Consider the following 288,358-nt stretch of genomic DNA (forward strand, 5'->3'; position numbering starts at 1 on the left):
GCTCCACAGTTGCTCATTTGTTAGCTTGTTACTGTTGCTATATATTCTACAAATCCTTTTGGGGTGGGGGGATGCCTTCAAGTCAGTTTTTGACTCCTGACAACTGCCCAGTCTAGTCCCTACAGTTTTTATAAAACTACAGCAAGGTTTTTATATTTTATATATAAAGAAAATTTACTGTTATTTGATGAATCCACGGTGGGACTGGAAAAGGTGCCCCCTTGAAGATCTGAGAGCATAAATACCTGGTAGAAGACAGTAACGTGTGTCACAATAACATCACACAAATGCAATTTATTTGTACATGGCATGCAAAATGTTAGTTGCCCCCCTTCTCCCTCCCCCTCAGACACCCATAACCGACATTATGATGTAGGCTTATTGGGAAGTTCTGAAAATAAGGTGTGTGGGGGTGGAGGTTTTTTTTTGTTTTTTTTAGTGCCTTTGAATCAGTCTTGACTCCTGGCGATTGCCTGGACAAGTCCCTGCAGTTTTCTTGGCAGGATTTCAGAAGTGGTTTGCCATTGCCTCCTAGGGCTGAGAGAGAGTGGCCAAGGCCACCCAGCTGGCTTCATGCCTAAAGTGGGACTAGAACTCATGGGCTCCCAGTTTCTAGCCTGATCCTGTAACCACTACACCAAATTGACTCATTAGTATCATCTAATTGTTGCCCTGTTCAGGAATTACTTTTCTGTGTTCACTGGAAATGTTGAGCAGTCCTTCCCTTCCTAGTTGCAACTTTTTAAGTCTAGATCATTTATGTTTCAAGCTGGTTTCTAATTAAATTTAAACTGAATTGAGCTGGCCCAATTCAAAAACTTTCTTAAAAATCTCATCATTGTGCTAATTGCATCCTGTGATCTAAAGTAATATAGGAGAGTTCTTAATGGCAAACGTATCTTGTTCATTTGCACAGAAACAAACAAAAAATGAAGTTAGAGAAGGGCCCGGAAACCATCTGATCTATTCTTATTCCTGAGATGTTTAGGGATTAATTTAAGCAGTGATCTCCTCTTAGTTAATCTGGTTCATTAAGATAGTTAATTGCCCTAGTTTTCATACTTATGAAATTAGAAACTTTGGAACATTTATTTGAAGATTGTCCAAAAACTTGGATCTGTCATTCTGTATTGGAGGTCACTACTTCTCCACAGTAGTGAAAAATATAACTTTGCTCTGTTGGTGCCTTTTTCTCTTGATATGTTCTTAAGACAAAATGAACATTTCCCCAATACAGGTAGTTGTCATTTAATGACCATTCATTCTGCGACTGAAGTTGTGATGGTGCTGAACAAGACCGGTCCTCGAAGTTCTGGTCATCCTAGCACCCTCACAGTAATGTGATCACAATCCGGGCACTTGGCAACCGGCTTGCACTTAACAACAGTCCCAGTGTCTCAGGTCACATGATTGCTATTTACAACCTTCCCTGCCAGCTTCCCACAAGAAAAGTCAATGGAGAAGCCTGCAGGAAAATTCATACGTCACACCAGTAAGTCACTTGCACCCTCCCCTGCCCAGCAGCAGACAGCCCCACTATGCCTCCTGCCGCGCCTTGCCTGTCTGGTGGCTGCTTGCAAGCCACCTGGGACTTGCTTAAAGATCAGCAATCCTCACTTAACGATGGCAACTGGGAATGCCGGGATTGCTATCACTAAGCGATGTGGTCACATGATGTTATAGTTTACAACCACATCATTTAATGACAGAAATTCCAGTCCCAATTACTGTCGTTAACTAAGGCCTACCTGTGAATGGCATAAATTTTCTTCATTCCGGGATTTAGGATTTTTGGTGATTAGAAAACTGATGCTGTGACAAGCTTGTTAAACCTAAATCACAGAAGTTATGTTTTGAACAAAAGATCGTCTACTTGTAGCTACAAATACTTCAAATACTACATACTTTTGGAGTGACTTCTGATTATGTAGGGCTTAGGTGCCCTAGTCAGTTTCAGCTGTCAAAAAAAGGCACAGATCTGATGAAGTGGAAAGTTATCTATCTTTAAATATGTGATAACCATGGTTTTTAAATTTGAATGGGTGCAACTGACCTACCTGCAAAATATAGTAGAAAGCATTCAGTATTTTGACAAACTGGTATTCTGGGGCCATCATCAAAACTGGGTGAGGGAGATCACCAAAACTGTTAATACCAAATAATGATAAAATGGTGAGTATGCAAGGGAAACTATCGTATGTTGCTTACCAATTTGGGAAATAGTACTGCTTCACAAGGGCCATTTTTCATCTAACTCAAGGAAAATGAGCTTGTTTCAAATCATAGTTTGAACTGATAAAATTTCCCTCATCACAACACTCTGATAGGGTAGGGTCAAGACCATGAACCAAAGGATTACGGCTGCCCTTAACATAAAAACAAATTTTAGAACAACTTCTCCAATCTGGAATCCTCTAAGTGTGTTGGGGTATTTGGGTAGCATGTACCAACACTTTCAGAATTCTAGCATGGGGAAGTCTGTTAAGTTACTGTAATAGGTCCAGAGAGTATCCGCTTCAGTATATGATGTTCAGTTTTTAAGATGTATTTAATACATTTGTCTATTGCTGGAAACCTTGGCAGACTCTAGGCAGTTTACAGAACTTACATAAGAAATGCAATGCAAAATATAATAATTAAAATAATTGCAATCCAACTAGCAATTGCGCATGAAGAGTAATAAGCTAAAATTCATTGGATGGAATATGGCACCATTGGTTACAGTTAATCCCTGATGACCTTCCATTTATATGTCAAGATGGACATGCACAAATGTTAATTCTAATGTTATTTCTATTGCAACCCAGAAATAGCTAAATTAGGTCTAAAACCAAATGGGAAAAAACCCTTGTAGCTAAACTCATACACCAGAATCAGTGTTGAATAGCTGAGGTTTCTAGGAATGGATTCAGTCACATCCTCTTTGTCAAATCATTACTTAGCCTCACCTCAATTCTCAATGCATATTATGCATGTATTGATTATTGTATTTCCAAAATGGTGTGACAATGTAAAAAAGACTGAGCTTAAAAGTGATGAAGCATAAAATTCAGCATAAAAGTGCAATATCTTCTCTGGCATCACCTTGCACATCTTGGACAATGCAGATTTACACATCTTCATTCTCCCACTTCTCCTGGTTCCAAACAGGATGGCAGGGTGCATAGAGATACTCCACACATTGAGTCAATGGGTTGTAATTACTTACATGGTTTTAAATGACAATTAGGGCAATCAGAATAGGATTATCCACAAATACTGGCAATAATAGTGAAGGAATCCAATGCTTCTGGGCTTTGTAGATCCATCTATTTGGCTACTGTGGGAAATAAGAAACTGATCAGGTAAAGACTTTGTCAGATCCAGTTAGATTCTTCATACTTAATCAAAGCCACCAGACTACCTCAGTAATGGTACGAACAACTACATTTACTGTAATTTCTGATTATCTTCTATTACCAGATGTTTCCTGTCCAAATGACACAGGTTGTGCTAGCAGAAATGATGGGAAATGCAGTCTGACACATTCAGAGGGGAGGATATTGGGGACAGGCTGAGGGAGGCCATTGTCTACCTTCCCTTCACTGTCCCACTAAGTACCCCTAATCAGCTTCAGGAGCAGCTTCAGAAGCAACACTACTGTTTTCCAACTATAACCAAGAAACCTCTGTGGATGTCTTCAAAGCTCAAGACTAGCATTTTCCTCAGAGTCTGGGACAGAGATAAGAAGGGCTCCACAATACGACCATTTGTTTTTCTCTTAGATTAGACAAAGGTATGGAGGATTGGTTTATCCATAGTTACAGCTGCAGGTGCTAAATGCATCCTCCAGATTCACAGTATTTAAGAAGACAAGAGTTGTGCTTTAAGAAAACAGTTCTAGAAAATAAAATACCATCTAAGATTATAGCTTATATTTGAGCTTGCTTCTATTTTATTTCTGTCTCAGCAGACTTAAAGTGATCATAGAAAAGCCTGATTTTAAGATAGATTGAAGGCAAAAGGAGAAGGGGACGGCAGAGGATGAGATGGTTAGATAGCATCACTGAAGCAATGAGCATGAAACTGAGCCAACTCAGGGAGGCAGTGAAGGACAGGAAGGCCTGGCGCGATATGGTTCATGGGGTCATGAAGAGTCGGACACGACTTAACAACTGAACTTCAACAAAAATATGGCGGGGTTGGGGGTTGCTGAGGATTTGCAGGATCAGGCTCCCTATTTTTCACTAGAGTTCATTCCCTGGGCATCCCAGAGTTCTTTCACATGCATGTATAAACACACACCATTTTAAAAAATTACAGTGGAACCTCGGGTTATGAACGCTTCTATTCACGAACTTTTCGGGTGACGACCAGCTCCGGCCACAAAATTTTGCTTCGGTTTGCGAACTCCGCCTCGGGTTACAAACAGGATCTGCAGCCATTTTCCCTCCTGTGACCCGGTCCGCGGCCATTTTCCTGCCCGTGACATGTGGTCCATGGCCATTTTCCGCCCCTGACACGTGATCCGTGGCCATTTTTCCGCCCCTGACACGTGGTCCGTGGCCATTTTTCCACCCCTGACACGTGGTCCGCGGCCATTTTTCCACCCCTGACACGTGGTCTGTGGCCATTTTTCCACCCCTGACATGTGGTCCACGGCCATTTTTCCACCCCTGACACGTGGTCCGTGGCCATTTCCCCCCCCGACACGTGGTCCGCGGCCATTTTCCGCCCCTGACACGTGATCCGTGGCCATTTTCCACCCCTGACACGTGATCTGCAGCCATTTTCCACCCCTGACACGTGGTCGTAGGGAGGGGGACTCTCCCTCCAAGCAATAGCCGCCTCCTTGTCCTCCACGCCAGAACGGATTAACGGTAATTACATTGAACCTTATGGGAAAATTTGCTTCGGGTCGTGACCAGAGTCACGGAATGAATTAAGTTCGTAAACCGAGGTTCCATTGTATATGTTCTTGAGCCCTCACCTAAATAATAAATGGCCCTTCAGCTTATCATCGTGTTTCTTTACCTTTTTTTTTTAATCTCTTACATTTCCTTTCTCCCATAGTAGCTGCCTTTCCCATATAATACAACAGAGTCTGCTTGCCTTAGGTCCTGTTGATTAAGCAGCAGCATCTAGCAGGACCCAGGAAGTGAGCCTTCTCTCTTGCTGCACCCATCCTCTGGAACAGCATCCCCCCTCCAGAGATTCATATGGGTCCCACCTTACTCACACTTTTAAATGAGCCTTAAAAATCTAACTCTTCCCCCAGCCCTTGGGTTAGTGTGTGATGAGGCCCCTTAAGTCAGAGGAAGGGGTAAGTACAGCCTAGAAATTTTATTAATAAATAATAAATACATAAATAATTTGATAAATAAGGTTTAAATCAGACTTGTTTTCACCTAACGATGATGCCAGGCTGAGAAACAGTGATTAACTAAAGATTACCCAAAGAACTCCATGGGCAAATGATAATTTGAACCTGAGTACCTAGCCAACCTTGGCTTATCTGGAAAAGATTTCGTTCGTAGTTCGATGGGGGACCACCAGAGAATGACCAGGATGTAGGCTAGGGTGGGACTGAAAAACCATGCTGAAAAAAGGAATTGGAAAATCCTTTCCATATTGTTGCCAGCAAAAGTACATGGGCATGCTCCTGAGGTCACCAGGAGTTGAGCTGTTGTGGCACGCTAGATGTTGTTGAACAATGACAACTAGAATCCCTAGGAAGTATAGCCTACAATAAGATGCTGGAAATTGTAATTCAGCAATATCTGTTGAATCACCAAAAGCTGAACTTTTCTGTAATTGCTGCATATCATCACTATGACTTCTGGTGGAAAACTGGCTTTGCTTTACCACCCTGTGCTGCCACCTCTAAGAACCAGCATGATAGTGGTTTGGGAGAAACTTGGAGCCTACTAATTTTCTGCAGACTTTCCTAGACCCTTTATTCTTGGTTTGCTTCCATGGCCCTTTTACTGAAAGCTTGTGGGACATCCACCCTACTAACAAAGGAGGGGTCTGAAACTACTTTTAGAAAAGCTTTCACATTTCCAAAGAACGGTTGTGATTGAACTGGCATCACATACAGCACATGTAATTACAGCTTGCTTATAAATCAAAGAGAAACGGATAAAAGCTGAGCAATTTGGCTTTCCATTAAGAACAGAATTCGGGAATGCTTAATAAGGATGCCCTTGAGGCTGAAGTCCTTGTAAAGGTAATAAAATGATTTGCAGAATAAAGATAACAAATTGCTTAACGCAGAAGTCAACATTTCTATATTACAACCCATGGTACCATTCCCTGTGCTCAGAGACAAATGGAATTACATAGAAATAATAAGGATGCTAAATTGGTAGTGCACATTTGGTATACTTGCTTTTCTATTTCAGGTTTGGAGATGTTTAATTCACAAGTTGCCCTTCTAATGAAGATGTGTGTGTGTGGAAATAGTTGGCTAGATCTCAAATTCTGAGCAAGAACGATTTCTGCCAATAGGGAGACCTCTTGGTGCTGTCCCGCAGTGAGAGCCGGCATATTGTTCTCATACTCCTTGCTTGTAGAAAGGAAACAGTAGCAAGAACTGCTGGGTCTGTGCCAAATCAAACCATCTTCTCAACATATGCAGCTGTCCAGCTGTCCTTTGTCTGTGGCAATAGCTACCATTGCCTAACCGAAATTGAAGCTCTAAATAAATATTGCTGCATTTAAAAGGTACTGTTGTTTATAGAGGGAATGGGTAGCTGTGTAGTACAACACTTTTGACTTCTTTGTGCTACAGAGATAAAAGAATTGTGCCACAGACTCCATTGGGACCAAAATTGAACATTCCACTCTTGCTAGCTTATTAGCATCAAATGAAATCTGCTAATGTCAGTCTTCTCACAGTCAAAAGCTTGTACGAAAAGAATGTCTGCTACTAAAAGTTGGGTAAAAAGAAATGTAGTGACATTTAAAAAAGAAAAAAAAAAGCAGCCTTAGATCAGGGAAATTCATCGAGTGAATTGCATTACAATGTTTTTAGAATTATAGTCAGAAACTCAGAAGAGGACGCTTAGGCACTGTATTCAGTCACTCCAGGCAGAAATTGAAAATTAGAGTATCTACAAGGGATGTCGTCTAGCCTCAGCTTGGCCATATCCACTCACGCTGGACCGGCTAAACTACTCTTATTCTTAGGAAATGTTTATTTTCTTTTTTTTTTCCTTCTTGTAACTTATATGTATTATCTGATTCCATTTCCTATAGGATGACAGAGAACAAGGCTTCATTTACTTCTGCCTAACAGTTCAAGTATTTGAAGAGTCGTCTTCAAGCAAGGCTCAGTCACTGTGTAAGAATGAGTTTTGATGCAATTTTTGCATCCCATCTCCCTGAAGCCTTGTTGAAGTGTGGTGCTCAGATCTGGACACAGTACTAGAAGTACACTTTATAAATGCAGAAAGATACAGAAATATTGTTTCCCATGGTTTGGAAGTTATACTTCCATTGACACAATCTAAAATTGTATTTATGTTTTGCAGCCATGTCATGCTGCTAATATATATTTAGTTTGTAATTAATTAATTAACAGCACAGTACTATTCCAAGACTTTTTCAGAAACACCACTGCCAAACCAGGTGTTCTTCATCATGTCTCTGTACATTTGATTTCTGTTTAGAATTTTATATTTGTTTATCTTTAAATATGCTATTTTAACCCCTTTTCACTTAACTTACCAAGACTGATTTGAATTTGAATTTTATTTTTGCCTTCTAGAATATTAACTAACCCCCTCCCCCATTTTGTGTTATTTGCAAATCAGATAATCTTTCTTGTTATCTCCTCATCTAAGTTATTAATAATATGCTAAAGAATGCAAGGCTCAGGAATGAATTTTATGACATCCCACTTAATATCACACTACATTTGATGAGGAAATGTTGATGAGCATTCTTTGAGACAATTTTCAAGCCAGCTATGTATTCATGTAATTACTATGCCATCCAGCCCACATTTTACAACTTTGGTAATCAGAATGTCATGGGGTGTTTAGTCAATGTTTTGCTGAAATCAAGGTGTATTGTATCTGCAGGATTCCCATAATCTGCAAAGGAAGGCACCTGATTAAAAAATGGGATAAAGTTGATCTGACAAAAATTCATCATCCTCATCCTCAATTTTACTGTAGTCGTTAATCAGCATAAAGCAAATCATGAAGCAAATATAACTATAAATGTATAGGCTAGATCAGTAGGATTAAAATAAATAAAAGGGTATATGTTTAGACTAACACATCTGGCAAAAAATTGTTCTTGACAAATCCAAGGTTGTCTTATGATAGTTACCATGTTATAAATGAAGGCATATTATCAAGCTCAGTTTTCAGTCCTTTCTCTTCACTCTGCCTTTTATTCTTTGTTGTTGTATTATGTTGTTTTGTTTGATTACCTAATAGCGTTTTGCTGTCCTCACTGAAAATATTCTTTCCTCTTTCTTGTAATTTAAATATAACTGAAAAAAAAATCTTTTTTGTTTCTTTGTAGCTTCTGTTACTTGCCTCAGATTAATCTGAGCTTTAATTTTCCTTGATGCCCCCTTATGAAATTCGATACTGTCCCTGTGACACAGGTGCTATAGAAGCCACAGCCCATATTCTTTTGAATTGTCAGTTCTACAGGGATGTTTGCCACCAGTTGATTACCCCCTTTTTATCTAAATTTCTGGGGCACTCCTATAATTTTTATTTGCATTATTTGTTAGACAATCAGGATAAATCTATCTCTGTAAAAGTAGCAAAATTTTGCTACATTATGTGCAAGCTTCACCCACAAATGGTTGCCAACCGTCATTGATGTTAGGGGTTAACTTTGCTTTGTTTGTTTTACTGAATATAATTTTATTGGTCAGTGACCGAAATAAAGTTTCTGTCTGTCTGTCTGTCTGTCTGTCTATATGCCATCAAGTCAGTGTCAGCTCTTAGCAATCACATAGATAAACCTTCTCCAGGATGATCCATCCCAACCTGGCCCTTCAGGTCTTCCAATGGAGAACTCATCTCCATTTAATCAGTCCACCACCCTTGATGCTGTCATCCTCTTTTTCTCTTTTCAAAAAATTTATATTTATTAAAAAAAATGTTCATAGAGTAAAAGTCAAATGAAAAGAATAAAAAGGAAAGAAAGAAGTTCAAGAAACAAAAAAAAAGAGAAGAAAAAAGTAAAGAAATAGAATGACTTCTGATTTTCTTTTCAACAGATACAGTAGTTACAATCTTATAGTCCCTCCTCCCTCTTAGATATTATACAAGTCCCTTCAGCCCTCTTTTTCTCTTTCTTTCCACCTCTCTAAGCACTATGGATTTCTCAAGTGAGTCAGGTCTTGATGTAATATATTCCAAATTTCTTGATACCTTCTCTGTAATTCTAGGCTCCAGATATGTGCTTTACATGTGCTTTTTTTTTTTCTTTTTTTTTTCTTTTTTGATAACATGTCCCTCTTTTCACCATCTATCAGGATGATTTTTTCCATCTTTCCTTCTCTAAGTTTTTGGTGCATTCATGTTGGTCCCTCTTTAATTTAAAATGAATATGTGGAACCGATAGCTTGCAGCCTGGTCCCCAAAGTCACAAATTAGTCTGTTTCTTAATCATACTTCTGGGGACTCCAGGCAGAAAAGCACAAGGAAGTTGAAATTGGTGGACTTACTTCATTAAGCCAAACTTTTTTAAACCAGGAGACATACTTGGAATTTGGGAGTACATTAAGGTGAATCTCACAAAATGATTCCCATGTGGTTGCACAATCACAAAACCTCCCTTTACCAGAAAGCAAAGCCAGTACTGGGTTCCATCCCCCCACCCCTATTTTAACTTTTAAGAACATGGGGGGGGGTGAGATCTAGAAGAATTCTTAGAAATATGAGTTATGCTTCAGGCTGCTACTTTACTTTGTATCCAGAGAGTTTCCCATGTCCTTTTTTTAATTAAAAGAATCTAAATAAAAATCAACCTGGGGCAGGAGACTTAGTGGTTGCCTAGGTATGTATCATGGACACCTTGTCACCCCAGGCACCATATTTTGATTATATGGTTCTGTTACAGAAATTTTATATTTCTATATCTTTTGCTTGGGTTATGTCTGATTACATTTTACTCATACTATTGTAGCTTTAAGGGCAGAAGCCTCTTTCCATTTTCTCTTGTTTTACTCGTGGCTAGTTTGGGTTTTATAAAAGGACAAGCCAACCTTCATAATTTCCTCTTTCTTGTTCCTCTATCTATGAATGTCCCTCCCTACTTTTCTATTGTTATTCTAAAGCATCCACAGCATTACTGAATCTTTCCCCCACCACTGATAGCATTAAATGTCTCTAATGGAGATCAGCTAAAATTGGTCTTTACCTGACTACAAACATACATTGCTTAAAATTCTTCCATTTATATTCCTCAAAACTTTTGTTAAGTGCCTATAGCTTAGTAAATACTGTGAATGTTGTGTCTAGCACTGTTGTTGCTATTGCTATTAATAACTCAAACTTCTGACCACTAAAGGCCATCAAGATGTTCCCCTTGCCATTGTTTCTACACCTTAGTTTGCATACTACTATTGACATTACACTTACCTATGTACAAGAAATGTGCTTCAGCCTGTATCAAAATGCTGCATGGTGTAATAAAGTACAGGTAGTCCTCAGCTTACATCCATTCCTTCAGCGGCTATTCAAAGTTACAGTAGAGCTGAAAAAATGGAGTTGCAACTGGTCATCAAAGTTCTGGCCATTGCAGTGTCCCCACAGTCACATGATCACAATCTGGGCACTCGGGTGCCTGGCTTGCGATTACGATGTCACAGTGAGCCACATCATGTGATTGCCATTTTCGACCATCACTGCCAGGTTCCCCATTGACTCTGCTTGTGGGAAAGTTGCCCCAGTAAGTTGCTCCCATTGTTTTTTCTCTGGAGAAGCCCACTATGGAGTGTGAGATCCCAGGGATCTCATACTCAGTAGCACTCCCTCCTGCACTCCATAGTGTGTGCCCACAGCACCTTCCTCCTGCAGCCTCCACCAGCCCTCCCACCGCCTCCAATAGCCCTCCTGCCACCTCCACCAGCACTTCCGCCACCTCCACCAACCTGCCTGAGGCCTCCACTGACCCTCTCACAGCCTCCGCCAGCCCTCTTGCAGCCCCTGCCAACCCACCCACACTCCCTAGCGCTCACCCACGGCACCCCCTCAGCTCCCACAGCACCCAAGCAACCCCCATGCTCCTTACTTGGGACTCCCACCTCTTCCCACTTAATGACCCATGCATCCTGGGGTTATGATGGCAACCGGGACTGCTGTCACTAAGCAATGTGGTCACATGACGTTGCGCTTTATGACTGCATCACTTAGCAATGGCAATCCTGGTCCCAACCTGAGGACTGCCTGTCGTAACCTGAGGACTACTTGTAAAGAAAGGTGCCCATGTTATGCCTCTTCCAATTCTAGAATTTAAAAATAAGGTGCCATTGCCTTTTGCCCATTCCACATGTGCTGCTAATTTTCTCAACAGTTCCTTTAGCTTTGGCTTAATGTGTTGCATGAAAGGATCCATTCTGGTTTGTAAATCGTGATTCAGGACTTAATAGAGTCACATTTTATGAGATGGACGGCTATATAAATATGATGAAATAAGTAAATAAGTAACCAAATAAGTAAGTAAGTAAGTAAATGACAGAATACTCCTCTCAGCATGCTGTAGAGAGTCCTGTGGGACTGAATCTACTAGAACTTGGTCAACAATAAGTAGAGTGGTATAAAAGGTTGTTCCATTTTTTCAAAATGTGAAAAAAATGCTGGCTAATCCAGTTCTTTTTTAGCACATCTTTGTAACATCTGAAGAAATCTTAGTATTTGCCCTTATTTGGATCAACATCCATTAATGCTGTTCACTGGTGCAAAGAATGTGCTTTTGAAAGAACACACAGTTAATAAATTTGTGTATTCATTATGTGTCTAGTTAAGAGCCAGTTTGGTCTAGTGGTTAAGGCTCCGGGCTAGAAAGCAGGAGTCTGTGAGTTCTAGTCCTGCCTTAGGCATGAAAGCCGGCTGGGTGACTTTGGGCCAATCCCTCTCTCTCAGCCTGATGTCAGGCTCGGGCGACAAGCCAGTCGTTCAATTCCTATCACAACCAACGGATCAACATTTGGTTGATCTGAAAAGAAAAAAAAGCGAACCCTGCACATGCAGGAAAAAAGCTAGGATGAAAAAAAAAATCATGTGTCTAGTTAAGACAGATTGGTTGCTTTGCTGTGTAGCATAATCAATTGATGTCTCGGGGACTGCAGGGCAATGGACTGTTGCCAATAAGCTGGTGTTCAAATTATTTGGGAAAAAAAGATCCTAAACCATTGATGGCAAACCTTTTGGGCTAGGCTTGTCAAAAATTCAGAAAACGCCTAAATTGACTCTGCTAGCATGTCTCACACACACACACCCCAAACAAAGAAAAAGAATTCTTTACATATTCATTTATTTTTTAAAAATTGAGCCCATTGTGTGTGGTGCTATATATAAAGAAACGTCAAATAATTACAAAAATGAAATACGAGTAAAACAAACTCAGTTTCTTTGGTAACTCAAACAGGGAGAATAGTTGTCGGGTGCTGGTGAACGCTGGCATGTCACCCAAAATGCCATGGCTTGTCGTCTTTGACACACGGGTCATAGATTCGCCATCACTGACCTAAACTGCAACGACAAATCCCAGTCATCTGGTTTCTATGAATCTTTCTATGGATGCTATTCAGAACCAGGATCATTGGCCATTCACTGAGGCTCTCAGCCCAATAATGAGCCCACTGCCTGATTCTGGAGCCACAGAAACTCTGATGTTCTTCCTTGATTCCTGCTTGTTTTCCTGCTTGTTTCTCTGTTCCTTCTAAGCAAATTAGCAAAGACAGGAGCAAAGAGAAGAGGCAGCCTCCATTTCTCCTCTTCCTTTGGGCATTGTGCAATGGGCCGAAGGGACACAGCAAGCAAATGAACAGCTATAATAAGAAGGAAATGATGTCTTTACTGAGCACATCCACTAACAGGGTTTTTCCCAGGGGACTTCAAAACTCAGAGTTAACACAATACAAATGTATTAATACAGCTTTCAATTGAATTAAATATTAAACCAGCAATTTTCACAGGTGATGCTCAGTCTTTTTATTTTTAATTTCTCATATCTATCAAGTAGAAAATACCCCATATACATCTTATATGCAGTGTCAGAGCACAGACAGTGAAGCCCTCCCACTTCCCATCCCTCAACAAGCCAGGAAAACAATAGATTGGTTTGTTACTATTTTCTTAGAACATATTCTACAAGCACTCTCTCTCTTTCTCACACACACACATTCACATGCACACAATATACATAGCAAAAAAGAAGGAAAAGTAGACATAAAGAAAGAGTACCATTCTCCTCTTCTGGCCAAGTAGATGAAAAGGAGTTGGGAGATTTCAAAGAGTGCCTTGAGGGAGAATCTCACATTCTCCAGTGCCGGCTTCCATCATTTATACACGGTCATGGTATCTGTGCTGATTCACACTTCATTCTGACCTTGTACCTTTTCTTCCTGTTTTGATGTATTAGTTTCTCAAGGGAACAAAGATGTTTCCTTTAGTTTGTTTCCATTTATCAGTTGTAAATGGTGCTAATTGATGGCTGAGTCTGCATTCTTTCGCTCTTGTTCTTCCCCTTACTCCCCTTTTTGATCAGCTAGTAATAGAAGGATATATCTAGAGACAGTAGGATTCAGAGAGAATACAGGTAGTCCTCAGGTTACAACAGCAATAGGGACTGGGAACTCCGTTGCTAAGTGACATAGTTGTAAAGCCTGACGTCAGCACTGACTCAAAGGTAAACACACACAAAAATGAATGCAAATGAATAAACGCAAATGAAATCCTAGGCTTACCTAGATGTGTGAAATGGCCCAGCCCTCATCTATCATTGTCTCCCCACCAAACACAGCCATTAGTAGTTAAAAGGCTACAGAGACCATCACTTTAGAAAATGAAGAAGAAGTAGAGGTCTTCCCCCTCAGAAATAAGGATTAGTGCCAATAAAGTCCAGGCAATATAAGAAAGGGGACGCGGTGGCACAGCGGCTTAGTGACGCTGAAAGTTGCTGGCCAGAAATGGTCGACACTTCAGCGGTTTGAGCCCAGCTTTTGTGCAGCAGAGTGAGCTCCTGTTTCCTCCCCAGCTCCTGTCAACCCAACAGATCGAAAACTTATGTGAGTAGATACTGTAAATGGATACTCTCACTCCTGTGGGAGGAAAAATGCTGGCGGCGCCTTGCAAAAGGAGTCGGGAGCAGTTGCCGGTAGCGCGGAACCCGCGTATGCCCGAAAAAGGCGCGAAGCAATGGAAACCCCACTTCCTGCGCTCGCCAGCTGGGCTCTGCTCTAGGAAGGAGGCAATGGCAAACCACTTCTGAAACACCTTGTCTTGAAAACTGCAAGGACTCATCCAAGCAGTCACCGTAGAGTCAGTAACGAATATATATATGAAAGGAGTAAGTTTTGGGATAATGCAAACTCTATGTTAATTTTAGATTGTGCTGAATGACCAGACAAAAAGGTATGCTTAAAGCAGCTATAGGGTTTAAAGCAGGGCAAATGGCTGAATGACTGAGCTGCACTCGGGAAAAACTGGAGAAATGGTATGATCCGGTAGAATAAAATAAGCATTAAGGTGGTTCTTACAGCTACATGATTGATTTAGGTCTGACTGACAATATAGGTTCCAACAGCAGAAGAAAGGGCATCTTGGGAAGCACTCAGATCATATTAAAACAAACTGATTTGCCTTGAACGGGTGTGTGTATTGCAGAACTAATTAAGTGTCTAGATTTGCCAATTTATGGGTATCCTTATACTGTAGGTAGTCTGCAAGCAATGACTTTGCAACCAGGTAGGCATTTGCATGCAGCGGCAGTCCTCAGGGAGCAACTTCTTTTAATCCAATAAATAGGAAAAAAAAATAATCTTGAAATTAATTCATAGAGGGAATGAATACATAAGCAGCAGGGTTCATACCTTGTTGCTCTTGATCCTGCAAGCCTCTGGCTGCTCTGGTCTTTCTGGGGAAGAAAAGCAATCAATTCCTGAGCCAAGGTGTCAGGATAATGCCCACAGAACAAGGTCAGGCATAGCTATGTACAGACTGAGGGTCAGCACACTGCAATCCTTTGTTAACACAGAAAAAGTTGGAGTATAGTGACACTAGATCTCTAGCCTTCAACTTCATTAAAACTCTTTATCTGTGTCAAGTCCTGAAGCCCCCCCATAACTGAATGCCAGCACGCAATCTGAAACAGAATGAAGACAGTAATAAGCCCCCTTAAACGGTGTGAATAAGGACTCCCACCATTAGGCAGAATAAAACAATCATCTCAGCAGAGACTGTTAGAAAGCAGCAGCAGCAGCAGCAAGATGCGTTGGAGTTTGCTATCCCAATGTTGAATCTTTCTTCTATTAGTCCAGCTAAGTTTTGTCCACAGCATTGGAAGGAATATTCACCTCAGGCAGCAAGATATTTTAGACTGATTCTTCTATGACACTTTGTCTGGTCAAGTAGGTTTGTTTGATTGTTGAATTCAGTATAATGCTTGAAATTCTGGGTTATAGAAGAGGCATAGTGAGGGACAGTGTGGATGAATTTTTAAAAACTGATTGGAACCAATGAGGTCAGTTTTAAAACAGTATATGGAGGCAGAAAAGTGGATTGTCCTAAACAAGGGTCTGGGAGGATAACCCAAATGCAATGATCTAGATCTGGAATGGACCACGGGGTGCTTATTCAAATATATAAAGAAATACAACCAACCAGATGCTTTCTATTTGCTTTGTGTTTAATTTATTTTATAATTGACCTCTAAATTAGAAGTCCCAAAAAGAAGGTACAAGAAAAAAATGTGTTTATGGATTTTCTCTTCACACTGAGAAGTCTTACCCAAGGAAGTAGCAGTGGTGATACACACTTTCCTCACCAAGAATATGGGCTCACTATTCCCAGATTGGAAGAGTGTGTATCTCCTTCCTTTTGATAAAACCCAAAATTGTGATGAGAGAGAATGTAAGTCACTTGTGACCTAGCCTTCACTAGAGTCACTGAAGTAGCTATTAGTGACAAGAAGCTCTTTTGAAATCCATTTGTCAGGAAAACTATGATTTTGTTGTGATAACATTCAGGCTGACACTTACAATTCAACAGAATTACACCTCACAACCCTGAGGACGATTATTATATTCTGCTCTGTACTGCCTAGTTCAATAGTTCTACCTGAAGAAAGCAGTCCACCAGCAGCATATTTGAAAAGCATCTATTGGCTTCCCATATTCTTCTAGACACAATTCAAGGCATATATTTTAATCTATTTTCCTGGTTTCCCTGGCAGCCTGTTGTACAGCAAAAGATGCCTCCAAATTAAGAAAGTGCATGACAGTGTTAATGGGGATTTCTAGACAATGCCATACATTGCCAAAACTTCCAGGGCAATGCACTTGGGGAAAATTACATTGCAAATGTGGCTGCTAGAGGCCTAAAATGTAATCCCAGCTTCAGTAGTTGCCACTGATTGGCTCTAGCAGTTGCTCAAATGCCTTAGGTGGAGCCCAATGGCTTGTCCACAGTTCAGCCTAGGCTTCTGAAAAGTGAGAGAAAAATGGAGCAGAAACCATATGTGTTGTTGAGGATGACCATATCCTAGCGGTATACTGCTTACAAAAGTCTCAGTTTCCATCTCTGACATCTCCATTCCTGGCTTCAAGAATCTTGTGAGAAACCATGGGAACCTGCAGCACAGGACTATGAGTGGTACCAAACTAGATGGATCAACGGTTTGACAACGGTCTTGTCATATAATTCTGTTCCTTCTGTTATCCTACATTACATATGTAGGAGACCATTTTCTCCCTTATACCATCAGGAGACCATTCAAGAGAGCCAGCTCCATCATGGAAAAACCACACTCCTAGGCTTCAGCCCCCACCCCACGCTCCTGAAAATGGGAAACAACCAGCTGCTTCTCCTGCAGCACAGGTGTAATAAGCACCTACCGGTAAACACCCATGAGTACCCAGGCCACCAAATTCTGCACCAACTGAAACTTCTGGATGGTCTTTAAAGCCAGCCCCATGTAGGGCATATTTCATGTGTTTCCTCTCCATAGAAGGCTACAAAGACAGAGAGAGTCTTAGCTATAAATGTGGAATTCTTCCATCCATTTTTATGCATTACTCATAATCCAAGAGCTCTTTCCATAACTAAGGAAAACATATTATGAATGAAGTATCTATATATTTTTGTAAAAGCAAAATTCTACTCCCAAATAAGTTTAACCAGTCTTTTCTGATTTTTTTTCTGATGAATACTTAAGTTTTGTATGTGGAATACAAATGTGGAAAAGTCAAAAAGTATAAAGGATATGTGGAAAAGTCAAAAAGTATCAAGAAGTATGCTGTCATGTATAATTTATACATATGAAAAATATCTGATGAGGACAGAATATGCTAACAGCTGGCAGGAGGGAGACCATAACAAAAACTAGGAATGGAAAGTGAGGAGAAAGAATAGATGGTATATCCTGACTGTAATGCTGAGCAATTAGTCTCCATGCTGCAGTGTTTCGTTTCCAATCTTGCTTGTTCACTCTGAAATAAAAATTGCTATGGAGGATAGAAAAGGATTGTAATGAGCATCAGGCATAGTGACATAATTTCCTAGTTCTTATTTAATAATTAAATATTGATACATTGTAATTAAATTCCTATCACTGCACTGCTGTTACAATTAATCCTTAATGCCCTACTAATTTGACCTCCCCCCCCACCCTGCCTTTGCTTATTGGCATAGTGGCATTGCTGTCCATAGTTTGCCATGTTAAATGGAAGGAATCAAAGCTGAAATGTCTATATCTTTTGGAAGAATTTCTAGAGCTTCCATTTCATTTAGGACAACTGTGAGCGGCCCAAGCTTGTAAAACAAAGGATTGATGATGTTGACACTTTTAGTCTCCAAGGATTCAGGATAAGGCATAAAGTTCTCTCATCATTTTATCCCCCATATTAATTCCAAACAGGTTTTGTGTGAAAAACTTATGGATGATATGGACTTCAAATTTAAATAACTATACATCTTGTTCTGTGACCTAGATGATAGGGTATGTGACCATAAAATTCAACTGTGTGCATATTTTACTGTATAGTTGTTATAGCAACCAAACTTCTATACTAATGCAATCAAATTCCAAAATAATGTGATAGGATTAAAAATTGACACAGCACTCCTGAAGAACAATTGCATTGTCGTTATGGAAACTGGGACACTTAAAACTTCACGTGCATTCATTTAAAACTGATTAAAAAAAAAATCTAGGGCAAATAGAGAAAGTGGACATTTCCCCATTAAAATAGGAAGATGACGATTGTCCTTTTGCAAGATGAGAAGAAATCTTCATTGAAGCTTACCAGACTTGCTTTACTTCACAGCTTAGACAGTGATCTTTATTTCTGAATATCGATGGCTACTCACAATTAGATCTAACTTAAATAGTAGTTTTTCATATCTCTTTCTTGCTGTCTTGTGCTGATACAGATCTTTGCAGCCCAGATTTGGTAGCCCTATTAGATCAGTAACTGTTTTTAAAAGCATTTGCAATGGACCAGAATTTAATTGGAGAGGATTCTAGACAACAGGATGTTTAATCCTTTCTTCTGCTACCATTTTCCCCTATCTAATCTGAACCTTCATCATGGATATTTGATCTGCCTGGACTAAAATATAGGCATCTGAGAAAATAGGGATTGCAATTAGATCAAGTAAGGTTTACCAAGAAGTCTTGGGTCCCTCCAGCTATGCTGCTACAGTGACCACTTAAGTTTGCCATAGAATATGAGGAAGAGATATGCATCATGACAAAAGAAATTTGTTTAAAATGTATGTGTGCTAATTTGTATGCAGATATATAACATTAGAAATTATGACTATGTTTTGTATGGGAAAAACGTACACCTTACCTTAGTGGGGAATACTGATGTGTATTTCTGCATTTTTAATCAGTTATTCTGGAGTTAACTCTTGATCAATAGCTTCAGGTCCTCAGCTCTTCCTGCTTGTGGGCTGAACAGAGGACTGTCTTCTAGAAAATAAAATGCATGGATGTATTTAGAGACTTTGCAAGAACTTTTAAGAATCAATGAAAACAATGGGAAATCCAAACATGGACTTCTTACAATTATTTGGGGCTGGAGAGCATATTTCAAAATGTAAGAGTACTGTATATTGTGGAATCCCTCAGATCAGGGTTCCTCAACCTCAGCAACTTTAAGATAGGTGGACTTCAACTCCAAAAATTCCCCATTCCACCCATCTTAAAGTTGCTGAGGTTGAGGAACCCTGATCTACACTTTCAGCCTTGCCATTTTTAACATTATCACAGCATTTATTACATCATTCTCATCATTTTTTTCTTGAACACTAATATTTCTAGGATTGGTTTCAATTCTACTCTTCAGCATAATGCTCATAGAAATCTCTAAAATACAACTTCAAACATTTCCTGACTTCATTCAGCCCAAATTATTTCATCATTTTTATTTTTAGTTCCGTTCACTCTGCTGGAGATTCCTTGCTGAGCCCTTTTCACCTGTTTCCAAAACAATTATTTCCATCAACATCGCTCTGCATTTTTGCTGTGTCTTTTAATCATAACAGTTCCTTGCTCTCTTTGACAACATTCCTGGAACTATTTTTTCTCTCTGTGGATGTCATCCAGTATCTCTAATTTTTTGCAGCCAATATTTTGTCATGTTAAGAACATTTTCACTTCTTCATTCCACATTCATACTGTAGAGGTTAATCTGCATTCTAGTATTTTTTAAAAAACAGGATTTTTCTGGCAGTCACTCTGCTTTCACTCTAGTTTCTTTCACATCTTTCCTTTTCTTCCATGTTCATTTGTTTCTCCTGATCCACTATTGACATTACTAAGAAATGGTCTGTCTGACATTCAGAACTTTTCATTGCCTTTGTATCCTTTGCTTATTTCCTCAGTCTTTCATCATAAACAATCAAATTGCTCATGCTTTTAGATGTATCATCATTCTTTTGCCATGTGTACAGATGAATGGACTTTTGAAATGAACCTAACTTTTGTATGAAGATACTCACCAGTCACCATTCTCATTAATCGTTGGGTCTCCAAATGGCCCAGTCACTTTTTCCATACCTTCTCATCTGATTCCTGTGCATTGATTCAAATCACCCAGCAGAATTATTTTTTCCCATGCAATGCACATCAAAAATATAGAGGATGCCCCATTGTGGAGCCAGATAAAAAGTGTAGTTAAGATCTCATTTTTTTCCTAATAATGATATACACCTTAGTCCAGTTGTTTTCAAGATTGAGAAAATATACTGAGAATATTTTTATAACTCTCTATACTGAGAAAATCCTTTTCAGACTAATTAGTTTACCAAGGGACCCTTGCGTTTCTTAAAAGAAGTCTTATGTGTTGCATTGTGGAGTGTGATTTTGTGTCCTGGGGTGCATGCTCACTTTACATGGGGTGCTCAGCAAGAGATTGGGGCCTCTCATTGGCCTTCTCTCTTGGCTACATATTGCAGGGAAATACGAATAGCCAGCAGCAAGATAATTCTTGTGGAAGGGTCAAAAAATCAAGATGGCAGCCATATTTGCAAACAGTATAAGAAAGAGTGGGCCTCCAATCATTCTGCTGCAGCCACCATTTTGCCTTTTTTTACCCCTACCCCTTGTGGAACTCTCTGGCTGACAGTGAACAAGGTCACTTTTAGGCAAACCCATCTGCCATCACTGATCTTTATATTAACAAACATGGCCCCAAAGAATGTTTTGGCTCACAGTTTTGTACAGTGTGATATTATATTTAAAATCCTTTGAATATTGTTACTAGAGAAAAAGCAATAACACATTGCTTTTGATTTGATATCATCCTTTATTCTGAAGCACCTTTGCCATTCACTGATTATTTTTTTAAAATGTCCAGACCCAATTTATTTTACAGTTGATTTGTGAGGGCATTTCTGTTTTCTCTTCCTGCTGTAGACATCTTTCAGAAGAATCTTTCCTCCAAAATGAAATGAAACACCCCAAATGGAATCTAAAACTCCAATTCTGCCTCTCCTAAATGAAACTGCCAGCTTCCTCTAGCAAAATGTACAAGGTCTTAAAAATTAAACTCTCGCATAAATTATGGTGGTAGTTGCAGATTAGCAAACCAATTTAATCAAGAGAGAATGGGTGATTTTTATTTCCCTGTGGTTTAGATTAATGAAATCACAGTTCATAAAATCACAGGTGTTATAAACACAAGTGGAAGGGAGCTAGGTAACACCTTCCTGCAATCACACAAGGAAATTCTTCCTCTTAAACAAAGTAGTAGTTGGCCCATACAGTTGGGGCTCATATTAATAAGGTGTCAGATCTAAATCTTGTGGGTTGATTGGTGAGAAAGGGCTTGCTTCTTGCTGTAACCCATATGCCTCACATCCTGCCTTTTGCTAAAGTCCCACTGCTTTTGGCTAAGCATTCCATAGCTGTTAACTGTATGGTCTGATGCTGGCAGGATTGTTGGTGTTCCTCTTTAAGTATTAGGACAAAAGTCCTAGCATCTAGCATCTTGACTGAAGAAGGTTGAATAAAGACTACATCCATTTCCACTGGGCATCTGGCTGGGGAGAAAGACAGAGTGTGCACAGACTACCTCTCCATTTTATTTTTCATTTACTTTTTGGGGGGCCTCTGAGGATGATGTGTGTGTGTGGAGGTCCAAGTGCATGAGCACCCCTGGTTGCCCACAATTGCTGCAAGTTAATTGCTGAATTAACAATTGCTGACAAACTTAATTTGCTAGTTAAACGTACCTGACACACTGTTGTGACAGAAACATGATGCCATATTTACTCTTTCATGAAAATATAAGATATATGGTATGTTTCTAAAAATAAGCTTTGATATTCACTGGGGTTACTACTGCCGTTTGCCAAGAGTGAGATATCATACATATCAATATCACTCTACAGTGATCTACACTGTAGCATCTGCTCATGTGATGAAGGGTATTTTAATATTCTTTGGCTTCTGTGGAGTTGGATCTAAATTTGTGATTAACATTTTTACGGGGGCGGGGGAATAAGAAGCTGTGCAGACATCACATTCCCTTTTGTAACGTTATGCTTACTTTGGATCTTATTATTTAGCAAACCACAACATATTCACTTCACATGAGGGATAAAAATGGGACTGTGACATAGCTGCTTCACAGTTTAAATTAATCCAAGTGGCTCCACATCTTGCTTTTCATTTAATAATGACCTTGGGTTTTTGTTTTTTGTAAAGTTCATTTATGTATAAGGCAAAAAGTAAAATTCTTTTGAGTTGAGCTCAACCACTGGTGATTACATGCGGTCCTGTAAGGCTCCCATCTTGTCTAGTTTGTTGTTCAATATCTAAATGCAGCTTCTGAGAAAGAGGATACCTAGATCAGAGTAAGTATTTGCCATGCCAGTTGTAATTCTCTTTTCCTGCAAAGTCAAAGTTGGGTATTTCAAGACTCTTTATGTATCTTTTAATTGTAAGAGACCAAATATAGGACAACAAAATGAAGTTACGTTCAGACAAACAGAATAGTTAATGATTCCAGGGGATGAACCCAATTCAGGTGGTACACCTGCTCTAGATGGTTTGTACTGTCCCTAAAAAAGCAGGTTCACAGTATGAGGATCTTTCTGGATCTAACATTAACCCTGGACAACCACACAGCATCCTTAGCAATGACGGGTGGGGGGGTGGGGATTATCAATTTCAGATAATAAACCAATTATGTCTCTATCTGGACAGGGATGACATTGAACATATTATATAATGTGCTTTTTATGGAATAACATTTGAAGATAGTCTGGAAACTGCAGATGATCCCAAATGCAGCTGTAAGTGGCACCTCTCATAGATGCTTCACCATCCCTCTGGGTTGAAAAAGCTACACTGGTTTCCTATTGCTTTCTGGTATACAAACTTTTACATGCCTTATATACGTAATGAGAGCCACTTTGGTGTAGTGGTTAAGGCATCAGGCTAGAAATTGGGAGACTGGGTTCCAGTCCCGCTTTAGGCACAAAGACATCTGGGTGACCTTGGGCCAGTCACTCTCTCAGCCTGAGGAAGGAGGCAATGGCTAACTACTTCTGAAATCTTGCCAAGAAAACTGCAGGGACTTGTCCAGGCAGTCACCAGAAATCAAGACTGATTTGAAGGCACCAAAAAACAAAACAAAAAACAAAAAACCCACCCCCACACCCCACACCTAATATTTTCAGAACTTCCCCAATAAGTCTGCACTATAATGTCAAATATGGAAGTCAGAGGGGGACAGAGGGATGCGGGGGCAACTGACATTCTGTATGTCATGACACCAATGTACAAATGAATTGCATTTGTGTGATGTTATCATGACACATATGATGTTATCATGGCTTCTACCAAATATTTATGCTCTCAGATCTTCAAGGGGACACCTTTTGCAGTCCCACCATGGATTCATCAAACAATGACAATATATTTTTTTTTCCATGGAGGGGCCTTCATTGTGAAACAGCCCATGGAGTTTCAGCAAGTCCTCTCTTATTAGTTAAGGATGATGGGCCATTAACTCCAAGCCACTTAGAGATTTCAGAGGTTTTAATGTTGCTGTATATGCTGGGTAGCATATACACTTCTAAAATAAATACTCAGTGCTTGTCATTTGAACTGCACTGTTTATCTAATTATTTCTTATATTTACCTGAAAAGATTACCATTTTTTCCTTTCTTTAAAATGGGAAGGTATTCTTCAGTTTGCCAAGAATAGGGTAAAGGAAGTAGATGCTTAATTGTATTTGGGGGGAGGTGGGGGGAAGGTCTTCTATTCAGAATTGTCCTCCTTTGAAAATTCAGCATATTGAAAGTTGCACAGGATCTGCATGACATGCAAACAACTGAAAAAACAAGCCAGAACACTGATTACCTGGTATATTAAAACATTCACACAACCTTATGAACAATGGGGGTAAACGAAACTTTAAATTTTATTGTATTATAAAACCAGTGCTGGACAATAGATTTTTTTAAAAAAATATTTCATTGCATTTATTTTTCTTTCCTGTGCTATTAACGGAAGAATTGGTTTACTCTTTTTTTACTCATCTACATTTATAATAGGCTCAGATAACTCATATTACTGAGCAGACTAGAAATAATAAGTATTTTTAAACATTTGCTAAGATATTTGAATAGGAATGAGTATTCAAAAGTTGTTAGTTTGAGACCAGAAATATACTTATTTGAGAAAAAGTATTTTGAAAAAAGCAAGTTTTAGATTGGACTATGATCATCACCCTGCAGTATGTGCGTATGTTTCTAATAAATGTGGGTGGGTTGTTGTTGTTGTTCAGTCGTTAAGTTGTGTCCGACTCTTCGTGACCCCATGAACCATATCGCACCAGGTCTTCCTGTCTTTCACTGCCTCCCTGAGTTTGCTCAGTTTCATGCTCATTGCCTCAGGATGCTATCTAACCATCTCATCCTCTGCCATCCTCTTCTCCTTTTGCCTTCCATCTTTCCCAGCATCAGGGTCTTCTCCAAAGAGTCCTCTCTTCGCATTAGGTGACCAAAGTATCTGAGCTTGAGCTTCATTATCAATCCTTCCAATGAGCAATCAGGGTTGATTTCCTTTAAGATTGACTGGTTTGACCTCCTAGTAGTCCAGGGGACTCTTAAGAGTCTTCTCCAGCACCACCGTTCAAAGGCATCAGTTCTTCGGAGCTCAGCCTTCTTTATGGTCCAGCTCTCACAGCCATACATTACTACTGGAAAAAATGGGTGGGTGAGTAGGGATTATTCCAGATTTGTAAACATAGAATGCACATCCAGATGGGCAGTTTCTAGTTCTACCTAATTATTGCTATTCTGCTATGATCTATGTGCAGATTTGTAATGGACTGTGGGGGAAGAGGGCAGTTATGTTCCTTTTACTATTCTTTGTCCACTAACGAACATAATTTAGTCAGTGGGTAAGCAAACAACAATTCACCTATGTACCATTCTTAAACAATTTCCCCTCAGTATGATTGATTGATTGATTGATTAATTAATTAATTACATTTATATCCAGCCACAATCCAATGACTCTCAGGGCCTTACATGATATATAGAAAAAAATATTAAAATATCCATTGTATAATTAAAAATCCTAATAAAATAACTATCACAGAACATTTTTCCACCTTTCCCCCATACATGCAATTAAGTTCTTTCTTTAGTAGCTTTTTTCACGTCACACGTGAGTCTCAGGAAAAACAAGGCTATAATGATGCCAATAGGCAACATATATTTTGTGTGTGTATTTCATATTTAATCTGTGCCAAAGCACTTTTTAATTTAAGAACTATTGGGTGAATGTCTCAACAAATGTTTTAAAAGTGTTTAGGTGAAAATGTGTTTTAACACAATTTTAAAATTCAGTTACTGGAAAAAAATGGTGCTGCTAAAAAGGTAATAGAGAAAGTGTGTGGAAGTAGCTGTACAGTGTTAGACTCATCCCTTCATATGACAATTTAAGTAAAAATCTCACCTCTTAATAAAGCAAAAGCACAGTCGGTAAAAAATGGAAACCAACAGTGTGGCTCTTTCATAGCAAACCCCTAGCTAGAAAGATTCAGAGGTATACTAGGACACCCAGAGACTTCTGGATGGTGCAAAGGGGGGAACTTGGCCTGAAATTTACACGTGGGCTGAATTTGTACACATCCTAAATCAAGCTAAAATGCAGTTTAATAGTGATTCAGTCATAATAATCATCTAATGATGATAGTCATTTAATAGTTAATTATTCATGTGGGAGCCCAGCCATCATTGCCTTAGTACAAAACAGGCCATTATACTGTCATGGTATGGTTTACTTGTTTGACCACATTATGTGAACACAGGAATTATGTTTTATTAACCTGGATTTAGTTGGTTGTATGAACCCAGCCATGTAGAAGGCATCCAAAATTTGACAAATGATCAGGTGACTAATACTCTCTATTCAAGCTAATAAAATTAAAATTAACCAGTTAAAGTGTACACTCAATATTTTAATATTTTGGGAATTCCCAAAGATCCTTTTAACAGGGCCATTGCCTTCAATGAAGGGGGAAAAAAAACATTGACAGAGTATGCAGTGAAAATGATAGTGCTCAAATGAACATTTCTGTCCCTGAGTTTCTCAGAGAGTTCAAAAGGCACTTGTGCTCCTTATCATTGAACCACAGATTGCTGTTGATTTAATTACTGTGTCTCTTCACGATCTATATCACATAGGTAGATACAAACTTGTTTCTACCAAGAGTTTAGTGAAGTCAGGGTCCCCAACCTTTTTGGCTAGTGGACATATTTGGAATTTGAGAGAAAGTTGTAGACACCACAGCTGCCTGCCATTGGGGAGGCAAAAAATTAACATTGACAAAAAGTGGGTTACATGAAAAGAAAAAAGTCAGCTTGTACATGAATGCTGGAGAGATCTGAGGAAGAGGTCCATGGGGCACATCGGTGGTATCCACAGGAACCCCAAAGCCAGAGGATCCAGTAGGGAATGATTTTTCCTGCTTAGAAATACTGGGATGGACGCAAGTTGCTGCATCTTTGGCGAACAGATGCCTGGTTGGTCCAGTGCCAGGCAAAGAGAGCAGGGCTTCCTGAGGCGAGCAGCGCACCCGGGAGCCATCCTGAACTGAAATTCACGTGATTGGTTCTTTTGTTCGGATCCATGCACGAAACGACTCGTGTCCGAGAGCATGGAGGAGGAGACCAACTCCTCCCTTCGCATAACGACATCTACCCGTGTTTACACCGAATCCCTCGAAAGGCTCCTAGCTGCTTCAGCATCTCAAATCCACCCTCCCCTTCACCTTGCACAGGTTTCCCGCCTGCGACGCCAGGCGAGCGGCGGAACCCTTAAAAGCCAGCCCGAGAGCCACAGGGCAGCATTTTGGCGGGGTGGCGGGAGGAGGATGGAAATGCGGTAAAAAGCGTGCACCCCCAAGAGAGGAAGGCTTCCACCGGCAGGAGGAGGACCACAATAAAGCATCTCGAGGCAACGGCTTCTCTCTGGAGGGTGGAATGCAAAAGCTTAGTTGAGCGGGAAAAAACCCCCAGGATCTGTCAAGTTCTGGGTTTATTCCTCATCAGCATTAGTCTTTCATTCTTTCCTCTCTCCCCTTTCCCCGAGCAGGAAGAAACATACTGCCGTCGAGAAGATTTATTAAAAACCCTAAGCATATTCAAATCGGCCTCTCTGTATGTTTTATTTTAGCGATGCTCTGTACTGGAGGAAAAGAAATATGGAAGCACCCCCCTCCCCCAGCAGAGAGAGCCTGCCATGCAGCGAAAAGGGGGAAAATAAAGGGGTTAATTGTTGTTTTAATCATATGTTTATATAAATATGAGGTTTGCAGCGCGGATAATACAGTACGTCTCGCTCTCCCCCCCCCCCCGCTGTATATTAAATATGCTTTGCTTGTCAATTTCATCGCCCTGTGCATTTCTGCAGGGAAACAGCCCCGCCCCCTCTGCGCGCAGGCGCGGCCAGCCTTAGGTTCCCGCAGGCTCAGCATTCAGTGACCACAGGCTGGTTATTGTAGGTAAGGAATCAGATAAGAAAGTAATTTATAAACCTCTTTAAATCATCAAAATGCAGCTGAGGAAGGTTCTGCTCTCCTGCTCTGCAGACCTTTGCTGTCGTTTGCATGCCGTGCATTCATCTAAAATTGTGCTTGCCTGCTTTCGCAAGTCGATGTGCCAGCGTTTGGGGTTTTTTTTTTTTTTTTTCCGCCGTGAGGACCACACATCCACACATTCCTTTCAGTTGTGTGTTTTGACAGTGAACGTTGCGATTAAAAAAAAAAAATCAAGTCGGGAGAGAGAGTGAGAGGTAGGGGGAGAGAGAAGGCGGGGGATGGAATCCAAACAGTTGGTGCCTGGAATTTCGCATGGGCAGTGCAAAATCCCAAGCTCTTTTTAAATATATTTTTTTCCTTGCAGTTCCCATGCTGTTTGGATGTGGGGGAGCGGGATTTGAAGCCCCCTTTCTATGAACAGATGACATGCAAGAGTTGGAACGAAGCGATGCAGGAAAAAAAGAGATGCGGGCGGGGGGGGGGGAGATAGTAGGAAAGATGTGTACTACCGTCTTGCAACGGAGGGAGGGAAGGAAAAGAGGTCGTTTTCACAAACTTTCTCCTTCGGCTGATTTTCATGCTTTCCTCTCTTCAGATTAAGGGAATATCTGTTCGAGCAACAGAATAAAAACAGAGAATTCCGCCATTTTGATGTTTTTTAAAAAGTAAGGACTTTGTGGCTTGACGGGTTTATAGTAGTCTTCTGATTAGAGACGTCCAGAACTCACGCTTTGTCTGTGTGTGTGTGTGTGTGTGTGTGTGCGCGCGCGCGCGCAGCAAAGTAAAAAAAAAAAAAAAAAGTCTTCTCCGCCTGGTTATTCAGGATTTTGATTCTGGTGCGTTATGAGGAATATATGCTCAGAATAACTCTCTGTAGCCCAGGTACCTTATTATGGCTTTGTAGAAATAGTTGTAATAGGATGTCACTTGGGATAATAAGGGGAGGGCTTGATTAGAAGTCTGTATCCAAGTTTTGTTTGTTTGCTTATTGGCTTGCTTTTGGAAATGTATGTGCCTTTACCGTATTCTTTCTAGCAGATGGACCCATTATGTTGTGCAATTTTAACCTGCTTGACTCCGATCTCCATCCCTTTGCTGCTTTTATCCTGCCCCTTAACATATCCCTTTATGGTTGGCTAGGGAAGGAAATGAGTCAGGATTTACCTTAAAATGGTAAAACATGTTGCACCAGAATCTTGTTGATGCTGTTGCTTAGAATGGAAAAATAGCATGCTTATCTTTCAGATGGAAAAAGTCAAGTACACAAACATCCTGTTGTATGAAATAAAAAGGGTTTTGTTGCTTACAGCATCGGCGCTTTTTAATTCCTCCTCCAAAAATTCATCTCAGGTTTGCAAAACGTTAATACTGGTAACACAGTACTAATGGTGAAAGCTTAAGTTTAGAACATTATATATATATATATATAATTGTTAGAAAGCTTTTCAGAAACTGAAAAAGCTAGTTAAAGAAAGATACTTATTATTTTCAGACTTAGTAAAATAATTACAAAACAGTTCAAAATTAATTTGATGATGTTACAGTCCTGAAATTCATAAGAATGTAATGTGGACATCAGTATCCAATTTACAGTTTACACAGAACAAAAGATGTGCCACAGTTTAAGTATTAAAAAAAATCAGTCAATAGAAATGAGTCCACTTTGCCCTAAGTGTAATATTTTCATTTGCATCGCCTTAGAAGTTGTCTATATATAAGCTAAGAAATGAAAATGCTCATTGTTTAATAACTGGGAATTATGTGTTAAATTATATAATGCAAGCATATAGTATAGTGCTCAGTTGGGCCATTTTAGGGCAGTGACATTTAAAGGCATTTTATGTGCACAACCATCAGTCAAGGGAAATAGTGTAAATAGGACATAGATTATTAGAGATTAATAATGTATCTCCAAAATCTACTGATAGATGTGTCTTCAGAGGTCTGGAGAGTGGGGCTTTTCAAAAAAATTAAGATGGTAGCCATGATGGCACAGTTGTGGACACCATCTTGATTTTTTAACCTCCCCCCTATGGATACCTCTGCAGGAAACAGGACCTTGACTGTTACAACTATTTTCAAGAAGGAAGCATCTCTAAAGTGTCTTAGGTTTGTTTTCTTCTCCCCACAGATTTTTTTTTTAAAATATTTGGGTTTCTATATGGATAGTGATATTGAAGACTGGTTATACTGTGAAAAAGATGCAACTATGTATTATTTCACACCCAACCTTTTCAGTGTTTTGGAAAAGAGATTTTTGTATGGCTTTTAAAGTGATGATAGCTGAAGATAAAGCTGGTCTTATTCTTATTTTTTGGATTCCTTTCAGTCTTTTGATAATTTGAATTTATTATCTGCATATATTGTACGATAAAATATAAATAGAATTCCCTTTTGCAAGGCATTATGGATCAAATATAGAGCAGAAATTGGTCAACTAAGACTCAATTCACATTTTGCACCTTGCCAATGTAAATATAATATAGAATGGTGTTTTTCTAACTTTTCAGACTTCCTGTAAAATTCTCATGGGCTGAATGTGATGTACTACTTTTTTTATCTATGAGATAGTGTGAATGTGCTGTGTTTTATTGTACAATCATCTTTCTACACCCTTCCCGGCTTTCCCACTTTAGTTAAATCCCTAAGGGAGTCCTCATTGAAGAATCTGCTGTTAGGTCCCCTCCCCCCCCCCCCCCCCCCCCTGGCTGGGTAGTGAGTGTAGTCAGAAAGTCTTCAGAATGACCAAAGGATGTGCCATCTCTAACAACATGTTAAGCTGAAAACTTCATCAAGAGAATTGGAAAGGAATTCTCAAGCTTCTTGAGAATAAAATAGAAAAGCAGAAGCTTCTTTTGCAAGAAAAGAAACTGAAAATTTGCAAGACAGATTTTGATATAGCCTTAGGCTGAATAAGACTGTGATCTAGTTCTGTTGTTGAAGTTGAACTGGTTTGATTTTGTGAACTGTGGGGATGAAAAATCAGATGGAAACATGATGTTGATTATTTTAAGTGTTCAGAAGAAGAGTGACATAATAAAGAAAAGAGTCTTTGAGCATGTACAGAGGAACATGGCTTTCTCTAATTACTGAAGATCTAGTATAACCAAGTCTCACACCTCTGGAACTGGAAATTAATAGCTTGAAGATCAAAGGATGTGACTTCTAAGCAGATGGGAACTCAGATGGATAAGAATTAGGTGGGGGGAGCATCCGGATTTAGTGTTAGAGGAAGGGCAATGTTCATTCTACTAGAATGTGATTCAAGAAAGGATATGAAAAAAGAGAAGTGACACTGTGTTTCTTTTAGAAAAATGGGAGAGCTTGTGTTGTCTTTTTCAAAGGTACTTTTAGGGCATTCTGGTTAGACAAAAAGTCTCATGATTGCGCAGGTTCCATTGTTCCATTTCAGACAATGTGAATATCCCTTTTCATCAACAGTATAATATGGGGACTCTTGTCATCTTGAATTTCAATTGCTTTGAATAACAAGTGAATTACACATGATAGAGTATTGTTTTACCATTTGCGTACTGAGTTGCAGATAGATACCGAATTTGAGTCCATGTGTGTGATCTTCTCTGAAACATTGGAAAACTCCCCTGACCAGACTCTCAAATCTAAAGAGATAGGACTCTTCCCCATTGCTGAGTGGAACTGCTCTTTGCCCATCCTTGGCTTGGCAGAAAACCATAGAAGCGTGAAATTTGCTATTCCCAATTCCAAGCCCTTCTCTGCTCTTCTGCCTGTATTTCAAGTCTTGGTGTCATCTAACTTACCTCCAAAATAATGGGTTCCAAACTTAACATTTTGTATACCATGAAGCTGCCCTTGGAAACTGTCAGAAAAGTGAAAAAGATAGTAATTTAAAAGGTAGTACTTTAAATTGTACACCTAAGGACAATTTAAGCCTGCCTCAGTCATGGACTGGGGAGAAGATGAAGGCAACATTATAAGAACATGGTAGAAAAAAAACGTTGCTAGAATACAGTTGTATCATAGGTGAATGAAAATGGGGAAAGCACCACAATCTTGCTTGAAGTAGAGAGAAGGAGCATGAAGGTCTCTCTATGACTGAAAACAATGTACAGAATATAATTATTTGTCAGGGTAGTGTGGACACTCAGGAAAGTCCACATGACTTTTAGAGTGAGTTGTGCTGAAGGAGAATGTTTGAGTCACATAATCATTATGAGGCTTACCAAAGGAGCACCACAGCTTGTAAAGCACCCAGACTTCTGACTCAGAAGTCATTACATAGGTAAACTGACATAACTATTTATGTATCTGTAATAATAATATAAATCACTCTTTCAGCATTTTAGTAAAGCAGTTTATGAGAGGATAGAAGAAAGAATAATTCAGAATACTTGCTTTAATTCTTAGAGAAGTAGAAAAACTGTAAAAGATCAGTAATTTGCAATGAGAGAGAGAGAGAGAGAAATCAGAACGGCAATGTTATTACTTGGAAGGAAATCTTGGTGAAATCAGCAGCACAGTTTTTTTTTTTAATAAATATGTTTAAGATTTGGAATGTAAATTTCCAGATATTCAATTAGCAAGAAAAATGGGAAAAAAACTTTCATTTCATGGGGTGTTTTTAAAAGAATGCTTCAGCTGTGATTTCTTGGAATCCCACATATAGTCTTAAAACTCTTTTAACACAAGATATGGAATAAGATGCATGGTTGGAAGAACAGCACTTCAGCAGCAGTCCCAGCTGCCTGAACATGAGATTTTACTACTATAGGTGGAGCAGCAATTAACGTTTTTCCCATCTAAAACAAGTTGCATAGTCCCCAGAACTAGGCACTTTGTTTGCATAAAATCCAAACAAGGCATCTTATCTGGGGCAGCAAGACCTTCAAGCACCTCTTCTAATTTTTATAATAAAAATCCTATAGCAATAATCAAATAACAATGTACTGCCTTTTATGACAGCCAATATGCAATATTGCCCCAATTTACCTAATAGCAGGACAGTGGTATGAACATTTCAAGTGAGAATCAAACTGAAGGGGCCTGGAGCAGATGCAGAATAACAGATTAGCTGGACTTTATTATTTATTTTACAAGATTTCTAGGCTAGCTCAATCAGAGGACAAAGAACGACAGAATAAGAACAAAGATAAAAAAATAAATCAACTTTACAGGTAGTCCTTGACTTATAACCATTCATTTAATGATTGTTTGAAGTTACGACAGCACTGAAAAAGTGACTTATGACTGGTCTTCGCACTTATGACCATCACAGCATCCCCAGGGTCACGTGATCCAAATTTGGGCGCTTTGCAACTGGCATGTATTTAAGACAGTTACAGCGTTCTGGGGTCACATGATCACCATCTGCGACCTCCCCAGGGGGCTTCTGACAAGCAAAGTCAATGGGGGAAGCCGGACTGGCTTAACAACCGCATGATTCGCTTAATTACCATGGCAAAAAGATCATAAAATTAGGTGCAACTCACTTAACAACATCATCGCTTAGCAATGGAAGTTCCAGTCCCAATTGTGGTTGTAAGTCGATAACTACCTGTACATTTCATACCTCTGGTTTGAAATATCATAGCGCTTCTGAAAACAGGAGTTTTTAAGGGAGAGAGGGATATTTAATATTTTGTGTGGATCAACTTGTAATTTTTGTTTTCTTCATGGGGCTGGATCACTGGGTAGTTCTTTTGCCTCAAAATAGTATTAAGTCAGACACACTTTGCCTATACTGTAATTACAGTTCCTCTGCTGGAATTAGGCATTGTCAAACGAAGACCTTAAAAGAGGACAAAAAGATATTGCAGATTTCCATAACGTTTATAAATATCAATGGATATGTAGATACACATTTAGAAATAATTATGCAATTTAACTAAAAATTACCTAAAAGGGCCTAGTTTGCACCACTTTTAAGCAATGTATGTGATTGGATTGCTTTTGCTGTAACATGCTGCATGAACTCATCCATTTATGGTTTATTGGTTAAATAGAGCTCGGTAGGATATGTGAACCCAGTTAGTATGAAGAAGACAATTATCTGTATGCTTGCTCTGTCCATTCTTAACAATTAATGGGACAACTTCAAGGCACTTTCTCTCTCCCCCCACTCTCAATGTTTCTCTGGGACTGGACAGTCCTTCAGCTAGGACTGCTCTGTATATAAACTAGGACATAATATTAAATATGCAGAATTGCTGCATGTTGTAGGAATTGTCCAGAATTGCTCTAGGCTTCACACTCAGTGTGTTTGGCAGTTTACTTCAGGGTAATGAGCTGGTTATGCGCTGCTGTGCCCTATGGCAGAATGGTGCTGCCCACAATGCTAGCTCAGTATAAAAGGAGCATAAAAACACTGAGAGCAAATGGATAATTTTCCTTTTCTGTGCACTACAATGCATTGTTTGCAAGGAAAAGGGTGACCTGGAGAGTTGTTTAAAAACAGGCAAGACAAAACATTACTTATAAAAAAACAAAATGGAATTTTCTAGATATTAGTATTAAGTTATTCATAATAGGCATACAAATTGTAATCTTTAAAACAGAGTATGCCCAGCTTCCCTCTATATCTAAGGGTATCCCCAGCTTCCCTCTTTATCTAAATTACCACTTTAACTCTCTGCTCAGATGGCAGCAACCTCATAAGGAGCTGACCTGACAGTTCAATGCTAAGCAGAAAATATATCCTAATGATTTCAGTTGGATTTATTTCCACCTAAACACCCCTAGAATTGCACCTGGAGTTGTGTGCAGGCCAGGTCCTGCAAACACAATGGCAGAAGAGATCTCAGAAGTACTATAAAAACAACTTTTAGGGCCCAGTACACTTAAGCAATGTATTATTTTGGGATAACTGATTTATATGGTAAATAAAAGAAGTCTGATGATCAGGTTTCACCATACATGTGTGTTAAAAAGCAGAACAAACTGTGGTCTAGGGGAACTAAGCTGAGCGTGCAAGTTATGCCTCCACTCATGGCCTCATCTGTATGTGAAATATGTCCATGTGTAATGGAGAATTTCTCTCCACAGCTGAGGACACCAGGCTTCTTAGCCCCGCAGAAAGTGTTCAGATGCCATTCAAAGAGGATTGGGCTGGTGAAAGCAGGTTGTAGAGTTCTGAAAGAAAGACAGTATTGTAATGCACATCCTGAGGTATGCTGTGAGGCTGACGTATTTCCTAATTTGTACGGAAAAACACAGAATCTTAGATTTAGCACACAGTAAACAGAAATTAAAATCTGCATGCAATATTCCTGGCTAGACAGGTTACTTTTTTCCTGAAGTTAGATGATCTTCTGTTTCATGGTTCGTGGGTTACTTCAGTTTCTTGGAGATTCCAAACTTTTCTGAAAGGCTGTCAGGGAGAAGTATGCCCCTGTTCTTTATCCAGGCTCTTTCCCCAGCTTCTCTGGAGATATGCTACAAGATCTAAAATGGACAGTTTTTCCATATCCCCCACAAAGGAAGGGGCAAGTTAACGTCACTCTGTGTCTTTATGACCAAGGGCTCATCCACAGAACTCCAAGTATGTGTTTCCATCCTCAAGATGAAAGAAAAGTATGTTGGTCTGAAAACTGCTGCACCCACAGCACTCCTCCTACCACATCTCTGGAACAAAGCTGATAATCACTCTCCTTGGATGAGGGAGGTGGTTGCTGCTGCTGCTGGTGTTAGGGGCTGCAGTGGCTGTGGGTGGAGCTGTTGCTGTTTGTTGCAGAGCTTCATTGGCACAGTTCCTGCCATTTTGTCTGTATATTACTGGTGGACTCCAGGCCAGAGTCTAGTACTTTCCCTTGCCAGTTCCCCATCTCACAAGGAATCTTTGGCAACAGGTTGTGGTGAAGAGAGTTCTGCCAGGTTGGGAACTCCTCCCAATAGTAGGGAAGTAGCTGCTAATGAACTCGCAGATGTCTCTTGGTATCAGCTGCCAAAGCAGCAACAGCCTTGGAGGCACAGAGAGCCACAGCTGGATGGCAGGGAGTATTGCAGAGGGCTAGTTGAAGCCCAGTAGGACATCAACCCATCAAAGACTCCTTAACACAGGAGGTCTTATTCCATTTTCCAATGGAAAACGCCACTTTCCTACAAAATCATCTTGAACTACCTTCAGCCCATTGTAATGATATAATGTCTACAAACAGCAGGTGGGCTGTCTCAGAGCCTGGGCAAGGAGGCTATGTGATTTTGCTCAAAGGACATCTCTTCCTTGTGGATGTATATACCGTGTCTGAGCCTGTTTGGTGAGAAAGGACACTTTATTCACAATAAGTGGTTTTACTGTTTCCATGATAATTTAGATATTTTACTTTATGTAGTTGTTTCCTTTTAGCCACTTTGTGCCCTATGGGCAAAAAGACGCAATATGAATCATATAAATAATTATTCCAAATTTGTTATGTGGACACAATATTATTTATTTGTTGGTTTGTTTGTTTAATCCATTTGTTTACCACCAAATCTACTACAGACTGCTGGTGATTTACAGTCATAAATCAACAGTTAAAACATCCACAGTAAATAAAAATCAACAAAAGCAATTAAAATGTTCAGAGTAAACATGAATAACTAATATAAAATCAATATCATAAATAATCAACTAATATAACCCTGACAGAGTAAATATTAAATGCAATAATAGACAATAAAGGATAATAAAAGTTATTATGAGATAACTTACATAAAATTATATAACTTATATAATAATTATAATGAGATTTTTTCATTGTTTTCTTTGTTGGAGTAACTGACTGATTATTTTGTTTGGAAGATGATAATTGTATGGCATCCCTCCTTCCTCTTTGAGAAAGGAACTAGGCTTTACAATAAGGAGGGGAATCCATGTTACTGAGGAATCCTGGGAATTATTGTTCAGCAGCATCTGGATGGCTCCATGTTTCCATCTCTGATATAGAATAATCCTGTCCTGAAATAATACAGCAGCCCTCCCCAACTGAGTGAACCCCAGATGTGTTGGACTATAGTTTCCATTATCCTCAACTGGAATGTACTATGAAATAGGGCTGTTGTCTCCAACATAGTGCTTCAGGTGTATTTGGAGCATAGTTCAAAAGAATTTCTATCCATGCTAATTGGGAATTTTGGAGATTGTGGTTCTGGTATATCTGGAGAACGCCAGTTTGGAAATGGCTGGAGAGACCTACAAGGATTGGTAATTCTCTTTTGCCATGGTTTTGTGAGGGGGGCGGGGGGAGAAGATTAGATATGACAAGGTAATTCTGATATTCTTATTGGAACAGCCACACTGATCACTGCATTCTCACTCTAATTCCTCACCTTCTTGGAAGGCATCTAGATAGAGCAACAAGGAGTGAAGAAGAGAAGTGACAGCCGTAACTCTTTGCTAAATTGAATCCTCTCCATGCCAGTCTTCTTCCATCTAGCTAACATTTGGGATAGTCAAAACGTCTGTTTAGAAATGTGTCAGATGTTGTACAAACTTTCTCAATAAATGTTGGTGCACAGTATATTAATTTCAAATCAGTTTGATAAACAAAACAGGTTTTTGAGGACCAAGGATCTAACAGATAGGTTTATAACACAGCACGCTCCTGTTTATATCAAAATAGCTAGCTGCAAAGACATTCATCAAGTGGTATCTGTAGCCATGAGATTTTTACTAAAGTAATTGATATGACTCCCACATAGGGGCTTAGTCCCTGCTTCTGAGAAGTTTAGAGCCCTCTGGATAGGTGCTGGGTCATTCTATGTTCCATGCAGGAACCATAGTTTGACTGTGATTTAAGAGGTGTTAATAATAGTGATTGTAGCATTGTTAAATCCAGATGCCATGTTGGGTTTGTAGTCAGAGCACTACAGGGAGCCTGGTTCTGTTTACTGTTCTAAAATCCGATGCTCCTTCATTAAAGCCAGGCAGTTGCAGCTTTGCACACAGATGTATGGCAGTTTGTTGCTTCTGACTTAAGAGATGGTTTAGGCAAGTTTGTATTTATAGTCTACTCTTTTCAAAAAGTTTGTATGATGATAATCCAAATCATTGTCAAAAACAAACAAGAGAAACTATCTTAAAGGGGGTGGAGTGGTATTAAATTTGTAACTGCTGTCAGAAGTCGCTTCTTTAAATATCTTTTTCTTTTTTCTTTTCTGCACTTTTCCTCTATTTTTTCTTTCTTTCTTAATCTCATTTTCTATATTTTTTACATTCATCTTTTACTTATGTAAAAATCTCTAATAAAAATTACATAAAAAAAGAGAATACTAACATCAACATAACTTAATTACTGTCTAGAACATAGGAAAATTTTTAAAACCCTAGAATATTGATGATCATTCTTTATGATGCATTCTTTTTGTGTTCATGATACAAAAGAATCCAACAGTATTATTTCATTTATTTCAATTTATATCCTCTCGTTCTGTCCATTGGAAAAGTCCATTGGAGCTTTTCTTCTGATTGTTAGGACACCTGTTATTTACTTCTTTTCAACTGAACTTTCCTGGTGTCTGTCATTTAACTGTCAGCTATATGCTTTAAAATCTGCTTGTTGATTCAAATATTCCTTAAAACAATGAGCCCTTCAGGATATTGAACTGTGTCCCCCAATATCAAATTCCAGGCACTGGGACACAGTACAGGGTGCTGGTGCTTTCTTTTAACCAGTCTAGTTTGCAAATAGAAATAGGGATTGTGTAAGAAATTAGAATGGGGGAGAGTGTAAAAAAAAAAAGTACAGGCAAATCCCTTTTCCAAGAGTTCTATGGTGAAAGATACTTACAACAGGCAAGTTGAGCCTTCCAACACACCCAGGTCTCTCCAGAGAGAGAGTCTTTAGCCATTCCATCTAGAACTTTTCCCTTCAGCCCAGCCCTAAGAAATACAGAAAGAAAGGTGCTTTGGATCTTCTGCCCAAAGCTGAAAAATACAGAATTTAACCAACCTTGTGCCAGTCCCCAAACACAAAAGGCTGTGTCACTGCAGTCTTGGATATAGGCAACATTTTAATGAGAAATTCCCTTGGCAAACAAAGCCAAATCTTGAGATATAAAAAAGGAATTTATTGAAGAAAAGGAAAAACAAGGAATGGCAACTGCCACACGAAGAGATTTCCAAATCAGTACAATTATCCTAGCTAAAGTAATTATAATTTAATTATTTAATATAAATAAATATTACCTCCTTGAATAAAATCTTTGATTTAGCACATGATCGAGGTGGAGAAAGTATAGCAGGAGAGAGAACAGCTGGGCCTTCTGCCTGAACATTTGTTTTTTTCTCTTTTCAGCACTATACTCAGTGTAACAGAATGTAGAAGAGAAGTAAAAGGCAGCCTCTTTGAAGAGACTCATTGTTACTTTGCCCAGTCATGGAAAATGTTCCATCTCTAATGTGCTATGTCTTAATCAGACACTGAGTGGTGGTTAACCCCTTCTTAATGATTCTTGCTGGAATGATAAAGGCACAGTCTAGTTTTCATTAGGTAGCTAAAGACTATCCCTGTTGACATAAGCATGAGCTTGCAAGAATTCATGATAGTCATAGACAGACAATATAGCAAACTGAGGTCCAGTAGGTTATGAAGTTAGAAACAATAAGCAACTATACAGTAACACTACAGCAGCAACAAAAGTTTCCATCAGTTGTGCTATTGAATAAATGGGAGAAGCGTTTTTGAAAAATAAAAGCCGTATTCCTTCTATTCAATTCTCTCAGCATGGAGTCAATTTCTCAGCTTCAGAGGGCACTGTTCTTCCACTGAAAAACTAGGGGGTTGTCACACTCAGTAACTTATACATATATATGAACACACACCTTACAATAGAAATTTGATGCCCCTAAAGGTACCCCATCTAGGCATTCTGTCCCCCTGCCCCCAATTTTATATATGTCTTTATTTTAGATGCTTAAAAAATAAGGGAAAGTTGGCATGCTGCAAAGTCCCAGGCCCCATCTTCAGCCTCATTTCCAAGTGTGGCTCTGTAGGCGTTCATAGAAAACAAAACTGGTGGATGGGCTGAAGCCTAGTGCTTTATCTGAAAGTGCTCATCTGCCCAGGAGAGACAAAACTAAGCTGGGGAAGTAGAGAAGTGAGACTAGAAGGGATAGTAAGATTGCCCCCCTCCCCCCATGATTGTCTGTTAATTGTGATTGGCAATGTGATTGGCAATGCCCACCTTGGAAGCTATTTTGTAATAGAGAAGCTCTCTGTTGTCTATCCTGTCTGGGAATTCTGGGAGCTACAGTCTTAATAAAGTGGAGGTCACAATTTTAGAGAAGGTTGGCATAAGATATGGTGCTAATTTCCCTATGATTTCATGGGATCTCTACCTGCTGGTTCCAGTTATATCCTGTGTGTTTAGGTAAAGTGATGGATGGACGAGCAGAGATGGAGGTGATAAGAAGCACAAAAGGGAATGTGACTGGGGAGGTCAGTGTCCATTTGGTGGCCAGTGAGAATACTGTGCAAAATGCCCACTTACCAACAACTACCTTCATCATACCAGGTGAGTGCTCAAAATGCTGAAATTTTGTTACTCTTCTGCTTCCAGTTCTTTTTCACTGTATCCTGCAGTTCATTTTTTTCCATTTTTATGCCCAAAGTGTCAGATCACATACAGCTGAGCCAGTTTCTCTCATTTATCTATCTTTCAGCCTTTGTCGGTTCTACATTTTTCAAGTTGTTCATACATTAATGAAGACATTTCTAGAAAGTTGTAAGAAGTTGCAACAATATAGTTTGCTTGAATGTTGACCTTTTCATAAAAAAACCCAGGTATATGAACACATTAAGTTCAGAGAATTAATGGAATATACATTGCAATCAGTGGATAACATAATTACATCATCATCATCTACAATTATAGACCACGGACCCTGAGGACTTTCAGCATTCATAATATTTTATCATTATATTACAAGATTTGCCTTTAAGACTAAAGATTCCCTATATGCATCTATTGATTATAGCATTCTTGGGAGAAGGAAGGATTTTGTATTTGGATATCTTGATTTTAAGCAACTTAGCATCTGCAAGCATGCTGGACCACAATTCCCATCTATTCTAGCCACCAAAGATAATGAGGTTATAGTCTAGGACATCTGAAAGACACCAGAGAAGAGAAGGCTGAAAGAGAAGGCTGTACTGAGCATTCAAGTATGAGAAAAGCATGCTAAGGTTGTAGAATGTATTCCACCCCTTAACTCAGTAATGGAAACTTTTCTTGAAAAAAAAGGGGGAGGGAGTTAAATTTTATTTTATGTGTCTTTTATTTATTTTGGCATTACAGGGGTCTGAGTAACATTTTGATGGCCTGTGATATCATAACACATTGGAATGGACAGAAACAAAATGTTGGAGGGAAATCAGCCCTATTTTTGTGGGGGTTTAAGGGATAAAAACTTCCAACCTCCCCAAATGTCAAACAACAGGCAAAAGTGTCGTCCTACCCTACAGGGGGGCTCTGGAGCAAAAAAAGGGATGCTGGGGATTATTCAAGCTGCAGATTACCTACCCCTGCTCTGATGTGACTCACTGATTTTGCACTACCTACAAAGATTAGGAACCTCCACTCCCATTCATGTTCCTTTTCAGCACTCAGCTGTATCTGGATTATATTGCTCGGTAATGAAATCTGGCTAACTTTGCTCAGGAATCATTTTTTGCATCTGTGTATATGGGTGTGTTTGTGATGTACTGCTTTTCTTCTTCATAAGCAACCACAGCTACTGTAAGCCTTCCAGTGAACACCTTAGAAATCCAGCGATTCCCCCGAGAAGCCCAGAAAAGCATGGGGGCAGAGAGGCCAAGAGAGGCCGTGGGAAATGAGCCAATCACAGCAACAGTCATCCCTCAGATCAGCGGAGTGCAGATCTGCAACACCATCCGGGATCTGGAATGGAAAGATGGGATGGCCACTCTCCCTGGGAGCAACCTAAGGGTAAATCAATAAAGAGGTTTTTTTTTTTAAGTTCTCAAGTGTGTATTCCATTGGGCAAATTTCAGGACTACTGCTTGGTTGACATATAGTATACTAGCCCTTTCAACAGCACACAAAAGGGGCATACATGATGAGAGCCTGGGTCTGGCATTCAGTCTTTTGCTGGAGTGTGACATTTATCCCTATGTACCCTCAATAGCATTTATATGCTTAATTAAAAGTGCAGTTCCAATTTGAGTTTGATTAAGGTCAAGCATCTTAAGTATACCAAGTGATCATCCATTACAACGTTCTTTTACTAAATCTATATTCTTGCAAGTTATCACCTTTGTTCCTGAACTCCTTAGTGATGATGTCATACACGTTAACATGTCATATGAACATATCCAAAGCACGCATTGGTTCAGCCACTGTTTCTCAATCCAGCTTACCTCACAAAGTGGCTGTGAAGGTAAACCAAGATGATTCTAGGTATGTTTTCCTAAGCTCAGTGGAGGAAAGGCACTTCGTTTTCACTCCATCATACTACTGTCATGCCTCAAATTGTCTTGCTCGCTCCCCTATAACGTTTTTTCCCCCATCTTTTATTGACACAGTTTCGAATAAATGAATATGGGACAGTGAAAGTAGTCAGTGCTGACAAACCTTCACCCACAGAGCCTATACAGGAGTGTCCATCAGAAAGAAATGGGGATGATGGAGGGGTACTTACTTGCAAGGGCAATCCCATCAGGACTCCAGGTGAGGATTTGTGGGGGGGGGGGGCAGGCTACAAACTTTCATATACTCATTTCCACTAGAGTAGGTTCTGCTAGAGCATAGCAATGTGGAGAATTTTAAGCCATGACTAATTGCTTTTAATACTGCATGAACTTCATAGATGTCCTGATTTCCTGGGAAATGTGAATTATATAGTTATAACTTCCTCAAACATTCCTTTTATCTAGCCCTGATCATTCTGTGTTTGTTGCCCAGGATAATGTATGTTTGTGTATCATTTAGTTCTTTCCAGTGCCAATGGAATGTTGCAAAGAAATTATGTGAAGGTCTCAGATAATCCATCCATCTTTTTATCTGTCAGCAGAATATCTCTGAAAAATGAACAGAAGTGTACCAAACTGATATGGCAGGAGAAGATTGACTCTAAAAATTGGTTGGATTCAACAAGGGGTTACAGAGAAAAAAAAATCCATAAAAATTTGCCTAATGTAAAAATCCATAAAAATTTGCCTAATGTAAAAATGCTATGAAAGAAGGAGTCAGGCAGCAACTCAGAATTCTGCCAACTGCTCCATCCTTAAGCCCCCCTCCCTCATCCCTCATAGTCATTGTGACCCAGTGTCAGTGCTGCTGTTAAGGGGTTGGATAGTATTCCAGAAACCATAATGTGCATACTTTCCCTATGTGGTAATCATTATAACTATTAATCATGAGCCCACATGCATCAGGGATGCATAGCTTCTATCTGCTTGAGGCTTCACCAGGCTTTGTGCAAAACATAAAGGGCTGCATTTCAAAATAGATGATTCCAGGGACCATTTGTAGGAGAGGGATTTTGGAGTTTTAAGTAATAAAATAAATGCCTTCAACCTTTGCAAAGCTTAAGGTGCTATTCTGATACTTAAAACCCCACAAATGCTGAAAAATGCAAAAGGAATGTTCCAAACGTTGACCTTCACCCGCTCTGATAATGGTCAGAGCTATGAAAGAGATACTGTCAGGCTGTTCATTTGCACCCTTGGCCTAAAATATGTTTGAGTAATTGGCACACAAAACATACGCTGAGCTTCTTACAGCATGCTCAGCCCACTGGTTTGTGATTCTGCAATTTGGCCTGACCCAGAAAACGTTCTCATTATCATAACATTGTTGTGGCTTATTTGAGCTTTTCATTTTTTGATTTCTTTAGAGTCAGATGTTCCAGAACCTCTTAAACTTCCAACTGTGGACAACCTGTGCCACTGTAATACCTGTGGCCGGAGAAATGTTTCTGGGTCAGCCCAGGAAGGCAGGGCATTTTGCAGTGAGAACTGTCACCGGCAGTTCAAAGAAAGGTAATAAAGATGCTAGCTTTAAATGGGGGGGGGGGAGGAGGTCAGGAGAGAAAGAGAACTAATGCACTTTTCAATTGCTTGTTCCTGTTGTTTTTCCCTTTCTTCCATGAGCAGAAAGAAATACTGTATATCTTGTTTTAAGGGAGCAGCTGGGCAGAAGAGCATCCGTTAATGCTGAATATCTGTTACAGACAAATTTATATAACATAAATTACCTCAGTGTTTCTCAGCCTTGGCAGCTTTAAGATGTGTGGATTTCAACTCCCAGAATTTAGTGAAAATTGTTGACAAAGACAACATACACATATATTAAGTGGATTTTCTCTGTACGTGATCTTTTGACCTGAGGATTTTTCAAAGGGTATAGGAATGTCTAATAGAAGCATCACATCTCCCTTGCCAAAGTACATTTTCTTATAATTTCACCAGAATGAATGTTCCCAGTTTCAGGGGTTTTTCATCTAGACTGAGGCATTTTAGTTTCTTCTTTAGGAGGGGGATGGTGTAAGCATAAGAAGATGATGTCACAATTGCTTTGTAGCCTTGAATGCCAAGCATGGATTTATTATCTGTGTTGATTGGTCTTGATTTTTCAGCTAGCATACTGGTTTAGATATGGAATTGAATTGCATGAACCCATTTCATCTAAGGTTTTATTGCAGTGTCCTTTAGTGGAAATACTGTAGGTAGGTGTGGTATTTCTGAATGTTTGAAAATGCTAACATTGGGGAGTGTCTTTCTTGGAAAAAAATATTTATTGAATTATGGCAATATTGTTGCAGTAGCAAGTTCTAGTATTAAGGATAAACACATCTCTCATTGCTTGAGAAACATTATCTGGAGCATTTCCAAGTTTGGGTGTTGGTTTTGCAGGTCTGTCATTGTGGAGAACTCTGCTGGCATCACCAACACTACTGAACTTCTCAAGCCAGTAAAGAAACGGAAGAGGAAAGATTATCAAAGCCCTTCAGAGGAGGAAGAGGAAGAGTCAGAGCAAATGGTGTGACTGGGATGTTCTTGCATGTATTTGCAGTAGAATCTGATAGCAGCATTTTTTTTCCTGGTATGCATGCTTTTCACCCACTTGATTGGCCTAAATTAGGCCCAGTCATACCATGGAGCCATAGCTTTGACCAGTGGACACTACAGAGTAGGGAAGGGCAACTTTTTTGGAGGGGAGGGAGAAGGAGGTATATCTGCCTTAAAGGCCTTAAAGCTCTTTGGTGCATCACAGGTATGAAGGAATGGTGCATGGGGACAACATGACACATGCATACTCATTTGCACATATAACCCATAGGATTTTTAGAGAGGAAAGAGATGTTAATATCTCTCCTCCATCCCCTCAGTGATCAAGATTCCTGCTTCCGTACTTCTAAGTGACTGTTGTCATCTAAATATGGACTCTTCTACACACAAGGATGGCACTGATCCATTCTCTTCCTAAGAGGGATGTGCCATGGCACCTTGTCATTGTTCCCCTACTTCCTTGTCTGTTCCTGTTGTTTTTTTCTTTGGGCTTATATTTTGACTCTGCAAAACAGTGGGGGGAAAAAACAAAGCAGGGTGCTAGATAGAGGCCATTTCATGTAGTTCCCTCCCTGTTGGCAGCTGGACAGAGCTCTGCTGGGTCAAGGGAAGAAGGTGAGGACAGTCAGGCTGCACTGTGCAGTAATAAAAATAGCGCTGGTAATTTTGGACAGAGTCAAAGCCGGCTGTCATTTGAAAGAGTCCTAACCATAATTTGTGGTTTTGAAATAATTTATTACTTGATAATTGTTTAACTTTTTAAACTTACAAATTTATACATTATAAACATATTTATAAATTCATATTCATTATGCTGCAGAATCCACATTGTCTTACCCATTGCTGAGAATTATGCACATTACACAAGCCTGGTACCCTCCAGATGTTTTGTATTATACAATTTATAATCTGCATTATTGGATATGGTTTGAACTGAAAGGAGTTGTAGTCCAAAACACCTGGAGAACACTTGTTAACCTACCCCTGACACAATGCTGTATTAAACTAGCTTTTATCTTTGAATTTATTGTAAAGCCACAGCTATCTGCAGGATAAGCCAGAAGCAGTAGCTAATGCGGCTTAACTGAGTTCTCTTCTCTTCTCTTCTCTTCTCTTCTCTTCTCTTCTCTTCTCTTCTCTTCTCTTCTCCTCTCCTCTCCTCTCCTCTCCTCTCCTCTCCTCTCCTCTCCTCTCCTCTCCTCTCCTCTCCTCTCCTCTCCTCTCCTCCCTCTTCCCTCTTCCCTCTTCCCTCTTCCCTCTTCCCTCTTCCCTCTTCCCTCTTCTCTTTCTCCCCTTCCTCCCTTTCCTAATAAAGTGTTCCTCAGCTGTGAATTTTTCACCCCATGTATCAGTACATCATCACTGCATATCTAGAAATTGTTGTTATTTTGTAGAAACATTCCTAGGTTGCAAATGCAGCACAGGGCTAAAACTAATGTGGTGCAAGGAATCTGGAACCAAATGCTGCCCCTTAGTTTTTTTCTTCCACATCAAAGCACTGCAGAGAGCATTAGTTTTGAGTGGAGCCATATCCCAAGCAGGATGACTGTTTTGTTTTCCTGACTGAAATCATACTCCCACATTCATACCATTACACAAATACACACATGCAGTTGTGCCAAAGCTGCAATTATCCTTACGGGGAATAAAGCCTGGGCGTAATTCTGGTACATCTCTTTCCAGGAGCATGACTGGTAACAAGTGGGGTGGTGGAATTTTGGAATGGTGCAGCAATACTGTACCCCTTCTCTCTCTACACCATAAAAAAAATGGAAGTCTCTTTTGTCTTTTGTCTGATTTGAAGTAAAAATAACTTAAAATATACTCATAGATCACATTTGTATTTCCCTTAAGTTGCAAGTTCCTTCAAGGAGCAATTCAGCTTTGGTTTTAGCTGCATTTGGCAGCATCCATGCATATCTTTTACAGTAACTTAATATTTTAAAGATCTGTGGAGTGCAAGTTTTCATTATGTATCATCACAGTGAAACTAATCTTACAGAAGCAAAGGGTCTTGTAGCATCATAAAGACTTAACAAATTTATGATAAATCCTGGACCACCAACATGGATCCTGTAGGCACCACTAAATCAGCAATACTCCTCTTGCTGTCTACAAGGCTTCTTGCAGTTATCAAGAGGTACAGCTCTCTCCTGTGGCTTAAAGAGGAATCAAGACTGTTTAGCACTTTGCATTGTGTTAATCAGCTCACCTATGCGAGAATGACTGTGTCATACCAGCAAATATTTTGAGAATGCCACTGTAATAAGGTTATTCTCACATCTGTGTTTTATTTTCTTCTGACCCCACTGTTTGCAATCTGTGTCATTCATCACAGGCATTTATAACACTTTGCACATCTGATGAAAGGGATTTTAAAAGCTTAAGCCTTGAGCTTATATTGTAAATATTGTCTGTCTTTAGAGTAACACAAGATTCCTTGACTTGTTACAAGGGGTAACCTGAAATTGATCATATAAAGCTAGGGGACATAATCTGAAATCCCAAGGCTGCAGGTAACCCATCATCCAAACCTTGGGAGTGACTACAGAGGTCTTCAAAAAGTTGGTGCCAAATAGTAAATTTTAACATGGTATTTTTTATTTTTACACACACACACACACAGAGTAAGTTGGAATTTATTCATCTTGAATTATTATGCTGTCCCTTCTCCCACGTGTGTAGCACACCCCTTCTAAGAAAGCCTCCCCTAAACTTCCTGGTATCCCCATAAGTAAGAGACTTTGTTTGTGTGACTTAGGAACTAAAGCAGGAGGAAACAAATGGCTCTGGAGGAGAACTTCTTGTTGCTAATAATGGTAACGAAGAATGGAATGCCAGTCAGCTTGGTAAGCATATAGCACTGCTTCCTTGTTTGAGCAACCAGAATATCATCTTTATTAACCAAATTCCTTCCCCAAATATGAAATGATATTCCTTGTTTAGTTCTGCTTTATGGAAGATGGGGACTAAATCATTTGGAGTGACTTGGTATCAAAGTTTCTGTTGGGTTAGTCAGCCAAGAGTAATTCAGTCCAGTTTTGTAGATTAATTGGGTGGAGCATATCTTGATTTTAGAAGCACGACTTTGTTGCCTTCTCAAAATGACTCTGGGGAGTGTACAGTATAAAAACATTATACATAAAGCATCTATCCCCTTCATTACTAATATTAACCTTCCAACAAAGAACCTTGTCAGCTCACCTAGCTTAAAAAGAAATGTCAAAACAAAACCATTGATGGTTGCCCAATGACCATCGGACTTCAGAGACAAACACCTGCTTAAAAAGAAGAGTTTTCAGTGCCTTCTAGAATGTCAAAAACAAAAGGTCCAAGTGCAACTCTGGGGGCCATGTATTCCACAACAGGTATTTTCACATGAAGCCATTCAAAGCCAACACATGTATCTACACATTTGGGATTTTCTCCTTCAATATATCTATATATAACTGCCCACCATTAACATGTGACCTTCCCATATTTATTTATATAGTTCAGCTGCCCTTAATTTTCATTTGGAGAGATCAGATCTTTAACTTAAAGTTAACGATGGCCCTATTGATACACAGGTTATTGATACACAAATCAAAGCTGTTCTTAGCTAATGTTAGTACTACTACTTGTCATCATCATCATCTACTGTGTTTAAAATTATTTCATAAAGCTAATTGTTTTAATAAAATAAAATAATGCAATTAAAAATAAGTCATCCCCGTACCTTTTTGCTGACTGTTTGAGATACTGGAAAATGTGAGTAATTGTATTTCATTTGGACAAAATGGATAGCTCCTTATTTTTATGAATACTTCAGCCAACAAAAGCACTATATATTAAAGTTGTGATTCTATGGTTCCTCGGAGGACATCTTGGGAACCTAGGATGCAGTGCACCTCCCTTTCTCCCTCCAGAGAAAGAAACTCACTTGATGCAGGGCTTCTCTGGTGACAAAAAGTCATTCTGGTTGTGGGTTAGAGGCAGCTCTGGATCCTACAGAGTTTTGAACTGGTAGTGCTTAGAGCAATAGGGATTTTTTAAAACGTTGCCTTCCTCCTAGTCCGGGAGAGAGGAACTGGGACAAAAAACCATACAAAACAGACAAAAAAATCCCTGTTCCTCTCCCTTTTGCACTGTTGGCCTGAGCCCAGCAGGATATAAGAAAGGGTTCTTCCTTTGCCTCGATTTCTGTATTCCCCATCCTCAGTTTGATTATGAAAATGGAGCAAAGCAGAAGTCCGTCTACCTTTCCTTATGTTTCCTCTCTTGGAAAAGAGGGAGTATTCTTCATACTGTCTGTCAGTATGCTTTTCTTATGTGTTCATTCTGAGAAGCAATCTGACTGTGCCTGCAAAGACTGTGGCTACTATCCCATCTACTGGATGGTACCTACAGCCAGAAAGTACAAGTGCAGAATAAAAGGAAGAACCTGATGCTTTTGAGTAACATGCATCATTCAGTCTTCAACAGCTGAAAGCAGTTGAGGGTTATAATTTTGGGGAGAGGAGATTTCCTAAACCTTGTCCTAGGTGTCTAAATGTCAGTTAATATAACGTTTTGGAAGTTTAATTTAATTTAATTTGTTCCATTTTCTGACATTTTTAGTTTCCAGTGAGAAGGCAGAAAGTTGGACCTGGGCATCATACCTAGAAGAACAAAAAGCCACAGCTGCCCCTTTAAATCTGTTCCAGGAAGTGAGTTACAGTCTTCTTTTACCTGCTATCTCTTATAGCTTTGATATTCTGCTGTCAATCAACATATTTATGCTGTTATCCTTGATTCTTTCCCCTAATCTTAGAGAATCTGATTCTTCTTTCTGGTTCCAATGATGTTTGTATGGCTGCTGCAGGAACCTCTTTTTATCAGAGAGATTTATTCCTAAACACAGGCATATCTCTCAAGTTTCAGTCTAAAGCAAAGTGAAGGAAAAAACAAATATTTGTGATAATGTTCATCAGAAAGAAAAAAATAACCTAGGAAAGTGAACCTGCATTCTAGGACACAGATACAGTATGGTAGATTTTTTCAGGACCATAAAGGATTAAAAAGCCAAGTGAAATTTAAATGTAGCAAATAAAGTTGCTTGGTTTTAGAAGTAAAAAATGAGATCAGAATCTCTTCTTTTACTAGTGGCTAACTTTTCACAGTAGAGAGTTAAAGTGCCAGATATAGGTTTATCATTTTAACATATTTCAAGTCCTCAAAATATGCGTATTGAGCTTCTGTTCCAAGTAGAAGGAGAAACATGAGGCAACCTTTATAGTCATATGGGAATTGCCATCATGGTTAAGGTGCCATATCAATCTCTGTTGTCTTTTTTGCAGTAGTTTCCATTTAACAGCACAAATGTATTGTTAGACAATATTATGTACCTCTTACGTTTTCTTGTGATTTGTTCCTTTTAGCATCAGTTGGTTACCCAGAACAAGAATGGTTTCAAAGTGGGAATGAAACTGGAGGGGATTGATCCTCAGCACCCTTCAATGTATTTTATTCTCACTGTAGCCGAGGTGAGATGGGTTTGTACTATTGTATACTGTTCTACCTCAGCTAAAGATTGCCATTCTCTTGTTTGCCTCCGGTTTCTTTCATTTACTTATTTTAAAGCCTCTCCAATCTTTTTAGGGTGATTTATGCAACCTTGTTGCAAGTAGTACTAAAACTAAAAATCGGCCAAAAGATTGTCATCTTCATAAAATAGCATGAATATCTGTGGAAAGTAGCACACGCGGATTTAATATGGTAGCTCATCTGTTTCTGTTGCTTTTCCTGCATCCAGGTATGTGGCTACAGGATGCGGCTTCATTTTGATGGCTATTCTGAATGCCATGATTTTTGGCTGAATGCTGATTCTCCCAATATTCATCCTGCTGGCTGGTTTGAGAAAACGGGACACAAACTCCAGCCCCCCAAAGGTAGGTAAATTAGGTCAGTACGTTGACAGGCTCACTTCCAAAAGGTTTTCCAGTCTGATGGCAAAATGAATGAAGGAGTGAGTGAATGAATGAATGAAGCTCTTTCATAGGGATAGATAGAGAGAATGATGTAGAGACGGGTGAATCTCAGTTTCCATTTCTAGTTTTTCCAAAGCTAAGTTGCTAGATTAATTTCATCCTGTTTTGATATCATTGTGTAACTCTTTCAAAAGCCCACATGAAGTTCAAGAAAAATTTTCCTACACATTTTGGCAAGAAGTTTTCTCCAATATGTTTTATTATATTGTTATAAGTTATACATAATATGTTATATTATTTCGATACAGTGGTATCTATACAGTGTTGACTAGAGTTTATTAACACTCTAGTGTTTAGATAACTTAAACCATTAAAGATTAAAAAAAGAAAAAGTATTATATCAATATTAACTATGATTTAAAATGTTGATATAAACAAGTATAAGATAATTTAGCTTTTACATCTTAAGCTGAATATAACATTAAGAAGCAGCTGCAAATTATATCAAAATAGTTGTTGTACAATACAGATTTATGTCTTAAGCTGATTACTTAATACTAAAGTCTCCATCTTATTGTTACTTGTTCTTGTTTTTGCACGTTGAGAAAAAAAAGAAAATAGACAAAGCAAATAGGCAACGGCAACTAAAAAGGAAAGGAAAAATAATAAAAAAGAAAGGCTATTTGGTTTCTAGCTTCTCCCTTTTTGTGCTTCTGCTAATTTACAATGTTTATAAACATTTAAGCCCCCTCAGAAGCCAAACTGTAAATGTGCCATGCTGTGTGATATATTGTATGTATGGGAGCCATTCTTGCTTAAATTTAGTTCAACATCTGTTGTGAAAATATATTGTTAATTTTGCCATTGCTGCATATTCCCCAACAGTTTTTGACTGGAGAATTGCAACCCAAAATAAGGGATAAGAACAAATAAGGAAATATAACTTCATTTTGATTCTTCAGATTGTTGAGATGAAGTTAAGTAGGGTTCACAGCCCTTCTTAAAAAGCAGTCATAACTGTGTTGACTGTGAGAAGCAAAAAACCCAAACTCAACAGAGGCAATACCCTTGTTAGGGTAACTGAAATTTTATACTGGTTGCACATGCTCAAATTTCTTAGAACTCTTCATCATGCAAGCTATACACATTGCAAGCGTTGAAAACTATATGCATCAGAAGAACCCTAACCCAAATCTTGTGATAGACCTCTGGACTTGTTTGGGGTGTCTTACTAGTGTGAAACTGTCTCTTCTGGGGTTCTCAGTATTATTATAAGGAAAGTCAATATAGTGAAGGCACCCTTAGAAACAACCATCTTCATTCACTATTGCTGCATAACAAAGGTGGCACAATGTGGTCTTTGCAACCCTCCAGTTGGCATCCATAAAAGTACACAATGAAATATGAATTGCAGAATAAAAATGGCAATCTCAGATGTCCAAGCTCTCACCTGAAATATTGTGAATTTTTGAGTGAGAACACGAACAGCTTGTGAAATTGCTGAAATTTCATAAGATTTTGGTCACTGGAAAAAAATGGTCTTAGTGTCATTTTGTGTGATGGAATGGAATTATGAAGGCCAGGCTCAGGGAGAGATAAACATTTTCTTAGCTCGCCAGAAGAGCGTGGGAGGAACAAGAGGATGAGACTGGCACCTCCCTGAGGAATTCACACTGTTGAGGCTGGAGGACTTTGGGAGATGGGGTTTTAGTCTGGGACGATTCATGTCAGGCCTAGCCCAAGGAACTCCAAGAGACATGCCAATTCAGTCCAGCTATGTTTATTAGCTACAACCTCTAGCAAGAATCTTCCCAGACTAAAACCCCAGCTCCCAAAGCCAGCCAGCCACAACAGTGTGAATTCCTCAGGGAGGTGCCAGTCTCATCCTCTTGTTCCTCCCACGCTCTTCTGGCGAGCTAAGAAAATGTTTATCTCCCTGAGCCTGGCCTTCATAATTCCATTCCATCACATTTTGCAACATAAGGCAGTGTTGCTCAGCACTTGTAAAGAGGTTGTGATCCCTGCTATACAGCACTATGGACTTCTGTTGCTATGTCTCCTCTTATATCTCTTTTATGTGAGGGGGTTTAGGTTACAAGGAAGAGGAATTCAGCTGGGCCAATTACCTGAAGATTACCAAAGCTCAGGCAGCTCCCAAGAATCTCTTTGCAAGTCCAGACAGTGTGAGTGGCTGCTGCCTTCTTTTATAAATCAACCCCTTTTGCTCGCCCCTGGAATAATAGCAAGAGAGAGCCCAACTGGAATTCCACAGTAATATTTCACCGGATCTGAGTCCTTCCCTAAAATCAGAATTCAAGTACATACACGGTTTGGACACCCCTGCAGTAATAATGAAAGCTATCAGCCAGTTAAATAATTTCGTTGGATTAATAGTAAGGGTTGTAACTGATTAATTACTGGATCAAACTTATCTCTTAGGGCTGCCCGATCTGGCTTGCAAAAAAAAAAAAAAAATTCTTGTAGATCTTGTAGCCCTACCCTTAACCTACACTTTCGTGATTAACAGTGACTCCTTTAAAGTTGATGAATCTGCTGCTGAGAACAAATTATTCTAAAGAGTATTATAATTCCATTTAGTTTCACCTTTAATCATTTGAGTATTCATTGAAAAATTAAAATGCCCATGACTTAGATTCCCCAATTTACTACTTTTGAAACATTACTAAATCCCCTCTTTTCTGCATCTCGAGCAATTCCTTAAAAGTTCCAGCCACAGTGAGTTGCTGACCCATTACCTCATAATTCCCTTATATCTGCATGTAGGACTGAGTGAAACATCTATCGTTCAATATAAACCTGGGATAGGAATATGTTATCCTTTAGATATTACTGAATTACAGTTCCTGCCATCCCTCACCATTAACCTTGCTGCTTAGGACTACTTGGGGTTGTCCATAGCTCCAAGTAGTTCATGGGGGAGCTATAAGTTACTGGTCATGATAGAGATAATGGGACTGAGGGTCTGTTTTCAGATTTGTTCTAATAATCAACTTGAGGAACTCTGCATTTCCTCAAGAATTGCCTTGTCTACACACATCCTTTTCTCCTTCCTTCCCTATTCTGACTTGGTTCAAATGTCATGTGCCTGTGGAAAGTCAGGGGAAGGAAGTAGCTTTTATCTACTTCTGTTGATGCAGAGTCTCACATAATTAGTTCTGCATACATAGTTGCACTATTCACATGCTGCCACACCTACTGTACATTATAGGATTGCAGCACCTGGATCATGAGTGACAAGTGCCTGATGTTCTGCCTTCTCATTCCTCAGAATGCTACTCCCATAGGATTCCAAGTAGGGATGAAACTTGAAGCAGTGGACCGTATGAATCCTTCTTTGATATGTGTGGCCACAGTGACAGATGTGGTGGACAATCGCTTTTTGGTGCACTTTGACAACTGGGATGACACATATGACTACTGGTAGGTGAGAGATGAACACCAACAACATTACCCTATCTACTATGGCCAACCATTGGAAGTCAAGGGATGGTAACTTGAAGACTAATTTGAACGTTTCTTGACCAAGAAAATAAACATTTCTCTAGTAAAAATTCTCAGGAATTGTGGAAGTGGAGATTATAGATCTCCTACTATGTCATAGTCCTTGTTCCACTGAGGCTTCACTCTGAGCAGCATGTTGCACCTTGCTGCTGAAATCTTGATAATACTCCCTACCGATCAGGGAGTGGGGGAAGTTACCACTGGCCCCAAAGAAGACTTTTTTCTATTGCTAATTCTTATGTACAGGGCAGGAATGGGCATTTTGTCAGGATTGTGTTGGAGATGTAAATCTTATCCCTTTCTCCATGATGTGATCTCTATATAAAAAAAGCCCTACCTTTGCTTACTATTTTTAAGCTGGTAATGAGCTTGCACATAATTAAAGTAATGTCTGGCTCCCTCACTCCACCAGCAACATTTAGACAGACTATATAACCACGTATTTTCATTGCAGGTGTGATCCCAGTAGCCCCTACATTCATCCTGTTGGTTGGTGTCAAGAACATGGAAAACCTCTCACTCCTCCACAAGGTGAATAATGCATAAGCGTTGTCTACTCCATCTTTTGCCACAGCTGCTTCTGCATACAAGAAACACCCTATGGGTCATCTAGTTGGATACGTCTTCCATCATGGATATTGATTTGTGATCAAATAGAAATTCATGACACTATTTATTTCTTAAAACATACCTTTTCAGATACAATAATAAACAAGTACAATAAAACGATGGGAAGGGTTTTTGTTAAAATAGATGTCAGTGCATGATTTCTTGAAGTGAAGTTTTGAAAGTAAATGCTGAAATAAAAGTGACATAATAAAAATGTAATATTATATTTAACTTACTTAACATAAACAGTGGTTTTGTCCTTGTTTCTCCCACTTCTTTGCCCTAGGTTTGCCCACTTTTTGGAGTACAGCCCCCAAATATCATTCATCCTTGCTTTAGATGAATGTTTTATAAATTAGTCATAAACTTGTAGCTTAGCCTTCCCCAACCTGGAAACCTCTAGAGGTGTGCATCATGACCATTTTTGAGACTTATAGAAGTTGAAGTCCTTGCACCTGGAGGGCATCTGTGTTGGAGAAGACATTTATGGTGTCAGAAATTCATGCTTTTTTATGTGCTAGGCATAATCAACCACTATTTTGAATTGGCCAGTTATTTGCACTCAACAGTAGCTAAAACTGATGGTCAACTTGAGTTCCTGAGAACCTATTAGTAGTAGTGAATTATTCTAAGGCCACTCCAGCAAAACCTTTTCATCTCCCAGATATTTTCATTTCCAGACTACCCTGACCCTGAGAACTTCAACTGGGAAAAATATTTGTCAGAAACAGGTGCTTCTGCAGCACCAACTTGGGCCTTTAAGGTGGTGAGTAGTTTGTATTTTTCCCAAGTCTCTGCTATACACGCCCAAACATTTTCCAGAAGAATAGAGGGGAGCAGAAGAACCTTGCGTATGTTTAAGTCAGTGTTCAGAAGACAGTGGTTCTTCCTCTGATCATCCTTTTTGGGGGAAGCGATTTTGGTAATGTGCAGTTCTGGAATCTAGGAATGGTGAAAGTTTTAGATGCTAGTGTAAGAAACAAACCATGCATGATTTCTCTGATACAAAAAGATGAATCAGGCCAGGGGAAGATTAGTTGTGCAGGATTGGATTTCACTCCCTAGGCACCATCTTCCTTACCTTGTCTTCCTTACCTTTTGTTTGCCTCACTCTAGAGGCAGCCACACGGCTTTCTGATCAACATGAGATTGGAGGCAGTGGATCGAAGGACTCCCTCTCTAATCCGAGTTGCTAGTGTAGAGGATGTAGAAGATTACAGGATAAAGGTGGGCTGTTCTGTGCTTATGCCTTTCTTTCTGATGGTATTTGCACAGTAAATCTTATTCACGTGTTTATTGTGTGCTTACTTATGGTAAATGAAATGCATCAGGAAAAATCATCCCAAACCCACTTGGGATAAAGAAAACAATGCAAGACTACAAATTTCAGCTCAGAAGTTTGCATGCTATTTTGTAACCTTGAGTTGGCGTAATAAAGATATACCTTCTAATGGCTTCTAGTTTCTTGAAAGAAATATTTTTTTCTTTCAACATTGCATAAGCAAAGCAAGAGTTTGACTGAATTTACACACCGTACTAAGCCATAGTTTGTTGACTAAAGCACAATGGGATGCATTCACACAACAGATTTAAGTCAAAACTGAACAAGCCATATTATGGATAAGCATAATGTATGAACCCTACTTTATCAGTTAAGTATGCCTTTCATCTATAGCTTGGAACAGCTTGGGCTCTGTTTTTGTATTCTACAATTATGCACTAAAAAAACCCACATGATATACTGGATTTAAATTCTGCATTCTTAAGATTATTAAAAAATATTTATAGCCCTATGGTTAGAAAGAAAATCTTTAAATTCCAGTACCTGCTGAAATCTGAGAACTTCATATATATTCCAGTGTCAGCCTCACAACAGGCAAAAGCAGAATAAACTTTTAACAACAATAATTAGCAGCTTTGTTTACTTAGCATAATCGTTACCTGTTTGTAGAATGCAGCTTTCCTTGAGGCATAACTGTGATTATTGTTTCAGAGCAGAACATGCAGGGCCTGTAGTGGGGAGCAGCCGGCCCTTCAAAGCAGAAGCCAGCCTGATGTGCCCAGGGGGAATCCTCTCACCCCTGAGGGCCAATAAGGGAAAAAAAGGGGGTTCGGTCAGGTTTTGGCAGGAAGAGTTTGGGGTGGCTTTTAGGTGAGGGAGTTGACTGGAGTGCTGGATGCAGGGGTTACCTCAGGCAAGGTTGAATGCTAGTTTAGTTAGAATTGCATTAGAGGGGTTTTTTTTATATTATTATTTAAAGTATGTGTTGGGTGGGTGGAAACTTATTTTATAAGTTGACTTATAAGTTGGTTTTTGTTTAAATCCTGGAGTTGACCAGTTGCCTTCTGGCACCCACCTGAGCTTGGCTGAGCTACAGATTCCCAAAATAGTTGTTTTCGTTTCCCTTCTGTATTTAGTAAGACCCAGGGTGAGGCGAGGATTTTCCCTTCAGTCATCTCCTGGTTCCCCAGAGGGCTGGTGTGGAAGGGAGAAACTGGTTTGTAGTGAAGGGGTGGTGGCAGCAAGGAGACTAATTGGCCAGTCATGGTTCACTCACAGAAGTACCTCAGACGGGAGGCTGGTTCGGCCCTGAAGGCGCCTTTCCCATTATTTCAGGGCCAATATTGCCAAATGCCATGCTACAGCATTCACTTACTTTGTTATAGCAGCAGATGTCAATGTACAGAGGCAGACCAATCCTAAAGTTATTCTGTGCTAATGGTTGTCATCTCGCAGATACTTATAAGAATGGAAAAATGATATCAGTGTAATAATGTTGTCAGCACCTAATAGTAAATCCAGCAGCAGATGACACAATACAGTTTCATGCAGAAGGTAACCCAGAAAGATGTATCAACAGCCAGGCAGCTGTAGTAATGTCTGTTCCTCTTCCTTTCCATGCATAGTGCGTAGGCATGCTGTCATGGATAGCTGATTTGCTTTTCTCAGCATTAATTAAGAATTGTGCATTTGGCACCCAGAAAAGTTTTCTATTCTCAGTGGGATGCCAGTGTTTTTCCACAAATAGTGTTCATAATGTTGTACCCAGTACTTTTCATTTAGATAAGAGAAGAACAAGCATTTGTCAAGGGAAAAGATGAGGTCCATTGAGCAAGCCAAAAGGTAAAATATAGTGGCAAAATTATAAGAGGTGACACCATCACTCCTTTGTAGATGAGCAGGAAATACAATAACAGGAGCTGTGGGTTCAGTTTCCGTCCTCAGAAGATAGAAGCGTGGCCTCCGTAATTCTAAGTTGTTTTTGCCTGCATGCTGGTAGATTTGGAGTGAAATGTGGGGATTCAATAGCTTTCACTCCTCTCTCTCTTTTAGAACGTTGCATGCACCTAAAAGACTCATATATTTCACTTGTGAGGTACAGTGTCTTAGAGGTATGTGATACATTTAAAGTGAAAAGTGGGTCTCCACCTTTTTACCATGAATTGACTGGGTCTGTTCTGTATGTTTGGAGGCACATCCCTCAAAGCTGGGATGATCTAAAGGCTTCCCGATGTTGACTGTGGGCCTTCAGATATGCAGTTCCTCAAATCATTGATCAATCTGAAGTGAAAATATGGAGGCCTTATTTCTCCCTCTGTGCCATGTGAACCTGTCTTTATGCATTGATTAGAAAACGTGCACCTTCCTCTCTGGTGGTTTAATGCTCCAAAGATGATTTCTAAAGTCTAATTATAATCTGTTGATATTTGCCCATAGATCCATTTTGATGGGTGGAGCCATATCTATGATTTCTGGATTGACTCAGATCACCCAGACATTCACCCTGTAGGATGGTGCTCAAAAACTGGACATCCATTGCAGCCTCCTCTCAGTAAGAACAATAACTACATGTTGCACAAATACTTGGCAAATCCCTGTGATAATCTAGCGATGGTAGAAATGGATAGCACAGACCCTGTGAAATAGTAGAGAGGTGACCTCATCTTTTAGCTTATAATATTTATAACAGGTGATGAAACTGCAACACAACCATGTTATATTGTGTTAATTCTCTTGCTCTGGATCTACAGTGCTTATTATGTGAGGGACCTTTTAGTTCTCCAAGAAGACATAAAAGCATGACCCCTGAAAACCTTGCCTGAGGCTTCCTTTGGTTTTTGTGTCTCTGGTGGACTTAACCTTCTTCTTTTTTGGGGGGCGGGGGGGCAGTCATGAATCTATAACGTTGCTTTCTTTTCAAAAGAAAGAGGGCTAAGACTTACCAGTTTGTTACATTATCACTGTACAAAAGTTGTGGGTACACTTCCAACTGTTGTGTATATAGTCCCTTCAATTTAAGCTTTTTGAAAACTTCTAAAAACCCATTTATTTCAAGTAGTTTTTCTTCAGAGGTTTAGGGTGCTTCTACATTGATGCTATTGTACCATGTTGAATTATTTTGCTGTTTTAACTGATGGCTTTAACTAAGTATTTAGTGTACTTTTATCTGTTTACATAAGCCACGTTGTAAGAATGGCTTTCAAACATGAAACCAAATGCATAATCTATAAATAGCTTCCTTTGACCCATTGAAAATGAAAGATTGGGATTGTTTGCACAACTCTCTGTTTCTGAGAAAGATATTCAGAACAGTTTTGAATGTTGGTGTAGTTGGGTATTTCTGAAATTCAACTATATAAATATTTTCCATATGCAACTTAAAATCATAATTAGAAAGGCAAATTTTACTAATTAAAACTCAAATTTTGAGCTACATTTGTTTGGGGAAGGGAAGAGAAAAACCTATTATAGTATACAATTTTTGTTTTAAACACTGAAAATTAATATTAACTTCATGCAGATGGAAATTTCCTGTGTCTTGAATTACAGTACCTGAGATTCAAATTATTTCTTCCCTTTTGAGTAGGGCCAAAGGAACTCGTCTCTTCTACCAATGGAAGCTGTCCAACCTTGGCCTGTAAAACCCTCCCTGCTACCAAGAGTTCCAAATATAGCTTTCATAGGTGAGCTCTCACCATAAGGTACAATGTCCTGCTGATTATGCTGCTACAGGCTGCATGGACTTAAGTTCCCACTAAGAGTTGTTGAGGAACAAGCTACCGCAGTGTCTGTGCAGCTTGCCTTGAATATATCAACTTAACATACTATGTGAAGCCTGCACAAAATATGCCTCATCAACATAATTCCAGCTACTAGTCTTTGCATTATTATTGTTGGTTGCCACAGACTGAAAAAGGAGTTGAAATTTATAAAATTGAGCAGGTACAGTTCACAGCTGCTAGATTTCGTTGGGTTTGGTAGATGAGATATTGACCAGGACTGTATGATTTCATTATTATGTAGTATCTGCTAACACACAAAACCAAGCACCTTTTGAATCTCCTCTATTTTCCAGAAAATGTCCAACACCTGGTTGTGATGGCTCAGGCCATGTGACAGGGAGATTTACAGCTCATTACTGCATCTCAGGGTGTCCCCTGGCAGAGAAAAACCAGGGAAGGTTGAAGGCTGAACTTTCAGACACTGAAAACTCTGTTCGAAAGAGGAACCTAATCAGTTATTCCCAGAAGAAGAAATCTCGCCATCATGGAAGGTAAGGGAACAGCCAGTAGTGTTAATCCATTGGGAAGATCACAACTGAGGGATACCATTGTAATTTATAACCCAGTCATTTTCAAGTATTTGCTCTGTGGCTATTTCTCTTATTTTGTGCATGATTTGCTGCTAATCCTATGCTTGTCCAGGCATTACATCTATTTTTATATGTTATTCTCTTGGACTATTGGATCCTGAGTCATCTTCTAAACTAATCTATTCTCTGAATTTATAACCTGTCCTTATTGAGATTATGCAGTATAACTTGCTTTTGAGTGCAGAGATCTGTGAGTTTGGGTCCTAATCCAACTGTGGCATTAGAAATTAAAATAGAAAAAGGTCTCATGGAATAATTTTGAAGTCATATAATACACTGTCATCTTAAAGCTAAGCAAATCTAGGTCCAGCAGAGGCTAGATAGAAAGCTGTGGATGATCCCTGTGTGTGCTTTCTTGAGCTGGGGTGGGCTGGGGGGAGATGTTTTAAAATGAAGATTAATAAACATGTGACTTTCTCTTAAAGCTGTATATAAGGAACTGCATGTAGAACAAAGGGATTGATTCAGTTTCATAAATCTTAATGTGGCATGCTTGGAAATAACCACATTGTTCTTATATGATGAAAGAATGTATATCTCCTCCATCACAGTAATAATATTTGATAAAGCCAATGGAAATATAATAGTGGTTAAGGGGTTGGACTACAAGGAAATCCAAGTTCAAGTTCCCACTTGATCACAGAGTTTACAGAGTTTGCTCTCAGTGTGATTGATTATGTGCCATCAAGTTGTTGTCAACTCTTAGCAATCACATAGATAGATTTTGTTCATGATGATCTGTCCCTAACCTGGTCTTTTAGGTCTTCCAGTGGTGCACCCTTCACCACTGTAACTGAGTCCATCCACTTTGCTGCTAGTCATCCTCTTCTTCTCTTTCCTTCTATCTTTCCAGCATTAGAGCCTTCTCCAAAGAGCTATATTTTTGCATAATGTATCCTAAGTAGGATAACTTGTGCCTCAAGGTCATTTGTGCCTCAAGTGAGAACTCAGGGTTGATTTGTTTAATGATTCATTTGTTTCTTTTCTGGGCTGTCCACAGACAGACATTCTAATTCACTGAACTATAAGAAGGAAGAGGAAGTACATCACAATGAGACTTGCAAGATTGTGAATTGTAGCCAGTCTTAATAAAAATAGTTGTAGTCTTCCTGTGGAGTTGGTTTCTTGAACTGGTCTACCTACCTCTTCTGATCTGAAGAGAAAGTGAAGGGAGAGATCCCATCTGTGTATATATCTTGAGCTCTCAAAGAAAAAGTTAAAGAATCACTCAAACCGAGCCAACTCATAGTGACTACCCTAGTTTCCTTGTCAACAGCTTGACATTGATTTAAATTTGTCTTTTCTTCTTCTTTTCCAGACTAGACTATTACTTAGTGATCTCCCACCATTTTTTCAAGTTTAGCCATGGTCAGCTAATACTTCCACTATCTGTGACAGGCAATAAATACAACAATTAAATAAAAAATAAAAATATCAGCTAGATAGTTGATGCAAATATATGGACATGGAGATTTGATTTATGGTCTTTTAAACAAACAAAACATTTTTTTCTGTAGTGGAATCATTGAGGAAGATGCTTTTGATAGGCAAACCTAGACAGCATATTAAAAAGCAGAGACATCACTTTACCAACAAAGAGCTGCATAATCAAAGCTATGGTTTTTCTAGTAGTAATGTGTGGCTGTGAGAGCTGGACCATAAAGAAAGCTGAGTGCTGAAGAATTGATGCCTTTGAACTGTGGTGCTGGAGAAGACTCTTAAGAGTCCCCTGGACTGTTAGGAGGTCAAACCAGTCAATCTTAAACGAAATCAACCCTGACTGCTCATTGGAAGGATTGATACTGAAGCTCAAGCTCAGATACTTTCGTCACCTAATGCGAAGAGAGGACTCTTTGGAAAAGACCCTGATGCTGGGAAAGATTGAAGGCAAAAGGAGAAGGGGACGGCAGAAGATGAGATGGTTAGATAGCATCACTGAAGCAATGAGCATGAAACTGAGCAAACTCAGGGAGGCAGTAAAGGACAGGAAGGCCTGGCGCAATATGGTTCATGGGGTCACAAAGAGTCAGACACGACTTAACGACTTAATGACTGAACAACAAAAAATATATTCTTGAAATATGCGCATCTTTTCTTTAGTTGTCCTCAGGAGTACAATTGTGAGTACAGGTAGTCCTCACTTACCAACCACTTGTTCAGCGACTGTTCAAAGTCACAACGGCACTGAAAAAGGAGACTTATGACCAGTCCTCAAAGTTGTAGTTGTCACAGTATCCCCACAGTCATGTGATCACAATTCAGGTGCTTGGCAACCAGTGCATATTTGTGATGTCGCTGCATCGCATGGTCACATGATTGCCCTTTATGACCTTCACAGCCAGCTTCTGACAAGCAAAGTCAATGGGGAAGCCGGCAAGAAGTTACAAATCATGGTCATGTGACATCATGCTTAATCACCCATGATGATTTGCTTCATGACTGCAGCCACAACTGGCGTTGTAAGTCCACGCGGTCACATGGCATTTCACTTAATGACCACACTGCTTAGCAATGGAGTTGCTTGCCTCAATTGTGGTCAGTAAGTGAAGACCACCTGTATGTGTGCGGTTGGCACTTTTCCAAGCTGCTTTTGTTCCTCTCTTGTCTGCTTCACATGATTTTGCCCGCTATATATGATCTAGGCTTCACTTAGTAGGATCTCCCATAGCTCATCTTTTAAACAATACCCTATACACTACTCTTTTTGACAATAAAGCATTTTTTATTCTCTAGAGGGCGACCTCCTAAATACCGGAAAATCCAGCAGGAAGATTTCCAAAGTAAGTGTATGTTAGTTTGTTTTTCCTATAAGTGGCAAGCAAAAAGGGCAAATATTAAAAGAGCGGGCAAAATAATTATTGAGTGGGTACAACTGGAGCTGACCAGCTTGACAGAATTTTAAATTACTTTTTAAATGGCATCTTTGTTAAAATTTGATTTGTTACTTTTCACATAAATGTTTATCTGTGCTATTTGACATTAATGTTACATATCAGTAGAGATGGAAATCCTGTTCAGATGTAATGCGGAAGGGATTAAGATACTGTTTATGTAAAAAATGTTGACGCTTTTGAGATATTTTTGTAATAGGGTTGGGCAACCTGGAGTCTTGGCTAATTTCAAGAGCTTGTAGAAAGTAAACCATTTTGATCTCTGAAAAGAGTAATTTCTTCCCATTTGCCTGCTGGGTAGGGAGAGAGAAAGAAGTTTGTGGGCTCTCCTGGATCCCAGAGGAAAGGGGGTTCCCCAGGGCAGGAACTGCTGTGGAAAATGCATGCTTCCTAGGTCCCACTTTGTTTTTTTGTGCTTTTGAGTCAGTGTTGATTCCTGGTGACTGCCTGGACTAGTCCCTGCAGTTTTCTTGGCAAGATTTCAGAAGTAGTTTGCCATTGCCTCCTTCCTAGGGCTGAGAGAGAATGACCGGCCCAAAGTCACCCAGGTGGCTTTATGCCTATGGTGGGAGTAGAACTCATGGTCTCTGTTTCTAACCCAGTACCTTAGATTACAACATTTAAGAGAAGGGACCTGGAGCATGCCCACCCTATCCAAGCTGGTGGAATGGACGGGGAAAAGCAATCATGCAAATAACCTGGTCCTGTGTCACATAGGGCTTTAAAGGTGATAACTAGCACCTTGAATTGGTATTTGGAAAGAGGTTGGGAGTCAGTGTAACTTGCACGACTGTGGTATAATATAGACGAACTGAGTGGCACCCAACACTGCGTCACTACAGTCTGGACTAGTTGGAATTTCTGTATGGTCTTCAAGGGCAGCCCCATGTATAGCATGTTGCAGTAGTCCAGCAGGAAGTGACTAAGGCATGAGTGACCATGAGCAAAGCCTCCCAGTCCGGGAATTGGTGCAGTTGATGAATGTGCAAAGACCCCCAGCCATGGCTTCCACCTGTTTCTTGAGCAGGAGCCAAAGGTCCAGGAGGACCCTGAAATTACTCACCAGCTCTGTCTGGGGAAGTGGTACCCCATCAAGAGTCAGAAATAATACATCACTGGGGCGTGGGAGGGCAAGAAAAACCAAACCTACTCTGTCTTGCTAGAGTTGAGTTGGAGCCAGTTCCTCCCCATCCAGACCCTCACAGCTTCCAGGCACTGGGCCAACCCTGAAGTAGCATCACCAGTCAGGCCAGAGGTAGAGTTATATAACTGGGTATCATCAGCACTGATGATACTGTACTCCTTGCCATCAAATGATTTCACCCAGCAGTTTCATGCAGATGTTAAAGAGGAGCAGTGAGAGACCTGAGCCATGTGGCACCCCACATCACGGGCCTATGGCTAGACCTTTCCCTCCCCACCAACACTGACTGGAACAGGCCACTGAGGGAGGAGGAGAACCATTGCAAAACAGTGCCTCCTACTCCCAACTCCCAATGCCAGTCCCAAAGGATACCATGGTCAATGATACTGAAAGCCACCAAGAGATCTAGGAAGACCAGGAATTCTGAGTGGTGTTATCTCAACATATTGGGTTGGGGAAAGTTGTCATAGAGCTTGAAGAAAAGGCCAGTTTCTCCAGACTTCAAAATGATGAAAGTACCCATGAGCTGAATTCAACTCCTGATGATTGCATCCACACATTTTTCTTGACAGTGTTACAGAAGTGGTTTGCTAGTGCCTTTTTATGAGTTTTTTTTAATTATTATTTCCCAATCTAATTTGACATATTATAAATCTTATTGTCAGCCATTTCATCAGATAGTATGCACCAGTCTCTCTTTATGTCAGCCTTGTCAGCACATCCTGACCGTTCCTTATCCCTCTGCTGGGAACAGCACTGTAAGCTTCTGCCTGGAGTAGCTGGGATAACAGCATCCACTGTGGCCAAGTGGACAATTGATGAGGTAAGAGTGTCCAAAATATGGGTTTAAGCAAGAAACTGGGCATGGATCTGTAATGACACCACCATACCTGTATCACTCCATCTTTGCACATATCCTCATGGCTGTAGTCATCAAGTGTACCTGCACCCATTTTCTCTTGGTACACAAAGTACTCCAAAGATGTCAGCTTATTCTATTTCTGCTGATGTCAGAAAAAAATTGGGGGAAAAAAATTGTAAGAAGAAACCTTGAAACTGTATGTGAAATACAGTTCATGTAGAATTAGAGAACATTTTTTTTCTGATCCAAAATTCAGTTGCTCAGGACATTATTCTGGTACTACAGTGATTTCTATTACAGGTAGTCCTCACTTAACAACCCTAATTGGGAAAGGCAACTTTGTTGCTAAACAAAGCAGTTGTTAAGCAAAACATCACATGACCACCCCACTTAGGGATGGCAGTTTGGTCAGTCCCTGTTGCTGTCGTTAAGTGAATCCCATGCAGTCATTAGGCAAGGACCCACCCCAATCCAAGCCATTCCTGGCTTGGTCCCTCCAAGCCCTGAGCCTCAATTCTTCCAAGGAAGGGGACTGCCACAGTTTTCTCCACCTACCCATCTCTCCCCCATCTCTGCCCTTTTGGCTGCCTGCCTACCTACCACCGCTCCTGCCGCTCCTGCCCACTGCACACCACTGCCAGCCGGGACAATCCTTAGCACTGAACCTTGCTGTGCGCCACTGCTGGCCAGGACAATCCTTAACGCTGTAGATGGGTGCTAGGGAGCATGGGCAGTGGGTGTGGTGGAGGCAGGGGGCAGTCATAAATTCAGGCAGATTCGAATTTTTATCACATGACTGCAGGGGGTGCTATGACAGTTGTATGTTCAAGGACTGGTCACAAGTCCGTTTTTTCGGCACCGTCATTTGGTCACTGAACAAATAGACGTTAAGTGAGGACTACTTGTATCTTTTCCCTCATTCAGTTGTGCTCTAGAATGCTGTCTCAAATAAGTAAAACAGAGATGGGGAACTCGTAGCCCTTGAGTGAGTACTGAACTACAACTCTCAGCATACCAAATCAGCATGGCCAACAGCAAGATATGCTGGGACTGCCTACTTCAGTTTGGTATAATGCAAGTTTCCTGCTTTCTGGATTTGTTCAAAAACCATCACTAGTCCAGTACCAGAAGTGCATTAAATAGCATTTCCAGCAATTTAATTAATTTTTCAGAAAGATCTTAAACATCTTGCTTAGAGCTCTGAGCATTTGCTCTGAGGCCCAAAGTGCATGTTGCAAGGAAAATATGAGAGAGGGTTTGTTTGTTTTTTTACTATTTTTGTATCTTTAAATTCACCCACGTATTAGACTATTAATGGTATTTTTAAAAAATACATGAAGAAATGTATGCATAAATAAATGTATAAAAATAGAAACAGCAGGATGCAATACAAGATAAATTTTCAAACTGTAGCCGAATTCATAATAAAATTAAGATAGTGAGAAACAAATTATTTAACCTATTTTTTTAAAAAAATGTTTTCTGTTCCTTTATCTTTGTTACTTTGGCAAACAGGATTGAAAGTTTGGAATTATAGAAATAACACAGTTCATCCAAAGATACAGTTGGGACATGAGCATGTACAAGTATATTAGGACTGCTCAGTATTTCTGAAATAAACTGGAAAAGATGCTTTGGAGCATGTGGGAATGTAAATGTAACTCTTCAAAACAGGCACACCCTTCCCCAGGATTATATAACTCCTCTCTGTAGCTGGCATATGATCCTTGGCGGAAAAAGTGGCTGCTTTACATAGTTGCAGACACAAACAACATGGATGCCCCCACACGTTCCTCAGCACCTTTTTGGAATCAAATCAGAAGTACTGCGTGGCCATAATGTGTACTGTATGGTTTCCCACCTTGGAGACCAGAAGAATACTTCAAGTAATCCCCAATGCAGGTGCCAAAGTAGACTTTTTTTAATACTCAGTATCTTACATGTTGATTTGCTTGTTTGAACTCCCATGAATTTTTTGTATTCTTCCCCCAAGTCTTGCAAGATATGAGGCAGAAATACCACATTCCTGCTTTGTTTATTTAATTTATTTTAATGAAATAAATTTAAATAATTTTGTATTCAACATGGTTCAGTATCTTCCAGATGCCATCTTGGCTTATTGGTGGGCCTCAAGAGCTTCTGATGGTGAAGTAGGTCACATTAAAGAAAAGCTTAGGAACTGTTGGTATAGAGAAAACTGGTATTCTCTTTTCCTCTCTTTCTCTTCTTTAATTACTGTCTGTATGCCTTTTCTCCAAAGGTCTTCAGCTTTGTACAGACATTAACAGGTTGTGAGGACCAAGCAAAACTCTTCAGAGATGAGGTAGAGTAGTAGGCTATTTGTGTATGTGTGTATATGTGTGTGCACATGTGCACACCTTCAAGTCAGTTTTTGACTCTTGGTGACTGCCTGGAATAGTCCCTGCAGTTTTCTTGGCAAGGCTTTTCGGAAGTGGTTTGCCCTTGCCTCCTTCCTAGAGCTGAGAGAAAGTGATTGACCCAAGGTCACCCAGCTGGCTTCATGGTTAAGGCGGGACTAGAACTCATGGGCTCCTGATTTGTAGCCTGATGCCTTAGCACTACATCAGACTGGCTCTCCCAAGTGGGCTATAGCCTTATAAAAAAATTCCTTGACATGTGGAGTAAGAAAGCAGATTTGTTAGGAAGATTATACTAAAATGAGGGGAAAATCTGCAGGCCAATTTAGTGTCTCCTACCTCTGCCACATTTACTTCAGCCTCTTAGGAAGTTAATTTTCCATCTGCTACCCAAAAAGGAAACCAGAAGAGATGGAAATGACATGAAGGGACTGACTATATTTAAAATTACTATGATTTCAACATGTGAATTCTGCATTTTTCATTTGTAAATACCATAAATTTTGTGAGTATATGTGATCTGTATATGTGTATTTGATACCAGGTTACATAGGAAAGGTACAAATTAAGTTATCTTTAACATGTAAAAAAATGTAATAGCAGGGATCATATGCAGCCCTGTGTGCATATTTTCTACTAAATGCATGGAGCCAGTGATCATGGCTTCTTAGTTTTTTGTTCCTTTACTGTTTCTTATATATAGAACAAGGGACATACTCTGTCCTATACCAGTATTTACTTTCTCTTCTTTGCTGGAGAGTTTTGTCTGTGAATTATTATTTTATGTGAGGACAATGCACATTTAAAAAATGATGAAGAAAGCAGCTGTGTCTTTAAAGTGACTTTTGAAAGTATCTGCATCCATTTTCAGGCATCAGCAGTTTTGATGCACCATTTATGAATCCTTTTTATTCCTTTTGCACAGATGATGCCCCTGTGCCTCTGATTAAATTGATACCTTAGAACATGTCTTTCTCAGCTGTAGATTTTAGAAGGAATTGCTCTCCCAACTAATCCAACTCTTAATAGATAGACTGCCTGACCTTCTAACCAATGGTACAGGTAGTCTTCGGGTTACAATGACAGTTGGGATCAGGATTGCTGTCGCTAAGTGATGCAGTCGTAAAGTACGATGTCATGTGACCACATTGCTTAGTGACGGCAATCCAGGCAATCCCAGTTGCCATCATAACCCCAAGATGTACTGGTCGTTAAGCGGGGTGTGGGTCAGTGTGAGCACAGGAGGCCAAGGGAAGAAGGGCGTGAGTGCACAGAAACCAAGGGAAGAAGGGCGCAGGTCAGTGTGAGCACAGGGAGGCCAAAGAAAGGAGGGCATGGGTCTGCATGAGCGAGAGAGGCCAAGGAAAGGAGGGCATGGTGGAGTGTGCAGGAAGGCTGGGGGGGTACTTACCAGAGTAACTTGCAATCTTCCCTGTCAGATTTTCCATTGACTTTGCTTGTGGGAAGCTGTCAGGGAAGGTCACAAATGGCAATCATGTAACCACGGAATGCTGCAACCGTCATAAGTACAAGCTGGTTGCCAAGCACCCAAATCGCAATCATGTGATCACGGGGGCACTGCGACAGCTGGAACTTCAAGGGCCGGTCATAAATACCACTCATTCAGTGCCATTGCAACTTCAGTCGCTGAAATGAGTGGCTGATAAGTGAGGACTATCTGTATTTAGGGTTTTTCCTGAAAGATAAGCACCCTACAATTATCTATTTAATCCCTAAATTATGTGCCCAAGTCATAAAGTTTTGCTATGTTCAAAGATGACAGCAGAAGTAAGTTATTCATTTAATTAATGAGATTTTGCTGTATTCTCAGATTGTTTGGTTGTTTTAACTTTTTATGACGTGATCTTGAACATAATAAAATGTTTCACTGTGAATCCTTTTTGAAGTATGCATTAAAACAGTCTTACCATTACAGTTTTGTTCAACCTGCTTACTGGTGAATGTAATAAAGTTTGTGGACCTCTTTACCTTTCTGAACTGTCTTATTTTGCATCTTCTGCTAGCAGTACAATGAGATTAAAACATTGGATGTTTAATCTCTTTCTGTTTCTGTATTATAGTTAAACAGACATTTCTTTTCCACAGATGATTGATGGTGAGGCCTTCCTTCTGCTGACTCAGGCTGATATTGTGAAGATTATGAGTGTAAAACTTGGCCCAGCACTTAAAATCTACAATGCCATCCTTATGTTCAAAAATGCTGATGATACCTTAAAATGAACTAGCCAATACAGCATTTGACTTTCCTCCACACAGAAACTGCCAGACTCTCTTGTCTGTCTGTCTTGGATGAATTGAGACCTTCTTGACTGCTGCAGTTGTAAAATCCTGCCAACTTGCTCTCTCCGAGTCTTCATTTTTGTTTACATGCAAAACACCTTTCCTTCCTTCCTTCCTTCCTTCCTTCCTTCCTTCCTTCCTTCCTTCCTTCCTTCCTTCCTTCCTTCCTTCCTTCCTTCCTTCCTACCTACCTACCTACCTACCTACCTACCTACGTTGTATTAGCCTTTTTGAATTCTGTCCTGATCATGTTTAATTAAGAAATTTCCAGGAATGACTTGCCTGATGCCAGAAATCCTGCTAAGTTCTCCTGTTGTTGGTTTTGATGGCACACAAACATGGGTTTTATGATCAGATTTGCTATTGAATTTAACCTGCTGTGGCTTTCACCTATCAACTGTGACTGCTTGAATTCTTACATTACACAGTGTGCCTGGATTAGCATTTATTGTTTTGCAGTATATCTATTGCTATGGATATATTGGTATCATGTACAGTATTTGGAAGCAATTTCAACATCTGATTTTTCTGGGCAAAAGTCAGTTTCTTAATTATCAGAGATTTGACTATGAGTGATATAGGGCATATAGGATCAGAAAACAAGATGAGCAAAGTAACAATATTAATACTTTGCAATAAGTGAAAACATTCCCCTCAGTCAAGGAATAATGCAATGCAGAGCTAGCTACATTGTCACATTGGCTATGAGATATATGAAGTGAAGAAAATATGTTGTGCAATGCAGCAGTTCTCAGATTCTTTGACTCCATCAACTTTGTCCCATTAGTCAGTATTCAGTTCAACGTGTGTGCCAAATGTTTATATTTTGCTATTTCACAACATAGATCAGAAACTGTTCTTATTTAAAGGGCAGATTGTTTTTATAGTTTCACCTTAACAGTTTAAGGTGTGCTGTAAACATTCAACTAATCAATAAGTCTGTTGCTAACTGCATAGGGGTTTTCCTATGTCCTCTTGATAATGACTAACAATCATAGGTCATTCTGTTGAGCCACTTATGCTGTACCCACATGGAAGAAAAGGCAGGAGTTGTAATGCCAGTCCCCCATTTAGTCAAGGTGAAAAGGTGGTCATAGACAGTAGAGTTTGAATTTCATTAAAATACAGGATGTTGTTGTTAAGTTATTATTGTTGTCTTTACTTTTGTAAAGAATGTTAGAAAGCCATATGAATTTTCTGTGTCAGGTACCCAAATATCTTGGGATGGTCCTGTTGGATTTAGCAATTATTTCTAATTTCAGTAATTTAGATTTCTTCTTGGAACTTTTCCTCTCAATTCTTCCAACTCTTGTATGAACTTGTCAGTGGTCCTGGATAATAGAATCATTGCCCTGGATATAATGGTTGAGCTAAGACTTTTGTGATCAGAGTGAGACCTCAGTTTCTTAGATCTAACTTGCAACATGATAAAGCTCCTTAAGAACACACTTTTTTTCTTTCTTCTATTTCAGTTTATGAAGGCAAGGATAATTTCCTTTAAAATTATCACCACCATATCACCAACATGCCAGATATAAATGTGGCCTCTGAAGTCTGTTTTTTAATTTCCATACAAGTACCCATGGAAATGCAGTGTTTTGACATATTATGAAATACCTAAGACATATTTGGCTTTTTTCCTTTTAACTATTGGCTACTTGCTGTTTGAAACAAATGTGTATCTCGGTTTTCCTCTTTCTTAATAAGTGGTCCCCTAGTATCAATTTGTTGTGTTCCCTCTAAGCATCATGTTTAGTTCCTAAGAAGCACAGTGCCAAGAAGAAAGAAGTTCCTCATCTCTTATCAACCCTTCCAATAGATGCCAATGATGAATGTGCCAAACTCTTTCTATATCCAAAGAGTTATACTTTTTATCCATAGAAATAAAAAAACCTCTTGGAATACCTAAATGATTCTTGACAATGGATGTGGACTTTAAAGTCTTGTTTTTGACAAAATCATGGTAAGTCTAGTTTGCTGCGCAATTACTTATATAGGACAGCCACTTGTAGGAAGCAAACCCTTCAAAGAAGAAAAAGCAATTCTGTTATTAACTTTTGTTAAATTTCCAAATGCATTTTTCCTGAATTTGACAGTGAGATGCAACTTTAGAACTCCATGGGTGGCCTATTGAGAATGACAAAGGATTCATCTTTGAACCTGAACCTGAGGAATGGGATAGCTGGTTCAGGAATGCTTGGGTGATGCTAAGGCCCTTTTTAATGGAGTTGCTACTACTGTCATTGGCCCCCCAAATGTGTTACCGTTGAAAGATGTAGGCAGTCCAGCTCGGTTCTTGAACCATTTTAGATTCCTTTGTTTGGCTCAGCTGAAATCATTCATTCATATATATATATATATATATATATATATATATATATGAAATTTTTATTAAGGATTTTAATTGCAAGAGTAAAATCTAATACAAACTAAAAGAAAGAAAAAAGAAAAATAAGAATATAATGAAGAGAGAGAAAAGAAATATATAAAGAAGTGACTTCCAACCTTCATCACAGCAAGTATAAACAATTTTTGTAACTCTTCACCCCCTCTTAGTTTACAACCAATGATCTCTTCATCCCATACCCCCTCTCTCATCTATAGACAAATCATACAAAGCATCATCTTTTCAGTCCTAGTGTCAGCAGAAAGTCCATTAAGGGTTACCAGAAATAACATGTCTTATTTTAACCTTGATCACATAACCCAACTTTCAATTCCTTTTACTTCTAACAGTCTTAATCTTTAGTTCATTCAAATAATGTTGTAGATTTTGATTTCTTTTCATTTTTTCTTTGCCCCTTCTCACAAAATTCTTCAGTGCTGTAACAAGCCTTTTTTGTAAATCCAATATAAAAGAATTATCCAGGTCATTCTCCTGGTTTATTATTTGTATTTTCCTTTTGATTTTTAAAACATCAACCAGTTTCTTTTGTATGTCCAGTGAGACATCCTTTTCCATATCATTTTTGTAACCTTTCATTTGTAAATCCATTTTCAGTACCTTCTCTGTCTTGTCAAATAAAACTTGTTCCTCAACAGCCATTTCTTCCATAATATCTTTTGGACACAGTCTATCCATAGAAGCAAACATTGCTATTGACATTGTTGATACTAACTTCTGACTATTTTTCAAAAGTGTCCTTCAGTATTTTCAATGTTAAAATGTTTTGTGCCATTTTATACATCCCAGTTAACTAGCTGTTAATCAGGCTTGTTTATTTTTATCCTTTAACTAAAATCTTTAGTTCCCTCTAGTGTCCAATTTTTAAAATTTCTTATCTTTATTTTGTCTTGCAAAGTCCAAACAAATCTATTTCCCATGGGAAGGATTCTTTATAATTAATTCCAAAATCTTATTCCAAATTTATCTGGACACTTAATCCATTTAGAACTTTCTAGGATCAAAATCTTATTTAGATTTTTGCTGTTTATTTCCATTTTTAAAAAAATTCTTAAACTTATTAAAATTTTATTTCATTAAGGTCTCTAATAGCTTAAAAGTAGTTAACAAGCAATTTCTGAACATGATTAAGTTTGTGAACTTAGTGTCCTTTAAAAGCTGTTGACCATGGTTGCAAGCAAGGTGGCTATTCCTGTTGTCTCCCAGTGCTTACAACCTACCGGGGACCACTGTCTTGCAATCTCCTTGTGAGGAGCAACTGTTTGGAGCACATGTGGGTGATCTCCCGTGCTCTCCTTGTCCAGAGAGGTTTTGAAGAGCTGGTCTACTCACCAGCTCTTGGTTCTTCACTGTGGTCATTGGCTCCACTTTTTGCGGAGCCATCTTCAACCTGCAGTTTCTTCCTCCTGAAGTCTTATTTTTTCAGTTGAAATCAGCTTCTGATGGATCTTATGTATGTACACAATTGCAATATATGGTCACTTGAGGTTCTTGGTCCAAAACATTCTTCATCTTGTAGTTTGGATTCAGGGAAATTTTCCCTAGATTTCAAATGTTGTATTTTCTCTTTGACTTTCTGAAATGTTTTTTGTTTACTTATTAAGTTACTGTACTTTTGTTCATGAATGATTGTACAGGAGGGAAAAATGACTTTAATTGATAGGAAGATGCTCACTGTTAAGCAAGGACAGGTAAAGTTATGGCATCCAGGATCCCACCAGCATGGTAGAAAGCATACTGGAGGGCTTGTTTGCTTCTATTAAATGGGTGTTTTGTAATTGGTTATGTTGGCTGTGGCAGCAGTTTTGTGAATAGACAAGTCTATTTAAGCCATTTTGAGTGTATATACCACATTTCTCAAAATTCCAAATATACCCCCAGTCCAAAAGGTTTTCTCACTCATGCTATAAATGTTGTTATAGAGGATTAGCTCTAAAAGATAGCAGATGTCAGTCAAAAAATAGCTTGGCCTCACCAGAGTTCTGTTTAATTGCTTTGCTGTCACCAAAGAGCAAGGCCAATGAAGACCACTTCCAGAAAGTTTGGAGAGCTTCTACCACTCTGAATAACTTGTACAGGCTGGGTTGATCACTGGTCTGGCAGCTCCTTTCATGCTCTTTCCTTGTATAATAGTTGGCAGTTGCATCTAGTTAGTCATCAGGAGACCTCCACAGAGCCTAGATACTACTAAAGTGTCAGGCCGATTCTTAAAACCTCATTCCAGTAGGGCATGTTTTCCCCAGCACCAGGCACCTTAGGAGTTATTTTGTCTCAAGCATCTTAATAGTGGCTTCTCTTTTTTTCAAAGGAGCCAGTGGCAGCTAAAATGTCTCCTGAGCTAAGTAACTCCACAGCAACCTGAGATTCTATGTTTGTCTCCTAACTGTGCTTCCATTGTAAGCTTTAGGTCACATCTTCTAAGACCAAGCAAGACAATCAAGCAGACACCAGGCCCAAGAGCCTGAGAACATCTTCCATATATGCTGACGATAACAGTTTGATTCCATAAGGAAGCTCCATAGAGACCTTTTATTTTTTGGATAGCTACTGGTGGAATTATTTATCACAGTTTAATTTCTTTGTCTTCTGTTGATTAGAAACTAACAGGGATCAGTTCACCTTAATTAATGATGTGTATAATTGGAGATATACAAACAAAAATTGCATCAATACCCCAACTTAAAAGTTGTGGAAAGGAGACTAGAATAAATTGTTGAGAAATGATAAATTAAAGAGACAGCTGCTTAAACTTAGTGGATTCATTTGATTTTATACTGGTCAGTGATAGAATTGTACAACATCCCAGTCTATTGGCATAGAAGTAATATAGCAGGAAGTAGCACAGGTTCCAGAGGTAACAATAATTCTTCACAAGATGGTGAATGTTTGAGCATGTGTTGGGGTGATGTTATTATTCACCTGTAATTGTCACAAATTATAGCATGTATGTGCCCTGGATCGTGTTCCTTGCAATTGTTTCAATCTATTTACAGTACATGTAGCAAGTGTAGGAGCGGAGCGTTAAATTCAATCTACTGCTTTTTGTCCCAGTCAGTGCTTGAGTAGTTCCAGTTCAAGATTGGGCTAGCAACCTAACACAGTGCTTGTTCATTTGTATTTTTCCTTCTCAAGCTAGCAAAATGTGTGCAGGGACTTGATTCTGTTCATAATTTTTATTAACTAGAACAGGAGATGGGCAAAAAAGTACATTAATCAACAGATAAATGGGATTTAAATGGCTTAAGGATATGTTCTCAGCCACAAAAAATTACTTTAAAAACTCAGAATATGTTTTGATAGATTGGTAAACTGTGTGAAATGTATTAACTTCATTCAGATAGTCTGAAACTGTTCTTAAGAGCAATTATCTCACCACTGCTTTCATACCGACATTCCTTCAGAGCTCTTTATCAGGACATCAGATACCTATCTCAAATATGGGCAGCTAAGGCTTGTTTCACACAGCAGAAATCATCATGATGCTTAATATTTCAACTAAGCCTGCTGAATCGATAATTCATTATATAGGCTCCTGTTTTTAACCATATGATTCTTTGGTTTTCTTTGCCCCAGCCATATATGTGAGTGCCAGATAGGAGAAATTCCTTTCTCTTGCAATCTTGATTATTCTCATCCCTACAATCCAGTCTTGACCCTCTAACTTAAGCACTTTTGAAATGTGAAATCCAAATTCCAGTGGCAAAGTGAGTTTACTACTGTATTTAGGCTTATTTTGGGCTTGAGTGCAATGGAAGACAGAAAAGTCTTTTTAAAAAAATTGATTTTTTACCTTCTTCCTCTCATGTTTCTTGGGCTGCTGAATTATTCTAAAGATGAGAGAAGTGGAAATATCAGATAGATGACAGTTAGTGTATGACAAATCCTGCAAAGAAGTCATTTATTTAAGGCAGTAGCCTTTATAATAGACAAATATAATGTTGTCACAAGAAATGTTTTCATAAATTTGAAGCTTTTTTGCACTTTCATTCATTTGCACTTGTTTGGTTTGTCTTTTGATATTTGCACTTTTGTGTTTTCATGATGGAAATACTATAATTGTATCTAGTGCAGCTATTCTGGAACATCGTGTCCTGAGTATGCAGAAGGTTAATCTAAAAGAAAAAGCAAGATGTGATATGTTTTGTCAGTGTTTTACAATAACAATAATTTATTATGTTATTGTTATTATGGAATTATACAAATTATGTAGAATGGATGTTTTTGTTGTTCAGATTTTATGAATCGTTTATTTAATAATGTATGTAAAATAAAATGAATAAAATGAATACAATTAACAGAATTTATTACATGTTTAAAAGGGTGGATTTCAGCTCACTGGAGCAAAAGAAGCAAGCTTTGACTGAATCACTGGATCAAGGACATTTAGACATTGTAGGAAGAGAGCCATGTTAGGTGGCAAAAAATCAGGAGGAGTTTGGTAGCACCTTTTCCAACTAACAAATTTTATTAAAAGTTTGTTTATTTTTTAAAAATTATTTGGTAATTGGAAAAGGTGCTACCAAGAGTGCTATGACACCTTTTCTGATTTTGGGCCATTTAGCTCAGGATTCTCTACTTGACTGACTTTCAAGGATGTCAGACTGCCCTTCCCAATTGATGATACTGGAGACTGATCTTTTGCTTGTAAAATACCCGCTGCAACCTTGACCCTATATACAGCCACCAGCCAATTTTGAAATAAATAATTTTATTATATTAATATTAATTGCATATGGCAGCAAATACTGTAAATACATAGACACCTTCTTTTTACTTCTCCTCCTAGGGCTGTGTTGAGTTTCTCCTTCTAAGGTTATAGGAAAATTTCAGCCTCTGAAGATCTGATCTGATCCTGAATTCCCAGTTCTGCCTCCTTATGAGATTCCACAATTGAGCCTGATATAAAAGAACCCCAATATCAGGACAAACACTTAAATACAACTATTGAAAATGGGAGTTTTTTTTCATTTAAACTATTTAGCTGGCCATCTCAGTCAAGACTCTGGGTAGCACACAAAATTTAGAAACCAGTACCATAAAACAAACAACAGCAACTATATTCTAACAAACCAAGTTCAGGGTCAAGAAACATTTCCCATTTACCAAAAACACTACATCAACAACCAGTCAACTAGTAGAGCTCACGTCATGGCCGAAATGCCTGGGGGATCAGCCAGGTTTTAAGCATCTTATGAAAGGCTAACAAGGTGGAAGCCATCCAAATCTCTGGGAGGATGCTGTTCTATGGGGGAAGGAGCCGCTACAAAAAAGGCATAACTCCTGGGTCCAGTAATAATAGAAATTTTGTGAATGTGCTTGAGTTAGCTTAACTCTCAGTGAAATCTAACTGACTCTGATAGGCACTGTATCACCCTTCTTCAAGTGGCTTCCAAATATGCTAGCCTGAAGAGATGGGAGCTGTGGTTTTAGAAACAACACTTGGAGGTCATTAGATTGGGGAAGGCTGCATTATATGATCCTTTATTATCATGTTCCAACTTAGAGGCCAAAATGCTGAAGCTGTATCAGACAATTGAAAACAGTAGTTAGAGCCAGGAAGAACAAGAAAACAGGAAACAAGTTCAGGACTTTCTTCAGAGAACATTTTTCCCTAAACAAAACAAAATAAAAGAACAAAAATATAAGATACTCTTTTTTTTCTTCAATTGTCCAATTCTGTCACTCTGTATGAATATCTACAAAGTAAAATCTTTGAACATTTAATGTTGACTACTATGCATTTGAAGATTTGTGGCAATCCCAAAGTTTGCCAAACTAAAATTCATACATATATACAAGCATACATGCATGCATGCATAAATTTGACAGCTTTGAATGCCCTCTGTTTTCCACATGCACTATGTTTTTGGAAGCAAGGCTTATTTCTATACTATTATTTTATTATTCTGTTTTTTCTTTAGGGAACTGTAATCTAGAAATAAAAATAAATCCAAAGCCTGAGCACTCTTACTGGCAATAAGTTTGTTCTGCCCTTGGTTCAAAATAAGCCTTCATTGCCTGCGCTGAAGACAATTTACAGAATTGAAGCAACTTGAGAATTCCAGCTACCGGTACTGTAATGCCAAATACAATTGCAGTTGGGCTGAGAACTTCTTTAAGTATGCCCAGATGTGAAGCTCATTTCGGCCAACCACCATTTCAGCCTGAATTACTTCATGGTGATTCTTACAAGGATATATGAATGGTTGAAATACAATATCTATAAAAAAATAAAATGGTGATGGCAGTTTGGCTCTTCAGAGACAGTACCACCATGCAGGTACAAAGTTATGTTTTGACAGGCCAGCCCCCATCAGGCTTGTCTTGAGAAAACTACCTATTGCTGTTGCTGATACGAGAACTATTTGTTTGAATTCTTAGCAGTGGGGAGGAAGACAAGTTTCTATTTTCACTAAGACAAAGCAATATATAAAGATTGAAAACGTAACTTGTTAACTCGTATTTGCTACCATCAATGACTTACAATCAGGGTCCAAGGATATTAGTATATTTGCATACCTAAGATCTCTGCAAGATACACCTATAACCTAAAGCAATCATATTGGAAGAATTTGTGTCAATGGCTACCTGAAAATCAGATACACTGCCAACTACTGAAAACAGTCCACGCTGCTGGATTATATCTGGCATCAGGAATTTATTACTGCCAAATGTGGCTGAGCTAGGATTCCTAGCAATTCAAATCAGCATAGTTAATGTTCAAGAATGCTGAATATAGTTCAGCCATATCAGAAGGGCCACAGGTTCCTCACTTCTAGATTAGATGGATTCTGATCAGTTCCAACAAAGTTATTAGTAGGTTATATACTGCATGCTGTCTGTCAATAAGAACACACACCACTGTACTTTTATCTTTGAAATTAGCATTATTATATACTAGTGATGATCTATTAACAGTAATGTAAAATCTAGTCATCATAAGATTTGAAATGGCATAGCCTTAATCCAAGGACTATCTGTGGCCATGAAATGTTATCCCAGAAGCACATGCCAAAAAGTACTACGTGGAATTAGATCTGCAAGTAAGAAATGATCACATTAAGGAAAATGTTTCTGTCCCAGCCCAGGTCCATGTGCACTTATTTTCAAATGCAATGTTAGAGAATAACAGAAGGATGGAAAATTTACTGATGGATAACCAGCATTCAGTCACTTTCAGTTTTAACTTAGGACATTCTGATCCTGATGAAGTCCTCAGGGCTTGTTTGTGTTAGTGGTTCACCTCCCATTAGTCATGATTTGACATGCTGATAACATATGTAATGTTAAAAAGAAGTGCTGTTTACTTCTAACGTATTATACAATTCATTTCATACTCCCACATGCATGCATGCACACACACACACACACATATTCAAGTGGAAAAGAGTAATGGAAAGTGAATTACAACAACAATTACAACAATTACACATGATTTACCAGATATTTAATCCCCATACAATACTTTCAGGCTTCCTGATCTGGACTTGGTAGTAAATCATGAATGGGAACATCATAGCTTAGCTTGATTCCTTGATTTCACTTGGTTAAAGAATTCTTAGGCAGTGCTTGGCCTAAGAATGAATGAAGAACTGCATACAAGAATGAAGCCATAGAGAACAGTTGAATGTCCATCGCTAGTGTGGAGGTGTAGATACTTATATTCTCAGGGTTTTAAATTTGAGATTTCTTCCTTCTGCTCTTCCAGATTAATAGATACTTGGCAAAGTGCATCTTAGCAGCCTTCAGGATAAGCAGTTGTTACGTATTTGTGTAATAATCATATCTGGCCTGGAATTGGCCTCAAGTCTTGCAAGTATGCATATTTAATAAGGAATTGAAAGAAGGAGCAAATGACAATAAAATACAGATAAACCTTTACCAGTACTTGTAAATTCATTATTAAACATGGACTTGACAAGAAATGTGATGTTTTAAACCAGAGATGTGCATCAATTTCCAGGCTGAGCTTTAAGTCATGTGGCGTGGGCCTGCATGCTAAAAAGTAGATGGGTCTGAGACCAAAATTAAATTGAACTTAATTTAAATTTAATATGGTAATTAATAACATAATTAATTTCCATTTAATAATTTATGCAAGTAATTTTTAATCATCAATTAATAATTTAACCATGTTCCCCTTCAGTCAGACTTTTAAAAGAATGCCTATATCCCAATGGCATTTTTTTTTAGACTCTGAGAACTGCACTCAGAGTTTACAATGGCCCTATATTTCTGTTCTATTCAAAAATTCCCTTGTATAGGTCTATTTTAATTAAGCCATTAGTTTAGAGCTTTTGAAGTATATTGTCAAACTTCCCTTAGGCTATATGTCTTTCTAGGTCTTGCATAAACAGTATTTATCTTTACCTGAGGCAAAAAGTGTTTTTCTTTCTTTTTTCCAGAACTCAATTTTATTACAGGTTAAACCAGACAGAAAGCCTATCAAAACTTTATAAAGTTAGCTTAGTATGCATGGTTTATCATTGATGGTCAAAACAATAAAATTGTATTTCTACTTGTAGTGTAGCATAGTACAGCCTTCACACCAGTCACTATCTATATCAAGACTGTGAAGTACTTGCTTACCAGAAACGTCTAAACTATATGCCTAAGAAGGAACTGAACTGTCCATTTCAAGTGGCTTCAGCATGAGTTCCCCTTTTATACACTTCCTAATCTAATCATTGCTTAATTGTTCATATCTCATTTTTTTAAAGATGTTCTGAAATAGCCTGAAATCTTTGTCACACAATGGCCCTGGGACCTCAGATTCTGCACTCAACTTTTCAACCATCTGATGTGGCAAAAAGCAAAATTGAGAAATGTATCTATCCAGATAGAGCATTTTGATCACTTAGCTCTTAAAATTCTGAAATTTAATCCCTGAGCATTTAAAGATGTGAGTGATCAGTGTCATTTCATAGGGTTGTTTTTGTTTTGTTTTTCCCTGAGAGTCTACTCATCTGTAATAGTTACATGGCGGGCAGATACAATTTGGTCTTCTCCACTGTCCAGAGGGGTTGGGAATTTTTACATAAAAGGAGTGGGAAGCATTTTGATTTTAAACACAAGATGGAAAGAAATGGACTTTGAAAAACCTATCATGTAGAGGAGTTGGTGGGGGGAAGTACAGATGGCAGTGCATGAGGTCTGATGGGGAGAATGCACTGGTTGGAGAGTTACCTGTTAACTGTTCCTTCATAAATGTAGACAGAGACTCTGTACAGGTAGGTGGCAATTAGTACAAGTTCGAATCATGCGATATTTGATTTAGTACAAATTGTAAATTGATACCAGGTCACGTTTAATGGAACCCAAAATTCAGTTAATGTGAAGCTAGTGTGGGCGCAATTAAGGCTAGGGCATGCAGAGTTGTGGTTGGGTTTTAGACACTGCTAATCTTCGTGTGTGCAAAATGAAGAAAAGGAAGATTCCATCAGAGGAGAACAGTAATGTGCAAGTGAAGGAGTTCACTGTCAAGGAATTTGAAAATACTTTTCAAGCTGTAGAAGTCATGAAGCAAAAAATTATGGATACTGACCCTAACCTCGATTGAAGCATGTAAATTTGCCAGGATGCGGATAAAGCACTCTGTATCTACTAGCATATACAGGTGAAACTCAAAAAATTAGAATATCGTGCAAATGTTCATTTATGTCAGTATGGCAACTCAAAAGGTGAAACCAATATATGAGATAGGCACATTACATGCAAAGCGAGATATGTCAAGCCTTACTTTGGTATAATTGTGATGATTATGGCGTACAGCTTATGAAAACCCCAAATTCACAATCTCAGAAAATTAGAATATTACATGACATCAATAACACAAGGATTGGAAATAGAACAATATCGGACCTCTGCAAAGTATAAGCATGCATATGTACTCAGTACTTGGTTTGGACCCCTTTTGCAGCAATGACTGCCACAATGTGGCATGGCATGGATGCTATCAGCCTTTGGCACTGCTGAGGTGTTATGGAAGACCAGGATGCTTCAATAGCGACCTTCAGCTCCGCTGCATTGTTCAGTCTCATGTCCTTCATCTTTCTCTTGGCAATGCCCCATAGATTCTCTATGGGGTTCAGGTCAGGCGAGTTTGCTGGCCAATCAAGCACAGTAATCCCATGGTCATTGAACCAGGTTTTGGTACTTTTGGCAGTGTGGGCAGGTGCCAAGTCCTGCTGGAAAATGAAGTCAGCATCCCCATAAAGCTCGTCTGCGGAAGGAAACATGAAGTGCTCCAATATCTCCTGGTAGACAGCTGTGTTGACCCTGGACTTAAAGAAGCACAATGGACCAATACCAGCAGATGACATGCTCCCCAAATCAACATAGACTGTGGAAACTTCAAGAAACTGGACTTCAAGCATCGTGCATAGTGTGCCTCTCCATTCTTCCTCCAGACTCTGGGTCTTTGGTTCCCAAATGAGATGCAAAAGTTGCTCTCATCAGAAAAGAGGACTTTGGACCACTGGGCAACAGACCAGTTCTTTTTTTCTGTAGCCCAGGTAAGACGCTTCTGACGTTGTTTGTTGTTCAGGAGCGGCTTGACAAGAGGAATACGACATTTGAAGCCCATGTCCAGGATCCGTCTGTGTGTGGTGGCTCTTGATGCACTAACTCCAGCCTCAGTCCACTCCTTGTGAAAGTCCCCAACACTTTTGAATGGCCTTTTCCTGACAATCCTCTCCAGGCTGCAGTCATCCCTGCTGCTTGTGCACCTTTTTCTTCCACACTTTTCCCTTCCACATAACCTTCTATTGATGTGCTTTGATACAGCACTTTGGGAACATCCAACTTCTTTTGCAATTACCTTTTGGGCCTTTCCCTCCTTATGGAGGGTGTCAATGATGGTTTTCTGCACAACTGTCAGGTCAGGAGTCTTTCCCACGCTTGTGATTCCTACTGAACCAACCTGAGAGACCATTTAAAGGCTCAGGGACCCTTTGCAGGTGTTATGGATTCATTAGCTGATTAGAGTGGGACACTTTGAGCCTAGAATATTGAACCTTTTCACACTATTCTAATTTTCTGAGATTGTGAATTTGGGGTTTTCATAAGCTGTACACCATAATCATCACAATTATACCAAAGTAAGGCTTGACATATCTTGCTTTGCATGTAATGCGCCTATCTCATATATTGGTTTCACATTTTGAGTTGCCATACTGACATAAATGAACATTTGCATGATAGTCTCATTTTTCGAGTTTCACCTGTATATGAAGATTTAAAGAAAAAGAAAACAATTCAGTCTACACTGCTAAAATATTCTGAGAGACAATAAAGATGTTTTTGTCAGTGTAAGCTTATCTTTAGGAATGATATTTAGATGTTTGGTGGTTTTTTACTTTCTATATCTATTCTGTGACTTTGTTAACCATGAATTTAAGTTATAAGTATATACTTTTTATCTTTTACTGTAATATTTCATTAATATCTGTATAAAAAAATGTATGTTTAAAATTTTTCATTGCCTAATTCCATCAAGCTGGAACCAATTACCAAATTGTCCATAGGAATATCCCTTTGAATAGTACATATTCAAATAATGTGAGCATTTTGTGGTATTGATTAACTGCACTAATTGAGACCTATCTGTACTCACACTTTCTAGACTTTCTGCTAGCATTTAAAAAGTAGCACATATCTTAATCGCTCAGCTCTAGCATGTGAATTGCTTCCAGAAAACAAACCTTGCTTAAATACTTTTCATTTTCCCAGGAAAGCTGAGTTGGCCTTTAATCCTCCAGTGAGAACAACTATCCTCTCCACCACCACTATCTTCAGTATTTTCATCCCCTCAGAGCCAATAGCAGGATAATAATTTACTTCCCAGCAGAAGCCACTCCTCATACTCTTCTGACCTTCAGACTAATTTATAAAAACAAAAGCACCAGTTAGGGAGGAGGGAAGGAGGACGCAAGACAGTAACAGAAGATGGAATTATTTTGCTTTTAGAGGGACACAGAGAAGCCAGCCTTCTAACAGTACCTCCATAAGCGGGTAAGGTTTGGATTTACCTCTATATTTCATATCCATGTATTATTGTAGGGAGATCTAAGAAAGTGATGGGTCTGGGAAAACTAATCCTAAAATGGAATATATAGAATAAAGCAGTTTCTTAGAATTGAGCTACATTGCAATTGAACTACATACATTCATGCATCATACTTATATGTTTGCTCCTTCCTGATAAGTTTGTTCCACCACTCATACTAGCTGGTTTTAAGACTCAGAGAGTTATGTCCTAATATGCAAATTAATGCTTCTTCCAGTATTAGACATCAAAATACATTGTTGCAGCATTTTTACTAAAAAAAGGAAAAGAAAGAAAACCAGAAGTTGTAGGACAATTCAACAGGGTAACAAATGGAAAATATAGGTAATCCTCATTTAACTACAGTTGGGACCAACAATTCTGTTCTAAGTGGCACAGTCGTTAAGTGAAACATCACATGATCATGCTCAACTTACAACATCAGTTCTGCTGTGGTCATTAAGTGAATCACCCAAGGTCATTAAGCATGACATCACGTGACCTCAACTTGCAACTTACTGCCAGCTTTCCCATTCACTATGCTTGTCAGAAACCAGCTGTGAAGGTTGCAAATGGTGATCATATGATTGCTGGATGCAGAAATCATTGTAAATGCACGTCCGTTGCCAAGCACCAAATCACAATCACATGACCATGGAGATGCTGCGATGGCTGCAAGTTTGAGGACCGGTCATAAATCTACTTTTTAAGCTACTTGTTTCACTGAACAAGGCAATTGGTAAGCGAGGACTATCTGTGATGACACCTAGATCTCACAACATGATATGAATGAGGTAGACAAGAGGATAACAAAAACCTTGCCTCAAAGTACCCCACAACTTCTTGGATTTCATGTCCATTTATTTGAACAGGAAGACTCCCCCTGCCCGCAGCCCCCCCTGCCTCATTTTGTCTAGGGCTTAAAGTTGATATGATGGAAGTTTATTTATCTTCCATCCCACACTTCTCTCTGCCCCATGTTGGCTATTATGAGAGCAGAACTGCACCAGTGTAGATTTTGTGTGGCCGGATAGCTCCCATTTTATCGTTATTGGAAGCTCCACCAAATTATAGCTCTCAACCAGCATAACTGATCTAGAGAGTTGTCTCTTTCCTCCTAGGTAAGTACAAATACAATTGCAATCTAAATCCTTTTGACATAACATTTCTGGTTGTTTTTCAAGCACATTTTCTATATTGGGAATTCACAGTTGCTAATTTTAATGTATGTAGACAGACTACAATTGGTGTTTGGGGCACAGAATCAGATGAGATCTGCATTTGTATTTAAGGGTATGCGAGATGCTTGCGGTTAGAGCACAAGCATAACCTGAAGGACTAGGACTGCCTCCAAATTGTGGAAGCCCTGAATACGCCTGGCTCAAACCTCTGTCAAGCCAGAGGCTCAAACCTCTGCCAAACCATTTTAGTGTGACAGAAGGAGGTGTATCTTGACTGAGAAATAATCATAATAGCTAAATTTGATTTAATTTTAATTTAATTCAACCAATGTTCCCTTTCTTTTTTCTTCTGGTCCTACCCCTGCAATTCTTTGTCCTCTACTTTTGGGACTGTGGTCACCTCATGTGCCATTCAAAGGTCAAGCACCAGTGCAGAAGCATGCACCAATGTTTGCTCCAATGTACAAGCATGGTTTAAATTGTGAACATGGTTTAGATATGGCTTATTTGGCACTCAGAGTTAACTTCTAGCCCTAGTTACAAAATAAGCTGATAGGGTAGAAACATTTCGTACTTCCCTCTTTCTTCCTGTTCCCTTTGTTTCCCTTCACTCAATATATTTTATTCTTTTGCTTTTATGTACAAAAAAGTGGACATCTCAGCAGCAGGTAACAACAATGACAAACAGACAAACTCTTTGCATAGTGGCAGGGGGAGCAGGCAGTAACTCTTGTCCCCAAACCACTGAAGTCCAAATATATTTTTACATGCAATAATACAGTTCTGGTAGTAACACTGTCCACTGAAAGCACATTTTACACTAGGAAACAACTCATGTGCTGTAGTTTTTGTAAACAAGGAATTTGAAAAGGGAGCACAGGTGACCTCTTGCAATGCAAACCCTCTAATCTATCTCTAACAGAACAACATTCCATATTTTACAAGGCCCTAGAAAATACAGGCAGTTCCTTCACTTGATTTAGTAAGGAAAAAGGTCAAACTTTTGCTAAACAGCAATTTAGCAATCTGCAATACTATTCGGGCATCACTGATCCTATGTTTTTTGTCACCATCGGGCTGAAGCCTGAGTTATATCTACCTATTACATTTATTCTCCATTCATAACCCAGACATATTTCTATTTGAATATTTTTTAATATACATTTTTAATGATTGAATATATTAAATCAATATATTCAAGCATACAGAAATGACAATCTAACAATATTCTATTCCTTACTGCCTCAGTGGCCTTACTAGTAGAACTGGTTTGGCAAGATTTTCTTCCTCTGCCTTTAATGCTAATGACTGGATATTCACTGGCTTTGCAGGCATTGTAATGTATATTAGTGGGAATACTTTGAACTTTGAATTTGGGAATAGGATGGAGGAAAGATTCCTAGTAGGACACTCTGTCCTTTATTTCTTTTTATTTTGTCAATGAGGATAGATGGTTATTCTTGATGTACTGATTTTATTTACTAAGATACATTCTTATATGTACTTGTGCAGCTGTGTAGCAGTTATGGGAATCTACAAGGGGAAAAAATGATGTTGCATGAATCATGGTGTTATGATACACCCAACAGCATTTAGACGTTATCATGGCTTCTAACAGACACCTACGGTAGCTATGAATCACAACATTGTTCTTTTGAACCATGTTCCTGCAGCACAGAGAACTATTGTACTGCTCAAGATTTTAAACCTTGAACTTGCACAGTTGTGTCTCAGTTTTTAAGAGTCAGAGATGCTTCATGCAAACACAAAGGGGATCTTGACCTTCTGCATAGGTGGGGGTGCAAAATGTTCAGGAGCAACTATGTATTGATCATCACTCACACACACACACACACACACACACACCCCTAAGCATGTTTGTGATTATAGCTTACAAAATATACCTTATGCAGGTACGCAAGTATGATCATAAACATTCTGTGATAGATCAGCTATCCAAAATAAAGTGCATGAACTTGGAATATAATGGGGAAAGTTATGCATCATAAAATTAGGTAATAATATGGCTACTTGTCCATATTATAAAAACAGAATATCATTTTTCATAGAGTTGTGGCTGTTCATCCAGGTCTGAGAGATGAAGATGTCTTTCTTAAAAGTTAGCACTAATATGACCTGATGAACCTCACATAGCAGCATCTCTATAGGACAGGGCCCAGTGAAGAAAAGGCTACGTCTCTGAGATTAACAAACAAAAGAGCCTGCAAAGGAGAGCAAGAGAGAAGGGCTTTCTTCCAGCTCTAAAGTGCAGGCAGACTGATGCTGGTTTACTCAATAAATTTAAAATCATTTAAGGCTTTAGAGGTCAAACCAATTAAACTGGGTTCAGAAATGCAGCACTTAAGCAATTGGAGTGTTGTAGGTGTTGAATATTCAGCTATCTTGCTGTCTCTAATATTTGGATAGTTGTGTTTTTAACCACTGAAGCTTCCAGACCATCTTTCAAGGCACCCAGATGATCTTGGTTTAGCAAAAAGCTAAGCAACTTGGATTTGATTGTTATTTAGGAGACCACTAGAAAATCCCAGGGCTGCAGGCTAGACTAGGAAGTCAAAAACCATCCTGGAAGAAAACAGTGACAAACCATTTCTGTACTGTTGTCAAGAAAACTACTTGGATGTATCCATGCAGTCACCAGGAGCTGAGCTTGATTAGGATTTTTAAAAACATTTAACAGCATTTTTGTATATTTATTTATGTATTCTGAGCAAATGTGCCAAGCACAACCTGTGCATCACTAACACAATGTTGAGACTTGCAAACAAGTACAAAACTACCTGGATGCATCCCAGGTCCAAACACTGGCACCTACTTGACTATGTCATAGTACATCAGCATGACTTTAAAGACATCACCATCACTCGAGCCATGTGAGGTGCTGAGTGCTGGACAGATTGCAGGCTGGTCTGGTCGGTTCTCAAAGTGCACATAGCCCCTTACATCATAAGCAACCAAGAACTGTCAGAAAGTCATTCAATATTGGCAGACCTCAAGACCCAGGCCAAGTCCAACATTTCCAAGATGTACTTAATGAAAAACTCTCTGGCAATTGACCGCTTGTAGGAACCTGTCTGAAAAGTGGACACAGTTTACAGATGTCATCATGCAGATTGCAACAACTGTACTTGGACTGAAAACACAGGTACATCAAGACTGGTTTGATGAAAACCACGAGACCATTTCAGCAGCCCTTCAGGCCAAGAACAAGGCCTACGCAGACTGGCAGAATGATCCATCATCTGTCTCAAAGAAAGACAGGTTTAAGCACCTGCAGTCCAAGGTACAAATGGAACTGCGAAAAATGTAGTGGTGGCTGAGAAAGGCTGAGCAAGTGGAATGCTTTGCAGACATGCATATGACCAGAGAATTCTTCAGTGCCATGAAGTCAGTTTATGGTCCTTCAGGATGCTCCCCCTGCTGTCATCTTATGGTTGAGCCTGACCAAAGACCAGAAAGGACTGAAAAACTGCTGGGCTAAGCACTTTTCCAACCTACTTAATAGGCCATCCATAGTTGATCATGATGTCTTGCAGCAGATTCCTCAGCTGCCAGTCTTGGATGCCCTACACCTGCTTCCCTCTACTGATGAGATCAAGAAAGCAATCTCACAGATCAACTCAAATAAAGCAACAGGACAGGATGGCATTCCTGCTAAGATCTACAAAGGAGTAGACCCAAATGCCTTACAGCAGTTCCAAGACATCTTGGAAGACATTTGGTCCACAGAGAAGATGCCTGACAACTTCTGTGAAGCCTTCATTGTGGGCATCAATCCTTCAAAAATAAGGAAGCAAATCAGACTCTGGAAACTACAGGGGTATCTCTGTGCTGTCCATTGCAGGCAAGATCTTTGCTCTCATTCTCCTGAACAGACTTGTCACTGTCTCAGAAACTCCCGGAGGCGCAGCGTGACTTCTGGCCAGAACGTACTACTATTCTGGGGTTTATTTTCCAGAAGACTGAGGTCCAGAAATTAAGGTTATTTCAGTCAACAATATCATCTGAAGTGCAATAAGCTTTCAACCTGATGTACATTATTGAAATTAATACTCCTCAACATCTATAAGTGGGTGGTATTTAGCACATTAAAAACAAAAAATAAAAAAGCTCATCCTTAGAGCTAATTCATAGAGCTCAAGAGACTTCTTCAGTTGGAAACTGGTCTTATAATATTTGCATCATATAAGCAGTGTTTCTCAACCTTGGCAGCTTGAAGATGGGTGGACTTCAACTCCCAGAATTCCCCAGCCAGCCATGCTGGCTGGGGAATTCTGGGAGTTGAAGTCCACCCATCTTCAAGCTGCCAAGGTTGAGAAACACTGATATAAGCAATTTTTGCCCAGGCAGCACAAGGTGCTAAACTGCAACACAGTTTTTATGACCATTTGGAATCTGAGCAGATAGCAAGCATCTGTGATCCAGTGCCATCTTAGGAATAATAAGGCTATCATAAGTGCTAGTTTTTAATACATTAAATAGGAGTAATTCTTTGTCTAAACCACACACTTCATATACATTTTCATGAAAACTATTTTAAAAATGTCAGACTGATGTGGAAACTAATAAGCAGGCTTAACGGTGAAAAAAGGACAAATAGAAACTGAAATCAACAAATTCATCCAACCATTGACAAAACGAAAAGGTTGCCCTTCTAGGCCTTGATCAGGTCAGCAACTACAGAAGCTAAGTCATGAGGCCAGCAAGTGTCTTCTGTCCTTAAAATTTTAAGGCAGAATAAGTTAAAGAATGCAATTTGTAGATTCCATAGCTTCATTTCCCTTCTCATCAAGCCTCACCAGCTGGGAGAAAAAACTACCATCAGCAGGGCTCCTTATAAGGCAGGTACTTAGAAGAGCATGTTTAGCAAACTGTCACACTGTTTGACTAAGTGTGCAGGAGTAGAGATACTCCACTCCCAATACTTGTCAGGCTATTTCTGAGTGTGGGTCTAGTGCCATTCTGAAATATTGCTAAATCTGTGTCCAAAAATAGCCCAGCTGACAGGTCACAAGCACTGGGGACAGATGAAACAACAGGGAGCAATTGATAATAAGCAAGTTACAAGGGAATTGCAGCGCTGGCAGTGAATGGCTGTGGCTGACAGCATCAGAAGTTGTCTGGTAATGAAAATGGCATAAGAATAGCCAAAATGGTCCACCACCACCAAAGTAATAAAGCAGTACAAAGTATGTCCACATGAAGTCCCATGTCTGTAGAAGTAGAACATTTATTAGTATTAGAACTGGTGACACACAATTAACCCTGCCTCTTTTTTCTGGCTTAAACCAACCATGTGCACAGTGCAGGATTAGCCCTTTCTCAGAAGGGACCTGGGTGAGACTTGGCAAGCACTTCAGAAAATGCCTGTAATGTATTCCATAGGTGGATGCATCTGTGGAAGCCAGGTGCTCAGTCTCTCCTGAAACCTAAGCCTTAATAGCCATGGAAGGCAGTTCCCAGTGCTTGGAGGGGAGGGGACACCCTTGCAGCAGCCTAATGGTCAATAGGAGCTGGAGAAATCCCAATCACTCATCACACCAGCAACCACATAATCGATGAAGCATTCTAGATTGTGCCCATTGTAAAAATTGGGTCAGGGAAAGAAGAAAACCCTCTTTTAAAATTAGAACAGTTAAAAACAACATTAAGCTTTTTCAGCTGGGGATGAGAAAAAGACAATGTCATGAAGATACAACATCAACAAGGATTATCAGGGCATGTTCAGTTAGAGAGAGTTAAGAAAGAATCAACAGAAGTTCAAAATCAGGAGCTCAAAAGCCAGATACCCCAGCAGCCCCACCTAAAGGCTTCTGTAAATCTAACTTCAAAGTTAAGTTACCACCCAACACCAATTGCTGTTCATCAGGGCTAATCAGTCAGAGAGATTACTTATGAGTAACAACTCACTCCCATGTAGTCAAACTTCTGCCTCTCTCCATCTCCTGATTCTGGATTCTGAACATTGTACTCTTAAGGATTCATCAGAGCTCAGATTCTGGATGAAGCATTGCAGAGGGCGACTCGGTATAACCACTCTAGGTGTTCCCTCGTGTTTGGCATCTTTGAGCTCTACCTCCTCTGACCTAGGAAGCCATACCACAAGATGATAGTTCCCATCCCACCTCTCAGTCTAGTTTGAAAAAGAAGTTTTATTAAAAATTTGTAAATTACCCCAAAAATGGATGATCTAAGTATTGCAGTGAAATTCCACCTGTGTAGAGGTGGTGCTGTTGGCATCTAGCCAATGCATAATAACATCTTGCTTCATTTCCTACTGAAGGAGAGCTGATCTTAACATTTGCAGAAGGACATAAGTTAAAGGAGCTTCAGACTACAACTCTCTTCCTAGCTGACAGGCTAGTGCCCAAAAGACAAGAAATTGGTCAAAGAATTTCTTCAGGCTGTATGCTGACCCCCCCAGATTGACTTGATGCACTCACCTGGGGCACAGGCCCTCTTCACAACTCTGGGAAAGACAAAAGGTACAGTATAGCAGACTTCACCCTCCACTAATGAAAGATGGTCTACCTGACATACCCTTTAATGTCAAATACTTAATCAACATTTGCTGGGTTAACAGTTATCTTTTAATTTATTTTCATAGGTGCTTAAGAATGATGAAATGGCTTGATTTCTACTCATTTTAGTATATGTTTATTTATTGATGAAATGGGGTTTTAGTTAACAAGAAAAAGTTTGGTAATTAAACTTCAATGCATTTAAATGGTGTATTAAAGGGATAGGATTTGTAAAGTGGCAACCGCATGGAAAAAGACTTTTAGCCTTGCTCTTTGCTTTTAAAGACAGCTTCATCTGCAGAAATCAGCAGAAAGTTTACAAAGAGAGGCATTTCTACCTACTAATGCCTCTCTATCCTGAGTTATTAAGAGTACAGGTGCACGGGCAATGAAAATCATTATCAGCTGCCCTAAAAATTCTTTTTAAAATAACTCCACTATTGGTTTTAGTATTTTAGATAGGCATTTTAACATATCTATTTTATCTGATGCACTTTCTTTTGGTCTTCTTTTACTGTTTTATTGTGTTTTAACTCAACCTATATGTCACCTTGAGTAATTTCATGACTGAGTAATTTGATGATTTATTTTACGGGATACAAATCCCGTAAAATAAATAAACAGAATCATCTTTATTTTAATGCACTGCCTTCAGAGCTAAGATAAGCTTTTATTCTTTTGGTTTTTAACCTTTTGAGCTTTTAAAAGTTTATCATACATATCTTTTTACTAGAGCTTTTACATTACTTTCAGCGCTTTGCTGTTTTAATTTTTTTAGAGCACTGACTTGGTGACCTTGAGCAAAAAAGGTGGTATAAAATGAACTGCCAATGCTGAACCCCCATTGGAACGATGCGCCAGGTTGGGGTGTTGCTGGCACTGCCCTGGGGGCTCTTCTTGCTTTGGGGTGCCCTCCTGGAAAGTGCAGGGCCTCCGCCACACTGTCCACTGGAATGCCAGCAATCCCAGGTTCTTTGATTCAGATGGAGGCTACGCCATTCAGGTGTCCATCAATGACTATTTGGTATAAAATGAGAAAGAATGAATGGATTAGATTGTTCCCACTGAGTTCTGTTGATGATTTTTACTAGTTTGGGTAAATGAATGGATTATCTATATTCTCCTTAATGCTATCATGGTGACAGAGGTAGTTTTAGAATAATGTTTAGGAATTCAATATAATAATCAGTGCCATGGTTTGATTATTTTTGGACTGTATTTAATCATCTTTACAATACTGTATATCTTTATACAACTTTTTAAAATTTCTCAGCAGAAATTGGGAAAGAACTCTACTGCCAATTCTCAGTTTTTATTGCCAAATTTTCAGCAGTATTTTCTTGGGTGGTTTGGAGATTGCATAAAAAGCATTTGGGACTGTCTGAAGTCCATGGACTGTAGATTATCCACCCCAGGTCTAATATACCAAGGATCTGATGGCACATTTAAAATATGACTTTTCAGTTCTGTCCAGATAGCTAATTTTTCTATATTATATAACAAACAATTATAGAAAGATAACTACCCAGCATTCCTCCATAGCTATATTTCTTATACTGAAATGTTGTACATCTAGTTGATTTGAGATGTCCATCTACTTGTCCCTTAATAGCATTGATTTATTTATGTCCAGAATTTTGAGTGTGGATTTTTTTCCTGTTTTTTTGCCACCCTCAAATAATAAAGAGCTCCATAGGGCCAACTCCACATTTATTTTTAGCATCATTCTAGGTGTATCCATAGAAGAAAGGGGGAATGATTTGGAGAAGTAGGTGCTGCCACTGAATAAAGGCAACTCTTCTCAAGAAAAGTTGGTGACCATCAGTCCAAACTATTGCTTATAGTGTGTGTGGTGAACTCATAATTTCTTTTAATGCAAATTAAATTGCCATTCCTGGTCCTCCCTATAAGTACAATGCCTGGTATCCATCAGAATTCATTCATATGTTCTGTATGGGGTGACATTGGAGGGGAAACTACTACTAACTACTAGACTTGGAATGGATTGTGGGCTATAAAATAAAGTTGTTAGTCAGGTTCTACAGTTTCTATCCTTATGCCATGACCTTGAATCGTGCTAAACAGTAAATGTTGTGCTTCACTCAGTATGCTGGGGCTATTGCCCAGGTTAAATTCTGGTGATTTAGAATGGAAATTAATCCTTGCATTGCTCTCACTGCATCACGGTAAATATGCAGTATATTTCAGATATCTGGCTAAAAGAGAAAAGCTTGGAAACAGATTTCTAAAGTATAAAACAAATAAGAATGACATGGAAGGATTCCATTTATTATTTATTTCAGCTGTGATGTGATGATAAATTTAGAGAAGTCTAAAATTTGTTGTCAAAAGTATCCCAAACCTTGTTTGAAAAATGATGCTCTGTAAAACACTCAATAATTTGACAATGATGATATCTTTTTCCCCCCTGCTATCTCATACCATTTTCCCCTATGTGTATTGTGGAAAAAAAAATCTATTTTGTTCTCTGGAAAGTAGAATTGCTTGGTGTTGTATAAATATTTTTGGCACTTGGTTATCAAGTGTTGAGTAAAAAGCTGTTGCTCCAGCCTTTCAGAAGCTCATTATTTAATGCATACCAGGAACTAGAATGGAAAGTAATCTTTCATTATATTGTAAATAGGTCAGAAAGATAATTAAAGACCCAGATACCACATCTTTTTTAATCTATTGATGCTATACCCGTCTCACAGATACCCCCTTCTCTTTCCACCATGGTCTTTTACATAAATCACAAAAGTGTCACAAAGTTCTGGAGGAACAAATCAACATCAAAACTTCATAGAGGCCCAGAATCTAAATGGATTCAGACTGATCTCCTCCACCTTAGGGCACCATCATTTTGATCTGAATTATTCTGTTTTGTTTGCAGTCTGGAGTTTAGCCAAATCCAATGCACGCACCCATAATATTTTCCCATAACCCAGTTCATTTAACCTTTAACAAGTATATCCTATTAAATAATATAAGTCAGTGATGAAATGTGAGAGTAGCAAGTAAAGTGACCTTAGGGTTGAACTCAACTCCTGGTAATTTGATAGACATTTCTTGGTAAGAATGCAGAAGTAGTTTGCCATTGTTTTCTTCTGGTATGTTTTTTCAGATTCTGAGTCTAGCCTAGGGCACAAGTATTCCCTGGAGGTAGGGGTGCAAAGCACTTAAATTACAAAGCAGAGAAGGTACTTTGGAGTGTGCATGAGTACACATACCATACTTGTTAGTACCTCCTTTAAAAAGTTGCTTTTTTTCCTGGGCTCACAGAGTAGGGGTGGGGGTGAGGGTACATCATTGCAATTAAATACGCATTTGAGTTAAAGTCCTAATAGCATACCCATGCCTGCTCCAAAGCACCTTGTTGCACCCTATTACCACATACTTACCTCCAGCATTTATTCTCCTGGGCTCATGTTGCTACCAAATTCCATAGACGGTCAGCCAGGAACAAATCATATTGATTACTTTAATCATCAGAACAACGAAAGAAGATATTTTACATAACCTAGTTTTCAAAGAGTTCAGTTACCAGTTTGGAATCCTCATATGTATGAAGTTCCTATCTTGTTACAGCAGCCATTTTTTTTCAGCTTGCTTGAATACTTTGGAAAATGGCTTCTTTTATTTGGTTTTTTTTCCCCCCTGAGGAGCAAACAAGCTATGCAGAATCACCTGCAGCCATGGAAAGCCTGGAAAAGTAGTCCTCAACTTATGACCACATTTTGGAATTTTCATCACTAAGCAATGCAGTTGTTAAGTGGATTGCACCCAATTTTACTATCTTTTTGCTGCGGTTGTTAAGTGAATCACCACACTCGTTATGCAAATCAAATGGTTGTTAAGCGAATCCAGCTTCCCCCCATTGAATTTGCTTGTCGGAAGCCCCCTGGGAAGTTTCTAAATGATGATCACATGAACCCGGGATGCTGGCACCATTGTAAATACTTGCCAGTTGCCAAGCTCCTGATTTTTGATCACGGGGATGTTGCAACAGTCATATGTGCAAAGACCAGTCATAAGTCACTTTTTTTCAGTGCCATCATAACTTCAAATAGGCATTAAATGAATAGTCATAAGTCAAGGACTACCTGTATTTACAAGTTTAGAATCTCTCCCGCTTGTACCAGCAGCTCTGCTCAATCACACCAATCTAACCCAGCATAATTTCTTTTGGTTTTTAGAACTGTGTCCAAAAATAGGCATCTGAGAAACCTACCACAAAGCAGGGGGTCAGTAGCTTTTCCTCTTCAAGTTCCTCAGCAACTGATACTAAGAAATGTGTTCCAAAATACTGCCTGCACTGTGATAAATCTGCAGCTGTAATTTGATTGGGTAGTTTTCTTAGTAGGTGTACAGGAATAGCACTAATAGCTCAAATATTTATTTAACTGCTGGAGTTAGTTTATTTACATTCCCATTAGAAAAAAAAACAGATAAAGACTCATAAAAGCCTGTCCTCAGTTCAACTTTATCCTCCTCAACATGAACCTGGAATTTGTTAAATAGAATTCCTGAATTATCCAAAAACTAGCCTAGAAGGATTGATTCAGATATATTTGCCTTACATTTTTTGCTTCAGACATGTTAAGGTCTCATTTAGGGTTGTAGAACTTCTCAGTAATATGGATATGATTGAATGGGGGTAGGAAAAGACAGCTTCCAAAGATTTAAGTGGGGGGATTTTTTTTTCGTTAAAAAATGGAATGAAGATGACAGAAGAATCCTAATGGCCAAAGATGGGCACAAGAAAACCATTTTTAGTACTGTGAACAAAATATTTTTTATGAACAATGATGACAAAAAACTTTAATCTAGTTGACTCTATAAGTAAATACTGAAAAACTGAAGTGGAATTTTGCTTCTCTCACACCCATCCTGTGGCTGAATAGGCAATCAATAAAAAGCAGTTTACATAAGAGTTGCTTGATTCTAATCAAAAAGACTAAAAATGGGTCCAAAAGGAGCCACAGGGTGAAGCAACTATACTTATCTGTCTTACCCATTTTCTGTGGTAGTATAAGGAGCACCACTGATTGAGTGATTATGTGCTGTGAAGTTGCTGTTGACTCTTAGCAACCACATACATAAACTTCTCTAGAAAGATCTATTCCCAATCTGGCCCTTCAAGTCCCACAATGACGGATCCATCACCATTGTAATTTAGTCCATCCATCTTGCTGCTGGAAATCCTTTTCTTTTCTTTCTTTCATCAAAAGAAGTAATCCGTATTCACTTCCAGAAAGGAAGCTTGAAATAATGGCTGTCTTCACATACCACATTAAGTCATAATTTGTTTTCATTGTGTTTTGGCTTATCATGATGTGTCAATCCAGCTGTTGTGATTTGCAAGCATAGTTTATGGCACAGTGTTATATAAACATCAAGTCATTATGGCTTGTTCCATTAACCAAGATTACCATAGTCTAATGCAGTGCATGAACCCTGATAATATGGTATGATTGTTATAATAAAAATATTTTCTGATGACAATGTTGCTGCCAGTTCCTACCTCCACAAAAGATCCCTTTCTGCATTCCGAGGGGCATGAGAAATAATGTAAGATTTGTAAATAAATCTTTACAAGCCTTGCCTTAGCAGAAAGGGTGGTCTGTAGAAGCCAAGAATGGAAGAGTCACATGAGTCTTCCATTGACTCTTGTTAGATAACATGCTCTCACAGTCTAAAGACCCCTATACTAAAAGCTGAGGAAACTCCAGTACTAGCCCAGCAATGGGATACATTCATGCTCCACCTAGCTCCTTTGGGATGCATGGTGTGTGTGTATGCATATAGGATATATGAGTGGGTGAGTGAGGAATGGCTGGATCCAGGAAATGGCTTCTTTAGGAAGGTCCTCCTGGTGGAGGTGTTGTCTGGCCTCCAATCTTTGTCTCCCTTTTGTGGGCTGCAACTAAAGAGTGCCATAGAGGAAGTGTGTTCATCCCAGATGGAGGTATTGAGAGTACCCATCCCATGTAACATCAAGGGAGGGAAAAACAACATGTTGTTGTTGTTGTTATTGATTATGCTTCACCCTTGTGAAATAATTTACATGGGGATTCATGGTATTCAGGAGGGCTACCAACACCAGTCTCTTCCAAAGAACTTTAATTAAATTACTGAGATTTTGTTAATCAGTTTTATGAACTGATACACGGCCACTTCATGTGGATGCCAGGATTAGGTTGTGCTGTTGTATATTATTTTAATTGTTTTAATGGATTTTATGTAGTCTTTTATACACCACAATATGGCTGTGTGCCATATATAAACATTGGAAACAAATAATTAAGTATCACCCTGTTTGTCTCTCTGCCCAGTCACTGCTCCCCCACTGCTGGCCCATCCATCCAGCAGTGGATTGGAAGGACAAACAGACACACACTGGCTGGGGCAAACAGCAGAGGTGAAACAGAGTGCATAACCTTCAGGGCTGAGCTAAACTTTGAAGGAGTACTTTGATGAGCGCTTGCGTAGAGCACCCCTTTGAAGCTGCTTCATAAAGCTCTGGGTCCACTGATTGGACAGTGTTTGCTTCACTTGAAGTTCTCATCCAGCAGTCCCGGTAGCTGGAAAAGGCTTTTTCACATGCATAGAAGCATCCTCCAAATCTTTGAATGAGAAAGCAAAGAGATTGCGCATTGAAAAGAATTGCCAAGCCTCTTTGCTTCAATGTGGAGAAACAGGTTGCCTCCATGACACAAAGTGCCTCAGCTGAAGCCAAGCCAAGCTGCCTTGCATAGGCCTAACCTGCTGCTCTCCCATCTGGGAAGTGGAGATGGGACTAAAGATCTAGTCTTATTCTGGGTTATTCCTCATGGCTGCACTAATGCACATTCCTCAAGTCCCCACCCCACAGCCAACGGGAAAAAAAACCCAGCCTTAAAGTTGGTGGGGCAGACTTGGATGAGTGCAGGCAGGTGTCTGGATGGAGGTGTTACCCATCGTTTAAATTGCCAGTGCTGAGATACTCCATGGCAATACATGTACTTCTGAATACAGGTCTAGCAGTCTTTTGTAACACTGGTAGAACTATATCCGCAAATAGCTGAGCACATAGGGTGGAGGAGGGGTGTGGGATGAAGTGGGAGGGAGTTCACACGATGCACTGGCAGAACACCCTCTCACTTCATCCCAGCCCATCCTCTGCTTCTCTGACAGAGGTTTACCAGTCTTCCAGAAGACTGGTAGACAAGTTTACTGGACTTGCTGACACATGAAGGGGAAATTAGTAGAATTCTTATCAACCTAGCTCCCATCATCCTGAAACACAGTATGCAAAATAACATTAGAGTAGACAAAATGGCACTGCCTTCCTCCCAAAATAATAAGAACAGCAGAAAGCACAGCCATACAAAATTCCTTGTTGGCAGAAGTAGCAGAAAAACTTTAATGCACTCATTTGTGACAAAACTAGTAATACATCTCTTTTCCCATTTAAATCAACCAGCAGACCTTTTTTTTTTTTAAAGAGACAGCTCTACAGTCTTTTGAAAAATCCTTAAAGAGACAAACAGTTTTCCTGTATGTATAAGGAGCCACATCGTTCCTAAATGACACTTGTGAAGTGTGGGTCAGGTATCATGTGGGCAGATGCCTCCAAGGAAACCAGGTGTTTCTCCAGCAGCCCAAATTTCATGTAGGGCAATGCCCAGAGTCCCAAGAGGAATGGCCATGCCCAAAGCAGCCTCAGTCAGTCAATAGCAGCTCAGCAGATGATAATCCTTGATCACATAATCACTAAGATCATGATTAAGGCATCACAGATCATTCATACGGAAAGACTTGTGTCAGGAGAAAACAGAAAACACTGGAACAGCTTAAAGACAAATTTAGGCTGCCTTTATGGTGAGTTGGATATGAGGTGAAGGCTGTATCAAAAGTCCTCTAAAACATTAGTGGGGCATCTCTGAGACATAGTTAATGACTCACTTGGAAAGCCCTCAAGCTGCATTTACTAAGGTAAAACTATTCATTTCAGTTTGGTTTACCTCTGAATGGGCACATATAGGTCTGAGCATGAGGATACCAATTTAACTAAAATCTAGGATATAACTTATGTGCCCATAAGCTCCTCACTTATGATGAACATGATGTGAAAACATGCTATATATTCTTACTAACAACTGGAATGCAAGAGGTTACCATACCATTTAGAGTATAGTTCCAGATGCTCAAGGGCAATCATTTTTAAAAAAATGTGTTTGGAGGAACATGAGCTTTTTGGCACACTTTTACCCTTGGCCTTTAAATATAGAGTCACAAGACTCTTGTGTTTTCAGTTACAGCTTGGCTGGATTGCTCTCTCTCTGGGATTAAAAGGGAAAAAGTCTCTCTGCTTGTCATCTTGAAGTAAGAATTAGTGCTTCTTTAGTAAGCTGTTAATATAATGTGTCTGGCTGAAGTTTACAATGAAGTTAGACAATATAGTGAGGCAGACAATATTGAACATGTGATGACTGGGAGAAACCTGGAAATGAGTCTCAGATGCTGCCTCTTTCTTGCAAAATAGGAATTGCTTCAATAGATAGATACAAGTAGTCCTTGCTTAATAATGGTAATTGGGACCTGCAACTCCATTGCTAAGCGACATGGTCGTAAAGTGTGACATCACAGACCACACCGACTTATGACAGCAGTTGTGGCAGTTCTGGTTGTGGTCATCAAGCAAATCCCTTGCAGTCGTTAAGCATGACATCTCGTTATCGCCATTTTCAACTTCCTCCCAGCTTCCCCACTGACTTTGCTCATTGGAAGCCACAGTGAAGATCACAAATGGTAATCATGGGACCACAGGATGCTGCGACCATTGTAATTGTGAGCTGGTTGCCAAGTGCCTGAATTGTGATCGCATGGCCGTGAGGATGCTGCGACAGCCACAACTTCAAGGACGAATCATAAATAACCTTCAGTGCCATCATAACTTTGAACAGTCGCTGAACAAATGGTTGTTATCCGAGGACTACCTGTAGATGATTGATTGATTGATTTAGATAGATATTTCATATTCCCCACAGTAGTGGATTGCTGTTGGTGAAATTTGAGGCTATTAATGTAAGATTTGTGCAAATACATAAATTGAATTAAACTATACCAAAAAGATGGTCTTGTCTTTTCACTATAAAACGGCAACTGAGTTTTTATGTAAGGCAATGTAAAAATCTAATTTCATGCTGGATAGATACTATGACTTTGGATACATACAGTATGTAGCTTTTCAACTGCTATATATAATGCTAACCTTATCTGTCATTTGTCTGCAGGGAGTTTGAATACTTTGACCCATCATTCATACCTCTATATGCAGTTTCTGGAAGGCACCGGGGCTTTCATGGAACTATAATTAATATGGTGAACAGAATGACATCTCTGTCTTATAACTCAAATATTTAAGAGTTGGATTAAGGATAATTACTTAAGCAAAAAAGCCATGTCTGAGCAGCTAGGTAAGACTATTCCTAAATAATCAGAGATGAAGAATAGAATTGTTCTAGCAGATCCCTCTCATTTGAGGATTCACCCAGGTCTGGGAACAAGTTTAGGCTCTGTTCTTGGTCACTAAAGATGGAGCTATTGTATCAAGAAAAGGTGAACTCCATCTTTTCTAGTTAGAAGGCAGGCCTTAAGACTTCTTCCTGTCCTATGGAGGAAATCCTCTGTCTTCACCCTTTAGCTCTGCCTTCTAGGAAGAAGCAGGGGGTATATGGTATTAGCAATCTGTTCAGCCATCAGCAGTGTTCTCTGTAGGTCAGTTGCCATGATCTAGGTCTAGAATATGCAGTACTGGGTTTCCAAGATTAATGTTAACAGCAGTGGCAATATATGACCAAGGAAGCAAAATTCACACACTGTCTCATTAATCAAATGTAATGTCAGGAAAAAGAGGTTAGAATAGAGAAACTTAGGAACAAAAAAGAAAACAGCAGTTGTCATTTATTAGTGAATTCATTCAGGTAGGGTCCTCGTGAGTTGTTTGAATTTCTTTTTCCTAGATTCCCTGAGGGCTTGCTTAGGAGAAAGTTAAAATGTCCAACTGTTTCTTCACTGCCATGTTTTAAACAATTCCCTTTTCTTTCCCAGATTCTGAGAATACTATTATAGCGTGTGTGTGTGTACACACACACACACACACACACAGAGACACATCTTAAGCACTGAGAACATTTTTTTTTAAGGAATAGGATTCAGGAAGTGAGCAGAGGAGAGAGTCCTGTGCTGGCATAGCAAACTGTAAGCAATCAAGGAGCCACTAGCGTAGCTAAATGGCATGACAAAAACAAGCACAGGTGAAAGGCCAAATATTGCCGACTGGGGGGAAGGAGATAGACCAGCCACATGAACTGGACTGGACAATCTGGGGAGTGTTGGTTTCCAGAGAGACCAAAGCAAGGAGAAGGTGGTAAGCAGCAGCACCAGCTCTGGGGTCCTCTCCAAAATGAAAGAGTTCCCCTCTCTACCAGTAGACTAGATACCAGGCCTAATCCAGCCTAATAGAGGGGATTTGGGGCAGCACTAACAGTGAAATCCCTCTGAGCAGCACCATCAGGCTGAAATTATCCGGATTGTCACAGCAGCCAGAAAAAATGGCACAACACCACAGAAGCCCTTAAATGAATAATCTCCTTATTTTCTACCAAAAGATGAAGAGTGGGTGCTGGGAAAACTGAGTCTGGATGTGCTGATATGTTAAGGGGGTAAGGACTGATAGAATAGATGAGACCAAACCAGTGTAGCAAGACCTATTTGCAATGGCTTAGGAGGGAGAAGCCGCCATTGCTACCTACTGTCTACTTACACTGAACGCAAGAGCTCCAGCCAGACTCCTTTCTTCCTTGAGAAAAGCCATCTCCAGACCTGAATTATACATAATATTAAATCAGCTCATGGGGAACAGAGGCCAGCCCAGATCAAGTGGTGAGAGACTTTGATTTCCAGAAGCTCTTCAAGTGAATCCAACTCTTCCTCATCCTCCACTTAAGTTGTGATCTTTTTCATGCTCATGTGGAAAGGGAAAAAAAGAGAAGAGCAAGACACCCAACATACTGTGAGCAGAAGAGATGCAGGAAGTACATTCAACCTGCAGCTGAACCCCAACAATCCTACAATCAGTACCACCAAAGATTTGCAAGGTTCTGCTGAGGTATGTCCTTTAGGTTCCAACATGGACTTCAATATGCCTTTTCTAGCAAAGTCAAGGTGCCCTCCACACTAGTGAGCAAGGTCATGGAATGGCTAGATATGTCTATCATTAGTGAGCCAATAACATCCCGATCAATCAGTCAGAAATTCTAAGAGTGGGAGGAAAGGTACTTATAGGCCTAGTGGAATGCAAGAACAAATGGAGCACTGAATTGACCCCATGAAGCAGTAGCCCAGGGAATCAGGGCTGCAGCTGTTTCCTCCATCATAGCCTGAACTTCAGTAATACAGGTGTGAGCTCCTCCCAGAAGTCCTAACAAAGCCCAAAGGTGTGAGAAAAGGCATCAACAAACTAGCCAGAGCAGCAGAGCTCATGACAGATATATCTATGGATTGCTTACACTTTGCAGCCACAGCCTGTGGTTGAAGAGTAGGGAGGTGAACCACCACTCAGGAACCAGCCATGCAGCAAAGGTTTCTGAGAGGGAAAAATTACTTGGGAAGTCAGTTCATTCAATTCTAATAAAAAATAAGAATAAAAATAAATCCTCACCTTCATCCCCAAAGGAAGAAGAGAGCAGAAGAAGATATTCTTTTTCCTTTCAGGTCACAGACTGCATTCCAATCCATTTTTCTGGCAGGACCACAGAGAAACAACTTCTGGAGTTCCAAACACTACAGATGGGTAAAGCAGAGGAAGCAAGAACTAAAGGAAATGCTAGGTTGATGTTACCATTTCTCCACTGGTTGGCAACTGGATAGGCAAACAAGTTCTGGTGTACCTAGGAGCGCACATGCATCAACAGATTGGTACAGAAGACAGTCCAGTGTGATATGTACTGGAGTTCATGGAAAAACCAAGAGAAAGGTTTCTGTCATCTCCCATTTCAAAAAACAAATTGAAGCACTTAGGATGAAGGAGGCTGATGGAGATTGATGCAATATAGTACATATCTACACAAAAAGCTTTCTTCAATGTATTTTTTATTCTCTTGCTGACAAAAGAAATTGGTATTAGGGAGCCATCTTGAACCTCAGATTCAGGTTGAAACCCAGTTCCAAAAGAGGTTGATGCAGGGAATGTGGTCCCATCATGTGTCAATATTGTAAATGAACCAGCTGGAGCTATGAGTGCTATGGTTCACTCTGAAAGGTCTTTCAGATCAGATGAATGGGCAGCATCTACTGGTGAGAATGGCAATATTATGACATAGAGGTTCCCTATCTAGCCAGCAGATCACTCAAAATTAAAAGTTTGCTTTAAATAAATACTTTGCTTTAGATTGCTTTATATAAATACTGTAAAGCAATAAAGATGTGGATTGATGCTAAGTACATTGAGAGGCACTCAGGGAATCTAATTTCAACAGGACAATTAGAAATATGGCTGATAGAAGACTTGGGGAGTGCTGATAGAGAGTGAAAGTGGCAAGTTGGAGAAAGTACGGCAAAACTTCTCTTACAGCTGCAGAAACGGATTTTTCTTTTGAAAAGAAAATGCTTCTTGATTGTAGAGGCTTTTCTCAGTGCCAAGACACTGGGATGGCATGAGTTAGCTGTAGCCAGTGGAGACTTCAAGCATTAAAAGTTTGTTTCAAAGTGAAGACCGTGTACTAGGATTGGAAAACAGTGCATTTCTATAGGTTCTTAGCTTCATGGAGAGAGTAATACGATACAGATGAAAAAGGAAAAGAAATACATGGTAGGAGAAGAGGATAGGAAGAGGAAATGAAACTAACTTGGGTTGGCTTTAGGTTCAACAGAACTAGACCAGAATTGAATTTTCTTGATTGAACATGGAGTCATAGAATATGATGACCTTTAAAAGTCTGGGTTGCCTGAAAGATGGGTTTTCTGGAATAAATGAAGTTATGTTATAGGGATAATGATATTGATCTTACCACCATGGATAGTGCAAAAAAGAAAAGAAAATCCTAAACTCTTTTCCCATGAAACAATGAATAGGGGTGATAGTAGTGCCACTGATTTATTTTATTAAATGTGTTATTACTTGATTTTCATTATAACCCTAACCATATCACAAAATGTAATACAGTATAGATTCCCTTTACAATCAGAATTACAGAAAGCCTGTATAGGGGCTCTTAATTTGTGTTGTTAAAGATTGTTAATCTTGTCAACGCTTCACATACAGACTTTTTCTTTTGCCAGAGCTCTAGATGGGCAATTTCAAATTGTCACATAGGTGGCCCGATTATGTTAGCAAGTTGCTAATGAGGGAGGTATTTCCATCATCTAGAATTCCCTTTTTAAAAGGGTCTGCAGTGATTTAATTATGTTGCAGAACAGCCTGTGCTTCTTTGTTTTGGCTGGCCACAAGGCCTCACTTCCTCATCTTTCTGAGTCATGGCATATTTGAGACTGAACTATTCAGCAACAGCCTGCTGACAGTGTCAACATGATTGCTGGCAGTACTAGGCAGAAGGGTGTGAGACTGGTCCACCCCCACCATCATCCAGTTCATGAACCTGCAAAAAAAAAAAAGGGGGTATATGGACTTGCTGAAAATCATAACTGTTTTGAATAGATTCTACATAGGAAGTGGCCAGGTTATCCCTTTAGGGCTACACCCAGTCCTCAGGCTAATTTTACACAGCTCTTGCCCTAATTTCAAAAATTGTGCAAATTGAGACCTCTGTCCTTTGGTGCAGCCTGGAACAAAGAGGGCATTGGAAAGAAGGTAAAAGAAGTTTCAGAGAGAGAATGGATGTCCCCACACACTTTTGGCTCTTGTCCCATTCACTGCTTGTTCAGCCCCACCCACCAGATTATTAGTGAAGGAATGTGGATGGTGACCCCCCCCCCAAAAAAAAAGATTGTCCATCATTAATAGCTGGATTGGATGTACTCTAAAGATCTTTATCCAGTACACAAAATTATATTACTTTTGTTTCGCTAAAGCAACACCATTAAGTGTATGGCAGCTGCGTGACAGGAGAATAATTGGTGATAGGAATGATTTTTAAAATTTAAGTTGGGATGGAATCCTAATAAAGATGGATGTGAACTAGAGAAGTCTGAGAAAGTGAGGTTCAGTAACACATGAGAAATGATTCTTCTGCAGCTTTTATGATGTTCACAACATGCAGCCATGGGTCATGTTATTCCCTTTGCCTCCAAATGATTCATGCTGATGAGCTAAACAAAGTTTGACCCAGCATTTCCTTTGGGAGGAGATGGCTAGTTATTTACTGCACGTACTTGGACACCAATTTATCCCACTAAGAAGGATCAGCTACTTCCTTGCTGATGACTTCTCCTTGTCCCTGGTGCCAAGCATTTTAATTTGTTTCTGAAATTTCAAGGATAGATTAATCACTGTTTGGGCAATCCCATCTTCATGCCGTGAACATGAAGAATTAGAGCCAAGAATCAAAATAATACTATTGTAATTAAGAGTAATTAATTTTCATTGCATTTGATCCCTGATTTAGGTCTATTTAGACAAAATCATTACTTTGAGTTATGCCAGATAGACCTGTTATTTTTTACATGGCAATGCAGCAGAACATTAGCAACAAAACATTTCCCTGGATTTTTCCCCTCTGCCCTTTCTGCACTGACTGACAGTGTTACTAACAGTATACTGTAGGATAGGAGGTTTGATTTGAAATTCAGACTCTTTCACATCTATCATTCCATATCTTTCTGGTTGCTTTTTTTTGAAAAAGTACCCATATTAGTTATAAGAGTGCTTCCAGGAAGTCAATTGCTTGGATATCAGATGTACTGATTGACCTTACCACTGCTATCTTGAATAGCAGGCCACGGGGACTATAGAACTAGCATAATTCCAAAATATATAGAGGTTGCTGAACCTGGTCTTTTCATGGCATTGGGGGTTTTGGGTGTGTGTGTGTGCAAATTTAAAGTATAGCAATTACTAACTGTATACAGCATAAGAATCCATCAAACTCAGTTTCTCCAAGCCCACTGAAAAAGTTGCCAGTGACTTAGAATTTGCAACATGACAGAAAGATGAAATTCTTAAATATTTAAATATTGGGGAAGTAACCATACTGATTTTATTTAATTTAAATGTTAGTTAAATTTAATCAAGCATCGTTATTTTTTCTTTTAAACCCATCTCTTCTTGGTGGACTGCAGTCTCCTGGAACATCTCTCAAAATCTCTTTTCTCTTTTCTTGGCTGAAAAGTTTGGTTCCCATTGAATTAAATAATCTATTTCCAAATTAATTTTGAAAAGGATAACCAAACAAATGAAAGATTAAGAAAACAAATGTAATTTTTTACAAATATCAAAGGTCTGCCTAAATAATAGTAATGCAGACACATTGTTCAAGTGATACATGCAAAGTTGACAAGCAAAGTATACACAGTATGTCTTCTGTCCCTATCAGTTGAGACATACTCTGTTAAACATAAATTCTACAATTGATGCACTTTAAGCTCTTTAAAAAAGCTTTTATTTCTTATAACGATTCATAGCATTTTTTATGGGTTAGATCCACATTTATTCTTACCAAGTATCATGTTTGGAACAGTTCTATTGAACTCAAAACAAACAAAATTTTCCAGGATTCTGAATAATGCAAACTGGAGATTTGAAGGTCCTATTACAGCTTGATGGGAAATATCTTTTGTCATGTACAGTCTTTCCTTTATTATACTTTTGTTCTGTGCCACTGCTAAACCCTTTGAGGGTTTAGAATTTTTTTTTGTATTTAAAGTAGCATAAATAATAAATTTATATTTATTTATATATTTATATATATATATATATATATATATATATATATATATATATATAATATAATATGTATATATATATAAATTTATATATAAAAATAAATAAATAAAATAAAGAATGGAATGTATGGAAGATACAGGATAGCACAGAGCATAGCAACAAAGGAACAACTTGACTTTTGCTAAATAGTTAAAAGTTTTTTTTAAAAAAACAAGTGCTGTTTTAAAAAGGGGGGTTTAAAACTATTCCCAGGTTTAGCCTCTGAGCCTCCCTTAGACCTGTCCTTCCACATCCACTTTCCAAATCCTTGGTTCCCTCCTCCTGCTGGAATATAATCTAAAGGAGGTGCCCGATGTTGCCATTCTTTGATTGGCAGCCCCACCAGCCAATCATCATATCTTTAAAAAGATAGTTCAAGTTCCTCTTTGTGTTACTTTTCAAATTATTCTTCTTCATGGTTCATTGAATACTTGTAGATAGGACTGGGACAAGTTTTTAAAAATCTGTTTTGCTCCTCTGCAGGAGTAAGAATGTTTTCTCTCTTCCTTCTTCTATGTTCAGCACTATTAACTTAAATTTGTAACTACCACAGGGAGATGAAAGCTGTGATTCTGAAGGCAAATGTCTGTCACCAGCTTCCTTGGGAGCAATGAGACTTCCTGCCAGCAATGTCTATGACATTTATCACACTTGATCCCCTCATAAAGGTCTAGTTTTTGCATAAAGGTCATCCTATTCTGCTTTAAAAAAAAAAAAAAAAAATGACGGCCATGTAAGTCAATGGGGAAACAGGGCTCCATATTTAGAATATCTTGCTCAAGATCCATTTATAGAGCAAGAATGGACTAACTCAGAAGCAGTCCAAACTGGATCCGACCATTTCCAGAGATCCAATCTATTTCCCAAATCCTTTTGGAGGGTTTCTGCACACATCCTGTTTATCTATCATCAACAGCTGTGACAGCGTTTATTTGGTTAGAGGTTTATTGCTTATTTTCTAACCAACTTTAAAACAAAAACAAACCTCAACCAGATTCATGCATGGAAGACTCAAGACACCATCTAACAGGCACGTGTGATGGTCACAGCAAACTGGAAATACTGTTTTTATTAAAACACGATGCTATGTTACCAAGACTGTGTTGATTTGCTTATTTCTAAGTCAGTTATATTGTCAATTGTCTTTACCTTGAAAAGGAGCTTTAAAATCTGTCCATTCAGGCAGTACTGAATTGCATTTGTCTGATTTGGAATTGTCCACTGATTTGTGAGTGCTGAAGGGGCTTGCTCACCTTTGAGAGAAAAGCGCGGGTGGGGGTCTTATATTGCTCCATTTGTGTTCACAGAGTGCTTGGAAAGCTTTGACTGAGAGGCACAGCATATGTGCCAGGTAAGTTGCATTCGAGAGTGGCTCTTCTATCATATGATCTGCATCACTCAGAAAAGCAGGCCAGTTCTGCTAGTATCCTTGGAGGAAGGGAAGCTGGAGGCTGTTGCTTACAGGACATCAGCCCTTGCTGGTTCCAGAATTTCTGCATTGTTCTCTAAGTAAGAGTCGAAACTCCTTCCTACAGCAAAAAAGGCCTGTCCCTGGTTCTCATAAAGATTGGTTATTTTGTGGGTGGATGTGTGAGAAGGGCAAGGTCACTTCAGAACAAATGCGCCTCTGTGTATACTCCTTGTGATCACACTGCCAACTTAACCGTTTATTTAGTTTGCTAACTTCCACTCCTCCCCCCACCTCCCCACCCTCTTTCCTGTAGATCTCATAAAACAAGGCCGAGAGAGGTTGGAACAGACCATCAAGGCCTCCAGCTCCAGGCTGTGCTCCTAGTGAGTATCTGTTTCTTTCTGTCAGTGGAGTGCTGTTCCTTTAAAACTCAGATGGAGGATGCCCTCCTACAAGGAATAAGCAGTGAATTGAGCCGGCTGGCACAGGCATGATGCAGAGGGAACCACCACTTGCACAAGCTGGGATTGGTTGCTCAATATGGCTTTGTTACTCAATTCTGCTTCTGAGGAGAGCTTTTTGTCAGGCAGATGTAAGTAAGGTAGCTAAGTAAGATATCTGAAAAAGAGACTGAACTCTGGGGTCGGTATGGGGTATTTTGAAATATGGCGCTTCTACAGAGCCATAGCTTTTAAGAAATAAGGGAATATGCCAGTATGGAGCTACCAAATATTTTTTTTCAGTCTTTGCTGAGAGGGGTGGGGAGCATTCAGTATGAAAATGTCTCATGTTTGGTTTGTGGGAGTTTAGTGCCACTTTGCTCCAAAATGTTAGGAATCAGAGTTTGCAGGATACATATGCAGTTAATCTTCCTTGTTACAAAATGTCATTCGTTCTATGTAGTCTGTTAATAACTTCACGGGGAGCAAGGAGGAGAAATGTACAATAGGAGTATCTATTAAGGGCTAATTGCAGCTTGGGGGTGGATTTTGTGTGGGGAAATAGTAAAGAAGCGGCTTTGAAAACTTCAAAAAAGGCATTGGGAGATCTAATTACAGCTTTAATTGTAAAAGTGTGTAAAAAAACACACATTGCTTCTACAATTCTAACTACTCTGTGATGAGAAGCAGGGAAAAATAGATTAATTTGCTAACAAGATTTTAATTAATCCTGACTTAAATTAGGACAGGAAATAGCTGAATACCATTCCAACTGTTATCACAAATAACAGCTCTGTACTGGCTTTGTTGGAATATGGGTTTAATAAGAAGCTTCTGCATTTTATTTCTTCACTATGGCAGCCAAATTAACCCCCCAGTGTTTAAATAAGATCTATGACGTAATGGTGGAGTCTCAGTGTCTCAGTCTTGTTCCATTTCTCTCAGTTAATCATTGTCTTTTTAACCCACAGTGCTGAAAGAGTAGCTGTTTTAATGGACCATTCCAGAAGTCCAGAGCATAATAGCCAGGTAAGGGCTGAGACCTTAGTCAATGTATTGGGGATGCGGGTGGGGCAAATTTGAACAAAGAGAAGATGTCCAAGACCAGCAAGGAAAAGGACTTGCAGGTTATGTAGCTTCATCCACCACAGGCCAGCCTGTCCAAATTTGGTTCCTTTGGATTTGTTGGCTGGCTAGTGATAATGGGAGCTGAGATCCAGCACATTTAGACAGCACCAGGTTGGGAAGACTGCGGGTTATCCTGGTACAGGTTTCTCTGCAAATGTACTCTACCATCCCTTGCAGTTGTGTGGTTTTTGTCTTTTTTCATAAATATGGGGCTTTTTTCATAGTTCGTATCGGGCTGGAGGAGGGGTAATCATCCCTGGGGGTGGTTGGCACCTTGAAGATGCTCCCGTAGGTCGGTAACCTATTATATACCATCAGTTCCTTGGAATACATTATTTACTTATGAACATTGTTTTATTGCATTTTAATTGGTTTTTATTCTTATTTTTACTGTAAACCGCCCAGAGTCGCTCTCTGAGTGAGATGGGCTGTCACTAAATTTGAAATATAAATAAATAAAATAAATAAATGTGGCATTAGCTGGATGTAAATAATTTTTATTCAACTTCATGACTTTTTTTCCCTCCTATCTACAGCCTTCATCTCCAAGTGACAATATCAACCTTGGACCTTCTGCTAATCCCAAGTAAGACCACACAAAAGACTATTCACAGTACTATAGAGTATGAAGCAATTGCTGCTTCCACTTTCTTAGTTTGTCCTATTGAGCCTAGTCATTTCAAGTTCCAGTATAAGCCTCCTCTTTATAAGCTGCTGATAGCACAGGGCAGGGAGTAGATGCAGGGAAAGTAGTGCATCCCAATGATGGGGAGGGGATATTGCAATAAAATTACAGCCTCGAGGAAAGATTAACTGTGTTAATGCTTTACAAATAGGTAACCTGGAACCCAGTAGTGGGTTTCTTCTCCCTTAGAATTGCATTGTAATAGCTCACAGACAATAAAACATACATCTCAGCCTCAGACAGGGGTGAAAATAATATAGAATAAGTCTGTATGTCCTGATGTTCCTTGTTTGCTTTGTGGCAAGGGAACAGCCATGTTGGGGTAACCATTTGCCAGAACAGAGCAGCAGATTCTGGGAAAGTGAGAAACCGTGAGGTGTTAGAAGAAAGAGTTATTGTGTCTTGAGTCCTGCAGCCCCTAAATAAGCCCCCTGCCCTCATGGAGTGAAAGACACTGGGACAGAAATTAAAGTAAAATAAAACTCTAAGCTTATCAGCTTTATAGGCCCATTTTATCATCCAGGCTGTGAAAATGTATTCTGGTGGATTTAGAAAGTAGAGGGGAAAGTTCTAACTGATTCAGAACAAGAGCTTCGGTGTGTTCTTTTGTCTCTTTTTTCTAACAGTGCCAAGCCAACTGATTTTGACTTCCTAAAAATAATTGGCAAAGGTAGCTTTGGAAAAGTAAGTAGCCTAGTTTGGGAAGTTTTCTTGTTGACTGCTTGTTGATTCAAATGGTTTCTTATTCATGGCTTTTGACCTTTGGGAATTAATGTCCCAACTCTAGCATTTGCACTTATGGTGCTATTCTCCAGTCACGTTAGCCCAATCATAAGGCACAGTGAGGTGGCTCCCTTAGGTCATATATTTTGCACGCTATAAAAGGCAGCAACTTCTTGATTAATTATTCATAAGAAATACTTACTATTAAATTATTCCCCTGCAAAAATTCCCCTGGGAATTTTTTTCTTCAGTACCAAAATAACTAAACCGGCCTTACAACACTTAGAGTTGTATGAATATGCCAGTATATAAATGTCGTAACAAAAAACTTGAGTGAATAGGCAGAAATATAATTCATTCTTCCATTTCTCATAGAAAATTTCCTCAAGTCAACCTTGCTTCTTCCATATTTACAAAAAAAGCAGTGAAGTAGCTGCAGCTACCAATGATTATGATGATTGGCGTTTCAGTGAAGCTATCCCATATAACAAGACATGAAGCACCATTTGGGGCTCCTAATTTTTCAAATTGCCACTATATTAAGGGAAATTCAGATGAGAGCATATCTGTAAGACATTAAAAAAAAATTGAAATGTCTAGAAATGGCTCTCTTGGCTCGTCCTCATATCTTCTTTGTAATGGTGTGTAGATGCCTTACTAATCATTTTTGAGGGACATGTTCTTATTATGTTGCTTCCGTCTCATCCCAGACCACTACTGAGATAGCCTAGAGCCATCTTCAGTTGTTTCAGTTTGGAAGTGGTATTTTCCTTCTTCTCACGACATAAAACTTCCCATGTGGAAAGTTTTGAGTGCTTTAGAGATGATGTGATACTGGACAGGGCACTGCTCAGCTCCCACTGCCCCAGCAATCTGCTGCTGAAATGCCCTCTCCCTGCCCAGTTACTGGGCATTGCACTGCCATGATTATTTTGGCTTTGACTGCCTGGTCTTTTTCTCTTTATGCTGGAATATCAAACTCTCAGGAAACCAATAATTTTGTCAATCAGGAATCTGGCTATTTGGTACACACAGCATCTACCTATAAGGATGTATTTATGTTGTGTGCTGGAGAAATATGGAAGTGCATGAGAGATGTGGAATGGTAGATAGGAGAGAGAAAGATCAGCTTGATCAAATTCTATTTGGCTATTTCTGTTTTCAAACTGGCTTCAGGAGGATGAAAGGAAGAAAAGATCCATAAGCACAATAACAGTGAGAGCTCTCTGGTTCAAGACCCTCTGCTCTGTATTTCAAATCAGCTGTTCCAATAACTCAGACATATTTTGGCAGGGTGATGGTGGTGTTTGACCTAGGTATTTCAATCTTCCATTTCTCTGAGAGTACTATTGATCTCCAAGAAGATCAATACTCCAGTGAAATGATTTTGTTGCTGCTGCCAGCTAGAGTTTACCCAGATTACTATCAGGAGTTTGGTAGCATCTTTTCTGACTAATAAATTATATTAAAAGGCATAAGCTTTCATGAGTTGCAGTTCATTTCATCAGATGCAGCTCACAGAAACTTATGCCTTTTAATAACATTTGTTAGTCAGAAAAGATGCTACCAAACTTCTGATTTTTTTGGCACTGTAGACTCTCCTTCTACAATGTCTACCAGATTACTATAGTTTTTCACCTCTATATAGTATGACTTTCATAGGACTGTTGATCTTCTGGGAGATCAAGAGCCCAGTCAGAAGAAGCATGCTGTAAGTAATAAAAAATTAAGGCTAAAAAAATAAAGAAAATTAAAGTTTAAACCCCCATTTCCACCCTGGCATACATTCAGTAGGGCAGTTGTGGTTGTTTTTTCCTCTGGTAGGTGACTATAGACAGTAAGAAAGATGTCCTTGACAGAAATATGCAAGACCCATTACCAAGGCAAAGAGGGCTGAAGCATTCTTTAAGCCTTGGGAAACAAGATAACATTGAGAAGCTGCTCAGACAGGTGCTGCCCTGATTCACTAGAGGATTAAAGATGCCAGGGGCAGGGGGGAGGTACAGCATAATCAGATTTGCAGGATTCTGTTATTATAGCCAAACTCAATCAAAGTAGTTCTAGTCTTCTTGTGGAGTTGATTCCTGGTGTGGTCTACCTGGTGGGGCTGACAGTGATGCTATATGGAAGGGAAAGGAGAGCAGGCAATCCACCAATTGCTGCCCTGATATTACCCAACATTAGTGCAAGGGCAGCACTAATTTATACCTAGCTACCTGGCTTGCTGCTGCTGAGATGTGGTAAAGATAGGCTGTAGGGGCAGCACAATTTATATCCATATGTTTTCTTCAAGGATGAGAGGAAGGCACATTCTTGGGGCTGTGAAGAAGAGGCCTATTTGACATGAATTAATTGGGCATTTGAAAAACCCTATCCTTTCTCTGATGACCTTAGGGTAGTAAGGGATTCTCTCTCTTTCCCATTCATTGCTCACAACAACCCTTTGAGGTAGGTTTGACTGAGATACATTGACTGCCCTGCAACCCACCCATTGATTTTGTGGGTGAATGGGAACTTGATTCAGATGATCCTCATCTTATTTATTTATTCAATATTTTACACTGCCCTTCTCCCAGCAACTCTGAGCAGTTCACAAATTAAAAAAAAATACAGTAGTAAAAACAAAGAACAAAAGATGGCAAAAACCACAGAAGCAAACTCACGCTTCCCAGAAGGGAGCTTCGATCACCTTCGCCAAAGGCCTGGGCGAAGAGACAGGTCTTCATGGCCCTTCGAAACACCAGTAGGGTGAGGGCCATCCAGATCTTAGGGGGAACCTTATTCCAGAGGTCAGGCACTGCTACAGAGAAGGTGCACTTCTGGGGTCTCAATAGATGGTATTGTTTCATCTAAGGAACCCAGAGCATGTCTACACTGCCAGATCAGATTGGTTGGGCAGAGACTATGGGAAACAGGTGGTCCCTCAAGTAAACAGGCCCCATGCCATATAGGGCTTTATAGGTAATGACCAGCACCTTGAATTGCACCTGGAACCAAACTGCCAACCACTGGTGCCATTGCATTCTGGACCCGTTAAAGCTTCTGGGTGGTCCTCAAGGGCAGCCTCATGTAGAGCTTGTGGCAGTAGTTAAACTGCAAGGTGACCAGGGTGCGAGAAATTGTCTGAAGGGCCTCCCGATCTAGGAAAGGGCACAGCCAGCATACCAGATGAAGTTGTGCAAAGGCCATGGTCTGATATAGTCATGGTTCCGTTTTAAAAGTCCAATTTTCTAAATTCCATTCAGAAATTCCAAAGTATATGTTCATTTTACTTTTTTTAAATGAATATCTCAGGTTAGCCTGTGATACTGAAAGCAATAAGCACGTATAAATGGAGTAGATAGCCAATCATAGGCTACTGCTACTGTCCTAGATTACTTACAAACCAAAATACTTTCAATTAAGTATTGATTTTTGCCCCAAATTTTTTTCCTTGGAATAGAGGTGTTTTTGGTACAGTGAGATTAGAAGAAACAAACTCTTTTCGGCATTCTATATTTCTTATGTTGTTAATGTACTGTATTGTAGATTTTTTGTTGCAAGCATTGTGCTTCTAAAACAGGCCAACTGGGATAGTTAAAGGCAGTAGAGGCTTCTTCAGTTCCCTTGGTCTCTCATTTCTACTATAGGTCCTTTTGTCCAAACACAAGTCTGATGGAAGGTTCTATGCTATAAAAGTTTTGCAGAAGAAGTCCATCCTTAAGAAAAAAGAGGTAAGTTTGAAAAATAATGTATTTACATTTTGTGTGGAATATTTTGCTACTTCTGCCTTACTCTGTAGCATGATCTTTTTTTTACCAAATGAAAGATGTTGATTATATTTCAGCACATGTAACAGTCATATTGGTAGACATATTAAAAGTACGCTTGTATGTGTATATTTCTATTGAGAATTTAATAGCAGTACATGAGAATAGTTTCTAGGCTTTAGGAACTATTTTATGCTACCCTCCTCTGATCCAGTTAGGAACTTGGTCTATCCTTAGTGAGCTCTACCATGCAAAAGAAAACCCTGCATTTGCTACTGGAATGATCTCTCATGCTCTCATGCTACCATCCAGTGATGGCACATTGCAAGCAACAACAAAAAAACCTTGCAACCACTGGAAACCAGATCTTCCCCCCTTCCTAAACCTCCATATCAGAAGGAACGCACTTTCCAGTGTACTTTTCTTATATTTTGTTTCTTCATTGGTGAGGCCGACAATTAAAAAGAACAATATGGAGGAAAAGTGAGTTAGGCATACAGAACCTTATAAACAGCTTGCAGATTGTACACAGTATCTGGTGTGAAAGCCGTACCATTCATACACAGTACCTGTAGTGGATTTCCTTAATAATCCAATTTATAGCCAAAAAAAAAAAAAAAGCCACAGAAGGGAGTATTAACTCTTTTTCTCCCTTTCTACAGTCCCTTTTTAAAAAACAAAAACAAAAAAACCCACTCTCTGCTAAAGATGCTATGTGACATGGGGGAGTACCAAGTCAAAACATTTGAGTGATCCCTCATTCAAATCTCCCTCTCTTTCTGTAGTTCTTCTTTTTAGTATGTCTTAAGAAAATCCTAACCCACATACTTACATTTTTGTCCTTCTTGGCTCTTGATAGCAAAACCACATAATGGCAGAACGTAACGTGCTCCTGAAGAATGTGAAACATCCTTTCCTTGTGGGGCTCCACTATTCTTTCCAGACCAAGGAGAAACTCTACTTTGTACTGGATTATGTAAATGGAGGAGAGGCAAGTACTTGTCACTGCTCTTTTTCAGAAAGCCTAGCATTACTGGTGAAATTTCATTTGCAACTTAATTTACATTGATAATTGACATTTTCTTCTTCATTCCTATGAATGATTCAGCACATGGCCAGATGTTAACTGAGTCAACCTTGGACAGAAGACTAAAACTATAAAATACCGAAACAGTTTCCTATGAAATTTTGTTAAAATCAGGCAATAATCTGGTTCACATAGCCGGGTTTGCACAACTAATAATAGTTATCATTATCATTATTATTTACAATATGTATACACCATCTCCCTTGTTGAAGCATCTTGAAGCAGATTACAGTGAAAAGAACAGCAAAACACATAATAAAGAATACAGTAAAATGAGAGCCAGCATGGTATAGTGATTAAAGGAACACAGAAATCCAAGTTCTAGTCTTCCCTTAGGTGAATATTGATACTCCGCAATATATTAAGAGTTACTAATAAAAAATAAAATCTACTCCTTAACAAGTGGGGGAAAGGGAAAATAACTCTTCAAACTTTCCAAGTGGGAGGGCCTAAACAAAACTGCTAAAAATATTGGGGCTTGTTTCTACAGTGTGTAATCCCAGTCAGTATGATACTGTTCTACACAGATCTCTTGATTCTGTTGAATAAAAGGAGCTGATGAGGGCTTATGAAACATTGTGCTCCTGTCCTAAGTTTTTATCTCTCTGTTTCTAGTTATTTTTCCACTTGCAAAGAGAGCGCTGTTTCCGTGAACCACGAGCTCGTTTCTATGCAGCAGAAATGGCCAGTGCAGTGGGCTACCTCCACTCACTGAATATCATATACAGGTAAACTATGTTGGAATCAGAGCAGATAGTTCTCATACTGATTGCTGCAAACTTATGAATATATGAATTAACAGAATGGAGAGGTTTGGCTGCCTGTGAGCTAAATGAAATGGACCTAGTTTCTCTGAGATTTTGGCATTTATTTAGAAATATATTTGTTCTAGAAAAGCCCCCCAGATCCTCTGACACATCCAGGTGATTCTATATTGGATATCTAAGAGTATGTTGTAGAGACTCAGTTTGGTGTAGTGGTTAAGGTACAGACCAGAACATGGGGGACCAGAAATTCTAGTCCTGCCTTAGGCATGAAACCAGGTGGGTGACCTTGGGCCAGTCACTCTCTCTCAGCCCTAGGAAGGAGGCAGTGGCAAATCACTTCCAAAATTGTGCCAAGAAAACTGCTGGGGCTTGTCCAGGCAGTCACCAAGAGGTAATACTGACTTGAAGATACCAAAAAAAAAAAAAAAAAAAGAGTATGTTGTAGGTAAATCAGAATCTCTAATAATCAGAGGAGAGGAAACTAGGTTGTCCGAAGAGAGGCTGAGGAAATTGCGTGTGGGTATATTTACACTTGAAAAGGATGATTGAAAATATATAGATATAGATGATACAGATATAGATATACCTCTTCAAGCCCATGGAGAGGAGTCACATAAAAGAATATCAAGACCAGTTGTGGATCAGCCTAAAGCTCAGGTATGGAATAATGGTTTTATATTACAAGGAGGAAGGTTCCAACTGAATATAAGGAAAAACTGTTTAAAAGGAAAAACAGTTTGACAATGGAACCAAGGAGCAAGGAAGGTATTAAGTTCCCCTTCACTGGATGTTTTCAAACAGATGCTGAACAGCTATCTGTTGGGGATGCTTTAATTTCCACGCTGAGCAGGGGGTTGGATTTCATGACCTACATGGCCCTCTTCCAACTCAATGTTTCTATGATCAGTGCAAGAATGTCTATGTCTGTATCACACCCAAAAAATCTTTTGTGAATGGCCACTAAATAAAAGTAATCATTTCCTCCTGAGCCTTCTAAATTTTATTTTCTTGATTAATCTTGTACTATTCCCCACTGTGCCTAAGTTATGAGATGTAGCTATGCTCTGTCAGAATAATACTCCATGCATTTAATGAAATTGACTGAACTTCACCAGATCCCATTTTTATGAAAAGTTACATTGTGACATTGCAAGCCAGGATTTCTTTCCATAGTGGTTTTACTACTCAATAATAGAGCATGGACCCACCTAAATTATGACTGCTTCTTCCAGTGTCTTTTTTGTACACATAGAAGAACTAAATATAATGGGGCAGAAGCTGAATGCAAGCAAACAGCATGTGCCAAAGTGTGCTCCAACAGGGACTATCACTTTACCACAAGATGGGCATCTGAGTGAACTGAATTCATTGGATGAAAAAGATAATTTGGAACTTACCAATCTGTTTTTTTTTGGAGACTTCAGGATATAAGTCCTTTAACATAGTCTTCCCCAACCTGGTGCCCTTTAATTGATGTGGCCATGATGCTTAGGAATTATGGGAACTGAAGTCTAGCATATTGGAAGGATGTGTTAAGGATATATTCAGAAGTTTGAAAGCTGGACAGGACTGCCTTAAGGTTTCTTTGTCCCAGCACTATATCTGGGATGGCTGAGTGGGAATCTATATGTTGCTGCCAGAGATCTGAATGTGACTTCTGTCTGCCCCTGCTGTAAGATATAAACAGCAATTCCTCTCTCTCCTTTTTTTAAAAAGGGACTTGAAACCTGAAAATATTCTTTTGGATTGTCAGGTATGTTACTGGTATTGGTGCATGGGGGAAATTACAAGTGCCGCTATGAAGAGAGATCAGATTTAATAATTTCTAATAACTACCTCTTGTTGCTTCCAGTAGCTTACTGTGAATACTCAGAGATAAAATATTTGCATGCAAATGGAAGCCCAATCTTTCTCGAGCTACTGCTCCTGAGTCGTAGTGCAGTTGCTAGTTCTTAGTAACTAGCATCTAGCATTATGCTTGTGGACCTCAGGGCCCACATTTTTCTGGGTTTTGTTTCCTTAAGATCACAACAGAAGAACTGAGCATCAGTCCAAACATTGTACAGATCTGTACCCACATAATTGTATTTCCCATTATCTTCATAGGATTTATCTGTTCAGAAGATGGCCAGTTTACATTTGATAAAAATATTACCAAAAGAACAAAGAAACAAGCTCCAGAATAGGATACCATGTTTGTTTTGATGTTTGTTTTGATTTTTTTTTTTTTTTTTTAGGGAAAAGAAACATTCTGTGCTAAAGAAAGATAACTTTGTTTTTGTGTCTGTGTGTACAGACAATAAAATTTGTAAATTGTATGACATGCACAGACTGACATATTTGTATTCCAGGTAAAAAATTAGGTTGCAGTATTTGGCATCTTTTACTAAGCTTCCAGAATCCTAATAATTACTCAATATTCTGGTCTTGTATATAATAATGTATAACTGAAACATACTTTGACAACCAAATCAAGTATGAAGCCTAAGTAGCAAACTTTGAAATACACCAAGAAGACTGAAATTTTTCCCTAATCTTTCAGGGTCACATTGTTCTGACAGATTTTGGACTTTGCAAAGAAGGAATGGAGCCAGAAGAAACAACATCTACCTTTTGTGGAACACCAGAGGTATGATCTAGTGTTTCTTAAACTTTCAACTTTTAAAAATTATGGAGAACCCCAAAAGAGCTTTTGTTTGTATGGGTTATATTTATCGATATTTATTGTATTAAAAATTAAAATTGACACATGTAGAATATTCATTTATTGAATCATGTAAAAAATAACAATATTCAACTCATTAGATATTAACAAAGTATTTTTCATGAAAAAAACTTATATTTTTAACAAATAAAAAATAATAATGAGAAGAGTGACATTATTTTAAATCTTTGCAAATATCTTCAATATTTGGCAAATAATGTTGATTTCACGGACCCCTGAGAGTGTCTTGGGGGGACTCTCAGGGGTTCTTAGACCACACTTTAAGAAATACTGGTACAGATGAATTATTATCATCTAAATACATGTTTCCTTACTATTTCCAACAAAATAAATTTGGCTTTTGGGAAGTAATTGCAATTCTTTGTCAGATGTTTGTGTATACAGTGATATATTATAATTAAAATTTCTACATCCTTCAACAGTACTTGGCTCCAGAAGTACTTAAAAAGCAGCCTTATGACCGAACTGTAGACTGGTGGTGCCTTGGAGCCGTCCTTTATGAAATGCTATTTGGCTTGGTAAGTTTTCCTTCTGGATTAGAAACTGAGGCTAAAAAGGCCTGAGAGTAGCTTTTTATCCTAATGTTTAAACAAGCTGATTTCTTTGGACAAAGGGACAAGAAGCGTTATCGGGTTTTGGAGGCAATATCAAAGCCTATCAATCTGTTTAATTAGAGTGGCAAATATTGAAGAATGTGTACAATCCTCAATTCTCTAGCACACTGTTTCTCAGCCTTGGCAAGTTTAAGACCTGTGGACTTTAGTTCCCAGAATTCCCCAGCCAGCATGCTGGCTGGGGAATTCTGGGAGTTGAAGACTACTCATCTTAATCTTGCTGAGGTTGAGGAATACTGCTCTAGCAGAATGGTTACCTTACACTGTTAACAGGACCCTATCTCATGCTGCTTAGTAGAATTAGCTGAATTTACCATATTCCAGCATAGGTGGGATTTGGATAACAGTGTCTTCAGATCATTTTGGCAGGTGCTCAGTGGATCAATTAATTGAATTGTATCTGAGATTTTGCACATATTAAGTCTGTCTGCATACCATACCAGCCATGTGGATGACTGTGTTCTCAGAAGCAGGACTGGATCAGATTAGATGAATACAGGTGAATTAATTGTGCAGCACACCTTCAATCTTATCTTAGCTATTCATTAGGGCTGCTAAATCTGAGCTGTAAAAATACAGAGGACCTAACACCAATGAGTTTGCAGTTTTTCTATATAAGTGTGCTGCCATCTAGTGGTTGCCCTGCATTTTTCAGCCCTAATAAGGTAGCCCGACTTTTGAATTCATTCAGTAATTTATTTTAAACAACCCATAACAACATATAACCCTTCCATTAAATCATAAAAACATAATCAGCATGAATTGCATTTTATCTAAACATGATGTCTATTGTAATTTATGCTACTGACCTTTTCCTGTTTTTACTGTCAGCCTCCATTTTACAGTCGGGATATGTCTCAGATGTACGATAATATCCTGCACAAACCACTTCAGATTCAAGGAACCAAAACCATAGCAGCTTGTGATATCCTACAAGGACTTCTTCATAAAGATCAGAAGAAGAGGCTTGGAGCCAAGACCGATTTTGTATGTGATAACAGCTTATTCTGGGAACCCCAGGCATCTTGTCTTGCTAAAAACTCTATCCTACTTGACAGAACAGTATTTTAACATCTGTAGCAGTATGTGTGAGATTTCACTGCTACTTTTTAAAATTATTTCTGTTATCTATTCTGTCCCATCACTGCTACTCCTTTATCAAATCATCTCTACCACCTTCACTTTCATCCAGCAGAGTTTTTTTTCTTTTTATAAAATATAATTTCTGTATTTTGGAAAGCTAAGGATATTGTTTCCTGCTTAATAAATATTTAGTAGCAGCTGTAATAACTAGATGATTTGGGATGTAAGCAATACAGGGAGTGTATTAGAGTGGGTTATATATTCAGTAGGTTAATGGTAACTTCCATATTTTGCTGCATCAATTTTCAGGGTGGGCACAGTGTATACTGAACAATGAAAACTAATAGTCATTTCCACTGCATACTTAATGTACTTCTGTATTTACATTTGCATCTCAATGTTTTGACTACTTTTCAGCACAATTCTGTACATCATGCTGCTTCCTAAATTATTGTTAATATACTGTTTCGCAGTTTTATAAGCATGCATGTGCATACAGTTAAATGTATGTTCAGAAAGTTGTGTCACTTTTAGAATAAAGAATTTGGGGCTATGTTAAAGGGAGAAGCTTAAGGAATCCCTAAAGAATTCTGAGATAGCTGAGGTGACTAGTTTCAAGTGCTTGTATGTTAAGCTGGGTTGCAGAAACAAGCTGGGCCTATTGCAGGTGTCCTGATTGCTTCAGTGGCCCTTCATGAGCTCCTGGACCTCATCTCAGAACATGTGAGGGAGTCTTCAAGACATATGGTTTTGGGTGATTTCAACCTCCATGCTCTAACAGAGCTCATGAGTTCATAGCCTCCATGGTGAATCTAAGCTTGTCACAAATAATTACAACTCTGATGCACATACATGGATACACACTTGATCTGGTCTTTACTTTGTCATGGTCAGATCGCTTTCTACTCAGACTGAGAATTTTACCCTCCCTGGACCTCTGCAAAGGCAAAGAATCTGTTAGAATGGTCCATCTCAGGAACGTTTCCAGAGGGTGATTGGGGATTTTCCCAACAATTTGCAAGTACTATGTTTTTGCTTCATAAATCTTGCAATACAGAAACCAATAGAGTGCTGGGTGAGATGGCACCTATGTGGTTTCTCTAATGACCAATGTCTGGTTTTTGATGACTGATGGAAGATTAAGTAACTGAAAAGAGACTAAGAATAATGATGCATAACCAGAAATAAACACCACTGAGCTCAGGTTCGAGCCTACTCAATAGCAATAAGAGCAGCAAGGTGTCCACACTGGAGCGGCCATGTGTTCAACTGCTTTGCAGGTGCAATAAAAGCAGAGGAATGCTAACACCTTGCTACTCTTATTGCTACTGAGTAGGCGTGAGCCTGAGCTCATACCAGTGCTTAATTGCGTTGACTTTTGGTACAATTAGCTACTTTCAATAGAAGAAAATATATGTAGCTCAGGGTTGAACTGTGGAGTCCTTGGTGGTCTCTGAGTTTGGTTGTTTGCTTACAGATATTTCATTACCTGACTAAGTAACCTAGTAGCCTACACCCAGATAAGCAAGGATTAACACCAGACAATCAAACAGAAAACGATACCCTAATCAAGGAACTACCAAGGCAAAAACCACACCCTCACCAACACTGACAGGGCAAGCTACTGTATGTAAACCCCACAGTCACTAGCACTGATGTTACCTAGTTGGGTAATGAATGTCTGCAAGCAAACAACCAAGCCCATAGAGCACCAAGGACTCTACAATTAGCTACTGTCTAGACAAGGATGTTTTAGGAACCCATTTATGTAAATTTAGATCAATGGTTCACTACAACTAGGTGTAGATAAATATGTGCACAATAAGTTTTGTAAATCCTTAAGGCAAATAGCTGCTGAGCTTTATTTTACATTTTGCAGTTTGAAATAAAGAACCATATGTTCTTCGCTCCAATAAACTGGGATGATTTGTATAATAAGAAGATCACTCCTCCATTTGATCCTAAGGTGGTAAGTACTTTATCATGCTGTAGACAATCTTTGTGAAATTGTGAAGAAATGTTAGAAAAAGCTAACCATTCTGGGTGCTTTTCAGGGATTATGGATCTGCATTTTATAATTTGTAATGGACTTTCCTGGCATGTGAAATATTGAGCCAATTCAACGTTTTGTCTTGACATACTGCAGTTTGGCTTCAAAACAGAATTGGAAAAAGTTGAGGGGTAAAGGATGGCTTGGAGAAATCAGAGTTTACTCAGTTTGGCTATTAGAACTAATTAAAGATCTAATTACACATGGTGTTAAATGATTGTTTCAAAAAAGTACTTAACACTAGAAGAGAACAAATAGTAGCAATTTCTCTTCCTTTCCCCTACCTCTCTACCAGTGAATGGAAAGTAATTGGGGAGAACACCCTAGACAAGAAACCCAGGAACTTTCTCCTCACTTTCTGTACTCTCTCAGTACAGAAACATGGTATGCAATCAAGATTGTTTGACTCAGTTCAGAATGTTTTATGTAAAAAGAAAAAAAACTTTCTTTCAATAATCTAAACTTACACTCAACTCACTATAAGGGAGAACAGTATTTCAAACTCCACTTTAGCAGACTGGTAGGATTCAGCAGGATCCCAAAACATGTGCTGGGTTTCTCTCATTCTATACCCTCTGGCTTTGTTAAGGGGTGTTAAGGGAACACAGGTAATCTCTAGATGCTTAAGAGAGATTTAGGGTATTCTAGATAACTAGTTATTTTGTATTCAGTTGTTTTAACTGAACATATTGCACTACCATATGTTGTTGTTGTTATTGCCTGAAACTTTAAAAAATATTTTTTTTTTTTTTTAAGGCTGGACCAGCTGATCTACGACATTTTGACCCAGAATTCACTCAGGAAACTGTTTCCAGTTCCATTGTCCAAACTCCTGATTTAGCTACCAGCAGTTCCAGTGCAACAGATGCTTTCCTAGGTTTTTCTTATGCACCAAATGATGAAGATTAAAGCATCCCATGTAAACAAGGCTTGAGAAATCCAGTTTTAGCTCTTTATTTAAATCAGAGGAAGACATTACACACTGACTAATCTTCTAACTGGAAAAGAACCAAACTTTGCAACTTTGAGATACAGAGACTTACAATGTGAATGTTCCTCTTGAGCATTGCCAATCACTGTAGTTAAACTAATTTTATTTCTAGAGGCATGAACAAATTTATTGATACAACCTTTTACCAAAATGGATGATGTCCTAAGGGAACACAGGTAATTTCTAGATGCTTAAGAGAGATTTAGGGAATTCTAGATAACTCGTTATTTTGTATTCAGTTGTTTTAAGTTTGTGGCACTACCAGTTCAGACTAGTTGAATCCATTCTCTTGCAACATTATCATAGACTTTATGGCTCATAAATCTTTTGATTGCACTTTGCTTGTCATTGTGTATGTCCTTGAGATTTCCACAGGAAATGTTTGGGGCTAGTTAGAAAAGCTGTAACTACCTCTCCTTGCCCCCAATCTTTGTAGCTAGTCCTTCTATGACATTTGCATGGCATTGTATTCATTCTTCTCAAATTAGTTGTCACTCCATGTTTCATGCCAGATTTCAGGTATTTCTCTTTAGTACTGAATGCACTGCAATAAATGTAATTGGTGGGAATAACAAGCAATGATACAGTATACTAGATTCAAGGTCTTGTTGCTTTAGCTTGGAAATATTTCCAATGATCTCTGCTTATATTTTTAACAACCATGCTTATTTGTTCCTGTTTATCTGAAAGATAAAGTCTAGTAATAACTACCTCTTAACAGCACAGATCCAAAAGAAGCAAATGGATTTTGTTTTTAAGAACCCATAAAAACAAACAAACTGCCTAAATAAATCTGTTAAGCCCAAAATTGTATTAATGAGTAGGTAAAAGTAAAATCTCAATGTAGAATTTTATGGACACACCATATCATTTTCTTGGCAACAATACACAGATGTTTTGTCCCCTTTTCCCAAGACATTTTGTTGTTGTCTTTTTACTTCCCAGTGTAGCCTACAATCCTGGGATTTCCAGGTGTCTCCTATCTAAGTACTAAGCCTGACTATGCTTAGCTTTCAAGCACAGGCAAAGTTGACCAAGTGATTTTTATGAAAAAGGAACATTACGATTTCCATCCAGTACTATTATGCCAATATAGTATGTAGCCTTATTTTTTTAAATTTAGAACAAATGGTCTATGTCAAGTTGTTTTCAGCCACTCTGTGCCACATTAAATAATTTCAAATTATGCATTCCTCTTAAATCTTTTAGACTGTGAATAGTTCTTCCCACAAAACATAACTACTTGAATAGGCAAGATCTTGAACAGAGTAATAAGCTGATTCTAAAAGCAATTTCTTACTACCCACTGAAGGCAAAACACACAGTTCTGATAAACTACATAAGTAGAACCAGAGTTGGCTAGAATGGACATTAGGCATAAGAACAAAAATATAAAAGCTGGGATTTTCAAGAAAAGGTCTGATGCTAGATCTAGGGAATGGCAAACTCAGTTACAAGGAATATGAACTACAAAGACTTTGGTAGCTTTGTACTTAACATTTTTTTTAACAACCTGTGCCTAGATTTAGCATAGATTAGAGTTTCAAAAACTTCAGTTTTCAAGTGTTTGGAGAATGGCTAATTGTCCCAAGAACAAAAGAAATCATGTAGTGCTTTAAAGACAGACAAATATATTACAGTATAAACTTTTTAAGGCTACAGTCCACTCCATCAGGTACATGGAGAGTGACTCTTCAGAAAGAGTACTAGTATTAAAGCCAGGGCGATTTTTTTAGACTGTACTGTAGTATGTTAAAAAACTCACAATGACTGGATTCAGACGTTGTGCTAAGCCATAAACGAAAGTTTACAAACCACCATGGTTAGATTCATACATCATGTTATGCCAAATACAGCAATTCACATTTTGGTTTAGTTAAAAGAATGAACCCAGCCTACATTTATACATGTGTTTGTGTTTGTGTGTGTGTGTGTGTGTGTGAATGAATGAATATGTGAGTGTGGAAGGAAATAATAAAATGGGAGATAAGTTTTAAAAAATGAAATGCAGGTGAAGATAATGCCAATTCACAAACCATCTGCTGAGTACGTCACAGTCATTCTTGCATTAGTGCACTTGATTAAGATGTAGAATAATAAACTTTGGTCTTTACTTACCCCTTGAAAAATGCTGTTCAACTATGTATGGAGAAATGCCCCCCTTTTTCTTTGCCTTTGTAATTAAGACTATGATAGAAGCACTGGATTGGTTTACGTGACAGTCTCTCCTGAGTTCTGTGTTTCATTGCTATATTATGATAACATAGAATGTCTTTCCACTCCCATTTTATTTTGATAAAATGTTGAAGACGTAATAAAAAGTGTAATATATTTTACATATATATTCAGAAAACTCTTTCTTGCCTATTCAATGCTAATTTGTTTGCGTAAAAACAATGAAATGTCTTATCCTGTTTTTCTTTTAATACAAGTAATCCTTGTTTAATGACTGCTCATTCAGCCACCATTCAAACTTGCGATGTTACTGAATGAGCAGTAATTAACCGACCTCGTACTTATGGCCATTGCAGCATCCCGTGGTCACGTGATCACAATTTGTGACCTTCCCTGCGAGTTTCCCACAAGCAAAGTCAATGGGGAAGCCGGCAGGAAGTCGCAGTCACATGAGGTCCTCACTTAACAACTCATGCAGTCCTTGTTTAATGATGGCAACTGGGACTGCCGGGACTACTGTTGCTAAGTAGTGTAGTCATGTGTTTTTTAATTTACAATCATGTTGCTTAATGATGAAGTTTCCAGGCCCAATTAGTGTTGTGAAAAGAGGACTACCTATATGCCCATTTTAAGATTTGCCTGGTGGGACATTAATATGAGATATCAAACAGAAACTTTTCTGCCCTGATATCTGTGTCCTACCTTAGAGGGATTTTATAGTTTATCAGCCTTCACCAACCAATAGTCCTTCAGTTATATCAGGATTTGAACCTTTAGAACTTCTAACCAGTATGGCTAATCCTCCTATAAAGTACCAGATTAGGGAAGGTTTATATTATTTTAGTCTTTAAATATTGGCTAGAATTCAAGAATCAGAGCAATTTAATTAGACTCTCTTTAAATAAGGTCTAGCAAAGGTAAATATGCTGTCAATGGTCCCCTATATACTATTTATCCTCCACAGGAGTAAAAGCTGGAAATTTATTCATCAAATTTGTACTCATAATTTGGAAGTAAGACCACTACACTGTGGTAAATAATCTGTTTAACTGAACAGATCAGAAGTGAATGATTCACAAATGCTAAACTATCAACCATGGTTTATAAACTTTAATAGGTGGTTTTTCACTACATGCTATATCAAAGCAAACCACATCATGGCTTGGCATATTATGGGAATTTAATATAGATTTGCAAAAAAAAAAAAAAAACTAGTTTCAGAACTGCAGATGTTTCAGAATCAGTCAGCCTTTATCTGTGCCTTCAGATATATTGGAATATTTCTGTCAGACCATCAGCATGACCAATATTTACACACACACACACCTATAAAAGGCAATAAGATTCTTGGCATTTAATGTGATTGATAAATAGCTAATTGTTTGAAAGAGCATAAAGATTCCTTGTAGGTCATCTTGACTCCTGGTGACATGGCTTTGCTCAAGTGGGCAACAACACTAGTGGTTCTGTATTGTAGAAAATTTAGATGAACAGAACACAACACTCATGAGAATTAACCACCTGTTTATTCAACAATTGTTGGGTCCCTACTTTACAAGAAAGAGGAACCCTGAATAATGGAAAAGCAAATATTTTTATAAAAGTTGAGGGCAACAGGGTAGGAAATTTTAGGGATCTGATTTATTGGCCACTTTTGGAGAAGCTAGACAGGTCCCTGTTCCTGGGGTTATTTCTACTGTTAGGCAAAATGGGCTTTCAGGAGCAGGAGCAATGCTGGGGAAGTCCTTTGTTAAGGAGATGGAAGGCTAAGGTAATCAGGCGAGTGCCCCTGATTGAGGATGGAACCTTGAGGTTTCTCACCTTGTTACTCTGCTGCAATTCCCTTATTAGGGCTACCATCGGGCTGTACTGTGAACTGGTGAGGTGGCTTCTATCCTTTGGTTTAGATGGGATTACTGGGGGCTTTGTCCAGGGACAGGGAGGGTCAGTGTGGGTCTGATAGGATTATGCAAAGAGAGGAGCTGGGTTTGCCCCTCTCACATCTGCAAGACAGGGGAGAAGTGGGTGCAGCCTTCGTTTTGTTTGTTATAGCTCACAGTAATTTTCTCCATCACAGTTTGCTATTTCCTTGTTCCAGTGCAGATTTCCTTCCTTCCTTCCCTATATTTTTTATTACACATTTTTTAAAGATACAGGTAGTCCTTGAGTTACGATGGCAATTGGGACTGGAATTTCCATTGCTAAGCAATGTGATTGTAAAGAGTGACATCACGTGACCGCATTGCTTACTGATAGCAAGCCCTGCAGTCCCCATTGCTGCCAGTAAGCAAGGATCGTGGGTCATTAAGCAAGCACTCCCTTGCAACTGCCTGCCAGCTTCCAACAACCAAAGTTAGTGGAGAGGCCAGCAGGGAGTTACAAGTTCCAGGTGGCTCGCAAACAGGCTGGCAGGCAGGTAAGTGGCTGCTGCCAGGTGGGAGAGGGTGCATGAGGGTGTGCAAGTGGCAGCAGAAGTGTGGCATGAGTGCAGCAGGGCTTGGGGTGACTGCTGCTGGGTGGAAGAGGGTGTGTGAGTGGCGGGGAGGCATGGCGCGAATGTGGCAGGGTTTGGAGTGGCTGTTGCTGGGTGCGTGAAGGTTACAAGGGTGCGCAAGTAACCAGGGAGGGTGTGCCAGGCTTGGGACAGTGCACAGGTGGGGAAGACTTACCCAAGCAACTTTTGACTTTCCCTGCCAGCTTACCTATTGATTTTGCTTGTGGGAAGCCAGCAGGGAAGGTAGCAAAACACGATCACATGGTGCTGCAACTGTTGTAAGCGTGAGCCAGTTGCCAAGCACCCAGATCGCAATCATGTGACCATGGGGGTACTGGGATGGCCAGAACTTCAAGCACCAGTTGTAACCACCACTAATTCAGCACTGTCATAACTTTGAACAGTCGCTGAACCAGTGGTTGTTAACCAAGGACTACCTGTAAATAAATAGAAGGGGGGAAAAGATGAAGAAAAGGATCATGTGAATAAAGAAGGGATTTACAAATGTAATAACTGAATATACCACATGATATATCATTTAAAAAAACTGAAAATAACTAAATACTAAAATCTCTGCAAAATACAAATATCAGGAGCAATGGCCAGCACAGAATGAATCATAAAATGAAAATGTGAACTGCGATTTTTTTAGAGAAGAAAATGACTTTTAATATACAAAAAAGAAAAAAACGCATTATTAAGAAACTATTTGCTTGCAAGTTGTCCTACCCATTGTACAGGGTACCTGTTAATCACAATTACAATCGATATATTGTAAACATTAGGAATTATTTCTGATTGTTGTTTAGGTCCATTTGGGTTTTTTCCCCGCACTTAGAAACCATAGTCTGAATGTCCAAGTTTGCCTTGTTGTGTAATATAAAATATATTGGGGAGCTATTCTTGCTTGAATTTGGTTAAGCTTCTATTGTGACTATACACCATTAATTTCACCATTGCTATGTATTCTCCAAGTTTGGTTTCCCAGTGTGATATTGTTGGCAAAATGTTTTCCAATGTTGTATCAAATTGGTCCTTGCGGCCATCAATACGTATATTAATAAGTTGTGGCATTTCTTATTTACATATTCTGGAAAATTCCTTGTAAAAATGAGATTTCAATTCAAAATTTATTTTTAAAAAGTTTTGTATAATGCTATGTATTTCTTTTCAGTAATTATGATTTTTTTTAACATCACTACCACATATAAAATATTCCTTCTTTATCATATTTCCAACATTTTATCTAATTATTGATGGAGTTATGTACCATCTATAAAACATTTTATACCAATCTTCCCTTAAGTTATAACTTAGAGTAAATTTTATTGATTTTTTTTCATAATTCCTCCAACTGTTATAATGGTTTATTTAACACTTTGCATACATTTTATCACACAAGTTTTGACTTGCTCTGGCTCCGTGTCATATTTTAATGACAATTTGTATATAGGACTTAATAGGTGGCCTTGATTCTGTATACATATTTCAACTTCTGTCATCTTTCTTAAAATTTCTCTTTCCCAATATCATTTTTTATTCTTCCGGTGATTTGTAATACATGACTGTAATACCATGGCAAATATCTGCCACTTTCCCTAAAAGCACACCCAGAGCAAATATAAAGCATTGTTGTCCTTTTCAGTGGTCACTGGAATATTTTTCTGATCCAAAAATTTCACAAAATCAGTATTAGCAGATTTGATATGAGAGTGGCCATTGAAATGAATTGCGATTCTGCACCCTGACCTGAAAAACTTACCTGCCTTGGTTCACACGTGTTAAACTATAATGAGATTGTCCCTTTTTGGCTTAGTGAAACAGGCATCCAGTTCCTGCCATGCACCAATCATACTTGATGGCATGGAATCTTGTGTGAATGTAGCCAATTGTGGTTTAGTCAATAAATCACAGTTAAGCAACCTATACAAATACAGTACATCCACTTTATGGTAGCAAAAGATGCAGACAACTATTTTGCTACCATTTAATAGTCGCCTGAATTTTGCAGCCCAAATCCAGTAGCTTGATAGAATGAGGGAATCAGGCCAAGTAGTTCACAGTTCTTGCCTCTTGTTATGGAACTTTTATCTTAGTCAAGAAAACGTAAACAGACTATAGCTTTGCTGGTAGACAAGCTAGGAGGATTAATAGAAATCCTAGAGGTTTTATTTGTTTTTAATTGCTGCTTGTTTGCGCTAAAGGCGGGGACAAACAAAACATTTCCCCCCTCCTCTCGCGATAGCAGAGTCCTCCAACAGTGGAAGATTCCACCGGCGAAGTCTTCCCCTTCAGCAGTTCAAAGTCAGCGAGTCTCTGCCATTCCCGGATCAGACGTCACCAAACCTCTCACTTTCTGTCTTCCCTTCTCTCCCACCTCCGGAGTTTTACCAGCTAAGCCGCGTTTCGAGCATGCGCAGGAAGAGAATCGCGTTGCTAGGGTGGAGCGGCCCTTAGTTACCGTGTGTTGCTGCTGCCACCGCGGTTCGATAATCTAGGAACCGCGAGAAAATGGTAGCGACCCCGCAGGTAAATAAATTCCTTGGGAGCTCTCCCTACGCTATATACGGAAAGAAGGGTGAGTTAGTAATATGTTGCGGACTCACTTCAAACGCTCGTTTTCCGTTCTTGCATTTTTAGTCCATTTACGTGCAGGAAAGTAGGGCTGGCTTTGGGATGTGTACAGCCCCCTCGGGCGGGGGCTCAGACGTCCCTTCCTTTGGGCTTGGCGGACTCGCTGGCAGACGATCTTTGCAAAGCATGGGGTGCCGGTAGGGTGCTTCAAGAGGAGCTTTCCCCATTTGGATGTAAGGTGGCCCCTTATTCCTCCCGGTCCGAACCGTTGCAGAAGGATTAAAGTGTGGCTGGGGAACTGGTGGCCCTTCAACTGTTGCTGGTGGAGCCGGACCAGCGTCGCCAAGGATGCTGGGAATGGTAGTTTAGCAACTTTTGGAAAACCAGAGATTCCCCACTCCTGAATTAAACAGATGCAAAGAACCTCGTCTTCCTGCCCAACGCCTAAAGGGAGGAAATCTTTTTCATCAGTCCCTTGATAGAGAATATGTTGCTGCACTTCCCTAGCAAGGAGTCTTGTTTCTAACGTCAGTGTGATGAGCAAAACTTCAGCGAGTTGAGGTGTCTGGCAATTCTGTTCCATAGAAGGTATGCATGTTGAATGTCTCTCTCATTCCCAGTTAACAACATAGGAACTCACCCGCAGAGAACATGGTAATTTTTTCCCCTCTGTGTGGACATATAATATTTATTTGTTTATTTGTTTGTTTGTTTGTTTGTTTGTCAAATGTATATAGCTGCCAATCTCACAAAACAAGTGACTGTAGGCTAAAACAACAAGGCTACAAGAAGACTAAAAACAATTCACTAATAAATACCAAACTATTATTATTATTATTATTATAACATTAAAATTGTAAAAAAAAGGCTAAAATAGAAGAAATATGCATAAACTGAATAAGTATGCATCAACTGAACATGTACAATTTTCGGTGTGACAATGAAAATATATGATTTTCATATAGAATAGTAGTTTTTATCATGGTTTGTTGAACAGCCATAATGGTTTAGTTTGCAGATGATAAGCTATAATGGGTGGATCTGCACATCATGCTAATATAGAAACAAAGAGGCCCCATTATGGCTTAGCATTACATGTAGGATTACCAGATATCTGAAGAGGCAAACGAGGATATAGACAACTGGAAGGAGGACAAAGGACACACTGTTTAATTCTCTTGGCATCCACAACAAAAATTACAGTGAAAAACTGCAAAAAAATGTACTTAGGCCTACATGAATATGAAATTATTTTTTCTAGCATCAGAAAGTCTGGTTTTTCAATAGCAGGAATGTGCTAGAGCCCTTAGGAGGCAAAAGCCTTTAGTATGTAACTGATTAAGGTTGTGTCAATTTCAGGCAGAGCTTGTTAACTTGGGGCCTGTGCTGCAGAGAAAAGCTGCTCAGAAAGAGATAGCTTGTAGATACTCAAAAAGCCAGACAATATTTGATTTTAATGCTATGCCTGCCAGATGGAGGACATGAGGACAAGTCCTCCTTTTGCAGGATGTCTGGTAATCCTAATTACAATACAATACAATACAAATACTTTAATGACCAAGTATAAAATATACACAAGGAATTTGTCTTCAGTGACGAACAGCAAGATCAACGGTGCGTTTGGATAGCAACAAAAAATTAATAAACAGTAACAATAACACTGCCCAATAAAATAACTTTTCCAAAGAAGAAGCCACTGTCCAGTACATATCAAATCATACAGTGTTTAACAGAGCAATGGCACAAGGGAAAAAACTAACAGTTATGTGTGAACCCGCCTTTTTCTGTTCCTCAATGGCAGGGATAGATCGAACAATAGAATTCCTTTTATTTTTCTAGCCGCAGATGCATATCTACATTGCGGAGCAGTATAATTCATGGTTTCTCACCAAGAACTGTAATCTGGAGAAGATGCTGAGAATTACATTAAAGAACCTACTGTTTTCTCTTCTGCAGCTATAATCCTCAGAATCTATTAAACTATTTGAAGTTGTTTTATAGAACTTTGTATGCCCTCTGTATTTGAGTAATATATTTTTGTCCTTGAAGATAATTTCATTACAGTTGTCTGTGACTAAATCAGTATTTTTTTTCATTACTTCCATTAATCTTTCTGAAAAAAATTGATATTTAAATAAAGGTTTTTCATTATGTTTTTTTCCCACCTCCCTTTCTGACCCCCCACCTCCAAAACAGGGAAAATTTCAATGGGCATTAAGGATATATTTAAAATTGAACCCCTAACCTTAGGATTTTGGATATCCTAGTTCCCAACATGCCACTTTCAAATCATATGCATACTTGGTTCCTTTAGTAGCATAACTGAGAATACATGATGCAAATATAATGTTTTTAGGGAGGAAATGTAATTGAAAATGTTATGAATGTTAATTGCTATTATAATGGGACTTTTAGATCAATTTTCACTCTCATAATTTTGTTTGTTTATTGAATTTAAATGGTCACCCACCTCATGTACGTGACTCTGGGCAGCTAATAATCTTTTTAGAATTGCTATAAAGAAGATAAGAATTTTAACAATCTTATTTTTTAAAAAATACTGTACTGCACATTAAGCTATGGACAAAATACAGTAATTGATATTTATAGTGCTTGTTTGCTGTTCCTTTTTTTTATGTGATTGTATTCTTTTCTTCATCTTTGAGGTAATTATGGAGGGAGATCTTCGGAATATAATTATCTTCAATGCTTCCAAAAAGGAAATTTTTACTATGAACAGTGGTTATAGGATTTTACAAAAAAAACTTCGTAGTAACTGGAAAATACAGAGGTAGGTGGAATTGACAGTATTTTATGTCTTTTTTGAAATCTATAATTTGTTCAGATTTTATTTCTTTAAATTTAGAGGCTTCTGAAACCCCAGATGGCTCTGAGCAACTTACAGTTAAAAGAGGAAAGAGCCATAAAACTGAGCAAAAAGAATCATGCACATCTAGAAAATGTACAATGTAACAAAAACAGCTGACAGGGGCTCAACACCCACTCTAGCCCCATATCAGTTCTTATGAGATAGGAAAGTGGAATATAGGAAGAAATGAATCAACCTTTATTTCTAGACCTGTGGTAAAGTTAAAAGAAGGAATAAAATGTTTGGGGAGCATAGGAGGCAAAGTCTGTAGAAATTTTGCATATTATTAAGCTCACATCTCAGCCTGTCTGAAATCTAAAATAAGGATAATTGTAGAAGTAATCCATATTTCAACATATCCGTGCATTAGTTGTCATGTAACAAAACTCCCTTGAGCCTTTCAATTTTATTCCACAATCAGGACATTATTTTGCATTTTGGATTTCAATAACAGCTTGATTTCTTTGTCCAGTTTCAAAATGTAAAAAAAACAACAACCAAAACCCAAATATATTCTAGTGCAATATTTAGTTTTGAATATTGTGATGTTAGAAACTGATGTATATGTTTAGGAAACAGTTCTGAATCCTCATCTTCCAAGTGGGACAAAAGCATAAATGACTTCTAAGTTAAGGCTTATGAAACTAAGGGTTTAACCTGTGTGCTAATATTTACAATCTATTTATTCCTCCTTTGGTTTTTCTGTTTATACTTATAAACAAAATAGACACATGTAATTTAATCTTATATTCAAATCTGTTATGACTTATACTCAAATCAGTTATAATAGCAAGCTATACTTAAACTAGGGTTTATTGTTTTATAAACCAGGCTAGTTTAAGGACAATAAACATGTGACTTAATAACACAATTCTAAGGTGGTTGGTTACATGCCATAAGATTTTCCTTAAAACAGATTGTATTTCTTTTCTGATTTTTGAATTGGTGGAATAACATTTCTTGTTCATTTGTTTGTAGTTTAAAAGATGAAATCACTTCAGAGAAACTGTCAGGAGTAAAACTGTGGATTACAGCAGGACCCAGAGAAAAGTTTACAGCTGCTGAAGTATGTAGTAGCACTAAATACATTATCTGTTTATTGGCCTGGTGTTAATTATATCTTAAACACTGAGAAGAACTTAAATATTCATTCATAGTTAATAAGGTTTATATTTTGGGGGAGAAACAGAAAGCTAAAGAATGGGAAGAAAGGGCATGCAAAACTGAAGTCCGCCCAGTTTTGCTGTACGCCAAGAAACAGATTGTTTGTTAGCTTGTAAATCCCTATTGCACATTTTAAAATATAGCAAAGTTGCAGGATCAATCTGATCATTTTCTTATTAAAAACAGAATACATGTTCTTAAATGGGATTTTGCAAATATTCAGATATATAATAAATGTTACAGGTCATGTAATATGACTGACTTAATTTTCAAGGAGTAACTTAACTAAGAAAAAACTTGTGAATCCAACCTTCTATCAATAGGACTAGTTTTTTCTGCCTTTTTTCCTTCTCAGTTTGAAGTTCTGAAGAAGTATCTAGAAAGTGGTGGGGATATCTTGGTGATGCTGGGAGAAGGTGGTGAATCTCGTTATGATACCAACATCAACTTTTTATTAGAAGAATTCGGGATCATGGTCAATAATGGTACAGTAATAACTGACATAAGAAAGGGATTGCGACTTTTATAGTCTTAAAAATGTATTCAAACTCTTAGTTCAAAATAGAAAACAAATTACAGCTAAATATCTATTTCAACACCTTTTATATTTTCACATCCAGACTAATAATATTAGTCTGAAAAACAAAGACATGGTTGTAGCTTTGACAAACTCCTTTATTCTTAATATCTGTTGATTTTGGAAATAATCCTGTACAAGAACAAATCTACCCTTATGTGACTTTTATGTTTTGTTTCTGTTTTCCCAATACATGCCTTTTTCACTGCATTGTTTTTATATTATTTTAATGTCAATTTTTTTTTATTTTGTGGTAAACCACTTAGAGATGCCACTATATGACATACTGTGAAGCTGCATCTAATTGTATACAGGTAGTCCTTGAGTTACGACTGCAATTGGGACCGGGATTGCCATCGCTAAGTGATGCGGTTGTAAAGAAGAAGTCACGTGACCACATCACTTATTGATGGCAATCCAGGCCGTCCTGGTTGTTGTCATAACCCAAGACATGCGGGTTGTTAAGCAGAAAGCAGGAGTCCCAGGTAAGGAACACAGGGGTGCCGCAGTGGGTGGGAGAGGCCCGGTGCAGGCCATGTGCAAGTTGGGGGAGGGAGTGCTTGGTGCAGCGCAAGCTCAGAAAGGCTGGGGAATGAGGGTGTGGGGTGCATGAGATTGCAGGGAGGCCAGGGAAAGAGGGCGCAAAGTATGTGTATGCGAGCATAGGGAGGCTGAGGAAAGAAGGTGCAGGGTGCGTGCGATCACAGGGAGGCTGGGGAAAGAGGACATGGGGTGTGTATGAGGAAAGGGAGGAAGGAGGGCACAGTGCCTGCGAGTAAAGAAAGGCCAAGTGGGGGAGACTTACCCCAGTAATTTGCAACCTTCCTTGCCAGTTTCCCATTGACTTTACTTGGGGGAAATGGCGATCGCTGCAACTGATCATAAGTGCAGGCTGGTTGCCAGGCACCTGAATTTTGTTCACATGACCGTGGGGGTGCTGCAATGACTGGAACTTCGAGGACCAGTCATAAATCCCTTCATTCAGCACTGTCATAACTTTGAATGGTCGCTGAACAAATGGTCATAACTCGAGGACTACTTGTCATGTTTTGCATATTAATCATAATTTAATTTTTTTGTATTTTTTTAACAATTTCTGTAAGCTGCCTAGAATCTAGCAGGCTTTAGGCAATTAGATAAATTTTAGAAATGAATGAATGAATGAATGAATGAATGAAAGATACATAGATATGGGAAGCAGTAAACAAATGTGTTAAATAAGAGAATCAATATTAGGTAGACTGACACCTGAATATGTCATATTTGTTATGGTTGCACTCCTGAACTTTAGTTGGACAGAGAGCAAGTATGATTTTCATTTAAACATTGTCACACTCCCTTTGTTTGCTACAACTATTCCACTTGTGCTATAACTTCCCTGCATATTAAAATATCAGCAACCCGTTCCACTTTCCATACATAAACATGCTCCAGTGCGTAAGATAACAGAAGGGCCTTGGTTTATAGTAAATAGCATGCCAAGCTGCAGTATATTTGGGGCAATAGCAGTGCACAGAGCATGAAAGCAACAGAAGACAGCGATTAAGGTGGGTCACTAAAGAGAGTCCCTGTGCCACTGCACCTCTCTCATAGATTATGACTTTGCTATTTTTATTTTTGCTAGGATTATATATACACCGCTGATCATAGATTCATCATTAGAAAATATCTCCCTTTAGTTATGACCATGAAATGGAATCTCTGTCTTGAAGCATTGCAGTTCAGTACAGGGAGTCCCCAGTTTAAGGACGAATTCCATTCCCAAGGTCTGTCCTTAAGTTGAATTTATACGTAAGCTGGAACAGTATTGCATATAGTATAATACTGTATAAGTAGTATTGTGTAATGAACTCAAACCATTGTGTGTTTAACTTGAATTTTGCTACAATAGGCTCCATTCTTAATTATGTAAGTCTGTAACCTGGGCGTTCTTAACCCGGGGACTACTTGTAAATATTTGTTTTTCTTTCTTTTAAGATTCTGTGGTGAGAAATGTATATTATAAATATTTTCATCCTAAAGAAGCCTTGGTGTCCAATGGAGTTTTAAATCGGTAAGTCGTTAGTGGATAATAAATTGTTGCAGGCAAAATTTATTTAAATAACGATACTGTATTAAAATATTAATCTCAGTTGATTTTGTATTTCCCCCAATAAGGGAAATCAGCAGAGCTGCAGGAAAAACAGTGACTGGGATAATAGATGAAGATAGCGGTGGAAATGATTCACAGTAAGTATCTTATATGCTACATTGCATATGCCATGAATCTTTTTTTTTTTTTAAGTGAAAAAACTGTGTTATGGAGAAGTATTGTTACAGTATATTATATCTGGAAATGTACAATGCTGCAACATTTTAAAATTGGTTATGACATTCTTTGCATCTTTTTCTAGGGCTCTCACTTTTATATATCCATTTGGTGCTACATTAAATGTGATGAAACCTGCAGTGGCTATTCTGTCTACAGGCTCTGTCTGTTTTCCTCTTAATAGACCCATATTGGCTTTTTATCATTATAAGGTACATCACTGAGTCATAACTTCTGTCCAACTTTAGTTCTTTATGCTAAAATAAGATTTCCTCTCTATTTTGCCATTTGAAAATAGTAGACATGATTTCAAACAAAAGGATATTAACAACTATTCTATTCCCTTCCTCACCTGGTTTAGAAATTGTCAGAAATAGTTATTGTTGTTTTTAAAACACGTTAATGCAAAGTACAGTACAGTAATTATCATTATTATTAATATCTGAACTTGGTCTCTAGACCTAGATGTCAGCCCTTTGTGGTTGGCCAGGTCAGAAAACAGATACTGGTGGGTGGGGACGTGGCTAAGAGCTGAAATATTACACATATGAGCCATGTTATATGTTTGAAAGGAGTATTGGAGGGTTCTTTGTTTTTTTAATTGTAATACACCTATTTTAGGGCTGTACCTTTTCACCGTTTCTCAGATCAGCTAGAAGGAGCAGCAAAATATAGAACTGCTGTGTATGTTGTTAAATTTTTTACGGGCTCAAGAAAAGTAAACTTAAAAATAATGCCATAAATCTTGATCAATCTTTCTTGTTCACCAAAAAAAATAATGTTAGTTTTGATAACATCACAATAACCAGTGCAAATGCTCAGATATCTATGTTGATTAGTGGTTCTCTTTATTATATCACCTTATAAAAAATATACCTGACTTTTAAAATTGAATTAACTTTATCTAGATAGCATGTTTTAGATGTTCCCTTAGATAACTATAATTCATAAATGTGCTGTTCTTACATTTATTCTTTGATAGAATCAAGGTGGCAAATTAGCAGTATTGGGATCTTGTCATATGTTCAGTGACCAGTATTTGGAAAAAGAAGAAAATAGCAAGATCATGGTGAGTCATCATTTAATCTTGTAATACTATATCCTTTCAAATGAAAGACTAGTAAATTTTTCCTGAAACTCAAAAGTTAATGTATCAGAATGAGCATATTTAAAGCAATGCAAGTAGAAGGGTTTGCTGCTTTATCCTTTCCTTCAGACCTTTATTTATTTATGTGTTTATGGGACTTACATACTGCTTCAATCAAAATAGACCACATGGTTGTTGCTTTTTGGTACACTGATGCTAAGCCAGCCAATTTTTATGCTAGATTTTTTCCCATGAAAACCACTTTTTTCTTTGCTTCTTGACAGTTATAGTTACAGGTAGTCCTCGTTTACCAACCATTTGTTAAGCAACCATTTGAAGTTACGAATGTGCTGAAAAAAGTGACTTACGGCTGGTGCCCAAAGTTATGGTGTTGCAGTGCTCCTGCAGTCACATGATCAAAATTTGGGTGCTTGGCAGCCCATCCGCACTTAGAACTGCAGGGGTGCTGCAACTCCCCCCACCTGCCTACCTCCCCCATCTATACGTTTTTAGCCCCCTGCCACCCTGCACTCTGCTGATCTTGCCGTCTTCTTGCTCCCATTGGTGACAAGGCCTGCCTGACTTCAGCTGCGAAAAAAGAAAAAAAAAACCCGAGCAGTCCCTTTCGCAGAGCTCTTGGGCAGGGCTGAGCAAAGGAAATAAAACCAAGTGCTGCTCTGGTTTTTTTTTTTCCTTTGCTCAGCCCTGCCCAAGAGCTCTGTGCAAAGGGACTACTCGGGTTATTTTTTTCTCCTTTTCTCACAGCAGAAGCCCAGGCCAGCCTGCCCAGCAGCCAGGCTGGCATGCCTCTTCAACAGCGGGAGCAGAAAGACAGCAAGATCAGCTGGGGCAGTGGAGCACAGAGTGGCAAGTGCAACTCTGGCTGGGACTAGGCTGAGGTGACTGTGGCTTCCTGAGGCATGGCAAACAGCCCCAGAGCCACTTGCCACCCCACAAGGCAGGGCGCAGGGGGGCAAAAAGGCAGAGATGGGGAGAGATAGGCAGGTGGGGGGAGTTGGAGGCAATCCCTTACTTTACTGAGGCTCAGAGATGGGAGGGACCAAGCGTGGAAATGGCTTGGATTGGGGCAGTTCCTCAGCTAATGACCTGAAAAATTTGCTTAATGATGGTAAGAGGAATTGCCGGGATTGCAATTGCTAAGTGATGTGGTCACATGATGTCTCGCTTTACAACTGCATCGCTTAGTGACTGAAATTCCGGTCTCAGTTGTGGTCATTAATCGAGGACTACCTGTACTTTAATAGGAGAGAATACATCTTATGCAGATACAATCTTTTTCAGATAATTCAAGTAACTTTAAACACTTCATACTTGATTACTAGGCCGTACACTAACTCACTAATTCAATAAAAAGAGTTTTAAACTCTGTTAAAGGTCATCAAACTTTCACAGAGATAAAGGGAATAAGGGAGCTGAGTTGTGGGACCAGGTTTTTAGTGTTAATGTGGTTCATTTAAATGTTTCACAAGTGTAACAGAATTCTGTGGTTTCTTAGGATGTACTTTTCCAATGGCTTACAACAAACAACATTCACTTAAATCAGATAGATGCAGAAGATCCAGAAGTAAGTGTATATGCATATGTGTTTATGTACATAAGCTTTATTGCACAAACCATAAGTTGTAATAAAATAAGAAATTTTTAAAAAATTCATATGGCATCACGTAACAGAAATGACAGTTCACTTTTGTCATAAACTGAATAAGACTGAAAGAGCAAGATATAATTCTCTATTTTCAGATAAATATTTAAAATTTAAAATTACAGTTAAAAAATTAGTTCTTGTATTGTACATACATGTGATTTCCTTTCTGTTATAATTCTAAGCCCCCCCCCTTTTTTTTTGCACCATAACCATAAGAATTTATTATGGGTATAAGCAGCATAAATGAATTCCTGGGAAAAATATAATTCCTAAATAAAAGGAAGATATTAAAGGCCAATAAAAGAACATAGAGATATAATAGCTAAGTATAGAAGATCAGCTGGATAAATACCTACGTTTAATTCTAACCATAATTCTTTAAAATATGTGACCAACAGAATCAGTATGGAGTCTCTAAGAGCTGCTTAAAGACAGATTGAGGCATATTGTACAGACAGTAGAGCAACATTTAGCAACATTCTGTGAAATGGAGTCAGACTGATCTGATAATAATAGCTGGAGGTAAAAAGAGTCAGAGTGACCTGAATGTTTAACTAGAAATGGAAATAGTAACTCCTGCTGAGCATTAACATAGTAGTAGTAGTACAAAACAACATGATTCAGGATGTGAATTGTTCTTTCACTGCAGGGGTACAATCTCTACTCAAATTGAATGTTTCAATATCTCCCCTCAGTAACAGCTGTTGGGTTAGATTTGATTAAAGAAAAGGCTCTCCTGAATTTAGGTACTATTATTTGGCTAAAATACCTTGGCTGGGCAGAATAGATGAGTAGATCTGCTCAGGAACACATTTCTAGACAAAGCTGACAGGTCCATTTGTATCTCCAAATCCAGAGGATGCTGCTTAAGTGTGAATAATACTGATTCATAGCCCATCAGGCTCTTGAGAACCCAAAGAATGTTAGTTTCTCATAGACTGCCTGGATCCAAGAGGAATTAAAGCTTTCAGTTAGAATTAGAGGAGCCAGAGCAGTGGGAAAGAAGAGTAACTTAAGCCAGTCAGAAAACATCCAAGTAGACGTTTCAGTTTTAAACAAACTGGCTTCACAGTGCCACATCATATTAGGAATGCAGTGGGAGGCTTGGAAGATGGTGCTTCGAAATTGGGACTGTACTCTTTTTGAGGGAGAGAATGACTTGTATGGGCCCAACTGAGCTCTAAAGAGAAGTTCACCATGGACTGTGGCTGAAAAAACTTTAAGCATTGCTGATACAAATTGAGTTCCTTTAAAAAAATGAAAGAGTTGGAGATCTGAGGCTGATTTTTGTGCATTTAGGATAACATAATTGACATGGGATTTACAATTGCTTAAGTACTTGAATAACTTAACTTGTTCTATCGGATTATTATTTAATTGTGAAAACCATGACTTTTGTTTTAGAATAGTTGATTTCAAGCATTTCTCTTCAGCAATACTTAGAGCAATACAATATTATACCTAGAATTATAGCAGAAATCACCTCTCAGTCTTTAAAAACACAGTTTTGCATGCATTGTGCATTATTGATATCAGCCACCCTTAACTTTTTAACCAAAAGGTTTGTAATTGTTGAGGCCAAGATATATCTGAAAATTTAAACAACAATGAAACAAACAAATCTGCTGAGATTTTGCAATCAGGACAAATTGCCAGATAGTAGAAACAGTACTAGAACATTAGCTGCTTTTTTAATTGTTCAAAAAGTACATTTTCTCTGAATAAGAACTCATCTAGATGTGGTCTTGTTAAAGTGTCCCAAGAATCTTGTGGTTTTTTCCATGTAAATCTCTGAATAGAGATGTTATCCCTGTATTTTGTCTTGTCTTGTACAGTATTACTCCATGACATACAATGGAGACCTATTTTTTCTGTTTTCTACTTAAAAGAGCAAAAATATGCTTCAAAATGGAATTTTGGATCACATGTATGTCCTTTCCTATTTTAATACTTCAAATAGGAACTGTATATAGGACATGTTCGATAGCTTTCAAAACTTGCATAGCTGGGAGAATCATGCCACTCCACATTGAAATGTTATAATTGCCATGGCCAAAGTTTCAATATTTTGTTATGATGTTTGAGCTAGTTTAGATTATATTGAAAATGTATTAGCCTGATTAATAACAACCTGTCACATTTTCAGTAAAGTTTTATTTGATCTGGCAAAATGTATGATTATGCTTTATCTCAATTAATGTTCAATGCATCCCTTCAACTACCACCCTTCCAAGATGGATTTTCTAATAAATAAAACAATTTCACAATCAGTGTTAACATTAGTATATTCTGACCAAAGTATTTTGCCATTCAAAGCATTTGTATTAGATGTATTTGCTTCTAGTCTGAAGATGGAACAAATTGGATTTGAATTACACTGCTGAGTTATAGCATCTTGGCTACTAATTAAAATATAGTTATTATATATTTACCTATCTTAGTAGCAATGCTCTTTTTTTTTCAATCCCAGCTGCTACTTTGCTCTTTGGTTTTTTCAGATTTCTGATTATACAATGCTTCCTGATATAGCCATTTTGTCAGAACGACTACGAGTTTGTCTGCAGGAGGGAGATGAGAATCCACGAGATTTTACAACACTCTTTGACATGTCTATTTACCAACTGGATACTACAGCACTTCCCAAAATTATTAAGTCAGTATCTGAGAATATCTATTATTCTCAAAATAATATCTTGTTTTTTAAAACACAACAACAAATTATACTCCTTACATTTTGGAGATTGAACTTTAATCATAAGATGTTTGGATTTAAATATTGCACTCATTGCCATAGAAATCTAAAATTAATCTACAATGTATAGATAATTGTGGCCTATTTTGGATAGGTGGCAATAATAAAAATTGTAGTAATATATAGAAAACTCTCAAAAAAGCAAGCAAATAAGCTAATGGTCTTCCATGTATGCACCAGAATTTAAGATTATGACTGTTGAACTATATCATCCCAGATCCAGGAAGAGGAGCAAATAATAATGGGCTGCAGCCAGGAAAGTATCTATGTTTTCCTCCTCTATGTAGAAGATTGTGTTTCCTAGCAGAGTTGGGAGAAAGAGTTCTGGGTCTATGGTTCTTCTGGAACTGATACCCATGTCTCCTCAGTGCAGCAAGTAGCACAGCAGTCTCTTCTTTATTTATACATCTGCCTCAGAAGTAGTTGTATCTTTTGTTTTTTAAGCAAAGTTCCCATTGGTGATACATAAGCCAGTTGCTTGCTGCTGTATTTCTTCTAAGGATGCTCAGTTCTTGACTGTGGCCTTAATGTATAACACCTTTTTCCTTATTGACCTATAGCACTTTACTGCTGACATTTTATATAGGTTTCTATGTTTGTATCAGAATCAGTATTTTAGGAATATTGTAAATTGTAAGGGTCAAAATACTAACCTTCTGTGAAGTATGCTGGATTATCTGACAGTATAGTCCTAAACAGAGTTATTTTGAAGTTGTCCCCATTCAGTTCTGTAGTTGCTTAATAGTTGTGTTTAGGAGTGCACTTTCAATAATATTGGTTATGTACTGTATTGTCAATTAGATGTTTTACATTTATTATCAGATTATGTAAGCTAACTTTATTCTACAGATCTTATGAACAGCTGAATGTGAAATATGAACCACTTCAGCTAATTCAGCCACAGTTTGAAACACCTTTACCTGCACTCCAGCCAGCAGTGAGTAACAGTGTCATTTGTTGTTACTACAATAAAATAAGTGTGTAGCGAAAACAAGTATTTTGTTTCTGGATATAACAGTTGACCCATAGGTAAACAAATAATTAAGTAGCCAGGGTATATCAGTAAAATTAAGAAGTATTACAAAGGCCAGATAGGAGGCACATTATAAGACATTTGAATACCTGTAGTAAAGGTGAATCAAGCAAAGTGTTTGAGGGAAAGGCTAAAACTTGAGATAAAGGTTAACAGAAATAGAGATTATGAATATTGTAGGTTATAAGTAGAGCAGCTAATTGCTTTCTCAGGTGCATATGGTGTAAGTAAATGCCAAGGTTAAAATGGTTTAATTAATATCTATACCAGTATTTCTTTTTGAATAAATAAGGGCAAATCATACATGTTTGTTTCACCTTTTTGCTATTAGGTTTTTCCACCAGCTTTCAGAGAGTTGCCTCCTCCCAGCCTGGACTTGTTTGATTTGGATGAAACGTTTTCTTCTGAGAAAGCCCGTCTTGCCCAAATAACAAACAAATGTGAGTAGTCCAAACATTTGGGATGAGGTTGCTAAGCTAACTTGCAGGATGATTCAGTACTTCAGCAACTTAAATCCTCCACAGTGGGCTATGATTTCAAACTAAGGTTGGTGAAATTTGGGTCTGTAATTTTCTATTATGTTTTCTGGAAGTATTCACTTATGAATAGTGGATACTGGCTTTTTTTTTTTTTTTTTTACAGAAATATATCCAAATAACAATTTCTCCATGTCTGGGTTTATAGTAGAAGTAAGTTTTGAACTTCTGTCTACCATTAATTGATTTAAAGCTCAATCTCAGTGATTGCATTGTAGTGGATTTTTTCTTGATAAAAGTGATGGAACGGACCCATTTATTTTAGGATTACCAGATGAACTGTATTTGATACCAAAAAAAAATCAATTTTGAAAATGTTGCAATTGGAGAAGAAAGCATGATGAACAAAGCCATACATTCTTGATCAGCAGAGAAGACTTTCTTTCCCATAAACTGAGATTTGGAAATCTCTCTGTTATCTCTAATTTCAGGGAGATCAACAGGTTGTTAGACCACTTTAGGCTTTTTAAGATGAGTAGAAGCATTATAGCTAGACCTCATTTTGCAGAGAAATGGGAAGTATTGGTGGGTGGTATATCTGTTATTGCACTCCATGTACCATTTTATACTGGCCTTTAGTTTAAAGAACCTACCTTCTTCATGATTTCAGTCCTTAGTTTTAAATGTCTAGCAAAGAGATTTCTAATTGATTCACATAATTTCTTAACATCTATCAAGACTTCTATTAAATCTTAGTGTTATTTTTAAGGCATACATTTTAATTCATTTTTGAACTTAACTGTCTGCACTATAATTCCCATGTTTTAAAAAATAAATAGAATTATTTTGTTTAAATTAAATCTATCTGTTCTTTGTCACTGAATAATACTTGGTTATTAGATGCTTCTAAAATATGAAAGTGAACTGGAATAATGAGACGCTATATGACTAAATAGCTATAGAATATTGGGACAATATTTCTGTGATAATAGAAAAATCTGTGGAATAAGAATCAATTATTTTCATTGATATTGTTATTCAGAGAAAACTCATAAAGTTATGGCAACATATGACTTAGTGTTTATAAACAAAATAAATACAATTATCCGATGTGTTAGAAACAAACAGATCATCTATCATGTATAGAAATGCCTAGTTTTACTGGTACGTGATGAATACAACAGAAGAACATATATTTCATTATGACATTTCATTAAATCCTGTGGTTTATTTTTCAGTTGTACAAATGAATTTGTTCAACAAACTCATAAGCAGTTAGTTTTAAAAATAGTTTTGTATGCAAAATATGGGAGATTGTTGATGTTGCTGTCAGTTAATTAATGGTTGTAAAATATGTAATCATTTGTCATTATAGCAAAATCCATAAATTATAACAGGTTGGAAATAGATGAAATGTATAATTATTTAGGCTTTATTGAATTCTATAAAACTCATTTGTTTTTCATCCTTTCAGAATGCCTTTCAGCCAGAAATTGCAATATCAATTTCCGTTTACCAATTATTACTATTGTTGTTTATAAATAGACCTGTTGCTCAAAGCAACAAATGTATAAACATTGAATAGAATGACAGCTAGCATTTATTAACGTTTTCTATGAAAATTAAACACTTACAGTTGATGAATGTATTAACTATCTCTTTCACACACAACTATGGCAATGTTTTCTATCAGTTATAAAATCAGATCTTTCAGACTACTTTCCCTATGCTCTTTAGAGGATGAGATATTATAAATTCTTTACAGAAATAGGTATAATGGCTCCAAATAATATTTGCATCTATGTGTAGCCATACTTCTTTTTATTTTATTAGGTACTGAAGATGATCTGGAATTCTATGTCAGAAAATGTGGTGATATCCTAGGGGTAACTAATAAACTGCCAAAGGAACAGCAAGATGCCAAGCATATACTGGAGCATATTTTCTTTCAAGTGGTGGAGTTCAAGAAGCTAAATCAAGTAATTACTGAACATTTTCCTTCCAGCCATGTCTAATGGTTTTACAGGTGGTCCTTGCTTAACGACTACTCGTTCAGCGACCATTTAAACTTATGATGGCACTGAATGAATAGTAGTTACGACCGGTCCTTGTACTTATGACCGTCACGTCCCCATGGTCACAGGATTGCGATCTGGGTGCTTGGCGCCTGGCTCACAATTACAACTTCGTAGCATCCTGCAATTATGTGATCGCAATTTGTGACCTTCCCTGCCGCCTTCCAACAAGCAAAGTCAATGGGGAAACCAGCAGGAAGCCACAAGTTGTGGTCATGTGGCCCACGCAGCCCTCACTTAACGGCAACCAGGACTGCCATTGCTAAGTGGCACAGTCATGTGGTTAACCAACCCCCCCCACCCCCCCTTTCCCCTTCCCCCCCCAGATCTCTATAAATACCCACAAAAGGGTCACATCACCCTGGGCACAGAGAGAACTGCTCCTGTCTGTGCTCCTGCACTCTGAAGATGCCGGTCACAGGTGCTGGCAAAACGTTAGGAAACAAAACTTCCAGAACACGGCCACACAGCCCAGAAGACCCATACCAGCCATCGTATGCCGGCCATGAAAGCCTTCGACAATACATAAAATTAGATTCTTAGGAAAGTGGATATCTTCTTGATCTCAGCATGCTACTTTGGAAGTAGCATAATAAATCATACACTTTGCTTTTAAATTAAAAGTATTGATATAATATTTCAAGGGGATTTTTAAGGTAAAGATGATTCTGCAGTCTTGCTTCTATAAAACAATAATTATCTATGAACTAGATGTATAACTTGTGGCCAGTGGGTTAACATGATCCACCCCTTTAGGTTCTGTTGCCCAATATTGACAAACTGCCCCCACAAATAGATGAGATGTGCATGCATGTATATATAGGAGAGCATGTCTATACTTCTTTGTGGTTCATTTAATCCTTAATTGAAACGTGTGCAGGGATGGGGATAACTGAGTATGTAGGAGTTAAAATGTATTTTATTTTTTGCTGATTTTTCAAATCATTGTATGTGGCCTTGCTTCTTTTTGTAGTGCAACTCCCAAAATACAATTTAAAGACGTGTTTCTTGGCCTAAGGGAGAGTTTTTGCTGATTTGCTAAGGGAGAGTTTTAAAGACGTGGTTCTTGGCCTAAGGGAGAGTTTTTGCTGATTTTTCAAATCATTGTATATGGCCTTGCTTCTTTGTGTAGTGCAACTCCCAAAGACGTGGTTCTTGGCCTAAGTGCTGAGCTTAGGTGATGCTCCCACATACTGAATCAGTGTACTCTTCCAATTTTAGATCTAACTCTAGTGCATAAATCAAGATTGCATTTTTTTTACTTGTGTCTGCAAACTAGATTAAAACAAGGTGATTAGATTTTACTCTTGTTGAACCCATTGTTATCCTGCACCAAGCTTAGCTCTTAAAAGAGGGATAAGATGATTTGGGAAAACCTGCAGAATACTCCTAATCTCTTAATCATTGTTAGTTCAGGTTTATGTTATTTAGGCCTGGTTAGCACAGAATATTTAAAGTCACTTTCTTGAAGTGTCTCACAACTGAACATAATATAGCTTTGGTGCTATGAAAGCAGCCATATACCGTATAAAGTACAATCTGTACCAGCATTTTTATGTGATATGCCCTGAAACAGCTAGTGCTATATCAAGTGTCTAATCTCTCCACGGTCTTATGAAGGTTATTATCTCTTTAAAAAGCAAATGTCATACTGCAGTATTCCTCAGAATAGTTCCATGTACATTGATGTATGTGGTTAGAGAAGATAATATCCAGAATTTTAGAGGCAGTACAGTAGCAGAGACAAAGCAAAGTTAGGTAGTTAACAGGGTGAGCTGAACTATTGGTGTAGTATCCCTAAATACGCTTGTTTACTAAAGTCAATTTCAGTCAATTAAAGCTATTTTCCAGTGATACCTTTAAAATTTTAAAATCTGGAAATGGAAAGGGGAGTCTAGGATGGTGTGTGATGTATTTTAATACTTTTCTTTTTTTCTTCTTAAAGGAACATGATATTGATACAAGTGAAGCTGGATTCCAGGGTGGTTTCTGAAAAATTCTGAGCATAAATGACTCCTTTTTGGCAGAAGAGGAATCATAATTTATTGAACAAGCACATGATAACTGACTGTTATCTGCCAATTTTGTATACTATGTTGTAAATATGGGGATATTCTAAAATTTTGAATGAGACACTCTTAAAGGCAGTAATTTTGATTTATATATATATATATATATATGTGTGTGTGTGTGTGTATATATATATATATATATATTTGTATATTTAATGTGTTTTTTAAAAATGAATCATTTGTACACCTTAAAATTCTTGCTTCTGATTAGTTTGTTCTCTAAAGTTGTTTCTGAGCAATATAAATATGTATAATGTGACCCACTTGTGTAAAAATAATAAGTAAAATGAGAATTGCTACAGAGTTGCTCAATTTGCATACAAGACCTTAGAATAATTGCCTTTGAAAAAAATATTTAATGGATTTTACTCTTACACTTAATGCAGACTAAAGCATTAGCAACCAGGCTAGATTATAAACCAGCAACTACACATTTTTTTGCTATTCCTTAGAAATTTATGAAGGTATGCTGCACCAATTCCTGGGATTCACACATCTATGCCATGTTTTTTTTAACCAATGTTTGTTAACTAAAACACCATCGTCTAAGGTCACACAATGTATTAAACCAAATCCAGACAAACCACATCCCTTAGTACAATGTGTAATGATGGTTGCTATTGCAAGATTGTTCCATCTAGATATGAAACATAGACGGACTTCCATGAATTAGGATGTCTTAAAGACCTCTGTTCAGGTACAACTTTGGATGAGGAAGTCTGTTCAGCCATTCTTGATCAGAAAGGCCTTTCAGTAGCTTAGCTGCAGAAATAGCTGTAACAACTCTTGTGTCTTAAGTTGTTGATTAAAGCAGATCAAGAATATTCTCATTTTGAATTAGAATGACGTGGTGAGTTAAAACCGCAGGTTAAACCCAGTTCACGTGAGGGTTAAGGGGCTCCCTAAGGTGATTCTTCAGTGTTGGTACAAGCATGGCCAATAGAAGAATAAGAGTTGCCCAAGGGGGTTCTTGACAGCAAGGCACTCACCAGGCAAAGCATGTGCAATTGAGTTGTACAAAGCTTTTTAAAAGCAGAAGAGTAAGCAGCTAATATGGCCAATTTCTTCCCACAACAGAAAGTGTTACAATTAAGCCTTGACTTTAGTAATGCCAATAGATACTCTTAGCTCATTTAATCTCAGAGGAAGGAATTGAAACAACTGATCTCCTCCCCACATAAAAGCAGTGTTTTTTGTTCAGCTTGGTAACTTTATTTATAGAAATGAGGTACAGTCTTTTAGCTCCATTTACTCAAACCCACCCTCCTGTAACAATTTATTTCAAGGAAATGGAAACAATTCAAATGGAATCAATTTATACTACTGACAGGTAGACTAGCAGGGGAAAAAACTTTGTACAAAAGTCCACATTCTGCTTCATGCAGAAAGTAGGTTTTGGTTTAGGTTTCCAGCAAGCTTAAAGAACCCATTTCTCTTTGCACACTGTAAACAAATCCTGCTTTGAGGATATTATTAGGTGATCCATGTTGCCAAAATAGTATAGGAAAAAAAGAGGAACTTGTTATAACTGTCCTATTCCTAGGCTAATTCAGTTTAACAATTTGATGTTTGTAGACTTAAGAGGAGTTCATACTTTAATTCAGTGGATGAATTGCAAAACAAACATTGCTTCCCCTTGTACTTTTATTTCTCTCTATGCACTTGCCCTTTCCTCCCATTAAAGAACCTCATCTAAACTTCATAAAAGCCTTGAAACTTCAGAACACATTTAGTTTACTACAACTTTAGCAGTAACTGAGTTCAGTGTGAACCATGATTTATTCATTAATCCACAACTAGATCCATATATTGTGCTGGATCAAACCAAGTTATGGCCAAGGGTAATATGTGGTCTGACTCAATATATTCCTTTAGCTAAAAGTCTTTTAGATCCCATGCTAATAATCAGGATGAAGCCAGTTCAGAGCTTGAGAATTCTTTACTGCAATAAAAGTTGCTCCAAAGCCATAACTGAGATAAGCTCACTATACAGAGCAGCTATATTCACAGCTGAAGTTCCTGGTTTTAGCCTTAGTGATTCCTAAGAGTAAAAGGGACTAAATTTACTGGCATCACAGCCCAGCTGTTTGGTTGAGAAGCAAGACATTCATACAGTTAAGGTTTTTTATTCACATTTCAATCAACAACTAGACAGCAGATTAAATACTAAAGCATATGAAGTAATATTTTACCCAGTTAAGAATGAAGCTGGTTTTTTTGCATCAACGTTTTCTATAGTTCACTGCCCGTATTTCAGCTCTTCACATCAGCTGTGGTATCCACATTCAGAGAATGGCAAAAAGGCTATACTGTAATATAGTTTTTACATCTTTCAATAAACCTTGCTCTCAGTTCTGCTCAACTACTAAATTAGATTAATTGCTATCATGAACAGGTCCTTAAATATAAAAGGATAAAGTTGCTTTCAGTTAATGTCTTTGTGGCACAATATCTTATTAAGCCAGTTCTTTATTTGAATTTTTGGCTCAGTTGTCAGCAGAAAGAATGGCAAGAGAAGCATCAGTTGGCTTCATTGATGGATCAGGTGGCATAGCAAAATGTGACACCTCCAGAGAAGGAGTATCAGTTTTCATGCAACCCAGGGAGCCAGTATCTTCTAAGCTTGCTTCAAGAGACAGAGTGTTGTCCAAAGTGGCTTGTATTCCAGAGATCTCCCATATTGGTGGGGGCAGTGGTTTCTTGAAGACCACAAAATCACTCATTTCAGAATTTTTTAATATCATGTTTTCAGTTAGTACAGAGGCCTTGTCTTCTTTGCATGGTGTAGATGACTTAGTATCATGGAATGTGTTCACTATGGGATTTGCTTTGCTGTTATTAGCAGAAAAGTTTGACAAGTCAAAGGCAGATGGTTGGAATGGAGTTTTGCAAAAAGATGTCCCACTGTCACATGAAGTTTGCAGGTCTCCCTTCACACTACCCAAAGAGGATTCTGTTACCTTGATAGTTAGAGTATTCCCTTTACTTATATTATGAATATAGTTTGTACTGTCCCATAATTCTGATTTCGGAACACTATTCATGTCCAGAAATAAGCTGCTACTTGGAGAGTGGCTACAGCTGGAAGCACTGATCAGAAATCCATTGTCTAGTATGTCTTTCAGTGACAAAGTACTACGATGGCTTTGAGAAGACATCTTCTGGTTTAGAATCCTAGTAGTACCTGATAAGAGATAACCAGGTTAACAATAAACATTGCTAAGGAGTTTTCAAATTCCATTTTCTCTGTTGATCACCTGAAAAGGTCTACTGGATTTAAACCTGGCAAGTTCAACTGTATTTGAAGGGAAGTTGGGGGGCCAAAGTGGGAGGGGATAATGGTAAACTACCTTTCCATTAATTGTGGAATTATGCTTTTGTGACTCTCAGTCCAACCTCCTAAGTTGTTCTAGCAGTGCAAACCACTAGTATTTTAAAAGTTATGTAGGTCTAAGTATAATTATTCAGAAGATTATATGCATTAGATTGCAGCCAAGATATTATCTGATGCCACAAAAGGTAGTTTTTGACAACAGTGTTTAACAGAGTATAGAGGGACAGTTCCCTGCCCTGAAAAGTTTGCAAACTAACATTCAAAATAGGGGAGACAGTATATACCATATTTACCTGAAAGGAAAATCATCTTCAATTTAAGGTGACATTCCTCATAAAAAGGAATAGTAGACAAAAATAACAATAAATACAGACAAAAATCCTGAGCAATCCTCAACTTCTTCCTCTTGTTGGTTGTGGCTGGGGATTGGTTCAGTTGCCAGTTTGAGTTTCCCACCAAAACCCAAATACCCACACACACATATACCAAAAGGCACCCTTCAAAAGAAAGAACAGCCACAACACAGTAAATAAAACCTGAATTAAAAACTATTAATTGTGATAAAAGAAGATATAGTCTTTATAAAATTATTTTATCTCCATCTGCACAGAATCTTATACACATAAAAAGACACAAGTACATTCTCTCTCACACAATCTCTTCCCATCTTCCAGAAGAAACAGCAAAAGAAGGGATGAAACCAGATGTAGCTGGAAGGAGACAAAGGGTTAGCTGCACTGGGAAGAAAAATAAAAAGGAAGAATAAAACTAGATTAATGAGCTGAGAGGAAGAAGAGGGAAGAACGTGTTCAGTTATTATAAAAAGGATTAAATTCATCAGGCAAGCAGGACCTTAGGCATACTTTTTAGCTATGACATCCACCCTTTTGTACCTCCACTTATCTGCCTTACCCCAATTCACAGGTAATTATTTGGAAAACCATCATCTTCCCTTCAGATAAGATATTTCAGTTACACCAAGATTTCCAATTTCAGAGAAGAAGAATTGCTTCTGTAGCTATTTGAAACTTTGCTTTGGATTGATATAAGCTAGCTAGAAAAGTCAACAGCTTAGGACCAGTTCCCTTCTGTCTCTCCAATCTTTCAAATGGATGGCCTGATTCTATGACCTGGTGGGGTCAGAACATTGAGTGAACAAGCTAAATCTGGTCATTAGCCAAAGGAGAAGGGGTTAGTTTGGAGATAAACTTCCACCAGATAACCATACTTCTAAACAGATCATAAGAGGGTAGTTGTAAGGTTAACTGCTCATGCTGGTAGAATAGAGACAATATTAGATTTCTCTAGATATTTGTCTACTTTTCATCATCACCATCACCCACACAGTGATAATGGCCAAAGAGGAGCTGAAAAAGATAAGTCTTTCCCTACTCCATCTATGGTGATGCCAATCCTGATTGGGACATTATTTGTTGTTGTTGTTGTATTATTATTATTATTATTATTATTATAGACACTGCAATACCAGGAGAAAGAATAGAAGAGAAAGAACTGGAGAAAATCACAAAATACAAAGACCTGCAAATAGAACAACTGTGGCAAAAGAAGGCAAAGATAGTATCAATAGTAATAGGCACCTTGGGTGCAATCCCAAAACATCTGGAGCACCACTTGAACACCATCGGCATTAAAAAAATCACCATCAGTCAATTGTAAAAGGCAGCTTTACTTGGAACAGCTTATATCCCGCAACGATACCTTTAATACCATCCAACATCTGCCTATCCCACGTCCTTGGGAAGGACTTGATAGGTGAATAAAAATGCCATATGTAGTCTAAACATCTGGCTGACTGTATGACCAATAATAATAATAATTTCACTGTATTAGAGAAAACCCCAGATAGTAACAGCTTTCTAGTCAACTTTGCAATGATTAAGATTGCTGGTTCCCATCTGACCTTGACCTTCCCAATCATATGGGGTTCATGCCTTGGATAGCAGTTGACAACCATGTCATGCAAAAACATATCTGTATAATTTCTCCAGTGACAGAAGGGACATTACCACACATCCCTCTGTTTGAACAAAAGTAGAATAACTTAGGAAATCGCCCTATACACATTAGCTGGATACATCATACAAGGCCACAGTGGGAAGAACCACTCATATAGGAAGAATTGCTCCAGACCGCATCCTGGAACTTATGGCTTGGGTTCAGGATATGATAAAAATGCCACAATGAAATAGTCCATCTCTTCAGAACTAATATGCAGCTTCTCCATTCCAACAGCAACCAACACATACAAGCTCCATGTTTAAAGTAAAATCCATCTCCTCCTCCAACTACCTGTATCCTTTTTATACTTGCTAGAATATGAGCTAGAGCAGTGTTTCTCAGCCTCAACTTTAAGATGCGTGGACTTCAACACCCAGAATTCCCCCAGACAGCATGGCTGGGGGAATTCTGGGAGTTTAAAATGTATGGACTTCAAATTGCTGAGGTTGAGAAACACTGAGCTAGAGTAGAAAAGCATAAGCAGCAGTCATCATTAGTATTCACAGCGTCCAGCAAATATCCTAGTCTTCACAACCCGCAGAGATGATCTGAAGTTTTCCCAAGTCGTTGCAGAGTATAACTATGTTGCTTCAAGACCATTTACACATTTATAATCTTCTTCTATAATGCTCAAAAACTAGCTAACCTGTTCCTGGCATTTTCTGGACTCAGTTGCTACGTTGTATCATCTATTTCTCAGAGAATACACAGCTCTTAAACAGTATCATTCAGTTATGCAAACAGAAGAAGCATTTTAGTGGTATGATTCTGTGAGATACAAGCAAATAAGGCAAAGCAAAGAGAGTTTCACCAATTTCTGAGAAAAAGGGGCAGAGCCCACCATGAAGTCGTGGTCCAGTTTTTCTAAAAAGGCATTCTGGTAAGGAACAGAAACTATTGCTATTCAGACACCCGTGAAAATCCTGACAAGTTCCTCTCATTTGTAAATCTCAGAAGTGAAAGCATTTTTTTAAAAATGTAAGAACTATAGTTCTAAACCAAGATGCTTTTTTTTTCCTTCCCCAGGAAAAGAAGATCATTTTTCTCTATGCAGATTTAAGCCTCCATTTCACACAATCTTGGCTATTAAAGTTTTAGAAGACCTGCTACTTAGGTCAAAACTAGAACTTACCTGATACAAAATTAACAAAACTGTAATCAGTTAAATTTGAAACGTTAATGGATTACAAAGAAGGCTGTTTATCTTCAATAACCATTTCTCAAAAGCTTGTTCTAAGTATCATCCCTTCTTTTACCAAGAAACCTACACCTGATTACTCTTATAAATCCAGTTCATACATTGTGGTATCTTTCTTAATTTTTCAATTAAGCTTGTTTGGAAGACTGGAAAGTTCTGGCCACCTGAAGCTGTTTAGAGAGAAAAGTGATTACAAACTCTCATTGATCTGTCCCAGGTGAATCTGCATAACCCATCTGCTGCTTCCTCCTTCTCCCCCCACCTTGATTGATTATGCCATCAAGTTGTCAACTCAGCCACCAAGCAGATTTTCTCCTGGTCTTTCAGGTCTTACTCTTCCTTTGATAACTATTAATAGATACCAAATGATTGCTATTAAAATGTTTATAAAGGACATCTGTGCCACCTAGTGGTTCTTACTATGAATGTCTTATCTTGGGGGGAAAAGATTAAATTCCTAAAACAAATGCTCTTTCATGCTTTCATAGGATACCAATTTCTTATGATCATTTGCTAGATATATTGGTTGGGGAAATATATACAGTTTGCATCCAATACTAGAATATATTTTCCAAGTGAAACCAGTTGCCAATGGAAAATCTCTGCTCTAACAACTTTCCAAATATAAACTGATTTTCTTTAATTACAAAACACTGCAGCAGTTAGGGATTAGATTTACATGATAGAATGAAAAAGAATATTGATCTTACTACTTTAAAAAAGAAAATGCTTTTTATTGATAGATCATTCTGTATTCAAAAGTTTTAAGTTTAATCTATCACAGGCAATAATGTCTTTTTAATTGTGATGTCTTGACCTTAAGGTAATATTGGCTGGATTCACACATTGTGGTAACTTAGATTTTTAAAATGAAGGTTACTTGAACTCAATTGGTTCAATCTGTACTTAAGACTTAGCCATAATGGATAGATTCCCATCCCCATTCTAGGCCAAAACCAAACAACCACACTGGGGCTCAGACAGAGTTATCTATTCAGGAACTTTATTATTTTTTTAGATGGTGGAAATCCAACCACATGACCTAATTAATTCTGGAGGATCAGAAATGTTGAAGCACGCATTCTCAGAAAACATATTAAATGGTCTCCTAGAAAGTAAAGAGAACTTATTTTTCTTTTACATGCTGGTGTCAAATGATCAAGATAATAAAAGAGACACTGAAGGGTGTATTACATTAACATGTAGAACACACAATGCAAAATTCTATCAAGGTGGGCACAGCCAACACCATTCAGACTTTTTAAACCGGATAACAGTGGCTTATGAGCTATTAAGGAACTGCTGTGGGTCATTTCCATGACAAGCATCCCCTCCACCCTCAGGCTAGGTGACAATCAGCATGGGGAAGCAGCTTTCAGTTATCTGAAATCTCTAAAGAAGCATTGCCAGAAGCCAACTGATTTTTCACAGGAGCTTTAGAAACCATAATCAATCATTTACAGATGATAATGTACCTCTTTGGCTGAACTTAGGAGTTTTGGTACTGATTTTAATGCAGAAGCATGTAATCCAAGTGTATGTATAGAATAGCAAGTGTGTCATGTTTACTGAGTCCTTCCTCAGCTGAGCATCCACCACACGTGTTTAATTTTAACTCCAAGAATTGATTTAATTATTTTTGGAGGAGACCACTTAGGTATCAAGTCCAGTCATCTCCTCTGTGCAGGATGCCAGATTAAAGCCTCTGTAACAGATGAATGTTCCTCTTCTGCTTTAATACACCATAAGGAAGGAAGTTTAAAAAAAAAAAAAATCCTGCTTTTGCTTTCACAGCACTTAAAAAAATATTTATAAAAATTAATAATTCTTTATAAATAACTCAAGGCGGAGAACATACCTAATACTCCTTCCTCCTCCTATTTTCCCCACAACAACAACCCTGTAAGGTGTGTTGCGCTGAGAGAGTGACTGGCCCAAAGTCACCCAGCCGCCTTTCATGCCTAAGGGGGGACTAGAACTCATAGTCTCCTGCTTTCTAGCCTGGAGCTAGACCAAATTCACCATTTCTTTCTATTGGTTCTTCTGTCAAACTATTCTTGTTGTGTAGAAGTTTTTCTTAACATTCAAGTAAAATCTGGTTTCTTATTTAAGAGTGGTATTCCATGTCCTGTACTCTGTGATAATAGAAAACAGACTTTAGCCTTCTGTTTGATATCCTACAGAAACCTGAGGACTCCTAGCGGATCCTCTTTTCAAATAGTATTGCCAAACCAGGCATTCCGCATCCTCCATCTGTGAATTTGATTTTTGCTCCGTGTGAAGAACTTTCCATTCCTCTGGGTAAATGTATTTTATTATTTTCAGCCCATTTTTAACCTATCAAGGCTGTGTTGAATTTTCTTCTATAAGGTATAAAACCGGCAAAACACTGCCAGTTTTCCACCATGAATGGGTCTGCTGTATCACTTTAAGTGCTGTGAAAGCAAATTATGGCCACTACAAGGGAATAAAATAAAAGGAAAGGCAAAAAAACACAAGTATTTTTCTAGCTATTTCAAGGACCACAGAGGGCTAATTTCTAATAAAAATTCGGGGTTTTAGGCCAAACCCTCATAATGAAACTGAATGGATCTGCAATTTGCATTTCCTGTACAGCTGCAATGTTGAAAGGACACCTACCAGGCAGTCCTTAAAAAAGTATCTTGAAACAGCAAGTCCACTTCTATTTCTCCTCCAGCATGGATCTTAAGCTTCAAACTCTGCCTACCTTTCCCACAATGACACCATTAGCATGAGAGTCTGCAGGGAACAACTAGGGAGGACAAATAACATTATGTGCATATAATGCCATCATGTAAATGATACAGATTATGTTATTAATTTGTGCCAGTTGTGCAATAATGACATGACATATAGGATGTCATCATTTCTTCTATCACGTGACTATGAACCCCATGCTTGGGTTCACCCAACACATTAAACTAATACTTGGTTTTTGTTTTTGGCGTAGCATGTTGGAGAACCACAGGCACTGTGTTTGCAAACTATGACATGTTATTTACTGTGCTGCATGAACCCACCCAGAAAGACCGCCCCCCCAGTACATACTTTGGCTTATTGACACATTGAACAAACTACAGTATAGTTTAGCACAATGGGTGAATTAAGTCTCTGAACTGAGGAGTGGCAGTAGTTCATTTTTCAAACACAACAGATACAGAAAAATATAGTAAGCAGAACCTTTACCCGACCAGGTCCCTTCTAGATGTTAAACTACAACTCCCATCAGCCCCCACAAGACATGTGGAGGCAGCAGGTTGGTAGTCTTCCGGTATTTTACAGTTTAAGACGGTGGTATACCGTAATATTATTTAGCAATAATAAGTCCTACATACTTCTTTTTGGAACACGAGACTGTACAGTATGTTATACAGAGTCACAGATATCCCTTTTTTTGAATCTCGCTTGATGAAACGTCCTCGGATACTCGAAAGTTTGCATAGTTACGTTGTACTCAGGCAAGCTTAATGTGGGTTGTCTTCATGTGGATTTTTGGCTCATTTTTTTCTTTAAATCAACACGGCCGCTTTTGGATTGTAATTTTTTTTTTTTAGTCAAACAATGCTGCCTCCTAAAATAAAGACCGATTTCAGCCGCCTGAAGCTATTGATTTTACAGGGATGCACGGTTGGATGCCTTGCTACTAGAGGCCGTATTTCATTTTCAAACATCACAGGAATGTTTTCTTTCTTTCGTTCTTTCTTCCTCTTTCTTGCTAATGGCAAATACAAAATTCCAACTTGCCCGCGCGCGCCACTTTCTCCCTGCCCACCATCCCCCCTCCCATTAAGACTCTGTTTCTCGTCGCGTCATCAGGAGCGTCATCACGCCGGAAAAGGTGGCTGGTTGGGGCGGCGTTGGCGCGAGATAGAAAAGTCTGCTTTGGGCTCCCGGGCGGGCGCCAGCGAGCGCGGCGGCAATTGCACCACCGTGGCTACGCGCGCTCTGCTTTGAGAAGTTTTAGCGGCATTTTCCGCAGCCCTGGCGGCGGCGGCCCCGGCCCCTTTCGGTGAAACAAGTCGTTTTATACTTCTGGCTTGTTTTATGATTAGCCTGCAGAGCAGCAGGACAGAATGTCTCGCCGGGTTCGCTGGTGAGTTGCGGGGCACGCAGTCGCGAGAAGCCGTGCATTTTGGGAGGGGTACGGAGAGGGGGCTCTTCGCCCTCCCGCCTTTTCGGAAGCCAGTTCCCTCCCTCCCCGACCCGAAAGAGCTTTCTCCGTTTCGTCCACTTACCTCCCCCGCCGCCCCCCTCCTGGCAGTGGGTCATAAAGGGGAATGAACCTATCGAGCAAATGTTGCAAATGTTTCCATAGGTGATTAATCTGCTGGGAAGGAGGGGGACGCTGCTGGCTATGGGGAGCTTAAAATGGCTCGCGTGAAATGCCAGGACGGCAAGAGGAACATTTTTTTTTTTGTCCAGGCTGCGGCTGGGGGGAGGAAAACAGGCTGGGCCCTTTTTGTCCTCTCTCTTTAATTATCCCTTTATTTTTGCGATAGTTAGTCTAGGAAACATTGCTCGGGGTTGAGAAGGGAGTTCTCTCTAACCTGGTTCCTTCTCCTTCCATCCCCAAAGGGCAGTGTCTGCGTGAAAACATGGTTTTAGCTCATGATCTTAATAAGACTGCCCTGGGGCAGCTAGATTCAAGTTCTTGGATTTTGATGAGATGGGGAGGAAAAAGCGGTTGAAACCATAATTATCACTCGAGGGAACTCTGTCTACCAGAGGTGCTGTAATAATGGGGTCAAGATTTTTTAGAATCTCGAGTTAAATGTTCTCACTGTGGATTTAGCACATTAGGCTGTAATGTGCAGGACTCTGTTTCAGGCTCTCAGTTAAACAAGTGTCTGTGATCTAGCTAATCTCATGAAGATGATAGGTATGAATTCACTTGTTGGTCTTATTTCCCATGCTGTTGCAAGGATTCTGGACAGGTTATATATCAATAATTCTATCCTGTTTCTGGTCATGAAAAGCTAGTTAGAATATAGGAGGCCGGAAGTTGTGCAGGCGTGGACTTTGGCAGATCTCCAGGGAGAAAATTCCAAGTATGAGGGCGACTGCCAAATTTACAGATGAGATCAATGCTTCTAAAGCTTCATTGTGAAGACATGTTGAAATGTCAGGATGGCTACAGTATTTGTATGTCATTTTCTCCCAGGCTTTCAGTGCAGTGTATGGACTAGTCCAGTGTATGGACTAGAGATACCAATCTGTGTAAAGTGATTTGAAGCATGGAGTGTTACAGTTGAACATTTCACCAAAATGTTTTATTTTGCTAAACAAGATAGAAAGGAATTGGAATTCTTAGTAAATGCTTAAATATAATATTCCTCTCTCTTTTAAAACCTGTTTGTTATAGTGAAGAGCAAGATGAACTGCTTTATCAGGATTCAGATGCAACAGACCGACGGGATAACAGGTGTAAAGTCAAGTGGTCTCGTGAAGAAGTATGTATTGTGTTATTCATGAAGAAAAAATGGAGAGACTAGCCTTGGTGGGCTGAGCAGGTGTGGGCTTCTGCAGAAGGTGGATGCATAAGAAATGATCTACTGAAAAGTTTCGATGCAAATATAGTAAATAAATCAAATGGGACTAGCCTGCTTTTGGATTAGTTTAAATGGAAAATAGGCTTAAAATTCTCATAAACCAATAAATGGTTGGAATATGGACAGGTCTTATTATCAACCAAATTAAAAGTGGAAAAATAACCCCAAAGATGCATTTGCAAGTCAGCTCTTTGGGTACTAAATGTTTGCCAGAGTTTTGTATTTGTTTGAAGCTTAAGTTTGTAATCTCCATTTGGGGTATTTTCCTATGAAGAGAAACTTGAGGTAAAAGTTAAATAGGCATTTAGTTTCTGATAAATTATACAGACCTATCCAGTTCTTTCTGCTTGCTGTTATAAAATCCCTGCATTATTTTTATAGAATTTCTGCAAAGATGTTTCATTAAATTTGGGAGTGGAACAATCAAGTCCTGGGATCCTGAAAGTTCTTGAGGTGGGGGCGCAATTGAGTTGAGGTTTTATATTTCTCTATACATAGCATCAGAGTTGGCCATTTAGACAAAATATTCTCTTCTACCAGATCCTATGTAGTATTCCTGCTGCACTGTGTACTTTGTATTAGCAGTGTAACTTGGTACCTATGGGTAGTTGTTCAGTGTAGTCAAATCACATCAGAAATGCAAGCCTCTATTGCTTATTTTGTGTTAGATTGTGATATATATTCTTATAGTGTTGCTCTTTTCAGGATGAACTGTTGAATTCGCTGGTGACACAGTTTGGACATGACTGGAAATTCCTAGCAAGCCATTTTCCTGTAAGTGGAGTTTTTCAGTAAAGTAGGTTTTCTTCTTCTTGTTTTTCCCCACCTGCAGGAACAAATGGAAGCCAAACTTTCAGAAATTTAGCTGCTGGTTGAGTAAGGTGCTAATGCATGTCTTTGTTGTTTTGATTTTTCTTTCTGTCCATCTTGCTAATGTTTCCTTTAATGTGAACCTATTTAAATTTGCTCATAGAATCGCACTGAACAGCAGTGTCAATATCGCTGGTTAAGAGTGCTGAACCCTGTTCTTGTTAAAGGCCCCTGGACTAAACAAGAAGATCAGAAGGTAATTCATTGTTCAGTAGTTACTTTTGGAGCTGAGGAAACTGAAATGCTATCATCTTCATGATAAGGAGCTCCCGCTTGCACACAGTTGGTCTAATATAAGAAGTGGAGGAATTGCTGGGCATAATTCTCAAGCAAGCCTTTCCCAACGTAGCGCCCTTCCAGAATTTTCAGTCAGAACATTGGCAGGGAATCTAGGTATTATATTTGCAACGTGTATGATGGATGTCAGCCTGAATTCAGCTTCCCGTTGGAAAATAAGAGAAGTATAATTCAGATATTTTGCCCCCTTGCACCCAATATAAAGGTTTGGGGGTTAATTCAAACTGTGGTATAATGGAGAATCCAAACCTTTATTGCAGATCTGAACTGCCTGGGCTCTCCAACACCCCTTTTGTAGCTTCCATCATATTCCGAGTGTGGGGCAAAAGCTTTTTGATTTTGGGGAAAAGAGTTAAGCCTTGAAATGCTTTATGCAGCTTAAAATGCTGATTTTTGCCCCTTTCAAGATATTAAACCCTTGTCCTCAAACTGGGCTGGTTTCCCCAATGCAGATTAAGAGAAAAATAGATGTCTTTAGGCAAACCTCTCCAAAAAATGGATCAAAAATGCATGGCCCTGCTTAACTGAAATCTTCCACAGGATCCTCACACAGCTGCTGAAGGTCAAGGATCCAAAATGCATCCTGTAAATAAAACCAAATGTTGTAACCATTTTATTTTTGCTACAAGGTCATTGAATTGGTGAAAAAATATGGCACAAAGCAGTGGACTCTCATAGCCAAGCATTTGAAAGGCCGACTAGGAAAGCAATGTCGGGAACGTTGGCATAACCACCTGAACCCGGAAGTCAAAAAGTCATCCTGGACAGAGGAGGAAGACCGCGTAATATGCGAAGCTCACAAGGTCCTTGGAAACCGATGGGCTGAGATTGCCAAGCTGCTCCCTGGAAGGTATGTTTAAAAGGCTGTCAGGGCAGACTGTCTTTCAGAACAGGAACCCTTGCTGCTGCTTCTCCTTCTGGCTGATTGTGCGTGCGTTTATTATCTATTTTTAAAGGACTGATAATGCTGTGAAAAACCACTGGAATTCTACCATCAAAAGGAAGGTGGACACAGGAGGCTTTCTTAATGAAGCAAAAGAATCCAAGCCCCTCTATTTGCTGGTGGAGGTGGAAGGCAAGGAAGGCCAGAATACACCCGAAGGAGAAAATCAGGTAGTGCAAAACATTTATCTTCCAGTGGCCTATGGAACTTACTTTTGAATAACACATACAGTTTTGAAGATAATGATTAATGCCTAATGAAATAAGGATGTGCAAAATGCAACATTTCTAGGGATAAAATGGTGTAGTACTCCTGGAATGTTCTGTTTTTCTCATGGCGTGAATGGTCATGCTTGGCACAAACTACTTTCTCTTCTACAAGATTTATTCTAGAAAACTACAATCTATACCCAGAATTGCTAGATCACCATGTTCTGGGAAAAAAAGTAGAATATTCCTGGGAACAGTGGAATACTTCATCTCCAGAATGCTAACTTTTGGATATATATATTTTTTTTCATACAGCATGTATGGATAAGGATGCAAAGTTCAGTTTTACATTATCATAGTTGTTAAACCTCCTGTTTTATTTGTTCATTATTTATTCAGTTTGTATGGTCTTTATCAAAGTTTATCAAAGTCTTATCAAAGATAGCAGTATTCAGTGATATGTTACTTGTCAGCTCTCAGCTTTTGAAAAGCTTTCTTTTTGCAAGGCTTAGCCCTGTAAAGGGCTGGGAGGGAGGTGGAATTTGGAGTAAGCAAGGTTTCATTCAGGAGAAAGCTTTAAAGAGAGAAAAAAATAAAATTAAACTGTTGAAGCGATCATTGCTTCAGAACTGTGGCAGGAAACTCCCATCAGTTTTGACTATGATGGTCAGAGTTGAAATCCAACATCTGGTTTTAGGAAAATATTTTCTGCATTTGCTGGGTATGAAGAAAGTAGGTCTTGTTTGTGTTCTTTCTGTCTTTGATTTTACAACTTACAGCTTAGAACATGATTTTGTTTATAGTGATACAAATCCTCAATCATCTTTCACAGCAACATTTTTTGACCAACTGGCCTGTCCAGACCTTGGAAATAAAGAAGGAAGAAGTCACCGATGAAGAGCCAGCAGACTTGCAGATGTTGCCATCTGAGCCAATGCTTGAAAGCCTAGTGGAGCCCAGTGTCAATGGAGCATCAGAAAACATGGTGTCAGATGACCCCTTGGATGAAGGCTCTTCTGCGTGCACATGGGTGGTTGAAGCAGGCAGTTATTTGTGTACTGCTGCAACCCCAGCTATTTCAGAAGCTCTGGACATGATTGAATCTGTAAGAAGTGGCTTAATTGAACTTTTTGATCAACTACATCAGTGTTTTTCAAACTTGGCAACTTTAAGATGTGTGGACTTCAACTCCCAGAATTCCCCAGCCAGCATGCTGACTGAAAAATTATGGGAGTTGAAGTCCACACATCTTAAAGTTGCCAAGTTTAAAAAACACTGAACTATATAGTCAAGGGTAGGAGGAGAGTGCAGGGGGAGAACGGGTTTCATAGGCTTGGAATTTTCTTCTCTCTTCCATGAGATATTTACAGCAGATTTTTAATTTAGATGCTGGGGCCTAATTTAAAAGTATGATGCTGATATTTCTAGGAAAGGCATCTGTGTTGAAACTCACTTTGAGACTGGAAGGGTTATTTTCTCATTGGGCATCTTGTGGATTAAAAAAGCCTTTCAAGAAATGTCTCATTTAGTATAGCATATCCAAGAAAAGTTGTCTTGTGACTGGGTAAGCAATATTTTGATGGTCAAAGGATGCACTTAACATTTTAGGAGATTGAAAAGACCAAAGGAGGTAGGGCTGTCTTACACCTGGGGGCAGGACCTGGATTTTCTGTTTTTTTCCCTAAGTTGGAAGGATGGTTTTTTTTATTCAGAAACCATTAAACCTATTTTGAAGTTTACCACTTGGTTTTCTTTTGTCTCCCATCTCAAAATGGCAGGAAACAATGATGTTTGTTTGTCAAGTGCTCTACCTCTATGTGGTTTTAAGTATGTGTAATATAAAGATTCCTGATTTATGCCATTATTAAGGTTAATAAGATTATTTAAAGGAAAATAGTTTTTTGGGGGGACGGAGGCTAAGTAGATATGTATTGAGGCGAATCTGATTTTCATTTTGTATGGCTTAAACTTGCTTTGTGTAAATGTAGCTTTGAATGTATATACAGGTAGTCCCCAGGTTAAGAATGCCCAGGTTACAGGGAACCCATAGTTAAGAATGGAGCCTATTGTAGCAAAATTCGAGTTAAATACACAATGATTCAAGTTAAATACACAATGCTTCAAACTCCTTAGTACTTATACAGTATTATACAATAACAGTATTCCGGCTTACATACAAATTCAACTTAAAGACAGACCTTGGGAATGGAACTCATTCCTAAACTGGGGACTACCTGTAATATCTTTGCTGATTTTGACTTGATTATCATCTTTTGTGATTTATTGGCATTTGGCTGAATTACACATGACTACTGGTTATATCCATCTACATAAGCTACTTCAAAAGAGTGAGTGTGATATAATGGTTAAGGTACTGGACTATGGGTGAAGAGATCCAGGTTCTAGATCTTCTGGCATAGAAGCTGGCTGGGTGACTTGGCCCAGTCACCTTCAGTGTACTCAGACTAGGAAGTTTAAAACAAACAAAAAATCTATCTCCCTACCAGCACTGAACCAGTGCAGTAGACTGTGGTCTATAACGTTCAATAAAGAGGCTTATGGATTGATTTGGGATGATAACAACAACAATAAAGCTATTTCATAATCCAAAGCTATTAGCAGAACCGCCACCTTTTTGCCTGTTGCTGCATTCATTATCTGCAGTGTTGTCTTAGACACTTATTATTAGAATCTTATTCTGAACATTCCTGTTTTGGCAGGACCCAGATGGCTGGTGTGATCTGTCTCAGTTTGACCTACCTGATGATTTGTCTGCAAGTAACAGCAACAGTCCGGAGAGGCAAACCTCTATAAAGCCCTACTGTTCCTCACAGAATGTGACAGAGTACCGTTTAGATGGCCACACGATTTCGGATCTCAGCAAAGGCAGCAAGGGTGAACTTATCCCCATCTCACCTTGCACAGACATGACCTTTGGTACACCCCCTGCTGTGCTCAAGAGGCAAAAGAAGAGGAAAATTAGTCTCTCACCAGTTTTAGAGGGTGGCACCAGTACAAACCTCTCCTTCCTTGATTCCTGTAACAGCATGACACCCAAGAGCACTCCAGTTAAGAGCACCCCTGTCAAAACTCTGCCGTTCTCCCCATCCCAGGTATGATGGTGTGAAGTGGGAAAGAGATGGGCATAAAGAACAAGATAATGGCTACTTACTTGTGCCAAGGTGCCCAATAGTCCATTTTGACAGTTGGCAGCATACTGTTTTTATTTGGTGGAATATGTGCTTGACTTATAGGAGTGAAAGGTTTCAGACTTCATTTGAAACCCACTTTTCAGGATTACTTCAGAATAATGGAAAGTAGTCATCAGTAACAACCATATATAGCTATATAATAATGTTATAAAGAGTTTTAGGTTGCTTCCAAGAAAGATTAGGTGATCTTTTCCTATCTGGTTGTTTCAATTTGATGCAAACTGCCTAGAGGCGAAGCTGGTTGGGAATTTTGGAAGTTGTAATTGTAACACAGGGCATCTGTTTAAAGAAAACATGGGCTAGGAAAAGGACTCGGTGTGGGCTGAAAATGGTACGTGAAACCATTCTGGGTGCTTTTTAATGTTAGAAACTGGCCTGCTCACGTCCTGATAAAATCAGAAATGGGTGGCAACCTTTTGCCAGCCAAGGCTATTTTTCTACTGTAATAATCTCTTACATCATATCCTGACTCTCTTTAGAGCACCCTATTTTCTTCCTCTGCATCTGATTTGTTCCTTTTGCTTTTCATTTTTACTCTAAGAAAATGTTTCTCAACCTCAGCAACTCTAAGATGTGTGGACTATAGACTGCTTGTGCTTCTTTTATCATAAGGTTGCAGATTGGCCACCTTATGATAAAACTGCTTCAGTCACAGTTTTGGTCTTGATTTGTTCAGGTTCTTCCTCTTGAGTTTCTTCTTGTTTACAAAGAAAGGTTTTCTCTATGTGTGACATCTGTATGAACTCCTTGGAACGTATTCTTATATTCTAGTGGCAAAGTAGAAAGTCAGGGATTTACTTGATATGGGGATCGTTCTTCACTCCCTAACCTTGTTTTGTAGTTTTGTTTTTGAATGCATGGGACCAGCACTAGCAACTTAGGCTTTTTTTTTTTTTTGGCCTAAATAATAACTTCAAGATAGAAAGTGCCCTGAATATCTTGCCTCTTATAAATGACTGAACATAGACAGATGCTCTTGGATGCTTGTTGTTGTTGTTGTAAAACTGTGTTACCAGGTGTTTTCATGCTGAAATCCTGTGGCATAGCTATTGCCAATATAGGAGCCTTCCTACTATATCAATAGTAGTTCATAAGATTTGAAAATGCATTCTTTGCGGACCTGATATCAATAAGAAATAGAATTTGGTATTAAAAGCTATAAGAATTGTATATTTAATTTTGGATTACACATGTACTTTTGTTTCCCTTCCCATGTCTAAAAATAAGAAAAATAATTTGAAAAGATATTTTCTTTCTTACTCATACGCTGCCATTGCTGAGTCTACTCCCTAAAGGTCAATACTAACTACACTGACTGGCAGAATTTCCACTAATATTTCCAGGAGTTGTTAATGTACTCCTATTGAATTATAGCCTTTTACTCCAAGGTAGAGGCCAAGAAGGGGAAATAATTCCTTTCTAGAGGATTCCCTCCCTCTCTATTTTAAAAAAATTGGCTTATTTGCAATTTCTGAACCCAGCTGGGAAGCAAGACAATTGCTAGAAACAGTTTGCGGTGGGCAGGGCAAAGGTTAAGTATCAGTTTTCCTCTGTACCAACTCCTCCAGATTAGTATGGAGGGGAAACACAATGACTGGAAATAAGTCAAGCTACAAATCTAACTTCCTTTTGTGAGCTCCAGAGGCTGCTGTCTGAAAAGGTTTTTCATTATAAAGATCCAGTGTTCCTATTTTATGATGCTCCTGTGAATAGGCTGCTCACCATCAAACAGCTTTATCACTGAAACATGGGCTCACAGACAAATAGATCTCCTGACCATGTGAGCCTGCTGTGTAAAGGCATCAGTAACTACAGCATATGATGGGACCTAAAATGAAAATAAAGTGTTTCTTTTTTTCTTTCCTCTGCTTTTTGGAAGTTACCTTAAAGTTCATCTCACTTTCTAAAGGGATTTTAGAAGTGACAGGCTGAATATGAGGAACAGAACATGTTGCTGTAGATGGAGTCAGATCGCTGTTCTGTATGCTTTTGTACCTATCTCCATGGTTTCAGAGAAGAGTTGTTTGAGTGAAGTGCTAAGGACTGAAACTATACATTCTACCACATGTGGAAGTATGGTAGAATGAATTTCGTGCAGGCATGAGAATGAGCAGGATGTTCCAGACACACTGTAAAGAACCAAGGCAGGTTTTACTCAGTCCTGAAGTTCTTGTGGGATGAGGAATTATATTAGTATTTCCACTCCCCCCCCCCCGTCCTGTTATCTCATCCCAGTAACATTCACCAAATTACTTTGCGAGCTGTCTTCCTTCTTTATGAAAAATAAAATACTATTTTCTTTTATCTTGTAGTTCCTGAATTTATGGACCAAACAAGACACTCTTGACTTGGAGAACCCCTCCTTAACTTCCACACCCGTCTGCAGCCAGAAGGTGATTGTGACAACCCCACTGCACAGGGACAAGACCCCACTACTGCAGAAGACCTCTGTGTGAGTCTCCTTCCTTATCTTTCTCCTCCCAAGCTGTACCTTCCAAGCCAGAGGCTTGGGCAAAGCATACAGGAGATAAGTGTGAAACAAGAGGAACTTTTTATATGCTTTAAAGTGAATTGCAATTGGAAATAAATATCTTACTACAAATGGTTCTTAGTTTTATCTAATTTGGCAGCTTTTGTCTCCTTCACGGATCCTTTGGATATAAATGGGTTGGGTTGTATAGGGTAGCAGGCTATGCTATGTTAGGGTTTGCAGTTCTGCCTCCTCATAAGTTAAATCAACATATCAACTTGAGGAGGGCAAGTTAAGTGCTCAAATAGAACTGCCTTAATAGTGCTTTCACTGTTTTCTTTGTCATTTATCTGAATCCAGTCTTGGATTTAAAAATGAGAGTGCTTTGCTCTTCCACGTTTATGTTTTCAGATTTGTGACTCCTGATCAGAAATATACGGCAGACAATACACCTCACACACCAACTCCTTTTAAGAATGCTCTAGAGAAGTACGGCCCAATAAGGCCTTTGGTATGTATTGAGCCAGTTCATGGATCCTTCCTGTGTTTCTATCTCATGATATCCCCAGTGGAGTATCGCTCCCCGAGTACGCCTCAAGAAATAGAACCAAAAAAGATCTCTTGTCTGAGGCTAATAAGGAATTGATTCCAGCTCCTGGACTAAATTTGGTTTCCATCCATGTTTATGTGCTCTCAAGGATGGAGTAATTAATTTTCCTACACATTGTAGAGGGTTGGACTAGATGATCCTTGTGATCACTGCCATGATTCCATATTTCTCCCCATCTGGTGGGCTGCCAGAATAGGATGTTGGCTTGAACTGATTATTTGCAGAGACCTTTTGAAATTGGGCCAAAGACCAAAAGCTGCTTGCTCTGGTTTTAAAATGTAATGGTGGTTGCTATAGGTAGGAGATTTTGATATAAATCCCTTCAATTTTCTCTTCATCATTCCCCCACCTACCCAATTCTCTAGAAAGCTCTTGTGCTACGCTCTATCTCCCCCTGCTTTCTTGGGAAATCAGAGTTTTTCCTCCAGATATGTGCTTGTAGGAATGAATAAGATAAACTTTATGCACGTTTGTGGGCAAAGTTACTATTTTAGAAATGTGTGGAACTGCTACTTCAGGATAAAGGACAGAATGCCAACTGTTGAGCACGATTCTGCTATTAATCACATCTTATTGGCTCTCTACCCCACTTTGCATCACAAACTACAGCCCCAAACGCCTAATCTTGAAGAGGATTTAAAAGAGGTACTCTGGAGTGAGACTGGAATGGAACTGATCGTAGAAGATGATGTGAAGCCAGAGAAACAGAAGAGAAAACAGGGCGTAAGCATCTGATTAAGCACATCTGTTAAAAGTTATCTTTCCTTTTAGCTGTCCTTGTAACTTTTGAAGTATACAGAGCCAGATCTCTCCCATACTGGTTGGGATACCACAATGCACTCCTTTCTCTGATAATACAACTTAAAAAAAAAAAAAAACCAAGTGCAAGCCCAAACCATTTCACTTGCACCATAGGGTATTGGATTTAAAATTCATTGTAGAGCATTAATTTTCCAACTCTCTACTTTCAGTGAGGCCTTCCCATGTCAGAATTTGTGTTGCAGAAGTTAGCCATTTTGAAGAGCAGGCCTAGGGAATCTTTATCCCTGATGATGCCCTTTGTGGATAGTCTGCCAGGGACTTTTTCTCCTTCCAACTTCTTTCCTGTCCAGCAGGGAGGAAGACGGAGAGAGGGAAGAAAGTGATTTGTGGAATGGTTTCCAGGGAGGGAAGAACAAATTATTTTGGACTGAAGTCTAACTTCTGCATTTAAAGGGCTTTTGAAATTAGCTTGAGGGTAGCAGGTTATCTATCCATGCTTCGGAAGAGGAATGATTAGAGCTGAAGCAGCTGGGACCTGCTGATAGGTTAGTGGGCAATTTGTTAAAAGTTCAGTGAAATAGCAAAAATCTTCCTTTCTACCTCTCAAAGACGATTAAGTCCATCTCTGTAGTAGACAAAGATATAGGATGGTGCTTGTACGTCTAAGTTGTTTTATTTTGTGGTTTTTCTAATGTTGTAGATTATAGGTTTTGCATATTGAGTCTCCATTTTGCACTCTATTGCCTCTTAAATTACTGTTTTTGGTCCTGACTTTGGGTTAGTCAATCTTAGTTTTTAAATGAAATTCTAAGTTGATCATGCAAACTTGAAATTTGCCCAAAACTGTTCTAGGACGCACATTCTGTGAGCAAACTGGTTGTGCTAGCTCTCTTCTAGCTGCATTTCATATGTGAAAATTAGTTGTATTTGGCAAATTCCTTTTCCTTCTAAGGCCTCACAGGATTTTCAGTCACCTGAAGTTGAGCCAGAAGGAAAAGGCTAACAGTATATTATAAAATATATTGATCTGTTATGGCCCAAATATTTTTGAACTAGGTTCTACCTTCTTGTATCTCTGCCTTATAAAAACTGTGATATAGGACTGCAACCTGTAAATCTGGTAGTTCTTAAGATGTCACTTAGTATTCTTTTTTTGCCAAAAAGATGATGATTATTTGTTTGGAATTTGCAAAAAATGTTGTGTGTTGTAGTTTGATATTTTAGGACTGAGACTTCAGAAACCCTAAGTTGTAGCAATTACCCCTCAGTTTAGGGCATTGACTGAACAAGCCTTGTTATGTTTTGTCCATTGTAATTCATGCCGGAGCTGAGAGGCTTTGCATTAATCATGTTAGTGGTGCATTTGACTTAATATTGCACTTCTTTGGTGCACTGTTATTTCTCAGAAAACCTTAATAGCATTGGGTTTGTTTTGCCTCCCACTGGCATTGAAAGGATCTTAGTGACAAGAATGTACAAATAAATTAATTCTCCAAAACGTAATTCATGTCCAGATTGTTTAGGCTCTACAATAATTCAGTACAAGTCAAAAATAGAATCAGACATAACTTGGTGCCCAGATTTTTGCCTTTCGTTTTTGTTTCTTGTTAGAGCACAAATATCCTGATTCCATTGCTTTTCCAGTTGCACAGGAGTCCAATTAAGAAGGTCAGGAAATCCCTTGCTTTGGACGTTATTGATGAAGATTTGAAGCTGACTGTTTCCACCACAGCTAACCCTGTTTGCTTCAAAAGAACTCAGGTGAGCTGTGATCCCATGGAGAGTAAATTTGTAGCTGTTAATGGTTTTAAAATAGCTCTGCTTACCCCCTAGTTACAGTATTCTTTCATTCCTACAGGAAAGTTGATATCTCCCTAGGCTTCGTCCCTCCAGAAGGCAGTTTCATGTGTTCTTACACAACTGTTCACTGTAGTGTACCTACAGTATATAGGCACAGTTATATGCACATACTTTAAAACTCTTCCAGTTTCATAAGACAGGGATTTAGCTTCAGGAACTCTTAATGCTTTCAGTACTGGGTTCTTTCAAAGACTGGCAAAAGACCTCTATTTTACATAAAACCTGTCAACATTTCATGAAGAAGACCTGTCCCTTCTTTAGAATGTTGTCCTTCTTTTAGGTACTTTAAGGATTGATAGTTTTTCATTCTCATAGCATTTGCTTGTACTTTACCAGTGCATTGTGCTTTCCTGCACTTTTCAGTACTGGAAATGGTAATGAAACATTTCCTTCTGACAGCAATTTCTATAAGAGCACTTAAGCATATTAGTGAGAACTGTTAGGTATTATCTGTCTATGCTAATGAATTATCTTGAAATTATATTTTTTTAAAAAAACAATAAAATACAACAAACCCCATGTGACTTTTTAAAATAATTACTGTGTATTTGTGCATCATTAATTCTGATGTAATAATTGATACTTGACTTGTTAATGTGCTTTTCTGTAATGCTGTAAATTAGAAAGCAGCAGCTTATTACCATCCATCCTGGAAAATGGTTGGTCTCTGTTGAGTTGCAGGAAAGTTGCATTGGGCCCACGCTGCTTTTAGCAACCACATCTCACAGTCTGCAGATAAGTGGCTCAATTTTATTGCAGGCAAAAATATAATAAACATCTTCTGGGTAGGAAAATAGTGAGGTGGGGAGATTGCAGACTCAAGAGTAGAGTAAGCAAATGTTAATGGTATTGAGGAAAAATGTATATGGAACTTCATTAAAATAGTAAAATGTCCAAATTTTGATCAAAAACTTTCTTGGAGTACAAGAATTCAATTCATTCCTTTTAATAAGGCAGCAGCTCCCTTACTAGATGTTGTTCTTCTAGAAGAATAAAAGCCTTGTTGTGGGGGTGTGATATGCCAGTAATCTTGAAGGAGGTACTGGTATACTCCCGCTTAAGAACTCATGTCTGGAACTGGCTATATTAGAGAGCTATTATCTAGTCCCCAACTTCCTCTCTGGGGGGAAGGTTGTGGAGAAAGCGATGATGTGGCAGTTACAAAAGACCGTGGGGGAAGTAGAATATCTAGATTCTAGAGGCGGGATTCAGGCGTGGGCATGGGTTGCTCACAAGGCTCACCTGTGGTGGGACTTGGATGCTATGCGTGACCCTCCTAGTGCTGCTTGTTTTCCCAATGGCCTTTGGTGCCATCAACCATGGTATACTTGTGGATTGCTTGCAAGGACTGGGAGTTGAAGGCACAATGTTTCAGTGCTTTCATTCCTTCTTAAATGGGCAATTCCAATAGTAGCTATGGGGGAGGAGAGGCTGAATCCTTGGGTACTCCACTATATTGGTAGCCCAGGGGTTGGCTTTCTTTCGCATTTCATTTAAAATATATATTAATCTGCTAGGTACCGTCATTTGCCAGCCCAGGGTGAAGTATCTCCACTCTGGGCTGAATGGGAGATGCAGTAGAAGTCTTGACTTGGTCCTTGGGGCTGTTGGGGTCTGGATGGGGAGAAAGGTCTGTCTCATTAAAGTAGCATACAAGTTATATTAAACAAATACATTATTGTGTCCTTTTCAGTACCATTTTGATACATTTGATTACACTAGCTTTTAAAGCTGGAGATATATGTCCATACCAGTTACCCAGCCCACAGCTGCCTTATGAATTGCTAAACCAGGAAGAGGTAGACTGCAACTTCTATTATTCCCAGGCAGTTTTGCTGCCAAGATGGGGAAGCTTTCTAGAGAAAATTATTGTTTATTCTGAATCATGGTTATAAGTCTGTTAGCCTTGTTCATTAGTACTGTTACCTAGCCTTAGTACTAATTGATCTCCATAGATAACACAGTGAGATAAAGCACTAGTGTGATCTTTTGCATTACTCAGCAGTAATCGTTATGAAGTCTCTTACTCATGGAGATATGTTGATGGATTATTTCTTTGATCACTGTTCAAGTGAAGTGTTTACAAATAAGGCATTTTTCTGTTTGGAAAGCTTATACCATGCCTGAAAGATTACATTAAATGCATGCTTTTTGCTTGTTTTATAATTTATTAATAGGAATGGTTTGGAAGGAAATCAGGCAAGTATGTTTCATGGCAACTGTTGCTTTTCTTGTTGGTTGACTGAGGTCTGAATTTCTTTTGCAGTCCCTAAACTTTTCCTTGTCAAACAGCAAGAATGACAACAGTTTACTCAACAGAGGATTTGTGCACATAAAGACTGAGAAGGTTCCATCTTCCAGAAGAAACCAAAGTAAATTCAGGGCACCTGCTCTGGTAAGTATAAGTAGTTATGGAAATTTTCTAGATGCCACAATCCTAGGGGTTTTAAAAACAGGATGCTAAAATCCCTACCATGTTCCTAGCACCTTTGTTTTAAGACTATAAGATCCATCTCTTAATTTGTGGATCAAGAGTCAAGTCACCTTTCAGTCAAGTTTGGTTCCTGAGGACTTGCACAGACATCTGTGAAGTTTTCTAGGCCACAATATAGAAGCAATTTGTCATTGTGTCAATTAACTTTTGCGCTTTTGAAACTGATTATAAAGTTTGGTCAGCCATTATTTCTTAAGTAGTTCAATTTACTATACTTTGACAATATAATGGTTGCCATTGGGCAAAAATTCCGTGGCAAAAACTGTCTTCTTCTCTAATAATTTCATATCTGTCTACTACAAATACACTGTTTTGCTTTTATTCTTTTCTTTCTCTGGCACTGTGCATCTCATAAACTTCATTCTCTTGCCATTTTGAGATATGGTCTGGTTTGAAATCTGGTTTGTGATAACCTCTTTAAAACTGGAAATGTTGCAAAGATTCTTCAGTCAGTTTCTATAGGAAAAATAATCATTCACTTGTTTAAACAGGCAGTTACCTTCTTCCCAGTTTGCTCTTTCCATTTATTTGTTGTTATCTGCTACTGAAATAAGGATATGATGAAATAAAATCATTTTGGGACTGTGTTCACAAATTGTTCTTAGCTGTGGTCAACTTAATTGTAGTCTGTTGATAATCCACAATTGGTTGGAATCTCACACCACATTAAGATTATCATCCACAGTTTATAAGTCTTTTGCAAATCTGCATCCATGTGTACTTCTCAGTCATTAGATGCATTTACAATTGGTGTATTTGCTTTCTCTGTTTTGTAGATGTCCAGTGCTTGGAAAACTGTGGCTTGTGGTGGTTCCAAAGATCAGCTGATCATGCAAGACAAAGCTCGTCAAGTCCTGGGTGTTTTGAAACAGAATCACACATCTCGGACATTGATTTTATCTTGAAGAACTCTATAATATTATGTAGTTCTGCTTTTTATATGAAAATGAGGGAAGAGAGGAAGAGAAAATATTTGATTTATTTCTTTCCAGTGCAGCTTCTCTTTTATGACCTCTGAGATTTGAAAATGTGCTAAGTTCCTGATTCTAAATGGGTTGTAGAAAATTTGGGCCTAGCAGGATGCCAAGAACATGACAGCCCTAGGTACAAAGAAATACCCACTCTCCTCAACAGACTTTTTTGTGCCTCCTAGGTCATTTGTATACGTGGAAACAGACACTGTTTTGTCCTTGCCTTCAACTGACTTACAAGAGGGACCTAAGAAGTGAATGAAGTGACATTGATGAGACAGCCCTGGATGTCTGGATTTAGTTAGTTTTTACCTGCTCTGCAGCTAAAGCTGGGCGATGGATTTGGATAAAAGGAAGATTACATATTACCAGCTGAAAGTATCTGTGAACACCAAACTAATCCCAGAACATGATGTGATATGCTATGAAAGTATAGCATTGAAACCACTTCCTTCAGAGCATTGCTGGCTAAAAAATAATAAAATCACTACCTTTACCCTTTGTCAGCATCTGTTGCTCCTTACCAAGATCCAGGATTACTTACAAAAGCAAGCCACAACATGTTTTGTGTGATGTTTCCAGGGCCCACCAGAGGGTGCTGATGTCAACATATTGCTCTGGCTCTGCAGTCTACATACATCCATTTAAGGAACAAGCCAGCTACCTGAAAGAAACAGTCTACGTATTGGGCATACATTCTTGTAGGAGACTTTGGGGACACCTGTATATAAACGTGAAGGTGTGGGACATACTGCACAAGGAAAGCTACACTCAATGTAAATTTGCTTCTGACAATGTCTGAAAGCCACATTTACTCTTTTGCTGTAGAAGGCATTGGTGTAATCTTGCAATTCAAATGGGTCTTTCATTGTCATAAAACACTGAAGCCGGCAGAGCAATGGTTGGGATAAGCAGTGCCTTGTTCGAGGCTTGTGCTATTCATTTGAAGTGTATCATGGTGATTGGAGAGATCCTGCCAAATTAATCATTCTGAGCATACTTTCGTTAACCGAATCAGCTTCTGGGTACCTGAAGTTAATTGCAAACCTGTGTCATTAGGGTAAATGGCCATGTTGCAGTACTGTGGGTTGATATTCATGGTGCAATAGATAGAGAAACTGGCTGTACATCTATGTCCGCTTATCTATTCTCAGTGGCAGATACGTAGGCTTGCCTCTGCAAAATGTTTAATATGAATCAGTATGAAATTAAGCCTTTCTCAGAAGTACTTGAATATTTTAAACATGCATTTGCATTTAAATATCAAGCACACTATAAACATCTTTGATATCTGTAAATCAATATCTTAATTAGGCCCCTTGAAGTCTGAATTTCCAAGAATTCTTATAAGGCGAGAAAGAAAAAAGGGGAGAGATGTCTGAACTGCATCTGCATGAGGTTGAGAATATGGGAGAACTGACTGAATTCTCCCATATTCGATTTTATTAAATACAAATGTTCCAGGGAAGAAGAATCAAGAACTGAGTTCTCATTTTTGGAAACAGAAATTTCGCTAGTTAAAGTCAAATCCTTTCCCGCGTCTGTGAGATGCACAGAGCCTTTGGTAGATGGAAATCAGAAGAGAAAGCCACAAGGCAGCTCTTTCAAGTAACAGAGGTGGTGATGACCTTGAATGGTGGACTTCTGTCAATCTTGCCTGATAAGTTCTTGAAAATTCAAGCTTGCAACTGTTTGTAAATCTTCGAGTGGCCTAGTTAAGATATTACTTTTATCTATTCTGGATTTTTTTTCCCCCTCAGATCCAACAGTATCATCTTGATTTCTTTCATTATCTATGCATTCAGCATCCTAATCTACACTGTGCTATGATGGCTCTGGGGCAAGTCCCCACCTCTGTACATAACCTACCTCACAGGGCTGTTGTGAGGCAAGCTGTATAGCTCTGAAGGAATGGAAAAGATAGATAAAACAAACAGGACTAATAGAATTAGCGATATTGCTGTCTATTTAAGATGTAAATGCTAGATCAGGTTGGGGAAAACTAGGAAGGTTTTCTTGGTCAAGTATTAGGGCTGTGCTGCTTCTGCAGACTTCTTAACATTATGGGATGGCCCTTCAAAGATGTTGGGCTTCAACTAACACGTTCCCCCCAGCCAGTTGATTATTAAATACATTAACTGGCAATGATGCAGTTGAAGTCCAGCATATTGGAAGGCTGGCTGCTATCACTGCATATATAAGAGTTGGGGTGGGAGGTGGTTTGGACTGGAGCTGTCTAATTAAAAGATTAGAAAGGGAGCATTAAATACTATTGCTAATTCCACAGCTCTGATTCTACCAGCATATCCTGCTGTATGTGCTTATAAAGGAAGACTTAGTGATGAGCAAATTTCAAGGGAATTGAGCAGAGAGGCTGGCTAATAACAAAGACAACTTTTAATGGGAATGCTGAGATATTTCCTGCCTGAAGCCTGCCTAACTTTGTTATCCCTAAGCCTACACCTGTAGGACAGGTTATATCTTTGTGAATGTTGAGTGGGTGAGAGGCATGCTAGGGAATTTTAAACAATGGTGGATCACTAGTAAGAATCTTAAGGAAAATACAATGATGTGAAAGCATTAACATGGATCACTGCAAAAGAGTGGGGGTAAAGATGACCCACTCCATGCTTTCAGATAAACTACTGGGGGGGGGAGTGGGGAGGAATACATGGCTTAATCTAGGGATACATCATGTGTTCTGTGGCCTCAGAACATTCTGCCTATGAATAGCATGTTTGGGCCAGTCTTGAAAAATGGATAAGGACAAAACCTAGACTTGATTTAATCTGACATAAATTAAATGCAGTTAATGATTTCTCCTCTTGTAATGAATAATGATCCTTTTTTGTCAGATTAAAAATTACAATTTGGTGACAATTGTTAGACAGCCTTTTTGTTTCTGCCCAGATGTACACATGGGATTCCCCTGACCACCTAGTCTGCTCTTGCTCCTCTGGTAAGCTGTTTGATAAGGATATAATGGTGACTCCAAACCAAATTGTCCCTCTTGTCTACAGTGAATGATTGTTTCTAAATCCATAGTAAGGGAATACTTTTATTAGGTCCAAATGTGCAAGTTTCCAGATTGAAAGTTATAGGCCAAGGCGGCATGTATTACAAAGCATACCAGCAAAGAATGACAAAATATGTGGTTGCATGATGAATTCCTATTTCTTGGTCAGATATAAAAGAGAGCACGCTTGTCATATGTTTTGCAACAGAACTGTATTGGAAAGGTCATGCAACTTACTTGGGCCCAAATGACCTGCAAAACTGGGGAGGGGCAGGGAAGTCTACAAAGAGATAAGTACCGTGAAGCAAGGTAATCTGCATTGCTATCGCCATACTTCTTAAAAACACACACACAAAGCACCATCAAGGAGCATCCTTCCAGAGTTTCTGAGCATTTACAAAAGCCTAGTCAGCTGGTTGCTGAGCTCTCTGTGCATGTTAAAATGTGCAGTCAGTTGTTACATTTGGTCTGCAGAAGTACAATTACGTCTTTTTCAACCATTTTCCCCCCATGCCAAAAGCATGTATCTTAGGTTCATTCCTAAGATTCAAGCTGTGTTTCTTTTACAAGTTGGTATTTTCCCAGCACTGTGTAGGGTATACCAAGAAATAATTCTTATCTTAACTGGTACACATTACTACGGTGGCTGCTATAATTGTAATTACATGGCTATTGTTGGCACCTATTCACTACTGTCAATTACTCTTGCTGGAGCCACTTTGCAGTCTTCAAAAAGCTACAAATACCCTTTTAAAGCTGTTGATGCCTGTGAATTGTTCTTTATTACTGCCATTCTGACATTTTCATCTATTAAAAAAATAAAAACTGAAACCCAGCACAAACAGTCCTGCAGGGCTTCAGTTATTTAAGAACTTTTCTGAGCCTAGTAAAACAAGGAAATGCCTGTCTGCTGATGTCCTTGTTAGCCAGAGATTAGTATAAATGTAATGCTAAAAAATAGGAGTCGGAACGGTAACTATTTGAAAACATCCTGATAAAGAGAGATAATTCTCTAAAACTGCAGAAAGTGCCTTGGGAACACACCCAGTTGAGTACTTATAAATTCTGATAAGAGGTGACTGGATCAAAATCTTTTGGATTCAGGGATGAATTGGAACTTAATTAGCCACCTGCAGTTTTAGGCTTAAAAAAAATTAATTTGCATTTGGAAATATTCAATCTTACAGTATGTATTTTCTAAGAGTGAACATTTTGAGAGTGTTCAGAAATACTAAATGAAGATTTTAATGCAGATTTATTTGAAGCGGTATCAGATTAATACAAAAAGATGGCAGATTGGCTTTCTGAGTGAGCTGTGTGCAAAATAGGAAAACAACATTTACTTATTTCATTAAATTTGTTATGGACACCCCGCTCCAGCACATTCTGGGTTGCTGATGCATTCATTTCCTTTGGGAAGAAGAATTGCTTTTTTTATTGCAGGACATAGATGAATATACTGCTGAAGTAAAAAAAAATCAGGAGTTCTGAACTTGAAACAGATTCTCACAGAACAAACAAGAAATAACAGAGCCAACCAACCCTCTACATTTACATTGAAAGCACCATCACACACAAGATTCGAGGTGCATTCACTTGTTCTCCCTCCGATGTTATAGACGCTATCATCTGCCAGCAGTGTCCCTCTAGATTTTACACTGGACAAACAGGTCAAACTTTGTGCAAAAGAATCCATGGATACAAGTTTGACATCAGGGTTCAAAACAAGGACAAAATAATATCAGAGCATTTTAATTTCCCAGGATACCCAATCACAGATTTCAAGGTGGCTGTTTTAGAACAATGAAACTACGACTTTATAGAATGAGGAACTGCCTAACTCATATACATCAAAAGGTCTCAGGCGGATCTTTGAAAGTCTCAACAACCACATTGGGTTTTAACATGTTACAATTGCTAATTGATGAGGGACTTGTAATCTGCCTCACATGTAACGTATTTGCATAACCTACATCCCCCCATCTTTTTAAAACCCTAGTTCAATGTAACCACCTTATGCATCTGATGGAGGTAAACTCATGAAAGCTTGGGCCTTTGAATAAAATGTGTTAGTCAGAAAAGATGCTACCAGCTGCCTTTTCATTTGAGGTTACCATAGAGTAACATGGCTTTTCCTTCTACAATTTCGGCTTAAGGAAGAGTTTATGGACTTCATTCAGAATTAGCCTAGGAATTGATGAATTAATTTCCAGTGTGGGATCAAGGGAGGAAAATAATGGTTTAATGAGACATTTTATCATATTGGCTGCTCCAAACATGGTTGTGACTTCATTTCCCGGGCTTGGTTTGAATCCATTTTTTAAATTTGATTTGGCTCTTAAAGTGTTTGACTTTGGCTGGATTAAACTTTCAACTGTTTATTTTTATCAAATTGGATACCATCTGTTGTTTTAATGGAACTTTTAAAATTATATTTGTGATTTTTTTTAAAAAAAAATGAGCTGCCTAGAGTCTGAGGAACTGGATGGATATACATTTTGTTCAATCAATCTATATTAGGATAACTGATTAGAATGGTAGGCAAGAAAAGGAAGGGAAATAAGTTTTTTTAAATCATCATCATCATCATCATCATCATATAACAACTTACCACATACTAAATAAAGATAGAATTAATAAATCAAGCAGTTTGGGAGAGTCTCTTTGCATTAAAATATAAGAACAGGCTGTCTTTTTATCCTTAAACATAAGCAGAATATAGATTTCAAGTGGTGAAATGGAAGATCAACGTTTGGCCCTTGCACATGATGCCAAAGGGTCTTCTTTAACCTCCAGCCTGGAGCTAGACAATGTAGGGATATGAAAATACATTATTGCTGCCAAAGATCTACTCAAACACAGAAACTTCAATTTGTTTTTCAGTACCCAGTTCAGCCTGTAGTCATTTTTATTCCCCAGAGCCATTCTCAGAAAGAAAAGATGATAGACACTAGAAGAAATATTTCCTTGTGAAGTGCTCTTACCAGTCTGCAAATAAAGAAGATAAAGAACAGCTCATTTGGCTATGGTCCTGCCTGGAGAGCAAAGAGTTTTGAGGGTGGCAGCAGAGCAAGTAGGAGAGGTCTAGGGCGGTGTAGAGAACCACAAGGATGACCTCAGAGAAGGAAAACAGCAGCAGCTAGCTAGAGGTGAATGAAGTCCAAGAAGGGAAGAAGGCATCAGAAAGAAATAAAGTCCATCCATGTGGAAAGAAAGCCTGAAGAGCACTGGACCACACCAGATTTCCAATTATAAAAGGAAAACACTGATAGTACTTAATTGTGGTTGTGGGTCGGAGGAAGACTTGCTTTGCCTGGAAGAAGAGTCAGGAAGAAATCTTAGCCCTCAGCTTAGCAGGTGACTGATGGTGAAGGAGGAGCAGGCTTGGATTCAGCAAACCAACAGCAGACAAGCTGAAAGGGGAAGCAGAGCCCACCAGCCCCACCACTCCAGCAGAGATGCTGATAACCTTCAGCCAGCAGCTGGTAAAGCATTTTCCTTTTCTGCCCTCAGCCCAGCACAGACTGAGAAACTGCAAAACTAATGCTTCAGCAGCCGTTGAGAATAGCACCTGACAGCAACAGGAGCCAACTAACTTGAAGGCGTGTAAATGGTGGTTAAAGACTGCTATAACTCAGGCAGCAAAGGAGAACAGAATTGTTCATGGGACTGTTTAGGAATTAGATAAACACACAGGCATAGACATTAGTAATAATATAAATATAGTATAATTTATCATAGGTTTAGTGGTCAATGTTAAGGTAGAGGTTAGGAAAGAAATTTGTTAACCTTTTTATATAATAAAAGCCTCCCTGGAAAGTCAGAAGATAACAGTCTCTTTGTTGGTGGTTTGTATTATTTCTTAAAAGAACCCCCTCACAATCCATGTTCGATAGAATTGTGGTTCCTGCTTCTGATGTTTCATTATTTTAAATTTATCTTTAAGCTTTTCTAACATGGTGATTAAAGAGGCCTTATTAATCCACATCTCAATAGTCAAATTATCTAAGGCTTCCAATGTTGAGCAATTATTATTTTAGCTGCTAAGATTAAGGAGATAATAAGTTCCTTATATTTAAGATTAAGGTTTGGTCCTGAAGATTAACGCAGTAACCCTAACTCTGGGGAGCATTCAGTTCTTTGTTTAATAATGACACTTATATCACCAACATTTTTAGAAGGGTATAATTTTATCATATGACCATCACATCCGAAAGACCCCCTTTTTAGACATACTCTCCAACATTTGGAATAATAATTATATACACATACTACTCTAACTGGAGTCAAATGCCAGCCATGTATAATCTTCCAATGAAGTTCTTGCATTGAAACTGATGTGAATCCACCTGATTTCCATAATATCTGCCATTTTGTCTCCTATAAAGTTTTTCCAAAATCAGCATCCAAAGCTTCTTTTAAAGCAAGGGGTGGATCTCCTATTTCTAATTGCAATGATAGCATATTCATTTTTGAAAGTGTTCAGTCTGGTTGTTCTAGATAAGTACTATATTATCAAAATTGGTATAAGGTCAAATTATTGAAGCCTGTTATTTGTAAAGTTTTAAGCTGGTTCGGAAAAACCATGGTAACTGGTCACTCTTTTGTTGCTCTGTTTTTTATTCCCTGTTGCTATAGACATCTTTTATTATGTAAAGGTTATATCCTCTCAGAAATTTCATTTGAGTTGGATCATATTGATTATTTTGCTCTATGTATGTTATTAAAAGTGTTAGAGAAGAAGTGTCCTTTATCAAAGCGATATATTTTATTTTATAGATTTGGACCATCATTTGTGTGAAAACTTCATTAACTTTGTTTATTTTAGGGAAAAAATTGAATGGAAGAATGGTTGATTTAGAAGATTATCTGGCTTTGATATAATTGCTATTTGGATCCATTGTTTAGATGGATCTTCCAAAATAAATGGAATAATATGTCCTAACTCTACAGCTTGATAATGTATGCTTAAATTGAGTATTCCCTGCCTCCCTACTTCTGACGTCTATATAAAATCTTTTTATTAATTCTCAGTTTTTTGCATGAAAACAAAAAAAATTTTTTTTTGCCAGTATCTTAATACCTGTTTTGGAATGTCCACTGGAAAGCATTGAAATAAAAAAATTGAGCTTTGCAAGGATTTTTATTTTAACAGCTCCAATTCATTCTAAATACTGAGATTTTTTTAGATCAGCTTTCCATTTCCTTAATTTGTTCCATGTTGGTAAATAATCATAAATAATTAATATTTTTGGTAATAGTCTCTAAATATTTTAAAGATTTTTATATTGTTGGAATTCCTAAGTCTCTAGATATCTCTTTTTAGATTTTAGGGGGAGCACGAGAGAATATCAGATATGATTTGTGAAAAATAACTGACAGTTGTGACACCTCAGTGAATTCCTCCAACTCCTTCTTAATATATTTAGCTGGGTAGGAAGTATTTGAGAGAGAGAGAAAAAAATATTAATCTTTCAATGGGATGACTAGAAAGTGGGTGTAAGAAAAGATGATGTGGGAGTTGCTTGGTCAAAGCAAAAAGAATTAATGTTACAGAGTGCCAATAAAGCGTGCAGAGTTATGCTAATGAGGGAAATGAAAAAGGATGCTTGGAGTGATGGTGGAAGTTGCTGTGGATAAGACAAGATGTGTTGAAGATGAAGATTACTACAAAAATGAGGAAAAGGGAAATATATTGTATAATGTGTATAGAGAGAAAAGCATAGCTGAAAAAAATGGAGTCAAAGACAGTAATATTTAAAAATACAGAGAAAATGCATAGCAATTTTGGTAGAAATAAAAAAGCTAAACAAGAAGTTTCCAGCAAAGTGAATGGAATTAAAAGCAAAAGTGATAAAGTGGGGGATGAAACTGAAATGAGGGACTGCCTGAGGAGTATTTTACAGTAAAAATCTAAGTGTGTTTGCCCAGTTATAGGGAAGTGAAAGGAGGGTATGTAAGGAGAAACAAGTAAGTTGAATGCAGTGGCAATGAGACACTTAAGTGTGTGTGTAAAAACAGCAAGAGAGAGGGTCCAGAATGAAAAGGTACTGAATGAATGCAGATTGAATATAACAATAAATGTGAATACCAAAGAAAAATGTTGAAGTGGTTCGAATGAATAGAGAGAATGAATGAGGACTGAAACGCAAAATAAATATATGAAGGATGACTGAGACTATGTATGAATCAGTGTTTTGCGTATGGATGTAATGGAACCAAGGATGGTTTGGAAGATTAGTAAATTATGAAGAGATATAGTGAATTGTTTGGGTGTAAGCTAGTTTTAGCTGATCCTTTTCCTTTTCTTGCTTTAAAATTCTTTTGCTTGCTTTTCTGAGAGAAATGCTGACTGGAGCTAATGAATGTTGTAGTCCAAAACATTTGGAAGGCACCAGTTGCCTATACTTGGATTATTAAATGAGCCATAACTAGCTTAGCCCAAACAGCAAGTTAATTTATAAACTGTAGCTGAGAGGACCATAAAGGCCAAGTAGAGCTAAACCATCTTTTGGGTCTTGAAGTCCTATTCTGATTATTATACCTTTAACTGCTATCAGCAGCACAAAGAGGTTTGATTGCTTCCAATAGTATCCATTAATGAATAACTACAGATGAGGAGTTTCATATATTCATCTTTATCATCCAATGGCAGCTTAGATTCATGTAGCTTTGTGGGATACATTTCCACATGGGCTGTTGAAGTCAGCTTCTATCTTCTTGGTGCCGATTTTAAGCCCATGGCTGATTTGATACAACTGAGGCTGGAGAAGGAGTGAGACTTGCCCAATAGTGGGGTTTAGCATTACAGAGTTGTGCCACTAGCACTGTTCCTGCTAGTCCATTGGGATGTTCAGCAAATACTTTTAGGGACTTCCTTGTGTATAACAGGTTAACTGATTCAACACAACTTCCAGGTCAACGTCCCTCTCTTCCTTCATGGATAGGACTTTAAAATGATTGAAGATGACAAGCCAGGAATGTGGAATGTGCAGCCCTCTGGCATGGGCCAAACCACAAGTCCTAAGAGCCCCATCTAGCATCCCCAGCAGTGAGATAGTGGTGGTTCAGTAAAATCTGGAGATCGCAAGTTCCTCACCCTAATTTAAAACTTTAATATTGGATTTAGATTAGGTGTCACCTTCTGATTACAGCTGTGCAATCTATGCTAGTTCATTCCATGCCAAGGGGTTCTGGTAGATAACATTCTTTTAAAACCATACTACCCAACACCTGTATCTCCACTTTTGATAGGAGGTAGTAGGACTGTGCAGCACCTCAGATTTGAAGCTCCAAAGGTGCTTTGGAGCACACAGGAGTGCAAATGTGGTCTCTTTCTGAATTTCCTTAAACCAAATATATCTTTTCCCCCCTTGGAATTGCACAGCAGCTGCAAAGAGAAAACTTTCTCATCATTGGAGAGAAGTGGAATGAACAGCTGGATGCTCTGTTCCCCCTCTTGTCTTACAGTACTTGGCAGAACAATGTATTGGGTTTGGATTAACAATTTGCAATTAGTCCAGATTGGGATGTTATATACATTTTTACTTCATTTTTGGAAAGGAGACAATAGGACAAGTTGTTTTCCTCTGGACTCAGGAACATTGTTATCAGATACTGGTCTTCTACAACACCTACATAGATCAGAATGAGTAGTTGGGTTATTGATCTCTGGGTCTCATTCTCATGTCCTCCCAGCTGTACTTTGCCCATCATTAATATAATAGTGCTAGTCTGGAATGGAATGTCTTCCTGTTCATTTTGGCATGACATCTTTTATTAAACATGCTTGCAAAACAAATGGATTGTTCTGCATGACTTAAGATTATCACTAGTCATGTATTAAACATTGTGTATATTCAATTATTGTTTCCAATCAAACATGTGTGCTCTTAGGTTTGATCAAACTATGTTCTTCCATATTTTGTCTCATGATAGGGTACTATACTAACACTTTGTATCTAGGTATATATGGAAGTAATCCTTTTTTCAATATTGTGTGCTAGGGACCAACTATCACACATGTAATCTATTTCTGGGCTTCCCAGATTGGCTGCAACAGGAACAGATTATTACACTGGATATGGCCAATTAAAAGTTTTAACACAATGAACCATCTCAGCAGATAGTAGCACTGGCTGATGTTCCTTAGGCTTGGAATCTAGGCAGGGCAGGGCCTTGTTAACAGAGCATATCAGGACTGTAAGCTAGACTGAAAAAAAAATATCCAAGAATGGAATGGGAAACGATGTTATGTATTGTTCACATCACGGATGCGTTCATGAAGTCATCAGGAGTCAACTACAATGTGAATTAGTTTATGAAACAGACACTGGAAAACCTTGAATGTAGTCTTCAGCACTCCTCCCAAAATTGTCACCAAATTGTAATTTTCATTCTAATGGGAGAGAAAAACACTTAAGACATCAGGAGCAACAGGAGCTATAATACTTTAAAATCAGATCAAATTTACTTTTTGGGCTGACCTCATCCACTTTTTTTGCCCCAATCCTACAAAAATGTTGGAGTATAGCTCCAGAAAGGTTAGCTGCAGCACTTGGCTGAAGGATTGTGAATCCTTGGATCTTGGTCAAAATTCTAGGATTGTGGATGTGGAAATGAAAAACCAAGCCAATAGTCTTGTTCTGTAAGTTCTGGTTTGGGCTAGCTGAAATCTATATGAAACAAAACTTGAAACGATGTCCTGTTCTGGATTCAGCCAAAACAAAACAGATGTGGGCTTTTCAGCTTGGGAAGGCAGTAAGACCTAGAACCTTTGGGGCTTCAAAATCTGGGCAGTAATCATATGGCTGCAAAGAGATAGAGGAAAAGTAACATTTTATGTCTCTAGGGGCGTTCTGGAATTTTTAAGCTTAAATCTGGGGGGCTTAGTCCTAGCTTTTCTTGAACCATTTGCCCTGTGAGTGTAGTTATGAGGAGAGACGGGCAGACTCAGTGTTTTTGACAAAGTACAACCTCTCAGTCCATTACAATCTGCTAAGCAGGACATCCTGGCAGAAAATATTAAGTTCATTCCAGCCAATCCAGTAACAGCTTACTTTAAAAATTATTTCAAAATAAGCCTCTCTTTCTAAATCTTTTTGGTCTACACCTAAACCTCATCTTGCAGTTAATCAGGAACAACAATTTCCATTCAGTCCAGTATTTAAAACATTGCCAGCAGATTTACTTTTTTATTTTGACTGGATGTCAAAACCAAAAACACTAATTGTGATTACTACCTGGTAGAACAAGCATTAGTGAAATAAAGAAAAACCTGCTGCACACACCCTTGGCTCAGCAAAACAACACTTTTTATACTTGATATGCCAGAGAAAAATTGAAGCAAACAGGTCAAATCAGGAAGTTAAAAATCCTTATCTGGGAAGGTGACACAGGTAATGAATATTATGGATCAGGTAGCTAGCTCCATACCTTGTATTTGTCTGAACTGGTTTGAATCTTTTGCAATACAAAAGCGGAGACAACAAACAGGCAGGGCAAAAACATAGAAGAGGCCCAGTCCTGGCCATGTCAGCATTTACACCACCTTTGGCCTTGTGCAGTTCCACAAATAATTGTAGCTGATCGTAGTAGTAGCAGCAGCAGCAGTAGTAGTAGAACACGAACCAGTGAAATGACCAGGGGAAGAGTACTCTCTCCTGTTTTCTATACCGGAGAGCAACAAGACTCTTAAGAAAGCTCCCCTCCCCCCTCCCCCCTCCGAATCATAAGCTACAGAGACAGTTTCTATAGACCTGCAATGCCATGATTTGAGTCATTAGAGATGAACTGGACTAATACAATGCCTGCAAAGTAAATTGGCTGTAAAAAATGAAGAAGTGCTGTGGTAGGCAAAATTGCACTTACATGGATTACAATAGTGATTTCTGAATTATGTTTAAAAGTTGTTCTGGAAAGGGTTTTTAAGCATTCAATTTTCATTAACGTTAACCCCTTGCTAATAGAAATGGAACTGAATCAATGTCCTGATAAACAGCTATGAAATAGCATGTTAACATTAGGAGTATGTTAATTTGGGTCCCTTTAATGTAGATTATTACTTGCACAAAATCATCTGCAGTTATTGGGAATTATGTGTAGATTTAATTGCACTTATACCCCAAATACGAAGAAGTTTAAATGTTATTACTTCCCTTAGAAGCATTACTTTTTATGGGATTTAATTGAAATCCCTAGACTGAATTCACAAATGGTATTTAGATCAGTCAGTGCATTTCTTCTCTTGATAAATCCATGTCAATTGCAATGGAATTGTTTTCAAATGATTCTCTTCTGCTCATTTCCTGCATAAACATTGTAAGTAACTTGTCTCAGACCAGAAACCATAATCCCATGCTTGTTTACCAAACAGTAGGTCCATTTCCATTCAGCAGGACTCAAAACTACCTAAATAACATATTTTGGAATGATCATACATACCAATCCTAATAAGCTGTCACTTACTACCTTATTTCAATTTTTACTATCCAACTTTGCTGGTAGTTTAGATATGTAAAAATGGCGAAAGCTTATGAAAGCTAAAATAGCATTACTCAGGAAATATATAACCCTGAGTTTATGTAGTAGAGTGCCAGATCCTGGTTACAAATAGGCATCTGAGGAGAAAAAAAGATTAAATTAAATTAAAAGTGGCTGTGTGCAATGTATTGCAATCTTCTCCAAATTTCTTGCCTCCCTGAGTCCACACTGAGTTATAGGATATTATCTGCTATATTCTTTCCCCTCTTTTCTATCAAGAAACCCCCCACCCCCATTATTCTTATTCCCTCCAATAATACATTCAACTAGTCTGTGCCAACAAGATTGTAGTAAAAATGGGGCCAGTGACAAATACAAGAGAGAAATCCTCACGCTTGGAGGAGTAACCTGAGATTTCCAGAAGTACAAATTAGAGGGCAATCGCTCCTCCAAAGCAAAAAAGAAAGCCGGCCCCCTTCCTTCCTCCCTGCCCTGTGAACAAGACATTAAATATCAGCATTTCACCACAGAATGCTAAATGAGTCTTGAGGGAAAAACCTGGAGGACAAAGGATGGAAAGGAGACAACCAGCTAGAATTCAGAAAAGCATTCTACACGACACCGCAATCTTTGCGATAACTCCAACTTTTCTCTAATCACAAGGTACATAGTCAAAAGCCCCAGAGCGACATGCAACCCTACAACAATTCTGCGTGCAACTCTCCAAGTGCTTTCAAAAATTGCTGCTAAATTGTATTTTTTAAGATACAGAGGAAAATAATGTATGTAGTTGTATCCAATGTACATCCACTTTATTTTACTGCAACTTAAAGGACTTGTCTTGCCTTCTTTCCCTTGTTCTCCTCACTTTTTGAAGAGCAATCCTCAGCATGCCAATTAAACTATGGCCCCCAGACTAAACAATTTGCACAACTACAACATTTGCCCACACCTGAAATGGAACAAAAATGGCCACCTCAAAGAAATTTGAGGCCATACCTAAGTAGCAGCTTTTGAATGGTTACAGTAAAATGAATACCTTTAATTTCTATGGTCTTATAGAATTCATGTTTGTGTTACATTTGAGGGTGCTCTTTCACATATGGTAATTACATTTACAAAAAGAGTTTCCAATGCCAGAGGAAAAAAGGGGTTGTGGTGTGCCGAGGGGGGTATTTTGGCAAAGTCCATGATCTTCCCCATCCCACAGGCAACAGACTGATGAGAAAAAAGATCCCATTAGCATCAGGGGGAGATTTTTCTTATCTCTAATTGCCATATTAGTGCTGAATATTTTTTGGGGGGGAGGGAAGAGTGGGGTCTAGAGGAGTAGCACATAACCAAAGAGTTATAGAAGGGAAAGAAACTGGACTGCATTATATTCTTCAAAAAAAGAACCAAATTTCTGAAAGCAATTTTGGCATCTTACCTGAAAAAGGAAAAAAGAAAGCAGAAAGAGAGAACTTTACTTGGATTATTTGTCTGGAAAAAAGAAAGTTACACTGTTTAGGCTTTGATATTCTTATCACTTGGTGAAAAAATTAAATAGAATTTCAGTTTTCCAAATTCAGAAAAAACAGCGTTTAATAAGTAGTTCTGGGGAAGTCAGGGATAGTCAACCATGTGCCCTCCAGATGTTGGTCTGATTCCCATTAGCTCCTGCCAACAACATCCATAATAGAAGAAAGTGAGTGTAATCCAAAACATCTGAAAAGAACCTGCTTTCCTACCCTGTATTAGTCATGAGATTAATAAACCTTTGTATACCAAAAATAGCTACCCTACCTAAAGGATAATAGCCCAAATTTACACATTGCACTAAGCCATAATATGGCTCTCTCCCAAACAGTGAAGCAGCACTGAGCATTACATATAGAAGTCAGATGTTTGTCATTCTTGGTGATCTGCCCAAAGACACCTAGTTTGCTGCTATTAGAAATAAATGCTGAATTAAGTCCAGAGGTGAGGAACTTAACTGGCTCATCAAATGCTTTTGGACATCTCTCTCAACAGCCCTGCCATGGGGTATGGTGGCTGCAGGTAATGGGAACTGGTGTCCAACAATTAATGAGACTGTGCTTCCTTATCTTTAAAACAGGGCAAGTATTTCAATTGCATAGAACTCAGAAAACACAAATATCATAAGCAGGTTTAAGTCAAAAGTTTCCTATGCTTCCTTTCACCATGCATTTGGCTTCATTTCAGCTTCAAAGTGGAGGGGACATGAGCATGGCTTTCAGCAGATGGCTCTCAATCTTCTAAAAGCAGCAGCAATTATCTTAAAAAGTGTATGTAAAAAAAAATGGAGAATTTTTTTTGTTACCAACTGATTTATCTGGCACATGGTATCAGTGAAATTAGGGAGAAAAATAGCCCATTAGTAGTAGCATATCTTATTGATTTAATAACAGGATTTATATAGCACAAAGAGTTCTCTACTCTTATTTTCTATACCGGTGGCAATATCCATGATTAACAATCTTTTAAACTGTTCATCTTTGAATCACCAAATGATGTAAGTCACTTGTACTATTCATCTAGAGATCAGAAAAACTGTGTCTCAGAAGACTCTACTAAAAGCCATCCAGCATGTTCATGGCTGTGCTAAAATTCTGAATATGTTCTTCAGGTCCAAAGCCAACATCCTGACCACAGTCACAATCTGAAATAAAGCCTACATATCTTATGCCCAAGTAAGTGTGTATAGGACCACGGCCTGTTGCATACTTAAACAGCAGAATAGAAATCAAACTACAGAATAATGGAATGCCAATGAACCCTACAATTTCATCATAATGGGCAACATTCACCCTTCCAAACACTATATAAATCCACCTACAAATATAATGCTGGAGCTACAAATCTTTTTATTAAAAAAAATAAAGCCACAATATTTCTTATATCAGCCACCTTCCTTACTTTTCCCCATTGCATTTAAAAAAAGAAAGAAAAAGGATGAATTTTCATCTCATGAGAACAGAACGTCTGAGGATTTTTGAACAAATTACGTTAGTCTTCTGTTTTTATTTTCTTTGCCACTGGTTGGCATTCTTCAGCAGGCAAGTCTGGTGCTTTCTGATTAGCAGTGCAATTCCCCCTTAAAGTGTTCATAGTATTGTATAATTCTGTGGGGGGCGATGGGACTGATACACACATTCTCGGAGAAGACACCACAGATTGCTCCTGGGATGCCAAAGGCACTGAAACTGCCGGTGCTCTTGCAGCAAACAACTGTGCCAGATTCTCCAAGGCAGCTGTCTGTCTGTCCATGGCATCCGCAATCCGTCTGGTAGATGTCTCCACGAGAGCAATCAGTTTGTCCATGTTTTGAGTGGCCTGATTCACATGATTGGCAAGTATGGTAAACTCCTCCTTATGGGCATCACTCGCTCTGCCCTGTGCAAGTTCAGAGGTTTCACTGTGTTTTGAGTGCAAATCAGACAGAGCATTTACTAGTCTGTCACCCACTTGGGAAATGGCATCTACTATGTCTGAAGCAGTTTCAGTTTGTCTCCTCTGTTTCCTGTTCCAGTGGTTGCTGCTTATTCTGTCAGCATCAACCAGGGATGCCCTGGGGAAAGTGCCAGATGGGCCTGCATTGAAAGAAAGGAATAGAAGTTATCAAATGGCAAAAGCCAATCTATGCTTAGATCTTAATTTCATCAGAATTCATTAACATTTAACCTTGGGGCAAGTCAAATCATGATCGAGAAGCAACCTCTGAACAGGTGCAAACATTTCAATAAGTAAGCAACATCAAAATGTGTGCACTTAGGTGAATGGAATTAATTTTATGCAACATTAAATGACAGTATTTCACCATCCATTTAAAGAACAAGCACAGCCCCCCTACTACAATCCCAATTTAATTGAGCCTAAATCATAATATCAGAAAACCCTTATTTCTGAAAGCAGGGCTGTAATTCTTAATGTTCACCTGAACTGATGGAATGACCATCCGCTCTTGCATTGGGAAAACTGGGTGAAGCCACATCTCTTGCAAGAATGCCATCTTCTCCATGTGGCTCCCATTCATCACCTGGAGACTGGGCGTTTACAGGTTCGGAATCCATCTGTGCGTCTTGAAAATAACCATTGGAGTCATCTGTAGGTTCTGGGATGGATGCTTCATCATCATCAGAAACCAAGACAACACTTAGCTTTTCATTTTTTTCTTGCTCCAAGCCCAATTTTTGGGCTTCTCGATTCCTCCTATCTATAGATAGAGAAACTTTGGACACCACAAGACCCTTGTGCATGCACAGGAAACTGTTCAAAGCATCATAAAAGGGCAAGGCGCGTTGACCACTCACTGAAGAGTTGTTTCCACAAACAATTGCCTTGTATCCTCGCCGAAGCTCCTTGGCACGCAAACGACACTGCTTCATATCCCGGTCATAGCCATATTCTCGCATCCTATCGGAGATCCACTCATATTGGGCCTCATTGCGAAAGTTGGTAGCCAGTGAGGCTTGGACTTGGTCATCACCCCAGATCTCAATGAAGGTCCGTATTTCTTCATCCGGCCAGTAAGGATTACGGTGGCGGATACTCTTCCTAGAAGCAAATGACTGGATGTTCATATTCTCCCCTGGCAGTTGCTGTTGGTCACAAAGCAATGACTTAATCCCGACTGACGATGGACGTTTTGTTGATGCAAAATATTTTGTCCGGAGGTTGTTCAGTTCTTGCAAGTTATTCTGCAGACTTTTTAAGAGATCATAATTGCCAGCCATTCTCTTCTTTAGGCCCTTGCTGTCAAATGAGAAGCCATACATTAACCTTCTACAAATAGAGCAAAGAAAATTGTACTGATTATTCTGAGGTTCCTTGTTTGGTCGTCCTGATTGCATAAACGTAATACCACTTTATATGTTTAATATGCTGCTTTCTTAAAGAAATACACAATCAGAAATTTGTTTTAAAAGAATGTATATGCCTCACACGTAATAGAAGAACCATCTTGTGCTCTATGGAACTAGCTCCTGTAATCTATTCATGGCTTGAATCCAAAGGGAACTACATACATTAAAAATCTACCGTTCAACAGTTGGGAGTAACTATGAATAAGCCTGAAGCTCTTTCCTGAACTGAAAGAGAAATACAGTGGTATGATTTCACTTTATTTATAAGAAAATTTTATTCACATAGTACTCATCCTCAATATTTTATGATTCAAATGTTATTCATAAATCAAGTAAGATGACTACTTTTTTTCCATTGTGCAATGTGCAATTTACCTCCATGTAAAACTGTTTAAGTTCCAGTATCAGAATCCAGCACAAAACAAGATCACATGAAGATAACATTGCCTTCACCCAGCCATGCCTGCAGATATTCAGATTATAAAAGCAGGGCATTAATTAATGGAGCCATTTAATGAGGTAACAAACTGAAATAGCAACTCCCTTAAAACACTACACCAATTAAATGTCTGCATTTGAAGCTTGATATAATATAGCCAAGCCACAAGTAATTTTGCATTTTTAAAGCTTGAGTTGGGGACTCAACACAATTTTCCATTCATACATAAAAAAAAAAAATTGAATTAAGCCTGTTGTATCAGTAGTATTTAGGCCTTGTAGGGCCCAGGAAGAAACAGGAGGAGGGGGTGCCTCAGTACAGAAACCTGTTTACTAACAGCAAGAGGTGGGTGGGTGTTGAGAAATTGCAATATTGCACGTCAAGCTATGGATATACATCTGTTATATGTATATATATATATAAAGAAATTTTATAGGACTTTTTTGGCAACTTTCTATAGTCTCGTGCTCCCCAGTTAGGCTGGACCAAACTCCACTACCCAGCCAAAAGGACTGTGTTGACTGGGGCTGATATAAGCTTCAGATGTATGGGACAAAGATCCAATACATCTGCAGGGTGCAAGATTCAGGAAGCTAGTCTATAGCCGTCTTAGCTCCCTTACTGATTTCCCCGGTGACTTCCACCAATCTAGCTGGGCATTTCCTTTAGCAGAAGTTGGAGATTTGCAAACGGTGCGTGGCCGAATCCGAGAGGCCAAGGGCTCCCCTCTTCCAGAACCCAGATCTCCTCCTTCCAAAACCCAACCTGCTCTGAAACAGGGGAAAACAGATGCAGAAGATGGCAGGCTCTCTCACGTAAAAGCACACAGCCCAGACCGCTAGCTGCCCGGGGATGGGCCCGTGATGACAGCCTCTTCGTCCTTCTCGCGGGGCACTTAAATCTGGGACGTTGCGCGTGCTTTTAAATATATTTCAGAAATATCAACTCGGGGGTACATCCGCCCTGTTCCCAGCAAGTCCTCTCCGTTCCCAGCAAGTCCGCCTGGCGATGGTCCCCCGCACTTTCGGAGCTGCTCTCCTAGGCTATGACAGCCATGGCGCGTTCCCACGAGTCTCCCGACCCCCCTCGCCGCCTAAAAGCTCCTCTGCTCCCCTTCCTACAGTCGCACACTTACTCGCAAGTTCCCGGCTCGCCCGTTGGCAAGCAAGCCGGCTGCGATTGGGCCGGCTGCAGGACGAGCACGTCATCGGCCCAATCGGAGCCTCCTCCAAAGAGGCAGAACAATAGCGGAGGAAGAAGGCGGGGCAGCAACACTCCATCAGGAAGGTGGAGAGAGGCAAAAGTCAAGCTGCTGACTGACAGGCGGACCTTCGAATCAGAGGACGGAAAATCAGGAAGGGCGGGGAAGAGAGGCTAAGAAGGGGGACTTACAAAAGAAAAGCTGCAAAGGAGAAAATAGGCATAGCGGGTTCGGGGGACTGGAGGGCATCTTCTCTCTCGCTGCAAGCGGGTCTCCCGAGATGGAGGGTTTGAGGCTTGCAACGGTTATCGCAAGAAGGAAAATAAAGTGCAACAGAAAGCAGAGGTTAAAACAAATCCTAGAAATCTTCCCTCTTTTTTTTTTTACCTTGCAAAGTTAGGCATTTCTGAGCCGGGCGGAGAATCAGAAATTCCCGCGGAAGCGGAGCTGCAACTTTATCGGTCCTCAAGCGGGCTGCGCTCGCAGTTCAAAGCGCTCGTCCTTCCCACCTTGCTGAGAGAGCCCATGTGACCGCCAGACCTCCGGCCACTTTAGGGGTGTGGCCAGGCGCGAGGCCGTGAGGGTCCGCGCGCCGTCGGTCCCTGGGGATGCCGCGCTCTCGGCCAGCCTGGGCAGCGGTCTTCCATCCTCGTTTCTGTCCACCGGCGTGAGGGTGCCCCTTTCTCCTTCTCTGGGATAAAATATCCAAGTCAGACAGGATTGGATGCCAGTTAAGCCCTGGATTGCTTAAGCGTGGCTTGCTCAGTAAGCCACGGTTCCCACGCTATGGCCACTTTATGATCCCTCGAACCGGGTCTTGTGCGTGGAAAAGGGTCACGTGGTATCCAAAGTTTCTCTCTCTAGATCAGTGTTTCTCAACCTCAGCCACTTTAAGACGTGTGAACTTCAACTCCCAGGCTTCCCTAGCCAGCATACTGGCTGGGGAATTCTGGGAGTTGAAGTCCACACATCTTAAAGATGATGAGATTGAGAAACACTGGTCCAGGTAAAGGGAATTAAGAGCCCTCAAATATGGGCTTGGAGCAAGAGAAAAAGAAAAAGCTAAGTGTTGGTTTCTTTCGGCATACTGGGATTGTATACTGTGTTAAGCCAAAGTCGATTTTTGTGTGAGCTCAGCCTCTGTCATTTGTTAACCGTGGTTTATGTGAACTCAACCATGTTTTTCATAGGAAGTACTGCAGATAAGGACTCCCCTTTTTTTCTTTCCCCTTCCTACTTAAAGCACATGTACATTAGAAAAATGAAAAATAACATAGAATACTATTGGAATGAAGGAAAAAGGAGAGGACCACATAAATGCAGACTGACTGTAGTTTGCTGGCTTTTCCAGATGGCCGCATTACCATAAATTGTTATTGTTTAAAAAAATGTTTTTATTTTATTGGTAAACATAACAACCAGAAGATATGATGAAATACAAACACAAATATAACAGTGCAAATCAAATCAGAAATGAATATACAGAATAGTGATTAAATGAGTGACATTTGTAGAAACTAAAAATACATGCTAGATAAATGTTAATATGGGACTAGCTCAGTTCTTTAATGTATTATTGAATGTACCCATATAGATCATCTATTGCTCCATCTTTTCAGTTTGGGTACAACATGTCAGTTCTTGAATTGGCAGAGAATTATGCAGGCATAAATCGCTCTGCCCTGGGTTCATCCTAATGCCACACCAGTGCTAGCCTTGCAGCTTTGATGCAGGATAACTGAAGGATAACATATGGTTGATTCTCCTAGTGGTGTTTCCCTTCTACCTTGTTGGGAAAAACAACCACTGATTGCTCTCTTTAATTGGTTAGACAAATATGATAAGAATAGAAGCGAATATGTGTGGCTCAGAGTTGAACTGTGGAGTCCTTGGGGTTCTCTGAGCTTGGTTGTTTTCTTGCAGTCGTTTTGTTACCCAGCTAGGTAACATCTTCAGTGCTAGAACAGAATGGGGTTTGCTCTCTGTTTATATACTGTGGCTTGCCCTGCCAGTGTTGGGTGTGTGTGTGTGTGTGTGTTTGTGTGTGTGGCTTTTTTCTTCTTCCTGGTAGTTCCTTGATTAGGGTATTGTTTACTGCTTGATTGTCTGGTGATAATCTTGGTGTTAATCTCTGCTTATCTGGGTGATGATTGCTGGTGAAGAGATGTTCTGGTCTTTTGTTTTCCTTTCTATTGTCTCTTTTGACTAGTGTGTAGATGTTGTTTATCTCTATGTGCCTGCTGATGGCTGCCTTGTCTGAATACCAAGCTTCCGGGAATTCCCTTGCATTGGATTTAGCTTGGTCTAAGATGCTGAGTTTCCCAGTTGAAACTATGGTTAAGTCTGTCCATGTGTTGTGAGATTAAGGAGTTTTCATCATGTCTTCTGACTGCTAGTTGGTGCTTGTGGATACGTTCTGCTAGTTTTCTGCCTGTCTGTCCTACATAGTGGTTGTTACAGTCCTTACACTGTATGTTGTAGATGACTCCTGTTTTTTCTTCTTGGGGTCCTAGGTCTTTTGGTTTGCTTAAGATGTTTTGGAGGGCTTTAGTTGGTTTGTGTGCTACAGAGATGCCATGTGGTTGTAATAGTCTGTTGGTAGTTTCTGAGATGTTTCTAATGTATGGGAGTGTTATCCTTTTCATAGCTTGTGTTTCTGAGAACATCTACATGCTATTCAAAAGAGAACAGGGGATTTAGCCTGTTTTCAAGTGGAAAGTTGACACATTGCTGCATTAAGGTGCTCCACACCTATGAAGTGTCACTTGGGCTGTCTACCTGTCTTCTGGAAGAGAACTGAATCTGTGTCCAAAACCTGAGCTGACATGCTGCAGGAAGGGAGGATGGGTGTGTGTACAGCAGGAGGGAGAAGTAAATGCATTTATGCAGGCAATGCCTCTGCAGAAGCCAGGAGTCTGGTCTCTGACAGCCCCTGCCCTAATGGGCATGAAAGGCAACACTGGAAGGGAGGGGCATACCTATAGGAGTCTGAAATGGCCAATAGGAGCTGGGCAGATCATAGCCTATGGCTGCGTCATAGTTAACATCATTAATGAAGCATCATAGATCACTACATCAAAACTGGAACAACTAAAGAGGACTAGGCTGCCTCTGCAGTGGGTTGGGGATGAGATATCGGGGCATGTCCTTTAAGAAGGGCTAGCAGAGCACCTTATATTAGTGGCATGTGAGTTCTGCATCCCGAAGCTGGAGAGACGAATGGGGAATCTTGTAGTCAATTTCATTGTGTTGCTTATCCAGTTAGACTTGCTGAAAAGAAGCCACCGGTTGTGGAGGTGGTCCGGTTTGGAATGAGGTATATAGTTCAACCAAACTCTCTATTTCAACCCGCTTATCAAGGAAACTTGGTAACTGTACCTTGAGATCTTGACAGGTTATGACAGGTATGGTTTTCTGATGTCTGTTGCATTCTTCTGTCTCCATTCTGATCCATGATAACCTGATGCACGGTCTCCTCTTTTCCCCATTACCAGAGGCCCCTGTAGATGGGCTGTGTTTGGTGACAGGAGAGTTTTGGGAATATTCCTCCAAGCTTTCACACCCTGAAAACCATTTGTTCTGCTAATGCTTAGGTCACTTGGGGTCTGGAAGTAATGGAGGAAGAATCTACTGCAAAGCAAAGGAAAGATATGTTAAACATGCTGTGCAAACAGAAGTAACAGATAAAATATATCCAAAAATATATATCCCATTAACATTTAGGGCTTTTGTAGGCAGCCTGTGCATTGCACCAAAAATGTGTAGGGAATTCAGATATATTATGTGATGTAAATATCCCTGTTGTTTTCTTTTCTTTTCCTTTTCAAGTGTGACGAATAGCAATAATGTGTGGAATGTGGACACCAAAATGCACTAGTTATCCTTGGTCATTCCTATGACATCAATAGTGATGAGTGGCATAATGCTTAGATCACTTGTGAATATTCTGAAGTTTAATTTTATTTGCATTAATGTTATTATAATGTTGCTGTTGTTATTCATAGAATCATAGTTGGAAGGGGCTCTTCAGGCCATTAAGCCCATGCATGTAAATGGCTGTTTGAGCTGCAACTCTCTGTAACTTAGGTTCAAGTTTTGTGCAAATTTTCCTGTTTGTAAAAGATTTCCTGCTGGAAATGTTTACATCCAGCAGGAAAGAATGAAAATCTGTGAGATACTGGGCTGGAGAGTGGGAGGCAGAAATGGATATCTTTCAATTTCACTTTATAGAGTAATAGTTTGCATAGTTCAGAATATATTCGTATTTGGAGCAGCAAGACTTAATTGATTAAAAAAGATAAATTGACTAAAAAGATCCTCCCAATTTATTGGACAACCATTTTTTTAAAAAAAATTAATGCAATGTTTATAAAAAAGTTAAGGGACTCACATAAAAGAATATTTCTTTGAAACGATACCAGTTATAATTTGCCTAAATTATCTAAGATAAGTGTGGTACTTTCTTCAGAAATACTGCTTTTATTCACGTTAAATATATACCAACTGTATTTTTTTGCTAAGCAATTCATCTGATTGGTTTAGATACCTGAGTGTAAATGTATGCTTATATATATATATATATATATATATATATATATATATATATATAAAATGTATGCCTTCATTTAAAAATACATGTCAATATATATTTTGAAGTGAAGTTTTCAAAAGTTCTGCATGAATAATACCTTGTTTGCCCAGGCTATAGCCAAAATGAATTTTGTTTTGAAACATAAACAAAAATGACAGCATATCTTGCTTAAAAAAAGAAAAGAAACGTTTTAGAGATATAGAAATCATAACTTTTAATACCAACTGTGCAAAGTAAGAATTCCATTTTGCTCCATAGTTAGATTGGAACCAATTCTTATGATATTTAAAAGTGAAATGCTGGGATTCAAGTCATCTTGAAAACAAGATTGCATTGGAGATTAATTGGACATTAGAACTGCCTTGCACTGGGGTTGTTCTCTGAAAGCATGTGGTATATATGTTGTGCACTTAAAATCACTATTCACATCTTTATACTCTCCAGATATTTTGGAACTACACCTCAGAGAAATGCTGTGGTTTTGGAGGGAGGAGAAAACACATTTATGTCAAGTAACATTTTTGTAATATGACAAGCTTACAGTTTTAAAAATATGTCTAAACACGTAAAAGTTCTGCAATGAACTATTTGCAGGATTAAGCTTCTAGATTAGAACAGACTTTCAAAGAGTTTTGGACTATTACATTTGATCTGGGGTTATAGATGAAGGGATACTATTATACCATTTTTACCAGTCATGGTTACTTTTTTTTTTAAATTTTGAAAACTCTGCTATAAGAATTGGAAAGTTTTGCTTGCTAATACTCTAATACACTTGCACACATAAACATGCTATTTTTCAAAGATGCTTTTATGTTCCCAAGTTAGCATCATAATTTAAATTAAACATATATGGACTCCCTTAAAGATCCTTTGAGAGCAGAAAATTATGTTAAAATGATAAAAAAAACCCAAACCCAACAGAATTATAGATCTAAGAGAAAACATAGCATTTCCTAATTGTTTGGAAATTCCACCATGTTAATGAGATTTCCCACTGAAGCTAAAGCCTTTTAATTTGATGAGGAAAAAATGCCCAAATCATAACACATCTTAAACAGGAAATGTGAGCCTCCCCACCACTTCACAGGAATGCAGTATTTTGAGCATTGCTTTAAAATTCTAGTTCTTAAAGATACTTGAACCTATACACAGGTCAGGAAGCCACAGAACATGATGAAACAGACTGGCTCCAGGTTGGCAAAAGAGTGAGACGAGGCTGTATATATCTTCTTATTTATTTAACCTATATACAGAATGTATCCTGAAGGAAGCTAAATTGGAAGATGAGTGTGGTTTTAAAATTGGAGGAAGTAATATCAATAACCTGCGCTATGCTGATGACACTACTCTGATAGCTAAAAATGCAAATGATCTGCAAGCTCTAGTAATCAAAGTCAAGGAGCACAATGAAAAAATAGAACTAAGATTAAATATAAAGAACCAATGTTAACAGGTACAGCACCCAGCCTTAGAATTGAGAATGAAGATACTGAAGTGGTGGAAATTTTTTGCCTTTTAGGATTGACTATGAACAGAAAAAGAATCAGCAGTCAAGAAATATGCTGCAGGCTAGACTTAGTAGAATAGCAATAAAAGCCTTGAAAAAGATATTCAGAAGCTGGTATGCATCTAGGCCTACAAAGGAGAGAATAGTGCAAGCAATAGTTTTCCCTGTGACACTGTATGGATGTGAAAGTTGGACTTTGAAGAAGCAGGATAGAGTATTGACGCTTTTGAACTTTGGTGTTGGAACTTTGGCCCTGAGAATACCATGGAGAGCCAAGGAAGCAAACAAATGGATCATCAAACACATCAACTCAGAGTTCTCGCTTGAGGCACAAATGATCAGGCTCAAATGATCATACTTTGGACTTATTATGCGAACACTTAGCTCTCTGGAGAAATCTATAGCAGTGGAAAATTTGGAAGGAAAGTGCAGAAGAGGACAACCATTAGCAAGTTTACTCAACTGGATTACAGCGGTGATGAGTACATTTTGGAATACCTGAAAGACCAGGGTGGGGACAGATTGTCCTGGAGAAAATATATGTGGTTAGAAGAGTTGACACTGACTTGATGGCACATAATCAAAATAAAAGTTACTTGAATTGAAACTATCATAGCTATTTATTTATTATATTTCTAATCTACCCAATAATTATCAGTAAAGACTGTCCCCTACTTACGAACAGGTTACATTCCAAGAGGCTGTTCATAAGTCCATTTTGTTTGTAAGTCCAGCCAAGTAAAAAGTAAAAAAAAGAGGTGGAGGCAGGGGAGCGGTGTGGGGAGAGGAACCCTACCTTCTGCTGCCAATGCATCGCCAGGTGAGGCAGGAGAGAGGGTGGTAGTAGAAGAGAGGGGAGTGAAGAATGACCCAGTGGGGTGCAGTGCACTCCATTGCTGGGTGAGGCAGGAGACCTCCACCCCCTCTTCTGCCTCACCTGGCAACGGAGCGCACTGTGTAAACTAACCCTTTCTGGGAACTCCAACTCCAATGCAAACCTTAAATGCAAACGGAATGCAGGAGAAGGTGGGAAAGTGTTAATTTGCAGCATGCATTTCCTGCCTTCTCCTGACTTCCGGTTCCAACTTCCAGCCCAACTTCCAGTTCTGACTTCTGGAACCATCCTGTTCGTATTGGTGAAAATTCACAACATGAAAGTTTGCAAGTAGGGGACTGTCTGTAATGGATCATTTTTAAGCTGATATATTTAAATGCTTAACAACTTGTGGCCCAGGGCCCATTGGTGGTTCCCAGAAGTATTGAAGCAAGTATATATTTTGTCAAGATCACCAGATGTTTGGGAATTGCACAAAGTTTGATCTAATGAGATTTGGTGATCTTATAAGATTCCATCCATTTAAATATACACAGACTTTTGAGGTCCTCTAAATTAGATTTGAGATTTGGAGAGATCATGTGTGCCATTGTGCCCACAGGCACTGTCTCAATGATTTTTGCATTATACAGTGGTTTCAAGAAGGTGACATGAATGTGTAAAGGGAAAAGCTGGGCATCTTTGCTCAGTCTAATCAAAGAAAAATCAAAGAAATTTTTTTTCTCAAGTAGTTTGATATATTTTCTTTAAAACTCAGAAGCTAGGTGATAAAACACATGTTTTCTATCTGGAAGGTCCTTCCTTGTGCAGCTGAGCTGCATGGTTGCTTATAAATTGCTGCCAGTCAATATAGGCAATGCTGATGGAGGGACCAATGCTACAGCTGTTTATTTTGAATTAATGATACATCAGCATGATTGAATTATGCTGAATATTTCACCTGATGTTGATATTGGAAGTACAAATATGGCAAGTCTAAGCATTTTTAGTTGTAATTTGGTTGTGTGACAGGTACTGGATACTAAAAATCTATGCTAGATCTAAAAAAGAATGGATTAAATTTTTTAAACTGTTGTTTAAAATTCAAACCCTCTGATATATACTTACCTGTTTCTATCCTCTTTGTACATTGGTTTTTAAATTAAGCCAAAATAAGAGCAGTGTTTCTTAAAGTGTGGTCCTGGGATCCCTGGGCAGCCTCAAGAGCCTCTCAGGGGCCCACAAAATCAAAATTATTTGCCAGCCTATGTTGAAAAATAATACAATATTAAAATCCCATCAAACAATAGTGAGAAGTGGTAGGGCAGTGAATGCATTAATTTTAATTTTTAATTAGTAAATATCGATAAATATAAGCCATACAAATAAAAGCTCTTTTGAGTCCTCCATAATTTTTAAAAGTAGAAAGGGGTCCTGAGAGAAAGGTTTAAGAAGGCTTAAATGTTTAAGAAACACTGACGTATGCTGTCCCATTTCTCATGGTTGCTGCTGAACACAAAATCAGTGCTGCTTGTTTCAGCTAAATTTTTCCTTTACAAAATAATTTCTCCCTAATAATCTTCCACAATATGAAATTTCTGGAGATTTTATAGTGCTAGGAGATGCATTGCACAGATGAAGCCTAAGCAACCCAAGCCTAAAGACCAACAACATGGCACCTTTCTCACACAGACGCTTCTTAAATGATGAGTAATATTTTTGTGTTAACGTGCTGAAACAAAACTGAAAGGTTCATCACCATAAAATTATTTTTCTCTCTGTTCTTAAAAAAAACAACAACTTGTAGTAAAAGGTTTTGGAGAGATGGAATTTCACTGTTACTGTTGCTAAGAGGTTGGGATCACTGTAAGATTTTAAAAACTTTTTTAAAAAAGAAATTAGACAACACATCTAATTTATTCTGGATTATAGCCAACATGAGTGCAGAGGAATTTGAAAGCTGATACAGAAATTCATTATTACTTTGTAAAAATGCTTCTCCAATTGCATTACAATGCATTCTAAATACACTATAAAAAAGTAATAATGATCCCATTCTCTATTTGAATAGCAGACATTTTCCTCTTTTGCTATTTGTATAGGCATAGAGTACAACCATGGAGGAAGTACTTAGGACAATGGTATGGGGACTTCCCATCTGTATTCTATTGGTTTAGCTGATGATGGAGCACAATATGAAGCAGGAAGTTAAAGCCCCAGTTGAAAAGCTATCAGGGAAATGAGCAAGGAGAATAATGTGAGTTCATAGCAGTCAGGAAGGAGTAAAGTACTGCTGGCTGCTGGGCAATACTAGGCATTGATTGGCACTGCCCAGTAAGCAGCCTCTGCATAATCAAGTTTAGTGGCAACTGCATAGAGCAGATCAATTTGCTCGTTTCCTGCTGAACCTGGAACAGATGGCACTATATATATTCTAAGAGAAAGAGTTATTTGTTACATTTTATATCAGACATGAGTTTATGCAGGTTAGTGATAGGACTGCATTGGTTTGCTTTTTAAAATAGTATCTGAAGTTCTGAACATATTTCTTGGATGAACTGTGATTGCTCAAGTGCTTTGAGTGCAGTGGCTCCTAAACTCAGGTCTTCTTTAGTGAAGAATCGGTGCACAAACCAAGGCTTCCCAAAACCTTGAATGCAACCCCAGAGCACCTCCAAAAGTTGCTTTTAAAACTTAACTTTTTATACTTTGTTATTTTAAAGTGATAGAAAGGGACCATTATTAAATATATGAAGAGCAATATTGATTGTATTGCATTAAAATCAAATCAAAGTTAGGCTTTTCTGGCTCCCTTCCTCCACTTTTTGGAGTACAGCTCTTAGCACAGTAGTCAAGTGTGGTCCTTGGACTGAAGAAGGTTGTGTGCTCCTGATTTAACAGGGCTGGGCTAGGAAGAAAAGGCCTTTTCTGGCAATGAATATCATTGCACTTATGCACAGTTTCAGATTTTACCACTGAGTGGGAGTGTTGCCATATTTAAGAGGATAGGATTTACCGTTCCAGAAAAAAAATCCATTAAAGACCATAAGATAGGACAATGTATATCTTTTGTAATGAATACATAATACAATTATACAGCCAATAAGATCCATACATCTGTGGAACTAACACCAGAAGGCTTTTAGTCTTTTACAAACATTTGCTGCCCATGCTAAAACTTTTGGGACAGAGAAGCATTTTAAAAACAAGTCAAGCTTGATGCCTCTTCCCATCTTGCCTAAAGTCTGCTGCTTTGGATTCCCTGATAATCTCCCATCCTATACTGACTATGCTGGATTCTGTTTAGCTTTCAAGCACAGACATAGCCAGCCGGATGCTGCCATCAAGGAAGGTTGCTATTCTTGAAATGAAACTCAAATCTAGCATAATAATGTAGCACTTGTGTAGTATATTCGCTTCAGGATGAGCTGGAAGTTGTTCCTTCCTATTTATTGCAACCATGAGCTGTCCAGATAGTTCTATTCAAGTCTCAATTTTTCATCTTCTGCCTCACTGGCAGTGCAGACAAAACAATATGGACATAGCTTTTAGAACTTGTACAAAATAGTGTTTCTGAAGTGTGAAAACTAAATCAGTGTGAAGTAATTTTCCTTGCAATTGAGTGAATTTGCCCTAAGTATTTTCTTCCCAGCACAGAATTTGTATTAATTGAGTCTGATGAGAATTCCTTCCTCTTATGCAACCATATTCAGCTTTTGTGTGGGTAGGCATTAAAAAGGTTTATTCAGTTAGTTTTCATTATTTCAACATGAAAACACATTGCCACAAATGTTCAATAAACACTTGTTGGAATTCCAGAGGGAGTTGAGTTTTCCCTAACTCAGTATTCTAATTCAGTATTTCAGTTCTTTTATTTACTTATTTATTTATGCAATTTTGTAGGTATAGACACATCACAGCATTTTAATATATTTTCCAGGGTCTTCATGGCTGCTGTACCAAATCTAGCCTGCAGCATATTACATGACTGCTGGTTCTGTTACTGTTGATGTTTGATCCTAAAAGGCAGAAGCTATCCACCATGTCAGTATCCATTGCCAATTCTAAGGCTGGTTGTTCTACCTGTTGTCATTTGGTCTTCGTTAAGTTTAATTTTAGTCCCATTTATTCACTTTGCTCATTAACTTTTATTACTAGAGCTTGCAGATATTTTGCATTTTCGGCTGTCAGGGTAGTGTCATCAGTATAGAGCAGGTTGTTGATGTTTCTTCCTCCAATTTTAAAACCATGTTCATCTTCTTCCAATCCAGCTTCCCTTAATATATATTCAGCATATAGGTTGAATAAATAAGAAGAGAGCAAACAGCCTTGCTGCACTTCCTTGCCAACCTGGAGCCAGCCTATTTCGCCATGTTCTGTCCATACGGTGGCTTCCTGACCTGTATATACTGGCAGTTCTCGAATTATGACCATTCATTCAGCGACCATTTGAACGTATGACCAGTCCTCCAAGTTCCGGCTGTTGCAGTGCCTCCATGGTCACATAAGCAAAATTCAGGTGCCTGGCAACCAGCTTGCACTTATGACCAGTTGCAGCATCCCGTGGTCATGTGATTGCCATTTGCGCCCTTCCCCGCTGGCTTCCCCAAAGTCAAAGCCTCTTTCCCTAGCTTCCCTGCAGTTGCACACATATATGCACATACCCCATGCCCTCTTTCCTTGGCCTCCCTGTGCTCGCGAACATATGCGAATACCCTGCACCCTCTTTCGTTGGCCTCCCTATAATCACACAAATACACACACGTACCCCGCACCCTCTTTCCTCGGCCTCCCTGCACTGTCACGCATGCACCTTGCACCCTCTTTTCCTGGCCTTCCTATGATTGCATGCACCCCGCGCCCTCATTCCCTGGCCTTTCTGAGCTCACGCTGCACCGAGCACCCTCTCCCCTGACTTGTGTGTGGCCTGTGCCGGGCCTCCTGGGGCCTCCCCCACTCCCATGTGGCACCCCAGTGCTCCTCACCTGGGACTCCCTCCATTCCTGTTTAACAACCCATACGTCTTGGGTTACCATGACAATCGGGACTAGAGTGTGTTGAGGACTGCCTGTAAGTTTCTCATGCAGACTATGAGATGTTCTGGGATTCCCATTTTTTGGAGCACATTCCACAGCTTGATATGATTGACACAATTGAAGGCATTTCTATAATCAATGAAGCACATAGTGACTTCTTTTTGGTATTCTTTGGCTTTCTCAATTATCCAGTGTGCATCCACAATAATATCTCATGTTCCTCAGCCTTTTCTAAAGCCAGCTTGAGCATCTGGCATCTCTTTTTCCATGTAGGGCTCTAATCTGCATTGGATGATTCTGAGCATTATTTTCCTAGCACGTGAAATTAAGAATATTGTATGATAGTTTGAACACTCTATTAAGTCTCCTTTTTTTTTTTATATATTGGAATGTAGATTGACCTCTTCCAATTGATCAGACACTGTGTCCCAAAGGCTTTAATTTAGTCATGTCATAAACACCACTAGTACTTAAGAAGATCTTCAGCTCTTCCTCAGTAGCATGTTGAGTGCCATCCAACTTGAGGGCCCATCATCCATCACTATATCATCAATCATTTTATATTTTCTATCCATATGGTTTTCTTAGTAAAAATACAGGAGTGGTTTATCTTTCCCTTCTTCTGTGCAGTATATAGGTGCCTGCTTGCTTTAGCTGGGCAGCTGGAAAGACCTTCACGCCTTGGGTGACACTGCTGGGAATATCTACTCTTGGCATACACTCCCGTTGTTCTTTGCTCATACCTCCCAGGAAACCCCCCTCCCTAATGAGACAGCACAGCAGGATTTTTTGGAGGGGAATATTGATAATGATATCAATAAAAGTGATAATGTTGATCGTGATAAAAACAGCTTCTGTATAGTTCCCATGCCCTAGTTCATATCCTGTTCATTGGGAAAGAAAGAGAGAAAGAGAGAGAGAGAGAGAGAGAGAGAGAGAGAGAGAGAGAAATTGAAACATTGAATGCATATCTGCAAACATAGCAACACTCCTCCTTTTACTGCCCTTTGAAAGTATTTTCATTTAGTAATTTTGCAACTACTTTTCTTACTGGTTGCAAAATTCCAAAACTCATTTTATATGCTGAATTCTAAAGTCCTCTTTGCGCCTTGCAGGTTTAAATTGCAGCTACATTATCAGATCTGAATAAATATAAGGAATTCTGGAATATTTATTTTCGTGTTAGTGAGATACTGATATTGTGGTAGCTTCCATGGCACTATCCTTCCCTCACCACTGTATTTGCATTAAATAGACGAGCACACTGGTGATCATTCACCTCATTTACTGTATCATAGTAATTTCTCCACCTTGAAGGGGAAGAATTAACTACATTGATAGTATTTATGTAACCTACAGGAAGATGGGAAAATCCAACAGTAATTCTTATAATTGCAGCAAATACTCTTCTGAGTTAACTTTTATTTGCATATTGTTATTACATATAGAATAGGGCAGTGTCTCTGTGGCAGGATAATTGCAAGCATTTAGAATATATGCAGGCAATAAGCCTTCAAAAGCTTTGTTTATATAGCTTGTGGGACACAATTATAGCTACAGTAGGGCAAAAAAGTATTTAGTCAGCCACCAATTGTGCAAGTTCTCCCACTTAAAAAGATGAGAGAGGCCTGTAATTTTCATCATAGGTATACCTCAACTATGAGAGACAAAATGGGGAAAAAAATCCAGAAAATCACATTGTCTGATTTTTAAAGAATTTATTTGCAAATCATGGTGGAAAATAAGTATTTGGTCAATATCAAAAGTTCATCTCAATACTTTGTTATATATCCTTTGTTGGCAATGACAGAGGTCAAACATTTTCTGTAAGTCTTCACAAGGTTTTCACACACTGTTGCTGGTATTTTGGCCCATTCCTCCATGCAGATCTCCTCTAGAGCAGTGATGTTTTGGGGCTGTTGCTGGGCAACACGGACTTTCAACTCCCTCCAAAGGTTTTCCATGGGGTTGAGATCTGGAGACTGGCTAGGCCACTCCAGGACCTTGAAATGCTTCTTACAAAGCCACTCCTTCGTTGCCTGGGCGGTGTGTTTGGGATCATTGTCATGCTGAAAGACCCAGCCACGTTTCATCTTCAATACCCTTGCTGATGGAAGGAGGTGTTCACTCAAAATCTCACGATACATGGCCCCATTCATTCTTTCCTTTACACGGAGCAGTCGTCCTGGTCTCTTTGCAGAAAAACAGCCCCAAAGCATAATGTTTCCACCCCCATGCTTCACAGTAGGTATGGTGTTCTTTGGATGCAACTCAGCATTCTCTCTCCTCCAAACACGACAAGTTGAGTTTAGACCAAAACGTTCTACTTTGGTTTCATCTGACCATATGACATTCTCCCAATCCTCTTCTGGATCATCCAAATGCTCTCTAGCAAACGTCAGACGGGCCGGGATATGTACTGGCTTAAGCAGGGGGAAACGTCTGGCACTGCAGGATTTGAGTCCCTGGTGGTGTAGTGTGTTACTGATGGCAGCCTTTATTACTTTGGTCCCAGCTCTCTGCAGGTCATTCACTAGGTCCCCCCATGTGGTTCTGGGATTTTTGCTCACCGTTCTTGTGATCATTTTGACCCCACGGGGTGAGATCTTGCGTGGAGCCCCAGATCGAGGGAGATTATCAGTGGTCTTGTATGTCTTCCATTTTCTAATTATTGCTCCCACAGTTGATTTCTTCACACCAAGCTGCTTGCCTATTGCAGATTCAGTCTTCCCAGCCTGGTGCAGGTCTACAATTTTGTTTCTGGTGTCCTTCGACAGCTCTTTGGTCTTGGCCATAGTGGAGCTTGAAGTGTGACTGTTTGAGGTTGTGGACAGGTGTCTTTTATACTGATAACAAGGTCAAACAGGTGCCATTACTACAGGTAACGAGTGGAGGACAGAGGAGCCTCCTACAGAAGTAGTTACAGGTCTGTGAGAGCCAGACATCTTGCTTGTTTGTAGGTGACCAAATACTTATTTTCCACCATGATTTGCAAATAAATTCTTTAAAAATCAGACAATGTGATTTTCTGGATTTTTTCCCCCATTTTGTCTCTCATAGTTGAGGTATACCTATGATGAAAATTACAGGCCTCTCTCATCTTTTTAAGTGGGAGAACTTGCACAATTGGTGGCTGACTAAATACTTTTTTGCCCCACTATATGTGAATACTTTTTTCAATCACCATAGTGTTAAGCCTTTTAAAATTGCCCTTCTATAATTCAGGAACTGAAGAATTAGATATCTTGATAACTGTGTCTATGAGGTCAGTAAAAATGTTCACATTTTCCAATTTTGGCTAATGAATGTATGAACCATACTAGTATGATAATTTTATTCTCACTGCTTTAATTTTCCATTTTGAGAATATTTAATGGTAAAAGTATGTTATAATATTTAAAGTTTGTGATTTTTCATTAAAATGTAGATTTTTTAATTAATTGGGTTCAAATTGGGTTCATATGAAAACAGAGTTCCAAATTCAGAAATTGTGTTTATATGAATGATACTTATAAAAAATGTCATCTGTTAAACTCATTGGCTGCACATTTAAATGTGTAATATGGAATTTGGTGTCACTCAATAAAATGCAGAGCTTTCATTTTGGATTTCTACTGGAAGAGTTCTGGAGAGAAGGGAATCTGGTAATGTATTAGCCAGATTATCAGATTAGGAGTGGGGAGATCCATCCGAGGAACTAATGTGACAAGTGTGAGTCTGCACTTACAAATCTGTGAGATAGAGTATGGTGCTAGATACCTTTGCAGTATACTTTAGAGGTGGGCAAAGTGCAATAATTTATTTCATTAGAACTAAGTAATAAACCTCAATCTAAACAAACATGAACACCCACCAATGTGTATTCAATGTAAGACTGTTGCATTTTATTTTCATCTGCGTCGGATAAAATCATTTCCCAAAGTAGACAAAAGAGTAAATCAACTCTAGTTTCCAATCCAATACATTTATTTAAAATTCAGCAGAGAAGAATCAGAAGTTGTCAGTTGTCTTTTAAAATAAAATTGGTTTGGCGCAGGTAGAAGGCAGGATCAGGACTTTAAACAAATGGTTATGCAGTGACTATTTTAAGGATTTTTCTCAACTTCAAATTTAATCTGGTCTTCCGAATTTGCAACAGTGGTGGTATCTTCAACTTAAGTGTCTTCTAATGGATCAACATGGACCAGATGCTTTGGCTGCCTCAGAGGCACCTAAGATGCTTTCTTACTTGATGGAATCCATGACAGAATTGAAATATATAACATATTTCCATCAAAAGCTCAATATTTTAAAGTGGTATATTTCTGGGATATTTCAAACATGGACTAAGAACTGGAATCTCCGATAACATCCCATCAATAGATTCATGTCCTTAGAGATGTTAAAATGATTGCAACTGATTCAAGATTAAAGTTGATTAATCAAAAACCTGTATTTGAAAGGATGGACATCAGATTTTCTATATTGGAGGTGTAAAAAATTTGAAAGTTCACTGACCCATATGATATGGTCAAGTGAGCATTTGATATCTTTTTAGGGTAGCATATTAATGTATATAAGTACATTTATAGGAAAATCTTTACACGTTAAAGATGCTAATGTGATGTTGAATTATATACCAAAGCTTTGGAGTCTGTTTATCAGGAATTATGCTTGTTTTGAGCATAGAAGGTGGCAAAAAGACTCATTTTAAGAAATTGGAAATGTGATATTATTGCAGACAATAAGGAATGGTTGTCAGAAATGCATGATATGTCTGTCATGATACAGGTAGTTCTCAGGTTATGATGGCAATTGGGACTAGAATTTCCATTGTTAAGTGATGTGGTTGTAAAGTGTGACGTCATGTGACCACATTGCTTAGCAATGGCAATCCTGGCTGCCGTCGTAACCCAAGGACTGCACAGGTTGTTAAGTGAGAAAAGGCAGGAATCCCAGACAAGGAGTATGGGTGGGTGTGCGGGTGCCATGAGGGGGGTGGAGGGTGCCATGGGCAAGTGCTATGGTTCATGAGCCCGCTAGCAGGGGCTGCAGGCGAGACTGCAGGGGCCATGGGTGGGCCTGCGGGTGGGTGCTATGGAGCATGGGTAGTTTGGTGGGGGCTACAGGCAGGCCACAGGCAGGCACTAGGGAATGTGGGTGGGCTGACAAGGGCTGCAGGCAGGCCGACAAAGACCGCGGGTGGGCAGGGGGCTGCTGCATGCAGGTGTGCACTACAGAATGTGGGCAGGCAGGGAGCTGCTATGGAGTACGAGATCCCTGGTATCTCATATTTCATAGTGGGGCTTCTTGGGAGAAAAAGTGGTGGGAACAATTTATGGGAATAACTTATGACCTTCCCTGCTAGCTTCCCCAATAACTTTGCTTTGCGATAGCCGGAACATTGAGGATCAGTCGTAAGCACCACTCGCTCAACGCTGTCATAACTGATGCTGAACAAGTGGTCGTAACCTGAGGACTACCTGTATGGAACAGATGTTTTGGGTCAGCTTAGTGTTTTGGAAGATAGAATGTTGCTACAGTCAGGTGAAAAAGAAAGTACACCCTCTTTGAGTTCTATGGTTTTACGTATCAGGACATAATAAAAATCATCTGGTCCTTAGCGGTTCTCAAAAGTATGTAAATACAACCTCAGATGAACAACACATGACATATTACACCATGTCATCATTTATTTTAGAAAAATAAAGCCAAAATGGAGAAGCCATGTGTGAAAAACTAAGTACACCTTATGATTCAATAGCTTGTAGAACCACCTTTAGCAGCAATAACTTGAAGTAATCGTTTTCTGTATGACTTGATCAGTCTCTCACATCATTGTGGAGGAATTCTGGCCCACTCTTCTTTACAACATTGCTTCAGTTCATTGAGGTTTGTGGGCATTTGTTTATGCACAGCTCTCTTGAGGTCCCACCACAGCATTTCAGTCAGGTTGAGGTCTGGACTTTGACTGGGCCATTGCAACACCTTGATTCTTTTCTTTTTCAGTCATTCTGTTGTAGACTTGCTGGTGTGCTTGGGATTATTGTTGTGCATGACCCAATGTCGGCCAAGCTTTAGCTGTCGGACAGATGGCCTCACATGTGACTCTAGAATACTTTGTTATACAGAGGAGTTCATGGTTGACTCAATGACTGCAAGGTGCCCAGGTCCTGTGGCTGCAAAACAAGCCCAAATCATCACCCCTCCACCACCGTGCTTGACAGTTGGTATGAGATGTTTGTGCTGATATGCTGTGTATGGTTTTCACCAAACATGGCGCTGTGCATTATGGCCAAACATCTCCACTTTGGTCTTGTCTGTCCAAAGGACAGTGTTCCAAAGGTCTTGTGATTTGTTCAGATGCAACTTTGCAAACCTAAGCCATGCTGCCATGTTCTTTTTAGAGAGAAGAGGCTTTCTCCTGGCAACCCTTCCAAACAAACCATACTTGTTCAGTCTTTGTCTATGAACTTTAACATTTAACATGCTAACTGAGGCCTGTAGAGTCTTAGATGTAACTCTTGGATTTTTTGCAATTTCTCTGAGCATTGCACAGTCTGACCTTGGGGTGAATTTGCTGGAACGTCTACTCCTGGGAAGATTGGCAACTGTCTGGAATGTGTTCCACTTGTGAATAATCTTCCTCACTGTAGAATGATGGACTTTAAATTGTTTGCAAATGGCCTTATAACCTTTCCCAGATTGATGGGCAGCAACAATTGCTTCTCTAAGATCATTGCTGATGTCTTTACTCTTTGACATTGTGTTAACACACACCTCAATGCTCAAGACCCGCAAACTTCTGAAACTTCAGCTTTTATAGACGTAGTCACACTTGCTGATGATCAATTGATCATTTGATTTAGCATTTGATTAGCAGCATCTGGCTGCTACTTAGCAGTACAGGTGTACTTAGTTTTTCACACATGGCTTCTCCATTTTGGCTTTATTTTTGTAAAATAAATGATGACATGGTGTAATATGTCATGTGTAGTTGTTCATCTAAGATTGTATTTACCTACTTTTGAGAACTGCTAAGGACCAGATGATTTTTATTATGTCCTGATACGTAAAACCATAGAACTCAAGGAGGGTGTACTTTCTTTTTCACACAACTGTATAGTATAAAATATAAAACCCTTTACTTTTAAAGCTATCTATATGCCTGGGTTAGAATTCTGGCATGAGTTATTTGCTATCATTATACTTTTTTCCATTTAATTGTGTATATATATCATTAACAACCATTTGCACTCTGCTATGAAGCTCATACTCAGATCTCAGTTCCGAAGTTGTCACATCTTTCTTCTAGAGAATGTGTAGTGATGAGGAGATAGCTTTTCCAATTGTCATTTTGTCCTTACTACTCTCTAAGGCAAGCTATGCATGTGACTAGGCCAGAATTACTGCGATGAATGAGACCCTCCCTCCTCCTTGCTAGATTATTTCTCTAAACAAAGGCTACATCTAGACCTAGCCAATCCAAGTTCTATGTCCAACTACATCTCTCCCAGAAGTAGTGACAGAGGATCTCTACATATAATGAGGAAAAAAATAAATCATATATCTATCATAAAGGAAAACCTCCCTATTGATGTGTTTGGCTGTCAACAATTGATACCCCAAGTCTGCGACAGAAAAGCACAACCATCAGGAGACATAACAAAGATTGCCCAGGTGAATGCTTCAGAATGAAAATCTAATTCTCTGATAGTAAACTGATGCCTGGAGAAAGGTGACCAACATTATATGCTCTGCTGAAACAATAATCAGCTTCTGATTTGACTTTTGGTGGAACAATTTTCTAGAGTAGCCTTTCTTTATCCTGTATCTTTCAGATGTGTTAGACTGCAACTTTCAGAACTCCCAGCCAATTTGAAAATTTTATTCCAAAATATCTGGAAGTTGCCAGGTTGAGGAAGATTTTGTTTTCCAAACTGTGTGCTGATATTAAACACCCAGTAATAAAAAACATCACGTAATAAACACGGTGCTTGGAAGTTTAAAGTTTTTATTGTTCTTACTAAAACCAATACTAAATTGTTTAACTGTACCATCTTGAATATAAAAATGAGGTCTCCTTGGATTTGATTCAATATTTGTTCATCTAACATAGTCAGTATATCTTGTTAAATATACTTGGGCAATGAATGAAGTCTTAATAATTTGCTGCCCTGATGAGGACAGGAAATTAAATAATGTAGAAATGGATAAGATAATTTTATCTTCTGCTCCTTTCCAGGATCTACAAAAAGGGAAATTACTTTTTTCTTCCAAGAGAGAAAAATAAAGGTGTGTGAACAAGGCTGATTTTAAAACTACATATACACTGAAGCTTTGGTTGAATGTAGAATGCACAGAGAAGTGATAAATCAAGTCTTACATGATATTTCCTTTTTGCAATATGGGAAACTGTGATCACACTGTCTCCGAGCTTGTGTTTGGTTATTTTTATCTAGTGATGATATAACACAAGACAATGTAATTTTATTAATGACAGACATAGAATTATCCACAGTGGGAATGATAATTAGGAAAGGGATAGCAAACAATGTTGAAGTATCAGAAACTAGTGATATTCATATCTTCATTCTGTGCAGTTTGACATCACCTGGTCCACAAAATAATGCGTTGTCATTGGAAAGATATGGAGAAGAGCAATAAAAAAACAGTGTTATGGAAGGGGGCACAGAAAAGGGTCTTGGAGATACATAATAGCTCTAGACTCAAAGATTGACCAGCCCTGATTTACATGTTTATTGTGGAAATCCTTGATGTAACTGCAATAGTATACTTGTAGTTTAAAGTTGGTTTGTACATTTGATAAAATAAAAATGCAGAGTTTCTCCTAAATTGTTCCATTTAAGGTTGAGAATCTTTTTTTTTTTTTCACTCTTTCTTTAATAGAAATGTTTCTTCCATGTATAAAGGAGAATATAAACATACTAAGGAGAAAACTGGCACAATATGGTTCATGGGGTCATGAAGAGTCGGACACGACTTAATGGCTAAACAACAACAAGGAGAAAACTAAGTGAATTGTCTGTGCAATTTATTCTAAGAGACCTTTAGAAAATGCATTCCTCTCCTTCCTAAACTGAAGTGGCAGAGTCTAATAAATGCTTTAAGGGTTGATCATATTCAGTGAACAAATAGAGCTGAAGCAGCTCTAGGGCAGGTCAGATCCGTGTGCACTGACTGCTGCATCAGTCGCACATTAGACTTCTTCCATATTACATTTTGCACTCACGTTTTAAAACATATGCAGAGAAGTGGCTGAAATTGCACATTTAGTAATGTCAGAAAGGCAGTTTTGTAGAAAACAGTTGGAGAACTGAATTCTTCCTCCTGACACTTCAAATTGGTCTGGTGCTTTAAGAAGTTAGGGCTTCACAAAGGGGATGTCCTGCTGGTGTTGTGTTTTAGCGATCTTGTTCAAAGGGAGTACTCCAAATTCCTTTTGGGCAGAGGAAGGTGATCCAGTCTTTTGCACAGAGTCAATCTATCTAGCCTTGTATTGGACTTAGAGGGATTCCTTTCTCATGTTCAGGATAATTAAGAGGTAGTCCCACTTCTGCAGCTGGTTGAAAGAACTGTCTTTCTCTGTTTGCAGAATGAACAAGGGAATATCACAAGAGGATGGGGTTTGAAGAGGTAAAGTGACTTTGAAAAGATGGAAGCCATTCACCTGATGTCTTAAATGAGAAAAGAGAAAGCCTGATGGACTACATTTGACGCAGAGGTTGCTCATCCTTAGGAATTTTGCATAATGTGCTATCCTAGATTATGTTTTTCAAAAATATTGGGCATTTTCATATCCAACCATCCATCCATCCATCCCAATTCATGGAACTTCTGGGTAGACAATGAAGAACAATCCCATAATACCAACGTTAAAACAAAACAAAACACTTAAGTAAATCAGTCCAAACCATAGGAATAGTGGAATAAAGTCTTAAATGCCTTGCAGAAGGTAAGGGATGAATGGGGCTAAACATTCCTCTGTGGGAGTGTATTCCAAACTGTGGGAGCAACCGTGCAGAAGGCCTGTTATCTTGTCCATCCCTCACAAGTAGAGGTACTCTTAACAAGGTCTCCTGAGTTGTTTGACTGGTTGGACAGAGACAATTCTAGCAAGGTGCTGCCTGATATATCTTGGTGCTGTGCTGTATAGCAGCTTGTAAATAATAATCAGCACTTTGTTGGAACCCAGAAGCCTATTGGCAACCAGTGCAGCAATCTTAGAATTTATACTAACTTGCACTGGTGAGGTGGTCCTGCCAGTAGTCTGATTGCTTCATTCTGTTGAGAGCTTCAGCCTCTGCCTCAGCTTCAAAGGCAGCCCCATGTAGAGTGTGTGAGGTAGTCCAGCTGGGGGGTGGTGCAGCAGTGGGCAGGTTGGAGCCATGGTATCTGAGCAGATAGGGTTGGAACTGGATCATCAGATAGGATCAGCCATGGCTTCCAACAGCTGCAAATCCAGAAGGATCCCAAAGTTATGAGTCACCTCTTTCAGGAGGAATAGGTTTCCATCAAGAGTAACTAATGGTATTGGTGTTTCCAGATTGCCCAGATGTTTATTGACCAACAGCAACCCTGTCTTTTTAGTGTTTAATCTGAGGTTGTTTTGCCTCACCTACTTCCTAACAGCCTCCAAGCATTAGTTCAGGACTTCCACAGCATCTACAGCTTGACTTGGGTTATCAATGTACAAGTGGATGTCATTCTCATACTGGTGATACTTCAAACCAATGCATAACCTTCTCAGAGATTTTATTTATCAACAATAAATAGCTAGTGCAGTGTAAAGCCAGAAGCAATTCAGTTAATCTCCTATTGATTTATATGAAAGCCAGTGTGTTAAGGCTGGATGTTATCCTTTGGCTAATAGGTACCCCTAGCCTTTGTCAGTATAATTTCCATCAAATGTTTCATGATATTCCAGATAGCTATTTCTTAGTGTAGCCCTATCAATCAAAACACTGTCTTGTCAACTGTTCTATTCCATCTTTCCCTTCTATTGGATTGTTTAAAAACCATGGTGAGAAAAATGTAGGAAGATTGCAAATGGAAGATGACATCAGTTGAACACCTTCCCTCAGTAACATTCAATATTTGACATAGGTTTGATTCATAGTAAGCACCACAGTTTGAAACATTGTCACTGATGGTATTTTTTTTCCCCTCTGATCAATAAAAATTGATTATTATTTTACTCAGTTTTGAGCACTGTACTAGAAAACTCCAGTTGCCTGAGGCTACCATTTTGAAGGGTTCACTCTGGGTTCTTTGCCTAGACTATGAACCATTGTTGAAACCTGTAATATAAATGGATCATGGTAAACCTTCCATCATATATCTAATGCAGTGTTTCTTAACCTTGGCAGCTTGAAGATGTGTGGACTTCTACTCCCAGAATTCCCTAGCCAGCCAATTCTGGGAGCTGAAATCCACACATCTTCAAGTTGCCAAGGTTGAGAAATACTGATCTAATGCATACATCTTCAGCCTGTCAGGCATATTCAGATTGCAACACATAGAATTTTCAGTCTGTTAGTTGTGAAATCCCCAACCAGCAGAAATGAATCAGTACATTTTTTTTTTCAGAACAGGGCTGTTCTATCAAATACTTGAAACACTCTTAAAATGTCACATTTGTCACCTTTCATAGTATAGACTCTAAGGAGGGAGAGGGCTTTTGGATATATCTCACCAATGATTTGGATTTCTATCTTTGGGGCAGAATATTTTTGTACAAATATAGCAGATACCAAGCATGTATTGGATCCCATCTGATTTATTTTAAATATTATTGGGGGAGGGGAGATCAGATCTGGTTAAGAATGCCATTCTTCAGGCTTTATGATAACAATGATTTTGTTCTGCGTTAACACAATCCTATAGATTTCCTCAAGCGTGGCTTATGATAAAGGCCAAAGCCTCATTTGCCAGACAGAGAGTACTAAGCAAGGATGCTTGACTGCCCCAAAATAGCTGTATTATGTTGGACTGCATCAGTGGAATTTCATCTTTGTTTTAGAGCATCAACTCCTTTAGCCTTGCTGCAGGGAAAAACACTCAGTTTGCTATGACAGAAGAATATGTTCTGTAGCCAAGTTTTCTTGGCATATTGAGGTAAAAAGGCCAGCGAAGGGTTTGTTGGTTGAAGTGCTATTCTAGCAGTCATTGCGCATTTAATGGTTTTTTGGAGCCAATCATTATATGGACAAGTTGGTTAGAACGCCAATGGGCAGCTTGTATTCTTTTGCTGCTTGCCCACATGAGATTCTTTTCTCTTAAAAATCTTTCCTTTTCTTTGAACCTTTGAACACAAATTTGTCCTTAAGTGTGTATCCAAGATGGTCAGCTCTAGCTCCAGTTTTTGTGAGTGGCCAGCCAATTTGTTTCCACCATAGAGAGAGTATGAGTGTGCGTTGGTCCTGAATACTGTTTTATTGATTAAGCATTTGTGACTTATACAATGCTATGACAACTTAGAGGGAACGCAGTGGTGCAGCGGCTTAATGATCCTGAAAGTTGCCAGCCAGAAATGGTCGACACTTCAGCGGTTCGAGTCCAGCTCCGCCAGCAGAGCGAGCTCCTGCTTCCTCCCCAGGTCCTGCCAACCCAGCAGCTTGAAAACTTACGTGAGTAGATAAATGGGTACTCTCACCCCAGTGGGAGGAAAAAAATGCTGGCAGTGCTTGCACAGGAGACGGGGACCAGTTGCCGGTAATGCGGAAGCCACGCACACCCGAAAAAGGTGCGAAGCAATGGAAACCCCGCCTCCTGCGCTTGCCAGCTGGGCTCTGCTCTAGGAAGGAGGCAATGGCAAACCACTTCCGAAACACTTTGCCTTGAAAACTGCAGGGACTCATCCAGGCAGTCGCCGCAGAATTGGTCACGATTGAGTGCGGATAAAAAAAAATGACAACTTAAGGCTGGCTGGGGAATGAAGTCTGCAGTTACATTTTCTGTGTGTTTCCTTCCACCACACTCCCTTCTCTGAGTTTCAAGGACAGAAGAAAAATGAATTAGATACAGAATCAGAATTTATTTGCATAATATTGGTTTATGATGACTAGTTAAGGTTGCTTTATGATTATCCATCTAATTATAATATGGCCAGAAAGTATCATCTTATCCAAATCAGCATCACCTAAATTATAAAAAAAATCTTGTTTTATGCAAATATGAGTAATATTATAGCTCCAACTTTTTAATCTGTCTGTCAATAAGGCATATGTATCACATAAATCTTAGGGCTGCTCCTTAAGTGTGATTCTATGCAAAGAAAAAAGGAATGGAAATGAATTAATTTAAAAGTATAACTTGGCTGATGTGGAACACTGAAAAGGTTCTGCATATGTGACTACTTTTATGAATGCAAGAAAATGTTGCTGCTGGGAGAGAACTGTGATTTCAAGAATACTTGTTTGTAGTGCCAAGAATATCATGATAACTTCTCAGAATACTGAGCATTCATTTCTCATTTTGTTTCACTTGGCAGACTCTCAGATGTGTGTGTAAAGGTTTACTACCTGTCTAGGTTTATAAGATACTTGGTTAGCATGGCTTTGTATGTTACTTGAGATATGAAAGCTGGCTTAAGGGGTCTAAATTCAGTTCCCAAATTGATTTTTTTTAGCATGGATAGACTAATATAGATAAGAAGTTCTTGAACATCATCCAGTCCAGATCCTACAATAAGGGAGAGATTTCATATCCAAAGTATGTCATTCAAAGCACACTTATTTTCTAATGCAATTTCATGGAAATTAATGGGAAAAATTCCTAATAGATTAACCACAAAAGAGAAGGTTACACTATCAAAAAACATATGACTGAACCACGTCAGAAAATAATTGGCAAATCACATCTAAAATGCAGTGGCCCATCTGCTAACCTACGGTAGCAGATTAAGCAATGTGACTTTAAAAAAAGACCATTAATTATATAAAAGAAGAAAATAAAAATCATTAAAAACATTATTAAGAAACTACTTGCTTGCAAATTATAATCTTCCCTCCCATTGTATTCTGACTGTTCACTCAAGTCAATATAATTGTAAGCATTAGCAATTGTTTCTGATTTTTAGTTAGGTCATTTTGTTTTTTGGTTTTTTTCCCTCAGAAACCATCCTGTAAATGTCTAAGTTTGCCTTGTTGTATAAGATATGATATATAAGGGAGACATTCTTGCTTGAATTTGATTAAGTTTCTGTTGTCAATACAGTATATATATTTATATACCTTTAATTTTGCTGCTACTGTGTTTAGTTTCCCAGTCTGATAATTTATTTTATTTATTTATTATAATAAATAAATTTATAATATTGGCAAAGTGTCTCTTTTCCAATGCTGTGCCAGATTTGTCCTTCTAGCCATCAATATGTATCTTAATAGATTGTGGTATTTCTTGCTTATATGTTGTGGAACAATTCCTAATATTTGAAGTTTCAAGTTAAATTTTATTTTTAAAAATTTTCTAATACTTTTGAGTTTTTTTTTAACATAATCACTGCATATGATAAAATATGCAGTGACTTCTTCTTTATTGTTGCATTTCCAACATTTTTTGTTATATGATTTATTTATTTTTGCAATTATTTATGGAGTTATGTACCATCTGTGAAACATTTTATACCAATTTTCCCTTAAGTTATACCTTGGGGTGAAATTTATTGATTTTTTCCCATAATTCCTCCCATTGCTATATCATAATTGTTTCTTTAAAAATATGCATCCATTGTATCATGCAAATTTTGACTTTTTTTTTCTCTGTGTCATATTTTAATTGCTTATATATGTGCCTTTGGGAGGTGGGGCAATGGCAGCTGCTGTTGGGAGCCTTTCCCATCCTGCTCTGTGATCAAAGTTTTGTTTTTGCTTTTTTATACTCCTATGTGTTTTAGTCAGGAGGTAGGCTAACATACTGTGGCTGGAGGGGGCTAAGACATGTAGGCATTCTTTTTTTAACTTTAACATCCAGCATCAGCACTGAAGCAGCTTTGTAAGCCAATCTCCCCATACTGACTGCAATTACTTTACTCACCCCCGTTCCCCACCCCCAATTGCTGGCTGAAGTTATGAAAGCACCTCCATAACACTAGTCGTTCCTCCGGATTGGATATACTGCAGTTCTAACTTTTCTTTCAGATTGGATTTATTGCTTCATTATACTAGATTTACAAACAGACTTTTTATATTGTATTTAAAAATGCTTTCCCATACTGTCTTGTTATTAATAATATTGTTGATGTCTTTTAATTGTAGTTTTTAACATTTAGGTTTTTATGATGGTTTTTATTGTAAGCTGCCTAGAGTCACTTTACTGTGAGATGGGTGGCTATATAAATGTGATAGATAGATATTGGATTTACACATTTTGGAGTGTGACCTGAAGAAAACAGAAGGAAAGAGAGAATCTAAAAACAGCAGAACTGATTCTGTGATGAGACAAACTTTTATCACTTTGGACTGCAGTGGGCAAGAACAGATTATGAACATAACATTTCCAGTGGGGAAGAGCCTTAGGGGGTTTATCTACTATGTTAATTGCTTAAGGATTTGACTTGTAGGTTTAATCATACTAAGATTAAGAATATAACAAAGCGTGTTCAAGCCAATATACAAGAAATATCAGAGTTAAAAGAAAAATATGAAAATCTGAAACAAGAGCTGTAGGGTCAAGCTCATAAAGCCAAAAAATGCATTGGAATTTCGCAAAAAACAACTAAATTTAAGATTTAGATGTATCCCTGCAGACTTCAGAAAGAAAGACTTAGAAGGCAGGTTTAAAATTCTTATGTAAGATCATTTAAAAATAGATGGAGATTTTCCAGATATTAAGCACTTCTTCAGAACAAACTCAAAATATGCACAAGAAGAAAAATGCCTTGGTCAGGTTTCTATACCCAAGAGCAAAAAATGCTATTCTAAAGCAGCAGATTGGAATACCTTTGATTATACAGTATATGGGAAGCAAATCCAAATATTTCAAATCCAAACCTCCAAGAATGTTGAAAAAAAGAAAAGATTTGCATGTCTGACAGCTATTTCAAGAACTAGACAACTAAGATATTGATGGAAAATTCCATTTGCACTGGAAGTCTTTCTAGAAAGAAAAAGGGTAATTATAAAGACAATCTTAGAAGCTTTCTGGATAAAGAATTAACTGCTTAGGACCCCCTGGACAAAGAATGAACTAGATACCGTAGGCAAAGAAGAAGGAAAGCTAGATGTAGCAGGAGTACTGAACCCAACCCAAAATGGAAGCAACGCTGATTTCACTGAAAGTAAGTGGACTAAATTCACCAAATAAAAGGAAAAAAAAAAAAACCCAGAAAGCAAAGTGCTAATATTGTTTGCATACAAGAAACTCATATAAAAACAGACCACGTCAGTCTGTTAAAACAGAAAAAAGTAGGACCAGAATATTTAGCCACATGAAAGACTAAGAAAAATAGAGTAACAATTTATCTTAAATCATTATCCTGGGAAGTACTGGAACAATGCAAAGACAATACCTGAAAAATTCTAATTTTGAAACTAAGACAAGATGGCAAAATTATAACTGCCTCTATTTATGCTCCAAATAAAAACAAAGAACAATTTTACAAAAGTTTCTTTCAATGCTCACGGAAGGTGCGAAGTTTTGTTCTTGGAGACACGAACAGAGTGTTAGATCCAAATTTGGATAAATTATCCTAAAGGAAGAAAGGAGGAAAGCTTCCAAAAAAAGTATTTAAATACGTGGATGAATTGGCTCTAATGCATGTATGGAGACTACAGAACCCAAAAGTGAGGGATTATATGTTTTTATCAACAAGAAACCAAAATACTCTGAAGTTCTTAACAGAGATATTAGAAGGGATGAACAAATAAAGAGCTTAAAGATTAAAACAAGAGGTTTTTAAATTGAGGGCTTTTGCTGATGACTTAGTTTTGATATTACAAGCCCCTCTGGAATCTGCTGAGCACTTGATGAAGAAATTGAAGGAATTTGGCTTTCTGGTGGGTTTTAAAGTAAATAAACAAAAAATAAAAATGTTAATTAAAAACATGACCCTGCCTGATCAAGATCTGCTGATGAGCAAGACGGGTTTCAGGACTGAAAAAAAGGTGAGATATTTGAAGGTGATTCTGTCAACTAAAAATAGTGTGTTGTTCCAGAATAACTATGGTAAAATTTGGAATGAAGTAAAAAAAGATTTGGTAAGATGGGAAAAATTACAATTGTCTCTCATGGGAAGAATCTCAGTGATTAAAATGAATGTTTTGCCTAGGATGTTGTTTCTTTTCCGGACTATACCAATTTTGAGTACAGATTTACTGTTTAAACAGTGGCAGAGAGATATCTCTAAGTTCATTTGGCAAGGTGAAAAACTGAGAATTAAATATAAATTGTTACAAGATGCCAAGGAACAAGGAGGTTTGGGTTTGCCTAATTTAAAACTGTATTTTGATGCTTGTTGGTTGCTTTGGATGAAGGAGTGGATAACCCTGAAGAATAAAGAACTATTACAACTTGAAGTTCATGAATTAAGATTCGGCTGGCATGCTTATTTGTGGTATGATAAAGTTAAAGTTAATAAGGATTTTAAAAACCATTATATTAGGAATGCCTTACTGTGGATTTGGAACAAATATAAGGTAAGCCTGTCTCCTAATGTACCTTTGTGGTTGTCACCTCAGGAAGCATTTGCTAGAAGAGAAAATATGGGAGAAATGAAGTGGTTAAAATATAAAGATTTATTAAATTTCGAGGAGGGTGAACCAAGTTTTAAAACAAGAGAACAGTTAGAATCAGAAGGTTTAATATGTCATTGGTTTACTCATATGCAATTATTTGAACGTTTTAAGTTGGATAAAAAGAACTATAGCTTTGTTAATGAAACATCTTATGCTGACACTCAACTTTGTATAAATGATGAACATGTTATTGCTAAAATGTACAAGATGTTGTAATAGATGAACCTAGAAGATGAACAAGTCAAGGAATGTATGATTAAATGGGCTAAAAACTTTGGATACAATATCATGTTGGAACAGTAGGAAAATATGTGGAACAAAGGCTTGAAATTTACGTTGAATTATAATTTAAAAGAAAATTTTTATAAAATGATGTACTGCTGGTATTTAACTCCTGATAAATTATCAGAAATGTATACTGGTATAACAGATGTTTGTTGGAAATGTTCACAGGGCGAAGGAACCTTTTATCATCTTTGGTAGACTTGTGAAAAGGCTAAAAAAAATTTGGGACCAGATATGTATTGCTATTCAAAAGATTCTTAAAGTGAGCATTAAAAAAAACCCCAGAATTGTTCCTACTGGGTTTGATGGAGAAAAGACTGGAGAAACAACATGGAACTTTGCTTCTATACATGACCACTGCTGCAAGACTGTTATATGAGCAAAGATGGAAGGACTCACAAATTCCTACAGTGGAAGAATGGACTATCATATTAATGGACTTGGCTCAAATGGCAAAGTTAACAGCTTTAATAAGAGATAATACTGTTTCTAAATTTGTCTCCTCATGGCAACCCTTCCTAGACTACGTGCTTGGGTTGGGAAAAAATGAAGCTCTGATTGTGGGATTTAACGATTAGATAGTCTCTGTTGATAGAAATAATGTGAATTTGGATTAATAGTGGTAAGAGATTAACCTTTTTTTATTTGTACTCATATCTGTAATGGAGATAGTTGGAAGTCACTTTCCGTTTCATCTTTCTACCTGTTCTCACTATTTTAGTTTTTGTCTTTTTCTTTTAGTTCTATTTTCTTTCTTTTCTATACTTTCTGATTTGTATTTTAACTGTGCTTTTTATATATCTTAATAAAAGTTTTAATAAAAAAAAACAAGAAACCAAAATACTCTAGAATTGACATCAAAGAACAAATAAAAGAATTAGAATAAATTCATGAAACTAATTCAAAGAAGCATGCATTGCAAGAATTGAATAAAACCAAACAACAATTAGATTTACTTAAAATGGAGGAACTCCAAAAGAAAGTAACATTTGTTAAACAAAATCAGTTTAAGAATGCAAACAAATCAGGGAAATTTTTGGCATACCAGATTAGAAAAGAGAAAGATGGACAATAGCAGCAATAAAGAAAGGAACAACAGCTATTGTGGACAAACTTGCAGAGTTCGTTAAGAAACTATACATTAACTCTCATATTGACAAACAGATTTGAACAAATACATTAATGATTTACAGCTTAAATAATTTAATGAACAACATAGACAAATAGTAAGTAAATCCATAACTATTCAAGAACCCAAAGGAGTGATAAAAAAAATAAAACTGGAAAGGCACCTGGCCAAGATGGGCTGACAGCTCATTATTACAGAGTTAGAAGAACGGTTAGAATCATTGACAAAAACAATGAATGGAATCAAGCATACAAAGTCAATACCATAAGCATGGGAAGAAGTATATATAAATTTGATCCAAAAAGAACGGAATGATCCAGAGAAGCCTCAGTCATATAGACCAATTTCCTTACTGAATGTTGATTGCAACATTTTTATTACAATATTAGTGGAACATCTAAGGAATTGTGTTCCAGACATAATATATAATAGATGAAACAGGTTATATCCCCAAGAGAAAATGATGGTTAACAGTGGATTTATAATAAATGCTTTAGAATATATTAATAACAAGGAAAAAAGCAGCTATAATCTTTCTAGATGTGAAAAAAAGTTTTTGGCAACCTGGAGTGGCTGTTTTTATTAGTCTTAAACAAAATACATCCTGGAGAATTGAAAACTTGGCTAGAAAGCATATATCAATGGCAAATGGCAAAGGCTAGCTAATGGAGCACTCTCTGCAAACTTTTCAGTAAGCAAAGGCACCAGTCAAGGATGTCCACTCTCTCCCTTACAATTTGTGATTGCTTTAGAAATATTAGCAGATAAGATTTACAGAAAAGATAAACAAAAGATAGGCATCAAGATTCAGGGACAGGAATATAAGTTAAAATGTTACGCAGACAATGTAGTTTTAACTATCATGCAACCACAAAGTATAATAAGACAGCTGATGAAAATAATTAAAGGTTTTGGTGACTTTTCCAGATACAAAATCAACATACAAAAGACAATGATAATAACAATATATTTAATTCAAAAGGAATACTGCCACCAGAAAGAGTCTAGATGCCATATAACAAAAGCTCCAGTGAAATATCTGGGACTATTTGACAGATAGTAATGAAGATATATTCCAAGATAATTATAATAAATTATGGAGAGAAATTAAAAAAGATCATGAAGGATGGAAAATTTTAAAACTCTCCTGTTTAGGATTAATAGCAGCCATTAAAATAAATATACTACCTAAGATAATTTACTTCAAATGGTGCCAATTTCAATCCTGGATGAAACTCTACAAGACTGACAAAGAATAGTCAACAGATGTATATGGAGTGGGGGAAAAACACAGTAAAATTTAAAATTCTACAGTACTGCAGGGGTGGACTTGCTTTTCCAAATTTTAAATTATATTGCTGTGCAAGTTGCTTGTCATAAGTATCAGAGTGGACAAAATCCCCAAATAGTAGAACATCAAGGAAGTAGAAGGAGCTGGTCTAGCCAAATGACTTCACAGATATTTATGGTATAAGGAAATAAAAGAAGACAAACATCTGAAAGGACACATTATAAGACCGAGTTTGATAAAAACATAGAACTCTTTAAAAGTAATAAGCCGAGTAATTTCACCACTAGCCTCACTTTCAAATGCTTTCTATTTTGGAGATAGCCAGAGCAAGACAATTGTAATCACATATGCCAGTGTTGTCCAAACTTGGCCACTTTAAGATGAGTGGACTTCATGGCTGGCTGGGGAATTCTGGGAGTTGAAGTCCACTCATCTTAAAGTGGCCAAGTTTGGACAACACTGACATATGCAGATATGGTGAATTCAGATTCCAGAAATGGATTAAAGACATGGTGAGAATTATCCAATGATGGCAGGAATTTACCATGGCTGAAATACTTAAAAATTGCTGGTAGAATAAAAACTGGTCTTTGGAAAGTAGGAGGATCTTTAAGATTGCAGAATTTGGAACACTTGTACAGAATTTGTTTCACTGTTGAACCATTCTTACTGTAGGAACTTCTCCCACCTGCCAAATTGAAGAACCTGCTTTTCTTACCTGAAATCCAAGCACTTATTCAGCTTGCTATCCAACCATAGCAAACTGAGCATTGTTCTCTTCAGCAAGGCTACGGCTACCATAATTAGCATTGTGATGTGCTTCTAAAACAGGAAATGCAGTTTTAGGCTGCATCCATAGAAGAGTCATTGTCAAATTGTGGGAAACAATTAGTATGTTCCATGCTGATCAGACCTTTGTTCAGTTCTGTGTCCAGTTATAGGTTCCACATTTTAAGAAAGACTCAGAAAAACAGGTGCAATGTAAGGCAAGAAAGATGATCAGAAGATTTTATAGAGAAATTGTAGGGTCTGTGTATGTGTTGCCTCCTTATAAAAAGATAACTGAGATGGGATGCAACAGCACTTTTCAAGTACCTGAAGAGGTGCCACAATTTTGTGTTATGTGATTTGCACAGTCATTTATATATGCAAATCCTTCAAAGGAGGAACTTTACCATCTAAGCTTTCAAAGCAACAACATAAGTCTTGATAAAGATTCTCAAAACGTTTGGCTTCCATTTACATGTTTAATGCAGCAAAGAGCAGTGAAACAATGTACTAGTTGTCATAAGAAAGGTGTGTTGATCCTAGGAAACTCTGAGCACTTCTAAGAAATGGTTGTGTTGGAACTTCTGGAGACATTTAATAGCACTTTTCTGTATTGATCAGTTCCAACAGCTGAAAAATAAAATTTTAAGAACCCCTTTTTAAAATGTACTCTGACCACATGGTCCAATTATCAATCTAAATGAATGCCAACAATATCCCCATTGATTCCTATTGATAAACATCCAGATTTTCCTAGAGTCTTGTCACAAGCAAGACTGGCTAGACTTCAAGATGCAGGACACTCCCGCCTAAGGGACTTTTATTATAAGGACAAATGGTCTGATATGGATCAAATGATCACACTTATGAAACTCTCCTCAAATGAATGGCTAATTGTCCATGCCCTTAACATTTTTTAAAATAAAACTAAACTGCTGTGACTAGACCAGCTTTGAGTAACTTTTTCCTACTGGGGTTTTGATGGGAAAGGTGCTGGGACTTTTTTAACTGAAAGGGAAACAGGCCCATTGAATGGATTATGACAATGTTCGGGGGATGATTTGGGTTTTTCTTTCGCAGACCAGGATTGGAGCTCTACTTCATTCTGAAGGGAAGTAACCGTTCCTCTGCTAAGGCACTTCATTTAAAAATGTGGCATAGATGCTACAGAATTTGCTTGCTCTTGCCTGTATTACTGAGAATAAACCATCTACCTGCCGGAACAGCTATCAGTCCCTTGACATGAATATGCATATCTAATGGAAATGTCCTTTCATGGCCAGGCTTTGACAGGAAATCCAAAACTATATTGCTCTTATAATGGTAGAACCACTTATATTTTTATCTGAATTATGTTTACTGGACATGTATAAAGTTTGCAATAGGAATATTAAACACAAAAAGCTGCCTACTTTTTTGCTGTTGGTTGACCAAATGTTGGAAAGAGTTTTATGTAAGACTCTGGTTTGCTAAGGTGTGAAATACAACCCTGGGGCCGAGGGGAACCTACATGTCAATTTGAGATTATTAAAGGCTCAATTACAACAGACATTTTTGAGCAAGTGTGATCTCCATTGAAAGCAGCATTCCAAGGCTACAAGAAATTTATCTGCCTTCTTGGCTACTTTTAACGATTTTGGATTTTTAGTTAATCTTCTTGCTTTTTTACTTTTTGGTTATGATTATGCATGCTATTTTATTAGATATTCCATCTTCACTTTTAGTAATTTAGCATGAATTATTGAACACCTTATGATACTGATTGTATTTGTTGACAATAAAATGTAATAAAAAAAAAATGCTCCAAAAATCTGTGATTATGTCATTGCTTGCTGTACATGCAAACCCTGGTTCTTTTGACACAGAAACATTTATTATGAAAACCAGGCTGTGTTCAATATATTCAGTTTGAAGATTAAGCCCTATTAAGCACGAAGCAGTTCAAAGTTGAAGTCCAATTAAGCACAGGGAATTGGAAAATCCGTGCTCCTAGGCAATGAAAAGGAAGAGAGGGTAAGAGAATTTTAAAAAAGCAAACCAATTGCATATCTCTGACTCTTTGCTGACTGAAATAAATTAGATAGCTTTCCTCCATCAGGCCATTCACCTAATACTCAGTGTCTTCATTGATGGAATTGAATTAGTCAGGCCAAACTTTTATTATATTGCCAGACTAATTTCCTTCACAAGCTGGCTTCAAATCCAGTGGGAGGAGTGGAGAGAGTGAAATGCAGGCAGTAAAGCTGTATAGCAGTTTGATTCTTTTGCTGTTACTCCCATTTGCTAATACTTTCAGATCTCAGGGCTGAACCTCTGGCAGTTGCCTTGAGGTGTAATGAAAGTGCAGCAAAATGCTGGTCATGTCATGGTGATGTTTGGGCTGCTAGGGAGGAGAGCGGAGCTTGTGGGATACTCTGCCTCCAGCCCCAAAATTATTTGGCTGGCCTTGGGTCTTATGAAGCTTTGCTTAGGGACTTGTGGGCCATTTGCTGATTTGCCTGAGGCAGCAAACATCTCCAGCCAGGATGACCATTCCTACTGGAACTAATTAAACTCCTGAACATATCTGCATAGGTGCTGGCTTTGCCGAACCCTTCAAGCCTGTTTTCGTTTTAACTGATATTGCAACATTGGCCATTTCCCCACTAGCGATGGGGAAGCATCTTCATGACTTCATAGCCTCATCTGGCCATCAATGAAATTATGTAAAGCCTGTCCTCATTACTGTTACTTGGTACAACCATAGTTGGGTGACTAGGGGCTCTTCTGCATGGCCTGCTAGCCACAGCAGGAGTTTATCTTATTAATCATTTCAGGGAGACTTAAATGGAGCCGTAGGAGGTTGGGTAGGGATGTTGATAGTGGGTAGGAATGGTGGGGGCTGTGGAAAGGAAGCAGATGGAAATGGCTCTTCAGCCACTGCAAAGTCACATGCCACCCCGATGCACACCCAAAAGATCCCCCTCCCCCTGCTTCTTTTCCTATGGGTGCTGTGAGAAGCAGTGGAAGAGAGAAACAGGGGGAACAGTTCCTTTGCTGCCATTTCTCCGATCACTGCCTATAATTACTACTAGATGAAGCATCTTCCCCATCTCTCCCTTCTTCCCACTTCTCTTATGAACTGAGCTGTTAGTCTGCATTATTGCTCATTTTAGAAATCCAGGCAGCAGTTTGACACTGCCGTGCTTTCTTGCCAGCTTAACTAGCCATGTGGAAGAGCCCTAAAAGATGCTCTAAGTTGCTAATGGGGAAATGGCTACTGATTGATGATGGGGGAGCTTTATGCAACACTCTCCTGGTGTACCGACTGTATTTCCTTGGACATGTTAGTGTTTTTGCCTAAAGTGTCAGGAGCTGAAACAGTGCAAGCTGAGAGTTGTTGGCATGGACCAACTATCTGCTCAGACATCCGTTTAATATGGTGTGGAATCTAGAAACATGAGCCATTGTGTTGTTTGAGGTCAGACAGAGCTATGAGACCTCTCAATATTTCAGAGTAGCATGCGTCTACATATAACATCACACTGGGCTAAAAGAATCACTGGAAAAAAAAAAAACCATTATCATTTAAAAATCCCCATTTCACACTTGTTTTTTCCTTCTTCTTCTATGCTTTTTCTCCAAATTCCATTCTTTGGGATTTAATTAGGGGGTAACAAACATACCGAATATGACTGAGCATTTCAGTGATCTTGAATAATTTCCATGAAGTCTTCTTATGCAAGAAGTATTTAGACTGAGTCTTTGTGTAATACAGATGTGTTTACTGTGGCAGGAGGTTTCCATGAAGCCATGGTTAAAACAGGCAATGTTAATTATCTAGATTCAGGATACCACAATATATTCTCCAAATGGCTGATCTACGGGGACTTTTTCAAAGAAATAAACGTGATCCATTTGATTTGGCAAAACATGATAAGGTGATTGTAAAAAAAAACCCCCTTTCTTCTCTTTTTCTTAAGTACAGACTTTTATTTCTGTTTAATCTTTGAAAGTGTATGTTTGAAGGAATCAGACAAAAAGGCCTCATTCTGTCAAGAAACTCTTCCTGTGCCTTCTGAGAAATCCTGTTTTTCTTCATTGCTTTGGTTGAAGAAAACAGTAGGGGAAATGGCTGAGAAAGACACACACACACACACACACACACACAGAGCACTGGAGCTAGTTTAGCACCATTATCAGTGCTAGAAATGCACTCAGTGGAGTAATTAAGACACAGGACTTTTCACACCATTGACTGAAACGGAGTCATTCTAGAAAGCTTTCTCAAGCTTGAGCAGCCTTGAGTCAGCAGCCCATTTATAAAGTCTGTAGAAATACGACCAAAAATATAGTTCAAGACAGAATCTTAATGAGGAAATTAGTTTTGTACAGTTGTAGGTAGAATTGTAGGAATTCGCATGCTGTTTTTATTGTTTTACTTGATCACTGATTATTACTACATAGAAAATATTGGCTATTTGTAAGCTGTCAATAGACTCTTAGTATTGGGCAACACAAACCTATTCTTAATAAGCAAATAGTTTGCTTATTAAGAATAGTTCAATGACATGTTTAGTGTCATGTTCCCCTTGTCTGTTTTTTCCCAAATGCCACTGTAACACTGCATGTATTTTAAATGGCTGTATATACATGTGCAATAAATAGCAATCATTCCTACGACACATACCATCTGGAGATATGGTGTTTCAGAGAGCCTTAAAGACCTGGATGTTCTCCCAAACCCTTGGCTAGGGCACCTGGAGCTCCTTATGGCACATGTTTGTATGTGGGGTTTTTTGTGTGTTCATGGCTGGTTTGTTGTTTATTTTTATAGGCTTATTTTTATAGGTTCTTTATCTTGTTTTTTCTTATTCATAGTGTATTTTAGTTTCTTTGTTATATTGTGTGTTGCCTAGAGTTGTTCTGGAGTCAGGTAGTGCCTAAATCAAATAAATTCAATCCAGTTAAATATGAATCTAATTCATCATAAAGTTATTTGTTTTGGATCCTAACAGAATCTATCAGTAATCCAAGAATGAATGGAAAGATGTGTGACAGCAGGACAGTATATGCAGGGGTATCCTCTGGGTGTCAGCAAATTCAAGATGGCAGCCACAAATGCATGATCAAAGCCCCTGCCCCTTTTAATGTTTGTTATGCAGGCAACACATGTAAAAAGGGGCTTTGGTCATGTGATCACAGCTACCATCTTGATTTTTTTGACCTTTTCATACCCCTGGGTATGAGGTTGGAGCCAGGATCATGGTAAGAGGATGTCCATGGAAAAGTTAGGGTGAGAAGAAAAGGTAGAGAGGCAAAGAAATAGAGGAAGGTGGAATTAAAAGAGTGAAAAGGATGACTTACCTGATGGGGAGGAGAATCAGTTATGTAAATCCCTCCACTGTTTTCAGCCAGTAGCAGGTTGACAGTTTTAAAAATTGCTATAGATCGGGCTACAAAATGGCTTCCATGTTGTTCTAAAGGAATTTAGAGATGACCTGGGGGAAGATGTGAAAGAGCCATTAAGGAAGGACTTGGAGAAATAATTACACAATCTAGAAACTGAAACACGTGTGAGAAAGAGACCCAAAATAACCCTGCCTTAATTTGATTTATTAAAGAAGGGACAGAGAGACACTTGGACAGGCTTTCAGGTTTCTGTTATCATGCCCTACAACAACAGAGTAGCACTTCTGGAATCCCTGTCCAGTCTGTTTCTTGATCTGGCCTGTCACAAAGGGCTGACAGGTGCTGTTTGAATTCTTGTATGCCATTACTGGAGGCAGAGCAGCATAGTTCATGAGTCAAGGTACCCTCCTCCACAACAAATCCTTTTCCTTTCATTGATGTTTGTGTATCCTGTGAGCATACTTTTTCTTTAAGTTGGGCATAAGGGTCTCTTTTTAGAACCACATGCATAAATTTAATCTAGCAGATCAAGGGATAAAGAGAAGACAGAGGGATTTTTAACGTCTCCAGCAGCGGAAGTATACAGTGACTTATATTGCCTCTTTAACATATCTTGACTCTATAAGTACAATGGCAATAAGCGGTAACATTGCTATCTATTGCAGGGCTGGTGGGCTTTTATCACTGCTGAAAACTCCCTGGGCTGCTGAAGTGAAAACATATCATGGAAAGCAGAAGGGTGCCATTATGGTCAGAACATCACTTTGCAGCTGCTGGAAATAGGCAAACTGTGGGCTATATTTCACCTCTTTAGAAGAGAGAGGGATATAAAATTTGAAGGGATGGGACAGATTTTATTTTTTATGAAAGGAAAGGGAATGTGTGTTATCTGCAAAACACAGGGGAGAGCACTGCTAAAGTGAGCACAAAACTTTCAACTGAATTTGAAAAAGTGGGAAAAGGAAGAGAATACATTTGCATCTGTGGGAGAGACAATCCTCCAGCAGAGCAACCTTCAATCTCTCTGAATCCAGGAGGATCTACATTTAATTTTCACCAGTAATTTCTAATTACCTATAATTCTACCATTACCTATAATTGTTTTATTTCTGCCCCTTGCAAGATGATGAGATGCAACACGCAGCAGTCTTCTTGGCGTTTCCTTGTGGAATGGAAGAGAGTATTCTGTCAGATGCCACTAGATGTGGGAAGCAAAACAGCCAGGAAACTTTGCTCTCTTTTGCAGAGGGAAATTCTATAGCCATCAAGCAAGTTCTGTCTTCATTGTTCTCTTCACACTTTACCTTACTTTTTTCCTAACATTTTTCTATTTAAATCCTGGAGATTATTGGCTCAGGCTGATGCCTCCCTCTTGATCCTCAGTATTGTTTTGGATTCAAGCTTGCTATTAGTCGGTTGCATTCTGAAGAAGGAGTTAAATCTTTTACTTGGAGAATATTGTGCTTACTTGGACCCCAGCTTCTTGGAACTGTGTCTCCTCTCACTGCCAGAGAAAAGAACCATGCTAAAACCCAACACTGCCAATTTCTGGAAGCTAACTTGTTTTGCATTGAAATTAAGTAAAGAGTAGCATTTCCCTCAAGTCATGTTGGACTACCTGGATGCAAACATGTCATTTCTTGGCAATGGTAGGGAAGGAGTTTGCCACTGCTTCTTTTGAGTTGTTTATTGGGCTTCCTAGTGCAGCCTACAGCCCTGAGGTTTTCTGGTGGTCTCCCATCCAAGTAAAGTAAACAGTGCTGGATTGCCTTCTTTAAAGCTACATCGATTTTTTTCTTGTAGAATTGTTTTCAAATGAGCTTTAGCATTGTTGGAAACAGACTTTCCACTTTCATATTCAAATACAAAACATGAAAATTCTATATTGGAATTGCCTGAATATGTACATTAAGAGGAACAATTGTGTATGATCTATAGGTCAATGGTTTATATAACTTCTTGCAGCTGCATTCTTAATATCTGCATTGTGTCCAACTGCACCAGCTGTCAAGGAGTCCCTCTTTAAATTGGGCTGTTGCAAGATACTTCAGCCATATGTCCACCAAGCTCCAGTAAGAGAATGGCTATTTAAAGAATTGGCTACAGCAGAAAAAACTAAATGAACAGACACAAAATTCACAGATTGGGAAAATTTTGCCAATTTATCTGATGTGGCAGAAAAATAGAAAAATGCAGATTGTACTAATATAAAACTAGAACCAAACTGTCTTTTTTTTCCTTTTTTTTTTTTTTGGAGAGGAGATAATTCTCAACATGTATTTCATTTACCTGAAGATAGCTGCAGAGTAGGGATGAGAAACCTGAGGCCCCACATGTATCCTCCAATGCATCTTTTGTGATATCTGAAGCCTCCTCAGAACATAAATATGGTAGGTCCTGAAACAGAGTTAGCATAGTTAAAAAAATGAAGACCCTCCCAAACCTATGGATAAAACAAACTAAAGTGTTGTGGTGCTTGAGATGTGATCATGCATGATTGTTCCATCCCATAATGATCTCCATCTCCTGCATGGCCCACAGTAGTCAAAAAATGACTTACCCCGTTCTTTGGTCTATACCTGTTTCTACAGAAAAATAGGAAAGCACTAGAAGTATAATCTGTTTTTCTTTTGTGTGAGTACTGTTTTTAAAACAAATAGATAGTTAAATGACATTATTTCAGTGTGAATACCTTCTCTGCAACTTTTATTCAATATGTTGAATAACTTGCTGCCAAAAATCGGACCCTGGAAAGAAAGAAATTACTCAGCTTGGTCTTTGTCAATCATAATTGAGGGATGTTTGACCATGACTGATAGGGTTCTTCCTTCTGATGGCTCTAGGCTGATAGGCTGGGATGAATTAGAATGACTGAGAACTGGGACATGCTTTCAGTTAGACAGTGCAGTATAATAGTTAAGGTAGTGGATTGGGACCAGGGTTTCTTCTCAACCTTGGAGCTAAGTGGATGATTTTAGGCCAGATAGCTATGAATTCTCAGCCCAGCTTGATTCACATTGAAACAGCTGAGTAGATAAAGTAAGGAGAGACCTGTTTTCAGCTGTTAAAGAAAGACATGTAGCTTTAACAATAAAACAAAAGGACACTTCAAATATACAGTATACCCAAATATTGAATGGCACCCCCTTTCGTAATTCTCTTCCTGTCTATTATTCATGGTGTTGCCCCTTCAGGCAAGGCAAGAGCTTTTTTAAAAACTTGGGTATCTTAAAGCTCAATTGTTGCTTTCTTTGTTTTCCTTGAGCATTTTTAAATTTTATGTTTCACTGTTCCTCAGCAATGGCAATACTTAGCCAGCCTTAGCTGATCTTGGAAGCTAAGCAGACTTGGTCCTTGTTAGCACTTGGATGGGTGATCACCTGGGAATTCCAGGGCTGCTGGCTAGATTGGGAAGTAAATACAAAACAACAACAAAAACCTACAACAAGGCAATGGCAAATGATTTCTGTAACACTGTCAAAAAATTGAATGAAATCACTGAGGGTCAAATGTGACTTGAGGGCGTCATTTTCTTTTTATTTCATTATATTGAGGGTTTTATAGATATCATCCTAGAAATATGTTTGAAGGATTATTTGAAATACTAACAGATGGTATTAGCCTGCATTAAATATCAAAAGACCTGCATTCAGATTCTGTTTCCATTTGTCCTGTCAGTTTCTGAAATGGGTAAATCTCTGGATTTGGTGTTAGACCTAATCTTTCTCTTCCACCTCCTGAGGGTGAAGAGCAGTTGAAAACAAACTGCTGCCAGTAGAAATTGCTGCCTGGTGAATTGATGAGAACCCATCTTCAGAACTGAGGAATTTGTGAACCTTGGTTGCAGGGAAATGCCATTGAGTTAGTGTAGCATTGATTTTATACATAATCTTGGGACTTGCAGTCAACCTCCTTCCCTCCCTCTTTCTCTTTTTATTTCAGCCTGGAGCTTTGCTGGCAGACATCAGCAAAATCTATTTAATTATCATTTAATGAGAGAAAGACAGAAGCCCATTAAGGCTGCAATGTTGTACAAACTTAAATGGGAACAAGTCTCATTTAACTCAATGGGACTTAGTTCTGCATGGACAGAAATGGATCTTGATAGAGTTACAGAAACATCTGTATAAGAACCATCCTTACAGCACAGAGATATTGTCTGCTTTTCAATTATCCAAACAGGAGATATGTGATGGACATCCACTCACCTCCTACTGAAACTTTTGGACTTCATATGAAATGACAGATAGCCAGAAGCAGAGACTTTTGGCTTGGCCTACTGAAATGGTAGAACAGCCTTTCCCAACCAGGTGTCCTTTAATGTTTTAGGACTTCAAATTCTAGAGTTCCCAGCTAGAGAAGGGGCAGACATTCGTTTATTCTTTATTTGTATACAAACTTAGCTAATTTTACATATTTAACAAATACAAAAAAACAAAATTCAGTTTTCATTCAAATTCAGTTCTTTGCACTTTGGTGTGTGATAACACCGAAAATAAAAATGCATAGTATGGAAAAATCTGTTTAAAAAATCTATATATTCATGAAAATAACATATCAAAATGCATTATATTACAGAAATTATTTGCAAAAAATACATGTTAGGGTACATTACAAACAAAAATATCAAAAATTTTTGGAGAAATATCAATCAAAATAGGTACAATTTTGATGAAAAATTCTTTTAAAGAATTATTGTTGGATTGACTAATTTGATATATTTGCAAAAATGAGAATCAGAGAATTCGAACTGGCAGATTTACCCATTCCTAATTCCAGTCAGCATAATGTATCTGAAGGATACTGGGTTCAGAAATGGTGCTGCTAAAGTCTATATTTTCATGGAAAACAAGTATGGTAAAACCACCACCAACGCCATAACATAGGGGATTTCGGCAGTTCAGGATAGAAGATGACTTGAGGAATCCTGATTTCCTTCTTCTTGTTTTGAATGTCTTTTTCTTACTAAGGGCATCTAGGTATTTATTTATTTAGGCAATTTATGTAGCCACCTTCTTAGCAACTCAAGGTGGCACATAATGAAAACAAAACATTAATTAACAGTAATAAAATATAATAAAGCATAAAACAAATTTTGTTGAGGCCAATCCACAATTGAAACAATTATCCCAGATGGTTTCACAAATTCTTTTGATCCAATGACTGGATGAAAAACAAGGTCTTCAAAACCTTACAAAAGGCAGGCAGGATTGGGGCCACACAGATCTTTGGGGGCATGCTATTCCATAGGGCAGCTGTGGTAACAGAGAAGGCACTTCTTCTGGGTCCCATAAGATAACATTGTTTAAGAGATGGGACCTGGAGCCTGCCAACCTATCAGAATTTATTGGATGGGCAGAAATGGTGAAAGGAATACTGTGAATTGCAGGAACAATGTTCTCTCTGTGTTTTGCTCCAGTGAGTTACAGTCTGGAGGAACTCCGCTTCTCTCAGCAATCTGTCTCTTTGTGTCATGCTGTCCTACTAAAGGAAGACAAAAAGGAGACACTTTTTTCTTAAAAAACAATAACAACAACAACAGTCTATGCTCACTTCTTGCCTACCTCCAGCAGCTTCTCTCTTTTGGTTAGTTTAGAGGTAGTCCTCTGTTAACAACAGTAATTGGGACTGGAATTTCCACTGCTAAATGATGCAGTCAAAAAGCACAATGTCATGTCACTGTGCTGTTTAGTGACAGCAGTTCCAGCAGTCCTTGGTTACTGTTGTTAAGTGAGGACCGTGTGGGCCATTAAGTAAGGACCTCATGTGATCATGACTTCCAACTTCCTGCTGGCTTCCCCATTGACTTTGCTTGTGGGAAACTGGCAGGGAAGGTTGCAAATCACAATCACATGACCGTAGGATGCTGCAATGGTTGGAAATCTGGGCCAGTTGCTGAGCCTGGATCGTGATCATGTGACTGTGGAGGCACTGCGCTGGCTGGAACTTCGAGGACCAGTTGTAACTACCACTTGTTCACCGCTGTTGAAGTTCAAGCAGTCACTGAATGAGTGGTCGTTAAACAAGGACCATCTGTATTTTAATTTGAGACCGGTTAGTATTTATATGGGAATTCTCAAGGAAAACTCAACATATAGGATGGACTAGAAACTTAGAATGACAGCAATGGTAAACCTCTTCCAAATTGTTATCACGAAAACTACAGGAAGGTGTCCATGAAGTCACCAGAAGTTTGACTTGAAGGAGACTTTGCTTTTACTTACTATATACATTGCCAACTTGCCAATAATTGTCTTCTATAATGGTTCACATGGATTAAAAATATTGAGACGGGCCATGTCCTTAGCTTAGAGACTAAGAAGACAAGAACAAAAAAGATAGGTAATGGAAGGAAAAGGCAGAAAAGAAAAGTCCTTAATGACCAGAAAGAAGTGGTGAGAGCAATATGCTGGTATTTATGTTGTGCCAGGATAGAAATTTACATGAATTTATTCTATCAGATCTGATTCAATTTAAGGAAAAGGAATTTGCTTTAGACATTCTTTCAGAGATGAAGATAATTTGGAGGAATTCTCATGGATGAAGTATTGTGTTTTTGAACTTATTTATAGTAGTTGCAAAATGGCCATGTGTTTCTCTCTCTCTATGTGAATGTCCTGTTGCTCATTGATACACTCATCCTTCCAGTGGTTTCTAGCTTCCTTGGCTTCACATGCTTCCAGAAATCCCAAAAGATCTGATAAGGAATCCTCCCCTTGTGCTTTTACTAGGGCCATTGCTACTGTCACTAGTGGTGATACTAGTGCTATTTCTAAGAGAAAGTCCTGTTGCGAATTTGCTGGAGAATGTCTTCTCAAGAAATTCAGAGAGAAAAATTCACTCATTTTCCCTCCCCTCAAGTTTGGTGGAGAATTCTAAAAAGCCATTTTTGCCCAGCTCTAATTTTTATGTAACCCAAGCTGGGCTATTGTTCTTTGCTTGTATTTTTCCTTGAACAGCATTTGATGATCCTTTGAGTTGATGCACCATCTGTTATTGATATAAATGCATATTCCACTGCCTCAAGTTTTTCCACTCAGAGCGAGACTCCTATCCGGTTGGAACATCATTAACCCCTCTGTTCCAACAGCCTTCTCAGGAACAGATGACTTTAGTCACATCTCCATCAGCACTATAACACAACAGTCTTTCACCTCACGCCTTGTCATAAAATCCAACTTCAAATAATCCATTTTGTTCTCCAGAGAACGAACATTAGTAAACAAAATGGATGGAAGCGGCGCTCTATGTGAGTTAACCTTCACCCTTGCTGTTAGTCCTCCCTGGCTCCCCCACCTTCGATTTCTATCACACCGCCTCCTCCACCTCCTCCTCCATCTCCTCTGTCTCCTCCAACTCCTCAAAAAGCATCCAATGCTGGTGAGAAACCCCGCAGTCCTGTAAGTCTCCAAACCTTGCCGATGCAGCAACCCCAGGCAACGTAGTCTCCCCAAAACAGCAGGACGCCTGTCGTGCGTCTGCAGTTCCAGTACGTGTTGCCGGTCAGATATCAATCTAACTGCACAAACTTGCTGCTCAACCGCTAAACTATTGAGAGCCAACGCAGACGCAGCCAAACGAGGTGCCACCATATTGTAAAATGGCTAAATGATATAGGAAGCTGAAAGGTGTAATTCTAATTTATTTCAAAATTTAGGGGTGAAGAGGGAGCATTGGTGCTTGCCATTACAGCACTTCCTGTACTGGGTTGTCCCATAATCTTTATTTAATACAGTAAAACACTACTGTCATACCCCTAAAAAAGAAGTGAATACCAGTCTGACTAATCATTTGGGTCACTTGTTTAAAACGCATATCTACCTAAGAATAATTTGGAATTTCACATAACAATGCTTCCTTGTTTTTCAAAACATGTATTTGAAAACAACATTTTACTGTACTTACCATATATACTCACAGATAAGCCCCTTTGCAGATAAGCTGACCCTTGAATTTTTAACCAAAATATGAAAAATGTGGACACCCATGGACAAGCCAACCCACATTTTTCATGTCATTTCGGTTAAAAATGTAAGAGTCTGCTTATTCGTGGGTGGACTTATCCACCAGTATATATGGGATATACAGGTACTTTAAAAAAGGATTACCATAAGCCCACCCATGGATAAGCCAAACCCAATTTTCTGGGTGTATTTTGGCACCTAACATTCTTGGCTTATCTGAAAGTATATATGGTAGTCAAGTTTTTGTTTTCAGAGGGCGTTGGCCAGTTTTCAGCAGAGTAACAGAATTTGGAACACAGGTTGGAACATTTAAAACATTTCCTGCAATTGGTTTGTGTTTTTGTTGATGACTGCAATCCACAATGGAGCTCCATATAAGATTTGAAATGAGATTTTTGCATTAAAACTTGTATTGCTGCTGGGCAAATCTCCCTCCTTTTGAATAAAAATATTGAAGCAAAGGCATCATAGTAACATTTGCTTTCAAAAATGTCCACTGGATTGGCCATTGCTTTCCTGGACCAGAAGGGTGGAAAGGCATAGCAGAAGAGGAATTGTCTATCGCAGGGTTCCTCAACCTTGGCAACTTTAAGATGTGTGGACTTCAACTCCCAGAATTCCCCAGTCAGCATTCTGGGAGTTGAAGTCCACACATCTTAAAGTTGCCAAGGTTGGGTAACACTGGTCTACGGGAGAATGTGGTAGCTTCTTGCAGACGGAATACCTTGCAAACTGTCACCAAAATATCTGTCTGGACAGGATATTTTTTCAGCCAGCTTAGAGGCAGGCTGGTTTAAGCGCAGGACAGGAGCAGTGAAAACAGTAAGTGGGGATTATCTTAATAAGGAAATAACAATAAATCTGCCAGATATTATTATTATCATCTCTCTCTCTCTCTCTCTCTCTCTCACACACACACACACACACACACACACACACAGATATAAAAGAAGGATTGGTTGATTTAGGAGGTACAGGTTAAAAGAGTAACTGACAGCAGTTGAAAGTTCCACTAAATAAAATTTTAAGATCCATACTAGGAGCTCCAGCAGAGGTCCCAAGATCATTTATTACAGCAGAATTTATGCCCATAAAATTTAACAAAAAAGTGGTAGCTTTCTATATTATTTTGAAATGCTCAACGTGACGGAAGAATAGACTACCTAAGAAATGTTCTCTGGAGTGGGGTATGATTAAGAGCTCAGAACAAAGGCACATATCAGTGCAGACAGAAAAAACAGGCATATAGTCCTGTGTAGCATTTTGAAACAGACCAGGGACTGTTTCTGGAAACATACAGATGGCTTGAGGAGGGGCCTTAACATATGCCCAAATGAACAAATATTTTAAATGCTAGTTGGAAGAGATATATTCTCTCCAGACCTACCCTTTTCAGATGTCATCATTCACATTATATTAAAAGTAGCACATGTTCTTGAAAGATCTTTTTCCATGATTTAATATCTACTTCTGTGTATAACATTTCCTTGGGATTAACACACCAAACAATGTTTTGGCAAGACTAATAGAGAATTTCAGCTATGTAACTTTTATGTATCTGTAGCCTCCAACTTTAGAAAATAGCATTTTGTACTTAGCATACATATTGAGTCCAGGAAACATATTGAATTGAACCATATGTATAATAAAGATGATGTATTTAAAATGAATCTAAGTCAATTCATAGAAATATGTCACATACAGAGTTGCTAAATCTATGGAGAATCTGAGCATAGAATGCAGTACAAAGCAAAAATGTAGTAAATCATACAGAATTTCATGTGAACTATTATCATCTTTCTGTAGGACTTTTTTATTTTTAATTTTTTTTCTGTAGGACTAAAATCCAATTTTTATCCATGAAAAACTGAACTTTTAATTTAAGGCAGTGCCTCTGAAAAACTGTTTGAAGTACAAATCTCCTGAAATTCTTTTCACTAAGTTTTGTTTCTAATACCACCTAACTGACCATCAACAATGGTATTTATTCCCTGCTGCTCAGATCTTCCAACCAATAATGAAGTCATTTCTCAGCAATGGTTTCTGTTGGTTTTTAGTCAAAGACCATTAGAAGCTCTTTTTGAATAAAAATTGAGTTCTTTATTATTCAGGCCAAAATGGAAGCATACATTTCAGGTACAGTACAGGCAATGTTCGTACCTGACTTGAGAGAATTAAATCCTGTCCCACTACCTTTCCAGAGATCCCAGTTGGGCTCAGTGTTTATCAGTCCTGATTAGCCCTGCAGGCCAGATGGAATCAGGCTGTGGTTTGCATTCAATCCATGGACCATAGAATCTTTCTCTAATAGAAAAGATCAAGATGGAATCATCAGCAGGATCAAGTTTTGTTTAAGAGCTGAGTTAGGTTGTTTTAAGGATCTCTGAACAAAAATACTGCTACATCAGTGAGAATGGATTTCTTTTGAACAATCTTTGAATACATCAGCTCTTGGCTATCAATGTTCTCTAGAGTCTACATTATTCAAAAGGCTAAGTGGCTTGGCATGTTTACATGAGCCATTATTTCATGCACTTTTCTGCTCCTTCCAACAGTTTGCTGCCCATTCACAGTCATTTGTGATTTCTCACTGCATGAAAAAGTTTTGCAAGACCAATGAAAGAAAAGACTATTGGTCTTTCAACAAGATCATGGATGCCCATTACAACAGCACCAATTACAGAACAATCCATTATTTCTCCTCATACTCATTTGGGAAAGACAGAATTTTATCTTAGTGCATTTGGCATCAGAAAGTATGCGTTGTTAGCCTTTACCCAGATAAAGAGCTGTCTTCCTGCTGGATCTAACAACTTCTCTGCTAAAGCATAGACTTTGTTCAGATGGAGACTGGCTGGCAAGCTGGTGCAGCTGCTTTGAAAGATTTCCCTGGCTTTCTGCAAATGCACTGACATGCTCTACCAGTTTGCTGGTGGCCCAGTAGAAGTGTTATCTTTGTAACCATACATGCTCTGATAGCCAGAAGGGCCTTCATTTCAGCTGTGTCAACTCTTCTGCAAGGAGGCAGCTTCTTTGCAGTTTTGAGGAGGGTCCTTTGGTTGTGGCAACTGTTTGTTTATATATATATATATAGAGAGAGAGAGACAGACAGACAGACAGACAGACAGACAGACAGAGCGCACACTAGCATCAATGAAAGGGAACTCAAGTTGCCATTATCTGGAAGTGAGAGAAGCACAACCACATCTTATCAGTTACTTGGCATACCAAATTCCTGGGAACAGGAAGGCAAACTCCTGGGGATAGAAAAAGAAATCCTGGAAAAAGGAGGATGCTGGTTGGAGAGAGAAACATTTTAAGTGACAATTTGTAAATCAGTGTTGTGCAAGGCAATTTAGCCCAGCGGTCAGCTCTGGTTGCTAGAGTCAGGGGAGTGATTGGAAGAATTACTGGCTTGAGTGAAAGTATGGGCAAAGAATATTCTATTTTGTTAAAAATGTGTAACCTGTGGAACTTTATCAGCTCAAACTTGCTAAAAGATTGTAGCTATTCCCCTAACTACTACCTAATGCAAAATAGGGAAAGAAGTCCCATTGTGTTGTGTGTGTATTATCTCTTCATAAATTCCCGTCTTCTGTACTATAGCTGCACAATACTGACTCCTTCAAGATGCCTGGTCAACTGTCACTTGGGAACAATGAACAAAGGAGTGAGAGGAGCTTGAGTGCAGGCTAAAACAGGAGAAAGACAGGACAGTGCTTGGAAAATAAGTGGAACTCATAAAACTATAAGGCTAGTAAGATTTTCAAAGGAAAATTGTAACATAACACACTTTGGGAAGGATTCCTTTCAAATACCTTTCAGAGTTCTAATTTCATATCTGTAACTATATTGATTTATTTTTGTGCTTTCAAGTCACTCTAGACCCCTGACGAAGCTCAAGCTCAGATACTTTGGTCACCTAATGCGAAGAGAGGACTCTTTGGAAAAGACCCTGATGCTGGGAAAGATGGAAGGCAAAAGGAGAAGAGGACGGCAGAGGATGAGATGGTTAGATAGCATCACTGAAGCAATGAGCATGAAACTGAGCAAACTCAGGGAGGCAGTGAAGGACAGGAAGGCCTGGCGCGATATGGTTCATGGGGTCATGAAGAGTCGGACATGACTTAACCATTGAACAACAACAGCAACAAGACCCCTGATGACTACATGGACAAGACCATGAAATTTTTTTCAGTTGCTTGCCACTATCTTCTTCCTTGGTTGAGAAAAAGTGACTAGCCCAAAGTTACCCAGCTGGCTGTGTGCCTAAGGCAGGGTGTCAACCCCCCAAGAGAGACCAAAGATATTCAAGCTAATACTACTTTTATTATAAGGTTATAGTAACAGGATTTTACAAGTCTTTCCTCCCTTTTTCTCTGTAAGAACTAAGGAGGTTTCTGTCTGAGATGCTTTCTCAAATTACATTTCTGCTCTGGCCTCAAATTTCTTTTCTCTGACCATTGTCTTGGTTGCAGCTCTCCCTCCTGTTCCTCAAAATTATTCCTTCTCCCCATTACACAGGATTAGAAGTCATAGTCTTATGGGTTCTAATCCAGCACCTTCAACAACTACACTGAACTGGGTCTCATCTCTTTCTACATACCACATATTATTCTCCCTTTTACGTTTTTGTTTTGTCTTAGTTCCCTTTTCATTTCTATGTTATGAGGTTATGGTTAACTAAGGATGTTCTTGCTCTTAAACCCAGGCTTTCAGTTTTCTTTTGTTTTTCATGGTTAGTCATGCAAGGTGTTCCTTTCGTAGCCAGGAACACTTCCTTTCCTCTCTTTCTCTCCCCTTCAGTCCACTCAGTACCTCCATCCTTTCTTTCTGGTGTCCCTCTCCAAAGTTCCCATTTCATTGTCCTCAAGACTAATTTGCTGTTGGCACAAGAGAAGCAGCTATTTTACTGCCCAAATAATAGCATTCCATTTGTATAAATATGATCATTTACTGACTATGATTTGGCGGGGAATGGAACACTGTAACATCTCTAACTTTTCATGTTTTACTGCTGTCATTTAGTCTGATAATTAAACATCCCTGTTCATGACAGATCTAAAAGCAGCCTGACACTGTGTTTCATTTCTGAAGACTGTATATAATTTTCCATGATTTTGTAATGTTCATTCATGGTTAAAAATACACTTGAAAAATAAATAAAAGGAAGAAGTCATCTTAAAAAAAAAAAAAAAAACACCTCCTGAAGGGAAGTGGGGAGAGATGAAAAATGTGATGATAAAGAAGAGTAACAGCATGATGAATAGAGCAAGGTATTTTTGTCACTGGAATTAGGGAAGAGGCTTGGTTAGGGCACGTTCTGTGTATAATTCTACAAAATGAAGGCAAAGGGCTCTTTAAAATGAGAACAAGGACAAGAAATTACCTGGACAAAATACATGAATTTGTGTTCTAAGATTATTGTTGTTGTTTAGTCATTAAGTCGTGTCCGACTCTTCATGACCCCATGAACCATATTGCGCCAGGCCTTCCGGTCCTTCACTGCCTCCCTGAGTTTGCTCAGTTTCATGCTCATTGCTTCAGTGATGCTATCTAACCATCTCATCCTCTGCCATCCTCTTCTCCTTTTGCCTTCAATCTTTCCCAGCATCAGGGTCTTCTCCAAAGAGATCTCTCTTTGCATTAGGTGACCAAAGTATCTGAGCTTGAGCTTCATTATCGATCCTTCCAATGAGCAATCAGGGTTGATTTCCTTTAAGATTGACTGGTTTGACCTCCTAGCAGTCCAGGGGACTCTCAAGAGTCTTCTCCAGCACCACAGTTCAAAGGCATCAATTCTTCGGTGCTCAGCCTTCTTTATGGTCCAGCTCTCACAGCCATACATTACTACTGTAGTAGTATAATCAAAGATTATATGTATAACCTAAAAATCAAAATCAAAATAATGATTTTTACACAACTCTGTGTAAGTATGTTCTGGTTGCTGTGAGATACAGATACAGAGAGACTAGGCTGACCGTGGCAACGTGATATAATTTCTAAGAGAACTGAGGAGTAGACTAGATTGTATGATGTAAATGAATTGCAAAGATCAGTAGACTTACCATATAAAAGAAGGGCCCAAGTGGAACAAGCCAACACGTCATCAAAGGAAAAAAGAATTCCTGCTGCGACATCGCCTGAAGGTACATTTGCATCTCATAGCTACAGGTATACTGCAAGCCTTACTATTGTCCTTTCTCCCATTTTGGTTCTTAGGACAGTGAATATTTACAATTGCACTCTCACCAAACCCTCCTTTGATGCTTCAGATTGATTTCCTTGGGACTGTCCCTTTCAAGTATTGTAGATGGTGCTGATAAATCCTCTGATTCAGAAAAGATTGGGCTGCATTTCCTGTTTTAAACACCTTCCTTTAAGGAAGCATTATTTGAAACAAATATCTAAGATAATCATCCCAAGGCAGTTCTGCATTCAAGACTTTGCAGGAAAATGCTGGGAAGAGGTTTAATACTGAAAGCCTGGAAAAGAATGAGCCACTGCATATTTCTATGTGAGATATAGAAAGGCTTCTTCTTTAATATAATGATTGGGTGCATTGGAAGATGCACAGAACAAATCAGACTTAAAGTCAATAGAATGCAGGAAAGAGCCTGTGGGTGGGAAGAAACAGGTCATGTTTCTTGACTCTTGGAGAAAGGACTCCTCAGTATCCACTTGTTATGAGAATATATTCATTTATGGGATAACCCAATATAAACTCATATAGGAACATACCATCTACACCCCTTTTTGCCACTTTTTAATCACTTCTCAAAGTAAATACTTATTTTAAAAATAACATTTATTTAAATAATGTTTTTATTATCCCATGACTAGCATGTTGATAATCTGAGCAATGTTTGATTGTCTGTTTTATTGGTCATAGTCCATTTTCAAATTATGAGGCAAAGTTGATGCAGCCTGTTAAAATAACAGCTACATCCAATGGATTTCGATAATAATGGTGATACAGATCCTTGAGTAAGTGATGTGATGGCAAATAGAAAACTGTACTGAGTGATATATATATGTGCTTATAATTCCACTAGGAGCCATGAAAAGCTTTTCCCAGTTGTTTGGGTGTTAAATGATATTCTATTTTTCTTCTTCATTAAAAAAAAGAAGCCAGATTTTGACAACTTTTATTATAGTTAAGAAAATGGGAACTTTATAGCATCAGGGAAAAGAAGATCCAAACCCAAGAGTGCCATCAAATTCCTGAACATCTGGAACTAATGCTTTAGGCATTACAAAAACATATAATATTGGAGAATTATGGTAAAATTTCCAGAGTCTGCATTTTGCAACAGTGCATTGGACTAGTTATCTAGTGATACTGGTTCTTTCAGTAGCATGTGACATCTGTTGGAAATAAAAATGATAGATGGTTTGCTGAAGTACTTGAAAAGATCCTTCAAGCTGTCATTTCAATTGTAGGGTTTTGTGAATGATTGCCTTGCCATGTCATAGTCCTTGATAAATGTTTAATTGATCTTATTGATGCTTATCCCTTTAAAGTTTGCTTTTATGCCTATTTATGTAATCTTAAAGGAACTGTATTTTTTTTCTTAGTAACATATTATGAAGCTACCTGTGATGGAATCTATCTATGAAGGGGAGGGCGTTGTGGTGGATTGCACCAGAGAGCAAGAATATTGGGAAGAAGGGGGTGCATTCCAGGAAGGGCAAGGAGACAAAAGACGACACAGTCTGGAGGTGGAGCATGGGAAGCATAAGGGGTTCAGGATAGCCACTCCCTAGTATATCCACCAATTGCAGTAGTATAGATTTAGTCTGGCAAGATTCTGTCTATATGGTGTAAAGAAATAAAGGAACTGAACTCAACTGGACTGTTTCACCATTGTTCTTGAGCTGGGCCTGACACTACCTCATCTCTAATCATAAGCATCCTACCTAAGGAGGAATAGAACTATAATATTAGGATGATAAAGTGCTCTAAAAGTGAAGAATTGGAAGTATGAAGCTCACCCAGTCCAGCCTTCTGTTTGGCAGTAGGGAGCCCATTTCCAATCCCAAATTATGAATGCTTGGGTAAGAACTAAACCAGAGACTGGCATTTTGGATGTGTGTGTGTGTGTGTGTGTGTGTGTGTGTGTGTGTGTATGGTGGGAAGTGGGAATCCCTGAAGGATATAGCGGGTGTGGCCAGTAATGGAATTACATCACCAGATATAAAACTATTCAGTCTTTTTGTGCTGAGGATTGGTTAATGAAGCAGAATAAAGCCACTGTTTTGCTCCTTGTTTAAGAGAGAGAGAAATGGCACTCAAAATGTGTGAAGCTAGTTTTAGCATCATAATCTGAGACTGCTCTGAAGATTGCAGTTTGGATGCAGGATAGCTACTTATGGCGTGTGAGCCACTAGTCATACTAAAGACTAGGCTTCAGCTTATAGGTAGGCAACTTGTAGCCCTAAGGCCACCTGTTGTCCTTTAACTCATTTGAGAAGCCCTCTGCAAAGGATCAATTAGATCTCTGGCAAGAGAGATCAATTGTTTACCTAACAACCTGTGGCACAGGAAGAAAAATTAGAAGAAAGAGAAAGAGAAAAAGTGTCAAAGAGGATCATCAGAAAAATACCCCCAAGAGATGCCAAAGTAGGGCTATCATATCTGGTTTGTAAAAATCTAAGATGACCACTAGTTAAGAGTTTTCTGTAATTCTTTGTTACTGTCTGCTAATCTAGTAAAAATTGTCCAGCTCAGGAAAAGCTATCTTTTCAAGTCCAAGTTTCAAAGTTCAAGTCCATACTGACAGTCTCAAGCTCAAGATTGGATCTGGCATCTCTGCTGGGAGTGCAGGCAAGATTCCTCTCTGAATCAAAGTCCTATGGTGGGCTAGGGCTGAGAGTGGTAAGCCAAGAATGACAAAGGAAGCACATAAAGAAGAATTGGGTGGTTATGATACTTCCCAGATTGTGGTCACATATCATGAAAAACCATCATTTAATTAGACTGAGTTTTGTTTTTAGCAGGCAATGTAACCTCAATTACAATGGTTTAGGAACCATAGCTAACTGCTTTATTGTTAGGTATGGACCAGGCAATTGTTAAGCAAAATATGGTTCAAGTAAACAATGGCTTAACTTGGTGTACAGTGCAGACCTGTATCTTCTACATTGTGTCTATAAATACATTTAAAACAATGAAATGATATTTTTCCCACTGTGGCACTGCACTTATCTGCAGACAATGTTTGTATAAGTTACCCAGATCAGTTGTATAATTAACTGAGCTAGCTGGTGAATTCTCGTCCAGTCTTTGGTGCGTGAATGTTCCTCACTTCTAGATTAGAATTTAAGGACCTTTGCTGCTGAGTGAAAACAAGCGTCCATTGTATGAAATGTTTTATTTACCTAATAGGAGTAACCATACCAACAATAATAAATATTGCCATTTCATTGGTATTAGCAGAAGTGTATTTTGGAGGGATTTTTTCTGAATGATACCAATGTATTTGATTTGGCAATCAGATCCAACTCATTCTCCATTACTAGGTCTCATCAGGGAATATTCTGCCAGCAAAATATTCACTTTTAAATATTTATAGAGTGTGGCAAATGTGATTTTTGTAATGAGCTGCACAACATGTTTGGATTAGTCTTTGAGGAATTGCCAGGTGTCTCTTCTCTTGTAAGGGAGAGACAATAGAAAGTTCCTCCTAGCACATATCAACATGGCGGAAGACAACAGCTGATGAAAAATTCCCAGGAAATGGTATTGGTAGCAGAATTCTACTAACAGTGCCAAAATATCACTATCCTCAATCAGCAGGCTTGGAATATCTCAACATTTGCAGAAACTTAGAAGTTATTTAGAAAATGCTAAGGGGGATGGGAAAACAAACACAGTAAAATAAGTTGCTCATGAGGCAGGATATGGTGAACAAGTGTGTGGAGAGGCAAAACAATTGAATAGAATATTTTGGAAGGGAGCACATCTGAACTGGGTGAAATCCTGAACAGAAGGTCTTCACACTCAAACTTGCTGCTGTAGTCCCACTTGTGTTATCTAATAATAAAGCATGGGAGAACATTGCAGTAATATCATACATAGGGATGTTCACAGGCTCAAAGTGATGAAAGCAACGTTTGTGTGGCAAGCCTTGCTCATTTTAGACATGTGTGTAATGTCATGATGCACATGCAAAGAGGTGGAGCTTGTTTCACAAGGGCACCATTTTGCTTTTCTCAGTCCGACATATTGGATCCCCCCTGTGGACATTGCTGATCATACTTCCATTATCTATGTATTTTAACATTGACTTAAATTGGATCTGTATAGCTTTTAGGATTTAGATATGCTAAATAATACTTATATTCCCCCAAATACACCTACAGAAGAAATTTACAGCAGTTTTCATGTAATTCAACTGTTTGCCTTAAATGCTGCAGGCAAGACCATCAGCTTGGCAAGGCAGAATAAAAAGCTCCCAGAATCATTTGGGAGTCGGGTGTTTTTTAATGCTAGGTAAATAAAATAATTAAATTAAATTAAAAGTATTGATTTCAAATAGCTTTAGCAGGAACCCACCATTTCAAAATCTAAAGTAGCCTACATATTGGAATGAAGAAAATCCTAAATTGTCTTTGTCCTGGGGGCTGCTGGAGTGATTGTTTCTATAGCCACCTGGGATAGCTTTTGGAAGAAAATTAGACTACATGAACCTAGATCTGATTCAAGAAGGCAATCTATTTTGTTTTATATTCTGGACCCAGAATTCTGTCAATCTGCACGTTTCTTGCAATTTTCTCTGCTGGGGCAGAGCATATTCTTTGGCTAAATTATGAGAGTGCCTTCTGAATACAAGGTGGCCTGTTTCCAAACAACAGCCTGCTTTACAATAGGTACAGGGTACCAAAAATTGTGTAATATGAGTCATTCCACTGTGCTGTACAGTAGCTTGTATATCCAGTTATGGCAGTCCCGACACAGAAGAAAGAACTATGCTGATCAGACTAATCTAATTATTGTGGCAAGAATGAAATTGCAAGTCCATGAAAAAGATCAGGGATTCTAATAGATGATAGGTTAAAAAGAACTTGGAATACATTTCTTATAGTTAGCTAATTCATTTAGTCTGATTCAGTAAAAGGACAGAGAAAGTCAATAAATTTATTTTCAGGAAAGTAGAGGCCATTTGTTAATTAATGGCAGCAAAGATATTAAAAGTGTTAATCTTAGTACTTTCTTCCCGAGAATGGAATTATTTTGTTATTTGTGATAAATTTTTATTAATTCCATCAAGCTTAAATTTTGCATTAGATTTGTACATTACCTTGAAAAATGAAGAGACTGACAATTCAATGGTTATTGTAACTGTATAATTGCAAACTCTGTTTATGTAATTCAAAAAGATTACAAAAGGGAAAGAAAAAACAAAATAATAGGTAGATGAATATTATTTTTATTTATTTATTTATATTTCAGATTTGTCACCGCCCATCTCACTGTGGAGTGACTCTGGGCAGTTTACAGTAAAAACAGAATAAACATTAATTAAAATAGATGAAGTCTTCCTGGACATTATATTTCTGATTTTAAGGCTCAAGTAGAATTGTGGGCATTCTGAAGCAATTTATTCATTTGGAATATATACATATTCCCTGCTAAACATTCTTATTTCACCACTTCATCATTAAACAGTGATGAAACAGCAGTACCTCCCACTGAATATCTGAATTGATCCATTGTCTCAATTTTGGCTGGGGAATTCTAGGAATTGAAATCCACACCTCTTAAAGTTGCTAAGGTTGAGAAACATTGATCTAGAGAATAGCAAGAATGGCAACTAGATTGACGAAGAGTTTGGGTAGGTGAAAAAAGCATCCAGGAAGAAAGCAATAACAAGCTTTCTGTACTGCTGATGAGAAAACTATATAGCTTTGCCCATGTAGTCACCTGGAGTTGGACCCGGAAGGAAGGAAGGAAGGAGGATCAATTCCTGTGACGACCTGTTAAAAGCTCTGAGTAAATTTAGCCTGGACAAAGAGCCTGGACTCTTTGGAAAAGACCCTGATGCTGGGAAAGATGGAAGGCAAAAGGAGAAGAGGACGGCAGAGGATGAGATGGTTAGATAGCATCACTGAAGCAATGAGCATGAAACTGAGCAAACTCAGGGAGGCAGTGAAGGACAGGAAGGCCTGGCGCAATATGGTTCATGGGGTCACGAAGAGTCGGACACGACTTAACGACTGAACAACAACAATGCTTGATGTCAAAAATCTGAAAGGCTGACATGGAACAGAGATGATTGTTGTTGCTCTAGAACCAGAGGTGGAAATTTCAAGGAAGCAGTTTTCAGCTGACCATTAAGAAAAATAGTTTAATCATAAGAGTACCTTGAGGGTGGAATAGACCACCTCAAGAATTGGTGGGTTCTCTTTCTTGACTTCCCTATGGAGTATCAGATGCACAGAAAACCTAAAGATAATCCCCAGTCTTCAGGAATAGCTCTCCTGTTAGCTCAGACCACTGAACAACCCTCCATTGAGTGCTTTTGTAGGATTCAGAAAAAGGATCTGACTATTCTGGCCCTAAGGATGCAATGATTTATCTGTGGCTCATATAGCAAGTCTACCTGGTATTTCTTTTACCCAAAGTTGGCTGAAACCAATCTGAGTTCTACCTGGCATCTCTGAAGTTGATATTCCACATTCTGCTGTGAGAAATTAAGTATAAAATGGGATAGGGAACTTGTGGCCCTCTAGTTGTTGCTGAACCACAACTCCCAGAATAGCTCATCATTGATTGTGCTAGATCAGGCTGCTGGGAGCTGTAGTTCAGTGGCTTTGGGACAACCACCTGTTCTCATTTCTGCTATAGGAGTAGGTAGGGCAGTTCTGCTTACTTCCTCAAATTTATCCTGTTCTCCTCTCTTAGCCATGACACCACCTGTTTTTTCTCTGCTCAAGCTGCAGCTCTTGCAGCTGCTTCTCTTCTCCTTCTCTGCTACATACACAAAATACATGAATATACTAGGGTCTAGGACATCAAGTTTGTACAGACCAACTAATAGTCGATATTTGTATAATTGTATAAATATTTGTATAATTAACAGGTGCCGGAAAGCTGGAGCTGTTTGTCGCAGTGGAGAGGGCCTTGGGTCTTGCTGAAGATCCATGCAAGCTTCATGGTTGGGGAAGGTGTGTATCTGTGTACTTCATGGCCCTTCCTGTTCTGCCGTGCTTACATCCATTGGGGCTCTCCTATACAGTGTGACTTCTGGATGTATAACAAAAGACAGCAGCAACAGAAAGCATTTGGACATGGCAACTTCTATTCATGAACACCTTTCTTGGTTATTTTTTTTTCCCTGTCTGCTTATATACTGCTGAATCAGTAACCATTCCTGGCATTTGCAACGATGAAAGCTATCATAAACATATATAAATGCAAAAACAAATCAGTAATAATAATAAAAAAAGGAACAATTAAAATAACAGCTGCCTATCCCACAATAGCAGCAATACTGTATACCTTTCTGTTTATAAGATCACAGCAAGTCATTTAATGATCAAGCAGTTCCTTTCCTGCCCATCGGTTCAGGTTTTGAACAAAATAAGTAGATAACTAGCAACATATTTTTTTCTTCCTAGCTTTTAGCTGTATATATTTACTGACACTAGGTGGCACTGTGTAAACACCATAGAGATCCCAAACTCAGGACAACTTTCCAATTTTTTTTTCCTCTACAGTTTATTTTTGTTGCTATTCACTTCTAGAATTATGTCTATAAACCCTATAATAAAGGACTTTTCAGTTTAGAAAGAAGTCGTTGATTACTGAAGTAATCAATGCCATCAGTAACAAATATAATTTTGATATTGGCAGAAGACTAATTTCCTCCTTTTTCCTGTCACTTGCTAGGAGGAATCCAGCAAACTGTTCCCTTTATCAAGGACATTCAGACCAAAGAGATGTTCTAAGCATCTCTCGGAGAAAACAGGCTGCCCGGGGAGAGAATATGTTGGCAAACCTGTAATGAGCATTTTAACAGAAAGTGAAATTCTAATTGCATCTAAACTACCAATCTTTAACTGGTGAATCAGGAGCTAAATATTGTAATATGCTTCTAGTACAGATGGATAGTGATAGTTCATTAACTACACAGACAGAAAGGAAAACAATGAAAAGAAAAAAAATTACTTCCAAAGAAAGTTTGTACTGTACAATTTCCCAGACTCATTCACAGAAGTTTATTCATTCATTCATTCATTCATTCATTCATTCATTCATTCATTCATTCATTCATTCATTCATTCATTTAAAAGACTTGTATGGCCACTCATCGTGTTTGTCACAACTCTGGGTGGCTCACAAAACTATAGTCAAACCAAAGGAAACAATAAAACCAACATCCATAACCCCCCCCCCCAACCCATCAATTACAAACACAATCGCTGGGCTCCAGCCTCACCTCATCCCAGCAGAAGGCTAGGAGGGTGGAGGCCTGCCAGATCTTCAGGAGAGGGGGGTTCCACAGGGCAGGGGCTGCTTTGGAAAATATGTGCTTCCTAAGCCCCGACAGTTGACAACATTTAAGGGAAGGTCCTGGAGCACATTTACCCTATTCAAAGTGGTAGAATGGGCAGATACCTTCAGGGAGAGGCAGTTGCACAAATAACCTGGTCCTGTGCCATGCAGGGCTTTAAAGGTGATAAACAGCACCTTGAAATGTGCCCAGAAACAAACTAGGTGCCAATGCAGCTCGTGTAGTAGTGGCATAACATGGGCAACCTGAGCAACGTTCAGCACTGTGTGAGCCATCACATTCTGGATCAGTTATAATTCTTGGGTGGTCTTCAAGGGCAGCCCCATGTTCCTGCATCGGGCAATAACCCAGTAATTGCAGTAGTTATGCATACAATCTTTTAACTTCCTATTTTGTTTTTCAGGAGACAGCACCTAGCTGAGTTTGGCTGATCTTGGAAACTAAGTAGGGTTGGACCTGGATAATATTTGGCTGGGGAAGCCATCTGAGAAGTCCAGGGTTATTGTCTATATTAAGAAGGTGAAAAGCATACTAAAATAACCCATTGGCAAACCACTTCTGCAACAATGCCGAGAAATCTGAATGGAAGTAATAGTTGCAGTCACCAAGAGGTGAACTCAGCTGAAAACAGCATCTATAGCAGATACCAGCACCGAACTAAACCAATCGCTTATCTCAAAAAAAGCTAAACAGGGATAGATGAGAAACCACCAGGACATTTCAGGAACACAGGCTACCTGGAAAAGTTAAAAACATTCCCAGAAGGCAACGGCAAACCACTTCCATACTGTGCCAAAAACCCAACCGAGTAATGTTTTCCTCCTGTGTGTATGTATGTGATTTTCCACCATTTCATCCAACTTTGGCTTGCCAAACACACACACACACACACAAGCACACCTGATAAGGAGGATAAAAGATACTGTAGGAGCTGCAGAATCTGTTTCGCAAAACAGATTATGCAAAAGACTGCAGATGCAATAGAGCAGTGTTGTCCAAACCTGGGTACTTTAAGATGAGTGGACTTCAACTCCCAGAATTCCCCAGCCAGCATGCTGGCTGGGGAATTCTGGGAGTTGAAGTCCACTCATCTTAAAGTACCCAGGTTTGGACAACACTGCAATGGAGGAAAAGCAGTCTATACTTCTATGGAAAAGTTCAAGCAGTGCCACTTTCTTGTTCCTGCATGACAAGCAGCAGTATCTTCCCTTTTTTAGTAGGCTACCTCTTTACCTATAAAAGTCTGGAATCCCCGTGCTACCTTATTTAATTAATTTGCTCAAAATGCTTCTCTGCAGCACTTCTGTGACACAGTGGCATTCAAGGCAGTTCTCCAGAAGATAAAACAACCAGAGATCCAGCCGCAGCACAATTCTTCCTGCAGTAAATAAAATCACAGTTCTCAAAGTAGCAATAAAATGCTAGCAGGACAGACCATCTACTGTTAATGACCAGCAACAACGTGTTCTTAAAAAACTGAAAGCTGTAGATCACCGAAGCTCAGGTGAAAAAAGAAAAGCCCCAGCCTGGAGCTTAATAGGAGATTAAGCACCAGCTCAGTTTCCCATAAGAGGGGCTCTATTGTTAGGGCACAGCAATTACTGAGAAGGAGACCCAATCTTTTCAGGACTTCTTCACTAAACTAGGCCACATAAAACTTGCAGGTCATTCAGCTTCAGTTAGTTTACATCTTGCTTTTCTGCCCAAAGGCACTCAGTTCCTTAATTAATTGTAGCCACGTGGTAAGCATCAGCTAGACCTGATCTGAGAAGATGGAAGGATAATCATCTCTAAAATAAATCCTTTTAAATCAAAGAAAGGAACCTGTTTGTTCCCTTTTATTTGGGGAATTTGTCTAATCATTTTAAAGAAATTCTCAGGTGGCCAGGAGATAAAGGAGAGCTCACTGACCCTGCCCCAGCCTCTGTATATTTCAGTTAAATATTGCAACTATGCTTGAAAAAATGTCTATGAGCATTTGCACTCTCAGTGTAGGGATCCACATTCTGCATGTTTCAATATTTCATGATATATCAACAATATACTTATCTGCAGCATAGTTCGGTATACTCAAAATATGTTAATATTAATTTCTCATACATTTTCTTTTGGGGTACGTAGGGGGGAGGAAGGGGACTTCTGTTTTTCTCCTTTGTCCCGCAAGTGCTTTTGGCTTTATTTGATGATGCTTTTCAGTTTACCTTATCAATGATATGGTGGCGCAGCAGCTTCCTTGGGGCAGAGGGTCAAAATCAGCAAGATGATGATACAAAATCATCATATACAAAAGGGGTGGAGCTTGCACCATGCTCTATCCACCAACTTGCTAATTTTGACACAATTTGACCACTCCCCCCTCCCACTTTCCAGATGCCATTGTGGAGAATAATGGTTTTTCCATCTGATCATATATAGTTCTGTCATTCTGCATTAGGAAACAAAATATGCATTCCTAGTGGATCAATGGAAATTTGGTTGAGCGTGTGTCATGTTTTAAATGTTGAATACATTAGTCTGTCTGCCAAATTGTTCTCTGTGGAATTCTTGGTGCTCTCTGAGCTTGGTTGTTTGCTTGCAGACATTTCATTACCCAACTAGGTAACATCCTCAGTGTGAGTAGATGTGGGGTTTGCTACCTGTTATATATAGTAGCTTGCCCTGCCAGTTTTGGTGAGGGTGTGGTTTCTTCCTTTGTGGTTCCTTGATTAGAATATTGTTTTCTGCCTGATAGTTTGCCCAGTGTTATTCCCTGATTATCTGAATGTTGGCTGCTGGATGGAATGTGTTCTAGTTGTTCCCTTTATGATGCAGAATAAAGGAGGGAATCACCTGTTGTCCTACTTTTCATCTCTATTCTGCTGCTGTTACGTATATAAAATAGCTAAAGTTGGGATAACTGAAAGCCATTCCTTTTGAGACTGTCCATGCTAATTACCCACAGTATTGTTTCCAAGGGCTCTGGAAAGCTCTTGCTTTTTGATAGACAGATACAGAGAAAGATATAATTGAAATTGTTACCTGTTGTTCATGTTTTTCTCTCCCTGCTTTTGACTGCCTTTTATCTTGTTTTTGCCAGTTAAATGTTTTTGATGTTTGCTGAAGTTCTATAAATAAACATTAGGCTATATGTTTTTGCTAGCTGTACTGAATGGTACGTACGCTTGCTTTGATTTGGATATAGGATATATGGAGTATGCTGGGTGGAAATTACCCACTGTATTTTTCCAACACTAAGTACTATTAATTACCAATTCATATTAAATAACATTAAAATAAGTAAGTAAGTAAGTAGTTTCCCATGCATCTGGTTCAAAGAAGCATCATGGAATGTATGAGGCCCAGAACACCCAGGAGAAGATTGCTGTCACTCCTTAAGTTTTTTTTTCTTCTTTTAAATAAAGGCAGCTGCTACGTATCTCTAGCCCTTAAACTTTTTGAAGCCAAATCCATGCTGCATTTTTTACATGGAGCACAGCTGGGCCTTTTTTCTGACTTCATATCCCTGGTACTTGTACAAAGTTTCCAAGAGCTTTGCAGGCGCCTGGTCGTATTTCAAATGCTGGAATATGATTGGAGGGAGGCATGGTAAAGGTGGAGGCTAAGGTGTGCCTAGCCATACTGAGCTCCTGGTTAAGATATCCCTTCTTTCAATAGAAGAGATTGAAGCATGGAATCTGCGTGGAAAATAACTATTGAAGAAATTGTTTATACTGGAGTCTCAGCTGCCTATTTACGTTCAGTAGGATAGACTAAGAGTCTGTACAAGCAAAGTCCTATCTATTTTCACTCACTTCTTCCAAGCAGCGACTGAGATCTTAGCTGAACAATGCATCAGAGCCTCAGCAACAACCCAGTTTTGAAACCCAACAGGGCCCATCAGGTGCCTAGGGTAGACCGATCAGTTAGGTCCTTCCTTAAACGAGCAACATCTTATGCATTTGTTTCCTTTCCTTTTCTTTCTTAAATATATTTTTTAAAAAAACTGTTTTCCCTTGAGGTTTCATAGATATTTTGGAAGCCCAAATGGCTGGGTACTGTATATAATTTTGCAATGAAAAATAGAACATGTTCACACATACACCTTGGCCATCTTGTAACTGAATAAAGTTGAGAACCCCATACTCTCCCCCAATTTCACTACAATTTTCTTCCCTTTGGGGGACCCCCCCATAGGTCTTCTATTCCATTAAAATAATAACATAATGTTTTTGCCAAAGAAATACAGGTAGTCTTGCTTAGCAACCCAATTGGGACCAGCAACTCTGTCATTAAGAGACGCGGTCGCTAACTGAAACATCACATGACTACGACAGACTGATGGCATAACTTCCCATTTGGTCATTACATGAGTCACCACAGGTCATTAAGTGAAACATCACATGACTACAGCTTGTTATTTTACTGCTGGCTTCTCCATTGACCCTGCTTGTTGGAAGCCAGTTGTGAAGCATGCAAATGGCAATCATGTGAGCACAGGATGCTGCGACAGTTAACACCTGCTGGTTGTGAATTGCCTGAATGTTGATCACATGACTGCAGGGAAGACCATCTGCAACCATCTGCAATGGTTGTAGATGTGAGGACTGGTTGTAAAGTTACTTTTTCAGTGCTGTTGTAACTTTGAACAGTCACTAAACAGGGCAGTCATTAAGTGAGGTCTACCTGTAGTACATACTTATGACATATGAGTGGATGTATAGAGTTTAATGGGATGGTCCATCTGCCATGATCCTGCTTCTTGTACTAAACACTTATTTTCATTTTATGGGCATCTGCTTAGTGAAGACAGCTTGAGTGGAGTCTTCTGTGGTGATTTAATATTACTATGTTTTGAAGCAATTTGGAATTTTGGTTGGGAATGGGAGGGTGTGCAAGTGATCAGCTGACCGTTGCTATAAGTAAATACTACTGTATATAGTTATTGTCTGTTAATTATTTTTAAGTGCTCTTACTCCATTTGCTATAACTGTATTTGTATGCCTTCCAGAGTCTATGGTTATAATAAATTTAAATAAATTAATAATAAATAAATAATAATAACTCACAAAACAATATATAGTTAGGGGCTGGTGGGATGTTTTGGGGTTCGCCAACTTGCTCTTTACATTTTCAATGTCCAAGTCTGGTTTTGCTGTCTGTTGTTTCTATTATATTGTTTTTATATTTGGTTATTCTGAGCCACCCAGAATCATTTGGCATTGGGCAGCATACAATACAATACAATACAATACAATACAATACAATACAATACAATACAATACAATACAATACAGTAAAATAAAATAAATAAAATAAAATAAAATAAAATAAAATAAAATAAAATAAAATGAAATGAAATGAAATGAAATGAAATGAAATGAAATGTTAGGCTTTCCTAATAGTATTGTCATTCATAACTTTTATATAAAGCCCAAGTTTGATTTACACTGGGAGAAATTTAATTAGTTACAGTAGCATGCCGTGAAAGTGTTGAAGAGCTAAATAAAACAGACATTCTGTACTCTAATGAAAGCAGGTCGGGCTGAAAGGGCCAAGGCTGTGCTGACAGCTCATGTTGAGAAGGCAGGACACAGCTGGCTCTGACCCTGCCTGTTAGTAGAAAGATTATGATCAGGTTTTCAGGATGCCCCCAACCACACTCTCTTCTTCATATACAGGGTTATTTCTCTAGCAAAAAGGGATTACTTATCTGATGGAAGATAAAATCCACAAGGTCACACATGCTGAAAGCCTGCTGATGCTCCCTCTTAAGGCATAATCAGAACATTTGCAGAAACTCTCCTACAGATCTTGTTGGCTAATGCAGTAAAAGGATGGCTGAAAATGAGGGTGCAGTGAGTGATAAGGGCTCAGACTACACAAATACAGTACATATAACATACATAAATTGGGGGAGATTCTTCCTATTTCACCTTGCATATATAAAGAATGAATTCAAGTGAAAACATAGCAAACAAATATTTGATTCCAAAAATTCCAATTCATACTTGGGCATTTTGACTTCAAGTGTTCTCTCACTGTCCAGATAGTCCATTTTATATTACCCTATAGAAGACGGTTCTTCCACTGTTATTCCATACCTGTTCAGCATCAACTGTGCACCAGAAGCTAATCCAGGGCTGGAAAATGTGTGGCCTGCTAGTATAACTTCTGCGGCCCTCACATTCTCCCAGAACTGGCAGAGTAAAAAAGGCCAGCACTTTTTATTTGCATTTTTCAGAATTAATGACATTTTCAGGGGAAAGTCCTGTTCCTGCCAATTTTTGGAACATGATTCTTTATGTGCCATACAAAGCTTGGTTAGGCTGTCCGCACATTCCTGTGCTAAAGCAGCCTTGCATCCTCCACCAACTTGATGCCCTCTAGTTATTACGTAGATCCAAATCTTACCTTTCCTTAGGAGCTCAAGGCAATGTTCATGGCATTTCCCTCTTCTAATTTAAACTTGCAATATTGTTGGGGGGGTGGGATATTTTTACTACTGGTGACAATATATTTCTGAACACCAGTCACTGGAGAATCCTGATGTGCTTTCCATAAAACACAGTGCGTAGTCATAGTGAGAATAGAATAGGTAGATCTCTGGACTGATTGAAAAGGCTCTTCTTAAGTTATTTTCTTATGGATGATGTTTATATGCCATATATCCATCTCTCTCCCCTCCTCAAGTTGCTGGAATGCTTCCATCTTTCACAAAAATAATTCTGTATCCGCAGTAATAAAAGGAAGTAAAACATGGTGAATCAACAATGCACCACATAGAAGTGACTTAACCTACATGTGTAGATGTCACGCGCAATTCCAGAAATACTGTATCTTTGTCCAAGTCAGTCACCAGCTTCTTAGTATTTATGTTCCACAATAAAATGGGATACACAAACAATTGTATGTCATGTAATCTCAGTCAATATAGTTTCCAGGACTATTATCTGTGGGATTATTTATTTGCATCATTTATTTAATAATTTGTTTTAATTATCTTCAAAGGCTGTATGAATTGGATATGAATATTCCTCTAAGTACAGGCTACTGAACGCAGTTCCTTGGACTCTGTAGAACCCAGGATCTGCTAACTAGCATGCCACAAACTTTTTCATGCAAAGCCATTTTTAAAGCTGCCTGAACTTGTAAAGCTGTCTGTCTGCTCTGCAACTTGAAAAGATATAGACGAGGCGCCCATCTGAATTATGACTCCTTCATGTGTTACCAAGCAATAGCTGATATGCACATTTCATTCATTCACTGATCTGTTTTCAAGTTGATCAGCTGCTTTGATGCTGCCCAACATGATGTACAATAAAATCCATTACAAGTAATTTAAAATACAGTTAAACAGCTTAAAAGGGAAACAGAACTGACATAAAAATGTGGGCTACAGAAAATATGTTTTCTATTCACAGTCCCAAACTGATTTTCAGTTATATTCCCACAATATAAAATGCTGCTGACATACACCTTTTCTGTAAATAGCTAGAGAAGGGATGAAAATGGCAGTTCTATTCAGCATTTAATACACTACAAAAATATTTTGCAAACCTGTACTTATGGCCAAGATACTTTTAAAGTCTTGATTAAAAATAAATAAATGAATGAATGAATGAATGAATGAATGAATGAATGAATGAATGAATAAATAAGAGAAGCTTTTCTATATTGTTAATTAGTAACTTCCCTGTGTAGCTTTTGCTTCTTTTATCATTGTTATTCATAGTGGTTATGGCATTACCAAGGGGAAAAAATGTTATTATGAATTGTTTCCCTGGAGGAAACAGAAGGTAGCTATTGATTTTCCGCATTTTTAAATTTCATTTCCTTAAAAAAAACAATATTAATTTTAAAACCAATGGGTTGAAACCCACAAGAGGGTTTCAGACTGATCCAGGCTGGGTGGTATTGATGGCATTTCAGTTTTTTTTTTCTTTTGCTCTCTGTTGTGTTTATTCTATTAGGAGATATGGCAGAATATGAAAATTTAAAATAAAAAATTTCACACGTTGGGGGTTGGAGTGATCTCACTTTGAAGACTGCTAATCTCAATGAAAACTTTGCCTGCTTCATAAAGATCTGCAAGTTGCCTTCTTTAAAAGAGGGAATTGTAATATAAAATTCAGAATTTGGATAATAGTAATGCATCTAGTCTGCATCTCCAACTGTAAACTGATTATACCAGTTGACTAATAGATGGGACACAAATTTCTTTGGAAGTTAAGAAACAGTAGCTTCCAAGTGTATTGAAGTACTCTTAAAAAGAAAATAGGACCAAGGATGAGAGGCAATCATCATCAACCTAAATCATACCAGGAAAATCACAAATAATCAGTGGAAATATATGTGTTCCATGATCCTTTCTGTTCCATCCCATTAGGAGATGGCTGGTTACATTTTTGCAAGAGCTATAATTTTCAGACAGTTTTCAGTGGCACTTTCAAGGTATAATACTTTGCTGTAATCAGCCTAAGAACTTACTAAAAGCTACCATCTGAGTTATATTGATGGCATCACAATTTTGTTCTTTTGTTCTTTGCTTTATTTACTTTATAAGGACACATGGCAGAAAGTGGACATTTCAGTCACAGGTTCAGAGTTATGGCAGCTGGTGTCCAATGGGGGAGAGGGGAATAAAAGTAGATTTCATCAATATATAAAGTAGATCATATTTCTAGATTTTGGCCAATGACTCATAGGAGTTTTGCACATATGTTAATTAGTAGAGTCATAATAGAATTGAGCAGCTTATAAAGCCAATACATACAGTACACACATAAATAATACTGCAAACAAGAAAGAATATTGTGGTACCGAACAGCACAATTCTTGGGAATGGGTTACTTTTTGTGAATCAGAAAACAAAATGAAAATAACAATGAATTTCTCTATTTCCTCCTTATCCAGAGATTGATACAAAAGGATCTGGTGGTCAAAACCCAAGCTGCGAACTGCCTATGAGTCAGCAATGTGATGGGACTTCAAAAAAAAAAAAAAAAGGCAAATGTAATTGTATAGTTTATAAACCATGCAAAATAGTAGTTCTATTTTATTCTGTATTGGTCAGACCCTACAATGAATATTGTGCCTGGTTCTGGGCCAAACCTTTAAGAAGAATTCAGACAAACAAACTAGTGCAGAGAAGAACTGAAGCTTAAGCCTTATGATAAAGATTGGAAGCATTAGAATATTTAGCCTTGAAAGGAAAAGAATGAGGGTGGGGTAAGAGTTTATGCATTAAATACCTGAAAAGAGGTCATACAGAAGAAGGAAAGAACTATTTTCGATCATTCCAAAGTGCAGGATATCAAATAAGGGATTCAAGCTGCAGCAAGGCAGATTTTGATTGAATATTAGGAAAAACTTCCTAACAGTAAGATGGTTTGACAGAGGAGCCAGAAGTGACAGAATCCAGTTGATTGGGTGCGTCCAAGTGCTAAATAACTATCTCTTGTGGTTGATTTATTTGGATTTCTGCACTGAGCAAGGAGTTGGATTCAGTAGCCTAAATACTGTAGCTATTTCCAACTTGGTGATTCTATCAGTGTTTCAGGAAGACCAAACCTATACCCAGATAGTGCAATATAGTTTCAGTGCTAAATTCAGCTTGAAATCTGACTGAAATAGATCCAGATGAACATATTCTTTCTAGGAATGCTTAGAACTGAACATATCAACAGGACAGTCTGGCATTGCTGTTTCTGATGCTTCTTGAAATTAATACAACTCTTCTCAGCTGGATCACTCCTTATTATTTTAGACATAGCTAATGTCACTTATTGGCTGCCTGATTTCACACTTCCGTCCTTTTTGTCTTCTGGCCTTCCTGTGTTGGTGCTAAATTTAATCTCTGCTATAGATGAAATGCTTCATTGTAGGGGGATCTATTTTTCACAATAAATTAAAACAAACCTCCCAATTTTCTCATGTTTAATTTGATTCTCCCATCACTTAAAATTCACTCTGTCCTTCCACACTGCTATGTTGGATCAAACAGCCAAAAGGATTAACCCAGATATTTTGTACTGTAAATTCTCAGTTTCGGGATAAAGCACATTAGGTATCAATTTTATTTGCAGCTTTTTGACTGGCAACAAATGAAATGCTTTGCAAAGCAGAAACTATTATAACCCTCTATTGTTGTCTTAGTGCTTCTAGTGATATGGACAAATCATTTAAGCTTCATCATGGCAGCTTATCCTGTAGGCTGAACCTTAGCCTTATGTATACAGATGGGCATAATTAATCTTCCTTTCTATACCTAGATAGAGAAAGAATATTGAGTGCATAGCTCATCTTCATGTGTTCAAGCTTTTAACTCTACTCTTTATTTTACTGTACTAAGAAACCAAAAGATTAATTAACCCCTTCTGGGGAGAGTCGTTGGAATTTTTTTCAGCCTTAGTATGCTATGCAATCTTCTTGCAGAGTTTATTGTTGTAATCTTTCATTTAAAGAAATTCCAGTTGGAGAACTCTTTCAATTTGTGCTGCAAAGCAGAAATAAACTGGCTTATCTGAGATCTTTTAATATCTCAGTCAGACTTTTAATAAATGTGAATTTCATCTGTTGCATTTTGGGAGAAGGGGACTGGCAAGATAATTTTGTATTAATACATCACACCTTATCACCCAACAACATTTAGTCTCAGTAATCTTATGACAGAGTAATTTTTGTCGTACCATCCCCTGTATCAAATCTGTTTCATTCCATTACTGCCCGGGCTGTTCTGAAAGTCTTGGTTTGGTAATGAATATTCCAGCTTCAAAGCCTTTATCTAAGGATTATAAGATGAATGAATGCAGAGTTTAGCCAGAAGGAGTTACTGCTTCATTTTGGTTTGCTAATCTAATTTCAATAAATGTGACAAGTACACATGGATTAGAAAAATTAGAAACCCATTGTATCCAGTCAAGGTGTGTGCACCTCACCATAGTGTCTCCTGGTCATGCAGCAGAGCTAGTCTTGCCCCAGGAGTTGGTCTTATAGGTTACAGCTTATTTAGAGGAAAAGGGCCAAACTCACCTGTCAATGGAAACTTCTTCCAATGAATAATCTGAAAGATCCTAAATATAAGATTATTACTTGTAGCTGTAGGACTACATGTGCTTAAACTCATCCCAAAGTTGACATCAAATTGTAATTCCTAATATGACAGATTATTTAAAAGGAAGGTAATCATATCAACTGTACCAAATTCATTTAATTTTCATTTAGCTTTTTACCTTGGTCTTATCTACCTCTGTGTCCTGAACCAGCCTAGCTTTTACAGTATTTTCTCTGATATACCACTCAAAGACCAAGTGGTATCTGCTCCCACGTCTATAAGGAAGCAACCTTGCAGAAAGTAAGTAGATATATGTTTAATTGAATAGAAATCCGCTTGAAGCCCTATGAACTCTGCCTCAAATATATTTAGGCACCGATGATGTTACCTAGTTGGGTAATGGAATGTCTGCAAACAAACAACCAAGCTCAGAGAGCACCAAGAACTCCAGCCATGAGCTACTGTACATATATTCTCTTCTATATTTCGCCTGTATGACCAGAGGTTGGAGCTCTTTGTTGAAATGCTTTCCCTTTAACTCATAGCCTCTCAACGTACATCTCTGTGGCTAATTGTTCCCTTTTGCCTATTTAGCATTCACCATCCCTTGTCACCAGTAATTATGAGGCTAAAAAGTTCTTTCTTGCAGGATTTCTCACCACCCAATTCTAATCTCCACATGTAAGATTACTATAGCTGACCAACTGAGCTCAGAGGATGGAATTCTGGAGGTTTCATATCTCCCCCCCCCCCCGGTTCTTCATACCCTGGCCCATACTCATGTCCTACCCCTAGCTCAGGTTTGTGAGAGAGACAGGGATCTCATAATCTCTGCTGCCTTTCTAGCTATTAAAGATCAAAAAGTAACAACTGGAAATAATTTCAGTAATGCATCGTTTAAAGACATGTGTCTATGAGTTTCAGACTCTCCTTCTGTTCTTAAGAGATAGGCCAATCTCACCAGAGCTATATATCAAATTTTATTTAAAAAAGAAAAGATAAAATATAAAAGCCTAGAAAATTACAAAGGAGAATGCAGTGTTGAAGGCAGACCACAGGCTGGTGCTGATTTGCCACAATGAATGCTTTCTCCAAGTGATATAGGAGAGGTTGTAATTTAAGATTATAGATTTCCAGAAAGTTATAATAAAAAGTGTTATTTTTCTGCCCAATCTGAAAGATGGAATGCAAACTTGAGTATATACACTTAATTCCCTAATTTATACAGAGGAATAAGTACATTAGAAGTATTAATAATAATATAAAATAATTATAATAATAATAAAGAATAAGTACAGCACAGAACAAGCAATCAGTCCTAACACAGATTTCTGGCTAGACTTGTACCTATTGCTTTAGGACTAGAATGTCCTTTAAAACAGATGTTCTCTCTGCCTCAGTTACCTAGGAATTTGCCAAAGTTTAATCGGAGGCTATATTGAACAATCCTGTGCGCTTCTCAGTTTTGCTTCATTTACCTCCTCCAGTTCTCCTTTTGTCTTTTAAAGACAAAATCCCAGAATAAGGGGAAGGGCTGGGGTATCTCTGTGTATGTGACTACCATCTCTTGTGAGAAGGTGTATTCTCACAAGGGATGGCAAGTAGCTTGGAGCATTGTGAATGCCTGGCATTAGGGGCTACGTTCACAACAATTCCATACTGATATTGGGCTTATAACCTTGTCCATTTTCTTGCACAGTTTCTTCTCTCCTAATATCTGTAGCTAGTGGAAACTGTCTCGGCTCATAGTTTTTGTTAAGATTAGATGGCCTTTACCTTTGCTTTTCTTCTTGCTGGGGTTTTTCCCTAAGGGTGTCTACCTGTGTATCTGTATTCATGGATTAGTAATTCACACATCGTGCTATTCTGTGGTTTATTTTAACCATGATTTGTTGAAGACATGGCCTGGTTTATATATATACTGTAACACAAGCTTTAACCCATGGTTGACAAATAACAGTAGTTGGGATCATATTAAGAAAAAACAAAGAAACTACATTATAACTTAGCCTGAAGTGGAATCCAACCATTGTCTCTTTCAGTGTTCTAAAAGTTTGTCTTTGCGCCAAATAAATGTTGTTTTTCTAAGTTTTTCTATTTCTTCCACACTGACCTTTTCAAGGTAATTTGGACTAGATGTGCATCCTAGTTTCGGGATGATTAAAGACTTGTAGAACAAAATTTGTCCTATGGACTGAACATATGATTATACAGCCACATGATGTGTTCCTTTATATCCAGCCCAACTGATTGAAATGTCAAGTTAGAAAAATTACTCTGAAAATTGTTTGTGTAAATAATGCAATCCCCAGTTTTGTTCAGTTGAGTGACCCTGGTAGCAAGCACTATATAATTATACAACCTGATATTCCTTAGCTCTGAAAAAGCTACAGCAATGAACTTTAAATTTTATCAACATTTTTGAACTAGTTTTTTCTTTATAAAATGTAGACCAATCTCTTTATTTTTTGAAAAAGGAAGTGGTACAAAACTGACAAAGAGAAGGCAATAACATATGAAATAGCACTAAAAATGCTTTCTAATGAATATATAACACAGAGCCAGCTTGGTGTAGTGGCTAAGATGCTGGGCTAGAGACTGTGAGTTCTAGTCTTCCTTTAGGCATGAAACCAGCTGGGTGTCTTTGGGCCACTCATTCTCTCTCAGCCCAACCCATCTCACAGGGTTGTTGTTGTAGGGAAATAGGAGGAGGGAAACTTACTTACGAAAACTTGAGTTGTAGAAAATATAAAGTGGGATATAAATCTAATAAGTGAAATGTAACAGAATGGGTTTAACTATCAGAAGCTGTATAAATTGGTGAAGCTGCAGACGAAATGTTTATTACTGATCAAAATTCTTTTGACATTTAACTCCTGCATAGTTTTAGGCATGATGACATAGTATATCTTGTGTCTTTACTCTGAAAAATTCAAGACCAATTTCAGCTTTGTGAAATTATCCTAAGAAAAGTAAAACCTTGCCATCCAATAGGAAATGCTTTGGTGCAAATAACATTCATAAAGTAGCTAGTCTAAATATCTGATAAAAAGTTGAAGGCAAAGAACACCTAATCAACATGGAAGAATAAACGCTTACATTGTAGAATGTAAGATAATCTAGTCCCATCATTTTTAGTTTCCATAAAGACAAACTGCAGATCAATGGCACATCTGAAAGCTTCATGCAAAGATCACACAGGCACAGAATAGTACATACCAAGAAATAAAAGGACAAATCTAACCTTGTAGAAACTTAGTAAAGGCCCAATCCAAAATTGTTTTCAGGACAATAAATGAAATCATATTCTGAAAAACCTGTTTATTTAATCTTTCAATGGAATAATGGAAGCATTTAGTGGAAACTGATGACAGAGAGAAGGACAAGAGAAGGAAGGAATGTTGACCACATTTCATATACAATCAGTTGGCCAACTGGAACAGATCGCTCATTAGTCATGACAGCAGGAAAAACTTGAGCAAATTGCTTGGGTGGAAAAATTTAAATATTTCCCCTCAGCAACCCTGCTCAAACTGTTGGTTTCCCATAGCAGGACATCAATCCTGGGAGAGGGAACACCCTATTACTTTCTCATTCTTCCTAGTAACCCTCTCCAGCTGTTACGTTCCTATTGTCATAGTCTATAGGAAACCACTGATCTTTGTAGAGAATTTCTAGGAGAGAGAGGGCTAAACTGCCCTCTCTCCCAGGCTCTTTGCTCAAAAACACCGGGTTTCATTACAGGAAACAAAAAACCTATAAGTAGGTTAGATTGGAGAGAAAGTCATTGCAACTTTCTTACTTCTAGAGATGTTGTTTCAGATTGCTGGAGAGGACCGGGACAAGAAAAGCAAGGGGGTTAATATGCACATAATTAATTTATTTGAGGCGGTCTGGATCCAGAATGACTCTGGGTGGTTTACGATATAAGAACATTTTTTTAAAAAAGTAGACAAAAAAACTCAGACATGTCTAGACAAGAGAAACATATTACATGAAATACACTTGACAGGGGCTCCAACCACCCTACCCCAGGGCCTATAAGAATAGCCAGGCCTTTAAGTATTTCTAGAGCAGAGTGGGAGCCACATGGATTTCTGAGGGAAAGCTATTCCAGAGGCAGGCACCCCAACTGGGTCCTGAAAGATGGCATTATGCTTGGTGTGGCCAGGTGGAGCTCTGTGGTTGTGTTGGGCGGTGAGACAGGGCATGGTGAGCAGCGAGCAGCGAGGGCCCAAGGAGAGACCGGGGCCACAGGGAGAAAACTTCCAGTGCTGGTGGTAAATGGCACATATGGTGTGGCGCAGCAAGTGGCAAGTGGTGAGAGCCCAGGGAGGGGCTTCAGGGAGAGAACTTGGAGCCAGCCTGTGGACGGGTGTGTTTGATCACATGCTCGGAGGTTCTCTTATGTTATTCCCCTCCACAGAAAGGCGGGACCTATTCAATTGTTCCACCCACAGTGACTGATGGACTCAGTTGGGTTCCAAAGGGAGTTGGGGGTTATACCCAAGAGTCTGCTGCAGGGTTCAGCAGAGGCCTTTGCCACTACCTGGAATAGGAAGGCAGCCAAGGCCTTGGACAAGTTTGTGCCTGTGCGACCTCTCCTAACCCATCAAGCCTGACACCTCCCATGGTTTACGGAGGAGTTGAGGGTCTTGAAAAGAGACACCTAGAGCACCGCTGGGGGAAACAAGGACTGAACACGACCAAACACAGCCTAGAGCTGCTATTAAGGCCTACCTCGTGGCAGTAAGAGTGGCAAAACTTCAACATTTCTCTGCTCTTATTGCATCTGCAGAATGCTACCTAGCAGCTCTGTTTAAGATCACCTGATCCCTTTTGGGAAAGGAGGGCCCAGTCACCCATTTACAGGGCCATGCCTAGAAGTTTTCTGGGCATCTGGAGGATAAAACTGCTCAGAACTGGTCCCAATTGGATACCAAGCATGGGGCTTGGTCTGTAGAGATTCCCAGGGTACAAACTTGCCCTGTTATCTGGGAACAGTTTGATCCTGTTGAACCCAAGGAAGTGGACAGGTTCCTCTGGATGGTCAATGCCACCACCTGTCAATTAGATCCATGCCTTGGGAGATGATGTGTGGGTGGGTCCAGGTGATAGTGAATTCATCCTTGAAGGAGAGAGTGTTTCCTGCTGCCTTTAAAGGGGTGTTGGTGCATCCCCTCTTCAAGAAACCATCACTGGATCCCACCATTTTGGACAATTTTCACCCAGTCTCCCATCTCCCCTTTTTAGGGAAGGTGGTTGAGAAGGTGGTAGCATTGCAGCTCCAAAGAATCCTGGATGAAACAGATTATATGGACCCTTTCCAGTCAGGTTTCAGGCCCGGAGATGGGACAGAAAAGGCACTGGTCGCACTCATGGATGATCTCTGGTGGGAAAGGGATGGGGGTAGTGCATCCATCCTTGCTCTTCTTGACCTCTAAGTGGCTTTCGATACCATCGACCATGGTATCCTTTTGGGTCAACTTGGGGAGTTGGGAGTGGGCAGCACAGTTCTGCGTGGTTCTCTTCCGTCCTCCAAGGCTGATCCCAATCAGTGTTGATTGGGAGTGAGAGGTCCAACCCATGACTGTTCCACTGTGAGGTGCCACAGGTTTGGTACTCTCTCCACTCCTTTTTAGCATCAACATGAAACCACTGGGTGAGATCATCTACCACCATGGGAGAGGTATCATCAATATGCAAATGATATCCAGTTATACATTTCCATCCTGGGTGACTTGAGTGATGCTGTGACCACCCTTTCATGGTGCCTGGAGGCTGTGGGATCTGGATGGGGTATAACAGGCTTTAGCTGAACCCTGGTAATATGGAGTGGCTGTGGATTGGAGACCCCTTTGTATCTGAGAATTTGCCATCTTTGGTTCTGATGGGGTTGCACTGCCCCAGGCAGATTCGGTGCGTAATCTAGGGGTCCTCCTGGACGCACGACGCCTGCTCAGGGAGCAGGTGGCACTCATGGCCAGGAGGGCCTTTGTTCAATTTCATGTGGTGAAGGAGGCCTCTAGTCAGTCACTCACACCCTGGTCATCTCTCATTTAAACTATTGCAATGCGCTCTACATGGGGCTACCCTTGAAGAGTATCTGGAAGCTACAGCTGGTTCAAAATGCTCCTGCATGGACAATCTTGGTGCTCCAAGGGTGGCACATATAATACTTTTGCTGTGGGAGCTGCACTGGGTGCCAATTTGCTTCCGGGTCCAATTCAAGGTGTTGGTTATCACCTTTAAAGCCCTACATGGCATCGGTCCAGGCTACCTGAGGGACCATCTCACTCGCATCACATCGACCCGTCCCACCTGGTCAGGCAGAGAGGGCATGTTACAGACCCTGTCAGCGAGAGAATATCAGCTGGTGGGGCCTAGGAGGACAGCATTCTCTGATGTTGCCCCCACCATCTGGAATACTCTCCCCCCAGAAGTGTGGCTGGTCTCTTCCCTCCTGGCTTTCCAGAAAGAACTGAAGACCTGGTTCTGCCAGCTTGCATGGGGCAAGAAGAGGTTTTTTTTTTTTAAAATATTTTTTTATTTTTACAACAAACACAAAACATACATGAACAAACAAAAACATAAAAAGGCATAAAAAAAGCATCTTCCATTTTATACCGTGTGTCAACCAGTTACCAACTCGTTGGTGCCCCTTTCATAATCTTAAATTCTCATATCATCTATTCAAAATATACTTGTATACTTATCAATTAACAATTATTAATCATTCATAGCTAATCTATAGAATCATTTATTACAAGAAATTTTAACTTTCAATAGGATTAGTAATACATTTTCATCTATCGATTATATGTGTATATATATAATAATTAATATCAAATTTCTATTATAAAATTTCCTAATCCATTACATTACTATATTTTCTCAGTGTCATATAAAATTACTTATCTTCTTACTCTAATTTCAAATCTCAATTTAACTCATCTCTGCACATTCCATAATTTTCAATAACTTCCTCCTGCATAAGTACTTTTTAATTTTTCCAATTCTTAAAAGTTACAGTTCTAACCAGTATCAGTTACAATATCAGTTACAGTTCTAACCGGGTTACAGTTCTAACCAGATTCTTCACTACATGTTTCAACAAAAATGTCTCTAGTTTAAAATCTATATGTTACTATATTCAACCATGTATAAATTTTAGTCTAATCTCTTGAAACATTTACAATCAAATACAATTTTTAACTATATATCTCGGATTTATACTTTATTCCAGCGCTTGCATAATTTTGAGTTCACCCTTTTCATTCAATATCCCAAAATATCTAGCTGTTTATTCCTTTTTCTATATTATTGGATAAAAGAAAGCAATAATAAATGTCCTTTCAAACATTCTGCTTTTTGAAGCTTCTGTCAGTTCCATCATTGTTGTATTCCCCTCGTTTTTTCTTTAGGCATCTGGAGTAGTTTCTTTCAATATTGTTTTACTTCTTCTTTTTGTGCATTCTCTTAGTACGATTTTCCATTATAATCTTGTATAATCTTTTTCTCACCCTCAGTGCCAAGAACAAGTCTGTCCCTCTTCATTTATCAGTTGATTAACCCTTTTAATTCTCAGTTTATAGGCCTCACAATAATTCTGTTTAATGTTTCTGATTTCTTGTACTATTTCTTCCTTTTCCATTGATCCCGTTTTATGTTTAATTAAGTCCATTTTAGCTTTAATATCTTTTTTTCTTTTTCTTTTGCAGGAATTTCTGCAGCTCTTCTTCCAGTTTTTTATAGTCATCCTCAATAGTTTAAAGATCTTTTTCTGCATTGTGTTTCTCGTATAATTTATTATCTTGATAAACCTTTATTGAGTCAAAGGATTCTTTATCTTTGTTCTTGCCAAAAATAAGAAGAAAAAAAAAAAAAAGCAAGAGGAGAAAAAAAAAAAGAAGAGGAGGGAAAAGACTAAATCTCTTTAAAAAAAATCCAACTGAGGGGGGAATGGAGAGCAAAGCAGAGCTTCTAGCAGAAAGAAGAGCTACTGCCACTAATCAGGGCTCTTGTGACTAGCTCAAACTTTCCATCTTGATATTTTCAAAATCGCTTTCAACTCCACTTTCTTGTTTATAGTTACGGATGGCACCTGTATAAACATGCACATCCCACTATCTTTTTAGAAAGCACAGGGTCTTTGAGCATGCGTCACAATAGAAGAAAAAAAGCACTATGTCGAGCCTCTAGATGGCAGTGCAACTTTCTTTCATTTACTTTCTCTTAACTCCACTTTCCCCATTTCAAAATCAAAAAGTATAAATTTCTTATAACAATAAAGAAATCTTAGTCAAAAAAAAGGCTTAAGATAAAGAGTTATTGAGTATTAAAAAGAAAAAGCCAATCCAGTTAAAAATATATTTTTTAAGAGAAAAACATCTTGCCAATTCCACTAAAAAGGGAAAGTTGAAAAGAAAAAAAATTTCCCCCCCTTTTTTTTATAAGGCTCAATCTCGCCGCTTAATCCACTTTTCTTCACTTTTAAAAATCTCTTTAAGTTACTTAAGGTGTTCTCTAAGAATAGTTGAATAGTAAAAGTCCATCTCACCCAGTTGACACCCCTCTCTTCCTTCTTCCTTTGGAGCTGTCCCGGCTTTCGCAGCCATTTTGGCTGGCTCTCCTCTGCCGGCTTCAAGAGCTTCTCCCGGGATCAATCTGGGACTTGCGGCGTCCCTGAGATCCGTGGGACGCGCCCTTTGCGATCGCCATCTCTACGGGACGGCTTAGGTCCATCAGGACCGTCTGGGGAAGGAGATATCGGCTGCGATCCTGGGAGCCCAGGATCCCCCGCCGTATCGCCGCGACGCCAGCTCCGCCCTCGGGGCAAGAAGAGTTTTAACCATCATCATTCAACTTGATGATGTTCCCTGAGCTTAATAATTTTTAGTTACCGTCAATTATTTTGGAAGATACTTAATATTTATTTAGGATAAATTGGTAAATTGTTATATTGAATTTTTAATTAATATTTATCTTTTCTGTAAACCGCCCAGAGTTGTTTTTTAATGAAATGGGCAGTGACAAATTTGATATATATGTAATATAATATAATATAATATAATATAATATAATATAATATAATATAATATAATATAATATAATATATGGAACCTGTAGCATACTGACTCTGCCCAATCTTTCCAAATGGGCAGAAACCATGAAGGATACATGGTCCTTCAAATAACCAGGCCTATGCCATGAAGGGCTTTACAGGTAAGAACCATCAGCTTGAATTGCACCTGGAAGCTCACCGGCAACCAGTGTAGCTCACAGAGCAGTGAGACACATGGGTATATCATGCCTGCGAGGAGGTTGTATGATGTTAGGTGCTTGTTATTCTCCCATGATCTTGGCTTCTTTGTTTTTATTTTTTTCATGTTTCAGTATTTTAAGATTGGTTACATTGTTTTAATTGTTGCTGTGTTTGTATGCCACCCAGAGTCATGTTATGGGAAATGGGTGGCTAAATAAATTTGCTAAACAAATAAATAAATATGGAAGTGTGCCCATCACTGCACATGGCGCTGCATTCTGCACTGGCTTCCAAATGGGCAGCCCTGAGTTCATGGTCAGCCATGAAGTGATTAGGGAATGAGCGAATAACTGAATTACCTCCTGATTTAGGAATGGGCTGCTCAAAGGCCCCCTGCCCTACAGCTGCCACCTGCTCTTTGAACAGGAGCTATGAGTCCAAAATGACCCCCAGATTGCACACCAGTTATGAAAGGGTAAGTGCAACCCCATACAAGACCAAAGATGGAAGGTGCCCAGATCTAGAGCCCCCTAATATCCATAGCTACTCTGTCTTGACAGGATTGAGTTAGAGTCTGTTTCTCCCCATCCAAACCCACACATCCTCCAGGCACACATGTATGATTGGGGGTATGGGCAGGTATCTGTGGCCTGTAACCCCAAGATTTGGTCCTTGGAGCAGAAAAGATTGTCCGTCCTTGGTTAGGCAAATGAATAAGGTTTAGCAGAGATCTTAGCACATGCAATGCAAGGTATACCCAAAGAACACTTCCGGACTGCTACATCCCTGTAGCATATCCTAGGGTGTCCAATGCATGTAGTTGCAATACTAGCCCTGCTTTCTTTTCCTTTGGCTACATTTGAGATCTTAAAGTATAGAAGGCAGATACAGGATATTAGTGTCACCTTTGCAGTATGGTAGATCATGGGTTTATTCAGAAATACTTTTCCCCAATCAGAATTGGGAGTTTTGGCTTCACCCTTTCATTGGAAAAATTACCATGATATATGTCTATATATTGAAGAGGATATTGCAACAGTCTCTTTGCTGTCTATTTATTTTTCTCTGGCTTGTTTTCTACTTGGCAAGACATGGTTTATATAAATCAGGCTCTTACCAGTAAAGGATTTTATGTTACTACATATGCTCTCATGTGTCTACCCGACTTCTGCCAGTAAGGGTAAACATAATCCTTCCTGACATAAGGTAACCAGCATGTTTTAAAACAGAAACAACATTGAAGGAAAAATTAAAAAGTACATTTGATTTTTTAAAATTAAATTATTGGTGCTCTTTTCCCTAACGAAAAGAATTCTTTTTGAAATGTGATGGAATAATTACAGTAAATTTTGCTGTTGCATGAGGAGCATCTGATGGTTCTTCAGAAGAGCACAAAGAATTATTTCAATCTTGATCATGCTGTTAGCAGTAAAAAAAATGATATTAAGCAATAGGAAATTCTCAGCGAGTAAATAGGATATTGGCCTATATGACAGATTAAAGTACCTTTGATTTTCCTCTCCAGACTATCAATCTTTCTGCCATTGTAATCCACGTATCTGACTGGGAGAGGTGTATCTGGTTCCTAGCACCTATCAAGAATCTGACTTTGGTTCCCCCCTACACACTATTTTCTGCTGTAGTGTGGGTAACCACTTCCACTTAATTTAATATATATAGCTCAGAAGTCTAAGGATAAGGTGAGCTCATTTGGCATAATTATCAGATGTGTCAAGAATGCACAATTTAAGGCAATATAGCTGTCCTGGAGCCATCACACCTTTGACAGCCTGTCAGCTGTTTGATGCTGGAAGGGTAGAAAGAGAGCACCTGCTTCTTCAAGCAGAAAATAGACTCTTAGAAAAATGGTAAGGACTAAACTGCTATCATGTTTTTCTGTTTAGCATATGCTCACACTTCCTACTCATTTACACCCACTCTTTTTTTTTCTTTTCCACAAGGCATTCAGAACAGCACAGTTTGATCCAAAACAGATATTAACACTTGCCCATGTATTAAAAAAAAGTGAAGTAGAGTTTTGCTTTCCTTTTTGAAATAGAATATGGGTTAAGAAAGGGCCCAGACACATAGATAGCAGATCTCTCAGTGACTATTGGCTTGACAGCTAAAATAAGAACCTGCTAAATACTTTCACCATAGGTGTACATAGGGAAGGGCAAAGGAGGTTAAGTGATGAAATATATGTTTCAACATCAACTCTGCTCCTTTTGTACCAGTGTGGAACATCATGACTCAAGCACGAGAGGGCAAAGCTGGCATTGTGACATCACAATGCATGTTTTGTAATTTGGTTAGATATGAACACCTGTAGCTGTCATCCTTATGCTTAGTTTCAGTGAGCCTTCCAAAGATCTACTTGACCCACTATGAAGACAGAATATTGGAGAAGCATATTTTCCTATCAAAATAAATGTTGGCAATAAAGCAATCATTTCTTAATGAACAGAACAATCTCCTGGTGGTACCCAAGTTTTGGGATTTAAATTTTTAATTTTTATTTCAGGATTTGGTACTGAATCAAATTGAATGACCTCTGAATCTTGCAAAATAGTTGGGTTGTTTCTCAAGTTAATGAACCCTACAATCTGAACATACTCCTAATTCAGAGACTGGCTTCACTTCAAATCCTAAGTGACAAAAATTGCCAGAAATTTCACAAGAATGCCAAAATCTCAGATTCTAGAGTTTTTTCAACAACTTATGAGGATTTCAAAATCTCACAAGATCTGTAAATCTCACACTATTTGGGCTTTTTAATTACTAATATTTTACTTAATTTGGGAATTTTTCATGTGGCTTTTTTAGGGGATTGCAGATATCTACAGGCACATGTTTTTTAGTCATGCTCCAGTTGGTGGCGGTTCCTCATACTGAAATGTTATTGGAGTTGCAGAGACAGTGTTCTGATTTATATTCTCATTTCCCATGGAAACAAAAGTCAATCACCTGGATTAAGCTCAAAATTTTTCTGGTGAATGACAGACAGCTTTTGGATGGAAAAGAATTGCATCCCACAAACTGATGCTGCACGATTTGTTAAAATTCTGTTAAACCTTCCCAGTAACTGAGAGGTCAAGAATCTAATTCTCCATTTTTCAATCACCCAAATGCTTCTGCATGAAGTAATATATGGTAAGCACCAAATTAACAATCTAAAAAGGTATCAGAAATATACAAGCTGAAAACTGTAAAAATGGGTAGCAGGATGATTTATAAGAAATGGCAGAATACAGATCCTTTTTTCTGTGGTAGGCCATGAAAGTCCATAAAACTGGATTATAATGGCTTGCAAATATAATTGTAGGTCGCAACATGAAGTAGCTCTAATAATGTTCATTATTTCCTTCTTTTGAAATCCTTTTTAAATTTCAGTTTCTATGACACAACGGGTTGTCTTTAAAAAAAAAAAAATCCCGCCCCAACGTTCTTCATACTAAAACTCTAGTAATAATTATTAGATGAGTGATAGCTAAATGTGGCTAAAATAGAAAGATCATCTAAAGAATTATCCAGATGATAATGCATTTGTTTCAATTAATAACATTTAAAAAATGTGATTGACCAGTCTTAAACCCCTTTTTTCCTTTCTGCCCTTTCCCCCAGATGTTCTCTTTTACAAAGCAACCAACTGATTAATGAGTAGTCTAACAGCACCAATTAGATCAGTAAGCATTAAATTAAGTTAAAATCACCTTAATATCTACATGATATGCCATATTGGTCTGGCATACTTGAGCATATATTTTCCAGATATTTGTAAGAAAATATAACCACCCTTCCAGGGAAGTGTATTTTTGTTTTTAATTAAATGATTTATATTTTTCCTTTGCTGCAATGGCCTGAAGGCACTGAGTAATAAGTTATATAAGCCATGAATAAAGTGCATGACAAAAAAATCAAAGAACTTTAAAAAGAGTGCCAGTTTGGTCTAATGGTTAAGGGACCAGGCTAGAAACCAGGAGACTGTGAGTTCTAGTCCCGCCTTTGCCACAAAGCCAGCTGGGTGACCTTGGGCCAGTCACTCTCTCTCAGCCCTAGGAAGTAGGCAATGGCAAACCATTTCCAAAAAGCCTTGCCACGAAAACTGCCGGGACTTGTCCAGGCAGTCAACAAGAGTCAACTAACTCAAAGGTGCATGCGTGTGCACACACACACCACTTTAAAAGGTAGTAGTTCATGCAGTATTTGAAAGTTTGTGAAAACAATGCCAGGCAAATATGTCTAGGAAGGGAGTTTTATTGGATACTATCGCTTGGAAGAGTTCTCTTGACTCACCTATTTTATCTGAGAAGATCAGCATTCAAAAATGGGCTTCTGCATTTCCCATGACATCCCAATTTGTTTAGGGTGCCACCAGCAGATAAAAATTAAATCCCCAAAGGTGGGTGCCACCAGGAGATGGTTCTGTTCAGTGGCTATGATGATCCAGGCTACTTTACAGGAAGAAAAATAATTCCTTGTGACTATAGTGCTGCTAATATTAAACGCTAAGAGGAAGGAGGTTTGGCTGGGTGAATTTTATCTATTTCTCAGGATGTATTTTGTGATAACTTGAATGCTACAATCATTTCCAAGCTTTAGATCCCGATGATTAATTGACATAAACCCCCAGAATCTGGGGGTGCTTCTTTATGAAAGCAGGGCCCATTTTAATAAGAGGCGAAAGGTTAGGCATCTGGTTAGTCAGCTAGAGATTTGCTCATTTCTCTTTCTTTTGTTACTTGGCAACGTAATAGCTTTGCTTTCACACCTATCTGCATGCGTGCAACAGAAAGAGCCCAGCAAGTTGGCTCCTATTCACCCCAAGCAGTGATGGAACCTTTGCTTCTCAACCCTTCCCCCACGGAAAAGCCTAATAATAAATTCAACTAAAAATAATTACCTTGTTGTAAATTAAGGATTAGCATATGAATCAGAGGGATTAACATATGAAAGGGCTTTTGATGCCATATAAAACTGATATAGAAAATGAATAACAGAATCACAAATTACAGTGTAAAAGGCAGTTTTATCCAGTGCAGATTGAAGGTTTGATTGTCAAAGGAAAATGTCAGTGTTGGGGGAATATGGGAGAAACATGGATGGATGGAAATTAAATATCAGTTTCAAGATATGTTTCTTCATCTGGAATGATACGGGTTCAGCTGTAGAGGGAGGGATCAAACAGAGGTCCATTGCGTATCAGTGATGTTTGTATCCATATCTAGCTCTGAAGTGAATTGTATGTCTCTGTCGGACACACTGAATTTTTTTAAACTTGCTTTTCTTTTCTTTGTGATTTCTTGTTCTAGTAGTAAAGCAAGGAGCTTTCCAGTATAAGAAATGTCAAAAAGAACATACAAATATTTCTAATACTGATGCCCTGTGTCCTTTCCCCTCTTTTGACTTGTTATGCTGTCTCTCAAAGCCCCACTAATTGCGGTAAATATCTTTCTACTGTATATCTGACCCTTTAATAGCTTTCAGCAGCAATAGCAGTAGCAAACATGCCATAATTGAAGCTCTCCAGCCCTTACAATGTACAGAGATTTTCACTGAAATCAGACCTTATTTTTAAAGGCCGGCACTAGCAGACTTTAAAAATTGCCCAGTAAATGACAGTGATGAGGATGGATGGGGACATTTTGCCTAGTATCACCAACTGTGTCTCTAAGTAGCTGATTACTTTTTTGTGTCTACAGAACACGCTGTTGCTTTTTTTAAAAAAAAACAACACACAGAAAAGCTGCCTTAAGTGCCGTAATGGAACTTATGGCTTTCTATGAGAGCTGAGTAAAGTTTTTGAAAGGTGCTTTACAATACGTGGGAATGCCTGTGAAGCACCTCTTTTCAAATCAGTAAAGCAACTGCATCTTCTTCCAGGCCTGTGCAGCTGGAAAAAGATGTGGCTGCTTTCAAGATTGGAAATGCATGATCCCACATTTTCTGAAGCACCCCTTTTGAAAGATTTGCCCATAGACCTATTTTTTACATGCCTTTTGGGCTGCAGTGGCTTTTCCAGATACATGTTTCAGTATAAGAAGCTAAATCAGGAAGAGTTTCCAGATTTAGCTTTGGCCCAAAGGTGGTTTCATATAGGCTTGAAAGGATTTCTCTCTCCAGCCGGTGACATGCTGGCTAAGAACCAGGACCCTTCTAACGGTGAGTGGGTACAATCCTGAGCTGTGCACTAGCACAACATTTGGTTCAGGACCTAGTTCAGAGAGAACCAGAACCTAACTGACTCAAGTCCCAGTCCAAGGCAAGCTTTATGCTATTCACTGATTGACATGGGGAATTAATATATTGGTATTCCTTTATTAGATTTCTATCCACCCAAGAGTTCGAGACAGCATACATAGTTCTTCTTACTCAATTTATTAACCACAACAGCAACCCAATGTGGTCAGCTGGGCTGAGAAACACTCAGCTTCTATGGCTGGAGATGGATGTGAACCTGGGGCTCCCTGGTCCTAATTCAACACCTTAATCCCATTGGTTCTCTCTTCTTTCTCCCAACAGAATGGGATGACATTTGTAGAACCAACAGAAAATTTGGAAGGGATAAGGCAACCAAATTTCAGAGAAACCAATGCGCTGAGGTTGCATACTATGTGTGTCTGCATTTAAAATATGTGCCTGCAGCTTTGTTGCTTTTGAACATAATGAGATTGCATTTGTATGTGCTATTGCCTCTCCTGTGAGGATAAATCCTACCAAATTTCAGATAGATAGATTTTCTGCACAGGGAATCTGTATAGATTTCAGTGGTAAGAAACAATGGATTAAACCCTCTTCCCTTTGCAAGGCTGATGAATTCCTGGGAGGGGATGGGATTGCAACTTGGTACTCATCACGTCCATATGACGATGCCTCATCATTTCTTCCTTTCCATGTCTCTGCTCAGGATCACTGGGAGAAAGGGGGTGGGAAAAAACAGTACAAAGCTCTCCAATAAGCTATTCAGAAAAAGAGGTGCACCCTGTTCTGGGTCAGAACCAGTTTGAGTAAGACTGGCAGGAAAGATGAGCATTTAAGTATTTTGATTTGAGACGATTTCTTCTAAACATGAAAAGGTAGTTTCATTACTGGCAAATATTTTGTTTTGAAGATCATCCCTATAATTTTTCAGTGATTTCCTAAGGCTCTTTAGAGCAAGCAGAAAATGCTGACAACCTTTCCATGAATGCTGGCACTAAACAACCCAAGGGATGGCAATGCTACACAACTCAAAAGGTGATTTGGCATGACAAAAAATATTCCATAGTGTGGTATCACGGTCAACTGCTTGAGAAACTCCTTTTTTCCCCCCCAATCTCAATAATCAGAAGGATTATTGAGCTCTGATGGACCATTTTATCGCATCTTTGCAGCTGCATCTTTTTCTGTGGCCAGCAGGCAACCCATTTGTCAACCACCATGAATGGAACCATGCAACAGCAGAGTGGATGATCCACTAATGGCTCAGGCATCATAGGGAAAGAGGTGAAAGGCTTGGAAAATAAAGATTAGCATTTAAGGACATCTGGCCAGAAACCTGAGTGGCTGTAAATGACGGGGGGGGGGGGGGGAAGAATGATGGGGGGTGTCATATCAGCAATGCAAAGTCTAATTGATAGAGTGGAACCAAATATATTGTACTGTCCTCTCAGCTTGCTGCATTGGACAAAAAGATCCAGGTAATTGCACAATTATGTTATCTCATTAATGATAACTTCTCTTCTATGATCTCCCTTCAGAGTGCATAGCTGAAAGAGGCTACAGAGGGAAAGAAGTGTAGATACATAGATGCACCTGGGGCTGTGCAGAAGTGCTAACATCTGTATATAGTCCTTGTACTTATATGAAAGGAAATGTAAGAATGAGTACCTTGAAAATTAAAGATAAGGGTAGCAATGAGAGTAGAGCTACAAGAGAGTACAGCTACAAGAAACTTTGAGGTGGCCATATTTTTGCCAAGAGAAGCTGATCTTTAATATATGTGTGGTTAATTAGCAGTTCAGGACTTCAACATCCATAAAGAATGTAACCAGCTTTAATTGTACCTGTGCCCTATGTAGCATTCTCCACCAACAGTGAGGACAGTTCTGGAGACCTCAGGCACATTTTAACCAGTGCACCACAAGTGCAACCAAAGCCCAGCTTTTCCCCAAGCAGCATGTGCACACTTTTCTATGTGTGCTAGGATCTATAATCTAAAGATTACCTTGCAACGCCAATGTTCAGTTGCCCACTTACCATCAACTCAGAGGTACATGTAGTACACTGACACAGCCAGAATATGTTGGGGAGGTATGGAACTACAGATTGATCTGCTATTCCAGAGTTTTTTTAAAAAAAAAACAAAGAAACCCAAGCCCATTGCATTGCCTGCTATAGTTTTAAATGTAGCTGAAGCAATGAGTCCTTCATCACTGTCTCTTGATGTTAATACGTTGCAAGTTGAAGCAGTTGTGATCAAAGCCAGCTGTTGAAGAACATTTATAATCTGGAGCTACTGTTGGAAACAATCTGTTGATGCTATAAATTATTATTTTCAGACAAATAGCTTTATTAGGAACAGAGTTAAAGTTGTAAAGATAGATCAATTACTTCTGGGAGGAAAAAAAACAACAACAAGACTTATTAGCATAAGTAGCTATAAAAGAAGAAAAATGATGCTTGAAAGTTGAGGAATTTTAAATTGAAAAATAAAATGCACTCAAATGTTTGAGTGCCTGGCACTCAGAGATAAGTTTTCTAGAGGTCTAAACTTTGGCTCTTACATGACTGAAGCAGGCACTTATTTAATGCATTTATTGAACCTGTTCTGGGGCCTCCTGTTCCTTAAGGACATTTTCAAACTTTCAGGGTGCCTCAGCATGTGTAAGTTATTTCACAATTTCATACAGGCACAGGTTTTCCAACTTTCCAATCCCTCCTCAGTGACTTTAACAGAAAGTGGACTTTCAGCTATTAGTAGGTGATCATTAAGGCCTTAGTGAAATTACAACTGTGTGTGAGAAGGGAATGTACGTTGTGATTGCTTGCCTAGCAAACAAGGAGAAATATTTTAAACAATACTCCACAGATGTTTTCATAGAAGTATTGGTAATTCTCTCTCCAAATTGGAAGGACAGCACCAACTCCAGGGAATATTCTGAAGGTCAGCAATCAAAACAGAATGGAGACTACCCCTGCTTTACTAGCTTAATTTTTAAATATTATTTTAATTAGTTAGGTGCCATTAAGTTGGGTCCAACTCTTGGTGGCTTCTTGACATTAGTTGTAATTTGTAGTTCTTCTAAGACTTT

The 288,358-nt window shown here is 38.6% G+C and overlaps 6 protein-coding genes across 16 annotated transcripts; 4 read left to right on the forward strand and 2 right to left on the reverse strand.

Moving 5' to 3' along the window:
* Window positions 1-27,664: 27,664 nt before the first annotated feature.
* L3MBTL1 (L3MBTL histone methyl-lysine binding protein 1) lies at window positions 27,665-76,819 on the forward strand. 2 transcript variants are annotated; one of them, XM_025168944.2, is made up of 22 exons: window positions 27,665-27,710; window positions 40,074-40,217; window positions 41,428-41,651; window positions 42,248-42,392; window positions 43,561-43,705; window positions 44,579-44,705; window positions 47,496-47,583; window positions 49,334-49,422; window positions 50,134-50,238; window positions 50,508-50,643; window positions 52,765-52,865; window positions 53,972-54,123; window positions 54,659-54,735; window positions 55,494-55,579; window positions 55,930-56,040; window positions 58,532-58,646; window positions 59,682-59,778; window positions 60,171-60,368; window positions 63,201-63,247; window positions 65,168-65,325; window positions 67,625-67,687; window positions 69,849-76,819. In XM_025168944.2, the coding sequence occupies exons 2-22, from the start codon at window positions 40,082-40,084 to the stop codon at window positions 69,981-69,983; spliced, it is 2,535 nt and encodes an 844-aa protein (XP_025024712.1). In that variant the 5' UTR covers window positions 27,665-27,710; window positions 40,074-40,081; the 3' UTR covers window positions 69,984-76,819. The 2 variants fall into 2 exon arrangements, with proteins under 2 accessions (XP_025024712.1, XP_088009767.1); XM_088153641.1 differs by having other exon boundaries at window positions 52,774-52,865.
* A 7,277-nt stretch (window positions 76,820-84,096) lies between these two features.
* On the forward strand, window positions 84,097-132,475 carry SGK2 (serum/glucocorticoid regulated kinase 2). 3 transcript variants are annotated; one of them, XM_007431822.4, is made up of 14 exons: window positions 84,097-84,459; window positions 109,863-109,932; window positions 110,961-111,018; window positions 111,654-111,703; window positions 112,429-112,486; window positions 116,155-116,238; window positions 117,134-117,265; window positions 117,977-118,089; window positions 119,845-119,881; window positions 120,671-120,757; window positions 121,276-121,371; window positions 122,299-122,454; window positions 124,430-124,519; window positions 125,357-132,475. In XM_007431822.4, the coding sequence occupies exons 3-14, from the start codon at window positions 110,983-110,985 to the stop codon at window positions 125,507-125,509; spliced, it is 1,092 nt and encodes a 363-aa protein (XP_007431884.1). In that variant the 5' UTR covers window positions 84,097-84,459; window positions 109,863-109,932; window positions 110,961-110,982; the 3' UTR covers window positions 125,510-132,475. The 3 variants fall into 3 exon arrangements, with proteins under 3 accessions (XP_007431884.1, XP_088009309.1, XP_025024711.1); XM_088153183.1 differs by lacking the exon at window positions 84,097-84,459 and adding an exon at window positions 92,002-92,177; XM_025168943.2 differs by lacking the exons at window positions 84,097-84,459; window positions 109,863-109,932 and adding an exon at window positions 109,952-110,141.
* Window positions 132,476-132,607: 132 nt separating this feature from the next.
* IFT52 (intraflagellar transport 52) lies at window positions 132,608-151,981 on the forward strand. Of its 3 annotated transcripts, none has more exons than XM_025168945.2 (14): window positions 132,608-132,838; window positions 135,501-135,625; window positions 136,682-136,769; window positions 137,223-137,352; window positions 139,422-139,497; window positions 139,602-139,673; window positions 139,838-139,964; window positions 140,735-140,821; window positions 142,356-142,424; window positions 145,004-145,158; window positions 146,107-146,194; window positions 146,622-146,730; window positions 148,600-148,745; window positions 150,787-151,981. In XM_025168945.2, the coding sequence occupies exons 2-14, from the start codon at window positions 135,507-135,509 to the stop codon at window positions 150,832-150,834; spliced, it is 1,314 nt and encodes a 437-aa protein (XP_025024713.1). In that variant the 5' UTR covers window positions 132,608-132,838; window positions 135,501-135,506; the 3' UTR covers window positions 150,835-151,981. The 3 variants fall into 3 exon arrangements, with proteins under 3 accessions (XP_025024713.1, XP_007431881.1, XP_007431883.1); XM_007431819.4 differs by having other exon boundaries at window positions 132,608-132,789; XM_007431821.3 differs by having other exon boundaries at window positions 132,608-133,422; window positions 150,787-151,980.
* Window positions 151,982-153,399: 1,418 nt separating this feature from the next.
* Window positions 153,400-154,071, reverse strand: LOC112541064 (uncharacterized). Its single transcript, XM_025168941.1, has one exon. The coding sequence runs from the start codon at window positions 154,069-154,071 to the stop codon at window positions 153,400-153,402; it is 672 nt and encodes a 223-aa protein (XP_025024709.1).
* A 7,300-nt stretch (window positions 154,072-161,371) lies between these two features.
* On the forward strand, window positions 161,372-181,248 carry MYBL2 (MYB proto-oncogene like 2). Its single transcript, XM_025168940.2, has 14 exons — window positions 161,372-161,578; window positions 162,848-162,935; window positions 163,740-163,808; window positions 164,008-164,100; window positions 164,831-165,051; window positions 165,158-165,314; window positions 166,186-166,458; window positions 168,074-168,466; window positions 170,878-171,017; window positions 171,447-171,546; window positions 172,255-172,368; window positions 174,052-174,168; window positions 176,534-176,662; window positions 177,538-181,248. Exons 1-14 carry the CDS (start codon window positions 161,559-161,561, stop codon window positions 177,664-177,666), a joined length of 2,043 nt encoding a protein of 680 aa, XP_025024708.1. The 5' UTR covers window positions 161,372-161,558; the 3' UTR covers window positions 177,667-181,248.
* Window positions 181,249-191,184: 9,936 nt separating this feature from the next.
* On the reverse strand, window positions 191,185-198,506 carry LOC103053692 (uncharacterized). 6 transcript variants are annotated; one of them, XM_088153938.1, is made up of 4 exons: window positions 197,350-197,656; window positions 196,471-196,558; window positions 195,168-195,985; window positions 191,185-194,823 (listed from the first exon to the last, which is right to left on the reverse strand). In XM_088153938.1, exons 3-4 carry the CDS (start codon window positions 195,964-195,966, stop codon window positions 194,240-194,242), a joined length of 1,383 nt encoding a protein of 460 aa, XP_088010064.1. In that variant the 5' UTR covers window positions 195,967-195,985; window positions 196,471-196,558; window positions 197,350-197,656; the 3' UTR covers window positions 191,185-194,239. The 6 variants fall into 6 exon arrangements, with proteins under 6 accessions (XP_088010064.1, XP_088010063.1, XP_025024705.1 ...); XM_088153937.1 differs by lacking the exon at window positions 196,471-196,558 and having other exon boundaries at window positions 197,157-197,656; XM_025168937.2 differs by lacking the exons at window positions 196,471-196,558; window positions 197,350-197,656 and adding an exon at window positions 198,123-198,506 and having other exon boundaries at window positions 191,186-194,823.
* Window positions 198,507-288,358: the final 89,852 nt, after the last annotated feature.

The sequence above is a fragment of the Python bivittatus genome, unplaced genomic scaffold (assembly GCF_059951505.1).
Source record: "Python bivittatus isolate LINGU-HERP-01145 unplaced genomic scaffold, Pbiv_v1 ctg000700_np1212, whole genome shotgun sequence".
Lineage (NCBI taxonomy): Eukaryota > Metazoa > Chordata > Lepidosauria > Squamata > Pythonidae > Python > Python bivittatus.

Excerpts from the sequence above, each read along its gene's own strand:
- SGK2 (XM_088153183.1), top strand. The coding sequence starts at position 92,126 with ATGCACTCACCTGGGGCACAGGCCCTCTTCACAACTCTGGGAAAGACA. Across the intron at positions 109,933-110,960 it reads AGCTCCAGGCTGTGCTCCTA|TGCTGAAAGAGTAGCTGTTT; the intron begins GTGAGTATCTGT and ends TTTAACCCACAG. Across the intron at positions 120,758-121,275 it reads CCTTTTGTGGAACACCAGAG|TACTTGGCTCCAGAAGTACT; the intron begins GTATGATCTAGT and ends ATCCTTCAACAG.
- MYBL2 (XM_025168940.2), top strand. The coding sequence starts at position 161,559 with ATGTCTCGCCGGGTTCGCTG. Across the intron at positions 171,547-172,254 it reads ACGGCCCAATAAGGCCTTTG|CCCCAAACGCCTAATCTTGA; the intron begins GTATGTATTGAG and ends CACAAACTACAG. Across the intron at positions 174,169-176,533 it reads TTTGCTTCAAAAGAACTCAG|TCCCTAAACTTTTCCTTGTC; the intron begins GTGAGCTGTGAT and ends TTTCTTTTGCAG.
- LOC112541064 (XM_025168941.1), bottom strand. The coding sequence starts at position 154,071 with ATGTCTTCTCAAAGCCATCGTAGTACTTTGTCACTGAAAGACATACTA.
- LOC103053692 (XM_025168935.2), bottom strand. The coding sequence starts at position 196,083 with ATGCAATCAGGACGACCAAACAAGGAACCTCAGAATAATCAGTACAAT. Across the intron at positions 194,824-195,167 it reads TGGTCATTCCATCAGTTCAG|GCCCATCTGGCACTTTCCCC; the intron begins GTGAACATTAAG and ends CTTTCAATGCAG.
- IFT52 (XM_007431819.4), top strand. Across the intron at positions 145,159-146,106 it reads GCACTTCCCAAAATTATTAA|ATCTTATGAACAGCTGAATG; the intron begins GTCAGTATCTGA and ends TTTATTCTACAG. Across the intron at positions 146,195-146,621 it reads TACCTGCACTCCAGCCAGCA|GTTTTTCCACCAGCTTTCAG; the intron begins GTGAGTAACAGT and ends TTTTGCTATTAG.
- L3MBTL1 (XM_025168944.2), top strand. The coding sequence starts at position 40,082 with ATGGATGGACGAGCAGAGATGGAGGTGATAAGAAGCACAAAAGGGAAT. Across the intron at positions 49,423-50,133 it reads CTTTAAATCTGTTCCAGGAA|CATCAGTTGGTTACCCAGAA; the intron begins GTGAGTTACAGT and ends TGTTCCTTTTAG. Across the intron at positions 59,779-60,170 it reads TCCAAATATAGCTTTCATAG|AAAATGTCCAACACCTGGTT; the intron begins GTGAGCTCTCAC and ends TCTATTTTCCAG.